The 288,358-nt window shown below is 40.1% G+C and overlaps 6 protein-coding genes and 3 long non-coding RNA genes across 17 annotated transcripts; 6 read left to right on the top strand and 3 right to left on the bottom strand.

The window, feature by feature from the left end:
- Positions 1 to 19,049: 19,049 nt before the first annotated feature.
- Positions 19,050 to 27,666, bottom strand: LOC148147503 (uncharacterized). Its single transcript, XR_015759714.1, has 2 exons — positions 27,519 to 27,666; positions 19,050 to 20,834 (listed from the first exon to the last, which is right to left on the bottom strand). It is a non-coding gene; the product is annotated as an uncharacterized LOC148147503 (long non-coding RNA).
- On the top strand, positions 26,631 to 28,948 carry gdf9 (growth differentiation factor 9). The gene is made up of 2 exons (XM_043703323.2): positions 26,631 to 26,845; positions 27,214 to 28,948. Exons 1-2 carry the CDS (start codon positions 26,665 to 26,667, stop codon positions 28,092 to 28,094), a joined length of 1,062 nt encoding a protein of 353 aa, XP_043559258.2. The 5' UTR covers positions 26,631 to 26,664; the 3' UTR covers positions 28,095 to 28,948.
- A 5,195-nt stretch (positions 28,949 to 34,143) lies between these two features.
- On the top strand, positions 34,144 to 39,269 carry uqcrq (ubiquinol-cytochrome c reductase, complex III subunit VII). Of its 3 annotated transcripts, XM_043703325.2 has the most exons (4): positions 34,148 to 34,223; positions 35,496 to 35,547; positions 36,489 to 36,666; positions 39,060 to 39,269. In XM_043703325.2, the coding sequence occupies exons 3-4, from the start codon at positions 36,513 to 36,515 to the stop codon at positions 39,152 to 39,154; spliced, it is 249 nt and encodes an 82-aa protein (XP_043559260.1). In that variant the 5' UTR covers positions 34,148 to 34,223; positions 35,496 to 35,547; positions 36,489 to 36,512; the 3' UTR covers positions 39,155 to 39,269. The 3 variants fall into 3 exon arrangements, with proteins under 3 accessions (XP_043559262.1, XP_043559260.1, XP_043559263.1); XM_043703327.2 differs by lacking the exon at positions 35,496 to 35,547 and having other exon boundaries at positions 34,144 to 34,223; XM_043703328.2 differs by lacking the exon at positions 35,496 to 35,547 and having other exon boundaries at positions 34,175 to 34,245.
- A 19,540-nt stretch (positions 39,270 to 58,809) lies between these two features.
- On the top strand, positions 58,810 to 61,619 carry LOC148147502 (liver-expressed antimicrobial peptide 2-like). Its single transcript, XM_087995041.1, has 3 exons — positions 58,810 to 59,745; positions 60,674 to 60,813; positions 61,366 to 61,619. The coding sequence occupies exons 1-3, from the start codon at positions 59,569 to 59,571 to the stop codon at positions 61,400 to 61,402; spliced, it is 354 nt and encodes a 117-aa protein (XP_087851167.1). The 5' UTR covers positions 58,810 to 59,568; the 3' UTR covers positions 61,403 to 61,619.
- An 8,812-nt stretch (positions 61,620 to 70,431) lies between these two features.
- LOC122556544 (liver-expressed antimicrobial peptide 2-like) lies at positions 70,432 to 72,136 on the top strand. Its single transcript, XM_043703329.2, has 3 exons — positions 70,432 to 70,509; positions 71,180 to 71,319; positions 71,835 to 72,136. The coding sequence occupies exons 1-3, from the start codon at positions 70,444 to 70,446 to the stop codon at positions 71,869 to 71,871; spliced, it is 243 nt and encodes an 80-aa protein (XP_043559264.1). The 5' UTR covers positions 70,432 to 70,443; the 3' UTR covers positions 71,872 to 72,136.
- A 610-nt stretch (positions 72,137 to 72,746) lies between these two features.
- LOC122556545 (uncharacterized) lies at positions 72,747 to 95,863 on the top strand. 3 transcript variants are annotated; one of them, XR_015759712.1, is made up of 5 exons: positions 72,747 to 72,784; positions 84,984 to 85,100; positions 86,063 to 86,167; positions 88,713 to 88,944; positions 95,728 to 95,852. It is a non-coding gene; the product is annotated as an uncharacterized LOC122556545 (long non-coding RNA). The 3 variants fall into 3 exon arrangements; XR_015759711.1 differs by lacking the exon at positions 88,713 to 88,944 and having other exon boundaries at positions 95,728 to 95,863; XR_006313558.2 differs by lacking the exons at positions 72,747 to 72,784; positions 88,713 to 88,944 and adding an exon at positions 80,122 to 80,259 and having other exon boundaries at positions 95,728 to 95,863.
- aff4 (ALF transcription elongation factor 4) lies at positions 90,321 to 193,819 on the bottom strand. Of its 5 annotated transcripts, none has more exons than XM_043703319.2 (23): positions 193,479 to 193,819; positions 168,637 to 168,751; positions 142,001 to 142,130; positions 140,066 to 140,890; positions 136,377 to 136,421; positions 134,601 to 134,687; positions 133,517 to 133,553; positions 130,343 to 130,394; positions 128,072 to 128,098; positions 124,537 to 124,591; positions 123,583 to 123,620; positions 122,510 to 122,669; positions 117,191 to 118,117; positions 114,976 to 115,064; positions 113,364 to 113,619; positions 110,643 to 110,746; positions 107,269 to 107,332; positions 99,908 to 100,044; positions 99,719 to 99,790; positions 98,442 to 98,535; positions 98,296 to 98,339; positions 95,709 to 95,932; positions 90,321 to 94,545 (listed from the first exon to the last, which is right to left on the bottom strand). In XM_043703319.2, the coding sequence occupies exons 2-23, from the start codon at positions 168,651 to 168,653 to the stop codon at positions 94,418 to 94,420; spliced, it is 3,612 nt and encodes a 1,203-aa protein (XP_043559254.1). In that variant the 5' UTR covers positions 168,654 to 168,751; positions 193,479 to 193,819; the 3' UTR covers positions 90,321 to 94,417. The 5 variants fall into 5 exon arrangements, with proteins under 5 accessions (XP_043559254.1, XP_043559253.2, XP_087851365.1 ...); XM_043703318.2 differs by having other exon boundaries at positions 122,510 to 122,666; XM_087995239.1 differs by lacking the exon at positions 193,479 to 193,819 and having other exon boundaries at positions 141,986 to 142,130; positions 168,637 to 168,655.
- Positions 193,820 to 193,855: 36 nt separating this feature from the next.
- LOC148147501 (uncharacterized) lies at positions 193,856 to 195,363 on the top strand. The gene is made up of 2 exons (XR_015759713.1): positions 193,856 to 194,279; positions 194,376 to 195,363. It is a non-coding gene; the product is annotated as an uncharacterized LOC148147501 (long non-coding RNA).
- Positions 195,364 to 206,112: 10,749 nt separating this feature from the next.
- Positions 206,113 to 219,944, bottom strand: zcchc10 (zinc finger, CCHC domain containing 10). The gene is made up of 4 exons (XM_043703324.2): positions 219,904 to 219,944; positions 216,372 to 216,533; positions 208,583 to 208,621; positions 206,113 to 207,049 (listed from the first exon to the last, which is right to left on the bottom strand). The coding sequence occupies exons 1-4, from the start codon at positions 219,942 to 219,944 to the stop codon at positions 206,794 to 206,796; spliced, it is 498 nt and encodes a 165-aa protein (XP_043559259.1). The 3' UTR covers positions 206,113 to 206,793.
- Between the last annotated feature and the right edge of the window lie 68,414 nt (positions 219,945 to 288,358).

Raw genomic sequence — 288,358 nt, 5'->3', positions numbered from 1 at the left:
AGCAGAGGCAACATCAGCAAGAAAAACTGAAGGTGCTGGAGAAACTCAGCAGGTCTAGCAGTACCTATGGAGAAGCACTGTTTTCCCTCTCTCTACAGATCCTATCAGACCTGCTGAGTTTCTCCACTTTTAGCTTCTCTTTTGAATGTCTAACATACACACTATTTTGCTGTTACATATTTTCTCACCAACCTGTTCAGGGATATTATTACACACCACTGAAGCAGATGGAACTTGAACATAGGTCTTCTGGATCAGAGATAGGGACATTGCCACTGCACTGCAAGAGCTCATATTTTGCTTTTAAAATTGCAACAACTTTTTTCTTAACCATCTGCTGGTTCAGGACCTAAAAAAACAAGCACAGATTTAATACATTTCAAGTAGCTCATCTCTCATTCTTCCATACTGGGGGGAATACAGGCCAAGAATATACAACATCTCTTGATTGAACAATACCTCATCACAGGAACTGATCCTCTTATCCTTAGGACCATTGTTGTGAAATTTTGTCACCTTCCCTGGAGGACAAATAAAAGGTTTCCTTATGAAGATGAGGGAGAGTGTAAGATGAGGATGTGTCATAGTACCTTCCCAGCAAGAGAAATGGGTGCCCCTAACAGCAAGACATGATGTGAAGAGGAACTATGCAAGGCAATGATGGAGGTTTGTACTCGACTGGGCCATGTCACTCACTTGTCTTGGTTCAGGTTGTAAGTGGGTCCTAATTGGGCACACTCCTGAGGCAGCAGGGGAGATCAGAGAGGCAGCAGCTTCAGCAGCGATGATGGTATCTGAACTTATTTCTTTATTTTCCGAAGAAAGACTTTGTTAGCCATTACCTTATTCTTTATTTTTCTACTTACCCTATGAAATAATGCTGAATTTATTAACTCAGTTTCCCTTCCTACTTTGTACCCAAGGTTTTTTTAACCTAGGTATCTTAATACTAAGATGGTGTCTTGTGTGGTGGCATTGTACACTTTTCACTGTATTCCGGCACGTCTGTACACATGATAAGCTTTAAAGTTACTCTTAAATATTTCATCACATCGCTAATGAGAGCCTCCTACTTTCACTGTGATAAAATTCCCCATCTAAGTACCTGATGGGGTATTAGTTCCACCATTTAAGTCACCTTGTGAACATCAGAATTGAAGAATGGTAGAGAGGAGTCACCAGAGAAGGAAACTGTGGAAATGGAGGTTCAATGTAACAAGGCAGCACCAGGATTCAGCAAGGTGATAAAATTTAAATTGAAATCTTTTCCTGCGCTGATTAGATCATTGAACATTTTCTGGCACTGTATTCAGGAGCGAGGTCCAATACTCCAGCTTGCTGACCTCCTCAGTAGCCTTTGGACCACATCTGCCTGTTTTGAGCAGCAGCCATCTTCCTCATGTCCATAGGAAACAAAATATCTTTGCCCTTTCAGTCACAACATTACCTTCAGGTTCACCTTGCTGAACCCTGGTGCTGCCTTGCTACATTGAATCTCCATGTCCACTGTTTCCTTTTCTGATAACTCATCTCTATCATTCTTCAATTCTCATTTTCATAGGGTCTTCTTAAATGGTGGAACTAGAAGAAACTCATGGGTTTTGTTTTAAAATCACAGTGAAGGTAGGAGGTCCCTAATTCAAGATATGATTAAATACTTAACATGGTAACTTTAAAGCTAATCACGATTCTCAGACTCTTGGCTTACTTTTAAACCGACAACCAGGAGATTGAATCATTCAATTTTATATTTTCTTCCCCTTGTTGCAATTGCATTAACACTGGTATAAAGGCTGATAATCATGAGGGTTTGAATAAGGAGGGCATTGTAAGTATTTGTACCATGATGCATTGAGATTCCAATTATCTAATTGGTTGGGACACCAGGAAGTCAAATGGAAATGCAATGGCTAGGTGTATAACTAAAGCATATCACTTGGGAGAAGTTTTTTTGAGCCAGTCCAAAGCTGTTAAGTAATCAAATAGATGAAGCAATTCTAAAAGTCTGAGATAATAAACCTTGGTTCATAGTTCACAAAAAGTAGAAGTACGAAATGAACTTTCCCCCTTTAAGCAGCTTTACAGTGATGATATTCAAGACAAAATTGTCTCTTATTTTCTCTTATTCAAGACAAAAGAGAAACAAGTTGGAAAATCTGAGTGAAAATAAAAAAGATAAGCTTGACAAGCAGCAAGAAAGAAAAGCTGAAAATTGACAAGTTAAAAATTGCAAATGCTCTTAATCTAAAAGGAAAAGGGTTAGATAATACAGAAAGTAAACAGCAAGTTAATCATCATCTGCAGGCAGATATTATGGCAAAATCCTTCTTTGAAACTTTTTTGTAATTCAGAGTTTTCTAGTTTTATTCAAAGTTTCAAACTTGAACAGAAAGTTAACCAACTAGTTAACAAAAAATATTTCATCTTTACTTCCAAAAGCACCACCTGAAACTGACTTCCCCTTTGGCTGGCAGAGAAACAATTTATTTTTGGAACTAGACCTGTGGTTACTAGAACAGCGACATAATACAGGGCTCATGTTTCTGGAAAAGACACTTCAGAATAAACATTTCTCACCACAGTTAAGATGTTCAGTGACTGTTTTTTTTAAAAGCCGTTTTTAAAAATACTTTCCCAGTTTTTAAATAAGAGGACATGGATGTGATTAGCAAGATAAATACCTAAAGTTATTTAGGAATAATTGACATTTCCCCACACTGAATTACATTTTAAACAGGGGATGGTGTCCATTACCCCTTGCATTCCTGTTACAGTGACAGTGTTGATGGAAGCCAGTGTCCTTTCAATTTAATGATACACCTGCAGCAGCTTGAATTCTGTTCAGCTCCACTGATTCCTTTCAAATTCCAGACTGCTGTCACCTTAGTGTCCACAGAGAAGGAGGCATGAGGGCCCCTCCACAACTTTAATAACGCAGTGAAACATTTAACATGGTAACCTTGAAGTTCTACTTATGGAAATTACTGTCAAACAAGACCTCCCAGATTCGTCTTTTTTTTTAAAAAAACAAATACCCAAATAATGGAATGGTTCAGTTTGACATTTTTGCAGTTGCTCTTATGGTTGTCTAAAAGCAATGATCACATGTGTCTTATAAAGCACATTAAGGATAACTTGCAAGGAGTTGCAAATGCTTACTATTGAAAAAAATCTGTACGCAAGCATGGTGTTTATGTATTGCAATTTGTTGACTACATCAAAACAAAACAGGGAGTCAGAATTAAAACATTAAAAATCAAAACCAACCAAAGCAGGTATAAAATTGTCAGTGAGAAACCAATAAGGACTTATGAAGTCCTAAATAGCCAGTGAGAAGCATGTATCTAAACATAAAAAAGGGGATGCTTTGAGTAAATCACTAAAGGGGAAGAAAGTGGGGAAGTGCCGACTGTGCCAAGTGCTAATATACCAATCATCTGTGGTATACAATCTTGATAATTCATCAACCGCACCATGCAAATCTATAAAGTTCCCAATTTTACTTGTGTTCTTGGGAAAAAAAAGTGTCATACGTAGCAGAGGAAATTCTGACAGATGAGAAAAATTGATACAGTATCATATTGACAAGCGACTCAAAAATATACATTATTCTCTTTTTGGTTAGAATATTAAAGTGAACGACACAGTAAACAGACCGGCAAGGAAGAAAAACTGGAAATCTGAAACAAAAACAGAAAGCGCTATGAAATATTAATGTTTCAAGCCTGATATAACTCTTCTTCAGATCTGAAAGAATTTTGAAAATGGTGGCTTTTAGACTTCAGTAAAACTTTGAACTAGACTGTGCATGAATTTATCTTCCATTTTTAAGTGATTAAATTGAAATGAAATTTTAATGACTGCAATATGTGACATACTATTCATTACTAATACTTCATGTGGGACTGTACAAAAATGGTTTGCATCCTTAGAAAATAAATGCTGCAGATGACTGTTGTACTGGCCAAGACGGGAAATTTTATCACCCACTCCATACCGGAGGCAGATGAATTGATATTTCCAGAAAGAGCCCTGGGATGTCACTATAAAAAATGACAATGACTGAAGCTTCAGTAAAAATACTGGAATTTCAACTGGTCAGAAACTTCAAGACTCTTAATTGATGATAAGAATTCACTCATCAGTGTAAGAATAACCAATCTATTTTTTAATTTTATTCTTTTGTGGCTTCAGAGTGTCATTGGCAAGACTAGCATCTGTTGCTCTTGAACTGAATGGTTTGCTTGGCAATTGTTTGTTAACTACATTGCCACAATATCATGTTTCATGAATGACTGTTATAGTTCTGTTTTACAAAAACAGGAAGTTCAATTATGAATTACTGGTCAAAGAAATAAAATTAAACAAAACTTTGAAATACCTTTTTAAGTTAAAGCTGTCTAATTGGTTGTCAGAACTATGGTTGAGAAATACAACAATTCTAGAGGTTGAAGGATTTGAGCTATAGGAAAAGGTTGAATAGACTAGGGCTGTTTTCCCTGGAATGTCAGAGGCAGAGGGGTGACCTTGTAGAGGTTTCCTCCGCTACATCGATGACTGTATCGGTGCTACCTCGTGCTCCCACAAGGAGGTTTAACAGTTCATCCACTTTACTAACACCTTCCACCCTGACCTCAAATTTACCTGGACTGTCTCAGATTCCTCCCTCCCCTTCCATTTCTATCTTGGGCGACCGAGTCAATACAGACATTCACTATAAACCAACCGACTCCCACAGCTACCTAGATTACACCTCCTCCCACCCTGCCCCCTGTAAAAACACCATCCCATATTCCCAATTCCTTCACTTCTCTCGCATCTGCTCCCAGGAGGACCAATTCCAATACCGAACAACCCAGATGGCCTCCTTCTTCAAGGACTGCAATTTCCCCTCAGACATGGTTGACGATGCTCTCCACCACATCTCCTCCACTTCCCGTTCCTCTGCCCTTCATCCCCGCCCCTCCAATCGCCATCAGGACAGAACCCCACTGGTCCTCACCTACCACCCCACCAACCTTCAGATACATTGGATCATCCTTCGTCATTTATGCCACCTCCAAACCAGGGATATATTTCCCCCTCCACCCCTATCAGCGTTCCAGAAAGACCACTCCCTCCGTGACTCCCTCGTCAGGTCCACACACCCCCACCAACCCAACCTCCACTCCCCGCACCTTCCCCTGCAACCGCAAGAAATTAAAAAATTGCGCCCATACCTCCCCCCTCACTTCCCTCCAAGGCCCCAAGGGATCCTTCCATATCCATCACAAATTCACCTGCACCTCCACACATATCACTTACTGCATCCGTGCACCTGATGTGGCCTCCTCTACATTGGGGAGACAGGCCGCCTACTTGTGGAACGTTTCAGAGAACACCTCTGGGACACCCGCACCAACCAACCCAACCGCCCCGTGGCTGAACACTTTAACTCCCCTTCCCACTCCGCCAAGGACATGCAGGTCCTTGTCCTCCTCCATCGCCAGACCATGGCAACACGACGCCTGGAGGAAGAGCACCTCATCTTCCGCCTAGGAATCCTCTAACCACAAGGGATGAATGCAGATTTCTCCAGCTTCCTCATTTCCCCATGCCCCACCTTATCTCAGTCCCAACCCTCGGACTCAGCACCGCCTTCTTGACCTGCAATCTTCTTCCCGACCTCTCCGTCCCCCTCTCTAACCTCCTTCCACCTATCGCATTCCCAATACCCCTCCCCCAAGTCCCTCCTCCCTACCTTTTATCTTAGCCTGCTTGGCACACCCTCCTCATTCCTGAAGGGCTTATGCCCAAAACGTCGACTCTCCTGCTCCTTGGATGCGCTTTTCCAGCGACACATGTTTCAGCTCTGATCTCCAGCATCTGTAGTCCTCACTTTCTCCTGAATGAAGGGTTGTCCACCCATTGTAGAGTGAAATGAGAGGGGTTTGCTATAGCTCTTTGTTGGAAGAGTACCAGCTGCAAGTGCCACTGGAGTACATTATCTAAATGGAATTGGATGACATCCATAAAGAGGTTTGCAAACCAGACCAACATTTTGAAATAATAAATCAATTTTAATTTTATTTGGCCAGCAGAAAATCCGAAAGTGGGACAATTCAATCCTTGAGTTTACCTAATCACACTGACCCAACTAGAATCTACTGATCATTCTTGATACTTTTAACAACAAGTTGCATTTAAATATAATCATTAACAAACTACACAAGCATAGGGAAAGCATATGCTAAGACTGGAGAGAAACATTCAGGAAAGATAACCAAAAGCTTAATCGAAGGAATGAAATTTTGGAAAGCTTTTAAAAAGGAGAGAAAAAAGTTTACAGAAATTCCACAAAGATTTGGAGAGGCTCAATGAAAGATGTACGCTTTCATGCAGCTTTACCAATGAACATTTCACTATGTGCACATCACATGTTCTTTTTTAATTGAATCTCAATTACCGAATGGACTTAGCATCTTCTTGTTTTGTTCATACTAAATTCCCTGAATTAGTGTTTAAGCGATGAATGGTTCAAAGCTTTACAAACAGGCTGTTTATCTACAGTTTCTGAATATCTTTATCAAAGCAAACTATTTCGTGCCAAAGTACTTTTATGTTTTACAGATTTGCCCGTATCAGTTTACGTTACTACTAAACATCATTAATCGCCTGTCAAGAAATGTGCACAACTCTTCAAGGTGCCCTCTTCATGTTTTTTTTCCAGTGAATTTAAAAGAGTCACAGAAATCAGAAATAGGTTGGGACAGGTTTTTCTTTACTGAACTGAAATTTACATACAATCCACTCATTTCAAAACTGAAATTGAAGTTTTAAATCTAATCTTAAAAAGAAGCCCCACCATTGTTAGAAGCTGTAAAGTTACCATCCCCTTAGAGAGATTAAATGGTATCAATGTACTCCATCTCCACCCCAGAATATTCAAACAGAAGCTGATGGATTAGGCAGAACAGTACATACCTAAAGTATCAGGTGCATGTACTGCCCATTCATCCAGGAATCTACCTGACGTACTCTCGAGAAAAGTTTATTCAATAGCCAAAATAGAAATAGTTATGTATAGATGTATAATTACTTTGAGAAACTCTGCAAATAAGGTAATGTGTGAAAATTGGCTTTAGATTGGAAGATGTTTCCAAGTTTTCCTTTGGCACCAGTCCAGATGATGAGGTGCAAACATTTGTACCTTACTCAAATTGGTATAGTTGCTTACAATCTTATATATGAAAACAGGCGTGGGATGCAACAGGTCACATGAAAGTTTGCACAAGGTGAATTGAACCTGAATAAGTTTAGATATCTTACCATTATATTAAGAATTAATAAACAAAAAATTCTGAAACTTGGAATAAAAACCAAGTTAAATGCACGAAGTAGGTCAGACAGGTAAATCAACACTCAAATGAAATATCTCAACATGAATCTGTAATAATGGCAGCTGGTGGCATGAGAATGCTTCAGTGAAGCAAACCTAGTATTATCTCAACCTAGAATTAAAACTGAATGACAAGGAATGCAAAGGTTCATAATGCATTGTTATTGTTTGAGATCTTGTGTTCGTAAGCAGAGCAATGACTCATTGCTTTAAGTTTGATTTGTATTTCTATATTTTTTGTGTTCAGATGAGGGAAGACATCGTTTTATTTTTATTTTTTGAGTTTCTATGTTTTGGTGCTTGGAAGTCTCAGGCCTGTTTATACATGCAATTTGAATGAGTGTTTGAGTTACTAGTCCAATTTTTTTTTAAGTTAGAGAAAATGGGCTGGATGTCCAATGATACAGAGAGACAGAGACAGAAATATCCAGATTGCCAGTGTGTGCGCAGTACATCAGCATCACAGTGAACTGGACTGAGATAGCAGTGAGAAAGGCAACAGGAGAAAAAAAAACTGGCAGCAGAGAGCCACTTAACCTATTTTACCTATCAGAGCAGAAATACAATATCTCAGGAAAATAGGTACATAATTGGTGGGTATTTTTCCCACACCTCTTTTTATTGGCCAAGTGGTAAATTTGAAAAGATATTATTACAGCAGACAAATACAGTCAAAGAATTCATTTTTAAAATACTTAACATCCAAATTAATTAATTAAATAGAATAGAGATGGCTGGATAGGTTGCAGCTTAATAATCAATAGTGGTCACGGCGAGCTCGAGGAATCTCAGCTTGGAATTAATGGCAGAGATGCAGGGAATACTCCCTCTAAGCCTCCCGACTGTGTGTGCAAGCAGCCACTCCAATGTTGCATGCATGGCGATCACCAGTTACAGCACTGATGTCTGGCTCTGGAAGTTGCTGCCACACAGAGGCCATGGAAACCAAATGCAGCCGGTAAGACAACTACAGGAAAGCTGGTCGCAGACATTGCAATGCATCAGGCAAAGGGAAGGAGTACCTGGAAACGGTTTCAGGAGGCAGTCAGACCCATTTGATGAGTTACATCACATTTGATCCATGGCCAGGGACAGAAGAGTACTACTGCAATACTGGCAGGTATTGGGATTCAGAATTTAGCTTTGGAGCATCAGCCTGTGCTCTTCTCCAACTGGTATTAGGGGCGGTTAAGCAAACTGACCAAAGCACCATGTTATAGCATACCATTCAAGTGGGAAGAAAAGGGATACGTAGTAGTCATAGGGGTTAACAGAAGGAATAGACATGGTTTTCAGCAGAAAAGAGTATTCCAAAGGCTGTGTTGTCTACCTGGTTCCAAAGTTCAGGACATCTCTTCTGGGCCGGAGATGAGTCTTAGTGGGAGGGGAAGAATTGTCCTGGTGCACATAGATGTCAAAGACAAGGGAGAAAAGTTATGGCTGATCTGAATCCTCCACTCCACTTTTGTCTTTTATCTTGATTTCCTTACTGATTAAAAATCTGCATCTCAGTCTGGAATATATTTAATGGTCCAGCTTCAATAACCCTCTATAATAAAGAATTCCACAAATGTACTAACTCAGTGAATATGTTCCTCCTCACCTGTGCTTTAACTGTGTGACCCCTTATTCTCAGATTCTAGACTCTCCCACAAGGGGAGAGTCCTTTTCTACATCTATCCCACCAAGTCCCCCAAGAATCTTGCATATATCAATAACGTTACCTTTCATTTTTCCAAATTTCAATAAATACAACTGCTCTTCAGAAGACAGTCCCTCCATATCTATACCAGTCTAGTGAACCTTCTCTGGACTGCCTCCAACCCCAGTGTATCTTTCTTCAGATAAGCAGCCTAAAACAGTTAACAGTATTCCAGCTATGGTCCAATTAGTGCCTTCTATAGATTTAGCAAAGCTAAATGTCTATTCTCTTTGAAATAAAGGCCAATATTCAATTTGCCTTCCGTCTGCTAGACTTCCTGGATGCTAGTTTTTTTGAGATTCGTGGACAAGGACCCCAAAGTCCCTCCGTTCTGGAGCTTTCTGCAGTTTTTCCTCTATTTAAAGAATATTCAGCTCCTCTACTTTTCTTGACAAACCACTTTATATTCCATCAATTCCACACGCTTAACTTTTAATCACAATGCACAAATCGCCAACCATTTGGTATTTTACAAGGTTATCTGATAATTTAGCAGCCTGTCCTGAATCTCATTCTTTGAGACCATTTATTTCTCAGATAGTGACTGAGAAACTGCCGGAGAGTCCTCTCGATGCTGTGCTTGTGCCATACACAGATTCACAGTGCACTCTGTGCATGCATTACTGTTCATCCACTCAGCTACAAGTGGAATGAAGAGGACAAGGAGGAAAGATCACATCTTCGGTGGAGATCTGAATCTGCAAAAGTATTTAATTTTTTCAAAAAACCTTTTCTCCCAGTGGCCTGCTACAAATAAAAAAGCCTGTACAGGACTGTAGATCTTGCCTCATCTGTAAGATTAGGTTAGATTAGATTCCCTACAGTATGGAAACAGGCCCTTAGGCCTGAAGAAGGGCTTATGCCCGAAACATCGATTCTCCTGCTCCTTGGATGCTGCCTGGCCTGCTGTGTTTTTCCAGCACCACATTTTTCAACTCAGGCCCTTAGGCTAACAAGTCCATACTGACCCTTCACAAAGTAACCCACCCAGACCCATTCGCCATATTTCTCCCCGACTAATGCACCTAACACTATGGGCAACTTAGCACGGCCAATTCACCTGACCTGCACATCTTTGGATTGTGGAGGAAACCAGAGCACCCAGAGGAAACCCACGCAGACACGGGGAGAATATACAAACTGCACACAGACAGACAGCCACCTGAGGCAGGAATCTAATCTAGGTTGCTGGCGCTGTGAGGCAGCAGTGCTAACCACTGAGCCAACATGCCACCCCTTCTAGCTTACCCATAACCCATTCATTAAGCCTTGGCTGGAAGTTTCCCCATCCTCTCCTCTCCCCCAGCCTTTCCCCACAGCTGTAAACCCATAAACCAGAGTTCCCTGAGAATCCAGACAGGACTCAAACCTCCTCCACCCACTTTTCCACATAGAGCTTCAGCATGCCTTGGAACATATCCATTTCTCCTCCATCTGTTTTTCTCTGCCACCTCAGCCTCTTAACTGCATACTGGCTCTGGTACTGACTGCCAAAGACACAGAACTTGCACAACATATGAGCATTTGTTGAAACACATGGACCTGGCGGAATTCACATAGCAGGGCGAATTATACAAACCTTGATGCAATTACAACACACATGCTTGCAGCCAAACAGGTTTAATTGGACGAGTTTAAATAAGCCCTTTACAAAGGAATACCTGTTCGTTTGGACACAGGAGATCTCTGCTAATTAAAATGCATTTTAAAAAAAACAGCTTTGGAATTGTTCAACAAAGGTCGCACGTTGATCTTTATGTAACACAACCAATTGACAACCAACAACAAAAGAGAGAAGGTTTCCATAACTAAGGATTATTTGTGGTACAAAGAACCATTAAAAAAAGGCAGGGAAGGGTATTGTAAATGGCTGCATTTTCTGTCACTGCAACTTCAGGACATATCTTTAGCATGCATGTATGCAGTTGCATTGCCTTTGACATTGCTCCCAATAATGCCACAGGTAACTTTTTAAATGCATATCAGTCACTGCCTCCACTCAGACCCTCGCCACTTCGCCTGCCTCTTCACTCACCTTCCACGAGCTCTCCTTCTACTCCATTCTCTTGCTGGCCAAATCCTAACACAAATCCTTGTCAGCTCCCCTGCTGCCTCATTCACTGCACAGTGATCCAGACAAATGCCTTAAACTATGATTAGGCTATGGAACATAATTCAACAAATAACAACGGGACCTACAAGCCTAGAGCAGGTTATCTAAGAGACCATTCGTAACCATAGAAATATTCAGCACTCTTTGATCCAATTCATCCATACTGACCAGGCATCCTGAATAAATCTAGTTCCATTTGTCAGCATTTGAACCATATCCCTGTAAACCTTTCCTATTCATGTACCCATCCACATGCCTTTTAAATATTATAATTATACCATCATCCACCACTTCTTCTGGCAGCTCATTCCATATAAAACACCACACTCTGCATGAAGAAGTTGCCCTTAGATTCTGTTTATAATCTTTCCCCTCTCACCCTAACCTGATGCTCTCTAGATTTGGATTCCCCTATCCTGGGGAAATGAACTTGCCTATTTACCTTATTCACGCCCCTCATGATTTTTATAAATCTTTAAGGTCACTCCTCAGCCTCCGACGCTCCAGGGAAAATAACCCCAGCCTTTTCAGCCTCTCCCTATAGCTCAAAACCTCCAACCCTGGCAACATTTTCATAAACCTTTTCTGAACCCTTTTAAGTTTCACAACATCCTTCTGATGGGAGAGAGACCAGAATTGCACACAATTCTCCAAAATGGGCCTAACCAATGCCCTGTACAGCCACAAAATGACTTCCCAACTCCTATACTCAATACTCTGACCAATAAAGGAAAGCATACCAAACACCTTCTTCACTATCCTGTCTACCTGGGACTCCACTTTCAAGCAACTAAGAGACCTGGGAGTACAGGTTCAATGTTCAGTAACACTGCATCAAGACATCATTTCAATAAGCTACAATCACACTGCAGCACCCAAGAACTACAAAAAGCAGAAGAAAAAATATCAATACACTGTTTTCAAGAAAAACGAGTACCCAATAAACACAATCACTGATTCCTCAGAAACAAACCCAAACAAGCAGTCACAAAGCAACCAAAAGCAAAAGCCACATTACCTTACAAAGACATATCAGAAATGACTTCCAGACTACTCGGATCCCTTGGCGTCATGGTAGCCCACAAACCTACCAACACATTTAAACAGCGACTAATGAACCTAAAGGATCCCTTAGATATACCAGCAAAACTAATGTCATTTATAAGATACCATGCAAGAACTGTAAAAAAAAAAACTACATGGGACAAACTAGCAGGAAACTTGACACCAAGATACTTGAACACCAACTAGCACCAAAAGACACAACCCACTATCATTAGTTTCTATACATACAGACAAAGAAGGACACACTTTGATTGGGACAACACACTCATTTTAAGACAGGCAAAACAAAGACACACAAGGATTCTTAGAGACATTGCATTCTAACCAGAACTCCATCAATAAACACAGAATTAATTCTATCTAACTTCCCTTGAAAGGGAGAACCAGAAATGACATCACCCACCTTAAGAACCAAAGATCTCTAAATAGAGAGGCGGAACATATCACCAGCACTTCACTGGAGATGCTCCCTGATGTTACCTAGAATGGTGACGAAACATCTAAAAACAAACCTTCAAGCTTAGTGAGCTAACTTACATTCTTCCCAGGACCTTACCATTAAGTGTATAAGTTCTGCCCTGTCTTTTCCCAAAATTAAGAATTTACCCATTGGACATAATTGAGTGATGGTATTGTTAGGATGCTACAAACAAAATCATAGAGAGCATGAAGGAGAGGTTAAAACCTTGAAAAGTGACATGTCATCATTCCCCCTAACTCTGGATTTCAGAAAAGTCATGTTACAGCCAGGTAAGCTGAAATCTCCTGTACATCTGCTGGATAAATCATTGATGTATGTAATTAGGCAATTGATTCTACTTTTAATGCAGACTTCTGGCTTTAGCAGTTAAAGCAAGGCTATTTGGAATTTACCAGGTTTAACCAGGTGAGAGCACAGGAGGGAGCCATTGTTCTTGAAGACTGACAGAGACTGGCAAGCCTTCAGACAGTGAAACAGAAGAAGAGCTGCCGAGAACAGAGGCTGGGGCTTCAAAACCACATTTACAGAGAGACAATGTGCTTGCACTGCTCAACCGGTTCTTTCCTGTTTCATGGAAATCACTGCACCGGTCTTGAACTTGACTCACCTCGATCTGCAATTCCCTGCTGTCAGCCTTCACTGCTAGCACTTTCTGCTGCTGTCTCTTGGACTTCTGATGAAAAACCAAGAGCATCAGCAGCATAAACTCCAACAGCACTAGCAGCAAGACAAGCAGCAGCAGCATCAGTCACCTTTTCCTCAGTCAATGCCCCTCCAAAGGCCCAAGGTGATGGATATAAAAAGCTGACTGGAAGGATGAGAGATACCCAGCACAGAGTCTACAGGCAAATAATTAGCTCTTTCCAGCCTTCCTTTCTATTTCTAAGGTTACTGAAGCCTCAGGAGTCAATGTAGAGGTCAGTCCCTTCAATATCCTTCCTTTGACAAATTCATTGAATCAATTCACCTACCCTCTATGGTTGTAAAATCTGGAAGTAGGATATGAATGCACTGGTTGATTTAAAGCAAAGCCTGATTAAATTATAAGCAGGTTTCTGATCTGCTACTGACCCCTATCTCACTGCATGCAGGAAATTCCACCTTTATTGCACGTCGATTGGTTTCAATTGCTCCACAATACCCTCATTGTAGCTCCTGACCTCATTTTTATCCTTTAAGACACTTCTTGGTGGATTGAATATCTCTTCAGAGCTCAGCGTCATGTTTTTTTTTTAAATAATGTTCCTCAGAAGCATCTTGGGATGTTTCATTACATGAAAAATGCTCTATAAATATAATTTGTTGTTTATCAAGTTTCCCTCTTCACTAAAACACCACCAATACAACTCTGCAGATGATGGAGATCTGGACTACAATTATTCATGTTGGCATCTTTGGATACTTTAGCCAGTTTATGCGTTAAAAATACTTTCCCCAAGAGCTTTTGTCGGTGAGGCAGACAAGGAGATGTAGAATTCGGTTAGTGGTTCAATTCAATTTTATTAACAAAACATTCCTTATTTAAAAAACTACGATATTTACTCTCAATTTAGTTCTATCCCTTTGACAAAAGGATATTTATTTGCAGTGATCCACGTGTTTGAGCTGGTCAGTTGGAATCTCCTTCCTCTCTCATGTAGGGCTAGCTCTCTTCAACAAAGGAGGATTTTCCAGGTCAAAACAGATCTCCTCTTGGGTTACCACACAGTCTTCTGCCACCGATCTTGCTGTAAATCTTCACTGTGGGGATAGCTTTCAAGCATCTATTTTAATCCTCTCATCCCAAACCTTCCAGAATATTCTGTAGTCTTATGGTCAATGGGGTGTTGAATGGAGTTTCAAAGCATCCAATAGGATCATGCCAAGGCCCTTCGCTGTTGCCATGCTGGGGGAGGTGTGAAGTGCAGATCCTCAGGCACTGGCTGGAAGTCAAGATGTCAGAAAATCTGATTGATACTTCTCCAAAACACAACCCATGGGCTGGTGGTAACTGGTTTCCCCAGAAGCTTTGTGACCTCCTTAACCTTGGTTTCCACTGTTCTTTGGACGAAAGCTGCTGGTTGCGATTTAACATACTTTGGCCTATAATCTTTCAGATCCAATTTCTCCAGCTGTAGGTCAATTTACCATATCCAACTTTGGGCCACAGTTGTTTAACCACATTCACTATAACTGACTATACTTCTTCACAAGCTGCTTCCTGGAAAGACTCCATTTGATTCCCCAGTTTTTTCATCTCCCTTACATCTATTCTGATAATGTTGTCTTCCACAAATGTTTGGAATATTCATTCATGGCACGTGGGTGTCACTAGCTGAGCCAGTATTTATTTTCCATCCTTAGATGCCCTCAAGGAGGTGGTAGTGAGCTGCATTCTTGAAACCCTGCAATCCATATGCTGTGGGTTGACCCACAAAGCCGTTATAAAAGGAATCTCCAGATTGTCACTCAGCGATATATTTTCAATTAAAGAATTCTCAATCAAGTCATCCCCAATCCCACCTGCTTTGATTTTGTATTATAGCCTCTTGTGTAGGACTTCATTAAAAACTTGCTTAAAGTCCAAATGCTTCTGTCAATTTGACCTATTACATTTACTGCTCAGAACGTGGACTCCACAAAGTGGGGAAATCAAACAAGGACGGAATGACTGCTTTACAGGACACTTTCATTCACTCCATAAGCATGACTCACTTTTCCAATACACCATCTGGCACTCCTGCTCACATTTCTGCCTGAGGCCTCCTGCAGTGTTCCAGTGAAATCCAGCATAAGCTGGAGAAACAACATTTAGTGTTTTATTGAGGCACTCAATAGAATGCGCTACAATGTCAGACTATCTTATTCCCCCACTCTCTCAGCAAAAGAGTCTGAGTATTTCCTTTTCACATTTTTGTTTCAATCAGGGCTGACCTTTATTCTGCTATTAACACTTGCTCTGGAATAATGCTTTGCTCCTTCCTAACAACCGTTACCAATCCCTTTGCTTTTTGTTCCATGGTTGATCAGTGCATTGCATAAAAGAGTTGACATGTCATGTTGTGGCTATCCAGGACATTCGTTTAACGTCATTTGGAAAATGGAGTTCAATTCTGGTCTTCCTGCTATAGGAAAAATGTTGTTAAACTTGAAAGGGTGTAGAAAAGATTTACAAGGATGGTGCCAGGGTTGGAGAGTTTGAGCTATCGCGAGAGGTTGAACAGGAGCTTCAATTGAATATTTTCCCTGGAGCTTCAGAGGCTGAAGGGTGCCCTAATAGAGGTGTATAAAATCATAAGGGGCATGGATAAGGTCATTGGCTAAGGTCTTTTTCCCAGGGTAGGGGAGTCCAAAAATAGAGGCCATAGTGAGAGGGGAAAGATTTGAAAGGGACCTAAGGGGCAACGTTTTCATGCAGAGGGTGTTGCATGTGTGGAATAAGCTGCCAGACAAAGTGGTGGAGATTGGTACATTTACAACATTAACAGCATTTGGATATGTACGTGAATAGGAAGGGTTTACAGGGACATGGGCCAAGTGTGCCTAGATGAGGTTAGGATATCAATTCGGCTGGACAAGTTCACCGAAGTGTCTATTTCTATGCTGCACTTCACTATGACACTTTAGGACCTTAAACTCCACTGCCTTGCAATCTTTCCCTGACAGTCCCTTTGGCTCCACTTGTCCCTGATGCCCTTTATTCAATGGCATAAACCAATCACATTTCCTTGGATCTTTCATGGTCTTTGGATCCAGAGAAGAATCATATTAGACTCAAGACGTTAACTCTGTTTCTATCCCCACAGTTGCTGTCAGACATCATTCTTCACTGCCAGAATTAAGGCTTAGCATACTGCTTGGCCCTACCCAATCAATACTGGCTGAAACTCTGCACCAACACAACATGCTGCTGAATCGGGCATTTGAAAGAGACGTATCAAAGGATCAAGAAACCAAAAATCTAGCAGCAGGTAGAACAGTATCTCAAATCTGAACACTGGAAAGCATTGCCACTGAAGTAGCTCTCCGTGCCATTCTAGACTTTTCCCTCAAGGAGCAGCTAGGTAGTAAGCCCACCAGAACAGGAGTTGAACCAGCATGGCTACTGTATCTCCATGAACTTATGTATCCCTGCTGGAAGGAAAGATTTGCTCCTCAAAATGAGGGTAATGCAAAAAGAGTCATATTGTACAAAAACAAAACAGGATCCCAGTGACTGATAATTACTAATTGGGAAGGGCTGACCAAATTGCAGACCCTGATATTAATCAGCTGTCAGCAGTCTCAATGCAGTTTCAAAGAACAGACAGATTGAACCTGATGAAGGGCTTTTGCCTGAACTGGTGATTCTACTATTCCTCGGATGCAGCCTGACCTGCTGTGCTTTTCCAGCACTACACTCTCTACCCTAATCTCCAGCATCCACAGTCCTCACTTTTGCCAAGTTGACACGATTTCCTCACTTAATCAGTTACACCAGTAGTGCTATGAACAGCATAGCATTATTCTACATTCTTTGAAGTCTTTGGCCTTGTCAGCACATGCAGGCTTTTTTTTTTAAAAAGAAACAGTTGTGGACTTTGGGCTTTCACCTGGGCCACCGACTGCAATTGCTTCGGTCCACAAGAAGATGCATATAGTTTCAGCAGTGAGATACTCTCATTGTTGCTGTGGTCACTAGTCTGAAGAAAATCATCCCTCCTAATGAGTAGTTATCACTTCTAACCTTCAAGAACTTTCTTAGTCTTTCCTCAGTTAATAGTAAAGCTTTACCACTTAGAGTATAAGTAATAGTCTGTTCATAGACTTTTGGGTGTAACTTTATAAAAAAAAAAGTCCAAGTATCTTATGTTGTCGGATTCCTCACTATTGAAGTCACATCCTCAAAGAAGTTGGTTATGGTTTGTCAGACAGGATGTCTCTTCTGCCTGCTTTTTCCTAGATTATTGAATAGATAATGCTCAAGTCTACTGTTAATCATTAGTTCTATTATGTAAAGACACTATCATTTGTATTTTTCTTATTTTTGATTGTGGACTGAAATGGGAAAAGAATCCGGTTTTAAAAATCAACAATTTTGCTGCAAGTTTTGAAGGCAAGTAATGATACTCAGTAAACATTGTTTACACAACTAATGGTTCAAGCTGTACTGGGAGAAGGGGCAGATGAGCTGGAGCCAAGAGTGTGCATAAATGGAGATTCAGCTGGCAACAAAGAGCTGATTGGTCTATGGACTAGTGACCAGTTATCAATAACAAAGGCCTTCTGCCTGCCAAAAAATGATGCAATTGGTTTTTAGTTAGCTGAACAGTCTGAGGCTGTTAATAAGAAGTCATCAGACCTTCACCAATTGAAGCAGCAGTGTCTGTTCTTTGCAGCAAAACCCATTGTAAGGTGTAAGGCCATTTTTAGTGTGAGGAGTATGAGGTTGACAATGCTGCTTTCTCAAACAATTCAAAACTTGTTTCAAAGCACTTCTCAAAACTTTGAGCCACAGAAATGTTCAGATGCCTATGAGTCTTTCATTTATTGTTCATCATTTAAATACTGTAAAATCCCCTCACTTGCTCTGTAGCACTTGTGACCACTGGGATATGCAGATTTCTGTTACTTGAGAGCTGAAGTGTACTGTTATGGACCAACTGAAAACATTTCAAGAAAGTAGCCCCGACTCTAACTTTGCTATTTGTTTTAAGAAGTGTAGAGAGGATATTCCAGGAGTGATGCAGCTGGTAAAACCACTTAGATTTTTAAAAAAAACAGAATTTATTTGCAAGATTACCAAATGAAACACCAACAAAAGAGAACAGAATAACTTAACCTATCCAAAAACCCAGATTACCCCAACTTAATGATGCTGTTCCACATACTTACAACAATTCCCATAACCAACCCTTGGCAAAAAAAAGTGGGAAACATCCAACATAGGTTCTTAAGGGAGAGATGTCAGAGAGAGGGAGGATCAGCATGGACCTGCTTCTTGGGTCCAGCAGCTTCACAACTGACTGTTTACTAAAACCAAACCTAACCAGAGAAAAGCTGAGCTGGGAGAACTGGCTACTCCCCTTCCATTGTACAAGTGTATTTTTTTAAAATTTGAAAGTCTTTTTCCAGAGGCAGTTTCTTGTTAGCCATAATCAAACTGACCCTAAAACCCTTCAAACCTAGATCTCCTGGAGTCTCTGCATTTACGGACCCTCTGAAAAAATACCCAAGGACAACATAACCTTGTTAAAAGGCGTAGCATCATAAGTACAAAGCTAAAATGCAGTGTTGGAACCAATACCAAAGACATTACAAATTGAGTTAGTAAAAACATGAAAGCAGTAAATATTGACAAGTAAGGTTTATTGTTGACAAGTGCAAGTAATTGCATTTAGGAAGGAAACATAAGCAAATACTGAATGGTCTTGAAATATCTAAGGATGAACTTAAGCCATAAGTCATGGCAGAATCAATACAAAATATGTCCAATCAATAAAGTCACCATAGTCCTCCCGAGGGTCACCATGCCGCAGACCATGGGTGAGATAAGGAAGGCAGTATGTTCATGATGACTTCAATCAGTGCCAGAATTGAACCTGTGCTGTTGGTGTCAGTCTACAGCACAAACCAGCCATCCAGCCAATTAAGCTAACTGACCCCTGTGTCCAATTAATAATTAACAAAATAAATACTGAATGGCAGAGCTAATGCATTAGAATGAATGTCAGAGGAAATTGTGCCTGTATTATACAGTGTCCTGGTCAGATGACAGCTACGTAATGTGTGCACACATCTGGTCAGCTAGAGTAACAATCGTACACATGAAGCACTGCAGAGAAAAAGCCTCAAATGCAAGGGAAAAAAAAATCTCCAGAATCAAGTCTGGTTTATCAAAAAGAATTTTAAAAACTTGTGCTTTTCAGTCCTGAAACAAATTAAGCTTATGGCGTACTTAAAATGTTTTGGGGATTGAAAAAAATCCAAATATTACTTTGAATTATATTTCAATAATAAGCAAGGAGACAAGAAATAATTTTGAGACTGGTACCAGGAAGTTCACCTTGACATAGGAAGAAACCAATGAACTGATTTGGCAGATAGACTAAAGGTGAAAACTCCGGAAATATTTGAACACTAATGAGATAACTTTAAGAACTTGCTGAATGGATGGATTTAGCTGGGTTGAGTATTCATTTTCATGAATGCAATGTGATCATCCAATTATGGCCCTTGACAAAAACTGCAAAGGAATAACACCAGCCAGAAAGAAATGAATTTATCTATTAAAAAGTTCATTTGCTGCCCCCTACAGGAGTGCCACTCACCGATCTAAAATGCTGGTCTGGCAATTACAATTTTTAACCACAAGAGGTGAAGTGATTAAGTTTTACTTTGCAGTGAAGACTGGGTTCTATAGGTTCAAGCCTCACTCTGAAGCTTTGAGCATTAAAACGGAGTGCTGAGGGAAAGCTGCATTTTCATAAGTGCTCTCCTTTGGATGCAACTTTAAACAAGAGTACAATCGGAGAATCAAATGCAATGACCGGAAATGATGGCATGGAACTTAAGTATTTATTTGGCCTCTGCAGAATGATGTAAATCTTCCGAGTGTGATATTGCACCATATTGATCTTCAAGTAAACTTCAAGGCATCAAAGTAAAATCTATGCTTCGGTAAGGAACCAACAGATTCTTTTAAGAAATTGCAATTTGTTGATTTCACAAGTTATGATTTTTCACTTTTAGTCCAAAGTATTACAAATAACTGGCATAGCCATCTCAGAACAATTTAAAAATGCCTAATACTGGACAATTTGCAAACAATACTGAATATTATACTATATATAAAAATAATATATTATGTATAGGCAGACTTGTACCTGCGCAGCATTCATTGTTAGTTGGGTCCAGCACTGTTGAAGTCATGGTGGAAGGGCATCACAGTAACATTGATGAGGTGGGCAGTGGCAAGAAATTCCAATGATGGTGGATACAGCGCAGGTGGTGGTAAAAGTGAATCAGCCCAGCGGTGAAAGATGGCAGCTGAGCATCCGTAGCTTCGACATTATAACAACTTGAAGATACCTACAGTCCTCCAGAACCTTCCTCCTCTTCCCTTCACCAATATATACTAAAAAACAAACAACTGCCGCAATTACTTTTTCTGTACATCCTCACATCCTGTTTCTTATAAAGACTCTATCCCATTCTCCAAGTTCCTCCCTTTCTATTGAATCTGTTCTGTGGGGTCCTTCGAAATGTCCACCTTCTTCCTCAAACAAGGATTCTCCAGCACTGCAGTTGACAGGAATCTCAGCCAGGTCCAACCCATCTCCCACATTTCAGCCCGCACCCTTCTCTTCCCTCCCACAACAGCAATAGGGACCCCTTTGTGTTCACCTACCATTCCACATTCAGAAGATCATTAGCTACCATTTCCATCACCACCACCAGACATAGTCCCCTCCTCTCGTCAGTCTTGTGCAAAGGATTGCTCCCTCCGGGATACCCTGGTCCACTTCTCCTCCACTCCCAACATCCCTCACAGCCCTATGGCACCTTCCACTGCAACCACAGAAGGTGCAATACCTGCCTATTTACTTCCTCCTCAGTATCCAAGGGCCCAAACACACCTAGTTGAAGCAGCGTTTTACCTGCAATTCACTCAATCTAGTCTACTGCATTCACTGCTCACAATATAGTCTCCTCTACTTGGGTTCTGACCGCAAAAATAGACCCTGAGCTTGCAGCTACCTGCCACTCCAACACACCGCCATGTTCCATGGCCAACATCTGTCTCAGGCTTGCTGCAGTGCTCCAGCAAAGCTCAGCTCAGTCAGGAAGAGCAGCACCTCATTTTCCACTTTGGAACTCTACAGCCTTCTGGACTCAACAGAGTTCAATAATTTTAAGGCTTGAGGCACCTTCTCCCACATCCTTACCCCAAACCAGGCCTTGTTGTCATATGTTCTGCTATTACATAACACATTGTTAGCCATTAATAATCCTCATTAGTAGCAATTCATACTCCTAACTAATTATTATCCACTCCTTTGTCTGTCCAATGCACACTTTATTTTAATCACTGATATTTATTGCATATTCAGAATGTGTCCCCTAATCAAGAATTGTTGAGCACAAATCAAAGCTGACACCCTAGTCCAGTTCTTCTCTCTCTCTCTGGACTCTATCATTTACTCCTTACTCCATTCCCCTCATCTTATCTTCTGATCTTCTGCATAAACAAAACTGTCATAGCTACCATCAATTCTGAGGAAGGATGAATAGATCTAAACATTAACTCTGATTTCTCTCCACAGATGCTGCCAAACCTGCTGAGCTTTTCCAGCAATGTTTTTGTTTCAATGTTATTTGGGTCTGGTATAGACAGCAAGTTATTAATGGCCCTGAGTGGCTCAGGATTGGAATATAGATGGTCCCCTAAGTTAATCGCTTTTTATTAAAACTATCAAAATAGCACAGTATTGTAGTGATACATGAAATTTTCCTATGTATTTTACTGTATTTCTCACCAATTCATATGACAATAAAATCATTCAATTGTTGTGAAGTTGGATAGAGTACTTGGAAACTGGGAGGTAGGAAGTTAGAATTTGGTGTTTGTAAAGTGCTGGAGGGAAAGCATTGTGCAGTCACTTTAAGAGATCACATGCTTTTTCAGTGCTTAGAGATTTAAAACGGATGTCTTTGAGCAGTAGCTTGAATGCTTGCAAGTACACAGAGCACCCGAATTGAAACAATTGTATTGAAAGACCGTATAGTTAGTAGGCCAAGCAGCAGTTTTTAAACTAAGAAAGCAGGATTTAGTCAATTTGTACCAGGTACTTCTATACCAAAAGCCTATTAAATTTAAGTCTGATGGTTTTGACAACACAAGAGCAATCCCATTGTAAGAGATATTGATAGGTCATCAAGGGTATAAAATAAGGTGGCAGTTGGACAAAGATCCGAGAGCTAGCTGCCACCAATCAGAGCCAACAGCTCTCTACAGAATCGTTGGCTCTCATAGCCTCCTCTATGTCTTAGAGAAAGCACCATTTCAGTAACAGCAGTATCAATGGCACAATCAGTCAACACTCCAGACAGACTAATTGATGGAGAAGGCACAGGACATTTCAGAAGACATAACCTGGCTGTAATTTTGAGAGACTAAACTACTTTTTCTAATAAAAAAAAAACTGGGACTTGTATCTATCGGAACAGCATACCATTAGAATCTTACTTTATTCAGGAATAGTTAGCAGTTAGAAGGGATTTATTTGGTTTGTTAATAGTTTAGTTAATTTGTTCACTGTTAAGAGTTGGATAAATAAATTGTTACTGTATGTTAAAAAGTGACTGTCAGAGGTCTATTTTACTTAACCTGCCTTTCAGCAACTTCTAGTGATTATACCATTTGTCACTCCTCTTACAGATGATGGGGCAAGGTGCTCTTACTTGGAGGTTTTGGTTCTCAGAAGGAGGGGGTCAACCTCCACTTTATAACACATTCATAAAATCATTTATTAATTCATTCATCTATCACAACCAGGAGATGCTTTACAATAAGTTTCTTTTGAAGTGTAATTACTGTTGCAACATAGGCAACACAGAAGACAATTTATGCACAAAGTTCTTATGAACAGAATTGTGATTTCAGCTGGATAAGATTTATTTTCTGGATTAAGAGTTGAGATAAGTAATTATCTGGACATTAGGAAATAAAACAATCCCAAAATAAAACCTGCTTCTTTTCAAATGGTGCCAGAGGACCTTTCACTTCACTACGGAGTAGGCCATTCAAGCTAACTTACTCCACCATTTACCAAGATCATAGCTGATGTAGTTGTGGCCTGAAAGCTACATTCCACCTACAGTTCTCTCAACAACCTTTGAATCTCATTGAAAAGGGGACCTTAGGTAATGCAGCACTCCTTCACTACTGGACTAAAGTGTCCGCTGTGATTTATGTGCTCAACAATTCTTGATTCGGACACAAATTCAGAATATGCAATAAATGTACATGATTAAAATAAAACAAAGTGTGCTTTAGAAACTTAAAGCAGAGGAAAACGTGAAAGTGTTTAAAAATAGAGGAACACAAGGCTGCCAGTCAATTAATTTATTTTCTGCCATTCAGTGGATGATTCATATTTTAATCTAATTTACCCACTTTACTCCAAATCCCTGAATACCCTTGTTAAACAAAACCTTTCAAATCTAGTATTGAAAATTTCAATTGAGCTAGCTGCATGAGGCCTTTGCAGGAATGAGTTTCTCATTTCCACTTTATGTTAAAAGCGCACTTTATTATTTTACTTTCAAAAAAGAAAAACAAATTAAGATTTTGACCTCTTGTTCAGGATTTCCTCAAATTGTGTATACAGTTTCTCTGTATCTGCTTCCTTTATCAGCTCAAAACTTCCCAAAGTCAATTGATCTCAAAGTTAATGCAACCTATCAATTTTACTCTTTAAGGTGTCCCATTCCTATGAATCTACACCGTACCTCTGCCAAATGCTAAGCATATTTTCCAAAATGTATGCTCAAATAACAATGACAGCACAGTATTCTATTACAGGTCAAACATATTGATCCATCACGTCCAGACTTTTGTATTCCAACTTTATTCAGGTACTTTCCAGTAATCCTTTTAATCAAAAATCATAATGCAAAATACAAGCAACTAATAAAGAGGTGTTATATCTGCATCTGAAAATAGACTAAGTTATAATCTGTTGGCATCTAAAAAGAACTGATGTCAAATTTGTATGACAGACAGATGTGCAATAGGCAAGTGCGTAAAAATTGAAAGATGAAACAGAAGCAAGATCAGGGACAGATTTCTCCAACCGACACTTATTTTCAACAAATGAAACTTCATATTTCCACCCCTCAGTCTGAAGATTCAAACTTGACTCAAAATGTTAATCGCTTCTTGTTCCACAGATGCTGGTAGACCCACTTCTTTTTTAAAATTTAAATAACATTTTACTTTTAGATCTCTAGCATATAATCATGCTTTTAAGTGAGACGATATAATCAAACAATTCCTCAGAACAATATCCTAAGCTAACCATGTACAGCTATTTTAATGTATTTCCTTCCATCACGAAGGTCAGAAGTAGGACGCTCCCTAGTGATTACAGTGTTCTGTTCCATTCACAGCTCCTCAAGGAGGAAGCAGCCCATGTGCAGCATTGTTTGACCTTTCCAAGCAAAGATGATTTAATCATCTCCCCCCTTAACATTGCAAAACATAGATTTACCCAACATCAACATTAAAGGAGACCCAGTTGGCCGGAAAACCAAACAAAAGCAGTAATTGCTTGTAAAGGATGGTTATTCTGCAGCAAGTGACTGATCAAACCACTAGACCCTCTCTAACATTAACAAGATACACAGTTCAGGAGTGAGATGAAATACTCCTCACTTGCCTGAATGAAGACAGTGCCAAAATGCAACAACAATCAGGATCAGGCATGCTGCTTGAGTACCACCCCATCCAGCTGCTACAGCATACACTCATTCCACCATCATTGGATGGTGTAAACAGTGTCTACCAACTACAACCACTTTCCAAGGAATCTTCACACAGCATCTTTCAAACATCGGACTTCTAACAATTGGAAGGGGAAGGGCAGCAGACACACAGGGGCACCACTACCTACAAGTTACCCACCATCATCCTGACTTGAAAATATTGCACCTCATTTTTAGTCAAGAAATGAAAATCCTTGTAAACCTCTCTACTACAGCAGTGGAAGTATCTTCACCAGAGTGACAGAAGGCAGCTCAGCAGCTTCTCAACAGCAATTAGTGGTGGCCATGTCATGTGTAACATGGACATTTCTAATTAACAAAACTGACCATTTAAAAACCACAGCATCTAATGTGAACATCTGAAACAAATGCAAAGTGGTTTTTTGCATATTCGAGGATTCCAGAAAACACGACCACCCACTTTGTCTCAACCCTGATCCGTGATTAATTTCAAACAAACACACACAGGAAAATCCGATGTATTTGCTAGAATTGGCGAATAAAACCGGAAAATGACGACCTCACCAGTACCTGCGAAGAGAAAGTTAAAGTTTCAAGCAATTTGTTCAGTGTACCCATCAGCATGTATTTTTAAACTAAAATGATTAGCAAACCGATGAACTGATATCAATTCTGTTGCTGCTAAAGAAACGCCTTAAGTTAACTCATGGGACACATTAACAACTGCTCAGCGGTTGCAAAAACGAAGAAAGATTAACAGCAGACGAGAAATTAGAAACAGGGATATGAATGAGGCCTGCAGGAGGTCGGGATCAAGGTTAATACTGGCGGCGCCCAACACAAGACCATCAACCAGACTCGCAACGATACAATAGCAACAGAGGAAGGCATCACAAAACAACGGGAAGAAGGGAGTACATAAGCACAGAAGTCATAATAAATAATTGGAAAGTCTTAAAAATGAAGCATTGAAGTGGTAGCTTATCGCGAGTTACTTCACATGTTGTTTCTGATTAAGGCATTAACTGGCAATGTAGCGAGTCTTGTTCCACCTTGACAAACCACACTCATCCCAATCTCAACATTCTTGCGAGTCATGTAGAGGGGTTGACGCTTCACCGATTATTAAATTATTTCTTAATGGCCTTAATAAGATTATTGACCTGGCACTCCACCCACCCCCTCCCAAAACAGGTCCGATACAGCCTCTTTATAAGGGTGAGAGACCATCTGTTTCCAATTCTATTGAGCGGAGTAACTTTTTCGAGTATAGTGGGTTAATCTTCGTTTTAAAGACGATGCACCTTGTGAGGAGTGTTGGAATGCATCTTCACTGTATTATTTGGCTAGCATTATTGAGCAGTTGTATCTCTCCTACCACATCCATTAGCTCTGCCGGTCCAGAGGTAACCTCGAATCCCCAGGATTATATTCCAGTTCCTCTCCTAGAAGTTCTAATGGAAAAACCCGGCTGGGATTTTCGGGTTCCTACAAAACCCGATGCAAAGTACTTAAAGTACATGAAAAGATTATACACTATGTGCGCTACACAGGATGGAATACCCAAAAGACCAGCAGCTCAGCGATATAACACCGTGAGGTTACTAACACCCCGGGTCGAGTCTCGTGATATAGAAGGTAACCTCGAGTTTAGAATATTGGTAACTCTGCAAAGGAAATTTCTTTTACATATGCAGGGAAATCTGTGCCTTGCTTTTCCGTGAGTGGGGAAAATACATTTCGAGTTACATTGTTTTCGACGTTCTGGTGTTAAAACCACTTGAATAGACATATCTTAAACGATTCCTGTAGATTGAAAGTGACAATTTATAAACATTCCTCCTCCGATTGGTGGGTGTCTTTTATTATATAATCATGTTTATAACAGAGGTCTCAATTCCATTTAAAACTATTTTGGGCTTTAATCTCCATTTTAAAACATGGGTTGGTTCCTGTCCAATATTGACACTTGTTGAGTTTCATCTGGCGATGTTTCCTCTTTGCAGATGTACTTGAGCAAGATGTCTTTTATGGTTTGGATCCTGTGACCTCTCGGGAGCAGTTGCTCCGATCAGTATTCCTGTACCCCGTCGATAAATCGGCGTGTTTTCCGACGGTGTGTAACTGCAGCCTGACTATCCAAGAGGAGGGGGCTCCCGCTCAGATGTGCTCCAGCTCTCCGCGTTCACACACCTTCCGCCTTCGATTTGAACGCCGCAAGAGGCGCCAGTGGCTGGAAGTGGAGCTCGCCTCCTTCCTGCAGCCGTTCATCGGCCCCGAGAGGGGGCAGCTCCACGCAGTGTTCACCTACCAGTGCACCGAGGGCGGCCGGAGACGGGGAAGCTGCAGCGGGCTCAGGCAGGGTCTGACCGCTCCTTCCCTGCTCCTGTTCCTCAACGACACCGCCGAAGAGTCTCGCCGGAGCTGGCTGCAGACAGATGCCCAGAGGAGCCCGTTCCCCGGGGGGCGCAGGAGGAAGCTGGCCGTGAGGTCCATCCGACTTCGCAGAGGTCCCGGAGGCGATGCCCAGGCACACTCTGCCGCTGCCTTTCCTCCCTTCCCGTATCCGGATCACGAGTGCCAGCTGCACGATTTCCGACTGTCTTTCAGCCAGCTCCGGTGGGACCGCTGGATCATTGCCCCGCACAACTACAACCCTCGCTTCTGTAAGGGCAGCTGTCCCCGGGCACTCAGCCACCGCTACGGCTCCCCCGTGCACACCCTGATCCAGAACATCCTCTACGAAAAGGTGGACTCCTCAGTCCCTCGCCCTTCCTGTGTCCCCGCCAAATATAATCCACTGAGCGTGTTAACCCTGGAAAACGATGGCTCCATAGTTTACAAAGAGTACGAAGATATGATCGCTACGACCTGTACCTGCCGCTAGTAGGTGGTGTGCACCTGAAATTCGCGTGGTCCCTTTGGAAATGGGAAATGTCATTGCTTCAAAAGCCAAGAAAATCGCCATGTGTATTATAGTCAACTTTTTATTTCGATTTATATATTTTCGTTTTATTTTTTTTCTGCTTAGTGTTCATTCTAGATCTAAATGCCCAGGATGTGCTATGGCCTTCAGCTGTTAAGGCCGCGTGTGACTGGATTTCAAATACAATATATCGCTCCAATTACTTTGAAATTATTTTCGCTAAGTGTGCTGGGTTGTCGAAGAAGTTTGTTTTTAATGTTTAAAGTCGTATGAAGCGAGTGTTGATGTAGAGGCGATAAGTGTCCTAAGTGACGTTTTTCTTGGCCATGCAGGCATGGAAAGTTGGGTACATCACAATCACCAATACTGCCTTCACTTGTCCCCTAAATCTGCCCTTAAAGTAACTTTTTTTTATTCAAACGTTTGGTGATGCAGCATTTTTTATTTGGGTGGGTTACCAGTATTTATTCAGAATAGATACGTTAAATAATTATATACCTTTCACAAACTGTGCATTGGTGTGTGCACCACAGCCAGTAATGAAAAGAGAAATGTTTCCACTTGGCTGAAATTCCAGTGACTTTTAAGATGCTGAACTGGAGAAATTAATGTATGGCTGCTGATTGAAACTTAAGATGTAACTTTTTAAAGGCTTTTTAAAAATACATTTGAGTGAGAATGAATCTTTTGCACAATTGAGACTTGTGGCACAAGACCCTGGTGGTATCTGGTATAGTTAGTGTAAAATCTATGAACCATACTGATGCAAACTCTACTTGGAGAGTGAAGACAAATAAATAACAATTGCAAATTTGGATTGCATTTGAGTGCCTTTTGTTTTACTTCAAGAATTACCAATTTTTGTGGAAAGTTACTGATTAGAAATGGGATTCTAAAAGAACAATGTGGTGACTTTCAAACTCTGCATTGCAGCCTAGCCAAGAATGTTACTTGCTAGTGTTTTTAAAAAATACAATGTAGCTCTATTCTGTTGCTTGCTTTGTAAACAAAAGGCCAAATTATTTTCCCCTTAATCCCCATATGAAATAGACTTGGTGTCCTGTCTAAAATGCTTGAGTTCAAACTGGAACTCCTTGTGTTCACTATATACATACTTGCCAAACTCTACCTCAAGTAGAGATTTGAGTTGTTTTGAGACAAAATGCTCCCAACTCTACCTCCCTGTTGTTTAACCACCTCTAATGCAATTGCCTTCTCTGTAACTGGGAGCCAGAACTACACATTGGCTAGTGTGGCCTAACTAATATTGTATACAGCTCCAGCAATCTCCTCACTCTTGTATTCAGTGCCTTAAATAATAAAGGCAAGTATCTTATGCTTAATCACAATCTACCAGAGGTCCTGCTGCTTTTGAGGATCTATAAATATGCATACCAAGGTCCCTCTGAATGGTAAACCTGAGGATTTAAAAAGTGTACGCCCTTGCCTTGCATGTACTCTTATTCATAAAGATGTACAGCATGGAAACAGACCCTTTGGTCCAACCCGTCCATGCTGACCAGTCCTACCTGCCAGCATCTGGCCCATGTCCCTCTAAACCCTTCCTATTCATATACCTATCCAGATGCTTTTTAAATGTTTGCAATTGTACCAGCCTCCACCACTTCCTCTGGCAGCTCATTCCATACAAGTATCACCCTTAGGTTTATTTTATATCTTCCCCTCTCACCCTAAACCTATGCCCTCTAGTTCTGGATGCCCCCACCCCAGGGAAAAGACTTTGCCTATTTATCCTATCCATGCCCCTCATGATTTTGTAAGCCTCTAAGGTCACCCCTCAACCTTTGACGCTCCAAAGAAAACAGCCCCAGCCTGTTCAGCCTCTCCGTATAGCTCAAATCCTTCAACCCTGGCAACATCCTTGAAAGGGTTGAGAAAAGATTTACAAGTTTCACAACATCTTTCTGATAGGAAGGAGACCAGAATTTCACACCATATTCCAACAGTGGCCTAACCAATGTCCTGTACAGCCACAACATGACCTCCCAACTCCTGTACTCAGTACTCTGACCAATAAAGGAAAGCATGCCAAATGCTGCGTTCACTATCCGATCGACCTGCGACTCCACTTTCAAGGACCTATGAACCTGCACTCCAAGGTCTCTTTTTTTGTTAGTCCTCCCAAAATGCATTACCTAGCATTTCCAGGATAAAATGTCATTTGCAAATATTCAGCCCATTGCATAGTAGGGGAGGAATAAGAGGAGAATAGCAGGGCTCAAAGAGCTTGTGCCATATATATTAAGTGTCTCAAATCTTCCAATAACACAACTAAAGATGAGTAATGTTAAGTTTCATGCTAATATGTATTTTCAAATATAAATACCCTAGAGGCAAGGCTGACACCACATTGACATTAGATGTAGTATTTTTCAAGTAATTGCATGCATTTTCTTGTCACAACCTAGTGGTTGCTTGTAACTGTCAGTTTACAGCCATCAATTGTTTAAAGTCAAACTGCTCAAACATGCTATGACACACCTCTATAGCAGGTGGGGCTTCAGATCAGACATTTTAGTCCAGAGATAGGAATGTTAGTACAGTCACAAGACTCCTTTATCCTTTTAACTAGTTAGGCTTTGTTGCCTTTTGTTTGATATTAATTAAAAGGGTATGGTAACAAAATAAAAGTTAGGCCTGTTTAAAGGTTTCAAATCTAATTTAAATTTAAAATTCAAGCAGCCTAGATCACACAAACCTACTTTAAAGTTGCATGTGACTGTCACTACACCCTCTGAGCCCTGAAGAAGGGTTACACCTAAAACGTTGACTTCACCACCTCCTGATGCTGCTTGCTTTGCTGTGTTCTTCCAGCCTTTTGCTTGTATACTATACCCTCTACCACTGGTCTACAGTACAAAACAAGGACTTCCATGTAGGTAGCTCTTCACCACAATCCGACTACATGATGGAATATCAGGGTGTGTCTGGACAGTGGACAAGGATGAGGAAGAGAAGGATGTGCTGCAGTAGCAGCTTGTATAGGTAGCCACTTCATGTTGACTGGAAGGACATGGATGGAAATTCCTTGATAGCTCAAATTTTGGGGTGCATATCACTATGGAAGATTTTAAGGTTGATTTAAAAGTCTGTCCAATTGGGTCAGTTCAGACAGAATCAATCTGCTGCGAGCATTTGAAGGTATAGCAGCAGTCCTGTGCAGGCTTAGTGAGTTTTTACACAGTAAAATATGTCAAGACTCTTCAAGAATTTTGTTGTAACAATTTCATACTCCAACCATGACCTATTAGGGCAGCTGTTTAAACTTGATAAATAGGTAGATTGAGGACCATCTTAGAGGAGAGGGAGAATTCCAGAGCTTAGTACATTGGCTTCTGTGCTTTCAATTGCCTATGGTGATCATGCTTACAGTAATCTGACAAGAGGCTAGAATTGGAATAGCCCCAGGGTCATGGAGAGAAGTAGATCTGCAGAAGACAACAGGAGTTTGGAGGATGTACATGGAAGAATGATAAAACCAATATGATCATTCTAAATTTTTGTCACTACTTCAACATAAGTGGTTGAAATAAGTTAATGACAATTTAAGTGCAGCACTGTCCTGCATATGAGAAAATAACAAGGAATCTTGTTGCAAATTTGTTGAAGATCACTCAACACAAGCTGTTCTTTTTCAATGTCCTGGAAAAATATTAATTCCAGTTACTAGAATCACTTGGTGATGCAACTGGAGGGTTAAAATCTCAACTTAGACAACTGCCTCAGTTAAAACTGGGCTGCAACTTCTCATGGATATGAAAATCTGTCCTATCTGTTGATTAACTACCTGATGAGGGAGCAGCACTCTAAAATCTTGTACTTCCAAATAAATCTGTTGGATTATAACCTGGTGTTGTGTGATTTTTAGCTCAATCTGTTGTTTGAAGATTTTAGGATCTAGAGGCAATCTTTCAGATATCAGGGATTTGCTCCTTCTAGGGGCATAAATAGCACATGCAAACGGTTAAGAAAGATAGAGAAACAGACAGTGCTTAGGACAGCCTGAAGTCTAAGCATATGGATGTCAGAAACAGATAGAGAAGCACATGGAGTTGACCAACTAGCATAGGAGGTGGAGCTCATGGAACAATCTTTCAATAAACTAACAGCACAATTAAAACCTGGTAAAATTGAATAAAGATTCGTGCACTTTGTGTCTTCCACTGTGTCTCACACCTGCACACACACACCATGGGTGCTGGGGGAAAAAAAATAAGCACTACCGCAGTTAGGTGGTAGTGTGGGGGTTAAAGGGAAAAGGAAAAAAAAATAAAGTGCTATACCCACCCGGGTGTTTTAAAAAAAAAAAATAAAGTGCTATACCCACCCGGGTGTTTTCCAATCTTCCTGAAGAAAAAAAAAATTAAAACCTGGTAATCTTCAAATACCATGCATTGTAGTACTTATGAAGAAGCCAAATTCTGAAGACCGTTCTTGATCTTGCTTTGTCCTTCACCAACTCTGTCATGAACTCAAATTCTTGGATGTGGACATTTTACATGTTTTTTCTGTATCTTGAAGTGTTCTTAGACACAACTGTCTTAATTGAACATTTTTCCCCATCATCAAAACACCTTGTTTTTTTTGCATCTAATCACCACCATTAAATCACCTGTGTTTCCAATAAATAATTTATGTGCAAAGCCTATAAAAAGAGCTCTTGTGTATAATAGTTTCCCTACCATTGAGCTAGGAGGCCTAGGTTCCAGTTCCACCTACTTCACAAGAGTGTCAATACGGCTCTGAAGAGGTTGATTAGGAAAATAGAAAAGCCGATTAGGATAACACAAACCATCAAAGATGAGGGAAATGGGCTATATCCAAATGGAGGTGGAAGGCCCTCAAAGTGGTTGCAGGAAGGTAGACATTGTCACATCTCTTTCTGGAATGTACCTTTGCAAATGAAGTCTGGAGGATGATGCAGTGGTTTTTGTTGAGGTTTGTCCCGAGCTGCTCCATGATGCAGAACTTTGTGCTATATGGTCTGTTCCTGGGACACACTGAGACAGACATCAACCGCACCTGGAGGACTATCAACTCAGTGAAAGATGCTCTTCAGTTTGCTTGAGCCTTGTTGGTCTTCCAGAACAAGGAGTTGACCCCAACAGAGTGTTGCAAACTGGTGCATTCCAAGGTCCAGGACTACGTACTGAAAGGCACACTAAAGGCAGCTGCAGCCAAGACGCAGTGGGGAAAGACCACCATCTGAGGTCTTTCTGCTGAAGGTAGATGGGGAATCTGTTCAGTTATGGGACCCTCCCAATTTCTCAAATATATGTAAATACTAGTTTGTGTAAGAGAGGTCTTTGTTTTTTTTTGAGATAGTCAAAGTTCAACGTTTTGTTTGTTTGCTTGGTATACTACTGTACAGAACCAAATTACTTTGCGTCAATGTATATATAGTTAAAAATCACACAATACCTGGTTATAGTAAAAAAGGCTTATTTGAAAGTACAAACTGTCGGTGCACTGCTCCTTTGTCAGGTAGCTAGTGGACTTGTTGAAGGAGCAGTGTTCTGAAAACTTGTACTTTCAAATACACCTGTTGGATTATAGCCTAGTGTCCTGTGGTTTTTAACTTTGTCTACCCCAGTCCAACATTGGCACCTCCACATAATGTATATATACAAAGTCTTTTTTATGAATATAGTTTTGAAATTTAAAAAAAAGGAGCTGGAAAGGGAGATAAAGCACACAGTCTCCTGTGGTGCTGGATGTGGTCATTAACCAGAAGACCATGCATGCCGTGAGCATTATTCCAGCACACATTCATCCCTGCAGTGTTAAAAATCACACAACACCAGGTTATAGTCCAAAAGGTTTAATTAGAAGCACTATCTTTCGGAGTGCTGCTCCTTCATCACAACCACCTGGTTTTGTATGATTTTTAATTTTCAATCCAACAGCATCGCCTCCACATCATCCCTGCAGTGACATTTGTAACATCCCGGAGGCACGTGGACAGGCCGGCAAACGTCTGACGCAGGGACGTAAGGGAGGGGAGGGGGTAGGGCTTGCGGGAAGAGAGGCGCCGCCATTACTGTCGGAGCCAAGGTCGGAGAGGAGAAGGTGAGGGGTCGGAATGAGAAAGGTAGAGTCAAGGAGGGAGGGTAACTGTAATTCATTACCAACCGTAGAGCCATGGAATGATAGGGGTGAGTGTTTAATGTCGCATGGAGGTGGTGGGTGAGGGTTCCCGGGTGGAGGGCCGCACACAGTCCCGAGGAGGCCTGTATCCTGGCTGCAGTTTGTCCTGGAGGACCCCAGTGCCGAGCGCCGCCGAGACTGCACACCGCCAGCAAACATTAGGTTTGTTCCACAGCAAGTGCATCGTTCGCCAGCAATCCCCGTGTTGCTTCCAAGGGGGTTTCAGGGCCCATCTTACAATGTGATTCCATAGATTTCAGTTCGTGACTTCGATTTCCCTCGTTTGACTTTAGCTTCACCTTGGAGGGATGATTTGGAATGACCCACCGTGAAAGGGTTCAGGACAAGGCAGTGGTTTGGAGGCGATGTCGGAAAGAACATGACAGCCAGGGAACCAGAAATCTCCCAACTGCCTTTTTGTGGGAAGTTGTTGAGTCTAGGTCCAGTGAAACTTTAACAACTGAGATTGATCGATTTTTGTGGGGCATGGATTGTAACGTTTATGAATTTGAGGCAGGGACAGATTAGCATCATGCTGTGTGACACCACCCAAGTGCTAAATGTTGTAGATTCACACTGAATCTATCAGCACAAAACTGGGCATCTGTGACCTGTATAGAATTATGTTTCATCACAACCTCAAATCTCAACCTTCATATTTCTCAGATTAATGATTTTAATCAGGCCAGGTGCTAACTCTGATTCAGTGAAGTTTGTAGAAGAATATGGTAGGTGCAGAAATAGGTATCTTTAGGAGTATGGTGCTAATGTTGTGAAGCCATAGTGCTAAACTACTAAACAGAAAAAAAAAATGTGCAGTCCCACAACCAACAGTTCAGGTTGGAACTCTGCAATCATGCCACATTCAGTTGTGAATGTTGATGAACAATTAAACAGGCAGCCAGATGAAAGTGTTTAGTGACCATTTTATTCTCATTGATAGACACCACCACCTCTCAAGGTGTTCACCATCCTCTAGAATAAAGCTACCTTATTGATTGGCAGCAAATGACCTGCTTAAACATATATTGTAGGAGCATCTACAAAGTGTGCTGGAGAAATTTGTCAAAACTTCCCAAATCCATAGCCTTTACTGCCCAAGAAGATGAGCAATAGGCACTACCTGTAAGTTCCCTTTCAAGTTGCATTCCCAATTTCAGTTTGAAAGTGATTGACATTCCTGTTTCATTATAGGGTCAATTTCTGGAATTCTGGATTGTGCTTTGGAAGTATTTTCACCAAGAAGGTAGTATGTTATCACTTTGTAACTGGCAGTTAGCAATGGGCAATAATTTCTCAACTTGCAAGTGATGGCTGCATATGTGAACGTGAAGCATAATTGAATGGTGGAATGAACTTGGACTAAATTGTCCATCGATCTACTGACTCTCTTTTAATTGAGTCTTGTCTCACTTTTATCCAAATGATCTAATTCTGTTTTATGTAGCAATCCAGGATTTTCACTGTTCTGACTGGGCCAGCTACTTCATAGTCTCACTGTGTTCTTTGTAGGCAGTGATCCTTCAGTCATTATTCCCTTTATTCCATCCTGCCTTCTCTTTCAAAAGGATCTATAAAAGCGATAAGAATGAGAGATGCAAGGGTGCACCATCACCTGCAAGCAGTGTGCTGTTTAACTTTCTTATCGGCTATGTGCGGCAGTAACTTCTGGAAGTGCAAATCAACGCTGCGTGTGCTGAACATTGGAGCAGCTGTGCATGCATGGCTTGGAGGGAATGTTGCCTGCAAGTTCCATACAAGTCACATACTATTGTGGAACTATATCACTGTTCATTTGTTGTTACTAGGTGAAAATGCTGGAACTCCCTTCCTGCTATCACCTCTGCTATCTAAGGACTGCAGAAATGCACAAAAGTAGCATGCCACTACAACTTTCATGTGATCAACTTTTTCTTAAAGCTGCATTTTATTTCCTCCATATTTTCAGACATTCAAGTCCTCAGCAAAGTTCACTCGAGAAATTTTCTTAAGTCAACTGCATCTTTTCTGTGGGTGGAACCCTTCAATATTGGCCCAGTTTGTGACAGTGAGATTAACATGTGCTACGACTTGTGAAGATAATACAGTATTTATTTAATTCAGTAATGATAGATTGTTGTTCAGTTTGCTGATATTGTTTATATGCCTGAATTATCCATGATGTTTTTGCATTTCTGTTTACCATAGAACTTCTGAATAAGTGGCCACAAAATGGGTCGCCACTTTGGAAACTTGATCAAAGTGCGGCACATTATCACCTATACCATCTCTCCATTTGAACAAAGGGCATTTGCAAATTATTTCTCCAAAGGCATTCCCAATACATGGAGGCGATTCAAGGGTCAAGTGTTACGGATTGTTCCACGTATGTATCGTAATGTTTTCAGACATTTTCTCTATAGAAATGACACGTAAAGTTTTAGGTTTTACCTTACAAATGAAGTCTAGGTCGTGTATGGGCCCACTTGGATCCTGTGTTAATTTTGAAAAAATGCATTGAATTATTGGTCAATTCTCATAGGTAACAATACGATAATTTAATAAGTAAGGAAGTTAAGCATTTATGTTATTATAAAAACATTCAATTTACTATTCATCTTGTCCACTTTATCAACAAAAGCACAATGAACCTTACTGCGTTCTTTGAGAAGGTGACCACACAGGTGGATGAGGGTAAAATGGTTGATGTGGTGTATATGGATTTCAGTAAAGCGTTTGATAAAGTTCTCCATGGTAGGCTATTGCACAAAATACAGAGGCATGGGATTGAGGGCGATTTGGTGATGTCGATCAGAAATTGGCTAGCTAAAAGAAGACAGAGGGTGGTGGTTGATGGGAAATATTTATCCTAGAGTTTAGTTACTAGTGGGGTACTGCAAGGATCTGTTTTGGGTCCATTGTTGTTTGTCATTTTTATAAATGACCTGGATGAGGGCATAGAAGGATGGGCTAGTAAATTTGTGGTAGGTTGGTAGGGTTGTGGATAGTGCCGAAAGATGTTGTAGGTTACAGAGACACATACAAAAGCTGCAGAGCTGGGCTGAGAGGTGGCAAATAGAGTTTAATGCAGAAAAGTGTGAGGTGATTCACTTCGGAAGGAGTAACTGGAATGCAGAGAACTGGGCTATTGGTAGGATTCTTGATAGCGTAGATGAGCAGAGAGGTCTTGGTGTCCAGGTACATAGATCCTTGAAAGTTGCCACCCAGGTTGATAAGGTTGTTAAGAAGGTATACGGTGTATTGGCTTTTATTGGTAGAGGGATTGAGTTTTGGAACCATGAGATCATGCTGCAGCTGAACAAAACACTGGTGCGACCACATTTGGAGTAATGCACACAGTTCTGGTCTCTGCAATATAGGAAGGATGTGGAAGCTTTGGAAAGGGTTCGGAGGAGATTTATTAGGATGTTGCTTGGTATGGAGGGAAGGTCTTACGAGGAAAGGCTGAGGGACTTGAGGCTGTTTTCGTTACAGAGAAAGTTGAGTAGTGACTTAATTGAGCCATATAAGATAAACAGAGGGTTAGATAGGGTGGACAGTGAGAGTCTTTTTCTTCGGATGGCGATGGCTAGCACGAGGGGGCATAGCTTTAAATTGAGGGGTGATAGATGTAGGACAGATGTCAGGTAGTTTCTTACTCAGAGTAGTAGGGGCATGGAACACACTGCCTGCAACAGTAGTACTAGACTCCCTAACTTTAAGGACATTAAATGGGCATTGGATAGGCATATGGATGAGAATGGAATAGTGTAGGTTAGATTGGTTCTACAGGTCGGTGTAACGTCGAGGGCTGAAGGGCCTGTACTGTAATGTTCTATGTTCTGTGAAGCTTAATATGCTAATACACATGCCATGCGAATCTGTATATTGAGGTCACAAACTCCATTTATATTGCTCATAGTTTGGTTTAGGCAAGGATAGAGCACAGGCATCAATAATGGTCATCTAAGAAACAGAATGTTGCAGTGGATTAAAATGGTGAAGTGGGTATTTTGTTTTTAGTGCTATCCCAAATAGAGCAGAGTTTAATTTGGTATGCTGGTTCAGAAGAAGAACTGTAATGAAAACACAAAGTGCTGGAGAAACTCATGAGGTCAGGCAGCACCTCCTAATATTTTGATTCCAGTATGACTCTTCAGAACTGAATGTGGTGGAGAAGGGATGGGTGTTTTTCTGCAAAAAAGGAGGGGAGCTGGAAGAAGGGAGAAGTGGAGCAGATGGTTTAGGTACACCAGAGCAACAGCCAAACGGAGTGCTTATGATAGTCGAAAATATAAATAACAAGGTTCATGGTGTGAAGTTGTCAAACTGACGGAGTCCTGAAAGCTATAAAGTGTCTAAGCAGAAAATGAGGTGCAGTTCCCAGTAGAACTAATCCACTTTCTACAATTAATACCTACTATTTATCTATGTCTTGTCTACTCTCATTGATACTGCCTCCACCTTTTACGTTGGAACACTGTTGCCCTCTATTCCTCTTGCTCATGCTCCCTTCGTTTTATAGCATAAAACCCATCAGTTTTCCATCCCTCTTCAATTCCATATTAAACTCAAACCATGTACTCTTTCTGACTCTCCACAGATACTGTCAGACCTGCTGGGTTTCTCCAGCACTTTGTTTTTATTTCATGTCTCCAGCACCTCAATACTTTGCTTTTATCTGAATAAGAATTAATTCCCGCTGAAAGTGTGGGTATGTTGTATTCTTTGTCAGTAATCTGATTTAGAAGTTAAACTGGTGCATATTTTATTTTCCAGCATTTGTGATCTCATATCTTATTTATACCTGGGCCATAAATGAACATGAAATGTCAATGAGGAAGAATCCGGCTGACTATGTGAATGATAAATAAATGGTGGTGTTTGGAAGAGAGAGTTTCTACTGATTTACCATGTGTATTCCTAACTAACTGCTAACTTTCACTGAAATAAATGTCTGTGTTTAGAAATAAAATATTAAGTGTCCAACCTGTTGTGCATTCCATTCACTAAACAATATGATTGGTAAAGTTCTTGATCAATAGACACAAACTGAGGGTGGGTGGGGGGGCGCAAGATATTGAACCATTCATAGGTACAAGGGTAGATCATTCAGCCCATAAGATGTGACCTGCCATTCAATACAATAATAAATAATCAAACACTTCAGTGCCTTTTACCCATCCCTCTAACCCTGTATGCTATTGCAATCAGAAATGTATTGATCTCTATGTGCTCAAAGATTGGACTTCCATGGTCCTCTGTAACAGAGGGTTTCAAAGGTTCACAACCCTCTAGAACAAAAACATTCTTTATCACAGACATAAGTGGCATCATCCTTACATTGTGCACCTTGGTTTTAATCACCCCGTCATATTACCTGCATCCACCATGTCTAAGTCTTCGAGTATTTTATAAGTTTTAATAAGATCAGCTTTATTCTTAGAAACTGTAAAAAATAAAGGGCAGTTTGCCCAATCTGTCTTCGTAGGACATTCCTGCTGTAACAAGATCAAAACTGGTCAACCTTTTGTTGCACTCCCATTATTCACAATGATACCTTACTTGAGATGAGGAGGCCAAAACTATATATTGAACTCTGTGTAGTCTAACCAAGTTCCTTTACAGTTGCAACAGGACTTTCAGTGCTTGGGTACTCAAATCCTTGAGCAATTAAGGCTAACATTCCATTAGCATTCCTAATAACACTCTGGATCTGTATCTTGGCCTTCAGTGACTTAACAAGGACACCTTGGTCATTTTGTATAGCCACGGTTTCCAAGTTTGCCAGTTAAGAAATACACCATGTCAGTTTTTACCAAAAATGGATAACTCCATGTTTTTCCATATTGCTTTGACATATTCCTGCCCATTTACTAAGTGTGTTGAATGCTCCTGAAGCTGCTTTGTATATTTTTCAAAACATAATTCAATTTCGCTTTGTATCGTGTACAAGTTTGTAAATATTACATTTGGAACCCACCTTCAAACCATATAAACAGCTGGACTCAAGGACCAATCCTTGATGTGTCCCACTAATCACAGCTTGTCGACCTAAGAATGTCCCATTTATTCCTATCCTCTGTTTCCTGTCTGTTCGTTAATCATTAATTTATACAAAAAGCATTATCTCGTATCCCATGTAGCTTGATTTTTTAAAAACTTCTTATATGGGGAACCTTATCAAAAGCATTCTGGAAATCTAATAATATAAACATACAAAAAAAGGGGCAAGTTCAGTGCTTAGCACTGTTACTTCACAGCGCCAGGGAGTTGCGTTCAAATCCACCCTTGGGTGACTATGTGGAGTTTGCACATTTTCCCTGTGTCTGCATAGGTTTCCTCCCACAATTCAAAGATTAGGTGGATTGGCCATGATAAGTTACCTGTAGTGTCCAGGAGATATGTAGGTTAGGTGGATTAGCCATGGGAAATGCAGGGTAATGGGTGAAATACGGGTTGGTGTGGACTTCGTGGCCAAAATGGCATGCTTCCACGTTGTAGGAATTCTATGGAAAGCAATCCAACTGTTTGACTCTGCTCCATCATTCAATAAGGTCATGGTGGATCTGATTTTAACCTCAACTATACATCCCTGATAATTTGTCATCATATTATTTAAAAATATTTACTTTTGCTATAAAAAAATTTAAAGATTCTGCATCCAATGTCTTGAGGAAAAGAATTCCAAGGACACTCAACCCTCTGACAGAAAGGTTTGTTTTCTCATCTCTATCTTGAATAGGTGACACCTGATTTTTAAACTGAGCCCTAATGATAGATTCTCCTGCAAGAGGAAGCACCTTTTTGACATCCACCTGGTCAATTCCCCTCAGGACCTTATATGTTCCAATTGTTTCAAAGCCACCTCTGATTTTACAAAACTACAGAGGATACAGATCGAACCTATCTAGTCTTACCTCATAAGGCAATTTGCTTATTCCAGGTTTAGTCTAGTAAAACTCTAAATAAATTCCAACATATTAACATCCTTCCATAAGTACGGTGACCAATACTGTACACTACTCCAGCAGCAGCCTTGTCAATGTTCGAGATAATTAAAATATAACCTCTATTCTTGCATTCAGTCCCCCTCACAATAAACATAACACTCTATTAGCTTTCCTGATTATATTCAATACCTGTACACTAACTTCCTGTAATTCATGCACTCGGACTCCCAGATGGAAAGATATAAAAGAGACCTAAGGGGCAACTTTTTCACGCAGAGGGTGAAACGTGTATGGAATGAGCTACCAGAGGATGTGGTGGAGGCTGGTACAATTGCAACATTTAAGAGGCATGGGATGGGTATATGAATTGGAAGGGTTTGGAGGGGTATGGGCCAGGCGCTGGCAGGTGGGACTAGATTGGGTTGGGATATCTGGTCGGCATAGACAGGTTGGACTGAAGGGTCTGTTTCCATGCTGTACATCTCTATGACAAAGCTCTGCAACCTCTCACTGTTTAGATAATTTTATTCTTTCTGCCAAAATGATGAGAAACTAAGGCTCTGGTCAAGAAAAAAGCATTCAGGTATAGACGGCTAGGACCGAGTGAATCCCTAGAACAGTATAAGGGCAGTAGGAGTATGTTCAAGAGGATAATCAGGAGGGCAAAAAGGAGGCATGAGATAGCTTTGGCAAATAGGGTGAAGGAGAATCTAAAGGGTCTCTACAAATACATCGAGGATATAAGGGTAACTAGAGAGAATGGAGTCCTTAATGATCAAAAAAGCTGCTTATGTGGGGAACTGCAGAGATAGATGAGATACTAAACAATCAGTATTTACTGTGGAGAAAGATATGAGATTAGACAATTTGGAGAAATTAATAGTGCTATGACAGGGGGTAAACCCATCTGCTAATTTAAACCAGCAACTCAGAAAAGATTCACCACGTGCTGTAATCCATTAAATTTCAAGAGGCACAAAGCTATCCCAGAGGTCACTATTTAAAGTAAAAATTAACAACTTTGTTCTTTATGTCCAACAGAGAATATTAAAACTAACATCTATTTCCTTTCTCTTAAACCTATCTTTTACATCCTACTCTACAATACTAGTCTGATTTTAAAAAAAAATCCTGTTTCAAAACCAGTCAGCTTTGCCAAGTTTCCTGTGTAGATTTTCCTCTGTAGCTTCTCTCCAGGTCGGTTTTGATGTTCCTTCCCCAGAGAGGTACCTCTCAGAGAGCACATGAGCTAGCAGTCTTTGTGGCAGTTCCCCCTCTAAGTATTCAAAAATCCGGTTTTATACCCCAAAACATTGGATCATTTAATTGGTTTTAATATCAAAATACTAAATTCTAACTCGATTGGGATTTTGGTATCTTGGGGCATAATATCAACTGATTGGCTGAATTTGAATTTGTTTTGTCTCATTGCAACCTAACTACCTCTACCAGCCTCCACCACATCCTCCAGCAGCTCATTCCATACACGTACCACCCTCTGCATGAAAAAGTTGCCCCTTAGGCCACTTTTATATCTTTCCCCTCTCACCCTAAACTTATGCCCTCTAGTTCTGGACTCCCCAACCCCAGGGAAAAGACTTTGTCTATTTTTCCTATCCATGCCCCTCATAATTTTGTAAACCTCTATAAAGTCACCTCTCAGCCTCCGACGCTCCAGGGAAAACAGCCCCAGCCTGTTCAGCCTCTCCCTGTAGCTCAGATCCTCCAACCCTGGCAACATCCGTGTAAATCTTTTCTGAACCCTTTCAAGTTTCACAACATCTTTCCGATAGGAAGGAGACCAGAATTGCACGTAATATGCCAACCAATGTCCTGTACAGCTGCAACATGACCTCCCAACTCCTGTACTCAATACTCTGACCAATAAAGGAAAGCATACCAAATGCCTTCTTCACCCTCCTATCAACCTGCGACTCCATTTTCAAGGAGCTATGAACCTGCACTCCAAGGTCTCTTTGTTCAGCAACACTCCCTAGGACCTTACCATGAAGTGTATAAGTCCTGCTAAGATTTGCTTTCCCAAAATGCAACACCTCGCATTTATCTGAATTAAACTCCATCTGCCACTTCTCAGCCCATTGGCCCATCTGGTCCAGATCCTGAGGTAACCCTCTTTGTTGTCCACTACACCTCCAAGTTTGGTGTCATCTGCAGAGTTACTAACTGTACCTCTTATACTCGCATCCAAATCATTTACGTAAATGACAAAAAGTAGAGGGCCCAGCACTGATCCTTGTGGCACTCCACTGGTCACAGGCCTCCAGTCTGAAAAACAACCCTCCACCACCACCTTCTGTCTCCAACCTTTGAGCCAGTTCTGTATCCAAATGGCTAGTTCTCCCTGTATTCCATGAGATCTAACCTTGTTTATCAGTCTCCCATGGAGAACCTTGTCAAATACCTTACTGAAGTCCATATAGATCACATCTACTGCTCTGCCCTCATCAATCCTCTTTGTTACTTATTCAAAAAACTCAATCAAGTTTGTGAGACATGATTTCCCAATCACAAAGCCATGTTGACTATCCCTAATCAGTCCTTGCCTTTCCAAATACATGTACATCCTATCCCTCAGTATTTTCTCCAACAACTTGCCCACCACTGAGGTCAGGCTCACTGGTCTATAGTTCCCTGGCTTGTCTATACCGCCCTTCTTAAACAGTGGCTCCACGTTTGCCAACCTCCAGCCTTCCGGCACCTCACCTGTGACGATCAATGATACAAATATCTCAGCAAGAGGCCCAGCAATCACTTCTCTCGCTTCCCACAGAGTTCTTGGGTACACCTGATCAGGTCCTGGGGATTTATCCACTTTTAACCGTTTCAAGACATCCAGCACTTCCTCCTTTGTAATCTGTATATTTTGTAAGCTGTTACCATCTATTTCCTTACAGTCTATATCTTCCATTTCCTTTTTGCACAGTAAATACTGACGCAAAATACTCACTTAGTGTCTCCCCCATTTTCTGTGGCTCCAAGGCCGCCTTGCTGATCTTTGAGGGGCCCCATTCTCTCCCTAGTTACCCTTTTGTCCTTAATGTATTTGTAAAAACCCTTTGGATTCTCCTTAATTCTATTTGCCAAAGCTATCTCATGTCCTCATTTTGCCCTCCTGATTTCCCTCTTAAGTATACTCCTACTTTCTTTATACTTTTCTAAGGATTCACTCGATCTATCCTGTCTATACCTGACATATGCTTCCTTGTTTTTCTTAACTAAACCCTCAATTTCTTTAGTCATCCAGCATTCCCTATACCTACCAGCCTTCCCTTTCACCCTGACAGGAATATACTTTCTCTAGATTCTTGATATCTCATTTCTGAAGGCTTCCCATTTTCCAGCCGTCACTTTACCTGCAAACATCTGCTTCCAATCAGCTTTCAAAAGTTCGTGCCTAATACCATCAAAATTGACCTTTCTCCAATTTAGAACTTCAACTTTTAGATCTGGCCTATCCTTTTCCATCACTATTTTAAAACAAATAGAATTATGGTCGCTGGTCCCAAAGTGCTCCCCCACTGACACCTCAGTTACCTGCCCTGCCTTATTTCCCAAGAGTAGGTCAAGCTTTGCACCTTCTCTAGTAGGTACATCCACATACTGAATCAGAAAATTGTCTTGTACACACTTAAGAAATTCCTCACCATCTAAACCTTTAACACTATGGCAGTCCCAGTCGATGTTTGGAAAGTTAAAATCCCCTCCCCCACTGACACCTCAGTCACCTGCCCTGCCTTATTTCCCAAGAGTAGGTCAAGTTTTGCACCTTCTCTAGTAGGTACATCCACATACTGAATCTGAAAATTGTCTTGTACACACTTAACTAATTCCTCTCCATCTAAACCTTTAACACTATGGCAGTCCCAGTCGATGTTTGGAAAGTTAAAATCCCCTTCCATAACTGCCCTATTATTCTTACAGATAGCTGAGATCTCCTTACAAGTTTATTTCTCAATTTCCCTCTGACTATAGTGATATCTTGAAAAGTGAGCATATTAGAGAGGAGGAGATGTTGGATGTCTTAACAGGCATAAAGCTGGTTAAACCTCTGGGACCTGATCAAATACTCCAGAGGTTTGTGGGAAGCTATTGCTGACCCCTTACTGAGATAGTTCTATCATTGATAGGCACACATGAGGTGCTGGAAGACTGGACCTTAGCTAATGTGGTACCATTATTTAAGAAAGATGGTAAGAAAAAAACAGAGAACTAAACACCGTTGAGCCTGATGTCAGTGGTGGATAAGTTGTTGAAGGGGATTATCAGGGATTGGATCTATGTGTATTTGGAAAGGCAAGAATTGATTAGGGATAGTCGACATGGCTTTTTGCATGGGATATCACATCTCACTAACTTGACTGAGTTTTTTGAAGAAGTGATGAATAAGATTGATGAAGGCAGAGCACTGGATGTTGTCTATATGGACTCCAGCAAGGCTTTTGACAAAGTCCTGCATGATAGATTGGTTAGCAATGGTAGATCACTTGAATACAGGGACAGCTAGTCATTTGGATACAAATTAGCTGAAAGGTAGGAGACAGAGAGTAGTGGTGGTGGAGGGTTTCTTCTCAGACTGGAGGCCTATGACTGGCAGTGTGCCACAAGGAATGGTGCTGGGTCCACTGCTTTTTGTAATTTATATAAATGATTTGGATTAAATAAAGGACGTATGGTTAGTAAGTTTGCAATTGACACCAAAATTGGTGGTGTAGTGGACAGCGAAGAGGGTTAGATCAGAGTACAATGGGACCTTAATCAGCTGAGCCAATGGGCCAAGATGTGACTGATGGAATTTAGTTTAGATAAATGTGAGGTACTGCATTTTGCTAAGGCAAATCAGGGCAGGACTTATACGCTTGATGGTAAGGACCTAGGGAGAGTTGCCAATCAAAGAGACCTTGGGGTGCAAGTTCATACATATTTGAAAGTGGAGTCACAAGTAGACAGGTTAGTAAAGAAGGCAAGTGGATCAAATTGGTAAGTGCATCAAATATAAGAGTCAGGAGGTTATGTTGCGACTGTACAGGACATTGATAGGCCACTTTTGAAAAACTGTATTCAATTTTGGTCTCCACAATATAGGGAAAGTTGAAAGCATGCAGAAAAGATTTACAAGGATGTTGCCAGGGTTGGAGTATTTGAGATATAGGGAGAGGCTGAATAGGCTAGTGTTATTTTCCCTGTGGTCTCGAAGGCAGAGGGTTGAAATTATAGAGGTTTATAAAATCATGACGGGCTTGGATAGGGTCTTTTCCCCAGGTTAGGGGGTAGTCCAAAACCAGAGGGCATAGGTTTAAGATGAGAGAGGAAAGATTTACAAGGGATCTAAGGGGCACCTTTCCCATGCAGAGGGTGGTCTGTGGATGGAATGAGCTGCCAGACGAGTTTGTGGAGGCTAGTACAATTATGACATTTAAAAGGCATCTGGATGGGTATATGAATAGGAAGGGTTTAGAGGGATATGGGCCAAATGCTGGCAAATGAGACTAGATTAAGTTGGGATATCTGGTCGGTATGGACAAGTTAGACCAAAGGTTTGTTCTGTGCTGTACATCTCTATGACTCTTAAGTTTCTCAAACACAACTTCCCATTTGTAAATATTCTGACTTTGCCCATTAGATCATTATTAACCAGGTGTTTACTAATCCAATCCTTTATAATAAATTCCAGAATTTTCCCTCCAATGATGTAAGGCTAATAGGTCTGTAGTTCCTGTTTTCTCTCTCACTACCTTTAATAGTAGTGTGAAATTTGCTATCTTCCAATCTTCTCGATTATCCAAAATCTGTAGAATTGTTGAAGATAATCACTAATCGATTGACTATCACCATTCCTTTCAACACCTTGAGATATAGACCAATAGGTCCTGGGGATTCATTAATCTTCAGGCCCATTAATTTCTCCACCATATTTGTTTTACTCGTGTTATTATCATTCAACTCTTAGCCACCTGGTCTGCTCATATTTATGCTTTGAATTCCATGTAGTGACTGATACGCTAACAGATTGCCTGTCCTCTCACTTCAGTTCACTAGGATCACATGTAGGTTTAAAACAAAAAAATCTGCTTCAATGTAGGTAAAATTGGACTTTCTGTGAGTGGGAAGAAAAGCAAATTTATTTCTTTTTGATTGCTGGAAATCTAATCCTAATTTTGCTGGCTTGGAGTATGAGGATTGTATAATGCTACTGTTTCAGAACTGAAATACTCTACACCCTTTCCACATCCATTCACATGTTTCATATCCGAAATAACTAGTTGAATTTGATTCAGAATGTGATATCTAACTATTAGATAGTTGTTCATTTTAAATAGCTGAGATGCTTTGCATCGCTTAGAAATTCTGGTCTGTAATTTTATTTTAATGTGCAATTTAAGAATTTGAGTTCACGTGTATTCTTATTGATCAGTTCTGCAAAACATGTTTTTGTTGGGTTGCTTGTGCAAATTAGGTTCAAGAGGTAATCCAGAACATTTGAACTTTAAAGCATAAGCATGTGTTCTAAGCAGAACTTGTTAATGGTGTAATTCATAATACATCTTTAAAGTGACTTGCCAGGTAAATCAATGCTTTCCAAACATTTTCATACCATTGAGGCTTGTAAATTGTCACAGGGAGAGGCAAAGACCTATGGGAGAAAGGGATGGGTGTTTGACAATTGCTACCATGGAACTTGCAAAACCGAAATTTCAGCTCCCAAAACCTACTTTGGGAAGCTCTGAATTAATGAACCAAATGGTGAGGCATAATTGAGCTTTCAGATTAGGGAGGTCCAAATTTGCAAATGGGTTAATCTCAGTTCTACCATTGTAGGAAGAAGCTAAGTATTTTCTCACACAGAAACATGGATTGTAGTGGTTCAAGAAGGCAGCTCACCACTACTTTCTCAATGGCAACTAGGGACAGGCATAAATCCTGGCCAGCCAGTGATGCCCATATCCCAGGAGTGTATAAAACAAAGAACTTACCTTTTTTTTTCTCATTGACAGATTATAAGCAATTGCAGATTTTTAAATGTTTTCTAATCAACTTGTTCAGAGAATGTTATTACACACTTCTGGAACAATTGGAACTTGAATCCATGCCTCCTGACTCATAGGTAGGGTCCCTACCACAGTTCCAGAAGAGGCCAACTTGCCCATTATTATCTTGCAATGTTTAGAAGAAAAATAAGGAGTTTGTTAAAACCAAGAATTTGAATGGATGAAGCATGGCAACATTAGTTAGATCATAATAGCCACTGGTTGGATTTGAATGGATTAAAATTTCCAACTACCCGTTTCAATGGTTTTGAGAGGTTAAAAATACTGACTCAGCTCTTCCACATCGGGAATGGAGTTTGCACATCTCATCCGACTAGCTGTATCACTGGGAATGACAAATCAGCAAGCAGTCTATGTGTTTATCTTGGTTGGAGTTTGACATAGGGAAGGGGAATCTAATGCAAGGAAAATAATTCAACAAAGTGGTGAATTAATAGAAAATGAAACTGATGATGCAATAACAGGAAGACTGAAGCAAAAGTTGCAATACATTAATGAATGAAAAGACAAAGTAAAAGAATAGAACATTAAGCCAATCAGCACAATATAGTGTTAACAATCAAAGTTCTTTCCAGTGGCTATCAGAGGACAAAAGTCCTAAAGTGATGTCTCTGAATAAGATTTAGTGTGATAAACATAAATTAATAGATGATCGGGCAAAGGTAGTGGAAGATATTAAAGTCCATGACTCATACAAATGTTGTTATTAGCATGTGGCAACATGGAGCGTGTGGTATTGTGCTACACGTTGGAGCTCCAACAAGACGGTGAGGGCTGTTTCTCATCTGATCCTGGTGACAGGGTAAATGCCAAATTTGATAAGGAGGCTAGACACGTCCAAGCAATATGACCAATAGTCATGCCTTTTAATAGCTGCCACAGAAACATATTTACAAAATTCTGTGTGACTGTGGAGGTTTGTAGTGGGAAAACATAGAACATACAGTAAAGGAGCAGCCCACTTGGTCCAACTGGTCCCTGCAGGGGTTTGCACTTCACATAAGCCTCCTCCCCCAACTCTTCATCTAAACCTACAAGTAAAACATTCTATTTCTTTCTTCACCATGCATTCATCTTTTTTTCATGTGACTTGAGCCTTGCTAGTAAACATGGTATTTGTTTCTCATCTCTAATTACCCTAGAGAATGTTGGTGAGCTGCATTCTCGAACTGCTGTTGTGCTGTTTAGAGGGAGTTTCAGCATTTTGCCCTAATGACAATTAAGAAAGTCAGGATGGTGTAATGGCTTCGAGGGGAACTTGCAGCTGGTAGTACTCCCAAGGCACTTGCTGCCATTGTCCTTCCAGGAGTGTTCTACAGGCAACCAACCTGTCAGTGGGCAACCGAGAAGCAGATATACAGATAATTCACTACAGTATGGAGACAGGTCCTTTGGCCAACCAAAATGTCCACTCACGCTAACCCCACTTCCCTGCACTTGGCCCATATCAATCTAAGGTAAAAACAATGACTGCAGATGCTGGGCTTTTGCCCGAAACGTCGATTTCACTGCTCCTTGGATGCTGCCTGAACTGCTGTGCTCTTCCAGCACCGCTAATCCAGAACCATATTCATCTAAACCTTTCCTATTCATGTATTTGTCCAAGTGTCTTTTAAGTATTGTTAATGTACCCACCTCAACCACTTCTGCTAACAGCTCCATCCATATGTGTACTACCCTCTGTGTAAAAACATTGCCCTTTAGGTTCCCTTTTATTCTTTCCCCTCTAACCTTAAATTGAGGCTTTCTAGTCCTTGATTCCCCAACCCTACGAAAAAGACTGAGTGCATTCATCTTATGCATGCTTTTCATGATCTTGTACAGTTCTTTAACATTCCCCCCTCAGTCTCCTACGCTCTAAAGAAAAATGTCCTAGCTTGTCCAACCTCTCCCTATAACACAGAACCTTGAGTCTTGGCAACACCCTTGTAAATTTCTTTGGCACTCTTTCCAGTTTAATGACATCCCTCCAGTAGCAAGGTGACCAAAACTGAACACAATACTCCAAGTGTGGCCTCACCAACGTCCTGAACAACTTCAATATAATTTCCCAACTTCTGTACTCAATGCCCTGACTGATGAAGACAAAGTATGTCAAAAACCTTTTTCACTGCCCTGTCTCCCTGTGAATCCCCATTCAAAAAACCATGCTCCTGAACTCCAAGATCCCTATGTTCCACTAAATTCCTCACGGGTCAACCATTCACTTTGAAACCCCTACCTTGATTTGAATTTCTAAAATGCAAGACCTCACACTCACCTATACTAAATTCCATTTGCTATTCCTCGGCCCACTTCCCCAGCTGATCAAGGTCCTGCTGCAATTTCTGATAACCTTCCTCATGCCTTGTACATTCTCATCCAAATCATTGATCTAGGTGACAAACAGCAAGGTAGGGAAAATAATGATAGGAGAAAGTGAGGTCTGCAGATGCTGGAGATCAAAGTTGAAACTTTATTGCTGGAACAGCACAGCAGGTCAGGCAGCATCCAGGGAACAGGAGATTCGACGTTTCGGGCACAGGCCCTTCTTCAGGAATGAGCAGAGAGTGTTCAGCAGGAGAAGATAAAAGGTAGGGAGGAGGGACTTGGAGGAGGGGAGTTGGAAATGTGATAGGTGGAAAGAGGTCAAGGTGAGGGTGATAGGTCGGAGTAGGGTGGAGGCGGAGAGGTCAAGAAGAAGACTGCAGGTCAGGAAGGCGGTGCCGGGCTGGAAGGATCCGGCTGAGACAAGGTGGGGGGAGGGGGGATGAAGAAACTGGTGAAGTCCAAGTTCATCCCCTGCGGTTGGAGGGTTCCCAGTCGGAAGATAAGACGCTCCTCCTCCGACCGTCGGGTTGTTGTGGTTTGGCGGTGGATGAGTCCAATGACCTGCATATCCTCGGTGGAGTGGGAGGGGGAGTTGAAATGCTGTGCCACAGGTTGGTTGGGTTGGTTCGTCCGGGTGGCCCAGAGGTGCTCCCTGAATCGCTCCGCAAGTAGGCGGCCTGTCTCCCCAATATAGAGGAGGCCACACCGGCTGCAGCGGATGCAGTAGATGATGTGGGTGGAGGTGCAGGTGAATCTGTGGCGGATATGGAAGTTTCCCTTGGGGCCTTGGAGAGAAGTGAGGGGGGAGGTGTGGGCGCAAGTGTTGCACCTCCTGCGGTTGCAAGGGAAGGTGCCGGGAGTGGTGGTTGGGTCGGTGGGGGGTGTGGATCTGACAAGGGAGTCGCGGAGGGAGTGGTCTCTACGGAAAGCTGATAGGGGAGGGGAGGGAAATATATCCTTGGTGCTGGGGTCTGTTTGGAGGTGGCGGAAGTGACGGCGGATGATGCGCTGTACTTGGAGATTGGTGGGGTGGTAGGTGAGGACCAGTGGGGTTCTGTCCTGGTGGCGGTTGGAGGGGCGGGGCTCAAGGGCGGAGGAGCGGGAAGTGGAGGAGATGCGGTGGAGGGCACCGTCGACCACGTCGGGGGGGAAAAATGCGGTCCTTGAAGAAGGAGGCCATCTGTGTTGTACGTATTTTGAACTGGTCCTCCTGGGAGCAGATGCGGCGGAGACGAAGGAATTGGGAGAATGGGATGGCGTTTTTACAGGGGGCAGGATGGGAGGAGGTGTAGTCCAGGTAGCTGTGGGAGTCGGTAGGTTTGTAGTAGATGTCCGTGTTGATTCGGTCGCCTGAGATAGAAACAGAAAGGTCTAGGAAGGGGAGGGAGGAGTCCGAGACTGTCCAGGTGAATTTGAGGTCGGGGTGGAAGGTGTTGGTGTAGTGGATAAACTGTTCAACCTCCTCGTGGGAGCACGAGGTAGCGCCGATACAGTCATCAATGTAGCGAAGAAAAAGATGGGGGGTGGGGCCAGTGTAGTTGCGGAAGATGGATTGTTCCACATACCCTACGAAGAGGCAGGCATAGCTGGGGCCCATGCGGGTGCCCATGGCTACTCCTTTTGTTTGGAGAAAGTGGGAGGATTGGAAAGAAAAGTTGTTCAGGGTGAGGACCAGTTCGGTCAGTCGAAGGAGGGTGTCGGTGGAAGGGTACTGGGTGGTACGGCGGGAAAGGAAGAAGCGGAGTGCTTTGAGTCCTTCGTGATGGGGGATGGAGGTGTACAGGGACTGGATGTCCATGGTGAAGATGAGGCGTTGGGGACCGGGGAAGCGGAAATCCTGGAGGAGGTGGAGGGCGTGGGTGGTGTCACGAACGTAGGTGGGGAGTTCTTGGACTAATGGGGACAGGACCGTGTCGAGGTATGCCGAGATGAGTTCGGTTGGGCAGGAGCAGGCTGAGACGATGGGTCGTCCGGGGCAGTCAGGTTTGTGGATTTTGGGCAGGAGGTAGAAACGGGCGGTTCGGGGTTGTGGGACTATGAGGTTGGAGGCGGTGGATGGGAGGTCCCCTGAGGTGATGAGGTTATGGACGGTCTGGGAGATGATGGTTTGGTGGTGGGGGGTGGGGTCATGGTCAAGGGGACGGTAGGAGGAGGTATCTGCGAGCTGGCGTTTGGCCTCAGCGGTGTAAAGGTCAGTGCGCCAAACTACTACTGCGCCTCCCTTGTCAGCTGGTTTGATGGTGAGGTTGGGGTTGGAACGGAGGGAGTGGAGGGCTGCGCGTTCCGAGGGTGAGAGGTTGGAGTGGGTGGGGGGAGTGTGGGAGTTCAGGTAGCGGTTAATATCGCGGCGGCAGTTTGCTATGAAGAGGTCGAGGGCAGGTAGGAGGCCAGCACGGGGTGTCCAGGTGGACGGGGTGTGTTGGAGGTGGGAGAAGGGGTCGTCAGAGGGTGGGCGAGAGTCTTGATTGAAGAAGAAGGCACGGAGGCGAAGGCGGCGGAAGAATTGTTCGGTGTCACTCCGTGTATTGAATTCATTGACCCGAGAACGTGTGGGAACGAAGGTGAGACCTCTGCTGAGGACTGATCTTTCATCCTCAGAGAGGGGCAAGTCTGGAGGGATGGTGAACACACGGCAGGGCTGGGAGCTAGGACCTGGTGTGGGGCTGGAGCTGGATGTGGGGGCGGGGTTAGGCCTGGGGGCGGGGACAGAGGTCGGCTTGGGGGCGGAGTTGGACATGGTGATAGAGACCGGCGGGGGGGCGGGGTTAGTCGCGGTGACGGAACTCGGCCGGGGGGCGGAGTTAGGCGCGGTGACGGAACGCGGCGTGGGGGCGGGGCGGTCCTTCCAGCCCGGCACCGCCTTCCTGACCTGCAGTCTTCTTCTTGACCTCTCCGCCTCCACCCTACTCCGACCTATCACCCTCACCTTGACCTCTTTCCACCTATCACATTTCCAACTCCCCTCCTCCAAGTCCCTCCTCCCTACCTTTTATCTTCTCCTGCTGAACACTCTCTGCTCATTCCTGAAGAAGGGCCTGTGCCCGAAACGTCGAATCTCCTGTTCCCTGGATGCTGCCTGACCTGCTGTGCTGTTCCAGCAATAAAGTTTCAAAAATAATGATAGGGGATTTTAACCACCATAATATGAATTGGGATAATCATAGAATGAAGGTTTTAGAGGGGCAAATTCCTTGAAATATGTTCAGGAGAGCTTTTCATGATAACGCGTAAATAATCTTACAAAGATCAGCACAGGGCTGGACTTAGTTTTGAAGAATGAAGCTGGATAAATGTCCGAGATGACAGTGGAGGAGTATTTTACTGACAGCAGCCACAACACTGTACGTTTTACGTTTGTTATGATAAAAGAGAAAGATGGTCTGCAAAAAAAGGGTTTGGATTGGGGTAAGGAATATTTTATTAAAATAATGTAGGGGCTAGCCAAAATAGGCTGAGAATAGCTACTCGGGGGTAAATCTACAGCAGAACAGTTGGAGGCATTCAAAAATGTACTGTGGTGGCAGGGGGGGGGGGGGGGGAGCCACAGGCCCAACATGTTCCTTTTAGGGTGAAATGTAGGAGCAAGAAACCCAGAGAACCATGGACCTCTAGGAATATTCAGGACTGAATAAAAATGAAAAGAGAGGGATATAACAGGTACAAAGGTAGCAAAAACAATAGAGGCCGTGGAAGAGTACAGAAAGTGCAGGACAGACTCAAGAAAGCAATTAGTAGAGTAAAGAAATGGCATGAGAAAACACTGGTAGGCAAGATTAGGGAGAATCCCAAAATATCCTACAAGTCTATCAAGGGGAAGGGAATAACCCCAGAAAGAATAGGGTCAATAAGGGACATGGGGCTGATCTATACATGAAGATAGAGGACCTTGGTAGAGTGTTAAATAAATATTTTACGTCTGTCTTTATTCTGGAGAAGGAGGACTCATACAGAAATCAGAAAGATGGACTTTCTGATAGCCTTTAAAAAATTATTTGGGTAAGCACCTAAAGCATCATATCATTCAAGCTTATAGGCTAGAGTGGGAAAATGGGAGTAGCGTAAGTAGTAGTAAATATTTGGTGGTAAAGGCTTGACGTGGTGTAGGGGGTCTTTTCTATACTGTATGACTCTCTGACTCTGTGGTAGATGTCATGGGGCTGGAGGATATTGCCAAAGGAGATTGAGTCAGTGCATCTTGTTTTATATAAACATGCTGTCACTATGCACTGATTGTGGACACAGTGACTATTGAAGATGGTGGATGGGTGCCAATCACCTGGGCTGCTTTGTCCTTGATGGTGTTGAGAATCTGAAGTATTGTTAAATCACACTCATTGTTGAAACAAGTGGGAGGTATTCCAGCACAAGGTGAAGAACAGAATGTGTGGAGTCAAGAAGTGAGTTATCCACTGCAGAATTTTCAACTTCACCTCTGCCATTGCTATCACATAGATTTCTCTTAAGTACATTTATTTATCTCACTTCGTTCATGTGGTAGAGAGTTACACATTCTAAACAATAACCACTCTGTGGGTGGTCTCACCATATCTCTTTAGACAATAGACAATAGATACAGGAGTAGGCCATTCTTATTTTTAAGCTGTGTCCTCTGGTTCGGCACTCACCCATCAGCGGAAACATGTTTCCTGCCGCCAGAGTGTCCAAACCTTTCATAATCTCATATGTCTCAATTAGATCCCCTCTCAGTCTTCTAAACTCAAGGGTATACAAGCCCAGTTGCTCCAGTCTTTCAGTGTAAGGTAATCCCACCATTCCAGGAATTGACCTCGTGAACCCAGGCTGCACTCCCTCAATAGCCAGAATGTCTTTTCTCAAATTTGGAGACCAGAACTGCACACAGTACTCCAGGTGTGGTCTCACCAGGGCCCTGTACAGCTGCAGAAGAACGTCTTTGCTTCTATACTCAATCTTGTTATGAAGGCCAGCATGCTATTAGCCTTCTTCACTACCTGCTGTACCTGCATGCTTACCTTCATGACTGGTGTACAAGAACACCCAGATCTCTCTGTACTGCCCATTTACCTAAATTGATTCCATTTAGGTAGTAATCTGCCTTCCTGTTCTTGCCACCAAAGTGAATAACCATACATTTATCCACATTAAACTGCATCTGACCACTCACCTAACTTGTCCAGGTCACCCTATAATCTCCTAACATCCTCATCACATTTCACCCTGCCACCCAGCTTAGTATCATCAGCAAATTTGCTAATGTTTTTGCTAATACCAACTTTAGGTTTAATATGACCCCTCTTTTCAATTTAATGCTGCTAGAAATTAACACCAGTGATTTGGGGTTAATAAGGCCTTTCTAAATGGTCAGCAGCAGTACTTTTAATATTTTGTGTATCAGTTCCACAGGATTTTAACCCAGTATTTGACCAAATGTGGCATAAAAGACCCCAAGCAAAATTGAAGTTTCTGAAAATTCAGATTTTTACAGATTTTTGTCAGACTTAGGTCAAAGAAAGATAGTTGTGACTTTTGGAGACCAATTATCTCTGACCCAGGACATTGCAGCATTTGTTTCTTGTGGTAATTTCATATGCCCAATCATCCTCAGTTCCTTCATGTGTGATCTTCCATCCAGCTTGGTCAGAAATTGGAATGTTCACCAATGATTGCATAGTGTTCAGTACCATTTGCAACTCACCAGGTCCTTTCAGACCAAGTATGATGCAACAAACCATAAACAAAATTGAAACTTGAACCATAAGTGTCAAATTACATTCATATTCATAAGTTCCTGACATGAACATCTTTAACAAGAAAGAATCTAACCATTTCCCCTTGATGTTTAACAGCATTATGGTTTCTGAATCTTGCACAATGAACATCCTGTGGCCAACTTAAATGGATGAGCCATCAAAATAATGTAGCTACAAAGAGGGATTTAAGGTTGGAAATTCTGTGGCAAGGATAATGAATCTTTGGATATTTAAGTTCAGTGATTGTATATGCTCAAGACAGAGATCAATAAATTTCTAGATACTAATGACATCAAAGAATATGGGTTAATGTGGGAAATTGCATTAAGGTAGATAAACAACCTGATCTAGAATGTCAGAACAGGCTTAAGGGGTCAAATGGCTTATTCCTGTTACTATGCTCCTGTGCACCATCCAGAATGAAATTGCGCATTTAGTTGGCACCCATTCACCATTTGAACTTTCACTCTGTCTCCCATGAACACACAGAAGTAATATTGTAAATTATTTGCAAGATGCATTGCACCAATTCATCCTTTAACAGCACCTTCCAAACCTTCCAAATCTTGACATCTGTCACCTAAAGGAACAAAGGGAACAGACACATGGAAATGCCACCACCTGCAAGAGACACCCCCCCCCCCCCCCCCCACAGACTGTACACCATCTTGATGTGGAATGATATCCCCATTTCTTCACTGTCACAGGGTTAAAATCATGAAACCACCATTCCAACACACATGGACTGCAACAGCTCCACGTATAAGACTCTGGTGCGGCCGCATCTGGAGTATTGTGTGCAGTTTTGGTTGCCATACTAAAGGAAGGATGTGGATGCACTGGAGCGGGTGCAGAGGAGGTTTACCAGGATGTTGCCTGGTATGGTAGGAAGATCGTATGAGGAAAGGCTGAGGCACTTGGGGCTGTTTTCATTGGAGAAAAGAAGGTTTAGGAGTGACTTGATAGAGGTGTACAAGATGATTAGGGTTTAGATAGGGTTGACCATGAGAACCTTTTTCCACGTATGGAGTCAGCTATTACGAGAGGACATAGCTTTAAATTAAGGGGTGGTAGGTATAGGACAGATGTTAGGGGTAGATTCTTTACTCAGCGAGTCGTGAGTTCATGGAACGCCCTGCCAGTAGCAGTGGTGGACTCTCCCTCTTTATGGGCATTTAAACGGGCATTGGATAGGCATATGGAGGATAGTGGGCTAGTGTAGGTTAGGTGGGCTTGGATCGGCGCAACATCGAGGGCCAAAGGGCCTGTACTGCGCTGTATTTTTCTATGTTCTATGTATTGGATCACCATCATCAGCAAGTCTGCAGGGCAACTAAGGATAAACAACAAATGGCCTTGCCAGTGATGCTCGCATTAGATGATAGCATTAACTTGTTTTGAAATTCAATGCATTTCGTTAAATATTGTGCCAATTCTGAAAATCTGAGCATATTTTAAAAATTATTTAACTCACAAGGGTTGAGAATATCACTTTTTTAAAATGATCATGGTTTGCATAACACATGCAATCAGATATATTTATTCAATTATCAATTCCTAAACAGGCTCATAGAGCTGAAGCCAAAGTGTGGTTGGTGAGATGAATCAACTCAAAGAAGTCTGTAAATCACACAGCTAGCAATTGCATGAGTATGTAACAAGTAGTTTTCTTCATTAAGGTTTTGAGTTTGTGATTACTTTTGGATAAAATTAATTTAATGCAATATTTAGGTTTGGGGTTGGATCAAATTTGAAATTTAGGTAACATTCACCATTATGATTAGAATCGTGTATTAGAATTAAATTCAACACTTGTTACAATCCTAATAGGGTTTGATCATTTTTGACAAATGACTAAAGAACATTGGTCATTAGAATAAAGACTTACATGTTACTTTAGCATAGCAGTAGCTCCTCGGTTTCACTACAACTCAAACTGCAGCCACCCATTTTTATGTGAAAATGCCATTCCACGTTATTAGGTTTCTGTTTGATGTACTCCCCTGTGGCACACTGGCATGTCTTTAAACTGAGATTTTTACTGTAATTTCCTGCTTTATTTGGAGTTAGTGGTATAATTCAAAGCATAACCATCTTCTAATGTTCAGTATTCATGACATGGTAGCTCAAGGTTTTAAATTATATTTTGGGTTAGGGCAATTTTATTTGGTAAGAAAGCTTTGTTTTATTGAAGTTTTTATTTTGTTGGAATAGATTCCTTAGTGTAATAAATTTGATGAAGGGTAGATGTTTGCTGTGAGATTATCAGGCTGATGAAGCATAACTTATTAACTTGATGCTTCAAAATATATGGATCATATGCAAAGGGGCTGAAACTAGTCATATTTGTACATGATTATTTCAACAGTAATGTAGAGGTTTCATTTGAAGGTATTGATCGAATGCTTACCAGAAATTATTGTATAACATTAATAGTGTTCAAAAGCATTAAAGTCTCATGAGAAAAAAAAACAACATATAAGGATAAAATAACTTTTCATCTATGGTTCTGTAGTGATCAACCAAATATGTGTTGAAATATTCTCCCCAATGTTAAAGATTTTTTGCCTATGAAGTTCTGCAATTTATCTTGAAGTGCTAGGGTTCTGGCTGTGTAGAAACTAGAAACTAACAAATGTACATATGGTGTGGGTATGCTTTGAAGGACTATGAAAATGACTCCAGTGAAAAATGCAAACTTATCAGGATTGAATACTATAGATTATAGAGTTTTTAAACAATTAGAACAGTCATTATCAGGGATAATGAAGAAATTCTAAAGCTCTCAGTACTTTAGTCCACATTTTCAGGACATGGAAAGATCATTTTGTTTTGCATATACTCCACAATCACCTGATGAAGGAGCATCGCTCTGAAAGCTGGTGTGCTTCCAATTAAACCTGTTGGACTATAACCTGGTGTTGTGTGATTTTTAACTTTGTACACCCCAGTCCAACACCGGCATCTCCAATCATGCATATAATCAGGAATGGTAGATTAGGGTTGTTCATTTTGCTGACATATTTGTAGAGCAGTCTAACAACACTAAACCTTTCTATGTTATTTAAGCAATGTAGAATCAAGAAATGCATGAATATTGTTTTCTCTTGCCCTGACCAGACTTGAGTCCTTTTAATTTTTTTGCTCTTCTGCCTCTGATAGATTACAAGCATTATGGATTTGATCTTTGCTTCATGAGCCAGTAAAATCACCTGTATCTAAATTGCGAATGTGTCTATGCCAAGCAGCTGCCTATAAAATAGGGTGCAAAGCATTGCAGGATAGGTTTTCCCTGTTGTATTTTTCCAAGTGCATAGCTATTACAGAGTACTCTGTGGAAATGAATGCTCAATTTATGAAATACTTTGCAATTATTTGCATAGCTTCAACTCTTTTTAACACTCAGGTATGTAAGTATGAAATTACAATATTGGAGGAGATCATGAATTTATGTAGTGAAATATTTACAGACACTTTCTATTGCAGCATTATATTGAAAGAAAGTTAAGAATCTGTGCAACAGTGGCAAAATATCTTCTGTTTCCAGAGATTTTACATGACAAGTACCCAATGCGGAATCCACCAAACCTGATGCAGGCCCTTCTGACAGAAATGTCAGAGGATTTGTTATTCTGGGAATGTCTCGTCTTGCAACTTGTCACAGCTAGTAAAGGAATTATTAACAGCTGAAGCCTGGCTGCATGTTGTGTTCTTATGTTTACTCAGGAAAGCAATACATGGTGCATTTTAGCAATGCAAAATTTTAGTGCAATCAGAAGTAGGTTTTAATTTGTAAAATAGAGTGTCAGTAGCTTTGTTTTGCATTATTATGGAGATAATGGATCAACGAAGCTCACTCAGAAATCTATAATATTTATAGTAATCCTAACTTATTCTTTTCTTATCTGTAGCACATACATCTGATTGTCTATACTCATACATGAGAAGATAAGAGATACAGTAGCTTTTGACTGATAACAAGTAATATTTTACAGCTACTTTATGGGAAAAATATCTACTAAAATATTATTAATGCCTACTGAGCTACTGAGTATGAAATGACTACTCAGCAGATTGTGTTTGTGGCAGCTATTGTTCGAACAATCCAAAACATGCTTATATATTGCTGGGCTGTTACCAATATTGAAGTTTGAACTAGCATGCGGGAAGATATGTAAGCTGGTGCTCAAAAAGACAGAAGAGAAAAAGTTATTGGAAACAGTTAACAGCAACTGATTTACGTCTGCTATGAGGCACACTGGATGTTGCGCTGTCTAAGCTAGTGGATGGTTGCAGTGACATTATGAATAATATGATTGTGCCTCTTCACATAGGCTGACTGTGCTGCTTTTGGGCCAGTAGAAACTGTGCTTCAGAGAGCCAGGAGAATGACTCCTCTCTGGAGATGGATCACTTACAGGCCCCTTGGATCCTCTTGCAGGAGCAATGAGGAGTGCAGCTCAAAATACTGCAGGTAAATAAGAAAAACCTTGACAAAATAATGTAAGATTACCATGGCCAGTTTTTCAGTTGTGGTCTAACTAGAAAGGGCTAATGAAGTTAATCAAATATAAATCATCATTAATCTTAATTGTGTTTCTGAACATTCCTAACATTTTTAAACTTGTGTGTGCTATTTATTTATCAAAGAAAATCCATTTCTGGAATCAACATATTGCAAACAATCTGTTTAAATAAGAGGAATTGAAATTAGAGTCGACTCCAAAATCATGAATCATTCCCTTTATAGGCACTACATGCAAGAAACAGCAGTTTTTACTGCAGTCAAAATTCAGATAAACTGTATCTGTGTAATAAACCAAAAACAAAAGACAGAAATGAAAGTTCAGATACCCAATAATTGTATAAGCACTTCCTGTTTATAATTAATGGTGATGGGGATTATGATAATTAAATGAATCGTTAAAGTGCTTTAAATAAATAAGAAAACACCACATTGGATTATCATGTAAACATGTTATATTCTATCCTTTATGCTAATCCAAATATTATCTTGATCTTACAGAAAGAAGCGCTGCAGCTTGGCTGTCTATGAAGTCTAAAATTCAAACAAGATTTTTGTAAAGAATCACAAATATAATATAAACTATTTTGTATTTATGTAAATTATTTATGCCCAATCTCGCTGTGTAAATTATTTGCCAACCAATGTATTCCTGTAAATGTATTGTATACAATTGATTGTAAGTGAATTTTAATGTATTTTTTGTACAAACAACAAATTAAGCTTGAATAAAATGGAAAAATGTATTGTCTGAAAGTTAATCAATTCCATGATATTTTGGAGTATGGAAACTGAAATAGATATGTCTACTGTTTCCTTATGCCAGTGGGTTATGATTCGTGGAATACAATTGTATCTTTAATCTACTGGCATTTTTTCCTATTGTTATGTGACCTCAACCTCTGCTGCCTTTGTGTGTAATCTGTGGTAGCTAATCCTCACACAACATGGAGCACGGCATCAGTTTGGAGCAGCTAGAAATGTATAGAATTTCATTGCTCTAAGATTCAACTACTGAAAGAAAGAAGTTAAAAAGAAGTCTGTAACTTTGAATTACTGGGTGTGTCAAAATTGATGGGCATTTTCCATTCCTTGTTGCGGTGTAAATGAAAGGAGGTATGAGAGACCTAATTGAAATTTCTTCCACTTTCAGTGAAAAAAACTATAAAATACGTACAGAATTAGAAAACCGGAGCCATATAAGAATTACGAACCCCCTGTTCAGAGTGCTCGGGTAAGATTATTGCTAGTTTGATTAGATTAGATTACTTACAGTATGGAAACAGGCCCTTCGGCCCAACAAGTCCACACCGACCCGCCACTCACCCAGACCCATTCCCCTACTCCTAACACTACGGGGAATTTAGCATGGCCAATTCACCTAACCTGCACATTTTTGGACTGTGGGAGGAAACCAGACCACCCAGAGGAAATCCACACAGACACAGGGAGAATGTGCAAACTCCACATAGTCAGTCGCCTGAGGCAGGAATTGAACCCCGGTCTCTGGCGCTGTGAGGCAGCAGTGCTAACCACTGTGCCACCGTGCTGCCCTGAATTGTGTCCTGATTCTCACTAAAGGGAAGAACAGTGAGACTTCAGAAATTTTGAAAGCTTTGAAGACCCTAGATTGGTTCACATGATATAAGTTACATTTGTTCAACAGTGAAGCTCAAGGGATTAATATATGATTGTACTGAAATGTTTTAGCTATATTCTGAGAGATTGAACAATTGAAGATGATCTCATCTGAGATTGGATTATTTTAAGCATTAGAGCTCCTGATGGGAGATTACACCCACTGAGAAAAGTGAAATTTAGCATCAAGAAAGCTAATAACACGTGTAGAAGTTCTGAGGTTGTCAATCTTCAGCTACAGCATATTAATTGAGAGAACAGTTACAGCTTTGCATCATGCTGAGACACGTTCCAGGCCAAATGAGAAGAATGGACTGCAAAAGAAACAGAGATATTTGCAGCAGAGCCAGCAGTAAGCTCAATGACAGAGGATATAGCATCATAGAATCCCTACAGTATGGAAACAGGCCCTTCAGCCCAACAAGTCCACACTGACCCACTGAAGAGTAACCCACTCAGACCCATTCCCCTACCTTATTATCCTATATTTACCCTGACTAATGCACCTAGCCCACACATTCTAAAACACCATGGGCATTTTAGCATGGCCAATTCACCCAACCTGCACGTCTTTGGGTTGTGGGAGGAAACCGGAGCACCCAGAGGAAACTCATACAGATACTGGGAGAATGTGCAAACTGAGGCTGGAATTGAACCCGGCTCCCTGGTGCTGTGAGGCAGCAGTGCTAACCACTGAGTCACTGGGCCACCCATGGCACCTTGTGGGAAGAGATGTCTGCAGCTGGCACCTGGCTCCACTAAGCTCTCATGTGGGGATGATGATCCAACCCCAATCCTTCTTGTCATTCTAATCAATGGACTTACTAATATCAAATTGTGAAGGATTAACTACAAAGTTGTCAGCAGAAGTGGCATACACTTGAGTAACAAGGAGAAATTTATTAAATAATAGGAAGATGACAGATTATATTATCTTAAAACTGGTTAACTATGATACAATTGATAAGAGACTAAGTGTTACCAGGCTAAACTAAGATACATGGTTGTTAACAGCAGAGGTAAGACTAACGGACAGCAATAAACTTTAGAAGTGACTAGCTTTCTCCCAGAAAGAGTCACTTGTATCTATGGGCCGTAAAAAGCTTCAGGGTTGACCCTTTCAGGCTCATTGCTCGATATAACAAAGAACACAATATAAATATTGTGGAGGACATCACTCAAAAGAAACGGAAGCAATAATAATCTGCCTTCCTATTTTTGCTACCAAACTGGATAATCTCACATTTATCCACATTATATTGCATCTGGCATGTATTCATCCACTCACTCAGTCCAAACAACACTGCCACATCTCTACGCAACACATCCTTCCACCCAGCTTTGAGCGTGCAAATGTACAGCCTTCAAGAGCAGGATAGCAGCTAGGTGCCATAAAAGCAATACCCTTCTATGGCTAATTATCCTTCGCTTCCATACAGCTGCAACTTTACCAGTGCCAGTGGAGTCACTGGGTACACCATTCAACCTACAGGCCAACTAATGATTACCTACAATGTAGAAAGAGGCCCTTCAGCCCAACAAGTCCACACCAACCCACCGAAGAATAATCCACCCAGACCCATTTCCCTTTGACTAATGCACCTAACACCATGGGTCATTTACCATGGCCAATTCACCTGCCCTGCACATCTTTGGAATGTGGGAGGAAACCAGAGCACCCGGAGAAAACCCACAGAGACATGGGGAGAATGTGCAAACTCCACACAGACAGTCGCCCGAGGCTGGAATTGAACCTGGGACCCTGGTGCTGTGAGGCAGCAGTGCTAACCACTGAGCCACTGTGCCACCCCATGTGCGGCCTAATACTCAAATTAATGACCAACAAAGGGCCTTCTATGCTGGCAGTGGTATTTTACTAGAGTTGGAGCAGGTATTCAGTCTGCCACGTTAAATGTGGTGAAGTTTTGGCTTGGAAGGTGTCTGCCTTAATTGCAACCATTGGTGTCTATCAGAGACATTCTCCCACTCTGTCTCAGGGTGTGAACCCTTTCCCTTTGACTCTGCATCCCAAAGATCTTGTCAATCTCTGCCTCAACCCTTTAGACCCCATGCCCGTATATTCCAGCCTGGCCCACAGGCAAGACCCATGTTGCGCTTCTCTGAGAGATAACAATATATACATAGACAAAGATACTTAGAACTCTATAAAACTCAATTAATTTATTAAGTACTTAGATGAATAACACTTGCTTTAAATTTCATTCATTGTCTTTGACTACCCTGAGTTCTGTAAATAACACCAGACATTAATACCCAGGAGAGTTGGCAGCAAGCAGATGGGAACCCATCTTGATATCTTCACCATGCCTCCTGACATAGGGGACCTCCTACAGAGTTATTCTTCGAAGTCCTGCCAAAAATCAAGGATTTTCCTGGGACGCTTTATACACAGGCCTCTATGCCAAATGTACACCTTATTTGAAATTATCTGTGCACGTGACCAATCCCGAATGTTCCGTCCTTATTTGGGAGAGTTACAGCAGTTACGATGAGCTCTTAGCAGACGTGAATGATTCAGTGCTAGCTCCACAGCCCATTGTAAAGTCTCTTATCAGTTCTTGTTATCGTCAGCCTTATCCAACACCTATTTTCATCTCACAGTCTGAATTCCACTGCTGCACAGTCCACTCCCCACTGGGCTGCCTGCACAAGACACCTGCTATCAAGTAGAATCATAGAATCTCTAAGTACGGGAGGAGGCCATTTGGCCCATTGGGTCTGTACCAACCCTCTGAAGAACATCCCATCCATACCCAGCTCCCCCACCCTCTGCCCGTAACCCCACATGCCTAACCCACCTAGCCTGAACACTACAGGGTAATCACTACAGTAGTCAACCCACTTAATCTGCACATCTTCAGACTGTGGGAGGAAACCACCTCACCGGGCAGAAACCCACATAGTCACCAGAGGCTGGAACTGAACCCATGTTCCTGGTGCTCTGAGGCATCAGTGTTAACCACTGAGCCATTGTGTTGCATCACTTGATTACTCAGATTCTCTCAGAGACAGAGGATTCTCATTGGCAGCCTACCAATGCCCCAGAGCTGATAGAAAGCTGTGGGGTGAACCAGCCAAATGGAGGCACAATCAGCCCCTGACATTTATACTGGAAGAACATTTATTCCATGCTCAGCAGAAGATTCAGCCTAGGAGCATAATTTGAAACTGGAATTTACTTATTGGTTGCATTCAAGTTCATGGGTAGATTTGGGCTTAGATTCAGGGTTAATCTTAGGCTTTGTCTCTACTTGGTTTTGTTTGCAGCAGAAACTTAACTGCAACATTTTATGGATAGAACTTATGTATTAAAGTAAAATTGAAAGACAGTATGTTGACTACGTGATCTCACTGCATGCCCATTGTCATTAACTCAAGGAGCCGGCATGATCAAGTTATGATTACAGACCTTATCATTTTCGGCACTATCGCATGTGAAGAAAACTGCATTGTAAGGTTATTTTCACAGAGCAGGAACTGAACGAGAAATTGCATTTAGAAAGAACTTGTGCAACTATAAACTGAGCTGTGTTCATAATGTAGGAAACGTGATTTACAACGTTATCAGGGTTGAAGAATGAAAATTATAAATGTTTCAATCAATTAAAACAGTCAGGAGTAATAAAGAAACATAGAAAATAGGAGCAGGAGTAGGCCATTCAGTCCATCAAGTCTGCTCTACCACTTAATATGATCATGGCTGATTGCTTATTTCAACACCAGACTTTCACTCTGGCACCAGCCTCCTGAGGTATTTAGCGTCTAGAAATATATCTGTTTTTAAAATAGATTCAGAGATTTTACATGTTTCGATCAAATCCCCTCATTTTAATTTTGTCAATTTTATTTTTAGTCCTATATAATCCTAAAGGGGGAGGGGTGGAGGGGGCTTGTCAATCTTTTAAAATATATCAATGTTATCAAACAACCTGGGGTTTCTATCAGTTAACCTATCGTGTACTTTGGTGATTTGAAGCTGCTAAGTGCTGTACACAGAAAATCTGAATCAAAGAGTTGGTACATGAGCAGAGATGACCATTCTGATTGTCTGTGCTGGATCTCCGAAGTGAGTAATTCACTTAGAGTCATTGAGTCATAGAGATGTATAGCACTCAAATAGACCTTTTGGTCCAACACATCCATGCCAACCAGATATCCTAAATTAATCTAGACCCACTTGCCAACATTTGGTCCATATCCCTCTAAACCTTTTCTATTCATATAACCATCCAGATGTCTTTTAAATGTTGTCATTGTACCAATCTCCACAGCTTCCTCTAGCAGCTCATTCCATACACGTGCCACCATCTGCATGAAAAAGTTGCCCCTTCAGTCCCTTTTAAATCTTTACCCTCTCATCCTAAACCTATGCCCTCTAGTTCTGGACTCCCCCACCCTAGGGAAAACACCTTGTCTATTTACTCTATCCATCCCCCTCATGATTTTATATACCTCTATAAGGCCAGCCCTCAGCCTCCAATTCTGCGGGGAAAACAGCCCCAGCCTATTCAGCTTCTCCTTGTAGCTCAAACCCTCCAACCATGGCAACATCCTTGTAAATCTTTTCTGAACCCTTTCAAATTTCATAACATCCTTCCAATAGGAGGGAGACCAGAACTGCACACAATATTCCAAATGTGGCCTAACCAATGTCCTGTACAGCTGCAACATGACCTCCCAACTCCTGTACTCAATGTTCTGACAAATAAAAGGAAGGCATACTTAATGGCCCTTCCTCCAGCTTCTCCCCATCACCTTGCATTCTTCTGATTAGATAATAATCCAACCTACCTAGAATACCTTGATTGACAGCATATTCTGGAATTGTGTGCGAAATCTTTTCTCTATGTCTCCATTACTTCTTTGGTCAGTTACATGAAATCAATGTCTTCGTTCTTAACATTCTATTAGGAACAGTATTGCCCCATCCATTTGGAACCATATCATCAATAGCCATGGTAAGATGCCAGAAGACTGGAGGTTGGCTAATGTGGTGCCTTGATTTAAGAAAGGTGGTCAGGAAAAGCCAGGGAAATATAGACTGGTGAGCCTGATGTCAGTTGGGTCAAGTTGTTGGAGAAGATTCTGAGGGATAGGATTCATATGTATTTTGAAAGGCAAGGACTGATTAGGTATAGTCAACATAGCTTTGTGTGTGGAAATTATGTCCCACTAACTTGATTGAGTTTTCTGAAGAAGTGATGAAGAGGATTGATGAAAGCAGAGCAGTGAACGTTGTTTCTATGGACTTCAGAAGACGTTCAACAAAGTTCTGCACGGTAGTCTGGTAAACAAGGTTAGATCACATGGAATACAGAGAGAACTACTCATTTGGATACAAAATTGGTTTGCACATAGGAGACAGATCGTGACAGTGGGGGGTTGTTTTTTGGACTGGAAGCCTGTGACCAGCAATGTGCCACAAGGATCAGTGCTGGGTCCACTGCTTATTGTCATTTATGTAAATGATATGGATGTGAACATAGGAGGTATGGTTAGTAAGTTTGAAAATGACACCAAAACTGGAGGTGTAGTGGACAGCAAAGGAGGTACCCTCAGAGTACAATGGGACCTTGATCAGATGGGCCAATGGGCTAAGGAGTGGCTGATGGAGTTTAATCTAGATAAATGTGAGGTGCCATATTTTGGTAGGACAAATCAGGGAAGGACATACTTAACAGTAAGGTTCTGGGAAGTGTTGCTAAACAAAGAGACCTTGAATGTGCAAGTTCATTGTTCCTTGAAAGTGGAGTTGCAGTTGGACAGTATGGTGAAGAAGGCGTATGGTATACTTGCCTTTATTGTTCAGTGCATTCAGTATCAGAGTTGGGAGGTCATATTAAACTGTACAAGACAGATGAGGCCACTTTTGGAATACAGCATTCAATTTTGATCTTCCTGCTATAGGGAGGATGTTGTGAAATTTGAAAGGGTGCAGAAAAGATTTACAAGGATGTTGCCAGTGTTGGTGGGTTTGAGCTTTAGGCAGAGGTTGAGTAGGCTGGGGCTATTTTCCCTGGAGCATTGGAGGCTGAAGGGTAGCCCTGATGGAAGTTTATATAATCAGGAGGGTCATGGATAGGGTGAACAATTAAGGTCTATTCTCTATGATCGGAAAGTCCAAAACTAGAGGGCATAGGTTTAAGCTCAGAGTGGAAAGATTTAAAAGGACTGGAGGGGCAATGTTTTCATGCAGGGGGTGATGCATGTATGGAATGAGCACAGGATGTGGTGGAGGCTGGTACAATAATAACATTTAAAAGGTATCTGGATTGGTATATGAATAGGAAAGGTTTAGAAGGATATGGGCCAAATGCTGGCAGCTGGGATGATTTAAGATATCTGCATGGATGAGTTGGACCAAAGGATCTGTTTCAGTGCTATCCATCTCTATTTGCTATACCCCTAACAAGTTTGCTCTCAATCTTTTCTTCTTCACTACCACACTTCCAACTTCTGCAATGTACACACATAATTGAAGTTGCTCATTCCTGGAACTGCTTCTGCTGTTAATACTATAATAATACTGTTAATTCCTGTTAATAAAGCTTAGGAATATGCTTTATAAACTACTCTCTCAAGCTGCTCTGCCACCATCAAAGATCTTTGCATGCTCACACCAAGGTCTCTTAGCTCCTGCATCCTATTTAAGAGTTAAACCCTTCATTTTACATTGTCTCTCCATGTTCTACCTACAAAATGAAGCACTTCACACTTACCGTCCATTGAATTTCATCCGATAAATGAACATACTTTTAGAAATGAGGATTTAACATCAATATTAGATCAGTGAGCCACAGAAATGCCAGCATTCTTTTTGTATATTGCCACAGTAACTAACGCTCCAAAATGACTTCTCCCAAATGTGAGTTGGGATGACTTGACGTCAAGAAAATAGTCGTGTACATACCACTTCTCTCTTTGACGGTTTGAACTTAATGAAAATTGTCATAATGTAAAAAGCAAAAAGTGAGAATGGAGTATTGGAGAAGTCGAAGATTTAAATTCAGCTCAACTTCTATTTAAGGTTAGTCAGAATTATTATTTTGCCGATTTTATTCTAATATTATACTGATAAATCTTTTAGTATAACTCATACCATTGTTATACGAATATGAAGAAAATTTAATGTTAACAATATGGATCACAGAGTTGTTATGGCACAGAAGGGATATATTTGGCTCAATATGCCTGTATCAGTTCTATTACCAAGTGCTAATCTCCTTCAATTTCCTCATATTCCTGCACATCATTTCTGTCCAATTATTCATCTCAAGCCCTCTCAAACAACTCGATTGAACCTGCTTTCACCACATTTCAAGGCCATGCCTTCCAAAGCCTAACTACTCACTGTGAGAAACATTTTTTTTCTCTAACATCACCCTTGAACTAAATCTTTAAAAGCTATTGGCACAAAACTCATTAGATCTGCTGCCACATTATTGGTTAATTAAATTTGGTAAGAGTCCAACAGTCTGTTTGAAAGAGCAAGTTTAATCATTTTTAAAAATTTATTACATTAGCCCATATTTTCAAAGTATGGGCTGGTGATTGGGAAGGTTTGCATGTGCATTGATGGCAATGTGAGATTGCACATTTTCAGAGCATACCTGTAGTGCAGTCTAACAACATTTAACCTTTATATTTTATTAAACAGTTGTAAATCCACAAGGAACCTGAGCATTTCTTTCCCTTCCCCCAACCATACTTTAGTCCTTGTTATCTTATTTGCTGTTTCTGCCTCTAGTAGATTATGAATCTGAAGGAGTTGATCTTTGCTTCATGAGCCAGCAAAATCACCTGTAATAACGTCAAGAATTTGGGCCAATGCCAAGTGGCTGCTCTATAAAATGCAAGGCATCACACGTTTTAGCTATGAATATTTCTAAGTGCACAGCTATTACAGAATCCTCTGCAGAAATGAATGCTCAGATTTTGAACATCGTTCTTATTATTTGCGTGGCTTCAACTCTTTTCGTCAGTCAGGTACTTACACTCAAATCATTTCTTGCATGCCATAATGTAATGAATTTATGAAATGTAATACATTATTTTCCATTACAATGCTTTATTAGTTGGTTACAAAGCTGTGCAACAGTGGCAAAACACGTGAGCTTTATTATGGAAAGACCCCTTTTGCCACTAACATCGGGAGAGGCACCAAACCTAATGCCAGTCCTTCTGATAGGAAGGATGGAACAAGTGGAGGGTTGCTCATTCTAGAGCTGCCTCTTGTTGTAACTTGTGGCAGCTGGTGAAGGGACTAACAGTTGAAGTCTGAGTAAAACTTCTCTTCCTGTTTCTTCTGGACAGCAATACACAGCATATTTAAGCAATGCCAGTTTTAAGTGTCATCAGATGTAGGTTTTATTTTATAAAATAGAGTAGGTTCAAATTGCTACTATGGAGATAGTAGACCACAAATCTCATTCTGTATTCAAAGCACTTGAGTTAATGACACTTTATACCTTTCTTGTCTGGGCCACACAGATCTGATTGCGTAGTTTCATGCACAAATAGATAAAGGCTATCATAAGCCTTATATCCAGCTTCAGAGTAAAAATATATTTATTAACTCATTATTAAGATCTATTAAACTACTTAGTGGATGATTGCAGTGATATTATGAATAATTTGATTGTGCCTCTTCTCACAGGCTGACTGTGCTGCTATTGGGCCAGTAGAAACTGTGCTTCAGAGAGCCAGGAGAATGACTCCTCTCTGGAGATGGATCACTTACAGGCCCCTTGGATCCTCTTGCAGGAGCAATGAGGAATGCAGCTCAAAATACTGCAGGTAAATAAGAAAAACCTTGACAAAATAATGTGAAGATTACCATGGCCAGTTTTTCAGTTGTGGTCTAACTAGAAAGGGCTAATGAAGTTAACCAAAAAAAATTACTAATTAATATCCTGTACAATATGCTCCACAACATTATTTAAAATTTTTAAACTTGTGTGTGCTTTTGTTTTTTTTCCAAAGAAAACCCATCTTTGGGGTCAGCATATTGCAAACATTGTAATCTATTCAAACAGGAAATTAAAGCCTTCTCCAAAATTATGAATTTTACTGTTTATAGACACCAAATTCAGAACAAGTATGGTTTACATCACCATCAAAGTTGATACAATATAAATGTGAATAAATCATAAAAAAGTAAATGCAAAAACAATTCATTGGGATGTCTTTCCATTTAAAATTATGATAGATATTATAACAATCACATGTTCTCTTAAAGTCCTTTACATAATTAAGAAAATGTCACATTGCTTTATTATTATGCTAATCCAAGTATTATCTTGTTTTTACAGAAAGAAGCGCTGTGCCTTGGCAGCCAATGAAGATTGACATTCAAACAAAGCTTTTGTACAGGATAACAGTCACAAGTTGTCAGAAATAGCCATGTAAATGAACTTTGACCAATGCACTTATGTAAATAGTTTATGCCCAATGTTTGTGTAAACGACTTTCTAACCAAAGTACTCTACTAAATGAATTGTGTACAGTGCTGATTTGCGAGCACATATTAATATATTTATATGTATTTATGACCAATTAAATTTGAATAAAACATATGAATATAAGAAAAGCAGTAAAATAAAGTACTTCAATTTTTATCACTTTAAAATCTAGTATTGGTAACACTATCATGCATTTGTTCACCGTAACTGTTGTGCAATACTCTCACTTTGACTTGTTCCAGACTTACATTTATATCTTTCTGACTCAGCTGGAACAAACAGTTAGAACCAGATACTTTATTTCAAAAACCAAGAGTAAGATTAGTCAAACATACATATACATTCTCCTGGCATTGCATCCTCGTAGTGAAATAAATGTGAGATTAATCAATGAATATTACTTCTCATCTGTACAGAGTGTCTGGTTGAACATGAATGGTTCAGTTAAGATGTGGAATTCCCAGAATAGAAATTATGAGAGAAAACCAGAATGGAGCCCTCTGAAGTGTAATGGGGTAATGCTTATTCAACCAACGTTGCTTAAATTTAATTATGTTTTGCACAGAGCAAACTTAAATAAACACAGTCTATTTTAACCTACTTCAGTGGGTTATGTACTCACCAACGCCATTTCTTTGGATTGCCTCCCATACACCACCTGCTAGAAGCTTCAATCTATTTTGAGCAGAAAAATGCAATCGAGCTCTGATTCTGTAGTGAAACCATGTGAGTAGGTAACATGGTCTGAAAATTAAAGGGTATCAACCTTGAACTGCTCAGGGAAACTTCAGTCGGACAAGGCAAGTCATTACGCTAATTCTCAATGTGCACAGTACTATGTCCATTAAGTTATAAGAATTTGTTCTAGATCAGAATATGTAACATAACTGGGTTGTATGATACTGTTTAGACTTAAAAAAAAATCATTACTGTAATTTCAAAGTGTCCGTCAAATAATATGAGATCTTCCAAGTCAATGAGGCTTTCATCAATTTCAGTCTTTGCTTTACGTGAATGGGGGCCATAGGTCATTTGGTCAGGAGCAAGGCTGTTGGCACAACGACTATTGTGGTTTGTTTCTGGTGGCGTGAGTGCAACAACATGCAGCAATCTTATTTACACTGTTTCAGGCTTGTTGTTAAAATGAGAGTTCAGTGCTGCAATTGAGAAACCTCAGAAAGACTTTCCTGGATATAGTGCAGTGGCTGAAACTGGAACCTATAAAACCGAGCATGCTTCAAGTACGGGCAGATGGAAAAGGCAGAATTTGAATTTGGGAGGAGGAACTGGTGAGCACAGCGTGCCCCTGTGAACTGGATATTGGAGGATAATGAAACCTCAGAAAATGTAGAAAAGAGACTGTCTCTGAATGGAGAGGCCCACAATGGATGCAGGCAATTTCTCCATAAAGTGTTGCATGCCTGAAGGGTATATGCCTGACATTTGAAGGAATCTTTTGTCATTTCTCTATCAAACACAATCTTTCTTTTTTACTAAACGAAACGCCGAAAGAACTGTGGATGCTGGAAATCAGAAACAAAAGCAGAAACTGCTGTAAAAATGCTCAGTAGGCCTGGCAGCATCTGTGTAGTGAAATTAGAGTTATTGTTTTGGGTTCAGTAACCCTTTTTCAGAAGTTTCTTTTCTAGCTGTTCCATCATCTGTTACCGGTATCAAGGGCTGGAAGTTTGCTGTTTCCCGAGAAAGGGACAGATATTGAAGGGGGGGCAGTGGGAGGGGGAGCGATGGGAGGTGGGTGCAATAAAGTGGCACCAACGCCTTATATTGCCCCCTACAGCTGCAGTAATGTTACTAGCAGCAGGGGGCAGTGTTACATAGTGTACTCACCCATTGGACAATTGAGGAGTATTGGTTAATTCCTGATCAGACAGGCCCTCCCATGCTGGTGCTGGGACTTTCCATATGGGAGGTAGGAAGCATTCCGTTGACTATATGAAAACTAGCAGGCATTTGCAGTCCTGTTTCCTTATCGGAGGTACCCATCTTGAGGTTTTATCTCCTCCCTCTTCTTTGCATTCCCACTGCCCCCTATACTTGACACCTGCAGCTACCACTACCCTCACAGTCTGTGTCCAGATGTGCCAATCTGGTCCACGCAAGCCCCTGCAATCACCTCACAGTTGGGGCTATGTTGCTGAACAGTGCCACTCACAGTGAGACTGCTGGAAAGATAAAGTATTGTTCACCCAATTGATTTTTCCAAAATGGGGTCTCTCCCTAGTGGCTGACAAAAAACAGATTGAAGCCAATTAATGGCTAGACAGCATTAAAACTCCGCTTGGCAAGTCAGTCATCTGGTCACCTCCAGCTAAACTGATGAAACAAAGTTCATGTTGAAATCACTTTACAGTTGGTTTCATGTTTAATGATGGATTGAGACTTGGGCTAAGCTCATGCTTGGGCCAGGATAACTTGATTTAACACTAACTTTACTTTATTGAAGTTTTTGTTTTGTGAAAATAACCTATAAACTAAACAAAGGGCAGCTTAACTACACAGCAAAGAAACTGCATGATCATTTACTGCGCCTGTGTCATGAAATCTGCATGATTTGATCATGTACATTAATCTTATCAGTTTAGACAATAGCATACTCAAAGAAACTGCACTGAGCAGGTATTGAATCAAAAACCTTTTTTGGCAGAGGTGTACTCAAGTATAAAGCATATTGGGCAGACTGTAAAGAACCAAGGCAGTGTGCATAGTGATGGAAATTGAATAAAGATTCATACACCTTATGTCATTCACTGTGTCTCACACTGCACGCACACAGAAAAAAAATTAAAAAAAACAAAACAATCCAGGAGTGTCAGAGGTTCTGTTCACGCTGAGAGCTGGCTCTGAGGGAGCTGGACCACTGTCAAGAACTATACAAGTGTAAGTAAAGGGTGACTTGGTGATGGGAATACCAGCCTCGGTGGAGATATTTTTAAAAAAATTTAAAAAGTATCCCCTTTCACTGTTTGATCATGCAGTATTGCCCTTTGATGTGAAGGGCACAGCTTGTCACTAGCCACTTGGATGTCTCCTTTCTTCCTGGTGGTGGAATATCAATAAGGATTTACACACTTGTTGTTCTTCACTGTGTCCTACACCTGCACACACATGACATGGGTGCTGGGGAAAAATAAGCATTACTACAGTGTGAGGAAAAGCAAAAAATAGACAGGAGTGTCAGGGGTTCCGTTCACCCTGAGATCTGGCTCTGAAGGAGCTGGATCAGTGTGTGAAGGACTCTCCATTTTGTGATAAGGGAGGGGGGATACTCAGAGCTGGACCAGCATCGAGGACTTTCCATGTGTAAATAAAGGGTGACTTGGTAATGGGATATCAACCTTGGTGGAGTTATTTCAATGGCAACAAGAGTAATGTCCCTGAAGAAACTTACTCACAACAGCCTTCTTTGAGTTGGGGTAAGCATTATGGAAGCTTGACTTGTTCGACCTTGCCACCAAAGAATGGGCCCAGTATGTGGAAAGAATGTGTTATTTTTTCCGTGCATATGACATTGGGAGATGAAAAGTAATGAGTGTAGAACCTGTAGCTTTTTCAGTTATTAGGAGCCTAACTTTGCCAAGGCACTGAATACTAAATCTTTCGAGATTTGATGGATTTAGTTCGGAATATTATGACCCTAAGGTTCCTGTAATTCTGAGACATTATCATTTTTACTTGGCAATTTGAGAACCAGGAGAATTCATACTGGGATTGTTGACTAGGTTAAGATGACTGGTAGAAGCATGTGACTTTAGTTGAACCCTTAATGAGATGCTGAGTGACCAAATGATATTTGGAATTAATAATGTCACCATGTAAAACCACCAACTAGATGAAGGCTAACTGAACCTCAAAGAGTGACTTCAACCGGCTTTATTATTGAAAAATGTGGCAAGTGGAGGATGTGTTGCAGGGTATTCTAATGGAAGTGGAGACCCTTGCCAGTCTGACTGGGTGAAACTGAGAAATAAGAAAGGGATGATCACCTTATTGGGATTGTATTATAGACCTCCTAATAGTCAGAGGGAAATTGAGAAACAAACTTGTAAGGAGATCTCAACTATCTGTAAGAATAATAGGGTGGTTATGGTAGGGGATTTTAACTTTCCAAACATCGACTGGGACTGCCATTGTATTAAGGGTTTAGATGGAGAGGAATTTGTTAAGTGTGTACAAGACAATTTTCTGATTCAGTATATGGATGTACCTTCTAGAGAAGGTGCAAAACTTGACCTATTCTTGGGAAATAAGGCAGGGCAGGTGACTGAGGTGTCAGTGGGGAAGCCCTTTGGCGCCAGCAACCATAGTTCTATTAGATTTAAAATAGTGATGGAACTGGATAGACCAGATCTAAAAGTTGAAGTTCTAAATTGGAGAAAGGCCAATTTTGATGGTATTGGGCAAGAACTTTCGAAAGCTGATTGGGGGCAGATGTTCGTAGGTAAAGGGACGGCTGGAAAATGGGAAGCCATCAGAAATGAGATAACGAGAATCTAGAGAAAGTAAATTCCTGTCAGGGTGAAAGGAAAGGCTGGTAGGTACAGGCAATGCTGGATGACTAAAGAAATTGAGGGTTTGGTTAAGAAAAAGAAGGAAGCATAGATAAGATCTAGACAGGATAGATCGAGTGAATCCTCAGAAGAGTATAAAGGCAGTAGAAGTTTACTTAAGAGGGAAATCAGGAGGGCAAAAAGGGGACATGAGATAGCTATGGCAAATGGAATTAAGGACAATCCAAAGGGTTTTTACAAATACTTTAAGGACAAAAGGGTAACTAGAGAGAGAATAGGGTCCCTCAAAGATCAACAAGGCGGCCTTTGTGTGGAGCCACAGAAAATGTGGGAGATACTAAATGAATATTTTGCATCAGTATTTACTGTGGAAAAGGATACGGAAGATATAGGCTGTAGGGAAATAGATGTTGACACCTTACAAAATGTCCATATTAGAGGAGGAAGTGCTGGATGTCTTGAAATGCATAAAGCTGGATAAAACCCCAGGACCCAGGTATACCCTAAACCTCTGTGGGAAGCTAGAGAAGTGATTGTTGGGCCTCTTGCTGAGATATTTGTATCATTGATAGTCACAGGTGAGGTGCCGGAAGACTGGAGGTTGGCTAATGTAGTGCCACTGTTTAAAAAGGGTGTTGGGGATCCAAGATGGTGGCGACCCAGCAAGTCTGAGTCTACTGTGCTCCTCCCAAGACTTGGGCAAAGTGGATCACCCACCCCCACCACACTCACCAAATCATTTAAAATAGTTTTTACTTAATGTAGTTAGTTGTTTAGTATTGAATTTAAACAATTTAATCTCCAGTAAAAATGACTAAAGGGAAGGGAGCCCGCAGCTCTCAGCAAGCAGGAACCCCTCCCCCTTCTCCAGCTGCAGCAGAGGCGTCCGCAGCCGCTCCAGGGGGCTTAAGTACAGTGGCGAGCCTCGTGGAAATAATCTCCAAACTCGATGCAAAGGTCGACGCTTTTATTGAAGAATCCCAAAGCTGATGAGACTCACTCTTGGCCGTGCTACAAAAGCACGACTGAGACATCAAGGAAATCGACGCCGAGTTGGAGGGGTGGGGCTAAAGGCCGCGACCTCCGAAACTACAGCACAATCGGCCGTGGATCGGGTCTAGACTCTCGAACAGCGAGTCTGGACCTTAGAGAATCACATTTGTTTGCTGGGCCTTCCCGAACAGGGAGAGGAAGGCCAGCTTACAGTGTTCCTTGAACAGTGGCTTCCACAGCTTTTAAATCTGGAGGCTGGATCAGGCCAGGTAAGGGTGGAATGGGCCTACTGGGTTGCAATACGTGGGCCCGGCTGGAACCAGCATCCCCGCGTGGTCCTGTTCCGGCTGCAGAGCTATAACGAGAGGCAGATACTTTTAGAAGCCTCCAGAAATCTTGGAAAAGATCCCCAAGCCATGATCTATAAAGGATTCAAGATCATGTTATTCCAGGATTTTTCCCCAGCTTTGGTCCGAAAGAGGAAGGCGTTTGATGAAGCAAAGAAGTGTTTAAAGGACTTAAATATTCAGTACTCCTTGCGCTACCCAGCGACGCTACGCTTTAACCATAAAGGATCTGTGTATAACTTCGGATCGCCGGAAAAGGCCAAGGAATTTTTGGACTCTCTTAGATAATTATAAGAGTTAATTGACGTCGGTTTGCTTTCCCCCCACTCCGGTTTACATCCCCCCTTTTTTTATATATTAATCCCTTTTTTTAACCTTACTGTTTAATATTATCTTGGGGGCTGGTGAGAGGGATTTATTTATTTGTTCTCTACTTTACGATTTTATCCCCTTTTTAAAAAATTCTATATATATATATATGTATGGGCCGGGGGTTTAGTTAATGTTGGTGGGGGGGAGGTGGTTACCTTATCCTATTGTATCTCTGTCTCTAGGAGCGGGGTTGTTTTTCCCTTGTTATATTGCATTATTATATATAATTATTACTTGTTGAGGCTGTAATTGTATAGTTATATAAATTTATGCATGGTATTAACATTACCAAATATATCCTGGTGTTGGTGTGGGTGGGGGGTAGGGTGCTTACTGTTAACTCTAACTCTGTAGTATATTTGAATTTTCTTCATCATATTAAGGAGCGCCTGGGTCAAGGGTTGGACACTGCTTGGGAGAGGATATGATGGACTTTTGGAAAGGAAGTGATACCCCCTGGGAACAAGGGGAAAATTTTCATTTAAATACGTTTTATATTTTTTTTATGTAGAAATAGCTTTTTATTATACTGTTGTGAGTGTTTCAGAGAGCCTTCACTTTTGTGAATTTTATATGCTCTATGCTCGGGATGTTCTGGATAGGGTTTCCCCTCCTGAGGGGTCTCGGATCTGCCCGGACGATTATGGTTGAGCAGTCGGTTAAGTGGTGCACCTGGAATGTCAAGGGGAGTAATTCACAAGTCAAAAGGAAGAAAATATTATCAAACCTCAAGAAAGAAAGGGTTGATATAGCTCTCCGACAGGAGACACATTTATTGGATAAAGAATACGTGAAATTACCAGGTGGATTTTTCTTCTTTTAGCTAAAAAAGCAGGGGAGTTGTTATTCTTATCTGGAAGAATTTCCCTTTCAAAATCCTAAATCAGATAAAAGACAAATCTGGATGATATATTCTGATTAAAGCCCTTACAAATGGAGAGGAATATGAGATTTTAAATTTGTATTGCCCCCCGGCACATCCTTTTAAATTTATAACGGAAGCCTTCTCAAAATTGATGGCTCTCAGTGCTCGTCATACAATTATAGGGGGAGACTTTAATTGTATTATGGATCCGGAAATAGATAGGACTCCCAAGAGTACTGCAGGAGTATCTCCCAGATCTAGACAATTGATGGATTTGAACAAAGAATTAGGACTAGTAGATGTATGGAGATGTCTTCATCCACAGGGCAGAGATTTTTCTTTTTACTCCAATCCACATAAATGTCATACCAGAATCGATATGTTTTTTGCCCCCTCGATTTTTTAAAATTCCATATCATCCTGTAAAATAGGCATTATAGCAATTTCCGATCACGCTGCTGTATATATGGAAATCAAGGCGAGGAACAATGAGACATCCCCCCAGCATTGGCGTACGGACGCCTTCCTGAGGAAAGATAGTAAATTTGTAAAGTACTTCTCTCAAGAATTTAAAAGTTTTTTAGAAATTAATTTAGGTACGGCTAGCAACCCATCAATGATGTGGGAGGCCATCAAAGCTTACACGCGAGGTTTGATCATCTCATACTCAGCGACCCAGAAAAAATTAAAGGGAGAACAACAACGTCTGCTCGAAGCTCACTTAAAAGCGGCTGAAACAGCATACGCTGACTGACCTTCTATTATCAAATTGCAAAGGATTACTGCCCTTAGGACAGCTCTAAATACCACGCTTACCCAAACAGCTAAGAGAGAAATATTGTTTGCAAAACAAAGGTTATATGAATTTGGCGATAAACCTGGTAGATACTTAGCATTTCTTGCAAAGAAAAAGAAGGCCCCTCAAACTATCACGTCTATCAAGGAGAGTGCGGGTATTTTGACTTATGATCATAAAAGGATTAACGCAATCTTTAGAAAATTTTATTCTGATTTATATAAATTGCAGGATTGCGAAGACAGGACTAGGAGGATGCAGTCATTTTTTAAAAACCTGATCTTTCTGGACCTAACTCCAGAACAGGTATCGGCCTTGAATGTTCCCCTAACAGTCCAAGAAATACTTGACGCAATCAGGCAACTTCAGAGCGGTAAGACACCTGGCTCAGATGGTTTTCAAGCTGAATTCTATAAAGAATTTACAGGAATATTGGCTGGTCCACTTATGGATATGTATAATTATTCATACAGTCAGGGCTGTCTCCCGCCTTCGCTGAAAGAGGTGAATATCTCTCTTCTCCTTAAAAAAGGAAAGGACCCAGAAGATTGCGCGTCATACAGACCAATATCCTTGCTAAATGTAGATTTTAAAATCCTTTCTAAAACGTTAACATTGAGGCTAGAAAGGGTATTTCCACACATCATAAAGGAGGATCAGACGGGGTTTCTTCAGGGCCGTAGATCATCCAATAATGTTAGAAGGGTTTTGAACGTGATTCAAGCCTGCCATCAGGGAAAGATACCAGGAGTAGTCGTCTCATTAGACGCAGAAAAGGCATTCGACAGGGTTGAATGGTCATATTTGTTCTTCACATTGGAAAGGTTTGGCGTTGGAAAGCTGTTTACCAAATGAGTCTCAACACTGTATAGTGATCCCAAGGCAGTTGTGATTACCAATGGATTAGGCTCGGATAGCTTCAGTGTGGATAGGGACTGCCGTCAGGGATGTCTTCTTTCACCATTGTTATTTATGCTAATAATTGAGCCACTAGCAGAAGCTGTACAGGCTAACCCTAATATAACGGCCCCGAGGATTGGTACAGGCAAAAATAAAATTACCCTGTATGCAGATGATGTTCTTCTATTTCTCACTAATCCCCTGATGTCCGTGCCTCGCTTAATCCAAGTTATTAATACATTTAGTGTTTTTTCAGGCTACAAAATTAATTTCTCAAAATCGGAGGCTATGCCAATGGGTGGCCTCTCTTATTGGACGGATCCCACTTTCCCTTTCGGTGGTCCCTGGAGGGTTTTTTATATTTAGGCATTTTTATTATCCCAGTATTTGGTCAGTTATACAAGGCTAACTTTGTGCATTTACTGGAAAGGATAAGGCAGGACATCCAGCGATGGGGAGACCTTCCAATTTCCTGGCTGGGTAGAATAGCACTAATTAAAATGAATGTCCTGCCCCGTCTCCTATACCCTATGAGAATGCTTCTGGTGAAGCTGCCAAGGCTGGCACTACGTAAGTTAAACGGCTGGTTGGGTTCCTTTATCTGGAATCATAGATGACCCCTCATTAAGCTGAAGAAGCTACAGCTTCCACAGGCAAGGGGAGGATTGGATTTCCCATATTTTAGGAAATATCAATTAAGTTCCCTATTAAGTTACATAACTGATTGGGTCTTGTCTGACCCACAATCAATCTGGCTGGACATCGAGGCTTCTCAAGCAAAATGCCCACTTATTAACCTTTTATTTTCAGACAAGAGGAAAATCATTACGGACCACTGTAAAAACCCTATAATACTAAATGCAATTAAAGCTTGGAATATAATGCGGCAAAATGAGGGCAACTCACATAAAACATCCCCCTATGCCCCAATAGTGGGAGCATGGGGATTTCAACCGGGGCTTACAGATGTCACTTTCAAACTCTGGAGATCCAGGGGTATCCCATGTTTAGGGGATCTGTTTAAAGAAGGGATCCTGATGTCTTTTGAACAGCTGCATCAGAAATTTGGATTATCTAATGGAGACCTCTTTTGATACTTCCAAATTCGAGATTATAAATATAAGAAGACTACGTTATTAGATAGTCTTTATAAATCAGATAGAGAACGTAGAGTGCTATGGCCAATGGGGGTATCTTCCGTCAGCACTATTTATCATTTATTACATGATGTAGTATCAGGAGATATGGACAATCTGCTTAAAACATGGGATCAGGAATTGGGACTAGAAATCTCTATAGAAACATGGAATGACATTTGGGAAAACGCCAGAAGAATCACCATCTGCAACAGAACTCAGGCCATTCAGTTGAAGATACTTCATAAGGCCCATATAGCACCGGATCGATTGGCAAAATTTAAGGCAGGAGCATCTCCAATGTGTCCCAAATGTAAGAGAGAGGTGGGCACTCTTGTACATTGCTTATGGACCGGTCATAAGATCTGTAGATATTGGACTAAAGTAGCAAGTGCTCTGACAGAAATCTTAGGAACGGAAATTAGAGTGGACCCTGTATCTCTCCTTTTGGGCTTTTCAAAATTACCCTTCCTGGATATGCACGGGAAGAGATTATTTTCCATTCTCTCTTTCTGTGCAAGGAAAAATATTTTGGTAAACTGGGTGGCTAAGGGCCCCCCTGGACTTTCAAATCGGTACAGATTAATTATGGAATGTATTCCCCTTGACTACCTTACAAATATGGTGCACCAAAAGACCGCATTATTCCATAAAATATGGCAGCCCTTCTTTAATTATATACATACAGATATTTCGGCCATCCTAATAAGGGCTTTTATTTGAGATGGCGAACCTGGCTGGTCCGGGGCCCCTTGGGAGAGGAATCCCGCACGAATACGGGTTTTGTTACAATTTTATGTTAATACATTCCGAGCATATACCTCACTACCCAATTTCTGTGTTATCCGTCGGGGTTTTTAAAAATTTTATTTGAATAATGTAAGAGACTTAATTATACACTCTAGTTAGTTGTAGGTTAGATTAGTAGTTAGTTAAGTTTTGTTTTTTTTTCTTGGTATTTTTTTCTTTTGTCAAATTTTGGTTATTATTTATTTAAGATTTAATTGTATATCAATGTTGATCCTCTACTTTTTATCATTTACATAAATGATTTGGATGTGAGCATAAGAGGTACAGTTAGTAAGTTTGCAGATGACACCAAAATTGGAGTTGTAGTGGACAGCAAAGAGGGTTACCTCAGATTACAAAAGGATCTTGACCAGATGGGCCAATGGGCTGAGAAGTGGCAGATGGAGTTTAATTTAGATAAATGCGAGATGCTGCATTTTGGGAAAGCAAATCTTAGCAGGACTTATACACTTAATGGTAAGGTCCTAGGGAGTCTTGCTGAACAAAGAGACCTTGGAGTGCAGGTTCATAGCTCCTTGAAAGTGGAGTCGCAGGTAGATAGGATAGTGAAGAAGGCATTTGGTATGCTTTCTTTTATTGGTCAGAGTATTGAGTACAGGAGTTGGGAGGTCACATTGCGGCTGTACAGGACATTTGTTAGGCCACTGTTGGAAAATTGCATGCAATTCTGGTCTCCTTCCTATCAGAAAGATGTTGTGAAACTTGAAAGGGTTCAGAAAAGATTTACAAGGATGTTGCCAGGGTTGGAGGATCTGAGCTACAGGGAGAGGCTGAGGCTGTTTTCCCTGGAGCTTCGGAGGCTGAGGGGTGACCTTATAGAGGTTTACAAAATAATGAGGGGCATGCATAAGGTAAATAGACAAAGTCTTTTCCCTGGGGTGGGGGAGTCCAGAACTAGAGGGCATAGGTTTAGGGTGAGAGGGGAAAAATATAAAAGAGACCTAAAGGGCAACCTTTTCACACAGAGGGTAACCTTTTCACACAGAGGGTGGTATGAGTATGGAATGAGCTGCCAGAGGAAGTGGTGGAGGCTGGTACAATTGCAACATTTAAGAGGCATTTGGATGGGTATATGAATAGGAAGGGTTTAGAGGGATATGGGCCGGGTGCTGGCAGGTGGGACTAGATTGGGTTGGGATATCTGGTCGGACCGAAGCATCTGTTTCCGTGCCGTACATCTCTATGATTTTATAAATCTCTAAAGCCACCCCTGAGCCTCCTATGCTAAATCTTAGCCTATCCAGCCTCTCCTTATAACAAACCTTCCAGTCTCAGCAACATCCTTGTATAAAGTCTTTGCACCATTTCCAGTGTATTATCACCCTTCCTATAGCATTGAGCAGAATTGTACGCACTACAAATATTTTGTTACTAACATTTGATCTGTATAACTAATAGAAATAGTGATGAGAAAATACTAAAATCCCTTTTAAAATATCTTTTCAATTAATTTTCTCAGTGGGGAGTTGTTAAGACGATTCACAATACATTATGGTCTGAAGACTGGGGTTTTAAAGTGGCAGAACAATACACAATTAAATTGAAAGCATATTGTTAGTTTGTATTAAACAGAAAACATAATCTTTGATTTCATTTGAGTTATTCAGAGTGGGGTGTAGGATATGCAGAGACTTGCTTTGCTTACATGCATTTAAACGAGGTCTGTAAACAGCTCAGTACTTTGGGGAAATAAGACAAACTGTTGTGGTCCAGCAATTCATGCTTAGTAAAGAAATTCAGAAGTCAGACAGTACACAACATTAATTCAGAATGCTGCTATAAGCAAGGATACTGTTAGTAACAGCCTCCAAGCGATCTGGGCTTAAATTTTGAATGGCTTAGAGATCAGTAAGAGAGAAAACAAGTAAAAGAAACAGAAGTCAGATGTGTCAGAGGGGAAACATCCCATAGGGTTGTTAAAGACAAAGTTAAGTAACACGATTAAGGAGCAAGTGAGCTATCAGATTATTTAAGCATCTTAGGAAGAGTTATTTCCTTGGGGAAACAAGTTAATTCAACAACTGGCTGTAGGGAACAGAGGATAATTCTTCACCAGGAGGTAGTGGGGTTGAAGTTTTTATCTTGATATTTGTAATGACTATTTCAACTAGTTTTTGCATAGTTGATTTGTGCAATAAACGTTTGCTCTTTTGTTAAAAAAGTATATTGACAGCCTTTGGTAAGCATGTTCAGTGACATACTACAATGGTAAACAAAAAGAGAAAATAATAGTAATGCTCTATAATGCAAGGTTTTGCCCTGGCAATCTGATTTATCCAAGATTACAATGGTGGGATTGTGTCAACACTGGTGCCAGAGTCCACTTGCCAACCAACTTTCTTCTCATGCAGCATAAGTGCTTTTTCAGGTAAGTTCTTTTCTTTCAGGTATTCTTGCGAATTGTCAAGTGCATGACAAAAGCTTCAAAGCATGTGCTTTTTTTAAAAAAACCAGTTGTCAACTTCTGTATCATCAAGTGACAGAGGTGGCAAACTTAATTCCCAAGTGCTGAGAACTCAGTTATTCAGCAGCCTACAACATACAGTCATGGAATCATACAGCACAGAAGCAGATCCTTTGGTCCAACTCATCCATGCCAACCAGATATCCTAATGTAATCTAGTCCCATTTGCCAGCATTTGGCCCATGTCCCTCTAAACCTTTCCTTTCATATAACCCATCCAAATGACTTTTTAAACGTTGTAACTATACCCGCCTCCACCACTTTCTCTGGCAGCTTGTTCCATACACGTATCATCCTGTGCTTGAAAAAAAATTACCCTCAGGTCCTTTCCTCGCTCACCTTAAACCTATGCCCTCTAACTTTGGACTCCACACTTCGGAAAACTTTGGCTACTTACCCTATCTATGCCCCTCATGATTTTATAAACCTTTATAAAGTTATCCCTCAGCCTCTGACACCCCAGAGAAAGAAGCCCCAGCCTACTCAACCTCTCCCCATAGCTCAAACCATCCAACCCCGACAACATCCTTGTAAATCTTTTCTGCAACCTCTCAAGTTTAACAACACCCTTCCTATAGAAGGACAACCAGATTGTACACAGCATTCTAGAAGTGGCCCCAATGTCCTACACAGCCTTTTGAAATTTCCTTTTCTCCTTATGCTTTGGGTTTTTTGAATAAAAACTTACAACGGAAATATTTTTGATTTAGAGTCATTAGTTTTCTGAAGCAGGAAGAAAGCGAAAACGTTTCCAGATACGTTAAACTCTGGTGAAAAATGAAACTGCATGTTGTGATCCGTGAATTTATTTAACCTGTTCAAGGATGTTATGACACACATTTGATGAAGGTATGACTTGTCCTCAGGCCCCCTGGCTCAGAGATAGGGACACTGCCACCATGCCACAAGAGCCCATTGTCATCAGTGCATACATGAAGAAACTTGCACAAAAGAGAATTTTACCCACTAAGGTATTGAAATTCTATAATTCCAACTATTATCGTTGTAACCACTTGAGCACACTTGTCTAAAATTCAGTTGCAATGCATTCTTTTACACAATTAGTCAGCTCCTACTCCAAAGCCTAGCTATATATTGTTTTGCTTGGTGACTCAGTAACATGATTAAATCGGAACAATACCTCAAGTTGACTTAAAAATTTGCTCAAAACTCCACAATACTGGTCAGGTTTATTTTGTCTAAGCATTTGCAACTGCACGGAGAAAATATTGGCATTTAGAACACTTTTCACAACTGTATCCCAAAGCACTTGATTATAAAAAGGTACATCACTGCTGTAAAGTCCAGTCACTATTGTCAGAGCGGCCAGGTTGTACAAACAGCAATGTGGCCATGATCAAATATTCAGTGCTAAATTACATTGGTCAGGACACTGGGCAGAATACCCTCAATCTTCTTTGAAAAAGTACCATGGGATCCTCGGTATCCAGTTTAGACCACACATGGTCTCTACGTAATGCATCATTTGAAGGTCAGTACAATTTAATAGGTCTCTCAAGAGTTTTTTCAGTAAATGAGCATCTGATTCAGAGGTGAGACCACTACTAATCGAGCCATGGCTGACATGACAGTTCTACCACAATATACAGCAGAGTAGAGTAAAATTGGAAGTGGGTGAGGTAGCAGCTTTCTCCAGTTCTCCCTCTTTTAAAATCTGTCATTATCCTACACAACAAAAAAATGACACCACTGTCAGTGCAAGATTAATGTTTCATTGACCACTCTTGCTTCTCCAAAACCCCCGATTATTGTGGAACAAAAATAAAGTGCTGGGGAAAATGTAGCAAATCTGACACTACCTGTGGAGTTAACATTTTGAATCCAGTGACCATTAGCAGAAAGTTGTGCTGACTCCCAAATTTATGCTCATTTATCATGGGATCACCACATGATTCCCTTGAATCAGATTTTTGCAACAGTCAATGTTGGAAAATGGCAAAGTCTCAAATTACACTGTGTGAAGATTATACATCGCATCTAACTTAGTGTAACAAGTTTACCTACCCTATCCTCTTCCGATGTTTCTAAGGTAATCCAAATGGATCAGACTAGACTTGCCTGGATTAATTTTTACCTTTAGTTGTAGCCACAGCATAATTTACACTGGCCTCTTTGCCTACTATCATATTGCTACCTCTGGTGTCCAAAGATCTATTCTTGGACCCAATCTATTTCTCATGAACATGTTGCCCCATTGGCCACATCATCTGAAATCAGCTTTAGTTTTCATATTGTCTTAGCTGATGCGATTATTGGACAAGTCATATCCAAGACTAGAATCTGGCTTGGGAGACCATTTAAATATTTTTATTTAATACAAGTGAACAATGCTGCACATTTGATTTTAACAATAAAACAGAAGTTTACTATTCAAAATAGACAGAGATAAAGAATATAACAGACTAGCTGCATATAACAATTTGAAATATTTTGAAACAGTAAAAATGCAATCTCATCTATCCCAACACTACTACTTTACATTACTCAAACACCAGAGAGCATTCACTCCTTTATCACATCCATAGGTCGAACTCAGAACCATACACACACTTCATTATCAAGATCCATTTCCACCCATATCTCACTCAATCCATGTCCTGTTTCAAGCTCATCTGCATGTCTATGTTACCTCTAGACTTGACTATTAAGGGATGCTTGGCCAGCGTGCATCACTCTTCCCTCTGAAAACTTGAAGTCATCTAAAATTCCACTGCCTGTATTCCTAATCTTGAATATAATTCACTAAAAACCTGCACTTGTGAACTTTAGTTGACTCCTGATCAAGCAATTCCTTAAAAGCTAACATCTTTAATTTATGAATTCCTCCCTGGCTTAAAACAATCTATCTCCCCGAGCTGTACAATTTTCAGATATTGCAAGAGTTAAGGTGATTTGCAAAAGAATAAATAAAGACACAACAAAAACCTTTAATGCAGTAAACTTAGTTCTGGCATGTGCTACGTTAGTCTATGGTGTAAGCAGATTTAATCAGGGCTTTCAAATGGGAACCGGTTAAACACTGAACAGCAAAAACAGTTACAGAAAAAGGACAGATGTTAAAGTAATTGAATTGTTCTTGCAGTGAACTGGTGTGGAGATGATAGGCCAAATTCTCTCATTCTGTACCATAACCATATGATTCCACGATCTAGGTACTCATGTAAGTCTAGTGTTTTGACCGTCTCCTTTGTTTGTAGCCATGCTTTCAACTACCTAGGTTTAAGCCAGGAATTCTCTCCTTAAATCCTTCCCTTCCACCAAACTTGGCACAAATCCACTAGTAATCTTATCATCATTTATCTTTTACTCTAGGATGGAGATAATCTGGTCCTGAATTTCTAATATTCTGGGGAAAGCTTGAGGGTTGTTGATGACATGATTGACAGTTGTTAAACATGTTGCTTTAAATGGGGGATTCAAAATTAGAAGTGCTGTTTTTCACTCATTTACAACAGTGTTCCATTCATTTATTAATGTTTTTTCCTTGGAATACAGAATTGCAAGTGTTAGCCTTGGCACAGTACACCACTCAGGAGTTTGAGTTCAAGTTCCACTCCAGGATTTGACACCAAATCTACAGACACCCCACACCACTGCTGAGGAGTGCTGCACAGTTGGAGGTGCCATCTTTCGGATGAGACAATAACTCAAATCCCCATTTTCTTTTCTATCGCGAATGTAAAAGATCCCATGGCTTCTCTTCAAAGATGAGGGGTGTTATCAGCAGGTCCGTGGACAATAATTATCACTCAATCAACATCACAAAAATAGGACTTTCGAGACTTCATCATATGGCTGCTAGTGACAGTTTGCTGTCTGCAAATTGGCTGCCACAATTAGTTATAAAGAGAGCTTTGGGGCAATCCGTTGCTCTGAAAAGTGCTATGAAATGAAAGTCTCTAACAATCAGGTCTTCTGTGCACTGTTCAAGAATTCCTCTGGAAATCTCAAGTAACTGTGATGATTGAAAATTATTCTCTGTACTGACTGAGCTACATATATGCCCATTATAGGTAGATATAGCAAAAGCTACAGTATCTTTACACTACACATCATGAATGGTTGAGGTTTAATTCTCCTGCTGTGTTAGTTGTGACTCCGGGGAGTATTCATGCCTGAGTGGGAAGTTTATGGATTGATGCCTCATTCTGGAAATTTCAGCATAAACAGTTACAGTTAGACGCAGCATTTATTAGCAGCCAGAAGTTAAAAATATGCAGCTATGGGGCTAAAGATAGAAAATCTTCAGGACCAGATTATCTCCATCCTAGAGTAAAAGATAAATGATGATAAGATTACTAGTGGATTTGTGTCAATTTTCACAGCAATCTGAACTTTGAAACAGTGCCTTTGGATTGGGTAATTACACCATTTAAATGGTTAGATAAATTGTTAGAGATTTATCAGCTGTGGTATTGCCAAGTCTATCTTTAGAGACTGTGACTGAACACTTGGAAAAATATGACTACTGTCACATAATAGAGAACAAAGTAAAAAGAAAACTCAATATTCAAGCAGTTTTTAAGATTTTGTTTTAACAAAACACAAAAGGGAGATGGTGTTAAATTAATCCTGCCCCTGCCTCCATGTTAGAGAAACCAAGTGTACACACAGAATGGATTATCGTGGGTGGTCTTCTTCAGTAGAGGAATTCTTAATACGTTTTAGCAGTGAGTTAGACCTCTTTTGGAGAGCTGTCTCAGAGGACACAATATTTAGAAATGCATTATAACTAACTTGGAAACAGAACATTTTCAAAAACATTAATAATGCAGAACAAAACAAGGTTGAGAAAGCTAAATTTAGTACAAATGAGGCATGATACAAGATTCACATATAGTCAGATGTAGTAAAAGTAAAACGATGGAATCTACATTCTTGAAATATGAAATCAAGGGTCGCCCTCTTAAGATCTACCTTGGAGTGATCCTAAAGCAAACTGAGACGAAAATAAGATTTAAAATGTCTGAAGAGAACAGTGAAGATAATTGTTTTCAATCATTTCCCTTTGAGGACGGTAGAAGAAAAAAATTAAGATGTTTAACTTGATAGAAAGACTTGACATTCACGTTCATGGTCTAATGCAATAACAACAAGGACTCGTCAGCATTTGAAAAGTTTATTAAAGAAAAAGCTCACTGGAAGTTCACTAAATTTAACAATTTTGCATTATACAAAGCAGACCTACTTTTCTGACAGAATAATTAACAAGAGTCCGAGGATTTTTTTTATACACAGTAAATACGTGAATCTCATTTTTGTTAAAAATATGCAACTTGTGGCTGAAATTGAAAAATACAGAGTGGGGCTGCAACAATCTAGATTTGCTAAAAACCCTTTTCCATTATGATGGAAATATATAATATTCTTTACAGAAGCCAAAAGTTTAGGTTATACAGTGCTTTAATTGCCATAAACAAATTATTTTACAAATACTTCCCAATGCAAATGTATCATATCTGAGACAATCTTCATTCTGCAGTACTTTGTAGAGCCAAGTACTGTATATACTGCAAGAGATGGCACTATGTTAGAGAAACCTCACCCATAGCTATAAAGCTTTTGCTCACTGAGTTCACTATTCACCTCCAAGTCAATGTCATATGTGTTATAAATCATAAGCAAAGAGATATTTGAAACAAAATTAAAAGAAAATTAGAATCAAATGTAGTCAATTTCCCATAAGTTCTAAAGAGTTACATTTTGCCAGTTACATATACTAAATTATATTAACTAATTGCATTCAGCAACACATTTATTAGATGGGGATAACACTGCATAAACTCGTAGCAGAAATAAAGTACAGGCAGTTATTTTGAGGACCTCCAAAACTATGTAAAATACTTGTATTTAAGTTACTTTATTTCTCTTCCAGTATTGGTACAAACAAACAAAATCTGTTTATTGATGGGTTGGGGCTGGAGAACAGAATGAATATTAAGAACCAATCTAACAACCAATTGAACTTTGCGCAAGTGTAAATAAACAAAACATTTGATTTCAGGAAATTCCCCAAATTAAAATTCAAAAGCCACAGGTAAATTGAGAACAATGATTTGGTGAGGTATAAACACTGATTACAACATGCTTTAATAACGTAATTACAGGAACATACAAAAGTCAGCTGTATACTCAAATGTTCATAGTTATCACTTCCCTTTCCATTTATTGTAAATGGTTTCTGTCATATTTTATTACATTTGAATGCTCAATATGTTTTTAAAAGTTCATCTGCAGCGCTAGACTGGAATTAAACAAAAATACTCTGTAGGAACTAAATGAGATAGTTTCCAGTAAATTTTGTTCATCTTTGGATTCTTAAAATGAAAGTATAAACCAAAGGGAGGCATTAAATGCAAACAGCATGTTAAAAGGTCTAGATGACCTAGACACCTACAGCAATAAATACTATAAAATATTATAAGGTCAGTTATTTCTATCAAATAAACATTTATAATTAGAAATGCACATTACATTTAAAAACTTTTGATACTTTATGGGCAGACATCGTATCAAACACAAACCTATTACACACCTTCAGAATTAACACCACATATACATAGAGCAAGACGACAACAGTAAAGATTGAAACTATTTTGGAATTCGGCTGTCTGACAACATTTGAGGATTTTTCCAGATACCACTGTACAGGAAGACTGCTAGCTAGTGGTTCAATGGACATTCCTTGTGTTTCAAAACATTAGCAGTTTCTACAGAACGGACACTGGATAATACATTGTAGACTAATTTGCAAGTGTTAGGCTATAACAAGTGGTGCCCTCATTTTATGATTAAATTTATAAGTTTGACTTCTTCAAAGTTTGCCACCAACACAAAGGCATTTCGGCAGTAACAGATGCAAGAAAAAGCACAGTTGTCGAGCTGTCCTATGCAGCTCCATTGTAGAATTCTTAATAACATGAACTATTGCCATTTTATTGTTTTTTTAAAAACATATTCCTGTCTACCCCCTGGGTTATAAAATCCCTGTTCTTAACTCTCAGGCTGGTCTTTCCACATCATGCATATTGGAAATGTTCAATAATTTAAATCTTTTTCTGAAAAGGTTGAACTCTCCCACTTACGCAATTCATTCACTTTCTATCACATCCATGTACTTACTCTCAATACTGATGCCACTTCTCACTTCAAAGCACATTGGTGGATTTTCAGCAGGAAATCCGTTTCACAATATTTTACAGCAGCAAAAAAGAAACATCTTTAGAATGTGCCCCAAAAATAAAAAAAATAAATACATAAATAAATTGGCCTGATTTAGATTAATAACCCCTCCAAATAAATTGCATTTTTTCTTTTAAACTACTTATATATTTGCTGACTGCAGTCTAATCATCTAGAATATGTCAAGTATACGATTTCCTTTTTAGTTGGCAGGAAAATAACTTTTTAAAATAACAACTTTCAACATGGTAAATATTTCTAGACTGAGGTTAGTTAGACTTAAAACAAAGTTACAGTAAAATAGACTCTACTTTAGGCTGCCATATTTCTTCAGTTCATCTGACTGCAGATTACCAAACAATTTGCACCCACACATCCCCCACCCCAACATTTAGTTGCTTATTCTTAAAATCCATTTCCAACAGTAGTGTAATCATTTACAAAATGTCAGAGTGGCATAAATATCTGGCAGATGTAGTTACAAACTATACCAACATTCAACAAAATGACATAACTCGAGATGGAGAACACAACTCTAATTATCTTTCTGCAAAATTACATCATTACAGCCTGTTTGATCTAGCACCTTGTAAGCTACTGTGAATATAAAACAAACCAGGAGAGAAATACAAGAGATGCATAAGGCACATCCAAGAATGTTTGACGTGGCAGATTCAAATTCTCAAAGAGTATGGAACAAAAACATATGTAAAATGAAAACCAATAACTTTGTTATACTGCTTGTTTTAAAGAAATGCATTTATGTTAACCAATAACATTTCAAGCAGCAGTGTAACTGTGATGCATAATTATCATTGCATTGGTGATCTTAGTTTCCAGATCTTAGACAGACTACATAGAAACTCAACTTTTTAAAAGTACTTTCTAAGCTGTGGCACATCTCATTCTCACTTAAAAAAAGTTAAATTAAAAACATTTCAGATGAATACAGCCTTTAATGTAAAAGTTACCAGTTCATGTGTCTAGCTGTGCACCTCTCAATGCTAACTCCTGTCTATGTACACTGTAGATTGTACATGACCCTTACCCAGTGAAGCAGACCAGCAGATTGTTGGAAGCACATCAGAGTGAGTAGGGATGCAAGAAGCTGCTATTCATTTTCCAGCAATGCAGATAGGTTTCTATAACCATATGAATGTTATATATCTCCTGTACAAGGGTACATGCATTCTGTACAAATGTTACACTAAACCATTTCAGACAATTCAGTTATTTAGTACATAACATTCAAAAATGAATGTAAAGTACCACATAAGCAATGTCTCAAAATGGTCAACTGATAATAAATCTGTTCACAATTAAATCAACTAGGCTAGGAAGTCAATGCTGTTCAGAAAGAACTGTTTACCAAAGTTATAGCACAGTTTTCTACTTTCAAGGATTAAATAAATTTCCCAAGTAGGTCACAGCATTCAACCTGGAAACAAAACCTGGCCTGAACATGCTATTGTCTCTCACAATTAGTAAGACCTTTTTTTTTAATATACCCTGTGATAGTTCCTGATTCAGTCTAGAAATTGAACAGTTTTCAAAAGGTAGACAAAATTTAGCTATTCTTAGAATATTTATGAACTTCTATGGAACTATTAAATAGAACATAAAATAAAACATAAAAGCACACATTAGAGATTCATGCAAGGTGACTGGTTTTTATATCTTAGCTCTGATTGCTTGATTAGTGTAATATAAAAGATGCTAGTCACAGTGTTTACATGATTAGGAGACTGATGCAAAGAAAAAAGGATCCTTCATAATTGGGAAAAGCTTCTGAAGCTCTTTCTAAAGGTATCTGTGAAAAAATGTAACATTTGAGTTAAAAATAGTTCTGTGTACTGGGTTTAAAAATAGTTTAATCAGCATGTAACTCGTCATAATTTTTTGTTCTGTAAAAGGTCAGGAGCCTATTTACAATTAGAAAAGTCGAAACAGTGACGTGAAAGTGTTGAGAAAGTAAGTAAACGATTGATTTTCAGGTCTTCTGTCCAACTTCTCCAAGCTCATGGTAAAAGATTAGCATCCAGTCGGAGCCAATGTAAACCCTGACGAGTGTAGCGCACAAGATCAGTCATACTGCTGCTGCTGAACACCAAAGGATGCATCACCTTATCCAGCTCCGCAAAAAAATCTATAAGCAAGAAAGCAATTTTTAGTGAGCTCATTAACATTACTTCACCAGCACCATTGAGACTGATATATCTTGAAAAATATCAAGGCAAGTTAGTAAAACAAATCCAAGTATGTTTAATTGCTCATCTGTTCAAATGCATCATTCTAACTTGTTTTCCAATTCATCCATGTGGTATTAATGATCACAAGGTAACAAAACAAAAGAAATAAATAATTGGAGAAGGAGGTCATTCAGACCTTTGAGCTTGCTCTGCCATTCAATAACATAATGATTGATTCCCCAACTCAGCTACACCTTCCCACACCATCTCCAGATCCCTGAAGTGTGCAAAGGTTTGATTACTCTCAGACTTCAATATACTCTATGGCAGCTCTCTGGAATTTCAAAGTGCCATGATGCACAAACATATCTAGATGCCTCTGAATACCAACATTTCTTAGGCTTTCATTATTTAAACACATTCTGCTTTTCCCTATTGTTAGCAAAGTAAATGAATTCATTTCACCACATTTTGGCCCATTCAATAGCAATCTAAATTCTTTTTAATTTGGTTTGGATCTTCCAAAAGTCCATTTATTTACAAAATTTTGCAACAGCGACAAACTTGGATGTATTACACTTGGTTCCCTCACTAATTTATTGACATAAAATGTAAATTGTGGAGGCAAAGCAAAAATAATCCACCAATCTAAAACTGATCAACGCATTCATCCTTATAGTTTTCTGCTGACTGATTAATCTTCAAACCTTGTTGATATATCACTCCAAATAAACCATCATTTAGTGCAATAGCCCTTTTGCATCAACTTAACAAATGCCAAACTTAAAAACTATTCAGGCTCTTATTGTTTGGGCAAGAACATGGAATATAATACCTTTTGAAAATTCAATACATTACAACTGCCATTTTTCCAAACCTTTAGCAACTCTGCCTAAACATCTCAATTTCCTTATTGCCTTAATAATGGGTCCCAGCATCTCCCAGATAAACTGGTTTATATTTCTCCAGCATCTCTCCCAATCCTTCCTTGAATGGTGGGGTTAAAGCTGTTAACTTCTAATACATAGGAAACAATTCTAGAATCTAGGAAAGTCTTGAGGATCAAACAAATTAGCATACTAATCATTTCATAAAAAGAAAGATCCTTTTTATAACCTACCTTTGTTTTCTTTACCCAGCTGGTCAGCTTGGTCCCACACTTCCGTGGCAAACAGGAAATTAGATGTAACTTGAACATAACTAGCTGCCATCTGGTGGATTCTCTGTGGTATTGTGACTGAGGCTGAAGAACTACTGGAGGAAGTACTACTTCCAGAGGAATAGCTCCCAGTATTACCTGGGGAGAGCTTCGGAGAAACTGGAGATGGTGTACCAGCAGCTTTGCTAAGGGAAGAGGGAAAAAGGACTTTAGAAAATTCAGTTTCCAGAATGGTAAAATACAACAAATTTTCAGATTCACCTGCCTTAAAGCATTTTGCATTCACAAGTTTAATTTCTAATTTTCTCCTTTCTCATTCTCTTGAGCACGGATGTTCATTTTGAGGCATGGCTCTATAGATATCAGTTGCTTACTCCTCATCCACGTTGCATGAAATATTCAGAAATTAGAATCATAGAGAAGTACAGCACGGAAACAGACCCTTCGGTCCAACTTGTCCATGCTGACCAGATATCCTTGTCCCAGTTGCCAGCACTTTGGCACATATCCCTCTAAACCCTTTCTATTCATATACTCATCCATATGCCTTTTAAATGGTGCAATTGTGCCAGCCTCCACCACTGCCTCTGGCATCTCATTCCATGCTTGCACCACCCTGTGTGAAAAAGGTTGCCCGTTAGGTCTCTTTTATATCTTTTCCCTCACTCTAAACCTATGCCCTCCAGTTCTGGATTCCCCCACCCCAGGGAAAAGACCTTCTCTATTTATCCTATCCATGCCCTTCATGACTTTATAAACCTCCATAAAGGTCAGCTTCCAATGCTCCAGGGAGAACAGCCTGAGCCGATTCAGCCTCTCCCTGTAGCTCAAATCCTCCATGCTTGGCAACATCCATGTAAATCTTTTCTGAACCATTTCAGGTTTCACATCATCCTTCCGGTAGGAAGGAGACCAGATTTCATCTGATCAAGATCCTGTTTTACTCGGAGGTAACATTCTTCATTGTCCACTACATCCCCAATTTTGATGTCATCGGCTAATGTACTAACTATATCTCTTATGTTCACATCCAAATCATTTATATAAATAACAAAAGGTAGTGAACCCAGTACCAATCCTTGTGGCACTCCACTGGTCACAGGCCTCCAGTATGAAAAGCAAGCCTCCACCACCACCCTCTTTCTTCTACCTTGGAGCCAGTTCTGTATCCAAATGGCTAGCTCTCCCTGTATTCCATGAGATCTAATCTTGCTAACCAGAATCCCATGGGGAATCTTAGCATATGCCGTACTGAAATCCACTTAGATCACTTCCACCGCTCTGCCCTCATCAATCCTCTTTGTTACTTTTTCAAAAAATCAATCAAGTTCGAGATATGATTGCCCACACACAAAACAATGCTGACTATCCCTAAATCAGTCCTTTAAGTGCAAGCAATGTATTTGACAAGTATAAAAATAATTTCAACCAATGCACACAGAAGACAGTGATGCATAGGAAGATTAAAATTGTCATTTAAGGATCTATACATCCATTGGCTTTGTGCTTCAGCAGTTTATTATTCAAAATGAAAAAGTGGCAGTATTATTCAAGAGCCAGATTCTGACCTATTCCCAGAGTCCTGCTGGGAGAATCTCTTGCCGGGGCAATTGCAAGTCAATTCACCTCTATGTATGGTTTAAAAGTCTCAAAGATTTTGTTTGAACAACTTAAAAAGTTTACTTAAGAGATTACCATAATTGAACCTGCCCCATCGATACTTTCAGGCAGTGCATACTCTAATTATTCAGTGTGTGAATAAGCTTTTCTCACCACTTATTTGCTCCTTTGGCAAAACACTTCAAAATTATGCCCTCTGGTTTGATTCATTTGCAGAAACAGTTTCTCCCTATCCACTCACGTATTTGAAAACTTCAATCAAGTCTCCTCTTCGCCCGTTCTTCTCCAAGGAAAACAGTCTCAACTTCTCCAATTTGTCTTCTTAATTGAAGTGCGCATCCCTAGATAAAACCTCTTCTACACTCTCTCCAATATATTCCCTTCTGTCCCATAGTCCGACAACCAGACCTGTACACAACACTCCAGCTGAGATCTAACCAGTGTTTTATACAAGTTCATCATAACCTCCTGCTCTTGTACTCAATGCCCCTATTTATGAACCATAGAGCACTCTGTGCTCTACTAACAATTCAAGATACCTCCTCTGTCACTTGTAATGATTTATGTTGGTCTCTCTGCTTCTGCACATTATTTAGAATAGTGTCCTTTATTTTATGCTGTGTTGTACCAAAGCGTGTCACTTTACATTTTTCCCATATTGAACTTCATCTGTCAGCTGCCTGCACACTCCACGGTGTCAAATCGTTTTGATGTTCTGTACTGTCCTCCACATATTTATTCCATAACTTTTAATTTTGTGCGAGACAACTGTGTGCGGTATCAAATACCTTTTGTAAGTTCACGTGCACATCATCTCTGTCACTTAAAAAAAACTCTAGGAAGTTAGACAATTCTCCCTTAAATCTATGCTGGCTCTTACAAATCAATCCAAATTTTGCATGTTTTACATACAGGAAAAATAAATTACCTTCCTACGCCAGGTGATTGAGCTTGAGCACTATTATATGAATTCTAGAAAATAAAATTGTTTCACATTAATACAAAGCAATGAAGAGTCTACTGGTTAGCAGCCAAGTAGATTAAACATATTTTAAAAGTACCGTACTAATTTACCTTGAGATGCTCAGTCAGTGTTTTGGAGTATTTTAATGCACTGTCTTTCTTCAGTTTAAACAATCTCATGTACAAAAGTGACTGACATCGAAGACTGGGGAAAAAAAGACAATTTTAGTTTTTGGAACAGAGAAAATTACTCCCTCTAATAGCATATGCTACCTCTCTGATTAGTCAAGGCTGAAAACTGAATGTATAAGTATCAACTCGACCAAGGTTAAATATTTTAAAAAAAATTATGCTGAGATATTATTTAATATCTTAGAATTAAGTATTCATGTGCTCATCCATTCCCTCTTACATTTACATAATCTGTTTGTCTCAATTATTCCTGTGGTAGTTTCATGAGCAAGGACATTTCTCTTCAATTTTCTAACCCCAACGCTGACAATCCTATGTTCCAGCCTCTCCCTTTGGATTTGTCCATTCTGAAAACATCTTCTCTACGTCTACCCTACAGAACTGTTTCACAATCAGAACAGCCTCTATCAAGGCTCCCCTTTGTCTTCTTTCTTCTAGAAGAGAGAGTCTCATGTCACCCAGCCAGTGATGGGCTGTAAGTGGGGATGTACAAACTTTTCACTGTACTCATTGAGTATGTGTGACAATAAAACTAATTTCAATAAATGTTCTTAGTTTTGGTCAAAATAGATTGCATCTTTTACCAGTTACAGCTGGAGGAATCCTCTAAGAAATTTCAGACACAACCTGTACCCTGCCACTGTGCATCAGGTTGGAAGTACAATATGGTCTCACAAACCTTGTTATTGATAATATTTTGATGCTGTTAATCTTCAGTGCAAACCAGAGGTAATATTTCAAGGCATAAAACCAAACAAAATTAACTTCACAGTTGAAAATAACTATAAAACCAAAATGGTTAGACAGATGTTCTTAAATAAAAAAGCAAAACTCCAACAATGGTGGAAATATGAAAGATAAACAGAAAATTCTGGAGTAATCCAGCAAGTCTGGCAGCATCTGTGGAGAGAGAAAGAATAAAGAACTCTTTAGCACTTTGAAGAAGAGTCGCGTTGGACTTGAAACATCAACCACCCTGCTTCTCTCTCCATAGATGTCTCTGGACCTGCTGGTTTTTTCCAGCATGTTTTGTTTTATTTTTAAAACACATATAGTTAATACAAACCACCTACACTGACAACACCTTTATTGTTGGTTTCAGCATCAGGTTAGTTAATGCTTACGAGATTCATTAAGATTACAACATTGACAAAAATGTTTGTGGTAAGGCTCAGATTATACAAGGCTAAACATACCACAAGACAGCCAGTTTTTTATCGGCTGCAGTAGCATCAGGTGCCATATGATTCTTTAGCTTCATAGTGTATCTAGAAAGAAAAAGACAAAACTTGAAACAGCAAGCAAATATTTTATTAAAGAAGTTAGTCATTTACAGTTATGAAGCAAAACAAAATGGCATTCTGATATCTAGAGTTTATACTTACTTGATCAGTTCTACAGTTTCAGCATACATGGGGAAAGGTGATTTAGCTTCTTGAGAACTTCGTTCCAATGCATTACCACACTCGATGAAAGACACAACGGCATCAAGGTAATATACTGCCTTTTCAAACCTATCTGACTACATGTGGCAAAACAGGAAGGAGTCAGTGCAGAGATCCATTAAGTAAAAATAACCATTTTTAAAAAAAATTCAAGATTTCATAAAACGTAGCACATAACACAAAACAAAGAGATAATGCAAAACCTTATTTAAAATATTGGTTAGATCAGAAAAATTCACCTAATTTCAAAGCTCAACTTTGGGAAGGAAGAAAAAAACCATCGAGATATTGGACAGAAGCTTCACCAAGACGCATCAGGGAAGAGCTGCTTTAGTTATGAGAAACTAGAAAACCTAGACTCTTTCCCTTAGAACCCTGAAAATCATTTGTGCTTTTTAAAGAAATCTTCTAAATTATAAAGGATTTTTGATAAATTGAGAGACAATGAAAGAGCATAAATTTAACATGTACTACTCAAGAAAAATAGCAATGGACTCAAATCTACAAAAGATTCGAAAAGGGCAGCAAAACAAAAAAAGAAATAAAAATTAAGAAAGCACTGGGAAGAAAAGTTAGAGAAGTGGGATTATACGGATACCTCAGAAGTCTATTAAGCATGTTTCTACACTTCTGTAAGATCACAGAAATTAATACACATTGGAAGGAAACAAGTTAGACATTTCTAACTAGCACTTAAGAAGGGAAAGAAAGAGTAAAACATAGACGTTTCAGCCCCAAATAAGTAGAGCACTTGAGGTGCTGTAACTGGCAACTTTGAAACTGATGGTAAACAATTGGGTAACGTTCATTTGTTATTGGTTAATATGAAGGTGACTGTCATGAGATCATTTTAGCATTGGAGACTACACTATTTTCTCAAATAACTTAATTTTAACAGGGAACTTGATAAATAATTTAGCTCTACTAAAAATCACCATACAAAAGGGGCTCTTCTGATATAGTGGTAATGATCCTACCTGAGTCAGGGTTCAAGCCCCATCTGTCTCAGAGGTGTGATAACATCTGAAAAGCTCAATTAAAAATATCTACCACTGAATATTTCAGAATATGCTATCTTGTAAAAATGCTTCCTTACAACAGATTTTACACAATTCAAGTACCTTGTGATTAAATGGCCACATTTGGTGAAATTTACAAATTTAATTTCAAACTCAATATTCCAGCCAAGCAAGTTATGTGTCATTGTTCAATAGTAGCTAGTTCACTAAATCTGTTATCAGAATCTCAACTTTACAAGCAAATACTAACCAAAAGATGCTTTTGAATGTTGAAGGAAAATGCTGAAAATGGAAGAACAAGTCTATCAATAACATCTGAAATAGTTTTTACATGTGTAAGGGTATGCGACACAAGTCATTCATTTGGATGAGATGAATTGATAAGATCAACAAACTGAGCGTTCAAGTAGAATGAACCCTAGAATGGTTGCAGCATAAAAAGGAGACAGTCAAGTTAGTGAACTGCCCATTTAGCTCATTCTACACCCCAGCCTTTTGTGCAGCCCTGCAATTTTCTTTTACCTTTCATTCTCTTTTGAAAACTACAACAGAATCTGTCTCCACCACCACTCTCAGGAAGTTGGAACCAATGCCTGCATAAACAAGTTTTTCCTCATGTCATCTTTGTTTCAATTTAAATTGATTAGCACTGGTACTTAACTATTGAAAACAGTTTCCCTCTACCCTCTCTAAAGACCCTTCACAATTTGGAATACTTCTATCAAATCTCCACTCAATCTCTCTTCACTAAGGAAAGTAATCCCAGCTTTTTCAAGCTACTCACCCAAATGAAACCCCTCATCCCAAGAAACAATCTTGTAAATCATTTCCACATCATCTCAAAGCACTCTTGATGCACACTGCCCAGCACTGGACATAATACTCCAGGTAAGGCCAAACCAGTGTTTTATAAAAGTTCAACATAACTTTCTCAGTTTGAATTCTACGATTCTCATTTTAAAGTCCAAGATATCTTTTGTATTTTTAGCCACTTTTAAACTTGCCCCCTGTCACCTCCAAGATGGAGTACACATATAGCTCTAGCGGTTTGCTCTTGCTTGCTTTTAAACTGGAGCAAAGAAGAAAAGAACAAAGAAAATTTACAGGCCAGGAACAGGCCCTTCGGCCCTTCAAGCCTGAGCCGATCAAAATGTAATGTCTAAACCGGTTGGTCAATTCTTGAGCATCTGCATCCCTTTACTCCCCACCTACTCATGCATTTATCCAGACCCATCTTAAATGAATCTACCGTGCCTCCCTCTACACCTCTGTTGGCAACGTGTTCCAAACGCCCACTACCCTCTGTGTGAAGTATTTGCCACGTGTATCCCCCTGAAACTTTCCACCTCTCACCTTGAAAGCGTGACCTTGTGTTATTGAATCCTTCGCCCTGGGAAAAAGCTTTTCTCTATCCACCCTGTCTATACCCTTCACGATTTTGTAAACCTCAATCAGGCCCCCCTCAATCTCCTTTTTTCTAATGAAAATAAACCTAACCTACTCAACCTTTCTTCATAGCTAGCACCTTCCATACCAGGCAACATCCTTCTCTGCACCCTCTCCAAAGCGTCCACATCCTTTTGGTAATGTGGCGATCAGAACTCTATACAGTGTTCTAAATGTGGCCGAACCAATGTCTTGTACAATTTTAACATGACTTGCCAGCTCTTATACTCAATAACCCGTCCAATGAAAGCAAGCTTTCTATATGCCTTATGGACGACTCTATCCACCTGTGCAGCAACCTTCAGGGTACAATGGACCTGCCCTCCCGGATCTCTCTGCCCATCAATTTTTCCCAAGGCCCTTTCGTTCATTGTATTAAATTGCTCTAGAATATACTCTTCTAAGGATTCACTTGATCTGTCCTGTCTATACCTGATATATGTTTCCTTCTTTTTCTTAACCAAACCCTCAATTTCTTTAGTCATCCAGTACTCCCTATACCTACCAGCCTTCCCTTTCACCCTGACAGGAATATACTTTCTCTGGATTCTTATTATCTCATTTCTAAAGGCTTCCCATTTTGCAGGTAAAGGGACGACTGGAAAATGGGAAGCCTTCAGAAATGAGATAACAAGAATCCAGAGAAAGTATATTCCTGTCAGGGTGAGAGAGAAGGCTGGTAGGTATAGGGAATACTGGATGACTAAAGAAATTGAGGGTTCGGTTAAGAAAAAGAAGGAAGCATATGTCAGGTATAGACAGGATTGATCGCGTGAATCCTTAGAAGAGTATAAAGGCAGTAGGAGTATACTAAAGAGGGAAATCAGAAGGGCAAAACAGGGACATGAGATAGCTTTGGCAAATAGAATTAAGGAGAATCCAAAGGGTTTTTACAAATACATTAAGGGCAAAAGGGTAACTAGGAAGAGAATAGGGCCCCTCAAAGATCAGCAAGGCGGCCTTTGTGTGGAGCCACAGAAAATAGGTGAGATACTAAATGAATATTTTGCATCAGTATTTACTGTGGAAAAGGATGTGGAAGATATAGACTGTAGGGAAATAGATGGTTACAGAGGAGGAAGTGCTGGATGTCTTGAAACGGTAAAAAGTGGAAAAATCCCCAGGACCTGGATAAATCCCCAGGTATACCCGAGAACTCTGTGGGAAGCTAGAGAAGTGATTGCTGGGATATTTGTATCATCGATAGTGAGGTGCCGGAAGACTGGAGGTTTGCAAATGTGGTGCCATTGTTTAAGAAGGGCGGTAAAGATTAGCCAGGGAACTATAGACCAGTGAGCCTGACCTCAGTGGTGGGCAAATTGTTGGAGGGAATCCTGAGGGACAGGATGTACATGTATTTAGAAAGGCAAGGACTGATTAGAGATAGTCAACATGGCTTTGTGTGTGGGAAATCATGTCTTACAAACTTGATTGAGTTTTTTGAAGAAGTAACAAAGAAGATTGATGAGGGCAGAGCAGTAGATGTGACCTATACGGACTTCAGTAAGGTGTTCGACAAGGTTTCCCCATGGGAGACTGATAAGCAAGGTTAGATCTCATGGAATACAGGGAGAACTAGCCATTTGGATACAGAACTGGATCAAAGGTAGAAGACAGAGGGTGATGGTGGAGGATTGTTTTTCAGACTGGAGGCCCGTGACCAGTGGAGTGCCACAAGGATCGGTGCTGGGTCCTCTACTTTTTGTCATTTACATAAATGATTTGGATGCGAGCATAAGAGGTACAGTTAGTAAGTTTGCAGATGACACCAAAATTCGAGGTGTAGTGGACAACGAAGAGGGTTACCTCAGATTACAACAGGATCTGGACCAGATGGGGCAATGGGCTGAGAAGTGGCAGATGGAGTTTCATTCAGATAAATGCGAGGTGCTGCATTTTGGGAAAGCAAATGTTAGCAGGACTTATACACTGAATGGTAAGGTCCTAGGGAGTGTTGCTGAACAAAGAGACCTTGGAGTGCAGGTTCATAGCCCCTTGAAAGTGGAGTCGCAGGTAGATAGGATAGTGAAGAAGGCGTTTGGTATGCTTTCTTTTATTGGTCAGAGTATTGAGTACAGGAGTTGGGAGGTCATGTTGCGGTTGTACTGGACATTGGTTAGGCCACTGTTGGAATATCGAGTGCAATTCTGGTCTCCTTCCTATCGGAAAGATGTTGTGAAACTTGAAAGGGTTCAGAAAAGATTTACAAGGATGTTGCCGGGGTTGGAGGATCTGAGCTACAGGGAGAGGCTGAACAGGCTGGGGCTGTTTTCCCTGAAGCGTCAGAGGCTGAGGGGTGACCTTATAGAGGTTTACAAAATTATGAGGGGCATGGATAGGATAAATAGGCAAAGTCTTTTTCCTGGGGTCGGGAAGTCCAGAACTAGAGGGCATAGGTTTAGGGTGAGAGGGGAAGATATAAAAGAGACCTAAGGGGCAACCTTTTCATGCAGAGGGTGGTATGTGTATGGAATGAGCTGCCAGAGGATGTGGTGGAGGCTGGTACAATTGCAACATTTAAGAGGCATTTGGATGGTTATATGGATAGGAAGGGTTTGGAGGGATATGGACCAGGTGCTGGCAGGTGGGACTAGATTGGGTTGGGATATCTGATCAGCAAGGACATCTCTATGACTCTAATTAGTCGCATCACCTCGCATTTGTCTGGATTGAAAACCATCTGTCACCTTTCCGCCCAACCAGTCTATCTACATCCTCCTGTATTCTCTGACAGTCCCTTATGCTTTCTGCTACTCCATCAATTCACTTTATATTGTCTCTCCCTGCCTTCTGTCTAAAATCCCACTTTCCTGCATAAAATCTCATTTGCAATCTTCAACAATTCCACCAGTCTGTGTTTTCTTGAAGTCCATCACTATACTCTCATCACATAGAAACATAAGAGGAACAACAGGCAATTCAACTCAAGCTTACACTGCAATTCAATTAGAATACGGATGTTTTTCTATCTTATTGTTACTTTCCCACACTATTCCCACAGTCCTCAGTGTCCTTAATATCTAAAAAAATTAATTTGTCTTGAACACATTCATTATACTTATAAGCTGCGTCATCAGGAAGTTTTAAAATTATCTTGTTCACCCAATTTAACTCACTAATATAGATCAAGAAAAACAGGACTTCAAGTCCTCATCTATGGAACACCACTGTGGATCTTCCACCCTCAAGTAAAGTTCACACCACGTAAATGTCAGGCAAGTCAGAATTTAATCATTGTCCCATGACATTCAAAGGTATTGCCATCAATTAATCTATTACCATTGACCAGAAACTGAACTGGACTAGCCATATAAAGACAGTGCCTGCAAGAGCAGGAATTCACTTCCTGACTCCTCAAAGCTGGTCCATCACCTATAAGGCACAAGTCAGGAATTTGAAGGAATACCCAACACTTGCCTGGATGAGTGCAGCTCCAACAAAAGGGGCAGTAGATACATGAGGCAATTATTACCACTGGCAGCTCCCCTCCAAGCCACTCACCATCCTGACACAGAAACATAACACTGTTCCTTCAATAGTGTTGGGTCAAATCATAGAACTCTCTCCGTAATGGCCGTTTACCTACAATAAACGGCTATCCGCAATTCAAGAAGGCAACTCATCACCACTTTCTCAAGGGCAACTAGGATAGCCGATGCCCTAGCGCAGCCAGTGATGACACCAACCTTCCATGGGTGAAAAAAAAAATGCTGCTTTCTTTCACTTGGCCATTTTCATATCCATGTTGCACTTATGCTTTTATCAATTACCTTCAACTTTGTGGTCAATCTTGTTTTGTGACACTTTGACAAACATCTTTTAAATGTTTCTACATACCCCATCAACTGCATTATCCTCACCAATTGCTGCATTACCTCAAAAAGAAAACCTTAGTTAAGTTATTAAAGATGATTTGTGTCAAATTCATACTGGCTTTCCTTGATTGATCCACACTAATCAAAGTAACTGCAAATTCTGCCTCTTATTCCCATCCCCAAAAGGTTACATTAACTGTCACTGCTGAATTTATCTTTGCAGCCTTTTCAGAACCAAGTTGTATTTTTAAAATTCTTTCTGCTTTACATTTATCATTTGGCATCCAAGGAGCTCTGTTTTGATTATCCTAGCTGTTCCCCTCACGTTTAAATAAGTGAAATTTCTCTTCAGAGAAAGCCTATTGTTTATTTACAGTTTTGTCTGATAATTCTGCTTCCAACTTATGTCAGCAGATCTGATAGGAACCCACTGAAACTGGTCTTCCTCCAAGTTTCACTCAGGTTGTTTCTTTTCTATACTAACCTAAACTTTATGATCACTGCTCCCCCGACTAACACAAAGATCCATTTCACTACTTCATTCCCTAGAAACAGAACTTGGTATACCTTATTTCTCACTGGGATAGAATATGACTAAAACTCTCCTTAACACATTTAAAAATTTTCTCACATTACTTTTTACTCAAATTGCATCAGTTTACATTGGTCTAAATTAGCTTGTATACTATCAAGTTCTCCATTACAATAAGTCTATTGTGCAGTTCTAATTGTCTTGTAAGTTCACATCCCTAAATCTTACTGATATTAGCTCTTCATTCCAGACTTAGTTATTTAATAGAATGTAAACACCCCTGCTGTAGCTCATCTTTGGACCCTTAGACATCTGTTTTAAAAGTCTAGTAATGTAATCACTCTTATCTTGCATAAATTGTGCACTTGTAACAAGTAACAGAATAGCTGTTTCATCATTAGATTAAGGACACAAATAACTTGCATATACTCTTCACACATTGCCTTGCCACCAAACTGAAAAGAACAAACATCGTAGCTAAGTACTTACCAGAGCATCTGCATTGTGCTTAAGCTTTTTTGCTTCCTGTAGATAATGATCTGCTGAATGCAACCTAAGATTGAAAAATGTAAAACAAACTTTTGAGATTTAGTGTTCTCCACAGTTCAAAACTGCAAGAGCTGCTTTGCTTCATTAACCAAACTTCACAGCCATCCTAAGACCAAACCTTGCAAGTTTTATCATTTTTTTTGCTGTTCCTTAGCATTAATAAACTTGGTTTAAAATTCAAATTTTGAAATAGACCTAGATTTGACCTAGATTTTGTGATCAACTGTAAAATAACAGCACTTAATCCTGACCTCGAAGACTGATGTCTGTAATGATTGTGATCTCTGTGGCATGGACTGCCCACTTCCTGAATCAGATTGAATCTGGCACTGTCAGGAAGATTTCCGTGTGTCCAATAATAGAGATGTTATCAAGCAGGGCTAAGCAATCAATTGTATTGAATATGCTGAATTTTCTTGCATTAAAAATTTTGAAAGCAAAAATAAAATTTGTACCACACATGGGATGAAGGTACAAAAATGACAAAATGTTTAAAAAATTGAAAACAAAATTATAAAATTTATAAGTTGTCAGCTTTTTAAAATGTAAAATGTATTTTTTCAAGCCCAATGAGCTGTTTTGCAGCAAATAAACAGTGGGGGCTATTTAAAAAAAACAATTAAAAATATTCAAAAACTACAAGTTTGAGTGAATAATTCCCATCGGTAGCTTACTGAGATGGCTCAGGATAGTATAGCATTAAAAGTTAATATGATTAATGACTAGTTTAGATCCCAAGTACAGTTAAAGAGAGAAAGATTTAAAAATGAAGACTAGGAACAAAGACCCAACACCTATTACAACATTTAAAAGACATTTGGACAGGTACATGAAGACAGTCATTCAGTTATACAGCAAGGAAACAGACCCTTTGGTCCAACTTGTCCATGCTGATCAGACATCCTAATCTGACTTAGTCCCATTTGTCAGCATTGTGATCCCTTTAAACCCTTCCTATTCATATAAGCATCCAGATGTCTTTTAAATGTTATTGTACACACATTCACGAGTTCCTCTGGCAGTTTGTTCCACTCACACCATCCTCTGCATGAAGTTAGCCCTCAGGCCCTTTCTAAATCTTTCCATTCTCACCTTAAACCTATGCTCTCTAGTTTTGGAAGACCCAATCCAATGAAAAAGATCTGGCTATCACGCTATCCATGCTCATGATTTTATAAGCCTCTCGAAGGTCACCCCTCAGCCTCAGATTCTTCAGGGAGAAAGCCCCAGCCTATTCAGCCTCTCCCTATAGCTCAAACATGCCAGCCACAGCAACATCCTTGTAAACCTTTTCTGCACCTTAGTTCAACAACATCCTTTCTATAGGACTAACAGAACTGTACGCAGTACTCCAATAGTGGCCTCAAATGTCCTGCACAGTTGCTACATGAAGTTCCAACTCCTATACTTGACGCTGTGACCAATGAAGGAGGTAAGGTTTAGAGGGTTATGGGCCAAACACAGGCAAAAGGAACTACTTTCGTTTTGGAAGCTTGGATCCGTTTCCTTACCTTATGACTATGACTCTATAACTAATAAAAGGGTTTACTGAGTTGGGATGATTATGGTACAAAGGATAGAAGATTGATTTAACAGACTGGGAAGAGATAGGGAATAAATGGGGCATTTTTAAATGACTCATGGACTGCCACAAGGATCAGTGCCAGAGCATCAGCAACTTAATCCATATTCATAGCTTAGACAAGATGAGTAAAATATCTACTTTTGTTTATAGGGTGGGAATGCAAGATGTGAGAGGGGGTGGAGTCAAAGAGGGCTCGCAAAGGTTGAATAAGTGGGTAAATGGGGTAGATGGAGTACAATGTTGAGAAATGGGATGTTATTTATTTTGCTCATAAAAATAGAAGAGTCACTTTATTTTCCTGCAAGATAAAATGAAAACTCTATGTTTACACTCAGACTTGTACAAAGAACACAACAAGTTAATATTCCAGTACATCACGATTGGAAAAGAAAATGTCATGTTGGATTCTATTGCAAGTTCGCTGGATTGCAAGAATAAAAAAATTTTGTTATAATCATACAGAGCTTTAGTGATACCGCACATGGAATACTGTGTCCAATTTAGAGTGCAGAGTTTTAAAAAAGGAACTGTTTACACTGGAGGCTGTATAGGAAAAGGTTCACAAAGTTGGTCCTTCGATTTTTCTATGCTAAGAATTTGAATAAATTGACTGTCTTCTCTGGAGAGAAGCAGTTTCCTTGAAACATTCAAGATCATGGCGGGATTTTAGAGGATAGAGAAGATGCCATTCTGTCTGACTGGGGAACAAGGACACAGTTTCAGATTAAAGAGGCAATCATTTAGAGTTGAGATGAGGAGAAATTCCTTCACTTGAAAGGGTTATGAATCTGTAGACTTAAGGGGTTATAGATGCACCATCATTGAATATATTTAAAGTTGAGAGGGACATATTTTTATTGTCTCAGGGAATCAACAGTAAGGCAAGTAAGCAAGAAAGTAGAATTGAATCCCAAGACCAGCCATGATCATACTGAATGACAGATCATGCTAAAGGGACTCTAAGATGTGAAGACCTTGGGAATCATGTTGACAAGAACAAAAGATTGTACCAGCCTGAGCATTTAATGTTATTCCACTTTCTGTAAATTTTAGTGAAATGGAAATTTCACAATAATTACTCTGCTTGTTGCTGTTGCAAGTCAAAAACAAAAGTTTGTCAAATGATCTGTCATTGCTCAACTGAACAACTACCCTTTAATTAAATGCAATGAGCACAAATCCCATTAATTGCGGAATGCAGAATAAAGACTCAATAAAACCTAGTTGCTTTATTTGAAGACATGTTCCTTCAGTTTCCTCTCTTTCCTTCATCTGAGATTTGTTTGAAATAGGAGACCAAGATGAAAAGCCCATGTAATAGAGTTACACCAAATATTGAAAGGTGAAGTCGAAATCAGGAAATAATAAGTCAGGTGATACAAGCTTGGATTTTAAATGTTGAAAGAGAAGGTAACAACAATTGACGATGATAATATCTTTCACAGGTTAGGACCCTAGGTAAGAATAAAGAAAAGTAGAGATAGTGTGAAGGATTTAAATGGGTTGACATGGAGATATTTAGTTAAATAGAAATATAAACAATTACAGCTAACGTCATGCACTAAATGTAACTTAATTGCAGATCCAAAGCTAAATTCTTTCTGACAAGTATCTTCAATTCAAATTAAAATTCTATATTTATAATGTCATCCCTTTCCTACAGTGTTGCACTTTTATTTAAGCAATTAAAGATCATGAGATTATCAAGGAAGATTGCTATTATACTTACCGGTCATCAAAGCTGAGTTTGGGCCTTCTTGACTTTAATCCATCTCCTGATGGTGTTGACGATTGTAATGGGTTCAAGGAGCTAACTGGGGTTTTCTCTTGTAACTATAAAGGGGAAAAAAAATGAACTGTAGATACTTCAATGAACATCATATCAAGAATCAGGCACTCTGACCACAGCATGGACACATCAAGCCTTATCTAACAGTAATTCTGTCAACCAATTGGACATACAGAATTTCAGCTCAACTGATCTTGACAGCATGATTGAGGTAGGCACGAGACCTTACTTTTGTACTCATTCAGACACCTAGCCTCCTTTTATGTGATGTCACCTGAACTATGACCAATTTTCTCTTGAAGCCTTCAGTTTCCTGAGATGATGGCTTTATACCTTGGCATTCAACTTCATTTTAAGCATTAACAGTTGCATTAAGAAGCTCCACTTTGACATGGCAGTCTCTACTGCACTAATGCTCTGCAGCAAAACTGAAGGGCCCACTTTAAGACCGAAGCCTTGGGAAAGTTACATAGACCCTGAGTAGCCCCAGCATTACGGTCCTCCACACTCTTAACCTTCCATTTTTGGACTAAAGGAATGCAGAACATGGGGTATGCATAAACAGTTCAGAAGAATGAAAAAAAATTGATTCAAGCATACACAATTCTTACAGGAATCAACAGGATGGATACAGGAAGGGCATTAGGAAGGGAATGGCTGGGGTTTAGAATCAGGGAACAGGAAACACTTTCAGAATAAAGGGCAGGCTGCTTAAGACCAAGCAGGAGGAGGAATTTATTCAAAGTTTGGTTTATCTTTGGATTGTTCTTTCCAGAGGGTTATGCAGGCTCAGTTGTTCAACATGTTCAAGACTGTGACCAATAGATTTCGATGTATTAAAAACAGAAAGATATGGAGATAGTGCAGGAAAATGCCACTAAAGTGGATCAGCCACGATCTTGTTGAATGGGGAATGGTCTTGTTTAAAGATTGAATAGCCATGTCCTGTCGCAGTTTAGGTTCCCACTGACATCTGGAATGTGCCACTCACTTTAATCGAAAGTTCTCACCTCAAATTTTGCAATGTGTGGGATTTATATTTGCCTATTAATTAGTTAGCAAATTGATATGCTGCATCATATTTAAACTAAAACTCTGGGACATTTTTGTGGTCACATTGTTTGTTAGTAAGGAACGTGGGCATGATTAAGAATTGACCTTTACATGCATTCTTCTTTAATTGAGCCTTTGAAACTGGAACAAAATCAGTTAAACAAATAAACTTCACAGCTGGGCATGGATTCTCAAGGGCAGCAATCTCTCACACAAAAAGTGAATGAACAGGATGCTGCGAGCAGTAACAAATTTCCACAACATTATGCAGCCTAATATTTAGCTCTAAACTGGGTATGGAGGTAAACATCTATCTGCTGAGACTCCAGACTTCCTGGACCTACTGTCTGAGCCTAAACTCAAACTGCGAGCAGAAGGTAATGCCACAAATGTATTAGATATGCTAACAGTATAAATCAACTCATTGTCTAGAATTTCAGCTTGCACATTTCCAAATTCTAAAGGTGCTTTCTTACAGCAGAGAGAGAGAGATAGGAAGCAGGAAGTTTTGTTCCACCAAATATTAGAGAATGTATTGATGATTTTGGTTTTACTTTCAACGAGGGGCAATGCACTGTCGGAGAATTAACAAGGTAAGAGGAGTATATGATGAACAGTAACACTATACAGAGGAAGAGATGTTGGTGTGCATATTCATAGATCCTTGAAGGCAATACGACAGGTGCATAAACTGGTTAAGGTGGTATACAGATACATGCCTTTATTAGTTGAGGTACTGCATATATGATGAAGCTAAATAAGAGTGACGCCACAGTCAGAGTAGCGTGTACAGTTCTGGTTGCCACACTGTACGAAGGATGTACTTTCACTAGAAAGGGTGAAGAGGAGATTCACTGGGATGTCACCTGGGCTGGAGTGTTTTATCTATGATCTTTGGTGATCCTCAGGGTATTCATAATTGCGGATTCAGAATTGGCTACAGTTTAAAGCCAGGAAGAGATGGTTGGGCATCTAATGGATGATCTTCATCTGGCAATTAAGTGGTACACCAGAAGTTTAAGTCTGTCATACTTCTGTGCCTGAATAGGATCCTGTGATTCTTTGCTACATATATATGTACAATATTCAGTTGAATATCTGCCATTCCCCACACAAAAGACTTAATAGGAAAATGGCCAGTTTTAGAAAACGAGTATGCCTACTAACCAAATTTCAATGATGTGTTCAATAATGAGGGTAAAAAGTAGATTTTTGATCTTAAAGCTTTCAGAAGGTTTAATTTTATATATTTCTTGTCATGGAATCTTAAGATATGGGCTCATGTTCATGATAATCCAATGCATAAGAAATTAAGCTCTGTTGTTATAAGGAAGTGAGTAGTTAAATAAAAATTAAGAATCAATAATCCTTACATCACAATATGCACATTTTGGTGCTAATTTTTCCAAATAACATTAGCTCAAGGCAGGTATGAGTGTGTACCACGTGATTGCCAATACTTCTCATTTACTGTAAGAGGAGCATTTCATCTCCCTTGAAATAAAAAATATGAGGAAAATATCTGATACTGTGAATTGCATCATAGTCACACGGCACCTAGGAGCAGTGACTACAATGTGATTGAACACTCAAAAGACAATAACTTACTTTATTCTCCTTAGGGCGTATTGATGTTTTCTCGTCTGCTTTTTTATGTTTCGAAGAAGAAGAATTGCTTTTGCTGCTATTATTGCTGCTACTGTTCTGCTTTGCGTTACCAGTGTTACTCTTTGAGGTGGAGTTTTGATTGGCAGCTCTCCTACGACTCTGATGCTTATGCTCGGTCTTGGGTGTCTTTTGTGCAGCACTCGCAGATGGAGAAGGCAGTGGCACCTTTTCTCTTTCAGCAGTTGGTTTTAAAGAGCTGTGGAATGAGGAACGAAATCTCAGTTTCTCCCACCCACAAAAAGAACTGCCAGCATGTTCCTAATCTTGCAGTTCATAAAATTATACAGAAATAGTTTTACTCCTTCAGGATATATCTTAAATTGCAGGATTAAAACCCCTACCAACCTTGGAGTATGAAAATTCTGGAAATTCCTATCTCCTCTATGGTCAACTATCTATCTGCCTGACTCAGTTTCTATCAGCTTGCTTCATCAGAGCCTACATTTAATACTTTCCACATCTGAAAGTTGGGTTATGCAATGTCTCTATTTACCTACTTAACTGAAGTCAATATTGACACAGTTAATATCTAATCTTACAGTAAACACTTATGCTTACTATAGTTTAATTTAATTCAATAATAAACAGATAGTAAGTGGACTGAAACATTGTACAAATTGATCATTTTCTTCATGATCAAGTCAGTATTGAAAGACAGCATCAGATGCTTAAAACTTCGGATTTACTGAAATGAAAAGTGAATTGAAACACTGGCAAACTTTCAGGAAGATCAGAATTTAAGATAGATGGGCACTGATTAGCTAACTTTAGATTTCAGTCCCAATGATTTTAGTGGGATGGAATGCTGATGCAGGTGATTGGATTTTCCCCATCAATAATGTAATACAGGATTGGCATCGGGTGGTGCAATGGCACCACCCTTACATCTGAGCCAGGAGGCCTGGGTTGAAGTACAATTTGCACTAGAGGTGTGTCATAAACATTTCTCTGAACAGGGCAATACAGAAAACCTGTAATATACCGTAGATACTGGTCAATCTATGGAAATATCAATTACACACAGTTCAAAAAATTCAGAATACTTGGACATAAAATCTGACAGACTGTTTCAATAGAAAGTACAATATTAACAATTCCAGTGATACACATTTGACTTTGGAACTCACTGAGTTTCTCAATCCCATTCAAGATTGGTGAGGGACCTATATAAGGCACCTCAACTTCCAAACATGCAAATGGAATGATTGGGGAAAAGAAAAAGAAAAAAGATGGAGATAAAAAGGTTCCTGCTGTTGAATGACATCTCTAAACTTCATTGTGCGCCGTAAAATGGTGGAACAAAAACAGGATCATGATCTGTTACAATAGTCTCTATAATAAAATGTGACATCTAACTTTTGCCAAAGATTAGCCTGTTGAATGAGGTAGTAAAGAACTATGGCCATGGAGCTACGTCACACCATTAGCTGCTCTGTTCAATTGAGAACAAATTAGTGAAAATTGGAAAAGAGCTTGACAAATTGCAATTGTAGAAAGGATTAATTTATGACTATTTAAAATAAACCCAATTAATCTATTCAAACATACTCACTCTTTACTGCTGGAAGGCTTGTGATTAGAACTACTCCTTTCTTCAGCTTTAGGCCTTTTGTTTTCACAACTCTCATTTTCCCCATCGTTCTGAACAAACATGCAAAATAATTGCGATCAACATCTCCAAAATTTCCAAAGATTGCAACTCTTCTCTGATTATAGCCACAAGTAACTCCACCAATAACACTTTCCAATCGTGGAGTAATTGAACGTATCAAACATGTACTCATGTTCATAGGATCCAAGGTAAAGCGTTATATTGGATCTAAATTCTTATAAAAGTAGAAAGCAGAGCGTCATGGTTAATGGGTACTTTTTGAAACGGACTAGTCCATTTCGTTACTGAATCCCAAGGGACTCAGTACAAGGTGCTTTGACCTTAGAGAGAAATATCAACAATTTGAACTTGAATGTAACGGGTATGAGTACGTAGTTTATAGATTATACAAACACCGGCTATGAGGTTGACAAACAAGAAAGCTGTAAGTTACATACATATGGGCAGATATTAATGAACTAGTCAAATGTGTGGAACTGTGGTAAATGGCCTTCAAGGCAGAGAAATGAGGGATAAAGCATTTGGGGAAGGTGAAGAATTTAAGGAAATAGAATATAAATGGTAGGACACAGAAAAGCAGAAGAACAGAGTAACTTTGCAGTCTACATTCACAAATTAGATAAGTTGTATGGACAGGCAGAAAAGGTTGCCAATTAGGTAAATAGGATATGTGCCTGTATTAGCTGAATCACAGAATAAAAAGAACTAGTAGGCCATGTTGGAACTCATTAAATGCTGGTTAGGCCACTGCCAAAAGTCAACATTCTCCAAGGAAGCTGGGGTTTGCACGACAGAGGGTACAGAGAAGATTTACAAAGATTTATGCTGAACCGAAAAAAAAAGCTAGGAGCTGGGGTTGTTTCTTTGTAACTGAGGGGTGTAATAATTAAATGAGTGTGAGTGAGTGTAGGAGGGAGCAAGGTGGGGGGGGGGGGGGAGGGAGGAGAGAGATGGGGGAGGTGTGAATGTGTTGGTGGTTGGGCGGGGAGATAAAAAACAGGAAAGAATAGTAAGGGACAATGCTAACACAAAGTGGAAAGGAGCTAAAACTATCAAATAATGGCAGAAGTCCTTGTGACATTTGTAAGTTATTGGATATACACTTGAAGTACTATTAAGGGGTAAGGTCATGAGCTAAGAGCTGATGGCTATTTGCCAGCTGGCATAGGCAAAATGGGTCTCAGCTTCTTTTCACACTTCAAAACTTGATTCTACTACATCAAGGATGTGACAATATGGGAAGGTAAGATTTTGTTGTATTTCTTTCAGCATTTTAATTTATAATCCCCAAAACTAAACCCATCTCTGCAAATTATTACAGAACTTTTAATAATTGCAATCAGCTGAATGAAGTAGAGACAAGAAAGGAGTTTCAAATATGACCATGGAAGCAATGTTAAACAGGCTAACATGCTATTTATTAAATAACAAGACTCCAACCCAAACATATCTTCTCTTTGAACAGAGTTTGACTGCACCATTAAATTTACTCCAAGTTTATACTAATTGCTGCTTCGAATCTGCCATAAATAACCTTGTTTTTCCGCTGGTGAGAAGTCTAGATTTTGTTTCCTTGCAGTGCTCAGAAAGTGCAAGGTTAACAGTATTTTCATTTCTGAAAAAGACAATTGTATGCATAAGACTGTGTATAGGAATTAATCTGTAAAACAGCAAACTTCCAGAAACAGCACAATGGCAAATAACTGTTTTGTTTTTTAAAGTGATGTTGATTGAGGGATTGGAATAGAATACTGGGGACGATTTCCCTGTTCTTCAATACAGTGCTGGGAATCTGAGTTGTCCTATTGAGCAGGCAGATATGATCGCAGTTTAACATCTCATCTGTACCTTTGACAGTTCAGCATATCACTGGAGTTTGTCTTGAATTTTGCGGTTCAATTCTTGGACTGGGACTCAACATTCTGATTTTCAGCTGAGTGTTATCAACTGAGCATCAGGTGCCAGATAAAAGATGTGCTAAACACATACTTTTCACAAATTGTGGGAGTTAATATTGCAGCTGAAAAAGAGTCTCGATGAAGAAAAACAACTATTTATACTCCTAAACTGGTCATTTGTTACCTTTCTAAATTGCTTCCATTATTGTGAAGGAACAAAACATACAATAAATCAGTAAAGCTGTTTTGCCTCTCACCTTGTGTTTTCGCTTGCCTTTATTTGATTTTTTTTCAGTAGACTGCTTTGGAGTGTCTCGCATATGCCTATCCAAAGAGATCTCCTTATCCACTTTAGTTTGCTCCATTTCTTTACGAGGTGATTCAGGTTTCCTAGATAATAGACTTAAGTCAATCCTAACAATGAGTGAAGTAATATTACGGTATTTGTCATCAACATCACTCAGCGGCGAAAGGAGTTCTTTCTCTTCCATAGGAGAGAAAAGCCTTTGCCGAAAAAAGTTGTCTTCCCCATCAACAGAGGATTTATGGACAGGAGTCCTATTATTCTCAGAATACTTTGGAGTCTGAGAAGCAGGAGCGAGAGTTTCGCTTTGTTCAGAATCTGAGGAAGACGAGTCTGTTTCAACATACTCCCTTGATTTCTGAGGTGTTTTATTGGCACTCTTGTGTTTTCTTTTTTCAACAGTTACCCGAGTTGAAGACTTGGATTCTCTCTTTGTGCTGGGTTTTCTATAACCCTTTGTAGCAGCTTTATGACGATTTGCAGGAATAGGAGTTGCTCTGTCTGAAGTAGGCTCACTTTCAACTTTTAGTCCTCCTCTTTGTTCCTCAGTTACAGTTGGCCGCTCTGCTTTCTTGGGCTGTTTTTTACCAACTGTCTTCCTCTGTGCACTACCATCACTTTGCGCTGGTGACTTTTGACGACTTCTAGTTTCGGACCCTTTCTGTGCATTCCTCGAATCTCTTCCAGGAGTGGCTGTGTTTCCATCCTTGGATCCACCTGGATCCTCATACGTACTCTGGTCTCTGTTCTCCTTCTTATAACTGTGACTCTGTGATGACTGAATGTGACTGTCCACAGATGAAGCTGGTGAAACTTTATGAGAATTCACCTTGTTCAGCCAGTTGTCTAATTGCCACTTACTTGAAGGTGGTGGCTCCGGCTAAAAGATAGAGAGAAAAAATGTTGAACTGCTAATCATTGATTAAAAACATATTCAAGCAGAAAAGCAGACTCAAAAAGAATTCTTCTGAACCCAAACAATACATCAACTTGGTTGACTAATATTACTTTGCTTGTTATTTCCTAAATAATTTTTGCATCCAAAGGGAATAAATCACCTTTTATGCTTTTTCAACCACGTGTATGCAACATATTTGGATTTTCAGAAGGCATTTGATAAGGCACAACATATTATGCCATTTAAGATAAAAGCCATAAACGGAGCGGCATCAAGACATTATTTCAATGAGCAACATCACACTGCAGCACCCAAGAACTACAAAGAGCAGAAGAAAAATATGGATACAATGTTTTCAAGAAAAATTAGTACCCAAGAAACACAATCCGCCAATTCCTCAGAAACAAACCCAAAGAAGCAGACACAATTCAACCAAAAACTATAGCCACATTATCTTACATCATAGACATATGAGAAATGACTTCCCGACTACTCAGACCCCTTGGCATCATCGTAGCCGACAAACCTACCAACACACTTAAACAGTGACTAATGAACCTAAAGGATCCATTAGATACTACCAGCAAATCTAATGTGATTTACAAAACACCATTCAAGAACTGTGAAAAGAAAACACTACACTGGACAAACAAGCAGAAACTTGCCACCAACTAGCCATGAGAAGACATGACCCACTATCACTAGTTTCTATACGTACAGACAAAGAAGGACCTCACTATGACTGGGACAACACACACATTCTAGGACAGGCAAAATAAAGACACACAAGAATTCTTACAGGCATGGCATTCTAACCAGAACTCCATCAATAAACATATCGACTTAAATCCCAACTACCTTACATCCCATCTACCTTCCCTAGAAAGAACTGGAAATAACATCATCCACCTTAAGAAACCAAGGCCTATAAATAGAGAGGCGGGACATACCACCAGCGCTTCACCAGAGACTCTCACTGATGTTACCTAGTCATGGTGACGAAACATCTAAAAACAAACCTTCCAGCTCAGTGAGCTAACTTACATACATAAAAGCCCATTGTTTTAGAGGTAGTACATTAGCATGGATAGGGGATTGGCTAACGAATAGAAGGCAGTAGGTTGCGATGAGAGAGGCCTTTTCAGGATGGCAACTCAATTAGTGAAAAAGCAGAGAGATCAGTATAGGGACCACAGTTACTTACAGTACCTATAACAATGATTTGAATGAGGAAAGTAATTGCACTATACCCAAGGTTGCAGATGATAAAAATAGGTGGGAAAACACATGATGACGAAATCAGTTGATCCAGGAGTAGAGACAGGGTTAAGCAAATGGACAAAAACTTGACATACAGAATATAATGTGAGAAAATGTGCGGTTACAATGTTGAAATGTTGGCAGGAGGAGCACTAAATATTATTTAATTGGAGAAAGACTGCAGAAAGCTACAGATGGATTTGGAAGCCCTTCTGCATAAATTCCAAAAAACTTGCATACGAGTACAGCAGAATATGGAAGGCAAGTGGAATGCTGGCCTTTATGTCAAAGGGAATGGAGCATAAAAATAAGGAAGTCTTGCTAAAACTATATAAGGCATAATCAGAACAAAAACTGTGAATGGTTTTGGGCCCTTTATCTATTGTAAGATATATTGAAAGGTAGTACAGAGAAGGTTCACAAGGCTGACCCCAGGTGTTGGAACTGTCTCGTGAGGGGAGGTTGAGTAGGTCATGACAGTACACACCGGAATATAGAAAAATGAGAGACAAACTTATTGCAACATACAAGATTCTTAGGGGACTGGACAGGGTAAATGTGGAAAGGGTGTCTCCTCTTGTGGGAGAGTCTAGGGCCAGCAGGCATAATATCAGAATACATAGTTGTACACTTAGTAAGAGACGAGGAGGAATTTCTTCTGAGGGTACTGAATCTTTGGAATTCTTTAATGACAGAGGGGCTGTTTTGTTGGGTCATTCAGGCTGAGATGGATAGATTTTTAATCATTAAGAGAATCAACCGTTATGTGGAATAAAGTTAGCAAAATGGAGTTGAGGATCATTAGACCAGCCATGATCTCACTGAAGGACAAAGCATTTCAGCTAGTTGAATGGCCTGCTTCTTTCCACCATGTTAAATATCAGAGTATCACTGCCAATTATCTTTGGTCAATGAAGGATTAGACATGGCAGACTGAGGACAAGTTCTCAAATTCAAGATATTAAGTAACTATTCTGCATCCTTAGCTATCAGGCTTGAGTCAGGACGGTGATGGAATACTCTACTTGCCTGGATAAGTGTAGCTCCAACAACACAAGAAGCTTTACACTATGCAGGAGAAAGCAGCCTGCTTGATCCACAACATCCACTCCCACTACCACTGACATTCTGTAGCAGCAGTGTGCAGCACCTAGAAGATGCACTGTAGAAATTCACCAAGGCTTCAAGGTATCTTCCACTTCCATGTAGAAGACCAAGGGCAACAAATACATGGGAACACCATCAACTACAAATTCCCCTTTAAGCCTCTCAACATCTTGACTTGGAAACATATCACAGCTCCTTCACTGGCTCAAAATTCTGGAATTCCTCTCTCACGGCATTGTGGGTCCACCTGCAGCAAATGGACTGATGCAATTCAAGGAGGCAGCTCAACACCACCTTCAAGGGCAACTAGGGACAGACATTAAATGTTGGTCAGTCCGCAGCACCCAATTCCCAAGACCGAAGTTAAAAAAAAAGACAGAACCTAGGAAAGATGTTATACTTGATATATAAACTGGTTTTGCAGTAGGTAGTAAATCAGCAATTTTTCTGTTGACCTTGAAGTAAACTGCCCAGAGATATAATGATAACTGTACTGTAGATTTTCCCTTTCTCGACATGAATTTATTTTTGGTGTCAAGTAAAGTAAATTTGCAGGCACCTAGAATAGCTATGCCATCAGAGTAAAGCAACCTGTTGCGACAAATATTTTCTCAGGAAATAAATTAGGAAATAAAAACTACTGAACCTTTTTCAATTTAGTTTTTAATTGTGAACTGATCACTGGGATAGACATAAGGTTAAAGCAAAAAATTTTTAAAAATGGAATTTATCCCAAAGAAGAAATTTGACGTTTAAATATAAAACCAACTTTAATGATTATAATCCTCATGACATATAATTCAGAAATGGAACTGGTTTAAAAAAGGATTTTTACAACCAGTCTGGACGTACGGACGTTCTGAAAAAACCTCATCTATTCTGGGAAAGCCCAGAATCACTGACAAGACTTGAACAATGCTGAAGGAAGAGACATGTTTTTGTAAAGATCTTTGTCTTGCACTCATTAGGACAAATGCAAGAATGCCAAATTTCGAACAACAATAACAATTCGTACGACAAGAGAAGAGGTTGTTGACTGTTTAACAAATTAACACATATTGATTCTGGCATTAACTGAAACCAATGCAAAGGCCCTAGATAATTAAAAGAATTACAGCAACTTCTGGATTTCTGCACATCAAGTTACAAAAAACTAACAAATGTTCATTCCTTAATCAAGATCATGAAAGCAGGTTTTTTAGCAGTATCAAAGTACGGTTTGTGGGATCTTGCTCTGGACAGTTTGATGCTACATCTTTTACATAACAATTTTATACACTTCAAAATTCTTTATTAGCTGTAAAGTACTTTGAGATTCTGGTAGTTAAGAAAAACACAAATAAAATTCTCTCACAAAAACAAATAAGTTGGTCATTACAACAGTTATTTTTCGGACCTTGATGTCTACATTTTCTGTTTTGGTACATTTTAAAGTCACTATAGGTACTATAGGAATGCAAGTTTTTGTTTTATTGGGGGAATAGTGCCCACATTGGTAGACAACATGATTTGAGTGTGCAACAGCCTTGAAACAATAGAAGATGGTTTCAGGTAGTTCTAGATAACATGTAGAAATTAATCCATATCTGACAGGTATCCACAAAGACTCAAGGCATTTTCTGTTAAACAAATGAAAACCTCTCAAAATGACAAGTGACGACAGTAAAAAAAAAATCTTCTCCAAGTTGAATGAGACATTTGTGTTTGCAGGAAAATGGGGGGTAACAATAATGGGGTTGTTGGACTTTGGAACATGAAGAATTGGTAACAGTAAAAAAAAGGCAAAAAACATGACTGTACCAATGGGAAAACTAGAATTTACAGTATTGTGGTGGAACTTCATTCAATTGTATAAGTGTTCATGATATGCATTACTGCCAATAAAATAGAAAAGCATTCTAATGTCCAATTACATCCTTTAAAAATGTTGCAAAATAAATAGTATCAGTCACTAGTATACCAATGCATTACATAGAGAGGTTCATGAAGATCAAACCCCTAACATACCTCAGGAGATATACACGATGGTTCATTCGCCTCACTGTCACTAGAGCTACTCTCACTTTCAGAGTCTGACCCAGAACTACTTTCAGACCCACTGTGGCTACTGGAATCAGCCCTTGGAGGTTCCACACCCTCACTGTTTTGCTGGGAAAGTTCAGAACTGCTTGAGAAAGAGAGAAGATTATTTGTTAAGTCAATGAGAAAAGTAAGTTTTAAATTTTAAAATGTCAAGTGTAAGTAGTCACTTATCTATAGGCATTATATAGTTAATAAGTCAGCAATTTTCTCACTTCACTAAATACCATCTCGTCTTAACCAAATATGCAATATCAGCCCATTAAACATATCACCAGGTCTCTAGTTATAGTCACAAGTAATTTATTTTGTTTCATAATCTAAACCATAAGAAAAAGAGCTTCAAGAAACCTATAACTTTCAAAAGAACAAGTTATTTCTCAAGTTATTATTAATATTTTGAGATGAAGTCCTAGCAAGTGAGTTATGCACTTTTTAAACAAGTTATTCATGAAATTCATGCATTTCATTATAATTATTTATAATATTCTGGAACCATATATTAAATAAAATTTTCCAATGGGAAATTCCATACAAGTGCCAGTCACGTAACATATAATTGTGTTGTTGAACTTAATTGCAGGATAAATCAGATTATGGCAAACACTTCAAGGATTACAATTTGCTAGGTGCAGGCCAATGTTCTCAAGGTCCTGATACAGAGCTGAAAATGTGTTGCTGGAACAGCGCAGCATCCAGGGAACAGGAGAATCGACATTTCGGGCATAAGCCCTTCTTCAGGCTTATGCCCGAAACGTCGATTCTCCTGTTCCCTGGATGCTGCTGACCTGCTGCGCTGTTCCAGCAACACATTTTCAGCTCTGATCTCCAGCATCTGCAGACCTCACTTTTTCCTCGAAGGTCCTGATACACTCAGTGTTAAGTCAATGAGTACATAACTTGCAAATTTACCAATCAAAAAGACAATGGGGGCATAAAGAAAGATACAAAAGGGACACAATTATGATGATCTTTCCGCATTAGAGACAAGTGCTACCTACCCATCAAGATTAGCCCTTGATGTTGCTTTCCCCAAATCCTAGGGAAAAAAAAGATACTCATAAAATTAAGGTATGTTAATAATTAAATTTAGGATATACCATTTCTTTCCAAAATATTCCAAAAAGTTAATTTGGAAGATGTGATATGCCAACTCTTCACAAAAGTGTGCTTTACATATAATCAGAAAATTTGCATTTTTAGAATGTAAATCCAATAAAAGCTAAAGTTTTCCATCAAAACAACATGCAACTTTAGTACAAGTGATAGAACCAGTAAATATTCTTAAAGATGTTACTAAACATGTAACAAACCATGAGCACACTGGTTGCGGCTGATGTATTGAAACAGACAAAATTGCAAAACCTGAATGAGAAAGCAGTATTTTGTTTGATAGCAGGAAAAATCCATTTCTAGTTCTGTAGGCTTAGATCTAAATGCAAAATCTCAGGATTAGTGCAGCTTTGGATTTCTTTCCTCCATTATTGCCCCCAGGCATCTGATTTGACATTACAGGAGGGAGATGAATGAAATATTCCATTTATATACACACAACAGTTTCTTTCTTGCTTTAGCAAGCTGCAAAGTCAACCTGTGAACCTATGGATCTCATAGTAGTAAAGCATTTCTCCTTCCATTTCCATTCCTTTGTTTCATTTTTGCTGTCTGCTGCATGTGATCCATTATAAATGGCTTTGTTCTTAATTCCATTAACTTGATTCACCATTGATAAATGTAAACTTTTGTTGCCAATCAATTATCTCAAGTTTTGGTGAGTGAAAAGATCATCCAGGGAAGCTTAACACAAAAACACTTTGTCTATTCTTCAAGAATTGAGCAACTTATGCATTTTCCTCCAGCACATTCATGCGCTAATGCAAACTGCAAGTTAGTTTCATTAATGAAATATATTCATTTTTCATACACACAGAACAAATGCTGGAGTGAAGGCAAACCTGGTCAGCATCGCTGTCTTCACTGCTGCTAAGTTTGAGGTCATCTTCCAACATTCTACACAAAATGAGAAAAAAACCACCATCACAATGGAGAGAAGTCAGTCTTATTTTTAGAAAGAGATCTGCATCAACAGATAATGAAATCTCCAGCTGTAATGAGTCAAGAAGTTTCATTTGCACTGGAACCCTTTCCAAACATCTAATGGAGTAAAGTGCAAGAGAAGTCAAAATTGATGTAATGGCAACATTTTAAAAATGGGGTAAAATTTGTAAGTCAAGCATTCAAGATCACTAAATAAAGCCATGCTTATGGCTGCATTTCATTGACAATACAAGTGGGCAAAATATCTTATTTAAAAATCCATCTCAATGAAATAAGTATGAAGATAAAGTTGTGGCCTAAGTATCAGATCATTAAACATTTGCTATGCTCCAAATAAGTGATTGTTGATAAGTGGAAATCTGACAAAATCTAGGCAATTGAATCAATTAGTCTCTTGCAATTTAAATCATCTGAACCTTGAAGTTTTTTTTAAAATTATCAGATGACCAGTAGGTTATTAATACGCTGCATATACAGTAAGCTCTTGCTCTCAAGTGGTACTGTTTTAAGACATTTCAGTTTAATGGGACTAGTATTAGTATTTAACATTGACGGAAGTAAATACATCACTGCAGAAACAGTCACATACGATTATCTACTGCAAGGGTGCTCAATCTGCAAGTCCAAGTACACACAAACTCAAGTACTGAAATTCAACCCTTACAAAAGTTCAAGCTGAATTCTTGAGTTGGCAAATTGCAAGGATTTTGTGGAAAGTTGTTGGAAAGACTGCTTGTGGTTTTGAGCTTGTTAATAACTTATGAAACAAAAAAATCAAAGGGAAGAGTATTTAATCTTTGTGCCCCACACCCCTCCCCATGACATGCATTGATTTTGCAAACAAAGTCATATTCTCGTGACATCTTGACTCACTGTACAACATTTCAAACTTCTCCTAAAGTAAAATTCGGATAATTGCAATTTTGAAAAAAAAAACAGTCAGCTTCAGTGGGTTTAGACTGTCTTGATGGGGTCAATTCTATCGTTTGGATGAATGATTTGAGACTTCTGCTTCTTTGAAGATCACTGAACATATCAAGGTTTGCATTCGCCTTTCCCATTGTTCTTTGTTGAGCCTTTCAGTCTAATTTCTACTTTTCTTACAGTATCAGCAGCAGTCTGATAAAGTCTACAACATCCTTCGTTTTGTCTTAATCGTTCCAATCTCTCAAGCATTTAGTACTAACATGATACAGCTTACATCAAGGCATCTCACCATACACTTGGTCCCACGTTAAAATAAACATTTTGGAATCTGGGCATGGGCCGTACTTATCATTTGTTTTATGTATCCCGAGAAGATTGTGATGAGCCAACTCCTTGAAGTGCTGCATCCTGTTCTTTTCGTAGTGGTCTGAGACAAATGCGAATTGCTTGACCAATTCAAAGTTCAAGAAAGAGTTAACCATATTGGTATGGGCTGGAATTCTATAAGTCAGACCAGGTAACGAAAGCTAGCTTTCTTCCCTGATTGAGGTTAGGGGTGATTTTAAAAAGTGTACAAAAGTCTTGATAGTCATGTGCTCATTTTGTTTTTTAAAAACAATAAACATACCCCATCTTATTTCCAGATTGCTATTTATGTTCAAATTATCAACCATTAAGATTGCACATGAACACACATTTTCTGGATTAACAATCCAGACATCCGGATTACTAATCTATTCTGACATACTCTGCTGCTGTTCAAGTACAATCTGCCACAGTATATTTGAAAAGTGCCATAGGCTTCACCTCTTATTTCAGCGATAGGTGTGAGGTTACTTTTCACATGCTGAAAGCATTCGTTTCTACTTATCAGATTCCATGGCAACCATCATACTTCTGACTGCTTGTCATATAACATTAAGTTGTTTAGTGATTGTAGATGACTTAGAGATGTGCATTGCCAAATAATCTGCGTATATCCTCTCTTACTATTCATTCACGCTCAGCTTGAGTGGAATTTTGAGAATTATGTTTTCTATGTTTGCTAGATGGGAACTAAATGAAAGGCAAAGATATTCAGGTAGGAGGACAGGAGGAAAAAAATGGGGAAAAAGGCATGGTAGGAGAGAATAGTAAAGGAGCAGGCACAGCAAAATATCACTGTAAAAAACTGAAAGATGAAGTCCAAAGCTCAGAACGTTCTGCATCTTCAACTCCTTCCTTCTCCAAATGTTAAAGAGGAGCTTGTGAACGATTTTGAGAAAAAGAACACTGTAGTGTAAAGCTCTATCAGCTACAACTAAGAGGTTTCCTCAAGTTCATTGGGAAAACTTTCAAGAGATACTGGATCAAAACTTAGAACTCTCTCCTTAATAACACCCTGAATGCACTGATAACCACATGAATTGCAATTGTTCAAATGGACAACTCACTAATAACTTAAGGGGAAACTAAGCATTAACTTTAGTGATGCAACAGATTTTTAAAAAATCTTCATTTCAAAAACTACATTTCACCCTGGCCAGAAGTGGAAAAAAACTATATCACATCCGTCATATTCTCAGAAAGTCTCAAAGCATTAAAAGCCAAAATTACTTTTGGGCAATGCACTGTTGTTCTGTGACAAACAAAATGTGTATGCAATACAAGTGTCACAAACAGCAAACATAATATTTATTTATTTAAATGGTATTGCTTAAAAAATGTCAGCCAACAGAACCTTATGTATGTTTTTGAAAAAAAATCTTTCAATTCCTTGTACAGATAATGCTTCCATTGAACAAGCCATACAAATATGCACTTTTCAATAACACTGCATGTCACACAGCAGCAAGAGCAAGGAGGACAGTGAAAGAGATGCCAAGCAGGGGAGGGGGAGAGAACAAGGGAGAGGGAAAGAAAGAAACATTTTGGTTGCTCTGCACTGTCACATTGCATCAGTTGAAGAACGCAGTATGATTCCCTCAGCCCAATGCCCAATGCAATACCATTGCAGGTACATTTATCTGGCAAATATAACAATTTGAATAAGCAAATAAAAACCAAAAGAACTGAGAATGCTGATAATAAGAACAAAAACTAAAGTTGCTGGAAAAGCTTAGCAGGTCTGGCATTATCTGTGAAGAAAATCAGAGTTAATGTTTTGGGTCTGGTGTCGCTTTCTCAGAACGGAACTAAAAATAAGCCTTCTTCTCAAAAGGTCATGGACTAAACAGTTGTAACAATTAGCTATAAGTTGCTGCCATTGTCACATGATCTGAACTAGTCAATGCTACTGCAGGCAGATATTGCATGAGGTACTAGATAATCCACTCCAGAAGTTGGGCAAGTAACCACAGATTTTCCGCAATGGAGTGAATAGCAAGTAGTATGGAACCTGCTATACAGCATCATGATTTGCAGCTCAAGTGCTAGCACTGAAATTAAACTTTGCAACACACACATTGCTTAACGCACCACTCTATTTTCTATGTTAGAATTAAAAGCCAATGCAGGTAGACTTACCTTGAAGCAATTTGGTCAGTTTCAGAGCTATTTAAGAAAGAAAGAAGGTGTTAAATAACACTGCTTGTAAACTATTACGACTGCCTTCTAAGCATCATTTCATGATTTTGTTTAATGTCTTGGAATGCAGATTAGTTTTTTAAAAAAGTAAAACATTACACAACACCTCTCTATTTATGTTCCCTTCAGTTGTAAAGGGAAAGCTCTACTCAGCCAAGAACATATTTTACCTACAAACGCTGCTAACCTTGTTGAGCTACAATACTTAAAAACAAGAAAATCAAATCAACAATGTGTCAATTATGATGTTGAAAGTCCTTGGTTTTTGGTGCTATACTGGTAATGCCTTTAGCATTGATGTTACTAATGTAATCAATACTTAATAAAAACTGATTTTTTGGACTGTAAACGTAAGGCAAATAAAATGATTGAGGCTTCTACGACTGAGTTATAGGCAAGAGCAACATTTTCCTAATCCAATGAGTGTGTCACCAGCTGCACAGATGAAATATTTGGAATTGATGTTTGAGAGATCAACTGTTTCAAGAGGAGAATGGCACTTAAATGATGATTGGATTTAATGTAAACCAGTAGTTTTGAGCATAGATACTTTCAACATGCAGCTCTCCAGCAATTTTGGTGTTCTTTTGTAAATCTATTCAACCACAGTGACATCTTAATTTAAAGATACTTCGTAATGTCCTCACTGCTGTAACTCAATAGAGTCAGAGTCATTTTGGCAAAGGACATTACTTGGCCTAGGCGAAAGTGAATACTGCAGATGCTGGAGATCAGAGTCAAGAGTGTGGTGCTGAAAAAGCACAGCAGGTCAGGCAGCATCTGAGGAGCAGGAAAATTGATGCTTGACTTTTGCTCGAAACGTTGATTTTCCTGCTCCTCAGATGCTGCTTCATCTGCTGTGTTTTTCCAGCACCAGACTCTTGATGTTACTTGGCCTGTCAAGTCCATGCTGCCTCTCTGTATAGCAATCTTAGCAGATTTATTCTACAATAGATACTAATAAATGCAGCACTGATTTGGCTCTGAACGTCAGGAAGTGCATCATGACCTCCATGGCTTGTACTCGACATAATCTGAAATAATGCAAACCTCCACAACCATTGTCAGTATAATCTTCAGACTGAAGGTCACCTTTGTGCAGTCCAATACCATACTGCACACTTAACAGCCAGTGGAATGTTTCTCCTGATCTAATATTGATACATTGGAAATCAGTTGTTTTGCCTTCAGTTATTTGCAGAATAATCACTGATAGGCAAATTATGCCTGTTCCTATTTTTCCAACTGTTAATAGGTGTTCAGTCTTAAATACCATTTTTTCTTTGATATATACATTCAATAAGAACAACTTCAATTTTCAATGATCCAAAGCCCCTGATTAATATAGACAGAGATGTGGGAAAAACAAGAGAAGTTGAAACCAATATTTAAAATGACTGATGACTTATCTGTTTGGAACTTGCATTTTAGTGATGATTGCAGAGGGGTTGTTATTCACAGTTTAAAATAAAAGTAAATGAGCAGGATTTCTTTAAGTGGAGTACTTTTTAATTGGTTTGTTTATTCCATTGCAAACGGTTCTGTTTTGCAATAAGCCTGATTATCCAAGAGTGCCCAATGAAGATAGAAGCGTTGATCGAATTTGACAACAAGTGATTTGAAACTTGACAAGTGTTGCCTTATGGACAACTGAGAAGCATGCAAAGTAAATACACTGGATATAACAGTAATTTTCATTAAAAAATTGTAAAACTCCATAATTTAACATTTTTAAAAATTACCTTTCATATTATCTTATTTCATACATTTAAAATAGGCATTCATTGCTTCAAAACTTGCACCTTTCCCATTTTAGGAACAGACAAATATATCAACAAAACTATCTGGAAGAGACCATTCAAATATGAAAGACTGTGGAATCATTATTATACGTGCAACTCTCTAGGACAACTATACTCCACCACTGTTACAAATTGTTTATTCATCGTTTCAGCAGTGTCAAAGAAAAATCAACTGGTCTGGAATTAAGGTGACCACATAACCAAAAAAATGAAATTTGCAGTTTGCATATTTCATTATACTCCAACCTTCCCTATTCACACATTTGCCAAAAGCAAAGAGAAGAATCTCCCAATGCTCTGGATATACTGAATTATGTACCCAATTTTAATACAAAGGATTTTATGACTGCTGCAGAGAATGTGTTCAGAAAACCTTGCTCCAAAATGAAGCAGAACGAAAATGACTTACCATTTTGCTTGGTGATGGTTGGAGGTCGATTTTGATGCTGCATTGTATCTCTCTGCAATTAAAATCTCATTATTAAAAAAAAAGCTCTAAGCAAAAATATTTTAAGGTGTTCTATTATGTGCAATAGAATTGCACCAAACTTGAGAGATACTGGACAAAAGTATCCCTTAAACAAGCATATCTAGCGAGTAGATCAGATCTTGGGTTCAATGCGTGATCTGTGTTCAATTACCTGATCTCAACTGAAGTAATGCTGGAGACTTTACAATTACACCCTAGGCTGTGGATGAAAATCATTAGGTATTCTCAATGCTTATGACTACCCTTTGTGACATAACCACTAGATGAGAATGGAATCAGATTTGCTATAGTGCTCACGTTGAACAGTCTGCTATGCTCACCAGAGAGCTGTCATTTATTCAAGAGAAAGGAGGGATGAAAAAGGCAGATCCATGTGGTTTGGTGTAAATTTAGAGGAAAATGGGATGGACAGAAGTGGAGGATTTGTAGGAAGCTAGAGTTGGACTGCAATGTTCTGAGAAATATAGACTGGGAAAATCTGTAAAGGTGAGGGGTGCAGGTAATCTAAAGCCAAAAAGGAGTTTGACGAAAAACAAGAAAATGAAAACAATGGAGGTTAATGAGGAGAGACCATATATGAACACTTCTCTTTTGCACAAGCTTAGGTTTATTAATGGGAAAAAGCTAGGAGACTGGGCAGATGGCCGTTGGAATAACCAAATCAGGTGGTGAGAATTCTGCATGAAGATTGAGGCAAGGAGGTGGAGGTAGAGATGTTACAGAGCTGGAGGTGGAACTAGACAGTACATACGTGGCAGTGGATATACATTTTTGTGCTCAGTTTAAGATGAAAGACAACATCAGAATAGTGTAGTTTGATTTAGCCTGAGGCATCGACTCCACCCTCCTCTGGGACCAGTAGTTAGAAATGAAGTATGTGGAACAGGGATGCAAAATGAAGACAGCTTTGTATTCCCAAAGATTTTTATTTTGGGAGGAATTGGTCTAATATACTGTAAACAGCAGAACCAAGCATAGATATCTAATAGCTGGATATTACAGAAAATAGTTTCAGGAAAAAGGATGTAGTTTGTAGACCCTAGATCATTGGTACCATCTTTTCTGAATTAGGTTAAGGATTCCACCCCCAATTTCAGAGACTTTAGCATGTAAGTTAGGTTGGTACCATTGTAAAATCGGACTAAGTCATTCAGCTATTATGCTAGCTAGATGGGCCTGGGTTCAAATCCTATCTGCTCCAGAAGTGTGCAATAACATTTCTGAGCAGGTTGCTTAGAAAATATCTTTAGGGGCTCTTGTGCTGCAGCAGTTGCATTCCTGCCTCTGAGCAAGGAGACTCAGGATCAAATCCCACCTGCTCAGAGGTGTGTAATACCTCTGAATGGTTGATAAGATAAACAAATTAATTAGAAAGTATCTGCAAAGGATAGTTGAGGGCTCCTTGCAGCGCAGTGGTAGTGACCCTCACTGATTCAGGAAGCTCGGACTCAAGTCCTACCTGGTCTAAAAGCACGAACCGCATTTCTGAACAGTCCAATTAAAAAATATCCGCGTGAGAGAGTTGGAGTAGTTCCAAGTGTCACTAACTAAGTTTGTCCCTTAAATCAACATCAGTTAAATTAGATTATCTTGTCATTTATCTTTGCTGTTCATGATATTATGCATGGAAGTTGCCTATGTTTATTTACATTATGAGAATGACTAGAAAATGTATTTAATTGGTTGTATATTCATTACATTGAGGAAATTGAAGGCACCACACAAATTTACAGGGCCTGTGCTCTCGGGCTCAGAGGCCTAGGTTCAAGTCCCAATTGCCCTGGATGTGTGTTGTAATATATCCTAACAGGTTGATTAAAATAATGACAGTAATCTTTGGTCTACACGGCAAGTCAGCGAAATTAAGCAATTGATTTTCAGACAACTAAAGCATTAAATTATGAAGTGCTTATTATTTTGACCTAATTATTGCTGTCATTACTGGGTTTTTCAATGTGACCATTCTTTATAGTCAATAGAAACATTATTGGGCAGACAATTTGTGACCATGGATTTTTCTAAAAATCAATAAGATGTTAACTAGTGACCAAAACATATTACCAAGGAACTTCATTGTTTCGCATCCATCTTTGCTTGCTTAAATCACTTTGGATTACCTGGATACAATCAGGGACCAGTTTTCTGCTAAGTGATATTGTTTAATTGGTTAGTTAGCGTGTTAAGGACAATGTCTTAATTATATACCCTGTAAATTTTTCCTACAAACTGCGAAGGAATGCTAAGCTTCCCTTGACTCTCACCAGCCAACTGTGCTAGGTAGTTGGCACTGCAGAACCAAATTTGTACTTGACTAAGAGTTACCTAAGAGTTAAAACTGTCAACTCAACATGGAATAAAATGTTCATTAGATTTTGAAGACATGTTCTTACAAATTTAAGAGTTGCCTGAAAGTTGCAAATTAATGTGGGTAACTGTGAACCATTATGATAATTTCTCCTCTCGATAGGTAGAAATAAACGTTCTAAATACTTGTGGATCTCCACAGACGCACGCATTGCAAAGCCTGGAGGATATGGGTAGAAATTTTGTATCTGCTGGGCTACAGTGCATTAATTATTCAATGGTGGCATTTTCTGAATGACGTTGCCCCCAAAAATAATCAGAAATCAGTGTTAACATTTTAGTGTTAAAAAGCCCAACATGATGCCATTTTATAAAACTATCATAAACGATGAACAAATGCATTTTGTATACACAGTCATTTCAAAGACAAAAAATTTCAAGTTAATAAGTAAATACTGGTTATGCTAATACAGAGGTCTGTTATGATTGTATTTTACTGGTTTTTCTGTTACTGTAGCTTGTCTGTACATTTCAAGTGACAGTCTTTGCTCCTCATTCCTTTTCTCAAAGACGAGGCAGAAATGTGCTTGAGATTGCTGTGTCTGTGAAGTATGCAATATTGTCTGGATTGTGATAAAAAGAGGATCTTTCATGTATTCCTCAGAAAGGTGGACAATGTAATTTCCTACCAAAAGAAGCATGACACTGGAAAGATAGAGTCAGAGAATCTGACTAATATAATATTGACACATTTAGAACATCCTATTTTAAATAGCTTTAAATACTTACTCTGCCCTGGTATACTGTAGTTAACATGCTGAGATTCCTAAAAAATAAAAGATAACAAAGATGTGAAATGTCCTGCAGCTGAAAAGGTCACTTTAGGATTGGAAATGCTCCTTTACGCAGAGATGATCTGCTCACTATCCAAATTTTAATATAGGCCTCTAAAATCCACTCGCATTCAGGAACTTTGAGCTTTTTACCTGCAAGATCATATACATATTCTGTAGGAATTTAGTCACAATATATGCTGTAAGTGTGTGCTGGAAGCAGCCTCAATTTATTCACAATCAGGATCACTTTTGATCTCATTGTAATGAACTTTCCACTCACCAAAACTGAATAATGCAACTTTATAATTTGACCAGAAGAAATAAAAAATTCTAAAAAGAATTAAAATACACCTTCGATATGGACAAGAACCTAATCAGTGGGGTAGAGAAGAGCAGCTACAGAACGAGAGGATCAGATGCAGCATGAAGGCAAAAGGAAGAGGAAAAAGAGAGAAAGAAACACACCAAGATTAATCACAAGCTTCAGTAAATTTTGATTTTCAAAAGATGCAAAGTAGATCTTCCTCAAGTTAACCAGTAGTAAAAAAGTACTTTAAATTTTCTGTAAAATGAATATAATTTTAAAATATAAACTAATATCTGTACATTATCACAAGTTCACCTTAGCTGTTTGTTAATAGAATATTAAATTTTCTGATGCATTTGAACCTCTCATTTCAGTTATGGATCTACATTTGTTCACAGAAATAGTCAATATTATCAGCATTAAAATGCATCAACTTGTAATGTGTCACTTTCTAGTTAAGTTTAAAGTGGTACAATGTTTCTACTAATGGATATAAAATACTCAAGATCTCTTCCTTAAACATTTTTGCATTGCTCTCTTCACATTCTTGCAGGTTGCTTGTCCTTTGATACTACTTCTTTTCTCTGATACTAAGCAGCTCTTAATTCTTCTCCAAATTGCTTCACAGCTAAAATTATTTAAATTACTGCAACACACCAATTCCATTGTCCATTTACTCTTCTCTTGATCCCAGTTTTAAAAATCCTATGTTCTAAATAAAGATACCCACCTTTGTTGGAAATGGAAATTTTGATGGCTCAGCCTTGCATGGTGTATGAATTGCTGTCAGAGGTGGTGGCCAGGAGTGAGTCATTTCCTAAAGCATAGAGTATAATGGATCAGAACAATCTTGTGACAGATGGCTCAATCCTAAACAACTGGTGGTTTATGCACGTTTACCCAAATAGAACCTAAACAACTCAAACTTCTCAATACAAACCTCATCTAATGTGTTTAAAAAAAGACACATAATTACACAGATATTTTGATAGTATTTTTCACAAATGTCTACATTGATACTTTAATGGAGACTAGTTTGTCATTTAATTTGCTTCATGGGATACAGGAATCATTATATTATCAGCGTTTATTGCCCAGAAGCTTGTTAAAAGTCAACCACATTGCTGAGAGTCTGGAGTTACATGTTGGCTAGACCAGGTAAGGATGGCAGATTGACATGACTTCCTTAGTTCAGATATTAATGAATCAGATAGATTTTATGGCAACGTGGTTACATAATCACTATGAGGCCTGTTTTTTCTTCCAGATTTTTTATTACATTCAAATTTCACAATCTGCTCTGGTTAACAGAACATTTGACTGGCAGTCTAGCTAACTAAATCATTGGCATTATCACAATGACACCATCTTTCACTATCTGATGTCATGTTCTAATTGTAGTTTTATAAGTTACATTATTAACTTGCCTTACAATATGGGCAGTACTTAATTAATAAGCAAAGCTACTTTTTCAAAAAAATCTTTTAGCTGGAGACTGAAACACTTGGTCTTTAACTTCTAATATTATCCCACAGGGGATGGGCAAATAGGCTTTCAAGCATATTTAGATCCACATTTCAGTAACAATAAAGCGCACTTTATATATAATGAATTTTGTGGTAACTTACATTTATAACAGAAGCATAATGTTAATACTAGAGAAAATAAAATCTTACTTTCAAGGCTTCCCTGGTTTAGCTTTTTGCATTGCTGTGCTACTGGACCATTGATATTCCTCAATTAATTCATAAAATTCAGCTGTGCAACTTGGGAAAGAAATCCCTACAATTCCTTATTGCCACTGAAACATGTGCAAACTGTTTACAAAGGATATGCAGCTGATATTACCAACTATGCCGTTGGGGATAATCTTACCATCACTTTGTTAAAGTCAGTCATGTGGTCACCCACAAATTCAATTAAGGTGGGTAAATGCACTGTCTGCATTTTAAGCCATTGCAAAATGTTTGAACCCTGCCATATTCTAAATTAGGCACAGGGGAAAACTGCAATTGCTTAGTGCGGAGGACAAGAAAAATATCAGCTAGGATTAATGCTCCATATCACTACCCAATGCACATGCACTGAAGTAACTGTGTAAACATAGGATTAATCTTGGTTACCATTAATATCACTATAAAAATCAGAATTTGTCAGGCATCACTGACTCAATAAACTCAAATAAACAGAATGACCATAACACCACATGGTTCCTGGCAGCTATATTATATCCTGGCAGCAGAATGTCTAGAGTACAGAGAAACTTTTATTGTCCAGCATTTGACTATCCGAATTTCAGATTATTCGGCAAGATTGCAAGATCCTGATGTAATGCTAAACTGTGTTATCTGGCATTTGATTATCTGATAAAATACTCCCTGCCTGTGCCATTCGGATAATTGAGGTTCCTCTGTATATCAGCATCTTTTGAAAAATGAGAAGAAAAACAAAAATGCTGGAATAAGGATAGAAGAAGTACTAATACATATGAATATAATAGACGTACCTTCAGAATTTCATCCACGCAACTGGCATCACCAGACACAGAAGACTGTAAAGTTCAAAATGAAGTAAATATAAGTTTCCCCTGACCGACAGAATATTCTATTTGCTAGTTTCATGTCCATTCTATACTATAGATTTTATATATTACATGTTACATAAGCCATTTTCCAGTCCCTTGGAACCCTCTCTGACTCCACTGATTCATGAACGATCACCGAAGCTTGCACGATTTCTTCAGCAGAGAGAGAGGCATGTACAGAGAGAGACAGTGGTAGTTTAATGACGGTGATCACCTCTCAGGCTAGGGGAGAGGTGAAGGACAGTATTTTACCATAACTTCAGCTAGTCCAGGAACTGAAAAATACACTATTGGGGTTACTTTGTAATGCAAACAAGCTGCTGAGTCAACTGAACTAACTGATCCTATATCCTATGTTCACAAGCAAATCAGCACAGTATAACTAAAATTAATGAGATGAAATGGAAGGCTCAAAGACTGGTGCAAGATTGGAGCGCTGGCATCACTATTGTGGAAACTGGGAACTGTGCTGTTGGGACAGACTTCCCCTGAGCAGTGCTGGAATCATAACACTGGGGAGCTGCCAAACTAGGGCAGTAGAGAGGGCCTTAAACTAATTGGTATTGGGGGGTGCGGAGGAAAGGGATCAAGTTTAGGAAGATTCTGTAAATTAAATAGAGATGGTAACGCAAGATAGGAGTATGGAAAACGATGATCAGAAACATGACAGGAATTTAAATCTAAGGATGTACCTGACATGTCTATACCAACCATGATGCCATTCTAAACTAATCTAACCGCACATGATCCGTATCCCTCTATTCCCTACCTGTTCCCATGTTATGTCTAAATGCCTCTTAAACGTTGCAATTACATGTGCTTCAGCACGTTCCAGGCAGCTACCATCCTCTCTAAACAAAATTTGCCTTGCACATCTCATTTAAACATTCCCCCTCTCACCTTAAACCACTTAGAATTTGACATTTCCATTTTGGTATAAAGCAATACGGAATATCTCTAATAAGTCCTTCCTTTTCCAAATATTTTCAAGAAACTTTATGACTCTGTGACTCAAAAGGGACGGAAGACAGGTAGGTATGGGCCTGTGAGTCAAGCATCTGTCACAGGAAAAATGCTGCTATTTAATATTGAGGGTGCTTAGGAAATCTTGAATGCAATCAAAGTCTAAATGGTTTTGTTTAAGGAAAATCATGCTTGACCAATTTATTAAGAGCTATTGACGAGAGATCAGTGCTGGATTTCCTGCTTTTTGTCATTTATATAAGTGATATGGATGGGAATGTAGGAGGTATGGTTAGTAAGTCTGCAGATGACACCAAAATTGGTGGTGTAGTGGACAATGAACAAGATCATCTCCGGATACAACGGGATCTTGGTCAGAGTCTAGATTATAGTGGTGCTGGAAAAGCACAGCAGGTCAGGCAGCATCCGAGGTGCAGGAAAATCGACATAATCTAGACTCTGGTTTCCAGGATCTGCAGCCCTTGTTTTTACATAGGGATCTTGATCAGATGGGTCAATAGGCTGAGGAGTGGCAGATGGAGTTTAATCCAGTAAGTGAGTGTGTTGCAGTTTGGCAAGGCAAATGAGGGCAGGACTTATACAATTAATGATCGGGTCCTAGGGAGTGAAGCCAAACAAAGAGATCTAGGGATGCAGGTCCATAGTTCCTTGAATATGGAATCGCAAATAGACAGGATAGTGAAGGTGGTGTTTGGCACACTTGCATTCATTCATCAGAACATCGAGTATAGGAGTTGGAATGTCATATGGCGGCTGTACAGGATATCAACAAGGCCACTTTTGGGATACTGCATACAAATCTGGTTGCCCTTCTATACAGAAACATATTGTTAAAGTTGAGGGTTCAGAAAAAATTTACAAGGGTATTGCTGGGACTGGAGGTTTGAGTTATGGGGAGAGGCTGAATAGGGTTGGGGCTTTTTCCTGGAGTGAAGACTGAGGGGTGACGTTATAGAGGTTTATAAAATCATGAGGGGCATGGAGAGAGTAAATAGCCAAGTTCTTTTTCCAAGGGTGGGGGAGTCCAAAACTAGAGGGTATAGGTTTAAGATGAGAGGGGAAACAATTAGACAAGATCCGAGAGCGAAGCATGAATGGAACGAGCTGCCAGAGGAAGTGGGTACAATTCCATCCGGATGAGTATATGAAGGGTTTAGAGGAATACGGGCCAATTTCTAGCAAATGAACTATGTTAGATTGGGATGGCTGGGTGACATGATTTGTGCTGTATGACTGAGTAACAAACAAACAATTTAGATGAGGGGAACCAGTGAGTGTACTATATTTAGACTTTTAAAACAGACCTGACAAGGTGCCACACCAAAGTTAATTTGCAAAATAAGAGCTGATGATGTAGGGTATAATACATTAGCATGATTAGAGGATTGGTTGACTAATAGGAAGATGGGAATGATGGGCATAAAAGAATAGTTATCAGGCTGGCAGGACATGATGAGTAGTCTGCTACAAGGATCAGAGTTAGGATAATGTTACAACCTATATAAAAAAAAACTTGACTGAAGGACTAATGAATGATTGCTAAATTTGCTGTTGTTGTAAAGCTAGGTAGGAAGTCATATTGTGAAGAGGAGAAGGAATTTGCAAAGCGAGAGAGATAGGTTGAGTTCACAATTATTTTGCAGAGAATCATATATAAAAGTGTGAACTTGCTCACTTTGGCACAAAGAATAAAAAACATTTAAATGCTGAAAAATTGCAACACACAAGTAGAGAGTAGAGAGATCACAATGTTAGTACAATGGTAGACCACGCAATTATGAAGGTAAACAGAATGTTGTCATTTACTACAAAGGAAACTGAATACGACAACAATTGCATGAAATATTGTGGATCACATCTGCAGTAGTGTGCAGAGTTTTGGTTGCCTTATTTGTAAAAAGAATGCAAATGCGTTTAGAAGCTGTTCAGAGAATGTTCAGTCAACTGATACCTGGGATGGGCAGGTTATATTACAAGGAAAGACTGGACAGGCTGGGCTAGTTGGAGTTTGAATGGATGAGAGGTATTCTTGAAAATGTCTAAGATCCTGAGAGGACTTGACAGAGTAGATAGTGCAAGAATAATTCCCCTTGTGGAAGAAACTAGAAGCAGGAGACACACTGTAAAAAGGGGTCTTCCCTTTAAGATCAAGATGAGCAAGTTTCTTTTCTCTCAAAAGGATCATGAGTCATTGTAACTCTTTCCCGGAGAGCAATGGAAGCAGGATTAGTGAATACTTTCAGGCATAAGTCTTAGATTTTTGACCAATATGGGTGTTAAAGATTCTCAAGGTCGGCAGAAATGTGAATGAGGTCACAATCAGATCAGTTATAATTGTATTAAATGGTGGAGCAAGTTAGAGGTACTTGCTTCTAATTTGTAAGTCTGCATGTTCATTGCAGCTCAGTAATGAACTTTCTTCCTGTGATGTGTTTTGAACCACCCACAGTTCTGTATTGGCTGTGAAGCCTGGGTTTAAGCTTTTAATAACTCTATCATGGAACTTGTAGTGTCAATAAAATATAAATTTTATTTCAGACATGATTATGCAACTTTTGGTACGTCACTCAAGTGCTTTAAAATTCAGTTTGTAAAATTAGTCGGGGAAAACAGAGAGATTTGCTTACCTCCACTTGCTGAGATGGAATTTTTAGTTTTGAGAGATGTACTTTGTTGCCAGACTTCATCTCTGCCAGACTGCTATGAGACTGGTTCCCATAGGGCTCAGGAGGAATTTTCGGTTCTAATGATTCATTAGGGGCTTGGTCCTGTCCGTCCATAGGCCTTACATATGCAGTAGGTTTCTGTAACATCGAATTGGGTTTGGACATCAAGGCAGGAGTGAATGATTGTGAAGAATGCTGTCCACTGGCAGGAAATGTATGAACACGAGATGGAGAGTCCCAGGTAGCATCTAGGTCTCGAGGAGACTTTGACCGATGCCGCTCCTTACTATGGTGGTCACTTCCTTGAGATCTAGAATGACCAGAACTTAATGAAGAAGAAACTGCAGGTGGCTTAGCTGGACTGACTGAATGGGATTTTGAATGTTCAGATCCATGCTGGCCACTCCTCTTACGGCTGCTGTATGAATCACGATCATGTCTCTGGCTACTGCTACTGCTAGTATTGCTGCTGCCACCACTAAGTCTTTGGCTACTGCCATGGCTGCTTTGCAACCCTGAACTTGACCGCTTTTGTGACTGTGAAGAAGTACTAGGAGCAGAAGTTGCAGGACCCACTGGAGTCCACTTACTATTTTGGTGAGATGTGCTGTGTCGCTGGTCACCAAAGAAAGCTTGATCAGGTTTCTCATCTGTAGTTGATGGAACTGTCCCTTTGGGTGTGCTTATGAGCCTTTCAAGAGATTTATCTCCTATCAAGTCTTTCATTTCATCATAATTTCCCAACATGCTCTTGATTCTGCTAGAAAGTTTATCTTCCGTTCGTCCCTTTGTTTTAAGAAAAGAAACACATGTCAGAAGTAGAAAATTCTTCATTTTGAAATCAAATCGTTCAGTTGATAATATTCCAGTTGACAACTACAACGCACAAAGTGGCAACCCAAAATGGCAACCCTAACAGGTGGCACACCAGTTTCAAATAATGCAGTCATATTTTTGGCCAATAGAAACTATACTTGTTCCATCATACATCAAAAGTTGGACATGGTCCCTAACTGTACAACAATGCAGAATTATGTATTCAAGTGCAGCTCTAACAAAACTGCAGAACCAAGCATAGGCACAACCACAACAGCCCAAAACTTCAGTGTTGGGCATTGGTCTACACAAAATACTCAAGGCATCAATCTGGTCTGACATCTCTATTACCCTAAAGGATGGCATTTTTATGCCAATTGTATATTTTTTTCTCTATGATGTTGGGCTACGATAATTTGCGATAGTAAAAAAGTCATTCAAAAACTCAGGTCTGCAACCCTTAAAATTATTTATTGATCAGGAAATTGAGACGAAACAATAGCAGTATGCAGGGCATTCTAGAGGCGTAACACAGATAACCAGTAAGTATGTGGCACACATGTGGTGAAAGGTCAGTTTTGTCTTTTGGTGATATGTTGGGTATATTGTATGTATAAATTACCCAATTTAAAAGAAATCTAACTTATTATTCTGAAACACATTTATGCAAAGACAAGTATTTCATAAATCCAAATTAATTTCACAGAACAAGCTTGAAGCCAAGGTTTTCTATTTGCTGCTTGTGAAATCTATAAAATTTGTCATATTTGACAATGTTACACACATTTCTAAGTAAATCACGAAATACAAATTACCCTGAGAGGTGGAAGCAATTTATATATTCAAAACTTATTTTTCAGTCAAGCTAATGAGAACCCCTCAAATGCCAGGGCCTCATTAATATTTGGGAATTTCTGACCAAAGAAGGATTTAATGCGGTTTCAACTCTGTTTATGACATCATCATAGTAGTCCCATTTTAGGATCACAAGGAAAACGAGCAGGACAGATAACTCTCTGCCATAAGTACGTTACGTGTTCAAGGATAATTATTAACTTTGCTCACCCATATTTACTGTACCTGTACTTTATACGGCTCAGCAAATAGAGGGGAATTTCCAGTGAATGTCTCTTCATTTTGTTGAATTCCTTGATTCCTTCGTTCACGTTCTTTCATTCGTAGTACATTTCTATCTTCACGGTTCATGTTTCTGGAAAAAGAAGCATCCAGTTATCAAATGTATATATAACTTTAAGCCACCTGCAATATTTGACAAGGTCCGCGCGCATTTCAAGTGTTACATCAGGAAGTATGTTAAAATGAGGAAGTTGCACCATCAACCCAGATTTGGCAACAAATGCTATTAAATCCAACTTTCTTTTTGAATACACAAAGGTGTACTGGATATAGCCAGCAAAACAGTTACTGTTTGGAAGTTACTTACATGTGCAAATAAGAATACTAACAATTCATGAGTTAGCCATTTTCAATATTGCTTTTTCACCACTGATATTATTAACATTTTCAATTTTCTCTAAAATAAACTTTTACCAATAAAGGCAAAAATGAGGTGATATTTTAGGCTGTGATCCTCAAGCCTGCAAATGGCTTAAGTATTATAATAACGGAATTCCTGACATCACAGACTGGTTCCACTTTCACAGAACCCCCTTCCCCTCCACCTTGTTTTCATAGGTCTTGTACACCACCCCTCTCACTTAAGACTCACTTCAAACTGGCATACAGTGAGGAAAAAGTTTGGGATGTACTACAATAAGGTAATCAGCACTCCCATTTGAACTGAAGCAACAGAAAATTAAACTTGCAATAAAGTGATAGCTGATGGAAATCATGACAAAGGGATGGAGGCATCAACAATAAACTTTACGAAGCAAACATTTGGTCTTGCTATTCACATATTGATTTTATTGTACTGTCTCCACAAGTTAAAAGGCTATATTGTCATTAATGGGACCAGGCACAAACATCTGTGTGAATCAAAAAGTGATATTCCCTACAGTACCACCTTTGGTTTGTTCAGATTTTTTTCAGATACAGACATATTCAGATTAATAATATGTTTTTGTTAAAACTCTAATCACTTAAAAGGAATTAAGCTTCCACCTTCATACTGCTTATGGGGAAAATCGCCAGTCTCGAACTCAGAGTCGGGGTTCAATGACAGAGTTTATGGCACAAGGAAATACCGGAGCTCCGGGGACAGAAAGACACCAACAGCACAGTGGTCAGCTGTGATGCTTCTCTCGACACAGGGCACATGTCAAGATACTTTCATACATCTTGTGATACAATAGGTCAGTGATGAGATTATTGTCTTTGCAACATGGTTCGTTATAATTCCAAAATTGTTGATAGTTTTAATACAATCATTGTCAGTTCCAGCATAGCTTTTGTTATTTTCAACATGGCTGTTGTCAGTTTCAGCACCGACATTGCCAGTTTCAACGTCTGCTCAGAAGTCCATTGCTCTAGTAATGGGCACTAATCGCTTTTCCTGAGAAGGACGATTACTGCAGCCCTAGCTATTAGCACTCTGCATTGACTCCGTATCAAGCTGTTAGCATTTCTATCAAAGGTGTTGGTTGGACCCAGACACTTCGGTGGGCAGTGTATGTTACTCACGTGTATTCTCTCCCCCACCCGCCTTAAATTAATCAATTAGGTTGTGAGTGCATTGTGCTGGCATTCTGGTGGTCCCAGGCAGCGTCTGTATTTGTTCTGCTGTCTCTCTCCATATTATGGTCTGGCTGCCACCGTATGTGTCAAGTGGCCAACTGATGGTTCAGCAACCATTTTGCTGCATCTGTGTGCCTAGTGTCACCCTGCCCGTGCTATCTCCCACTTCGCTCTCCCCTTTGTGGTTGTGGATGCAACTTTGGAGATCTCCTGCAGACCACCTAATTTACATGTAGAGCTAGGTCATCACTAGGAGCTCCTCCTCCTGAGGGGGTATCACGGAGTGCCAATTTCACTGGGGGCTCTTCCGTGATGGGACACTCGCTGCTGGTACAGTTTTTGTCGGTCGCGCCTTACAGCAGAGCTTTAAATACCCGATGTCCACACAGCATGCCAACATAAGTGCAATGAGAACTATTCCTTGTGCCAAATAGGGTCCCCAAGATTTGCCCAGCAACCAATTTAGCCACCTGTCTGTAATTGTGGCTCCTTGTTGAAAACTGTCTAGCTGGTCTTGGATACTCTTGATGGCTTCTGTAATGTTATAAGTATCAATAACATGGGTAATACAATTGTCACCAATAATTGTACAAACTTCCCCTTGCTGTGTTAACTGATTGGCCACCGCATAACATGTCTGCTGTGTGTAGAGTCTTGAGTTCAGCTAGCTCTGTGTTAACTGCTTCTCGAGCTTTCGAGGTACTATTGCCTGGGATAGTCAGGCCACATACAAGATCATTTCGGTTTTTAGCGCTGACAATCCCTGCTGTGGCCCCCCAAAAATAGAGATCCCAGGAATCCATATCCCAGTGATGGCCTCAAAGTGGTGGGGGCCTGCCAATCAGCACAGAACTCCTGACTGATAGAGCAGGTCACGATCCTTCTCCAAATATGTCCCCCGCTGGGGCATGGTACAGTAAGGAGTGCAATTTTCACTACTGCAAACAGTAGGTCTGGGGTATCTGTCGCCCGAGTCCCCTTAAATAGAGAAACGAATCTGTTTGTTGCTTGGTAACAGACATTGTCCTGTCCTTCTGTTTGTCTGTCCAACGATGTCGCCCCCGCTCCCCCTTGCTGGTAAGCACCAAATGGGTATGTCTATATGGCAGAACTGACATGGGTGCCATTGCACTGACCATAAACAAATTGTCTGCTCGCTGCAGGTGCAGATAAACTGTCCTCTGGTGACCGTACAATGCTGATAAGTGCACTGAGTCTGGATAGGAGTCATTTTTGGGAACCAGGCATAAACTCATCCCCATCTCTGTACTTAGTTTGGTCACAGGTGTCTTTAAACAGTTTTAGTTCGGTCCAGTGCTTCCACGTGCCTTTTTCTTTAATAACTATGCAGGCACAGGTGTCCCCACTTAATACCATGTCATATGGCCCATTCCATTTTGGGGCAAAGCCTGGTTTGTCAATAGGACACAGCTTCCTGCTGCTGGGACCTTCGGGAAGACTTTGAGTTCCCCTGCCTTGTCCTGTTTATTTTTGCTTACCTCAACACTACCACCTAACTGTGGTAGTGCTTATTTTTCCCTAGCACCCATGTTATGTATGTGGGTGTGAGACACAGTGAAAGACACAAGGTGCACAAATCTTTATTCAATTTCCACCACCAGGAAGAAACACCCAACTGGCCAGTGACAAGCAGTGCCCTCCCCCTCAAAGAGCAATGCCTTTGTTCTGTTTATTATTTATAGATTTCCACCTCCCTTTCAATTGGGCATTTTATTCTATGACATATCGCCGAATTTTGTCTGTTAGTGGATCCACATCTGTGCCACCTGTGATTATTGTCTCTAGCAATTGCATTGCTCACCTGGTCATTAATTCATATGGTGCTAGCCCCGTTGCCTGATTCATGGTGGCTCTTAATCTCATTAGTATGGTTGGCAGCACTTCAGCCCATGTTCTGTCTGAGGTTTGCATTCTTGAGTATTCTATTCATTCTGTCTACCGTCCCTGAGCTCTGGGGATGATAGGGAATGTGAAAGTTTTGTCTAATGCCAAGTAATTGGTAGAGAGTTTTCATGACTTACCTGTAAAATATGTTCCTTGGTCAGAGTTGATCAAGAGTGATACCCTCCATATCGGGATCACCTCCTCTGCTAATATTTTAGCTAGTGGTCACAGTGCAGCTTTTGGGCAGGAATGCTTCTACCCACCGGGTGAATTGGTCTGTGATGACCAGACAGTACGTTTTCCCACGGGAGGGTGGCAGTCACTCTGTAGAACCTGAAGGTGTGCCCAGGGGCGTCTAGGTCTGAGGTAGTGTTCCATCTTAATTTTTATGGGTCTCTCTGGACTATATCGTGCAACAAGTCTTGGCTACGTCTCTTCTCATTCCCTTCCGCCACCATGGACTCTCCCTAGCTGTATGGGAGAGTCAGTGGTGCAGTTCAAGCAAGATGTTCTGTATACACACTAGTGCTACCACCTTGCTTGCTTCCAGACACCATCCTCCCCTTTGAATGCCCTGTGCAGTTTCCATTGCTTCCTCTCTATAGCTACTGAAGTTGGATAGTATCTTTCGCTAACTTAATAGTGGCTATTTCAGCCTCGTTAATGGTTTCTTGCTCTAGGGCTTTTTGAGCTGCTCGGGTCTGGTGTCTGGTTTCCTTTGAATTTTAGCCAATTTGGGCTCTCTTTTGCTGGCTCCTTTTAATGGGCTTTTACTTTTATTACTGCAGTCTCTTTTAGCTGTTCACTTGAGAATATCATTCCCTGCCATTACTAGGGGCTCACTGACCCCTAACGGCCCAAGCAGCACAGTCTAAGACTGCTTGTACCCGGGCAACCCGGTAACTAGCGGCCCTTCTGTAGTTGAGTAGGGCCTTTTCCTGCTAGCGTGCTCTTGTGTGACCACTGCAGAGTAAAACCCTCCCTCATTATTACAGTGAAAACCCTTGCTGGGATCTGGCAGCCCTAGCCTGGGGGCTGATATAGGTCAAGTTTTAAGCTTACTGTACGTGTACTCCTGTTCTGGTCCCCAGGTTACAGGTTCCAAGGGGGGCTTGCCTCCTTTAATTAATCGCTGGATTGGTTCAGCCAATTTTGCAAACTCTGGTATAAAGCTCCGACTGTAGTTGAATAGCCCCAAGACCTTTCTGACTCCCCTGACCGGGGCAGATCGTGGCATCTGTTGGATTGCCTTCTTGCAGTTGTTGGGCATTTCTTTGAGTCCCTATGCTATAAGGTGTCCCAGGTATAAAACTTGTGTTTTGCCAATCTGTGCCTTTGTGGGGTGGACTTTTAACCCTGCCATTTCCTGCAATACTAGATATCAAGCTTCCTGGTGCCCTGACCCGGACTCTGAGGCAATTAGGATATCATCTACATTCTGGAGGGCAGTGCTGCCCTCTGGTAAATCTACTCTCTTCAAAATGTTGCTCATCACCCTGTGAAGAATAGTGGGGCTGCTGTGGAACCTTGTGGCAGGCGAGCCCACGTGTATACTGCCTGTTGCTTGCTGTAAAAGTGAATTTGTTCTGGGACTCCGGGTGTAACAGGATAGACCAGAAACTGTTGGTTAACAGTAAAAATCTTGTGCTCGGGGGCCAAACCATTTAAAATGGTGGAAGGGTCTGCTCCAATGGGGTGCATTTTGGCGGTGACCTTATTTAGTCCTGTATTAAGCCTGTAGCTCCCATCAGACTTTAGTACTGGCTATGTTGAGGAATTAGTCGCACTTGCAGTTCCTTTCAGAATTCCTTGTTTCACTAGTCCTTGCACTATCTCCACAACTGCTTTTTCTGCTTTGGGTTTTATTGGGTATTGCTGGTGGGGCTTATGCTCAGGTCCAGGAACACATATCAGGGCTATTTTAACACGACCTGTATCTAACTTTATTTCTGCCTATACTCTGGGGGACAGAGGCGCAAATGGCTCCAAATCCCCACTTTAAGGTTCCAGGGCCTACTGGTGACTGTAGCCACTTTGAAATAGTTGTGAGGTGACTTGTAAGTTTCCCAATCTCAGTCTTCCGACCATCCTGTCTGGGTCAAATCAATTTCCCTTTTGCACAATTAGAACATATCCTTTCATGAGATCGTTGCCCATTATGGCGCCCTTGTTATTTTAGCATATATAGAATCTCATGGGGATATGTTATTTATTTCTACGAGGGTAGTTTCACTTAGGTAAGCTGGTGTTTTATCCCCTCCCACCCCAGTTAAGTGAACCATTTTAGTTGTGTAGAGTAAGGGTAAGATTGTGATAGATACGGCGGCTCCGGTGTCTACTTGCATTTCAAATTTCCTCCCTCCTATTACTGCAGTCACAAATTCTCCCCTCTCCCTTGCCCTCACGAATGGGGCAGCTGGTTGTCAGCTTTACTGATCTTGTGACTCACATGGTTCTGTGGTGGTGCGCCACACATTTCTCAGCAACTTCATACGTTTCCAGTTCTTTTGCAGTGGCTGCAGTACTTTACATTGTTCCCTGGTCTGTCCCCTGTTCGTGAGACCCTACCCCCTCTAGCAAAGTGTCTCTGCCGGCCACAGTTGTGGCAAGATCATTTTATTCTATTCTTGCCTTCAGCCTGGTAGGCTGCTTTGTCAGGTCTTACCTTATTTAGGAGCTTCTGCATCTTGCACCCCGCTAGCCCACTCGACTAGGTCATCATAATCCTTATCAACCCTAATTAATTCCTCTTATTCAGAGGCTCCTTCCCCTGTACGTTGCTTAGTGACCGTGATTTTGCGCCAGTTCGTGGAAGCATTTCCTAGCACCCTCTGAATTTCTTCTTTAAAGTTGGTGAAGGGGGCCTGCTGCGCATTTATCTCAGCTGTGAGGGCGATGACATTTGTCTATTATCGTCCGTTGAAGTCTCGGGCTGCCGTGGCGTCGGGTCCACCAGCCACTTGCCTCCACTCACCCACTAGGCAAGCTGCCTGGACCAGCTGGTGTATGTCCCTCAGGGGTAGTTGGTGCCCTAACCGTACACTATCCAGTTCTTCCCAGTACTTGTTTTTTGTGCTCTGGGGCTGTAATTTGTCCAAGGAGGCCATATTCTGCTGCCTCTGCCCTGGAGTGAACAGTTTATAATTTGCTTTGGGTGGTGATTCTGTTCCTTCTCTGGTAACAGGTGCTAAGTTATATTCTTGCACAGTTCGTCCAACAGAGGGAGCAGTTGGTCACTGCTGGACAGTTTTGTAGGAGGGGAAGAGAGTCAATTTCTCTCTATTTTTTATAAGACGAATTCTAGATTTTTTATCCTACTCTCCAGCTCTGACTTGTTCCTGGTCCTTTCTCCAGCTACACGTGGAGGCATTTGCTCATTCAATAAACTTGCTAAATTGGTATTTTATACATTACCCCTTTTTTGTTTAAGTCAGTTTATGCTCAGCAACCCACAGTCTGGGATGGGTCCCAACCCCTTTTCTTCATTTTCTCCCAGATAGATAAGGGTTGATAGAGCAAGTGAAGACAGCAGATGCTGGAGACCAGAGTTGAAAAATGTGGTGCTGGAAAAACACAGCAGGCCAGGCAGCATCCGAGGAGCAGGAGAGCCCTCCTGAAGAAGGGCTTATGCCGGAAACGTCGATTCTCCTGCTCCTAGGATGCTGCCTGGCCTGCTGTGTTTTTCCAGCACCACATTTTTCAACCCTTTTCTATCTGTCTGTCTTGTATGGCTCAGTAAGGGAACCTTTAGTATCCCCATTAAAACTCTGATCTGCCATTTAGCAGGTTGTGTACCCCAGAATACCACCAACAGTAAAGTGCTCCTTACCAGTGGGCACTTCTCTACTTCCAGCCAACAATACTGTCCCAGCACTGTCTGTATGGCCACAACTTACTCCTGGCAAGGTGCTCTCTCTACCAATGGGACTTCTCCACCCTCGCAGCCACCACTACTAGTCTGCTGAGAATGCTGGCTCAATAGGTGGTGTTCTCTACTGGTAGGAGTTCTTTACCCCCCCCAAACACCTCTACTGACCCAATGCCTCCCAATAGGTCCAGAAACCTACCGCCACTATTTAAGCTGTTGTTCTACAATGGCTGACAGGGTATCACAGTTACTCACAGCATCCACTCTCCCCCAACTTCGTAAATGCACGCACCACTGAGGCTTGGCTCTTGGTCAGAGTGATCAGCTCCTCTTCCTCACCACATTGGAAATTACAAGTACAAACTGGACCCAACTTTTAACTTAATCTCTAACTGGACTCTGTTGTTTGCCCCTACAGAGTCCAGTATTACCTGACTTTGCCACTTGTGCTTCACAACTCTCAGTGCCCTCAACACCTCAATTCCCACTTCAAATCCACTTCACATAAGAGGGGTAGTCCCTAACAACCATTTTTGAGCGAGGCTTTTGAGACAGGCATTACCTTGTCCTCTAGCTGTATCAGCACAAGCAGCAGGTTCTTGTAGCACTTAATATGGTTAAATACTTATTCTCCACAGACATGCACTAAAAAGAATTTTTGACTCAGTACTGTAACAGACATTACAATTGGCACACCTTTTAAACTGTGTCCTTGGCCCGGTCTCACACTTCCAGTTTGCAGGTGCAAATTGGTTTTCACCCCGGCCTCCTGATCGTGGCCTTCGACCAGGGCACCAATAATAAGAAATATACTCGCAACGCCAATTGTTATAGGGAAAATCACCAGTCTCAGAGTCAGAGTCGTGGTTCAATGACAGAGGTTATGGCACAAGGAAATACCGGAGCTCCAGGGACAGAAAGACACCAACAGCTGCGATTCTTCTCTCGACCCAGGGCACATGTCAAGATACTTTCATACATCTTGTGATGCAATAGCTGAGTGATGAGATTATTGCCTTTGTAACATGGTTTGTTTATGGCAATAATTGCAGAACCATTGATAGTTTTGATAGTCATTGTCAGTTCCAGCGCAGCCTTTGTTAATTTCAACATGGTTGTTAGTTTCAGCACTGACATTGCCAGTTTCAACGCCTGCACAGAAGTCCATGCTCTAGTAGTGGGTGCTAATTGCTCTTCCTGAGAAGGATGATTACTGCAGCTCTGGCTATTAGCACTCGGTATTGACTCCGTATCAAGCGGTTAGTATTTCTATCAAAGGTGTTGGCTGGACTTCAGCAGGCAGTGTATTTACTCATGTGTATCCTTTCGCCCACCTGCCTTAAACTAATCAATTAGGTTGCAAGTGCATTGTGCTGGCATTCTGGTGGCCCCAGACAGTATCTGTATTTGTTCTGCGCTCTCTCTCCATATCGTGGTTCAGCGGCCATCTTATGAGTCAAGTGGCCAACTGATGGCTCAGCGGCCATTTTGTGTGTGTAACCCTGCCCCATGCCACCTCCCACTTCAATGTCATTTAAATTACATTTTTCCTATTGCCTTCAATGTTGATTATCAGTGCCACTTGCCTTATGCATGTGACACTGCAATGATAGATGATGTAAATGGCATCATCTGCATATTCTGATATACTTATGATAGTTGTGCCTTGGGAGATGATGGCTTGAACATCTGCGTTAATGTCAATTAGCACATTTTGGCATGCAAGCCTCCACTACATGAGGCGCGGAGGATTTTTAAAATTATTATTCAATCGAAATGTGGACATCACCAGTTGGACCAGCATTTATTACATGGCTTGGTAGGGCCACTTTAGAAGGAAGTTAACTGTCAACCACATCGCTGTGTCTGGAGTCATGTGTAGACCAGACCAGGTAAGGAGAACAATTGCTTCCCTAAAGGACATCAGTGGACCAGATATTGTTTTTCAAAACAATTGACAATACAACGATTTTGCTAGTTCAATTTCAGATTTTTATCCAGCTCAAATTTCATCATGGAATCATCTACCATGTGATTCAACCACATGATTCCAAAGTCTCGAGTTATGGATTATTAGTCCAGTGATTTTACCACTATGCCATATCCATCTCGAGTACATCGCTTTAATTTAAGAAAGGCTCAACAGTGACTTTTCACCACAAAACTTTGATCAATCTTCTTAAGGAAGAATTTTATGTTGAGAACTAAGTCAACAGTAATATCCTTGTTGGAGAAAGGAAGCAGGTCTGGCAGTATTTATCAAGAGAAGCAATGCTTCAAGTCTAATATGACTCTTCTCTGCATCCGAGATCCTCTATCTTTGTTGCTCACTTTAGCAATTTCTCCCACTACTGCCCTCATCTCCTTTCCCTCAAGTTCTTCGAATGCAGGATTGAACAAATATAGCAGACAAAATTTAGTCATTCACTGTCAGATCTATTAAATCAGTACTCAAAATATACAGGGACTAATTCATTTTTGAAATTCCTAAAACAACTAGTAAAATTCAATCATGGAGTGACCAATTGGAGAAAATTGCAAGCCCAAAATCGTGCGCCTCAGAATGGGAAGTCCTAACCTAGAGAAATTCACCGACTGGACTGAGTTTGAAGCAGCAGCATTGTTGCCAGGATTGCAAGTAATGTAGTTTGACCCATTATAAAAGTCAAATCCAGACAGATAGGTTTGATTTGTGAAAGCAAGCATGATGAAATTAATAATATCAAGAGTCAAGTATAAAATGGTCAAGAGGGTTTTCATTAAAATTAGACAATACTCTACCATAGTAAATTCTTGCTTAGACAGATTTGACCACAGTTTTAGAAATACATAGCATAAGCATACTAGTATATCTAATTTGTCATCAAGGTATTCAGCAATGTCACTGACAACACCTGATGCAGCTTAGAGGTTATAGGAAGCAGCTTAAATGAAAGCAATCTTCAAGATTATGTACAACACAGCTTTATTAATTTTTGATTACTGCCTACAGTTCCAGCTAATATTTTCACTTGATCAATGATGGGGTCTTCACTGTAATTTCAGAAAGAAAATCCACTAAGGGGATAAAGAAAAAAAATCACTTTTGTAATTGTACAACCTTGCAGACATATTCAGATGTGTTGGTCAAAAGATTGCTGTGCAAATTAATAATTGTTTGATTTTAGATTAGATTAGATTAGATTAGATTAGGAGTGTGGAAACAGGCCCTTCGGCCCAACAAGTCCACACCGACCCGCCGAAGCGAAACCCACCCATACCCCTACATTTACCCCTTACCTAACACTACGGGCAATTTAGTATGGCCAATTCACCTAACATGCACATCTTTGGACTGTGGGAGGAAACCGGAGCACCCGGTTTAGTCAACAAATTTACAAAGATATAAAAGAATCAATTGTAACATGATAATGTCTCAAGAAATGGAAAGGCGGCAAAAGAAAGAAAAATAAATTATGTTCTTGGCATTAAACCTTCTCAGAATTACTCAGTGTTACTGTTAAAATGAGAGATTAGATTTCCTACAGTATGGAAACAGGCCATTTGGCCCAACAAGTCCACAATGGCCCTCCAAAGAGTAACCCACCCAGACCCATTCCCCTACCCTGTAATTTACCCCAGACTAACGCACCTAACACTATGGGCAATTTAGCACGGCCAATTCATCTGACCTGCATATCATTAGATTGTGGGAGGAAACCCGAGCACCCGGAGGAAACCCACACAGACACGACGAGAATGTGCAAACCCCACACAGACAGTCGCCCGAGGCAGGAATCTAGCCTGGATCCCTGGCACTGTGAGACAGCAGTGGTGGTGAAAGTGGTGAACATTTTTGTGCTGGATACAGGGAAGCAAGGCACTGAGTTACAAACCCAGAACAGATTTCACAAGACTACTGGGGAACTTGGCAAGAGTGAAGCAGTGGCGTCTCTGGAATATGGATGCTGTGTCTTTTTCTTTTGTGCAATGCAAGTGCCTGGGGAAAGGTCAGCATTTGCTGTATATCCCTTATTGCCCTTAAGAGCCAACAGTAAACCATTTCTTGAATTGCTTCAGTCCATCTTGTTTAAGTACACATACAGCACTGTTAGGGAAGAGAAGCCAGGATTTCTGACTCAGACGACACTGAAGGAACAAGATTAACATTGAGATAGGACTGATTTCAGGCAGGAATGGAAGGCAGTGGTTGTAATTATTTTTATTCGCTTGTAGGATATAGGCATCGTTGTGGCCAGCATTAATCACCCATCCCTAGCTGTCCTTGAGCCAAACGACTTAGGCAATTTCAGAGGAAAGTTGAGTGTCAACCACATTGGCGTGGGTCTGGAATCATGTCAGCCAGACCAGGTAAGGACATTAATGAGTTAGAGAGGTTTTTCCAAAATTGGCAATGATTTCACGGTCACCAGTAGATTCTTAATTCCAGATTTTTTTTAAACTGAATTCAAATTCCATCATTTGCCATGGTAGGATTTGAACTTTGATCCCTGGAACATTAGCTAAGTTTCTGGAGTAACAGTCTAGTAATAACACCGTCGCCTCCTTGAAAATGCACCCTGCATTTGTCTGCTCAAGGTTACCGTACACCAGTTATCAGCAGAGGCAATCTGAAAGGAGAGTAAATGAATTCATGTTTTAACAGCAGCTGCAGATTGGATTCTGAATGCTTCTTACTGAAACTTAGTGTTCTTTCTCCCCCAAGAACTTCACAACAGTGAAAAAGATAGTCAGGGAAATAGGAAACATTGCTTTCAGATATGAAATTTCAGGAAAGTTTTAGCCTAATTTATGCACCATTTTAAGCTGAAGATTTAGAAGACAGAGGGTTTAGCTTGTGGTTAACACAAAAGGTCCTTTAGCTTGAGTTCAATAGGAGGACAATCACAGGCATTGACCTCACAAAAATAACCACAATCAAAACAAAATCTGGAATAATTACAGAGGTTACACAAATATTGATCCTTGACCACACATGATCAGTGCTCACTGGCCAAAATTATTTGGTCACTTTTTTTTAAAACCAATACAAGAATGCAGATTGCTTCAAATTCACACCATCACATCATAGACAGGACAATGACCAAATAATCTGCATTCTTGTATTGGTTAATAAAGGTTGTGATATTTCAAAAGATATGATAATAGATGGCAAACTCCACAGTCACACGACAAAAGGGAAAAAACTCCTTCAGAAGTGAGGAATAGAAAATATTTGAAATGTATTTCCATCTACTGCAGGTTTAAACTACAACTCAACAAAATACTTCAAGAATCCAATGACCAAAAAAGTGAATCAATTGTCTACAGGGGACCTTAAGAAACAAAACATCCAATTAGATTTGATTAAGACAACCAAACATGTATGACTGTGATACTGAACACTACTAGGATTTTTGAGTCTAATGTTACTGAGGTTGAGATTGCCAACTGTAACTGCTACACTTCCAAGTTCAACTCCTATGAACTCTGTTCATTGTTCATATGCCAACAAATTGCTGGCACAGCAGCTTCAGCAGTCTCACAAACAGTGCTCACATGTGTCCAAAAAAAAAATGTCTTCGCTGTGTGGCAGTGCTGGTTTTGGTAAACAGTATAAACTTGCAGAAAGCAACCATTCAGCTTGTATTTATCAAATTAGTTATTTAGGTCAATACTTCTGAAGGGTGCCATTAACATGTACCACAAACTAAACTACAAAAGAACGTAACCAAAATGTAGAGGTGGATGACCCTGAATATACTTTCAGGCTCTCGTTCAGAAAACAATCAACTGCTTGTCAGTGGCCACTGTCTGCTTGAATGCAGAAGCTTTCATTCATACTGGAATGATTGCCAGTATCATGGGAAACACAATGTTCAATAAACCTCAGGATTGCCCCATTCTCTGCATACCAGAGAATACAAAAAATTCCCCTTATAGTGCCAAACCACCAAACGTTCTTGAAATTTTTGAAACACTAGTTTTGTTCAAAGCCATAGCTGTTTGTGTCACATCTAGAGGACATGACACACACAGTTTTCACACAGCAAAAATCTGCACAATTGCAGTCATAGTGTAGGACCATTACTTCATGGTATCAGCAAACTTCATGGCATTACATGCAAGCTGGACAGCAGGCAAGTTTTCAATGATGTTAAGAGTAGCATTTCTCTGGGCAAGAAGGGGTACTCTATCACACTCCTCTCTTGTGCCTTACAGATTTGACAGGTTCTAAGGAGTGAAGAGAGTTACTCACAGCAGAACTCCTGACCTATGACCTGGAAATGTAGCCAAATGGTTAGTTTGGTAAAGATTCTAGTTAATGGTAAAACTCAGGATTTTGATTGTATGGCACTCCATGATAGCAACTCTGTTGAATGTCAAAAAGGCAATGGTTAGATTCTCTCTTGTTGGAGATATTCACTGCTTGGTATTTATGTTGTGAATACTACTTACCACTCAATCATGTCAAGCGCATCCATATCTTGCTGCATGCAGACAGAATTAAAGAGCTGTACAGCATGGAAACAGATCCTTCAGTCCAACCAGTCCATGCCAACCAGATATTCTAACCCAATCTAGTCCCACCTGTCTGCACTGGTCCATATTCCTCCAAACCCTTCCTATTCATATACCCATCCAGAGGCCTTTTAAATGTTGCAATTGTACTAGCCTCCACCACTTCCTCTGGCAGCTCATTCCAGGCACGTACCACCCTCTGCATGAAAAAGTTGCCCCTTAGGCTCTTTTATATCTTTCCCCTCTCACTCTAAACCTACGCCCTCTAGTTTTGGACTTCCTCACCCCAACGAAAAAAATTTATCCTGTCCATGATTTTATAAACCTCTATAAGGTCACCCCTCAGCCTCTGACGCTCCAGGGAAAACAGCCCTAGCCTATCCAACCTCTGGGTTACTTCAGTATCAAAGGAGGTGCAAGTGGCACAGAACACAAGGCAAACAACAATGAACACACCCATTTGATAGAAAGAAGGTTATTGATAAAACAGCTGCAGCAAGATGTAGGGAATCACCCTGGAAGAGGTCCATAAGTTTCTTTGGATAGTAGGCATGACTCCAAACAGCAGTTTTCACCAATGGCCACTGCCTTCATTTTCGCTAGGTTCCCTGATGACAAACACATGTTGCCATGATGTCAAAAGCAGTCACTACTCTCTCATCTCTTGAAACTCTTTACAAAGTTTGGACTAACACTGTGCCAAGGTCAGGATCAGAGTTGCTCTGCCAAAAACCACTGGCAAGCAGGTCATTGCAGGTTGAGTGTCATCATTCTGATGATTGAAAGAGACGATTGGGACAGTAATTAGCCAGATTTATTTAATCCTGTATTTCCAGCACGTAATACCGGAGCAATTTTACACATCACCAGGTAGATGTTGTCCTGGAAAACATTGTCTTGGGGCTTTTGTTCTACAGCACAGATTTTCAGTACAACAGCCAAGATTTTGTCTACATCAACCGGTAGAAACGTCTTGTCATTACATGGAGTGGATCAATTGACTGATGTCTGGCATCAGATTTTGGGGATCTAATGGATGGATTACACACTTGATATCTTTGGCTGAAGATGGTTGTAAACACTTCAGCTTTATCTCAGGCACTCATGTGGGCTTCCCTTACACTGAAGGTGGAGACATTGAGTCTTCTCCTGCAGTTAGCCTATAACCATGTAACAAATGTATATGGCCAAAGTGCAAAATTTGACCTGATTGTCAGAGTTACACATCATTGAAAAAGATTCTTCAGTCCAAGTCATCCATGCCAACCAAGTATCTCCAAACTAAACTAGCTCCATTTGGTATGTTTGGCCCCTTAATTTTGAACTCCCCAACCCCAGGGAAAAGACCCTTGCTATTCACCTTATCAATGTCCCTTCATGATTTTATAATCAAGGTCACCCCTCAACCGCCTAAACTCCAGTGAAAAGCGATCCATCTTATCCAGCCTCTTATAGGTCAAAACATCCAGTTCCATGAACATCTTTTCTGCACCCTCTCCAATTTAATAATATTTTTCCTATAGAAGGGTGATCAGAACTGCACAGAGTGCTCCAGAAGAGACCTCGCAAACATCACGTACAACTGCAATGTGACATCCCAAGTCCTGTACTCAATGGTCTGAGCAATGCAGATATGCATGCCAAACGCTTTCTAGAATTCCTAGACTGTGGAAACAGGCCATTTGACCCAACAGGTCCACACCAACTCTCCAAAGGGTATCCCACTTGAACCCATTTTCCTACCCTATTACTCTCGATTTCCCCTGACTAATGCACCTAACCTACACATCCCTGAACACTTGTGATTCAATTTTCAATGAATTATGCACCCGAATACGAGATGTCTCTGTTCTCCAATTCCCCCAGAGCTGTATCAATACTAAGTCCTGCTCTTGTTCAGACTACGAAAAATGCAATACATCGCATCTGAACTCCATCTGCCATGTCTCTGCCCAACTGATCAAGGTCCCTTCGCAATCTTAGATAAACTTCCTTACTGGCTACTATGCCACAATTTTGGTGTCATCCACACAATTTACAAATCACACTTCCTATATTCTCATCCAAATAATTTATAAATGGCACAGAAAAGTGAACCCAGCAGGGATCGCTGCAGAAAACTGGTCCCAGGCCCCCAGTTCAAAAAACAATCCCCCACCATCAAGCTAATTTTGAATCCAAACGGCAAGCTCCATCAGAATCCCATGTGATCTAACTTTACTATATGTAAGCTTGAAAGCCTTACTAATGACCATGTACAGACTGCCCTCGCCTATATTCTCCATCAAGTTTGAGACACAGTTTGCGTTTGTTTGTAGTTTAGCATGCAGTCACATTCTTTCTGCACCCTTTCAAGTTTAACATCTTTCTCATAGAAGGGAGACTAAATTGAACAGTGTTCTAAAAGTAGCTGCAACAATGTTCCTTACAGCCGCAATAATGACATTCCAATTCCTATAGTTTCCTAATATTGGATCCACAAATCTAGCCACATGTGGGACAAGTGGTGTTTGTTCAAAGAGGCAGGTGGGTAGGATGCTTGGGATGTTAAACAACTTCTGTTTGTACCTGAACTCACCTCGGCCTGATGGTGATACTGAAAATGGGCACCTGTGCACATACTACTTCCCCACCTTGGGAACAAGGCTTCATCATGGATGCATGCCCTTTTTGAGAGAAGACTCCCAAGACACTGGAATTGACCTGTGTTATTCAGTGACCTGCCATGAATCTTGATAGCCAGGGGGAGGGTTATGTAGCAGGTACACGCTGGCAGAGGATCTTTGCTTTTTGGATGTTTAGCTTAAAGTCATACTTCCATATACCTCAGTGCGTGCATCAGCGAAAGCTTGGAGCTCAATCTGAATGCTTTCCCATGCCAGTGACAACAGCATACAATAACAACATGAATGACAGAGGTTGGGGTGGTCATGGTTCTGGACTGGGAACAACGTAGGTCCTGTGGATTAGCTCCATACCAGCTTCATTTATATGGGATGGAATGTTGCAATAAGGAAAATGGAAAAGAGCATTGGGACAATAACTCAGCCTTGCTTCAATCCAGTCTGCATATGTATTAGGACTGTGTAGGATCTGTTGCTGAGGATTGCAGCCTGCATGCAACAGACAGAAGATGGTGATGAATTTGTGCAGGCAACCCAATCTAGTCCCACCTGCCAGCATCTGGCCCATTTTCCTCCAAACCCTCCCTATTCATATACCCATCCAAATGCCTCAATGTTGCGGATGATGTTCCACACTCCTTCCTGGTTGACAAGGATTCACAAGGACTTTGAGGTCAAAAAGGGCCATGAATCTGAATTACAATAATTAACCATCAGTTGCCATATTGAGACACAAAACTGGAGAGAAAAGCTTTTTTTAAAAAACCTCATGCATAGGGTTGGTTTTAACTGCAGAAAATCGAGCAACAACTCCAAAGGATAGGGGCTGACAATTTAAGCTGCAGGTGGTGTAAGGAATTGAGGGAAAAAAAAACATGTAGGCAGCAGAAATGCATTGTGATCCTGTTTTACACAGGAACAAAGAGCAATCAGAAATTTGGATCATGTTCAAAAAGGAGCAACATTGAGACCATAAGATGAAAATCCTTGTGTCTTTTACAATAAGAATCAAAACTTCAAGGTTATTTTGATAAATTCTTGTGGAGATCTTCAGGTAATTTAACCCATCCATGGCTTCGCACTCGTTTGAAGATTTCAACACAAGACAAAGGTAAAACAAAAGGCATGCAAATACGTCAGAAAAAAAAGGCTGCATTTTGATGAAAATCCAACAGTTGACCCTTTATCCTGGTATATTGTGTTAGTTCATTATACTTTGTAAAGCAGTGCAATTTTGAAAGATACCTAACAATTTCTCACTGCACAACTCACCAAATACCATAAAGAACACAAAGACATACAACCAATTAGAGTTGCACATTTTCAGGGATTTATCGAGCAACTTTGCTGAACTTTTGTCCACTAAAATACTTGTATAATTGGAGAAGTTATATTGACAAGTTAAATAATTTAGATTTTGTAACTGGAATATGACCAAAAGGTTTAATTTAAAACAAAACTAGTCTCAAATTATGCCAAGAATGTTTTCACCACATCAAGAAAGATTGATTATATATGTTGACTTATGACATTTTTGGATTATAAAGGTTTTTCTTTCAAAGAGGATCACCAAAGACGATCCAGATTCCTGTTCTAAATAATGTACACACCCTATAGGATTAACAATTACCCTATTTGCATTAATTTAGGCACTGGATTAATCATAACCATAGTATAATGCCACTCTCTCCTAATTATGGGATTGGAAATAAAGGACTAAACAAAAATACTTAAATCCTTTAAAAAGGATGCTCTCAGATTTCATTTTTAAGTCAGCCTCTTCATTCAGAAACCTGCATATCATGAATGGCTCTCGTTTTAAAATAGTTGTGAAAAAAATATTTTAGATAAAGCAATTATCCTGTCAGCAAGCGATATCATTGAAAAGTGAATTGCAGATTGGTTTCTCTCTTCCAGTGATGGATAAGAGTTGGATGGAAGATAAGCCATGTTTTGCAAATAGTACTAATCCAGGCTTATGGTCAGATTGTTTGGGGTGGAGAAGAAAGTTAGGATTAAGTTGGCAAAAGTATTTTTTTCCTTACTTGTCCTACATCAGGATGCATGAATGAAGATGACATCGACTTATCTCAAAACATATCTCAATCTATGGCACATGGCAAAATACAAACAAAATAAATGAATTTTTTTAACGACAAAATTGAATAATACAGCAATTTTGATACCAAATTATGAGTAAGTTATGTGCAATTTTACCCTCATATCTGATGGAACTGTATGAACATAAAACGATGAACAGCAAAAAACAGGCTGCAATAAATTCATTCCTTTGACTAAACAAAGATGGGGAAGTAAAAGGAAAATTTTAATTAAATGCAGAATTGAATCTAAAATGAAGAACAAATCTGTATTTATGCACTGCTTTTCATATACTCAGGACATCTCAAAACACCCTGTAGCCACTATTTTGAAATGTAGGCACTCTCTTATTTGGTCAATGCACAAGATCACCACCACCTTCACACACGCGCGCGCGCGCACACACAGACACACACACACACAACTTTCCACCACTTCTCTTTTGTAAGGGTTGACCTTACAAAATTCACGTCCTAACTGCACCATAGATATACATGCATCAGCAGGACTCAGACTTCAAGACAGCTCACCACTATCTTAGGGGGCAATTCAGGATAGACAATAAAATGCTGCCAGTGTTCACATCATATAACAGAGTGAAAAACACAGTTATCAATCCCTGCATGGTAAATTCTGATGAATAACAATAACAATCTCCCTTCTGAATACAACTTTCAGGCAGAACACAGTTTCTTCTGGCCTAATTATTAGACTGCCCACCAGAGCATTTTGCTACACAACAGCCCAGAATTCCATTTGTTGATTTGAAATAGTCTTCAAAATTGTCTTGAATTTGCAAAGCTTCCCATTTTAGACTCTTCTTGGAAACCCAGCTGAATATTTACTGCTTTAACACTTTTTTTCCAGGTTGCCCATTTTTAACCCCTTTTGATGTGAAATTTATTGCACCTGATGTCAAAATCATCTCTAAATCTGCCTTCTGTTAATTCAATCAAAACACCTTTCACTTCCCCTGCATGAGAAGTTACTAGACACTTCACGTCTTCTCAAAGTTCTTCAACTAATTTCAATTGAAGACCAATCATACTTTTAGAAAGCCCTTTCACATTACACAGACTTGCAAACTTGCCACCATTTCTTCAGTCTTAATTTTCTTAAAATTAAAAACCTCTTCCTTAAAAACTTTAAACTTAAAAATCACTTTTAAAAATTCTTTCATAGGATGTGAGTATTGCTGGCCAGGATAATACTAGTCATCCATCCACAAACGGATGAGAGAAGGCAGAGAAGAGCTGTCTTCAACCAATACTTCACACGTTGTGTGAGGACACTGACAGTGCTGTAATGGAGGGAGTTCTCAAACCCCCTCTAACTCACCTGCTCCTTAACATAAAATTGTGCCACCTTGTTAGTGATCCCTCTGAAGGGGAAATATTTCTTCCTACCTATCCCTCAGAATCTGTTCTACACTCTGTCAGCTGCAATCACATTCTTCCTATAATGTGGCAACCAGAACTGCATACAGTAGTCTCACTATGGTCTAAATAACATTATATACAGCTTCATGAAAACCTCCCTGTTCGTGTAGTCAATGCCTTGACTAATAAGTATCCCATGTGTCTTCACCTTGTCTATCTACACCAAAGATATATGAACATGGAAACCAAGGTTCTCTAATCCTATATATTTCCTAGGATTTTACCAAACAAAATATACTACCTTGGTTTGGCGATCCTCCCAAAATGCATCAACCCACATTTCACGATTGAAATTCCAACAGCTACCGTTCAGGCCACCTGACCAAACCATCTGTATAGGGTTGTAGTTTAAAACTTGCCTCGTCACTATTTACCACACAGCCCTTTTTTTGGTGTCAAATGCAAACTTTTTGGTTATACCTCTGACATTATGTCTAGATAACCAAAGTACACAGCAAGAAACTCAGTAGAGGATGCTGTGATATGCCACTGGACACAGGATTTCAATCACACAAACACCTTTCAATTATCACCCTCTGCTTCCTGCCCTCAAGCCAATATTGGACCCAAAATGCCCTGGATCCAACGGGCTGATAGTCTGCCAGGAAAGATCTTGTCATAAGCCTTAGTGAAGCCTAAGTAGATTACAGCAACCACACTATTCTCCTCTACCTACCTAGTCATTCAAAATTCAAACTATTTATGAGAATTCCTCCCCCTTATAAAGCCTATCCTTGACTATTCTTGATTAATTCTGGTCTGTCCAGGTGGAGATCAATTCTGCCCCTCAATGTTTTCGAAATGTTTGTCTACCACAGATGTAACACTCACTGGTCTGAACCTCTCAGGTTTATCCCTACCAACTTCTTGACTAACATTAACTCCCCTCCAGCCAGCTGGCATCTCTGATTGTGGCCAGAAAGGATTTGACAATGTCAGAGTCCCTGCAATCTCCTCCCTTGCCTCTTAAAACAGCCTTGGTTACATCTCAGCTGGGTCTTTCCAATTTTAAGTATGCCAAAACCACTAGCATCTCCTCCCACTCAATGCTAACATGATCAAGTATATCACAGTTCCCTTAGCTGATTTTTACTCCACTATCCTTGTGGATAGAGATGCAAAGTATTTACTTAAAATCTCAGCTAGGTCATCTGGTTCCATATATAAAAAACATCCCACAAGAAAAATGGAACCCTTAGTCTCACCATTTTCCAAACATAAACAATCTGTTCTTGAGAGAGATATAATATGGGCCTTTCCCAATGACGTGCCTGCCACTTCTGATTGATGGAGGCCCATTACTGCTGACTGCACTTCCTTAAGCTGAAAGATGGCTACATCAAAAATGTGCTATTCACATAGCTCGCAGCCTCATGAATGCATTACTGTGCTTCCAAATGATGCTCAAGCCCAAAAACTTAGCTCAAGTTGATTGAGCCAGTAGCACTTCCTACAGATTTGGTCATCCGGCTACCAGAAGCAATGATTTTTCACATACTGCAGGTCATGCAACACATGGGATTAAGCTCCATTGTCATACCTTGTTTTAATCTAAAGGTACACCCTTGCATTAACTTTACTCTCTGTTACCTAGTTTGGCTTCTTTATGAAGACTGCTGGGGAGGGGTGTTATTTATGCTGATGTTTGGGTTGTTTGGAGTGGGAGGGTGTGGTGGTGGTGGTGGTGAATAGAGAAAAAAAGTGCGTTCAATAAGGAGACAGAACGAGAGGAGGAAAGAGAAGTTCTTTCAACCATCAGGACTCAAAACAGAGTTAACAATTTTGGAATAAACACTTCGTTCATTCCATCACCCACATTCCAAGGTGTCATCCTTTACAGCCTCATGCCAGCATAGCCAACCCATTTTCAAATATTTACATTTCTTGTTAGCATCTCGCCTCGCAATTATCTCTCCCCGCTTGTCAGCAATTGACGATGGCTTCTCTCTATCAGCACCATCACCAAGTACTCTATTTTCTTTCCCCTCACTTCCCCCAAACACCACCCTTGGTATAAAGATAACCCTTTCCTAGTATTCTACAGTTCTGATCAAGGGTCATGGGACTCGAAACTCTGCTTTTTTCTCTACAGATGCTGCTATACCTGCTCAGTTTCTCCAGCACTTTGTTTTTGCCCCAGATCTCCAGCATTCACCGTTCTTAGTTTTTATTTTGCTTTTTTCTTATTACTTTAATTATACTACTCCTGACTTTCACATTTCTAATGCTTAATTATAGACTTTTCTAATTTAGTGATTTACAGGTTAAGATATCCTTAACAGCATTTTGCTACGGATAAATTTATTGACTTTGTGATATTACTAGTTTTGTTTTCTCAACAAGAACCACCTGCAGGTCATGCTTCCCAACTGCTTCACTGTGATGCCAATTGTAAAACAGTTCACAGATGTTTTATTGCAATGCTAACTGCAGGACATTCTGCTCAAACACAGGCGTGGGGGGTGGTGGGAGATGAATGTTGAAGGTGGTGAATGGGCAGGCTGCATTGTCCTGGATACTTTAAGTTTCTTTAGTATTGTGGTAGATGAACTCAAACTAGAGGACAGCATTACTGACCTCTGCCTTCAAGATCATAGACAGGTTTTATAAAATCGAAAAGGCAATTCATTCACCACAGAATTCCCAGCCTATGATCTGCTCTTATGGCCACAGTACTACCATGACTTATCCAGTTCAGTTTCTACGTAACCCCAAGATGTTGATGGCTGGGATTCAAACATCGTAATGCCACTGAATTTCATGGGGAGATGTTTAAATTCTTTGTAGCAGATGCTAATTGACTGGCAATTGTTGTGGCAAGAATGTTACGTGCCACTTATCAGCCCAAGCCTGAATGCTGTCCAGGTAATGCTTTACATCGATACTTACTGCTTCAGCAGATGATGTTCAGTACCATTTGCAAGATCAAACATCTCCATTTCTGACCTTATGATCTAAGGAATGTCACTGATGAAGCAATTTAAAATGACTAAGCCAAAGCCAAAACTTTGAGGAACAACTCCAATGACAATTGGATTCAACCATGAAATATTGATCAGAATGGCATAGAAATTCAATGTTTAAATTTTTAGGTCTCAGATTATCTGGAGTTGCATTGAAAATCTATTTTCAAGTATTGCAATAGCTTGCATTTATGAAGCAGATCCAGCATTAAGTATTACAAGATGGTTTACAGATAAACAAATAACTTGTTTGTTGCTTGCTTGTACAGAACTAGAAAGCTGCCAGGAAAGAAACTGATGAAGCATTTCATTTTACACTCATCTGGACAATTTGCAAGTAACACCAAGTTATAGGGAAAACAACTTTCATACTGTACGGGAGAACAGTGCAGATGTGGGCAAGTGGACTTTGATTGGTAGAGGCATTGCCATGGAAAATGCACAAGTTACTGATAATTGTTAGTTAATTCCCAAACTTATTAAAATTTGAAATCAGGCAGATCATCTCCATTGGTCACTGCATTGCCTTTTGAAGTGAACTAGCGAATACTTGTTGAATATTTTGTTGAGTTGAAACAGGCATAGTATGCATATCCAATCTTCCCTGTCTGCAAGGATGATGTTTTGGTGTGTATAACAAATGTAGTTTCCAGTACCTGTAGCTGTGTCACTCTGTCAGCCAAAACCAAATTGGATTTCAGCATTCTTCTTTGACAATCAGGATTCTGTAGCAAATACTGACTAATTGCAGAATCATAACAAATGCTGGAGACAGTGTTGTGCGTTTTCCAAGTTGGTGCAGTACAGTCAGTACATGGTTTGCTGCTAAACTGCTCGGATATATAAAGTTTGATATAATCTGTTAGTCTTTTGGTAAGCAGCCTATATACCTAGCATCACACTGGCACAGAAACTTATTTACCACATTACCTGATTGGGAGATAGACAAAATGCATTTTTGACTCAGGCAGCATCCTGTTAGTGGCTAATGTTGCAACACTTGTTACCAATGCACTGTAGCAGGATGAAACAGCGAGCTTCATCTATTGCTCAAACTCCTGAAGTAGCTTACCCTTCCAGGATACTCTGAGGGTGACTTTGCACTTTTCAGAACCAAGAATGACAACCTTGGAACTCTCCATGAGCTTGCGCAATATGCAGTGAAAAATCTGATCTGGGTAGCCATTATCTCAGTATATTACTGACGTACTCTCTCAAGATACAGCTTACACACTGGACAAAATGACTCAACCTTATGTACAAAATTACTGATAAGGCCAATATTATAGCACATGGAACTGCAGGAATCTCAGGGCATATATTGACCAATGAATGCTGGCATTCACTTGACAGAAGTCGACAACCCTGAGCTAATTTCTCAACAAGGGAAAGAAAAGGAACACACTTGACTGCCCTGTATCAAAGCTGAGGGTGAGGTTTTTTTTTTAAAATTCACTCACAGGAGTTGCTGACTGGAGAATATTTGCTGCCCACTCCTAGCTGATAAGGCCAATGTTATAGCACATGGAACTGCAGTACTTTCAGGCCTACCTACATAGCAGTGGTGAGCTGTCTACTTGAACCACTGCTGCCCACAATCTATAGTATGACCCAAAATGCCCTTAGGAGGGATTTCAGGATTTTGACCCAGTGACAGTGAAGGAATGGCAGGATATTTCAAAGTTAGGATCTTGAGTAGCTTGGAGGGGATCTTGCAGGTGGTGGTCTTTCCATGTAACTGCTGCCTTTGTACTTCTAGATTGAAGTGGGCTTCAATGAACTCCTACAGTGCATCTTTGAGAATAGTAGCAGCAGTGTGCACAGAGCATCAGTGATGGAGGGAATGGATGTTTGTGCTTGCTGTGCCCTGGATGGACTCAAGATCCATGTTTGTTGTTGAACCTGTACCTTGTAGATAGCGGACAGCCTTTGGACAGCCAGGAGGAAAGTTACTCACCATAGTATTCCTCACTTCTGACCTGCTCTTGTAGCCACTATATTTATGTGGCGAGTCCAGTTGAGTTTCTGGTCACTGATAACCCCAAGGGTGTTGCGAGTGGGGAACTGAGTGATGGTTAGATTGTCTCTTATGGAGATGGTCATTTCCTGGCATTTGTGTGGTGCAAATTTTACTTGCCTCTGGCTTGCTGTGTTCTCCCAACCCTCCTGCTTGTCTACCTTGGATTCCAACACCTGCAGGTTTTTTCTGTCTCAGACTTATCAGTACAAGCTTGCATATTCTCCAGATCTTGTTGCATTTGGACATGGACTGCTTTAGTATCTGAGGTGTTGCAAATGGTGCTGAACATTGTAAGATCAGAAGTAGAGATGTTCGCTGATTGCACAAAGAAGGGAAGGTCATTGTTGAAGTAGCTGAAGATGATTGTGCCAGGACACTACTTGAAAGAACTCTGGCGAGATGGCCTGCAGCAGAGATGACTGACCTCCAACAATCTCAACTGTCCCCTATATGCCAGGTATGACTCCAATTAGCAGAGTTTGTCCCTGATGCTCAGGCTGCTTGATGCCACGCTCAGTCGAATGAGGCCTTGATGTCAAGGGCTGTTACACTTAGCTCACCTCTGGAATTGAGTTCTTTTGTTCATTTTTTAACTAAGGCTGTAATGAGGTCAGAAGATGATTGACCTTGACAGAACCCAAATTGGACAGCATTGAGGTGATTGCTGAGCAGAGGCATCTTGGAGACATTAAGACAAGGACAGAAGGTTTGCTCTCCAGTTGACAAGGTTTATAATCATTACGCGTGGAGACTGAAACCTTTGTGGGGTTCATTAAAAAGCTTTAAAGCATCATTGCCATCATTATATAGTGGCTCAAAAGGTCACATGTTTCTAGCAGCACTCAAAGTTTGGAGACCTTGCTTATGACTTTCTCTGCATTCTCCATTGCCTTCGATACTATGATCAACTTTATCCTAACCATAGTGAGCGGCCTGACAATTTTTTAAAAAATCTTGTTTAAAAACCGAACAAACAGTATAACTTTATTATTTCCATTGGTGTGCTTACAACACCCTCCCCCCCCCAAATTTGTATTGGTTGGAAGATGACTTTATTTCCTCAAACTGTGTTATTCTGAGTTTATTCAAAATTAAAACGTACTGGAGAGATGGGTTTTATAATGCTTTGCTATAAAACCATGTTAATTTAACATCTTTTATGGTATAAAATCTGGCTTGTAAAATTTGACCCAAAGAAACCTGGTAAACCAAATCAGGAAGAGCAGAAAACCTTCTCTCATCAACGTTGGAAACCGGTGTGACAACTCTGACCAGGTACATATTCAGGTATACAATGAAGTACAAATTCTAACCAGAAAGAGGTCAAGAAACGTACATAGGATTCTTTGGCATGGTAGAATTGGCAATTATCAAACAATCAGAAAAGTAGCTGCAATGTAAACACACCCTCAAATACATTCTACTAATCTAAAATTGTGTTGACATGCATGAAAAACTACAAAAGTCATTCAACATCTCCAAGTATCAAAATTCAAAGTCATTTAATGCCTAGATCATTCACATTCAAACACATAATATTAAAGTCAATAAGATGTGTACATATTTGTATATACAATAACCAAAGCTTATGTTACTTACCCAGTCTGAGAGGCCATGGAGAAGTGTGTGAAGGTAAAAAGCTTCACTAATCTGAAACACGCTCAGGTCACATTTCTTCTTAAATCTCTTTTCACCAATTAGGAAATAAACATTTCTGTAGTTTTGAAAGAAATAAAAGAAACCCTGTTACATTCAAAAAGGGTTATATCTGAGTTAGTTATGCTTTGTATATCTGGAAGTAGAACAATTTTAAAGGAGGCAAGGTTCCACATAAGTATTCACCCCACTCCTCTTTGTCTGTTATGCTATTTATGCCACTCTTAAGTTCAGGGCCATCTCACGTCAACCAAATCTTGCTCTATTACAGCAGCCACATATAGGCCCATAAGATTGTACAGGCTGATTGTTTGTCATAACTTCCTCTCAAGTAACTCAACTGCAAGAAAATCTGCAGAGCTGAAACACCTCCCCCCCACAAGACAAACTCTCTCCTCAGATGTACCTTTAATAATTTTTTAAAAACTCTTTCTAAATGCAAATGTGTGCTATTGCCTCTTCAATTTTCTAATTCAACTTCTCACTTTTCTGCCTAAATTAATAGAATTCTCCTTTAGTATACTCATTTGTCTGTCAAACTTTGAATCTCCTCTCTTCAGCCCTTCGGAGGCATGTGATGATCCACTTTTAGAATGGGCTATACTCAAGCCTCACTACTCCCTGGATTGTCACTAAAGTTAAAGGTTTAATCAAATCTCAAAATAACAATACAAATGATACAATTGTACTACAGGCAAACAGATCAACTTAGACTCTACACCTTCTTAAACTTCTAAATACACATGGAGGCACATATAGAATACCACGAAAAAAATGTCGTGGATGGAGAAAAATATTAGAGGATGACAGTTTAATAGAACCAGACCACAGGATTCAATGAGCTGTCCTTCTTATTCTAAATCCTTCTGATCTCAGATCTTTGACCCAAGTTCCCTCAGTTGTTCACTCAGGAAATAGGGTGGTCAGTGCACTAATTGCTTGGTATCTCAGTCACTGGTTAGAAGCAGTAGCTTATAGGCAATTGATGAGTGAGAATAACCAGCTACCTTCCAATTCGCTGTTAAATACACACCCATGGTGCCAATGAGCAATTCTATCACTGCTTGACCAAGATACAGTGCAACTACAACTAATTGCACTTAATGGTTTTAAAACTACAATATTTCATTGCAGTTGCCTTGGTTGAAAGCAGCCTCCTTTACATGTTCATCAATCCTGTCTCTGCTGATTGTTGCTTCTTGCTGGAGTTAATTCTATATGTATTTCAGCCAATCCACAATGGGAAAGCAACAGTTATAGGATGTGCTATCACAAGGGGAACAGATAGATATTCCTTCAGCTGGAGACATCAGGAAAGTAAGTTGCTTCCTGCTGCCAGGGTCAAGAGAATGCAATATACAGTGCTAACTACATACGTAGCAAATAAAATTCCTCTCATCTCACTTAAAAAGATAACATTTTTAAACTGCACGCCTAGTACAGTCTCATCCACAAATAATATGCATAGCCAGAAAGTCAAATGCGTTTACAAATTACTATAAATTAATTTGGACTACAATAATTACTTAAGTGATTAACCTTGCCTCTGGAGAGGTATCTGATGTCCACTGATGTTGGTGAGGCCTTCCATACTTTATACTACGTTTATGTTGTATAAAAATAGGAGAGATATCAAATGAATATTTTGCATCAGTTTTTACTGTGGACAAAGAAATTAAGGCTACAGAACTCGGAAATAAATATTGATGTTTTGAAAACAGTTCGCATAACAAGAGGAAGTGCTGGAGGTCTTAGAAAATAGAGGTGGATAAATCTCTGGGACCTGATCAAGTGTATTCCTGGATGTTGTGGGAAGTTAGAGAGGAAATTGCGGGGCCCCAAGGAGAAATATTTATCACCTGTAACCACAGGTGAGGTGTTGGAGGACTGGAGAGTGGCCATTGTTGTGCCAATATGCAAGAAATGCTGTAAGGAGAAGCCTGGGAACTATAGACTGCAAGTGTGACAAATTTGATGGGTAAGTTGTTGGAGGTGATTCTGAAAAATAGGATTCATTGAATTTAGAGAGGCAAGGACTGATAAGGAATAGTCAGCATGGCTTTATGCACGAGAAATTAGGTCTCTCAAACTTGATTGAGCTTTTTTTCAGGAGGTAACTAAAAAGATTGATTAGGGCAAAGCGGTAGATGTTGTTTGCTTGGACTTCAATAAAGCCTTTGATGAGGTTCTGCATGGTACATTAATTAGTAAAGTTAGATCACAGGGATTCACGGTAAATTTGCCAATGGGATACAAAATTGGTTTTACGGGAGCATACAAAGGGTGATGGTGGAGGGCTATTTTTCAGACTGGAGGCCTGTCACTAGTGCTGTTCCACAGGGATCGGTGCTGGGTCCATGTTTGTTTTGTCATTTAGATAAATGATTTGGATTAAACTATGGAAGGCTTGACTAGTAAGTTTGCATAGAACACTGAAATTGATGGTATCGTGGACTGTGAAGAATGTTATCTAAGATTACAAAGAGATCTTGATCAATTGGGTCAATGGATTGAGGAATAGCAGATGGAGTTTAATTTGAATAGATGAGAGGTATCACATTTTGGTGAAACAAACAAGGGCAGGACTTATACAGTTAATAGTAGGGGTCTGGATCGTGTGTTAGAACAGAGATCTAGGGATTCAGGTACAGAATTCTTTGAAATGTGTGTCATGGGTAGACGGGAGTTAAGACGACACTTAGCACACTTGCCTTCATTGCTCAGATCTTTTGAGTCACGCGGAGGTTGTAATGGATACTGGTGAGGTCTCTTGTGGAATACTGTGCACGGTTCTAGTCGCCCTGTTATAGGAATGATATTATTAATGTGAGAGGGTTCAGAAAATATTTATTAGGATTTTGTGGTAATGAAACATTTGAGTTTTAAACTGGAGAGGTCAAGATTTAAGTGTAGGAGGTTGAGGGCTGGTCTTATAGAAGTTAATAAAATCATGAGGGGCATAAATAGCAAGGGTCTTTTCTGTAGGGTGAGGGATATCAAAACTAGGGAGCATATTGTTAGAGTGAGAGGTGAAAGTTTTAAAAAGGACATGAGATACAATTTTTTTTAATATAGTGGATCACATGTGGAATGAACTTTCAGAGGAAATGATAAATGTGGGTACAGTTACAACATTTAAAAGATATTTGGATAAGTTAATGTATAGGAAATGTTTGGAAAGATATGGGCAAAATGCAGGCAGGTGGGAGATTAGTTTGGGAACATGGTTGGCATGGATTAGTTGGACTGAAGGGTCTGTTTCCATGCTGTATGACTATGACTCTGCTTTAAACAGCTTTATTTCATTTAAAGTTAATTTGTTGCAGTAATCTTCTCATTTGGATTGATTCCAACAAAACACCATTCTGAACGAGGTCCGCCTCATCTTCATTTTAGTTAATACATTTGACAGTAATGATTGGGAAGAAACATTCAAAAGGCATTATTTCAAACTATTTGCAGCTCCACAGCTGAACCAAGACAGCACAAAAGGTCGGTAGATAAAGTAGACAAGGTTGCTAACCCGCTCCATTTGACAAAAAGAAGTCTAAAAGCAAAAGCTGTCTGCGCCAGAGACAACTTATGATCAGTCATAACTTTTAAGTTCAGGGAAAGTGATGATGTAGTCGTACTGTCACTGGACTAATGATCTAGAGATCTCGGCAATGTTCTGGGAGTGTAGCTTTAACTCACACCATAGCAAACAGAATTTGCTAACATCTAGTCTAAATGATGACAGTGAAACCTTGCTGATCATTGTAAAATCCATCTTATTCACTAATGTCCTTTGGGGAAGGAAAATTTTCTATCTTTACCCAATTTTTATCTTAGCTGCGGATCTAGAGTAAAATCTATGTTATTGGCTCTTATCTGTCCTCTGAAATGGTAGAGCATAAAGTTGCGTCTGCTGCTGAAAAGCACACAAAAATTAAACTGAATGGACCACCATCTGACATCAACTGAATGGCAAAATTTAGCCATGTTGACCCAGCAATCTTTTTCACTAACAGAAGTAGCAGATTTGGAAAAATGTCTCAGACTAGTCAAGTCACAGCCTTATGTGGATCATATTCATGGAATCACCCCTTACAAACAATGTCAGAAAACACATCACTGTCAACATCCCAATAGGTGGCAGCACAGTGGCATACCAGAAGGTAGGTGACCTCAACAGTGACTCCCAAATGCATGAAGTCTCAAGGCATTAGATCAAACACAAGCAAGGAAAGCTCTTGCTGAGTACCAGGAGCTGCCTTCCTTGATTGATAAATCAGTACTCCTCTATGCTGAGCACCACCTGACAGAAGCACAGAGGATGGCAGGGACACAATGTACACTGGATGGTGGACCACAATGTCCATCACCAAATCTGGATTGGCAGAGGAGGTCTGTGGCAGGCAGTGAGAATTAGCGAGAGAGAAAAACATACTTGATCTCATTCTCACCAATCTGACCTCAAGTGCATCTATCCATGATTTTTTTTTAGATTAGATTACTTACAGCGTGGAAACAGGCCCTTCGGCCCACCAAGTCCACACCGACCCGCTGAAGTGCAACCCACCCAGACCCATTCCCTTACATTTACCCTAATACTACAGGCAATTTAGCATGGCCGATTCACCTAACTTGCATATCTTTGGATTGTGGGAGGAAACCGGAGCACCTGGAGGAAACCCACGCAGACACGGGGAGAATGTACAACCTCCACACAGTCACCTGAGGTGGGAACTGAACCCAGGTCTCTGGCGGTGTGAGGCAGCAATGCTAACCACTGTGCCACCGCTGCTATTGCACATTCTTGTGGAGATGAAGTCTTGTCATCACATTAAGGATGCGTGCCGAGTAAGAGAAGGGCCCATGGTGTTAGAGGCATGGATAGAAGATTAGCTGTCTGGCAGAAGGCAGGGAGTGGGGATAAAAGGGTCCTTCTCAAGATGAAAGCTGGTGACTAGTGGTGTTCCACAATGGTCAGTATTTGGACCACAACCTTTTTTTTAAAACATTAATGATCTAGATGAAAGACTGAGGGCATTCTAAGTCTGTAGATGACACAAAGATAGGTGCCGAGGGGCAGGTAGTTTTGAGGAGGCAGGGAGGCTGCAGAAGGATTTAGACAGATTAGGAGTGTGGAGTGGAAAAAGAAGTGGCAAATGAAACACAAAGTGGAAAAGTGTGAGGTCATGCACTTTGATAGTAAATGGGGAGACGATTCAGAAATCTGAAGTGCAAAGGGACTTGGGAGTCCTAGTCCAGGTTTTTCTGAAGTAAACTTGCAGGTTGAGTTGATAGTTAGGAAGGCAAATACAATGTTGTCATTCATCTCGAGAGGTCTTGAATACAAAAGCAGGAATGTACTTCTGGAGCTTTTTAAGGCTCTAGTCAGACTACATTTAGAGTATTGAGAGCAATTTTGGGTCCCATACCCAGGAAGGATGTACTGGCCCTGGAGTAGATGCAGAGTAGATCACGAGAATGATCCCAGGAATGAAAGGCTTAAATTATGAAGAAAGTTTGAGGATTCTGGGATTGTACTCAGCGAGTTAAGATGGATGAGGGAGGGATCTGATTGAAACTAACAGAATACTTAACAGCCTGGCCAGAGTGGATGTCGGGAAGACATTTCCATTAGCAGGAGAGACAAGGACCCAAGGACACAACCTTAGAGTAAAACCTTTGGAGCGGAGATTAGGTGAAACTTCTTTGGCCAACTTCTTTGGTGAATCTGTGAAATTCATTGCCACAGAAGGTTGTGGAAGCCAGTCACTGTGTATATTTAAAACAGAGATAGATAGGTTCTTACTTGCCAAGGGGATCAAAGGTTTTGGGGAGAAAGCAGGAAAATGGGGTCAAAAATCCTATTAATCATGATCAAATGATAGAGCAGACTCGATAGGAGCAGAAATTAGGCCATTCAGCCTATGTCCTATGGTCTTACGATTGTGCTAAATGGGATATACTCTGAACAGATCGAGCAAGTCAAGACTGGGCATTCATGAAGCACTGTGGGCCATCAGCAGCAGAATTATATTTAAACACAACCTATGACCTCATCGGCCAGAATACCCTTCACTTTATTCCTAAGAACAACCCAGGGCTCCTTCAAAGAAGAATGCAGAAAGGCATGCCAGAAGCAGCATTAAGTACAGTAAATCCTCTGAAGCACAAAATCTCAAATCTGTCTATCTGCGCCATAAGAAATGAAACACAACCTCTGTGGACAAAAATCACATTTCTATTTTTAAATGAGCTCTGCACTCTCAAATTTTGTCATTTGCAGGGGTTCCGAGGAAAGGAACACTCACAGATACGGAGAAATGACTAAGAAAAGATGTCACTATTATTTGTATTATTTCCTGAAGGGCTTATGCCCGAAACGTCGATTCTCCTGCTCTGCTACGCTTTTCCAGCAACACATTTTTCAGCTCTGATCTCCAGCATCTGCAGTCTTCACTTTCCACTATTATTTGTATGTCAAATACCACAAGCAACAAGTGGTGGACAGGTCTAAGTAGCTCCACAACAATTGATCAGATCTAGACATTGCAATCCTGCCATATCAAGTTATGAATAGTGGAAGACAACTAAATAACTCAGTGGAGGCGGTAGATCCACAGACATCCTTATCCTCAATGGAGGAGCGCAGTACATCACTGTGAAACAAGGCTGAAGCATTTGCAACAATCTACAGCAAGTTGTGTCAGATGAAGGATTCATCTCTGGAGAATACAGAGGCCCTCAGCATCACAATGTAATTCATCAGCCAATTCAATTCAGTTGATACAAAAACAAAAAGGCAGATTTTTATCTGAATAATGGTAGTTCAAAAAAAGGTGAGATGCAACAGTTGCTGAAGGTCGGCATGCAGATGCAGTAGACAGTGAGGACAGCTAATAGCATGCTGGCCTTCATAGCGACAAGGTTGGAGTATAGGAGAAGGGACAGCTTGCTGCAGTTACACAGGGCCTAGGTGAGGCCATACCTTGAGTATTATCGGCAATTTTGGTCTCCTAGTCTGAGGAAGGACATTTCTGCGAGTGAGGGAGCCCAGTGAAGGTTCACTGGACAGATTCTTGGGACTGGAAAGTCTAGATGCAGGAAGAATGGCCTTAATTTTGGCCAAGTCCAGAACTAGAATTGAAGAATATTGGGTAAGCCATTTGGGACTGAGATGACAAAGAATTTCTTCACTCAGTTGTGAACCTGTGGAATTCTCTACCACAGAAAACTGTTAGGGCCAATTCTTTAGATATATTCAAGAGGGAGCTGGACGGGGCCATTGCAGCTGAAAGAATCAAGGGGTATGGAGAGAAAGTGGGAGTGGGATACAGATATGGCATGATCAGTCATGATCACACTGAATGGTGGTGCAGACTTGAGGGGCTGAATGGCCTACCCCTGCCCCTATTACCTATGTTTCTAGATAAACAAAGAGCAGATTGGAGGTTTGGAACCATGTAATGAAAAATGCTTCGCACCTCTCCACAGCCAATTTAAAATCTACAAGGCACAAATCACAAATCATAGAGGCCCTTCGACCCATTAAGCTTAAAAAACACAAAAGAGAAACCCACAAAATCTATTTTAGTCTCACTTCCCAATGTTAGGCCCATCCCCTTGAAAGATATGATACTTTAACTGCGCATCAAAGTACTTTTTTTTAAAAAGGTAGTGAGGTTATCCATGTCAACTTCCTCCCTCAGCAGTGAATTCCAGACCACTGCCACCTTCACAGTGGAAATTATTTTCTTCAGGTCCCCTCTAAACCTCTTACTTTCACCTTAAAATTATGCCCCATTGTATTAATCTTTCAACTAAGGGAAACAGCTGCTTTCTATTCACAATATCCAGGCCCCTCAACCTTATGTACCACAAACCCCCTGCAAACTTCTCTGCTACAAAGAAAATAACCTGAGCTTATTCAGGCTCTTTTGGTAGCTAAGACACTCATCCCAGGCAACATCCTGGTGAATCTCATCTGCACCCCCTACAGTGCAATCACATCTTTCTGATACTGCAATAACCAGACCCTAAATGGAAAATGTTGGGCCTGTAATCTCTCCAATATTCTTTTGAATGCCTCCCACTAGTCTGCTATGTAGTTACTCGATTAGTTGTTCCTTGTCTACTGTGGCAACATCCTGCCATATTTTAATGAATCTGCATCTCCCAATCAAAGTCCCATTTTTACTGATCATATTTTCAATCAAGACTGTGATGGAATACTCCCCATTTGCCCTGACGAGTGAAACTCCAACAATACCCAAGAAGCTTACTACCATCTAGGACAAAGCAGCCCATCTGATTTGGACCACAAACATCTACTCTCGCCATCACCTGCGCACTACTGCAGCCGTGTGTACCACCTACAAAGATGCCCTGCAGACATTCACTGAGGCTCCTTTGATAGCATCTTCCAAACCCTGCTACCGACTCTAAAGGACAAGGGCGGCATATAAAATACACAATCTGCAAATTCCTGTCCAAGTCATTCACCATCCTGACTTGGAAATATATTGTCTTCAGTGTTGCTCTAAGTCATGGAACTCACTCCCTAATGGCATTGTAGCTCTACCTGTTAGGTTCCCTTCTTGAGATTCTGATAAGCTTGATGCAACTGCAATACGTCAACTTCTGTGAACAGCCACAATTTATTTAAGTACAAGCTCTAGCAGAGTGTGTCAAGCGAGGCTCCCTGGACAAGGGAACCGTCCTCCCTTTATGCAGGGTTTTACATCAGTCAGTCATGCACACACCACACAACCACCTGCCACTCCCAGATAGTCACATGCCACCCAAAAACAATGTAAAGAGATTAGGTTATGCCTTGAAACAGTCAGAGATTAGGTTATTCCCTTAAACTGAAGCATTTACAGAGTATGATTAGATTATCACATCCTATCTGCAAAGACAGAAAAACCCTTGGGACATCCAATTTCTTACATATCAGCAGAACAAATTACCCATTTAGCATCTCATACCTACACTAACTGGACTGCAGTGGTTTGAGAAGATAGCTTATTACCACTTTCAAGGACAATTACTGATGGGCAATAAATACTAGCTAACTGGTGACACCCATACCCCATGAATGAGTATTTTTTTAAGATCTAATTGTAAATTAGTGAGTAGGATTTGAGTTGTGATTGGGGCTGTATTGTCCAAACATTTGCATCCAATAATGAAATAGGTATTAAAGTTTTCAAGTCTCCACTGAGATTGTTTCACATAAGGCAGTTATAAAGCCTGAGCTATTTCTACTAGGCACAATCTAACACATTTAAAGTAGTTAGCAAAAAAGGTACTGATGTGACTTTTAGGATACTTTTGCCAAACTTGAGCCCATCTTTGCTTTCTCCCACACAAAATCCTAAGTCAAGAAAACAAAAGAGACCACCTCTCTTAATATTCAGAACTCATGACATACTGTACTTATCTATTCTGCATCAAAATATTCCCAGAGGTACCACAAACTATAAGATACCAAATCAAAGATGATTAAGCTCAAATACATGACTGAAATTGGTATAATAAATGGAATAATCAAAATTTGATAAAGGTTCATGCAAATACACATCAGATACAGTCAATATAGACATGTAGATCTTCTGTTGAAACTATACCTATGCACAGTGAACTGTATTGGTTTTATGAATAACACCACCCTTTGTTACAAATGCAATCACAGCAGCTCATTACTACAATTGTTGCCAAAACTTCAAATATGTATATCACCTTGTAAACTCCCTTCCCAACAACCATAAAAACATTACGAAATTAGACTTATAGAAAGGGAAAAATCTGGAATAAAACCAGATGGATACACCCCAGAAACAGAAAATATGCCACACTATACAATGAAAAGTACAGCAGGGCATGCCAGGTGCAACACCAGGCGAGTTAGTTGGTTAGCTTACCAAGCTGCTGGGTTATTATACAGCAAGTGAAAAGTTTTTTTCACTTACCCGGTGAGACGTGCCTAGAGAGACTCTTGCTGCACAATAACCCAGCAGTTTGGCGAACAAACCAACTACCTCATCCACAACCAGAGCTAGAGATCTTCACGAAAACCTTAAAGCAACATCAGTATAGTCAAAATATGCGGTGTCAACTAGGGATTAAAATAGTTAATGGTTAAACAGCTAATCAATAAGTTTTAGTCTTGTCATTAATGTACTGCATTTAACATTTAAACCAGATTAGAAAGAATGTTGTAAACAATAACTTTTTTCCTCAAAAAGCATTCATAATGTTTCAAGATATTATGGAAGATATTGTTACTGTTCTTGTTTCACTTGTTGCTTTTTCTTCTTAGAGGAAAACAGACTACAGAACTGAAAGAAATGAATCAAAATCTAAGGTTGATCAAGCAAGACTGACTTTTTGTGTATTTTAGTTTGCAACAATTGCGACAATCCAATGTAGTACTAGTTAAGTAAACTTTCAATTTAACACCACAAGATCAAATTCCAGGATGATCTATTATTCCTGAAGTAATGACTTTTTTAAAGCATTCCATAAGCTTTTAAAAATAAGTTTCTTAATTAACTTGTTCATATCTATTATAAGGCACCGACAGGACAGTAGGGATGAGAGCCCGCACCTCCTAATCCTGAAGTATGGACACTACTATTGTGCCACAAAACCCCACTCCAAAATAGGTTTGTTCTCTTATTGGCGTTTCTCTTAATCCAATTAAATGAGAACTGATTTGAGCCAATCTCGGAGCGACATTTTGTGTAGAGCTTCAAGCATGACACATCATGAAGTTTTGTTCAGGACGTCATTATGAATAGTAGATTTGTTTTTAAGGTTATTCATTCTCATATTACAGCAGGCTTCCATATCCTGAGAAAGTTCCTACAAATATCTGTTTTTGAGTTTACCACTACCAGACACCAGATGTAGTACACATATGTAGTGAATAGTATATACCACTCACCATTCTGGTATTTCTCTTTGTACTAATCATAAAATTAACTGAATTAAGAATGGAAATCCCTATTAAATCAATTTTACATTGATGTGATATTTGAACCAGCTATTCATGTATGCTCCCCTCTGCACTAAAGGTATGAAATGGTGGTACTGTTTATATGCTGAAGACCTCTTAAGTCTTACTTCAAGGCATGACTCCAAGTCTCTGTTGCTCACCACTTTCACTACCCTCAAATTCTGACCTCAGTATTCAAAAGCTCTTCTAAATTTTCACTACATGTTCATGAACAGCAAATTATTTTTCACAGCATACAATGAATACTGCTCCAACTGCACAAAGAAGCTTGATAGCATTCATGACAAAGCTCACTTGACTGAAATGCCAGTAACCTTTAACTTTCATTCTCTTCATCAATGCGCTGTGACAGCACTGTGTACCATCTACAAGATACAGAAACTCAGCAGGGCTCTTTTGAGAGCACCTTTCAAACCAGTGATCTCCAACAACTAGTACAAAGAGGGTAGAATCTTGGAAAACTACTGTCTGCAAGTTACCCTTCAAGTCACACACCACTCTGATGGAACTATATCACCATTTCTCTAATTTCACTGGGTCAATATCTTCAAACTAGCTCTGTAATAACATTGCTAATGTTTAATTCAGATAAATGTGAGGTGCTGCATTTTGGGAAAGCAAATCTGGAGGATTTGAGCTAAAGGGAGAGGCTGAACAGGCTGGGGCTGTTTTCCCTGGAGCGTCAGAGGCTGAGGGGTGACCTTATAGAGGTTTACAAAATTCTGAGGGGCATGGATAGGATAAATAGACAAAGTCTTTTCTCTGGGATGGGGGATTCCATAACTAGAGGGCATAGGTTTGTGGTGAGAGGGGAAAGATATAAAGAGACCGAAGGGACAACTGTTTCACGCAGAAGGTGGTTTGTGTATGGAATGAGCTGCCAGAGGAAGTGGTGGAGGCTGGTACAATTGCAACATTTAAAAGGCATTTGGATGGGTATATGAATAGGAAGGGTTTGGAGGGATATGGGGTGGGACTAGATTGGGTTGGGATATCTGGTCGGCGTGGACGGGTTGGACCGAAGGATCTGTTTCCATGCTGTACATCTCTATGACTCTATGTCACTAAACTCCAGGACTTCAAGTCAAGACTTCAGCTCAGTGGCAATTCAGCGGCTAGCATTGCTGCCTCTAAGCACCAAGGACATGGTTTGATTCCAGTTCCGGGAAACTGTCTAAGTGGCATTTCTTCTCAAAGTCCAAAACATGCAAATTAGGTGGATTGGCCATGCTAAATTGCTCCAGTGTTCAGGGGTGTATCTGCTAGGATCAGTTGTGATAAATGCAGGGTGATGGGGATGGGACTGGGGTTTCTGGTTCTGAATGGGATGCGCTTTGGAGAGTTAGTGCAGACTTGATGTGCTGAATGGTTTCTTTCCACACTGCAGACTCTATGATTCTATGGCAATTTGTAAATGGGCAATAAATGCTGGCCAAGCCAGTACCACACTGATCACATGAACAAGGGCCAACCAGCAGTTTGTATTTTTCAAATACCTGTAGAAACTCTATTTTTATATTTCTAATTGGCTTTCTATTTTTCTCCCTCAGTTTGATTAAATTTTAACTTCCTTTGCCAGTCACAGATGGCCTTTCCTTCAAGTTTTCTTTCACACTGCAGCCTATCTTTCCTGATTATTGCAAAATATATTCTTAAATGTCTTCCTCTGCATCTTTATTGATCCCTGAATCTAATCTCCAAGTTCATTTTACCGTTTTTATTTTTCATCTTTACTCCAGGACAGTTTGCGTATATTAATCTTTACTCCATTGAAAGTAAACTTAAGGAGTCATTTACGATAAAGTGTTTTAAAATTAAAAACAAGTTGATGGTTCTCCTCCACTTATCTGTCTAATTTCTTGTGCTGAGTCATCCTTACGAGGAAGAGAAAGAGGGTGGGTGAAAAGCAAGTACAGATCATTCTGTTATAACTCACAATTCATTGAATTGGCTGTTTCTAAAGTGCAAACTTTTAAAACATGTTGGCTGTAGTGTGATTACAGCACCAACAGTTTAAGTGCTGTTTCTAAAGCACGGGGTTCACAAGAATGCAATCATCGCGTTATAGAATAATTGACTGCAAGTAGAAATAGGGAGGTCTACCCCATGAGAAAACTTGTTTTTAAACAAATCTATTGATCTTCAGTTTTAAAATTAAAATAACACAGATGGTGGAAATCAAACAAAAATAGTAAGGGCTACAGAAACTCAGTAGGTCTAGCACCATCTGTAGAGAGAGAAACTGACTTAACATTTCACAATTCCAGTCTGACTCTTTTTCGTGATCTCATTGACTTGATGGGCTGAACGGCCTACTTCTCCTCTTGTCTATGAGATCAACACATTTGTACTATATCAAAGTACTTTCAGGTTAAACATGAACCACAAAACTTCCTAATTACTTGGTACCATGAGTAAACCTCCTACCCCCTAGAACTAAACTTCAAGCTGGAGGAAGCACCATGGGTGTCAAGGCACAAAGTGCACCCCAGTGGGGAACTTCATCGTTCAGTAGTGGGAATGCCTCAGCAGCACAGTACTGACAGAACTGATGATGCCCTCAAGACCATAACTACAAAAAACTGAGTCTGTAACAGTGGTGAAAGAATTAATGAGGAAGAAAAACATACTTGCCGTCACCCTCTGTCCATGACCGTATTGGTAAGAGAACCACTGTATAGCCCATGTGAAAAAAGCTCAGTCATAGAGGTATTCCAACTCTTCCATGCTGACCATATATCCAAAATTAATCTAGTCCCATTTGCCAGCATTTCGTTCCTATCCCTCTAAACCTTTCCTATTCTTATACCTATCCAGATGCCTTTTAAACGTTGTAATCGTATCAGCATCCATCAGTACCCTCTGGCCTGAAAATGTTACCCATTAGGACTCAAATCTTTCCCCCTCACCCTAAACCTATGCCCTCTAGTTCTGGACTCCACCACTCCAGGAAAGACTTTGTCTATTCACCCTATCCATGCTCCTTGTGATTTTATGAACTTGTATAAAGGTCACCCCCTCAGCCTTTGACGCTCCAGGGAAAACAGCCTCAGCCTATTCAGCCTCTCCCTATAGCTGAAACTCTAACACTGGCAACTTTCTTGTAAATATTTTCTGAACCTTTAAGTTTCACAACATCCTTTCTATAGGAGGGAGACAAGAATTGCACACAATGTTCCAAAAGTGGCCTAATCAATGTCCTGTACCGATGCAACATGACCTCCCAATTCCTATACTCTGACCAATAAAACAAAGCATATCAAACACCTTCACTATCCTATCTTTGACTCTAAAAAACTCAACCTGCACTGCAAGGTCCCTTTTTTCAGCAACATTCCCAGGACCTTACCATTCAATTTATAGGTCCTGCCCTGATTTGCCTTCGAAAATATAGCACCTTAGTTATGTAAATTGAGCTCCATCTGCCACTCCTGTGCCCACTGGTCCATCTTATCAAGATCGCACTTACTCCAAGGTAACCTTCTTCATTGTCCACTACATCTCCAATTTTGGTATCATCTGCAAACTTACTAACTATACCTATGTTCACATCCAAATGACAAAACGTAGTGGACCCAGTACTGATCCTTGAGATCACAGGCCTCCAGTCTGAAAAGCAATCCTTCACTGTCTCCCCAATAGGGGAACCTCAAAAATATTGTAAAAGCACTGCAACCATGCTAAATGTGATAGGCTGCAAGTGGATCTAACTGCATCCATTAAACACTGAGCCATCATCAGCAGAAATGCACTTTTACACTCATCAGTTGAGTTACTATGAAGGACCCTCCTTTTCAACCCTTCCCCTCATCCAAGGCATGGGTGAGCATCAGGTTAAAACCATCAGTTGTCTAATGAGTGTACAGCCTTTAGTTCAATAGGACTATGGTAATATTACTTTACCAAAATATCATGGGCCTGCTATATCCACCTCCCTACCATTTCAATCAAGCTAATGAAGTGCAAAGTCATGCCAGGAACGGCACTAGATGGAACTGAAAATTATTTGTCAATGCTACGAAGCAATAACACATGCCAATAGTACAAGCAGCAACCTATAGACAAAGCTAAGCAATTCTACATCCAAGAGATCATATCCTTAGATCTGCAGTCCTGCCAAATCCAGTCATGAAAGGTGGTGGACAATGAAACAACTCTTTGAAGGAGCCATCTCAACAAATATCCACAACTTCAATACGAATGAGCCCAGTATATTAATGTAGAAAGATAACATATGCAGCAATCTGCAGCCAATAGTGCCAAGTGGATGATCCACCTCAGTCTTCTCAAGAGGCCCCCTGTATTACAGACACCAGTGTTCAGACAACTCAATTCATGCCATACCAGAAACAAGGAGGGTCTGGAAACTGCAAAAGGCCATGTGCTCCAGAACGAGCTGCATACAACTAAAATATTGATATTTACCAGATGTAGAAAATTGCTCAGTTGCATTCTGTACATGAAAAGCAGAATACATTCAATCTGGTCAATTAAAGTCCAATATGTCTACTCTCAATCATCAAATTAATGCAAAACTTATAAGGGGTATCTGCTCATTAGAGAAATATACAAGATAAGAACAGGAGTACACTATTCAATCTCTCAAGCCTGTTTTGCCATTCATACCCTAATCCCACTTTTCCCCTCTTCCCTTGATCCCTTTAGCCGGAAAAGCTATATCTACATCCTTCTAGAAAGTAATTAATGTTTCAGACTCAACTACTTTCTGTAGTGAATTCCACAGGCTCACAACTCTCTGGGTGAAGAAATGTATTCTCATTTCAGTCCTAAAAGGTTTACCCCTTAAACTATGACCCCTGGTTCTGAACTCCCCCACCATTGGGAATATTATATAGCTAACCTGTCTAGTCCTGATCAAAATTTATAGCTTTCTGTGAGATATCTCTCCTGTTTCTAAACTCAAGGGACTATAATCCTAACCAATTCAATCGCTTCTCATATCAGTCATTCCAGGAATCAATCTGGTAAAATAAGAGCAGAAATTACTAATGAAGCTGAGCAGTCTGACAGCATCTGCTTTTGAGAGTTAAAGTTGAGACCAGTGATTCCTCAGAATAGAATCAGTTTAGTAAATTTTTGTTGCACTCTTTATAAGAACATCCTTCCTCAGAGAAGATGAAGTCTGTATACTATATTCCCTATGTGGGACTTTGTCAATAGCCTTCTGAAAGTCACGATTTGTCAAACACTATTTCCCTCTGCAAATCCATGCTGACTGTGCCTGATTCTGTTTGCTAGGTGTAAAAAGCCTTGATAATTGACTCTAACATCTTTACCACTACCAACATCACATTCACTGGTCTACATTTCTGTTTTCTCCCTACCTCCCTTTTTAAATAGTGGGATAATATCAGTTGCCCTCCACTCTGTAGTAACTGGTCCAAGAGTCTAAAGAATCTTGAAAGATGACCAATATATTCACTGATGTCCCTGAAAAGGTTGGTTAGAAAATAGCTACCCCTACATAGAAGCCACTCACTTCCTGACCTCATTACAACCTTTGCTCAAACATGGACAAGAAGAGCTAAACTGAGACACGAGGCAAGAATGACCACTCGACCTCAAGGATGCATTTGACTGAGAACGGCATTGAGGAGCTTTAGCAAAACTAGAGTTGATGGGAATCAGGAGGAAAACTCTCTATTGGTTTGAGCCATACAGAGCAAAGGAAGATAGCTGCTGTTATCAGAGGTGAGCTCTGAGACCTCTGTGCAGGACCTCCTCAGGGTAGTGTCTGTGCCTGATTTATTAATGACCCGTTCCCCACTTCACAAAGTGAGAAGTGAAGGTATTCACTAATGTCATACAGCAGTTCAGTCATATGCACAATGCTTCAAACTGAGAAGCAGTCCATATCTAAATGTACTAACACCTAGATGATGTCCAGCTCAAGATAACAAGTAAAGGTCATACCATACAAGTGTCAGGCAATGACCACCATCACTTATTGGAAGTGAACACAGGAGGTATAATTAGTAAGTTTGCAGATGACATCAAAATTGGAGATGCAGTGGACAGCAAAGGTTACCTCAGAGTACAACAGGATCTTGATCAGATGGGTTAATGGGCTGAGGAGTGGCAGTTGGAGTTTAATTTAGATAAATGTAAGGTGCTACATTTTGAAAAAGCAAATCAGAAAAGGACCTATACGCTTAATGCTAATATCCTGAGGAGTGTTGCTGAAGAGGGATCTTGGAGTGCAGGTTGTTAGTTCCCTTAACGTAGAGTAACAGGTAGATAGGATATAGTGAAGGTGGTGTTTGATATGCTTTCCTTTATTGGTCAGAGCATGGAGTATAGGAGTTGAGCTGTAAAGGACATTGGTTAGGCCACTTTTAGAATATTGTGAGCAATTCTGCTCTCCTTCCTATCAGAAGGATGTTGTGAAACTTGAAAGGGTTCAGAAAAGATTTACAAGGATGTTGGAGGATTTGAGCTATAGATTCTCGATTAGAGTGGTGGTGGAAAAGCACAGCAGTTCAGGCAGCATCCGAGGAGCAGGAAAACTGACGTTTTGGGCAAAAGCTATTCATCAGGATTTGAGCTATAGGAGAGGCCGCAAAGGCTGGGGCTGTTTTCCCTGGAGTATCGGGGGTTGAGGGGTGACCTTAGAGAGGTTCATAAAATCATGAGGGGCACGGATAGAATAAATGGATCAGGTATTTTTTCCGGGGGGGGGAAAGGAAGAGGAGTCTAGAACTAGAGGGCATAGGTTTAGGGTGAGAGGGGAAAGATAGAAAAGGGACACATTTTTCACGGAGAGGGTAGTGCATGTATGGAATGAGCTGCCAGAGGAGTGGAGGAGGTTGGTACAATTACAGCATTTAAAAGACATCTAGATGGTATATGAATAGGAAGGGTTTATGAGGGATATGGGCCACGTGCTGGCATATGGGACTAAATTAGGTTAGGAGATCTGGTTGGCATGGATGAGTTGGACTGACGGGTCTGCTTCCGTGCTGTACATCTCTATGACTCTATAACCACTGCCCAATGATATTACCATTAGGAGTCACATCCCGAGGGTTACCATTAGCCAAAATTGAACTGGACTAGCCATGTAAATACCACGACTATAGGACAAGGTCACAGGCCAAGCCCTTCAGCAAGAATTTCACCTAACTGCCCAAAACCTATCCACCATCTACAAGGTGGAAGTCGGGAATGTGACCAATGCTGTCTGGAGGAGTACAGCTCCAACAAAATGCAAGATGCTTGACACAATCTAGGTCAAAGCAGCTCACTTGATTGGCAATAACCTCAGCCACAAATATTTACTCCCTTCAACATTAGTGCACAGTAGGAGCAGTGTGTAACATCAATGCAGAAATTCACCAAGGCACCTTAGAACTTCTAAACCTAAAACCACTATCGTCGAGATGGACAAGGGCAGCAAATACATGGTAATACCACCATCTCGAGTTTCACTTCCAGTCCATTCACAATCTTCATTTGAAAATATAGTTGCCATTTATTCACTATTGTTAGGTTAAAATTCTGGAACCTCCTCCCCACACCACTGTGGGTGCAACCAATACCAAATTTACTGCAACCGTTCAAGTAGGTAGCTCACTACTACCTTAGAGGACAATCAGAGATGGGCAATGATTGTCAACCCATCCAATGATGTTCTCGTTTTCTTTGAGAAGAAAAAGAATCTGGAGCTGACAAAATTGAGGAGGGCAGTTCAGGCAGCATCTGAGGAGCAATAAAATCAACGTTTCAGGCAAAAGCCCTTCATCAGGATGTCGATTTTACTGCTCCTCGAATGCTGCACTTTTCCAACATACTCTAATCTAGACTCTGGTTTCCAGCATCTGCAGTCATTGTTTTTACCTATAAAACTGAGAAGAATAGACTTGTTTTAGGTGAAGATGTCATGGGTTGTGTGGATGACATTAAGATCAGACATCATTTAATCAAGTGATGAAATGGCTCAAGGGTCTGAATGGTCACAAAAGAGGGAGTGCTACTCTGTCAGTGTGCTCTTTCTGAAGTTACATTGAGGCTTAATTTATCCTCTCTGATGGACATAAAACTCCATGGCACTATGAGGGAAATATAAATTGCCTCACTATCCAAGCAATAGTTATCCTTCAACCAGCAGTGCCAAAATAGACTCTGCAATTCTCATTGCCATTTTTCTACCTTGCCGGTTCAAAGTGGTTGATATGGTCTCCATAGTACTGACTACCAAAAGTGCTTCACTGATTCTAGAGTGCTCTGGATTATCAAGTGCTCTGAATGGATTGACATAAATGCAAGTTATTTTTACTGCCGTGATTGAAAATAAAATCAATGAAAGCCAAGGAAAATAGTATTCCCCAATCTTTTCATTTGCAAGGACTAGCATTCAACTCATTCCAAACTACATCTAACTGGGACTACAGAGGTCTCTCCAAAAGTATTCTGTAAGGTCCCAGCAAGATGTCTATGTTTGGTCTGCGTGATGTATAATTTAAAAAGTGAGACCATACTGCAATTGGTAGGTAAGTAAATGTAATTAGTTTAATGAATCATAACTTGCCAGAATCCTCAAAATAGATTACAAAATTTATATTTTCCTGTAATCAGCTTCTGAAACATTGTTATCGGGGCTTTTATCTCCTTTTGAAATTTTCAGAGACCAGAAAGCTATAAACTCTTCAATGTTGCAGCATCATGAATATAGATGCAAAGTGTTTTTTGGAGACAAAATGCCAAAAAAAAAACCAATTCAATAAACTTAAGTGAAAACTGAATTTGGGGCACCTGCTGCTCAGAAGGGAAGGGGGAAGAGGAGCAGAGCTGTAGGCATTGGGAACTCGATGGTTAGGGGGACAGATAGGAGGTTCTGTGGAGACGAGAGAGACTCTCAGTTGGTGAGTTGCCTCCTGGGTGCCAGGGTCTGTGATGTCTCTGATCGTGTTTTGGGATCCTTTGGGGGGAGGGAGAGCAGCTCCAAGTCGTGGGCCACATTGGCACCAATGACATAGGTTGGAAGAGAGATGGGGCCTTGAGGCAGAAATTCAGGGAGCTAGGATGGAAGCTTAGAACGAGGACAAACGTGCTAGTGAGGTGAGGAATAGGGAGAGAAAGGAGTTGAACACGTGGCTACAGGGATAGTGCAGGAGAGAGGGTTTTGGATAATAGGAGCTCTTTCTGGGGTAGGTGGGACCTCTACAAGCAGGATGGTCTTCATCTAAACCAGAGGGGTACCAATATCCTGGGTGGGAAAATTCACTAAAGCTATTAAGGTGGATTTAAACTAATACAGCAGGGGGATGGGAACAGGTACAGAAGAGGATGAGAGTAGGGAGTTCCCAAATCAAGTATCTGACACTGGCAAGCGAGAACCTGGTTTGAAGTGTGTGTACTTCAACGCAAGAAGCATTCGAAATAAAGTGGGTGAACTGGCAGTGTGAGTTGGTGCCTGGGACTTCGATGTTGTGGCCATTACGGAGACATGGATGGAGCAGGGACAGGAATAGCTGTTGCAGGTTCCGGGATTCAGATGTTTCAGTTAGAACAGAGAAGATGGTAAAAGAGGGGGAGGTGTGGCATTGTTGATCAGGGACAATAGTACAGTTGTAGAAAGGATATTTGGGGGCTCATTAACTGAGGTGGTATGGGCTGAGGTTATAAACAGGAAAGGAGAAATCACCATGCTGGGAGTTTTCTATACGCCTCCGAATAGTCCCAGAGATGTAGAGGAAAGGATAGCAAAGATGATTCTTGATAGGAGTCAGAGGCGCAGGGTAGTTGTCATGGGGGATTTCAACTATCCAAATATTGACTGGGATCACTACAGTATGAGTACTATAGATGGGTCAGTTTTTGTCCAGTGCGTGCAGAAGGGCTTCCTGGCACAGTATGTACACAGGCCTACAAGGGGCGAAGCCACTTTAAATTTAGTACTGGGTAACAAGCCTGGCCAGGTGTTAGAGTTGCAAGTAGGTGAGCACTTTGGAGACAGCGATCACAATTCTGTCAGGTTTACTTTAGTGATGGAAAGGGATAGGTGTACTCCACCGAGCAAGAGTTACACCTGGGGGAAGGGAAATTACGATGCAATTAGGAAAGATTTAGGAAGCGTAGAATGGGGAAGGAAACTGCAAGGGATGAGCACATTAAAAACGTGGAGCTTATTCAAGGAAAAGCTCCTGTGTGTCCTAGATAAGTATGTACCTGTCAGGCAGGGAGGAAGATACAGAATGCGTGAGCAGTGGTTTACTAAGGAAGTGGAATCCCTGGTCAAGAAGGCGGCGGCGGTTTATGTTAGGACAAAATGTGAAAACTCAGGGTGCTTGAGGGTTACAACGAAGTCAGGAAAGACCTAAAAAGAGAACTCAGAAGAGCCAGGAGGGGACATGAGAAGTTGTTGGCGGACAGGATCAGGGTTAACCCTAAGGCTGTCCATAGGTATGTCAGGAATAAAAGAATGACGAGAGTTAAATTAGGGTCAATCACTGATAATAGTGGGAAGTTGTGTGTGGAGTCAGAGGAGATAGGGGAGGCACTAAAATATTTTTCGACCATGTTCACTATAGAAAATGAAAATGTTGGCGAGGAAGATACAGAGATACATGCATCTAGACTAGAAGAGATTGAGGTTCACAAGGAAAAGGTATTAGAAATACTGCAGCGTGTGAAAATAGACAAGTCCCCTGGGCTGGATGGGATCTATCCTAGGATCCTCTGGGAAGCAAGGGAAGAGATTGCCGAGCCTTTGGCATTGATCTTCAAATCATCGTCTACAGAAACAGTGCCTGAGGACTGGAGGATAGCAAATGTGGTTCCCTTGTTCAAAAAAGGGTAGTAGAGACAACCCTGGTAATTACAGACAGTGAGTCTCACTTCAGTTGTTGGTGAAGTGTTGGAAAAGGTTATGAGAGATAGGATTTATAATCATCTAGAAAAGAATAATCTGATCAGGGACAGTCAGCACGGTTTTGTGAAGGGTAGGTCGTGCCTAACGAATCTTATTGAGTTTTTTGACAAAGTGACCAAACAGGTAGATGAGAGTACACCAGTTGATGTGGTGCATATGGATTTCAGCAAGGCGTTCGATAAAGTTCCCCACAGTTGGCTATTATACAAAATGCGGAGGATTGGGATTGTGGGAGACATAGCAGTTTGGATCAGTAATTGGCTTGCTGAAAGAAAACAGAGGGTTGTCGTTGATGGAACATGTTCATCTTGGTGTCCATTTACTAGCGGCGTACCGCAAGGGTCGGTGTTGGGTCCACTGCTGTTCGTCATTTTTATAAATGACCTGGATGAGGGCTTAGAAGGGTGGGTTAGTAAATTTGCGGATGACACTAAGGTCGGTGGAGTTGTGGATAGTGACAAAGGAGGTAGTAGGTTGCAGAGAGACATAGATAGTATGCAGAGCTGGGCTGAGAGGTGGCAAATGGAGTTTAATGTGGACAAGTGTGAGGTGATACACTTTGGCCGGAGTAATTGGAATGCAAGGTACTGGGCTAACGGTAGGATTCTTGGGAGTGCAGATGAGCAGAGTGATCTCGGTGTCCATGTACAAAGATCCCTCAAAGTTGCCACCCAGATTGACAGGGTTGTTAAGAAGGCATAGAATGTTTTGGCCTTTATTTATAGAGGGATTGAGTTTCGGAACCAAGAGGTTATGCTGCAGCTGTACAAAGCTCTGGTACGGCCACACTTGGAGTATTGTGTACAGTTCTGGTTACCACATTATAAGGAGGATGTAGAAGCTTTGGAAAGGGTGCAGAGGAGATTTACTGGGATGCTGCCTGGTATGGAAGGAATGTTATACGAGGAAAGGCTGAGGGCCTTGAGGCTGTTCTCGTTAGAGAGAAGGAGGTTGAGAGGTGACTTAATAGAGACATACAAGACAAAGAGGGTTAGATAGGGTGGACAGGGAGAGCCTTTTTCCAAGTATGGGGATGACAAACACAAGGGGACACAATTGTAAAGTGAGGGGAAATAGGTATAAGACAGATGTCAGAGGTATTTCTTTACTCAGAGTAGTAAGGGTATGGAATGCTTTGCCTGCATCGATAGTAGATTTGCCAAGTTTAAGTGCATTTAAGTCGTCATTGGACAGGCAAATGGACGTACATGGAATAGTGTAGGTGGGATGGGCTTCAGATTAGTATGACAGGGTGGCACAACATCGAGGGCCGAAGGACCTGTACTGCACTGTAATGTTCTATGTTCTAAAAGTGTAACTTGTGCATTGGTTCTCAGAATTCATCCCAGACTTTCACTACCAAACCAGAGAGCAGGCATTTTTTTGTTTTACTATTCAGTGACTTTCAGTGAACAGAATAACTTGAAATAAATCAACAAGTAATGAATCCAAAGTCAAAGTTGCCAAATAATGTTATAATGCTGTGATTCTATTAATTGCACAAACAGCTACGCTTCCAAAGTCAAACAAGAGAAAAAAGCACATGATGCAAATCTGATCCATACATGGAACAGACCATTTTAAACAAGTTCATATTCGACATGTTAAGACAGTTTAGCTTAAGAACAAATTCAACAGTTAAATGCAAGGAAATGAGCTAATCCTAAAAAAAAGTTATTTGGAACAATTCCATAGTTTGTTAATCCTGCCCTCAAGGGTCTTTTTGCTCCTGTGTCCTTTATTCTGCTTTCCAATTTTGTGTGCATCACTACAGACTAGCTCACTACCATTGTGATATCACAAAAACAGCTTCACTACCACATTGCACTCAAAACTGCATATCAGTGACAAATTTATTTAGAAATCAAACCGTCCATTAAGTTTAGTGCAATCAATTTGAAGATGGGCAAAAACAGTCAAACCATCAATATAATATTCCTTTGGCAAATACAAGTAACTATTTTTAAATGATAGATTCAAATACACATTACAAATCTAAGTTAAAATCAGGCATAATTAAAATTTTGCAAATAGGTCAGATTACACAAACTTGCTGGTCTAAGGCAACAATAGATATTGGCGTTAGCCAACACTTGATGCAACTCAGGCAAATAGCCCCCAATAGCTTGTCTTGACAAAACATTCATAAATTTGCACTCCTCAGCAGAACGTAAATGCAGTCAAGTATTTTTTTTTAAAAATTGGCAAAAAATTAACAATCGCAGTCACATGTATCATATTAATAGTACCATGGGAGTTGGGGCGGGGGAGAGAAAGTGGGAGTCCTTTACCGAAGTTCTTCCGCTTCTTTTCCAAGAAACTGCGTGTTTAATCGTATTGCTGCCAACAATCCTGGGGTTTGTAGTTCTTACTGAGCGCATCAAATACCATGAGAAGGAGCTTATTGGCCGGGAAGGACAACTACTCCCGGGATGCAGTGTTGCCGCTACGCAACCTCACCTCCTGTAGACCCCGTTTGAACAAAAGGGTTCGGCCGTAGTGACGTCGCATCGACTAAAACTGTTTTCGGAGAAGGAGGGGATAAAATTCAACCTTACACATCTCAATTCCCGACATCCCAAAGGACGGCTGTTTTTTTTTGGGGGGGGGGGGAAGAGGGGGGAGAGTGAGGAGAAGGGGACGATAATGGAGCAAATTAATGAAAACAGATTTATAAAAAATTACAAATCTGAAAAACTGAACACCGCTGATATAGTTCTACATTTTTGAAGCGAGGCGGGGTGGGGCGGGTGACAGAGGAAAGGATGTTCGTTAAACGGATAATAATCAGTTTGGATGACCAGCTCCTTCACCAGCAGCGGGAGGAGGGAATTTCACAGACTCCTCGGGGCCCCACTGAAAACACCGCGGCGGCTTTGTTACCTTCAGTCCTGTCCGAGGTCCTGAGCCATTCTCGCACAGCGATGCACTCAGGAAAAATAAAGGAGAGAAAGACCAGGGTGAACCCCGCCGGGTGAGGGGGTAGGGAAGGAGTAAGAGAAGCTCCAACGGAACCGGCCGGGCCGCTCCTACTGCCTGCCGACCGCTCTCGGAAAGCAGACAACACCTTCCTTCCAGATCGACAGCCGCCTGTACAGTCCCTTCGCGTTCATCGCAACGTTGTCGTCACTACTGCTGCTCCAAGAAATAGACATATATACATATTAAATAAATAAAAGTTTTTTTTTCCCTTTTTTTTAAAAAAAATAACAAATGGAATCACGCATCCGCCATTTTAGGTGCCGGCCCCGAGCAAGAACAGCTGGTAACCAGGGGAGAGAGCGTCACGTGACCTTCGGCGCCCGGGGCGGGGCTTACCTGCTGCCCCAGAGCATCGCGGGATACTAAGAACACGTGACCGAAGGCAACCTGGCCCCGCCCACTTGTCTCCAGGTGTAAAGTTGCTCTGGAACGTCAGCAGCTGTTTCCAAAGAAGACTCCCGGTACAGTATGGGGTAACCAGCCCTGTCTCAGGGTGGTCCGTTTACAATCATGTGTTCACGTCCTGGATACATTTTAGCGCCTCACCTATTGATGTTTTATTTTAAAGTGCAAACCTAAATTACACTTGCATATTCAAGGGATAAAACTTAAGAGGGAGATGATGGCAGTGCAAAGCCAGTCACCCTCGGAAATGAACGCGTTGCTACTACAAGTTTGCACTATGCAAGATGAGTCGGCTTGGTATGTCTTATTTGTCAATTGTGCAGATTTCTTTTTACCAATGTTCCTTATTCTTGAAAGATTTTATATGATTTCGTTCTGCTTCTTTCCCTACAGACGCATACATTTGTTTCTTTTGTAACGCGACAGTTGCTTCTTGCTGAACCCCGCGTTATAGAAAAATCGCCCTTTTAAAAACAGCGCTTGGAGTGTTTGCCCTATCATCGCGTTACAGCCAACACACGTTTTAAAAGTTCGCAGCTTTAGAAACTGTAGTTCGATTTCTTCAGATATTTAAAAAATCTGGAAAATGTAGAAAACGGATGAGAACAGGATCCCACTCTGCCCATCCTGTCTGTGCTGGCCAAAAAAAACGATGCCATTGATCACGTTTTCCACCAGGTGTTGTTTCCTTGGTGGTTATGGAACTTCAAGTGTATTCGTAGACGCTATTAAATCAGTTAAGAATTTCTGCATTTACTATACTTTTAGACAGTGATTTTCAGATTCCTACTACCCTAAAAAACACTCATCTCCCCTCTAATTCTTCAATCAATCCCTTCCAATCTCCTTTCCATTTTGTCCAAGCTCCTTTCAACTTCATACACCCTAAACAGATCTCCCCTTGGCCTCCTGTGTTCCAAAGAAAGAAAAGTTAGTCAAATAGGGATTTGCACCAGATTCAGGGAGAGAAAGAGTCCGCAGGATCGGTAGTATCGAGGGATCATTGTCTCATTCAACCAAAGTTGTTGGTCCTTCCTTTATCAGAACAATGATATTAAGGTTTGTAATCCCACAAGACTGGAATGTGAGTGTTGACAACAATGGATGGGAGGAATTTCTGAAAATGTTTGGAGATTTTTTAACGAATAATGGTTTTTGACTGATCCTTGAAAATATCAATTTCAAATTCACATTAAAATAAATGCACATTGCATATGTCATGTTAAAATATTACATAGAAAATTCATATGCATGCTTTAGTATTCTTGCCTTTGAATGTTACATGTGTGGGAAGAGCTAGACAGTGACATTTGGAAAATTAATAATTCCATAGTAACTGCAGCTGTTCCAACAATCATCCAATAAACAGTAATTGTGCATATATGTGAGAAGTCAGTTCTTTAATCAGATTTTTTTTCTTTTTAGATTTTCTTTCTGAAGCATAATTAATCACTTTCACATTCAACTTGTGTTCTTTCTGTTTTGGAAAAATAAATCAATTGCAATGCTAAAAGATAGGTTTGCACTAATAGCTAAAAGGAGAAAGTGAGGACTGCAGATGCTGGAGATCAGAGCTGAAAATGTGTTGCTGGAAAAGCGCAGCAGGTCAGGCAGCATCCAAGGAGCAGGAGAATCGATGTTTCGGGCATGAGCCATTCCTGAAGAAGGGTTCATGCCCGAAACGTCGATTCTCCTGCTCCTTGGACGCTGCCTGACCTGCTGCGCTTTTCCAGCAACAAACTTTCAGCACTAATAGCTAAAAACATACTTTCTGTGAACTGTAATACAAATTGAGTTGGCACATTCACTTTTTGCACCTTCTGACACATTCTGACTGTGCCAGACTTGGTGTTAATATTAAATATTTCTAGACTTATCTCCAGTAAAAACTTTAAACTTCGTGGTTTACATTGCCAGAGTTTTTGTAGCAAACAATACATGAACTCTACACTTTTCCACTACAGTTGTCCATGAAGTATAAAATTACGGACTTCATAATAGTTAAATTATGAAACATAATCAAAACTTAGTTGCATATATTCATCATTCAGTTGCTTTCCAAACAATTTTGGGAAAAATGAACCATAAAGGAAGAATGCCTGAGAAGGACGTGCATTCTGCAAAAGTTACTATATACTCCAAATGCTGCATTCAAAGAATGGCATCCTTTGTTAAGTGAAAATATCAATGGTAAACTGAAGCATTTGAGAGATTAACACGTTAACTTTCACAAAAACATATCTGTAGATGACACCCACACGTATTTATATAGCACCTTCAATGTAAAAAATGTTCCAAGATACAACACAGAAGCATTACAACACAAATTTAATATTGAGCCAATAACGAGATATCAGAACAAGTGAGCAAAAACTTGATGTAATATGTAGGTTTTAAGGAGCATTTCAAAAGGAGGCAAGGAAAGTCAAGATGAGAGAGATTTGGGAAAGAATACTAGAGTTAACTGGAGTAATGCAGCTGAATGCATGAGCAACAATGTGGAATGATCAGAATGAGGGATGCCCAAAGATGGAATTAGAGGAGTGTTGATACTTTTGGAGGGGTGTGGAAATGGAGATCACAGAGATAGTGAACAATTAGATCAAAATGGGATTTGAAAACAAAGATGAGAACTTTGAAATGGAGAAATTGCCAAAATGGAAGTCAATGAAGGTCAGGGATAAGTAAGTACTTATGAGGCAGAATGCAGACAGCATTGGATGATCTGAAGTTAAATCTAATATTATTGTAAGTTGTTTTTGATTTTTTTTCTGTTAAAGCTCCATTTCCTTCATCATCATTGGTTGTTCCATAATCATTGCATTTCACCTGTGATATTTTTCATTGTTGGCACTTTGAGCTAGTTGCTAATTCTGCCTATACCTGGTACTGGGTAAGGATTATTTGAAGTAGCTTGCTCTTGCCAATCCTCCTTTGACTTTACTTTGTCTTGAACCTAATTAGTGGTACAGAGTACAGCGCAGTAGAGTATGGAATTGGCACTGTTCTTGGATGCCAAAAGGATTTATTGCATGCTAGTACTATATTTGGTCAGACATAATTACTAGAGTATTAGAGAGCTGGTACAGATCCATTTGCTCCCTCTGAAAGCTAGAGTACAACTTATTGTTTCCACCAACAATTCTGTATGACATAACCAGAATAAGTGGAGTTCAATCTAACAAGACGATTAACTCCTGCAAAACCATTACTTTATATAACATCATTCCTGACTTCAAGTCATGATTCACACTTCTCATAAAACAAATTGTCGAATGTTTTTGCATTTCATATCCTACATTCATTAGACACTGGTTCCTTAGATCATGAGGTATGAACTTAACTGCATGTTGTGATCTCGACTCTATCCACTCATTGCCAGATTTGGATTGATCATGTCACACATTACTGCAACATTCTTTGTCAATCCATCAATTACACAAGGACAGCAGTGGAGAAATCCAATAGGCCTGTGGAGAGAGAAACAGAGTTAATATTTTGAGCCTGGAATGCTTGAATCATGGAGATGTACAGCACAGAAACAGACCCTTCGGTCCAACTCATCCATGTTGACCAGATATCCTAAACTGATTAAGTCTCATTTGGTAGCATTTGGCCGATATCCCTCTAAACCCTTCCTATTCATATACCCATCCAGATGCCTTTCAAATGTTGTTATTGTACAGCCTTTACTACTTCCTCTGGCAGCTCATTCCATGCACCAGCCTCTGCATGAAAAAGTTGCTCCTTAGGTCCCTGTTAAACCTTGCCCCTCTCACCATAAATGTATGCCCTCTAGTTTTGGACTCCTCTATCCTGAGGAAAAGACCTTGGCTATTCACTCTTTCCATGCCCCTCATGATTTTATAAACTTCTATAATGGTCCCCCCTCAGCTTCTGTTGCTCCAGGGAAAATGGCCCCAGTCGATTCAGCCATTGCATATAACTCAAAATTCTTTAGAAATGTTCTCTTCTTTATGCTGAAGAACATTCCTTCCCTGCTGGATTCACTACTGCTTCATCCATGTTAAGAATATGGCTAAGTTTTTAACGTTAATGAAGAAGAAAAACAGAAAAAGACAGAATTGGTTTAAAATATGTGCATTGCTTATGATCTCTGACACACTTGCATGCAAGTTTCTAGATACAGAACTGTGTGTAGTTTTCTGTATGTAGTATCAAGTTGAATGTTTTCAAAGGATAAAATCAGTTAACTATCAAACACATTAGTTACCAAGTCTGTTCTGACATCTACCAAAATTCACTGTAAATATCTCCAGTCTCAGATTCTTTACAAAACACCAGAACAGCCAATCCAGAGCTTTGAATGATATGCTGCGTGACTGATTATTACATTTTATCCAATCTCATCTTGCCATCAGTAACACTTATTATAAGACTAAACAACCCTTCTCCAATGTTTCTTCTTTTGTCCAGCAGAGTGGAATTGTCTTGTGTAGTTTCATTGCAGTCCATTCACTGGACTACACCTCCTTCGACCCACCCACCCCCAACCCCCATAAAACGCTATCCGTCACACCCAACTCCTCCGCTTCTGCTGTATCTGCTCCCAGGGGGAGCAATTCCACTCCAGGACATTCCAGATGGCCTCCTACTTCAAGGACCACAATTTCCCCTCCAGCACATCTCCTCCACTTCCCACACCTCTGCCCTTGAACCCCACCCCTCCAATGGCAACAAGGATAAAACCCCTCTGGTCCTCACCTTCCACCCCATTAATCTCCGGATACAGCACATTATCCTTTTCAATTTCCGCCACCTACAATCTGACCCCACCACGAGAGATATATTTCACTCCCCACTCCTATCTGCGTTCTGCAGAGACCATTCCCTCCATAACTTCCTTGTTAGGCCCAAGCCTCCCACCAACCCAATCTCCACTTCCAGCACCTTCCCTTGCCACCATAAGAGGTGTAAAACCTGCGCCACACCTCCCTCACCTCCTCCAAGGCCCCAAAGGATCCTTCCACATTCGGCTGAAAATTTCATGCACATCCAAACACTTCATCTACTGTGTCCATTGCTCTCGATGTGGTCTCCTCTATATTGGGGAGACAGGATGCCAACTTGCAGAACGTTTCAGGGAACACATCTGGGTCACATGCTCCAAACAACCCTACCACCCTATAGCCAACCACTTCAACACCCCCTCCTACTCCACCAAGGGCATACAAATCCTGGACTGCCTCCACCACCAAATCCAACCCAACCGATGCCTGGAGAAAGAATGCCTCATCTATCTTCTGCCTTGGGACCCTCCAACCACATGACATCAATGTCGATTTCACTAGTTTCTTCATCTCTCCTCCCTCCACCTCATCCCAGATCCAACCCTCCACCCTCTTGACCTGTCCTACCTCTCCATCTTCCTTCCCACCAATCCGCTCACCCTCCTCTCTGACCTATCACCATCATCCCCAACCTGTAGCTACCTATTGCCTTCCCCACTACCCTCCCCTCAGCCCCACCCCCACCCTCCTACTTATCTCTCAGCCCCTTCCCCTACCACAGTCCTGATAAAGAGCTTATGCCCGATTCTCCTGCTCCTCGGATGCTGCCTAACCTACTGTGCTTTTCCAGCGCCACACTTTTCGACTCTGATCTCCAGCATCTGCAGTCCTCATTTTCTTCTCCATTGCATCCATTGAAATTCATATAATACATTTTATGCTCTGGTTGTTTCTCCTTTTTCAGCACTGTCACGTTCAGGTTCCCAGAAATTATTCCTAATTGCCTCTCAAACTGCACATTGTTCCTCACCAGAGACTGAACATATTGATGGCACCTACATTACCTTTCCATCACTTCTCTTGGCTACCTCTCTGCTGTCAGACTGCTTGCCACATCAAGCTTTAGATAAATTACTACTTCCTCCAACGCAAAACAGACAGGTTGTAAGGGACCAAATGTCCATTCCCTTGATTAGCTCAGAATGAAGTTGTCCATTGACAATTTTGTGTGTTTTGATCAATTTCATATCCTATCCATGAACAAGCATACCTCCATCAATTTCTGTAAGCATCTATCTCCATTCCTCCACAACAGTGTTCCTTAAAAAAGGTCTTCTATCATCCTCAAACTCCAACTTGTCCAAACCAACACGTTCTCCAAACAGCATCCTTAGCTTTTCTGAACCACTTTGACTCATTTCTAAACACATTTAACTTAAAATTCCAATTATCATAAATTTACTTCATTCTGTGGCTGCAATACAGGGCGGCACGGTGGCACAGTGGTTAGCACTGCTGCCTCACAGCGCCAGAGACCCGGGTTCAATTCCCGACTCAGGCGACTGTCTGTGTGGAGTTTGCACATTCTCCCCGTGTCTGCGTGGGTTTCCTCCGGGTGCTCCGGTTTCCTCCCACAGTCCAAAGTTGTGCAGGTCAGGTGAATTGGCTATGCCAAATTGCCCGTAGTGTTAGGTAAGGGGTAAATGTAGGGTATGGGTGGGTTGCGCTTCGGCGGGGCGGTGTGGACTTGTTGGGCCAAAGGGCCTGTTTCCACACTGTAAGTAATCTAATCTAATCTAATCTAATCTAATCTAATCTAATCTAATCTAATCTGTAAGTAATCTAATCTAATACACATGAAACATAGAAAAATAGGAACATGAATAGGTCATTTGGCCCTTCGAGCCTGTTATGCCATTCAATATGGGTGGCACGGTGGCACAGTGGTTAGCACTGCTGCCTCACAGCGCCTGAGACCTGGGTTCAATTCCTGCCTCAGGCGACTGACTGTGTGGAGTTTGCACGTTCTCCCCGTGTCTGCGTGGGTTTCCTCCGGGTGCTCCGGTTTCCTCCCACAGTCCAAAAATGTGCAGGGTCAGGTGAATTGGCCATACTAAATTGCCCGTAGTGTTAGGTAAGGGGTAAATATAGGGGTATGGGTGGGTTTCGCTTCGGCGGGTCGGTGTGGACTTGTTGGGCCGAAGGGCCTGTTTCCACACTGTAATCTAATCTAATCTAATATGATTGTAGTTCATTATCCAACTCAGTATGCTGTATCTGCTTTCTCCTAATACCCTTTAATTCCTTTCATCCTAAGAACGGTATCTAACATCTTCAACCAATCCAATTTCTCTTCACAAATCAGTCATGGTCAGACAGTGAAAGCGGCAAAGGACATATTGGCCTTCATAACAAGAGGATTTGGGTAAAGGAATAGGGATGCCTTGCTGCAATTGTACAAATCCTTGGTAATTCCATTCCTGGAGTATAATTTGTGGATTTGGTTTTCTTATCGGAGGAAGAACGTTCTGGTTATGGAGGAAGTCCAGCAAAAGTTTACCAGACTAACTACTGAGATGGCAGGTTTGATGTATGAAGAGAGACTGGACTGGTTAGGACCATATTCTATGGAGCTTCTAAAGATGAAGAGGATCTCAAAATCCTATAAGACTCTAACAGGATTAGACAGGTTAAAGGCAGGAATTCCTGACGACCAGGGGTCAATTTAAGGATACATGGTAAGTCATTTAGGACTGAAATTAGAAGAAATGTCTTCATAGAGAGTGGTGAACATGTGGAATTCTCTTCACAGAAAGCAGTTGAATAGTTTCAAGGAGATAAATATAGTTCTTAGGGCTAAAGGGATCAAAGGGTACGAATTAAAGTGGGAACATGGTACTGAGTCGAATGATTAACTGTGATCATGTTGAATAGTTGAACAGGCTTGAACAGTTGAAATGCCACCTCCTCTTGCTTCTATTTTCTGTGCCAACCCAGAAATCAATCTAGCAAACCTTTGTTGCACTCCCTTCAATGCCAGAACATACTTCCTCAGATAAGACAATCAAAACTGTATACAACATGTCAATGTAGTCCCACATTTGCCCTGTACAATTGCAGCAAGACATCCTTACTCCTGTATTCTAATCCTCAATGAAGGCCAATATACCATTTTCTGCGCTTTTATGTATACTTCTAAGAACTGGCATACAAGGATACCCAATCTTGTTACATCTCCTCTCTCCCCCAGCCTACCACCATTTAGAAAATAATGTCTTCCAGTTTTTGCTACCAAACTGGATAATCTCACGTTTATCCACATTACATTTCATCTGCCATGCATTTGCCCACTCACTCAACTTGACTAAATCACACTGAAGCATCTCTGCAACCTCCTTGCAGCTCACCCTCCTCCCTAGCTTTGTCTCATTGTCAATTTGGAGATATTACATTTAGTTCCTTCATCTAAACTATTAATCTACATGTGAATAGCTGGGGTATAAATTCTGTTCCTTATGGTACTGCACTCGTCACTGTCTGCCATTTGAAAAAAAAAATGCATTTATTCCTACACTGTCTGACAAGTTCTCTATCAACCTTCTCCAGCCTCATTATCAATTCTGAATACCTGGATCCCATGACTGACTATGTACCATCCTCTCCCTCCACCAAACATCAAGTAACTAAGTTTTCCACTTCCTTTGTTCAACTCATTCCATAAATGCCCATTTCCATTCAAGTGATAATCTGACATCTTCCCTTGAATTCAATGGCATTACTATTGCAGAATTCCCAATAAGAACATCTTGGGAATGCTGACCAGAAACTGATCGAAATACATATAAATGCAGGGACTTCACAAATAGTTCATTGGCAAAGTGTTCTGAGGTGGAAAACTAAACTGCTGACAGCTGAAAGCCTGCCCAGAGACACAAGTCAAGAGTGTGATAGAATAATCTCCATTTGTCTTTGAGTGTCACTCCAACAACACATGAGGTTTGGCACCATCCAGGATAAAGCAGACTGCTTGATCAGCAGTTTGTATTAGAGTGGTGCTGGAGTGACATTGAAAGACAATTGGAGATGTCTCTGGGCAGGCTTTCAGTTTAGGTTTCTACTGAACTATTTATGAAGTCTCTGCATTTATATGTATTTAGATCAGTGTTTGATCAGCATCCCACCCAAAACTTTAAAAACTCATCCCTTCACCACTAAGGCACAATGGCAGCAGAACGTACCTCGATGAAAAATGCACTGCTTACTAAGGGTCTTTTAACAGAACCTTGCAGACCTATGAATTCTACCACTTAGGACAAGGGCAACAGGGGCATGGAACACTCATGTTCCACTCTAGACAACACATCACCCTGACTGAGAACTGTATTGCCTTTACTTTCTCAGCAGCAATGGAGATCTAATTGCAGTAGATGGACTGTAGTGGTTCAAGAAATTGAAAATCTCCACCTTTATGACATTTAGAGATGGGCAAGAAGTGCTGGCCCTGCCAACATTTAATGAAAGAATAAAAAGCAGATTCCTTGTTTTTGAGTTTCAGTTGAAGAACAAGGGTCCAATGTACTTTCTATAATTCTTTTTTAAGAAATTGTACCAGGATATTCATAGTTGTAATATTTTTATTTAAAAGCAGAAAAGGGAATAAATTTGAATTAATACAGTCACAGAAGTAACAATTGGTTTTAGAATGTTTAATCCACATCATACTAAAATACTGGAAACACTTTTTAAAAGATTTATATAAATATGAAAATCTGATTTAGACAAACAGTGTAACATACAAAAAAAAGCCAATGTTGATGAAATTTTACTGCACAATGCTTTAAATAAGTTATAGGCTGTCCCTCCATTTAAAGATAATACAAACATGATATGCAATGATTTTAAAAAAGGGCCCACATCACCAAAAACTAAACTATTTTAAAACTTTTGCTTTCATACACTGCTTGAATGAGTCAATAAATTCACTACACTGTGTAAAATGAAGCAGTTTAAATTAAAAAGATCTTGTGATTGCTTGTTTGAGTGTGTTGAGTAGGATGACACAGACAAGATGTGGGGCCATCTCAATGGTCCCAATAACAATGTTGCTCAAGAATAGAATCGTTTTGGCTTGTGTTGCCTACCGTTTCCCTTTACCCAATTTTATAACCTATGAACACTCTGTTCAGGATCAACAGGGCATAGTGTTAACTTTGTCAAAGTTCACAAAAGATGGCTGCAGCCAAGGTACTGTAACATGCAAGAAGTAATATTTTAGAGAAAGAGATTTAAAATTCTCAATGCATAAATTCACAAAAGCAAATGTAAAAGTACAATATTTTCATATAACAATTATATACAGAAGTTTTCAGTATTCAGGTCTTAAGAAGGTAATGATTCAAATCACACCAATGACAAGACATTTCATGCCTCTTCATAATTCAGCTGCTGGTGACACATTCTCACGCCTAAACTGCACAGAATAAAGAAAATGAATTTTGCAAAAACACACCTTACTTGTCGAAGCATGCAGCAACACAGTTTGGCAGAAAAGAATCAGCTACATGGCAAAACAGAGACAAGGCTGCTCCAAAACTTTGAAAGAATAGTAGCTGCGCAGCTTCAAAATAAGTCCTGTAAAATATGCACATATTTATGGAAAATTGTGAAGCAATTATCTTAGTTAAAGTTTAATACTTTTGAACATTTTTAGGTTTCAATAATGAGTTAGGAAATAGATCATTGCATCAAACTGGTTAGGTAGATTAAATAGTAAATTTTCAGCTGCGATTTACAAATTATAACAAAGCAACTTTATACAAAGCAATGTAAATGTAAATGAAAACAGACTTTTGTCTTAATTTGATGTATAATGCATCACACAAGTGCCCAAATTTATGCATGTTGAAAATCACTTAAACTATGACTCTATGTTGTAAAATCTAAGAACATTTTGCAAGGATTCATGTGGCACAGAAATGAGACAGGATAAATATTTTCCATCTTGGCAAAAATATATCAAGATGCAAAGGATACAAATGAGACAGAGCATAAGGACATGGAGGAGAAACCTACCAAAAAAGAAACGTTGAGAGATAAAAAAGATCTTGTTCAATTAAAATAAACCTCTGTGCTAACTATATACTTCAGATTATGAAAACTAATAGTACTTTTATGAAAACACTAAGTTCCAGTATTCAAACGTATAATATACAGCCATACCTTGTGGCTGTAATTATATTTTGATAACATCTTTGTATGAACTATTATACTAGATGTTTGTTTTACCTGCAGCATTGGTCAACACACTACTCAAGGCATTGTTCTTGAACAGTGTACAAAGGAATCATGAACATCAAGGTGAAATACATAAAAATGCAGGTAAATTTATTATGTTTAAACGGAGCGCAGTCACAGCATTGAAATTCAGGATGGCCATGTTTGGAATTATTTAATTTTAAAATGCTATTATTTTTAAAAATTGACACTTTATGGAAAATTATGTTCAATATACCTCTGCAATATACCTCTGTCTTGTTTAGTTCTAAATGAAGTTCTATTTCTCTCTGAATGTAGACATTCAATTTTTCTTTACTGTACAGTGCTTGATTCACTATGGACAATTGAAAATATTTCTAATACCTGTTATCTTTATGGCTAAATAAGAAGGGGAAAAATGCACTGATTCTGGTTCAAAATGGTGATTAAACAGCCTCTTGTCCATTTTGTTTGATGTATTTATGGTTTAAAACAACAAGAAAAGGAAACAAGAATCATGTGGATGAGAATACTATTATAAATAAGAAATGGTGGAAAAACAATTAAGGACATTTGGCATCTGTTTTGAGAGAAAGAAAAAAATCACAGAAAGTTGGACAATGACAAAAGGAAGGTGTATGATAGACAGCACGGATTGTCAGAAAAATCAGATCTCCAGGGTCAAAGGGAATAGCGATGAGGCAAGAAAAGAATCAAAAGTGTGCCCCATCAGCATCTGGAGGATTACTTCTTTTGTCATTTGCTCTCTCCTGTCTTCCACCCTTTCACAGATCTTTCTTTTGTCCTTGCCCCACCCATCTCTTGCTTAAAACCTATTGACATTTGTAACTTTTCCTTGTTCTGATGAAAGGTCATAGACATGAAACATTACCTTTATTTTTCTTGCAACACAGAAGCTACCAATCCTGGTGAGATTTTTCCCTGATTAGTTTTATTTCAGATTTCAGGAATCCATTCATTTAATTATAATTTTGTGACAGATTGGAAACTATACAAGTATAGCATAGAGAATACACGTAACAAGAGCAAAAAAAGTGAAACACTACTATTGCCTTATTTTCCTGTGAACAGGATTCCCTATGTCCAAAAGAGTTCAAGGAAAGCGTGAGGAAATATAATGGCATATTTCAACATTTAAAAATTTTGATCAGGTAATTAAGAAAAATCTATTTCCATTGACCGACAAATCAACAATTTAAAGTTAACCACTTAAAGAACAATTGGAAAACTTTGGCAATTTTTCTTTTAATATCTACACATTGCTTACATGTCAAATAGACCAATAAACACTGATAGAAGGACAATCCATAACTACATTTAAAGAGAAACAGATAAACATCCAAAAAGAAAACAAATAGAAACAGCACAGATTAAAGAACCAAGTGAATAACTTTTTCAAAGGATCGACCAATAAATGAGGCCACTTGGCCTACTGCCTGTGCTGTAAAGGTGATTCTGCAGTCCAGAGATTTATTTCTTACAGTTTTGATAGCTGACTACTTTGGTGTCTGAATGTTCTCCCCCTAAATTACTAGAGTTCAGATAACAGAAACACCATGTGCACTGTAGAGAAAAATATATACACTTTTAAAGGAAAAGGACCACAGATCAAATATGCAGACAAACGTCGGCCACGTACTGCACATCTGGTCAATACTTTGTCTATGTGAATTCCAAATATGAGAAATTAGTTTCTTGGTTTAAGTGCCTTAAAATGAATACATCTAGAGTTTTGAATGAAAGAAATCATTGATTTGAAATTGTCACAAATCAAAGTCACAATGTCACGATTTCCGCCTCTTTTTTGGTGGCTCTTCCTCAGAGCTGCTAATACTACTACTGGAACTAGAGTCAGAATCTGAATCAGAGGAAGATGATTCACTGGATGATGATGTTGAGGATGATGAGGAGCTGTCAGTTGAGGAACTTTCATCGTCACTGCTGCTGCTCTCTGATGTGGAGGAATTGGATGATGTTTCACTATCTGAAGATGAATCAGTGGATGAAGTACTGCTGCTGCTGCTACTAACACTCTGAGGCCTTGAAATGAAGAGTGAATATACAAGACAATTAACTCCTTATTATATAACAGGTCATGTAAAATCTCTTGACTGGATATCATACTGTGCATGCATTAGAGGCAGTGTTCTTGTTGTGCCTGTGTTCCTTTTTTGCCATTCATTTTGGTAGAAATTCTTCAATATTACTTTAAACAACACAAATTATATCAAGTTGCTTGATATAGGGAAATTCTACTAATTCAACAGATAACTGTATATTATGTTGACTATACAGTTATCCACAAGTGGTGGCAATCTAAGAGCTGCATGTCATAGCTTTGAAATCATATAACTGCTCATGTGATAACCACCAATACCCAACAAAACACGAATCATTTTTTAAAACTAATTGTCATTTGTAGGATCATGCTAGTGTCTAAATTGGCTTTGAAGCCTTTTGGAACATTATCAGAATGCACGAACAGCTCTACATAACAACTTGCAAAATATTTGCACTGTTAATGAATCATCAACCCAGTGTTCCCACTCACCTGAGAGATAAAGTGAGCAGAAAAGAAAGGCAAAAACCAATTATAAGTCATTCTGCTATAACACACATTTCATTAACACATATTCACTATAATGCAATTGATGAATTGAAGATACTGTTGCTAAAGCGCAAACGTTTAAAGCATGTATGTGTTATAACATGATTCCGGCCCCATTAGTTTAAATGGTGCTACTATTCCACAATTTTCTTAAAATATGAGCTTGCACAAGAACAGAACCACCGTGTTATAGCAGAACTGACTACAAGGGAAAAATAACTTAAGGATATCTCTCCTTAAAGCTGAAACTTGAACAAAACAAGTTCTAGATGACCACACTGATAATGAGGTCACCTAACAGTTCACCTATCCAATGTAGAGTATCTTAATCTTAGCTTGAAATCTAACCAACTCTCTTTTGAATGTTGAGAGTAAATTTGCACTGACTGCAGAAGTTGACACTTTATTCTTCTGGAAAAAGAAAAACCTTCTGACATTTGACAGAGCTCTGTATACAGTATACATTTCAAGGTGGCACGACAGTTGCCTGTAACACCCCCACTCCACACTTGTTCATTTCACCCTAGTATTGTTCTAACAATTTCATGCTAGCACGACTGTTCCTTCCTTTCTTCACTGTTCCTCTCAGTGATAATGTTCTGGTCACTGCATGGTTCAAGACTCCTCTTCCTCCTTGAATACCCAGTTCTATTCAATTATATGGAATAGCAGAAGATAGAAAGTAGCATTATTGTAGAAAGAAAAAAAAATCAGTTGGAACTTGGCTTGGAGTGGAAATTCCAGGTATTACAATCATTTGGCAGATAATTATAGAGAAAGGATAGAGAAAAGCTAATGTAAATTCGCAATACTAAAGTACATAGAGGTATTTTGGAACTGGAGTACTATTGGTACTGGAGAGATGAGAGGAGTGCTGAGAAGTACTGATAGGATAGACAAGAGCAGGGATATTTTGGAAAAAGTACTCAGCAACCGTAATAAGTTTGCAATTCTCAAAAGCTTACCTTTTCTTCTTCATCTTGTTTTCTGTAATTCCTTGTCCACTGTTTAAAGAAAAATAAATGAACAATTTTAGTTAATATTTAGGGCTGTAGGGAGTTCATGCAAACTTAATGGCATTTTCTTCCCCCAAACCTCCTGAGAAATGAATAACTTTTACTGCAGTATGACTCCCTGTCCAGTGCACAATGTTTGTGAGAGCCTACAGCCAATCTCATAGCCATGCTGAAATTGGTACATGCACAGTTCTTCAACGGATAAATTATCACTGAGTGTTCATCCAGCGGTCCAGGTAATTTTCTGAGGACCCAGGTTCAAATCCTGCCATGGCTGATTGTGGGAATTTGAATTCAATAAAAATCTGGAATTAAGAGCCTGAGGATAACAATGAACCCACTGTCGATTGTTGGAAAAACCTATCTCGTTCACTAATATCTCTTAAGGAAGGAAACTACTGTCTTCACCTGGTCTGGCCTCCATGTGACCCCAGACCCACTGCAATGTGGTTGACTCTTAACTGCCCTCTGTGCAATTAAGCATGTTCAATAAACACCAGTCGAGCCAATGATGCCCTCATCCCATTAATGAATAAAAAAATGTAAACCTTAGTTGACTGCCTCCCTCCCTAGTTTGAGATTACAAAATTCAATTATAGTGTGCCTACTATTCCCTTGGTTATCAATTTACCTCAATCTTTGAGAAATGAACAAATTAATTCCAATCATCATGCAGAGATCAAGGTTGATAAATAAATAGTCCAGAGTACAAAAAATTTTGAAGGGACGTAGTTGTATTGGAGGCAGTTCAGGTGCAATTCACTAGATTGATTCCAAAGGTAGTGTTTGTCTTATACAGAAATAGACCCTTTAGTTCAGTCAGTCCATGCTGAACATAATCCCAAACTAAACTAGTCCCTCCTGCCTGCTCCATATCCCTCCAAACCTTTGCTATTCATGTACTTATTCAAATATCTTTTAAATGTTATAATTGTACCCACATCCACCACTTCCTCAGGATGTTCATTCCACATGCAAACCACCCTCTGTGTGAAAGAAAAAAAATTGTCCCTTTTGCCCTTTTTAAATCTCTCTCTTCTCACCTTAAAAATGTGCCCCCTAAGTCTTGAAATTCCCCATCCTAGGAAAAAAAACTACCATTAACTTTATCTATACCTGTTATTATTTTATAAACTTCTATAAGCTAGTCTCTCATCCTTCTATGCTCCAATGAAAGAAGTCCCAGCCTTCTTTATAACTCAAACTTCCTGGTAACAACCTGGTAAATCTCTTCTGAACCCTGTCCGTCTTAATAATATCCTTCCTATAACTGGGTGACTAGAAAAGACCAGATTGAGCAGTTTAATCTAGAGTTTAGAAGGCATGTAATCGGGTTTAGAAGAATGAGAGAAGGTTTAATTGCAGCTCAAGGGGATTGACAAAGTAGACATAGAGAGGATGTTTTCTCTCGTGGGACAATATAGAATGGTCTTTGCTGGTTTCTGAAAAAAAAGACTCTCAATCTTCAGACTGACTACTATTCTTTGCAACATTATAAGCTGCTTTCTTCAATTAAAATCTGGAATTGAAAGGTGATCTCAATAATGGTGACCATGAAACAATCATAAAAAACTCATCTATTCACTAGTACCATTTAGAGGGGAAAAACATCTATTGTCCTTATCCTGATGTAACCTACATGTGACTCTCGGACCACTGTAATATGTTGGATTCTTAATTGCTCTCCGAAATAGTCTGGCAGGAGGCAGGAAGAACACAGCAAGAAGGGCTGCATGTAGGGGGAACTGCAGATAAAGGGCGTGGCAGGGGTAGGGTGAAGTGGGGATAGGTGAAGACAGGTAGAGGGTACGATCTGGTTGGTCAATGGGATACACCTGGGAGTGAATCAAGTTGATGGCAGGAAGGAATGGAAGGGATGGGGAGGGGCTGGAAACGGGATTGGGAAATGGGAAAGGAGATTATTTGAAATTGGAGAGGTTAATGTTGAGTCCTCGGAGCTGTCGGCTGCCCAGGCAGAAGATGAGGTGTTGTTCCTCCAATTTGCAGCGTGGTTTGTTGTGGCAATGGAGGAGACCAAGGATGGTCATGTCGGAAAGGGAGTGGGAAGGGGAATTAAAATGTGCGGTGACTGGGAGGGTCGGTCAGTCCCTGCGGGCCCGGCTGCAATGCTTGGCGAACTGTCCCTTGCATTTACCACATCTGGCAGAGATTTTCCTGACCATCCAATACTGTATTTGTTGCTTTTGATGTGGTCTCCTCTACATTGGGGAGACAAGATACCAACTTGTGGAATGTTTCAGAGAACATCCCCGGGGCACATGCACCAAACAACGCCTCCGCCCTGTGGCCGAACATTAAACTCCCTCTCTCACTCCACCAAGGACATGCAGGTTCTGGGCCTCTTCCACCGTCAAATCCTAGTCACCCGACAACTAGAGGAAGAAAACCTCATCTTCCGCCTTCGAACCCTCCAACCACATAGATTTAATGTTGACTTCACCAGTTTCCTCATCTCCCCTCCCTCCACCTTATCCCAGATCCATCCCTCCAACCTGGCACTGCCCTCTTGAAGTGTCCTACCTATCCATTCCACCTTCCACTCTGATCTATCACCATCTTGTCTCCATAACTCACTCGAAACTATGGAAAGATTAGAATATCAATTAGCCCTTAGTAACCATCTCTCAGTACCTGAATCGGCTGCAGGACATCAAACAGTTTCATCCACCAGCATGTCCCTAAAATCTGCTGCTTTTTATCTTTTTGAAATTTCCTTAAACACGACCTATTTCTATAACACTGTACTACCTAATCTAACTTTTACTTGGGACTACTATCTGGTACTAACATGCAGATTTATACTTTTTAAATGCATATTAAACTGCCTGTGTGGGAACTGTCAAATAACGGCAATAGTAGATGAAATCTCATGACCTAGTTGCGGCCAGTTTATATAGCCTCTGTATTTTTATTTAGCACACATATAATTTCTCACTTATTTAGATCATATAGGTCTAGTACTTAGACGATAAAGACCATAAGACATAGAAGCACAAATTAGGTCATTCCATCCGTCAAGTCTGCTCCACCATTCAATCATGGCTGATAAGTTTCTCAACTCCATTCTCCCATTTCCTCCCAGTAACCCTTAATCCCCATGATAATCAAGAACCTATCTCAGTCATAAATATACTCAATGACCTGGCCTCCACAGCCTTCTGTGGCAGTGAGTTCCATAGATTCACCACTCTCTGGCTGAAGAAGTTTCTCCTTGTCTCAGTTTTACTTGAAGGCTATACCCTCGGGTTCTAGTCTCCCCTACAATGGAAACATCTTCCCAACATCCACTCTGAACAGCTCATTCAGTATTCCGTAAGTTTCAATTAGATCCCCCTCATCCTTCTAAATTCCAAGCGTAGACCCAGAATCCTCAAATATTCCTCACATGTTAAGCTATTCATTCCTGGGACCATTCTCGTGAACCTCCTCTGAACACACTCCAGAGCCAGGACATCGTTCCTGAGATATTAGATTAGATTAGATTACTTACAGTGTGTAAACAGGCCCTTCGGCCCAACAAGTCCACACCGACCCTCTGAAGAGCAACCCAACCAGACCCATTCCCCTACATTTACACCTTCTACTAACACTACGGGCAATTTAGCATGGCCAATTCACCTAACCTGTACATTTTAATCCAGATCCTGGATTAGAATTCCTAAGTCTCTTTACATTTCAGACTTCTGAGTTTTGTCCCAATATAGAAAACAGTCCACCCTTCTATTCTTCCTATCAAAGTGCATGACCTCACACTATCCCATGTTGTACTCTGTTACTTTTTTGTCCACTCTTCCAACCTTGTCAAAACCTTCTGCAGCCTCCTGCCTCCTCAATACGACCTGTCCTGCTACCTATCTTTGTATCGCCTGCAAACTTAGCAAGAATGCCCTCAGTTTCTTCATCTAGATCGTTAATGTACAAAGTGAAACATTGTGGTCCCAACACTGATCCTTGCAGAACACCACTAGTCACCGGCTAACATCCTGAGAAAAACTCTATTATCCCTAACCTCAGCTTTCTGCTAGACAGCCAATATTCTATTCACCTCGCACCTTGCCTCTAATACCATGGGCCCTTACCTTGCTCAGTAGCCTCCTATGCAGTACCTTCTTCAAGTCCAGGTAGATAACATCCAATGGCTCTCCTTGGTCTAACCTGTGCATTACTTCCTCAAGGAAATCTAGCAGATTTGCAGGCATGACCTCCCTTGATGGAACTATGCTGACTTTGCCCTATTTTATTATACACTCCCACATATTCAGAAATGACCGCGGTTAAGCTAATTAAACTGTAATTTTTCATCTTTTGCCTTACTCTCTTTTTAAACAGTAGTGTCATGTTAATGATTTTCCAGTCCTCTAGGGATTCCTGAAAGATCACCACTAACACCTCCACTGTTGTTTCAGCTATCTCCTTTAGAACTCTTGGCCCAGATGATTTATTCACCTTCAGGCCATTCAGTTTTTTAGACTAGATTAGATTACCTACAAGGTGGAAACAGGCCCTTCAGCCCAACAACTCCACACTGACCCTCCGAAGTACAAACCACCCTCCTACATTCACCCCAGACTAATGCACCTAACACTACGGGCAATTTAGCATGGTCAATTCACCTAATCTGCACATCTTTAGACTGTGGGAGGAAACCGGAGCGCCCGGAGGAATTCCACACAGAGAATGTGCAAATTCCACACAGACAGTTGCCCGAGGTGGGAATTGAACCCAGGTCCCTGGTGCTGTGAGGCAGCAGTGCTAACCATTGAGCCACCGTGCCGCCCCTTCTTCTTGGTGATGGCCACCATACTCAGCTCTGGCCCCCTCACTCTCTCGAATTTTTGGGATATTATTTGTGTCTTCCACCATGAATGCTGATGCAAAGCAATTATTCAGTTCCTCAGCTATTTCCTTGTTCCGCACTACTATACCCTAAGTGCAATCTTTTCAGTGGCCCAATGTCCATTTTTGCTCTTTATATATCTAAAGAAACTTTTACAGTCTTCTTTTATATCATTGGCTAGGTTACCCTCATTTATTTTCTCCCTCCTTTTTTTTTGCTGGTGTTTGTAAACTTCCCAATCCTCTCATTTCCCACTGTCCTTTGCCACAATATATGCTTTCCCTTTTGCTTTTATGCTGTCCCTCATTTCCCTCGTCAGCTATGATTGTGTCATCCTCCATGCACCATGTTTCTTTTTTTCTCAAGATGAACTTTTGCTATGTCTCCTGAATTACTCCCAGAAACTCCTGCCATTGCTGTTCCGCTGTCTTTCCTGATAGCCTCCTCTCCCAGTCAATTCTGTCCAGGTCCACCCTGATGCCTCTATAGTTGCCTTTATTCTACTGTAATACCGTTATCTCTGACTCTATCTTCTCCCTCTCAAACTGCAGAGTAAATTCAATCATATTATGATCACTACCTCCGAAGGTTTCCTTCACCTCTCTTATCAAGTCTGCCTCATTGGACACTAAATCCAGTATTGTCAGTTTCCTAGTGGGCATCACCACAAGCTGCTCTAAAAAGCCATCTCATAGACATTACACAAATGGCCTTCTCTTGCAATCCATTACTAACCTGACTTTCCCAGTCCACCTGCATATTGAAATCCCCCATCATCACTGTAATGTTGCTTCTCTTGCACACCTTTTCTTTCTCCTGGTGTATCTTGTGCCCCAGTCCTGACTACTGTTTTGAGGCCTGTACACAACTCCAAGTATGGGCTTTTTACCATTGTAGTTCCTCAATTCCACCCACACAGATTCTACACAATCTGACTCTACTGCATTTCTTACCATTGATTTAATTTCATTTCTACTAACATTACTAACTTTAAAAGATAAAAGGGCTAACACCTCTTAATTATGCAAGCTCAGACTGGTCAGACATTCTAATCCCATTAGGAGTAACAGCCAGCATTTGGCAAGTGTGTAAACAATCTCCTGCTTCTCCAGGACAGATGTCACGCAAACCTGTGTAAAATAGATACATCATAGTGACGTCATAGTGCTAAAAGTTTAATGTATATAAAAACTGTGTATAAAAGAGGTGACTGTAAAACTTTACTTTGGATTTCATTGCTGCCTTGAACTTTGCTACTCTGGATGCTCAATAAAGAGGCTATTTCCACCACTGAACATGATTGCACAGTGGATAACCTCTCACTTATCCACTTTAAACTCTATCTGACAAATCTTGGCCCATTCGCATAACCTATCCATATGCACTTGTAAAATTTATTATTTCTTTATTGCAACTTACTTAATCCCACCTATTTTAGTGTCGTCTGCAAATCTGGCTATAATAGTTTCTATCCCTGCAGCCAGGCCATTTAGATAGATAGTAAACAGCTGGAGATGGAGAATCAAACTCAATGGCATTCTACTAATTACATCCTGCCAATCGATAAAAGACCCACTTATTCTGACTTTATGCTGATTAGCCAAACTTGTCCATATGTCTACATCATAACCTTTGTTTAACTAGAGAATACTAGTGTCGAACTCCAATTTCTTGTCCTCAAACTAAATTTGAAGTTCTCGCATTCTAAGATCACTCTTTACTTGAGGGTCCTTTACCATGAGATTCTTAATTAATTCCACAAAGCTACACCATCTCATTTTCCTTCCTACTTATCATTCTGAAAAAGAAAGGAGGATTACACTTCAATATTTAATTCCAAAACCTGGTCTCAGCACAATTCCGATGCAACCTGGTTCACTGGAACAGCTCTCTCTCCCAGTAGTGGTGTCAATGTCCCATAAATTCAAACCCATTTCTCCCACACCAATCTTTGAGTGTTGCATTCACCTCTTAAATCTCATTGACCTTGTGTAGTAATTTAGAGATGACTACCTTTTGGTTCTACTTTACAATTTAGCCCCTAACTGCTCTTATTCCCTCAGCAAAACTTGTTCCTCGTTTACCAAAATTGTTGCTACCCACGTGGTTCACAACAACTAGATTTTTTTTCTTCGCACTCCAAGTTCCAGATGAGATATCCTGAACCCTGGCATCAGGTAGGCAACATAGCCTTCAGATCCTCAATCCTAGCCACAGAGAACAATGTCCAAGCCTTACCAATACTATCCCCAATTACGACTAAATTTCTCTTTTCTCTCCCCACTGAATTGTTCCATGTATCATGGTGGTCGAACAAATATTTTGTGACTGCCTTTGCAATACAAAGTATAGGTTACACCTCCACAAAGATGGAGGTAACTTAAAAGCAAAGACAGTGAGGAAATTAAGGTAATTAATATCAGCCTTTATTACTGAGGAATTGGAATACAAGAACAAAGATGTATCGCTACAATTGTATAGGTGTTTGATGAAATTATACCTAGACAAGAGTGAGCAATTTTGGTCTCCATATTGAAGGCAGGCTATTGCATTGGACACAGTGCAGTAAAGAATCACTAGATTGGATCTATACCCTATTAAATTTAGAAGAAACATTGAAGCTTATAAAGGGGTAGAACAGATGTCAAGATGCTGTTTCTCCTTAATAGATAATCTGGAGAACAGGGATACAGTTTAAGGATGTGGAGACAATCAATGACAGAGTATGCTTGACAAGACGTACAGTCTTCCCCTACTCTAATTTCTTATGCAGTAGACTAGGGATCAAAGTAGGATCTTTCTGGTTCACATGCTCAGGCCTCCACACACTATTTGTCCACTAAGCCATTCAAAGGGATTTTGGTATGGAATCAGACTTACCTTGGTGGCAAGGCGAGTTTATTTTGTTTTTCTTTCAAAGTCTTCTTTAATTGCACTGTTCTTGAGGGTCTGTGCAGATACTTCCGTTTTCCAGTGCACTCATAGGTCCAATGGCCATATTCTAAACATTTCTGACATCGAACGTGCTGTTTATTAGCTTCTCTAAAGCACAAAAACCAGGGTACACAATGGATTAATTGATGAAAGGCATCATCCACAGTGCTATCAATAAATACCTGCTCAACAATACCCAGTTTGGGTTCTGCCAGGGCCAATCAGCATTTGGCCTCATTACATCCTTGATTCAAACATGGACATAAGAATGGAATTCAGGGCTGAGGTGACAGAGTGACTGCCATTGACATCAAGGTCTCATTTGATCAGATGTAGCAACAAGGAGCCCTAACAAAGCTGAAGTAAATAGGAATTTGGGGAAAAACTCTTTGGTGGTTGGAATCATGTCTGGCATATAGGAAAACAGTTGTGGTTGCTGGTGGATAATTATCTGAGCTCCAGGATATCTCTGTTGGAGTTGCTCAAGGCATTGTTCTCAGCCCAATCATTTTCAGCTGCTTCACCAATGACCTTTCCCTCCATCAGAAGGTCAGAAGTGGAGATATTCACTAATGATTGCACAATGTTCAGCACCATTCCCATAACCTCAGATACTGAAGCAGTCCATGTCCAAATGTAGCAAGTCCTGGAGAGTATCCAGGCTTGGGCTGAAAAATAGCAAATAACATTTGTACCACACAACTGCCATGCAACAACAAAATCCAGAAAGAGACAGAGGAAATCTAGTAATTGCCTCATGACATCAATGGCTGAGGATCCTGAGACTGCATTCATTACAGTTTAGAGAGTTGAGGGGAGATCTAACAGAAACTTAGAAGATAATGCATGGCTTAGAAATAGTGGACGCTGGGAATTTGTTTCCGACATGTGGTGATACGAGGATCCCTGGGCACAGTCTTAGAATTAGAGGGAGTCAATTTAAAATGAAAATGAGGAAACATTTCTGCAGCCAGAGAGTGGGGGCCTGTGGAATTCATTGCCCCCGGGGGCCTATGGAATTCATTGCGCAGTGGAGGACTGGATGTTAAATGTCTTCAAGACAGAGATTGATAAATTCTTGATCTCGCAAGGAACTAAGGGCTACGGGGAGAGTGCGGGTAAGTAGCATTGAAATGTCCATCAGCCATGATTGAATGGCAGAATGGACTCAATGGGCTGAATGGCCTTACTTCCACTTCTGTGTCTTATGGCATTGCCATCAAAGCCCCCATTATCAACATCCTGGAGGTTACCATTGACAGGAAACTGAATTGCACTAGGTATATAAATAGAGGATTCTTGTCCAATGATCTTCCTTGGTTTCAAGTCAGGAGGACTGCCTTTCCCTGGTTTTGGCCGGAAGAAAATTCAACTCTAAGTATTCCCAGCTTCAACATCTAATTTTTTCCTCATGTCTGTGAAATGCCTTGGGTTGCTTTTCTACACTGCTAATCATACAGATGCAAGTTTTTGTTATATTCCAACATCCAACTTCAGTCAAAACACATCAGTTTTCCTTGCATTTGATGTAAAATATTGGAATCAGTTGACAGAAGTAAGCTTGAGGATTATTTTAAAAAAATCTAGTAAACAATAATAGTCTCAAAAATAAATTCTTGGCTGAACAGGTTATTTAATCTTAGAGGAATTGATAGCTCCAAATGCACTATAGAAATCCTTAATGAGTTTCCAAAAGGATTTCAGATTTTACTTGGAACAGTTGAAAATTGTGGCAACCCGGAATAAATCACGTGAATTAAAAGAGATCAACTGAGGATGTAAAACAACAGGTGCTTGTTGGAATTGACATATCACAGAAGATACAAATATTGATCTACTCCTCTACATTGAGCACCTCTCCCGCAGCACCAGTTTGATGTGACTATTGTATATAATTTAGCTTAATGTCATCCTAGAATTGATGCAAATTAGTCAAATGTTCCAATAACAATATTTATGATCTAAAAGAATCAAAGTCTGCAACTTTGAAATTATATAGTAAGGGTAAACATGAAAACAGATGATAGCGTTTGTTATACCTTTGTGTGAAATATTGAATAAAAAGAATAAAACAGCTACCAGAATCTTAGTAGACATAGCATTGAACCAATGTGAAACAGCAAACAAAAAATTGAATACAGAACTGCATAGCTGAAGTAAGTAGGAGGGAATTACCAAATACTTAGTTCAGACTGCATCCTGAGAAAGATGGAATTTAAGATATCAGTGCAATGGATCTGAGTTATAAGGAGTGGCTGGATGGTATGAATAGTAATGGTTTAAAGGGTATGGGCCAAATACTGGCAAATGGGGCAAAGTCAGATTGGGATGTCTGATCAACGAGGACAAGTTCGACCAAAGGGTCTGTTTCCATACTGTATGACTCTGACTCATCCTGGGCATTTTATCCTGCAGAAAAACCTGAAAGATGACTGTGAAGTATTCAGAATATTAAAAGGTTTGGATTGTACTTTAAAGTACATCGGAACACAAGTCAAATTAGAAGATAAATTTAACACTGGTAAGTTTTTTTTATACAAAGTACCAGCATAGACTGGAATGTTTTAAAATGAAATTGTATGAATACATGAAAAAATATAATGTGCAAGCAAAACAAAATGCTTGGAATTATTTTTAAAATTCTTGGATGAGCAAAACTAAGCTGGTCATCCTAATATATAATTATGTTGTGAGCTCTTCAAAAAGTCTAAAATAGTTACTTATAATTAATACATGAGTGCCCATGAGCCCCTTAAAACGTGTCCAACTAACCAGAGTAGAGTGTGGGGTGCTGGAAAAGCACAGCAGATCAGGCAGCATCCGAGGAACAGGAGAATCGACGTTTTGGGCATAAGCCCAATTAAGGGTTTATGCTCGAAACGTCGATTCTCCTGCTCCTTGGATGCTGTCTGACCTGCTGTGCTTTTCCAGCACCACACTTGGATCTCCAGTCCAACTAACAAGACTTAGTTTGTTTTTAACGACCTGCAGGTTTTGTGGACATCATTGAAGATTTTCGAGATAATTGTAGGAAACGTTAAAAACTGACTTAAATCAGATTTTGTTTTAATAAAAATCAGAAAGACGTACAAAGCCTAATTTGGGATGACACTCGCTTACTGGGTGTTTAAAATACATTTTACTTATGCGTGGTGCTTTCACATTTAACCGATTTTGTAATGTTCGGATAAATTTCACCGCTGAAATATTCTTCACGACAACAGTCCTCCCCGAAGTCTTGGCGTCCTTTCTCGCCGCCTGTGGAATTTAACTACTCTCCATTTCAAATAGGAAACATCTGGTGTTTGTGGCTGGAGCATCTCCGAGGCCCTGGGCTGAAGATGAAATCTGCCTGACACCTTTAGCCCTCCCGCCGACGCAGTTTTTACCTCGAACCCATCTACCCAACCCTTGGAAAGCAGCCATTTCAGTCTCGATAAAAAAAAATCATTGGCCGTTCTAGAAGCTGAATACTCACGCTTGTCTACGAGCGATCAGTCTGTGCATAGGCGTCGCCATCTTGGTTTCCCGAAATGCATCGGGTCCGTCACTAAGCAACAGCCCTGAAGGTCCTGAGCAACCCTAGGCCTGAACATGCACCAAAACTGATTTCACCTCTACTCACTGGGGAGTACTGTTCTCACCTGTACATCCTATCTAACCAACGCATTTCAAATCAATCCTCTCTGTATATGTCCTATTCGATTAGTGTCCCCACAGATTTGGTGTGTGTTTTGTAACTGCTTTTGTATCATGCTATGCACACTTTGTCTGTTGAGGGATTGGAGAGATTTGGCTGAATATTGGGATTGAGTGCTACTTAAAGAAACATATTTTATAATCAACCTGTCCAGAAATGTTGCTATACGGCTCTGGAGTAGGCTTAATTGTTGGTGTTGAGTTTTCTTTATTTTTCATTTATTCGGGTGCCATGAAAGAAGTACAAACTCAGTAACACTGGGACAGGATCATAATCAAAGTTCTGTTTTTGGATTTGACCTGAATGTGGTCATTTCTAAATTGTGTTGTGCTGCTTTTCTGTTCTGGGAGGCTATGCAGTATTTGTTGCCTAACCTTAGTTGTTCTTGAGAAAATGAGATGAACTGTCTTCTTGAACATTGAATGGCAAGGGGCGATGGTTTTATTTTCTCTTGTTGGAGATGGTAATTTCCTGGCACTTGTGTAGTGAAAATGTTACTTACTCAATTCATACCTAAGAATATTGTCCAGGTTTTGTTGCATACAGACACAGAGTACTTCTGCGTTTAAGGAGCAATGAATGCAGTTTTTAAAATTCTTTCATAGATGGTATAATTGGCTAGACCAGTATTTGTTGCCTATCTCTAATTGCCCTTAAGCTGAGTGATTTGCAAGGCCATTTCATAGGGTAGTTGGGTCTTCTGTGGGCCTGGAGACACAAATAAACCAGACCAGCTACAGAATGTTTTGTTGCCACCTTTGGAGTGATATACCTTTAAGAACTTCACATGCAAATAAGCCAAGTAACTGTCTGCAATTACATGACCACAGATGATGCAATGCAGCTATGTCATTTTGGAATGGAAACCACAAATATTTTATCTGGTGGAAGTGAGCAGACTACCAATAGTAGATTTCAACATTGTGACCATCCATGAGATCACCAAGTTTCCCAAGGCAGCAGAACAATCAAGAATGCTCACATTGAATTAGTCCAGGATTTATAGCAATTGTACCCAGACAGATTGAATATATTAAGAAGTTTCAAAGATGATGCCATATTGCACTTTGAAGAAGGTGCAATTCCATCAGTTGACCCTCACAGAAATTGCAGTATTCATAAATAATGCTTTAGTGTGAGTTAGATTTCATAGAATGCAATGGCATTACCATTGTGTGGATTACCACAAAGCAGTATAGTTCAATTATGAATGAATATACAATATTATATACAGATCCTAAGTTCATAAGAGATAAATTCTCCTCCAAGCTAAACTTTGATGTTGGCTGGTATCGTCAAGGAATCGCAGAAAGTCCCTACTATCACAGCACTATTTGGAAAATGTACAGGGAAGCCAATTTTCAGTTTATCCATCAGTCAAAATATATTCCAGCAGCATAGAGACAGAATTACAAAACGTGTGCCTGGATGCGTATGCTTTGCCAATGTTGTTGTGGTAAAGTGCAAAACCAAAGAAAAGCACAATTGAAAGTTTTGCTCACTGTGGGAGGTTAGAAATGTAGTTTCTGCAGGTGGGGGGGTGGGGAGTTGCGGGGGTGGGACATTATGCAAACGGTCGCGGAATTCTTGTAGCATGTAGCATATAGTATACTTAAGGCTAAGACTTTAATGAATTATAAAGGGTCTTTTAAAGAAAATAGTTTTAAGCTAGGAAATAACTTTAAAGTGTTGTAGTTGACCACAAAAAGAAGCAGCAGGGGCATTTCACAATAAAGCTTATAGTATGATAAGAGAAACTGGATAAAAGAACAAGCTGTAACAAACAAGGAACAAAGAATGCAGACATACAAGACAGCAGGATGGCCAGATAAGAAAATAACTAGAGAAAAAAACAAGTGAGGTAATCGGCATATGATAGGATGGGAAAAGGGAGGCGTGATTCCGCAACTTGTAAACTGAATAAGAATGCTAACATGTTCTGTTTTCGCGCACATTTCTGCTTGATTGCAGAAGCGTGTGGTACTTGCAAGGCTGTAAAAAATTGTTCTTGTTTCCAAGGCTTTGTCTCAGGCTGATTTGTGAGTGAGTTCTGTTTTTCACACTCTCAGACCAAAAGCTCGTGAGAAATGGTTCATTTTCATAAGCAAGAAGTACCAGATGCATGTAAATCAATTCAATTTATTTTTTGGCTCTGTATATTCAGGTTACGGAATCTGTCCCAACCCAGATAGAGATGACAATATGAGACAAATGCCTACCCCACAAGGCAATAAAGACCTGCACAGATGCCTTAGATTCTTAACTTCTTGCACAATACATTCAGACCTTTCCAATAAAGCATCATCACAGACAGCTCCCAAAGAAAATCAAACCATATACATGGTTAAACCACTGAGATAATACATGGACTCTTAGATTTCAGTACTTATAAATTTTATAACCCTAATTCTGGATAATTAATTTCATCCTTGCTAATTTTATGTGTTTTCATTTACAACATACGAGAGGTAACTTTGGAAAAAGGGGATATCATCACCTTTAGAGTGAATCCCTTTACATGTTTAATTTAATGTAATGAGTCAAGTACCCAGATGTTGTGACATAACCATAGGTTCTCTGGAGCACTCTAGACCCAGGCTGTGGCTAGCGATTACTCTGTGTTGTGTATAATAGATTAACTGTTAATAAACCCACTATAGGTCTTCCAGTAAATAGAATCCATGTACTTCATTAATATTAGTTATAGATAACACAAGAATGTTATTTCCAATTTCTTTCCAAAAGGAAGCCAGATAGATTTTTACAATCATGTTATGGCGCTACGAGACTTAACTTTTAATTCCATATATTCTTAATTAAATTCAACTTTCAGCATCTGCTGTGGTGGGAATTGTACCCATATCCCCACATCATTACCATAGGCTTACCTGAATTGCTAGCCCAGTGATAATGCCATCACACTACTATCTCCCCTAAACAGTAATTGCTGAATATTTTACAATCATCAGCAAATATCCTCACATCTCACCTCTCACCTTACGATTGAAGGTTATTGCTGAAGTAACTGAAGATCTTTGCAGTAATGTCGTGGGATTGAGATGATTGACTTTTAATAACTATAACCATGCACCTTTGTGGCCAGGATGACTCCAACTAATGGAGAGTTTTCCTTGATTCCCACTAACTTCAGTTTTACTAGGGTGCTTGAAACTATACTGGATTTGTCTTGGTGTCAAGGGCATTCATTCTCATCTCACACTAGTTGTTAGGGTTAGGATTAGGGGTAAGTTTAATGGTTGACATTTGCATTTTGGGTTTGTGCTATTCTTATAAATCACTAATAGTCCAGCATTTTTGAATTGGCTTCGGGCAAACATTTCTTGATAGTTTGCAATAAAAATATTGCCAATAGAAATTCTATTGCAACGACTGGTAACAATGCTTGTTGTATATTGAAAATCTTGAGTATTTTACCATATTGCCCTTTCTAATTGCTGCCATTTTGGTGAAGTGCAAATAAAGTTATTTCAGTAATGGCCACTGCTGTTGAGCTTGTGCTCGTCTTATTTAAAATGCAATACATTGGGGAAAAATAAAATTTTCTCTTCTATTTCATTTGTGAAAGGACTGAGGTACATTGTGACACATTGTTGGAATTCCTAAAGTTGAATTTGGGGAAGTCTGAGCAACTTAACCATGTGCAATTCATATGCGGGTTCACAGCGAGTCAGCACAGTGTATAATTGGAAAATGCTACTGAAGGCACACTGGGTACAATGGTGAAATTCAGTCCTTTCAAATTGGGCTGATGTACTTCAGAATGAAGGCTACACATTTGGCTGAAATCAAATGAGATAAGAGATGACAATTAGATGAATAATATCCTTAACATGTTGGAACAAGTGCTTTGAAGGAGTTTAACCTCTTGGCTGGGTGTAATAGTGTTTTCTGTGTGACCGCAGTTCTATGGACTATTCTGAAATTCGCGATATTGCATTATGGCACTACTGAGAATGAGTTTGTACTGGAAGTTGCATTCTATTGAAGGAAGCTGTTTCCAACTGAGTCATATAAATTGCATTCTCAAATTAAACAATCACTCTCATCATTGTGGCTGGAGGGTAGGGTGTGGAATTTTGAAATCCACATTAGAGACATGCTGATAAATTTGAAAGTTACTAAAACTCAGTCCAAGCTTTTGAGTGAAAACAATAGGCTGACACTAAATGTGTCCTGCAATGTGGCCACAGCCACAGAAATGGCAGGAGATGATTGCATGTGAATTCTTTCCCTCAGCCAGCAGCGGAGGTCCAACAGATTTCAGTGAGATATGGGTCATAGTTCTCAAGTTCACCATTTCAGAAGTCAGAATTATAGATGCTACTATTCCCATGGTAGCATTAAAGGCCCTATTTCCAATATAACTTTCAGAAAGTTGGTCAAATTCAAATTGAATGTACGAGTAAAGCAGCAGGAATGCTGCAGTTTGTTGGAACATTCTCAAGTTGCAGCCATGCACCAGGTCAAGTTAGCAGCAGACTTAAAGCTCATTGGGGAGTCTGGAAATCCTGAAATGTAAAGGAGATAATTGAGAAAACAGACGTTGATGTTATTGTGCAAGAAGATCAAAAGTTGCATTAAGTCAGAAAGGATGAAAAACAGTAAATGGAAGATGAGAATAATTGGGCTAAGGATGTTCTTCTAGCACCCAATATTAAAAAAAGCAATGATTCATACCTCGTATTCCAGGTGAAGTTAGTAATTTTGTGGAAAATGGTGATATATCCTATTTATTATCATTGCTAACAGTGTGAGAGAACAAAATTTTCCTGTTAGGAAGAAACTAGATGAGGAAGATACAGTTAAACTGAAGGAAGTTATTTACAATAGGAAATCTGTAAGATGATGTCTGACATTGAGGAAATGCTAAGAGAGCACAAAATGGTGTTTTAACAAAAAGGGTCAACTGGTATAATTAGTCTTCATTATGATGTCAAATGCCATCAAACAGAAGATCATGTGACAGCCAAACTTCAAATATTTTCTCTGAAGAATGTTCCATTTTTAGCCACCGAGTTGCCTGTGAATTACTTACATATTTGATATGCCAGTGTCTGCTCGAGAAATTAGTCAAGAAACTCACAAAAAAGAAATTGGTGCCTACTGAAATGTTCAATTATTTTATAAATGGTTGATCTATAGAGTGTCCTGATGAGAAATTTCAAGAATATTTCATGCATGAAAGGAACTGACTGTAGTTTAAGGGTATCTCCTATTGGGTTTAAAATAATCATTTGAATAGAAATTGTTTGAGGAATTTCATCAATAGCACATGGGGATAAAATATATGAAAGCAGCATATTTTGGAATATCCAAATGTTGATGAGCTGGTGAAAAGTTGTGAAGTGTTTCCCATGACATATATTCAACCAAAACTCATTGCAATCCATGGTCAAACATAAGAAAACCATGGGAATGAGTACATTTGATAGGTTTTTGAAATAGATAAAAAGAGAACCATATTTTGTTTGATAGGTAATGCAAGTGGTTAAGTGTTGAGTCTGTGCCCAGTACCACAAGTGGTGTCAGCCAACTCAGTTGGGAGAATGTTTGATTGAAGAGCTACATGTCCAAGAATAAATCTTGGGTTTTGGCAGACCACACAGGACAACAAGTGCTGTATTTTCTTTAAGCTTTGAGAAGTTATTTTATAACTTATGTCTTGCCACAGGTGTTGGTGTTAAACAGTTGTCCACACTTTACATGAGAAAACATTCTGAAATATTTCTGAGTTAGAAATATTTTAAAACAATCAAAGCACCTAACACCAAATGGTGCTGCAGAAAGAAGGGTATAAATTATGAAGAGCTCTTTGTTAGATGACAGCCTAGGCAGTAAGTGTCATATTTATCTTTGTCACAGCTAAACAATTTTCTGTTCTCTTACAGAATTCTGGCAAGATGGATGGAATAATGTGCATTGCATAGGCTGCTCTGACTTACTACTTGCTTCTGTGAAATTGAATCTGTCAGTCGACTCAGGCAAAACTAACAAGACAGCATTTTATATTTAAATTACAAGGAAAAGTAAGAAGTAGCATTTAAACAGCATTTTTCAAATCGTCAGATTAGCCTGAAGCACTTTGCAACCAGAATTACCTGTTTTTGAAGAGTAATCACTATTAAGCTCTAGGCTACCATGGAAACCGATTTACACATAGATAAGTCCCATGAGCAATTGTAAATAAATAACTAATTGATCTATTTTGATTATTTTCTTGTTTTCTAAAAGAAAAGTGCTACTGCATCTTTTACATTCATCCAAACTGGCAAAAAGGACTTCATGTTAACATCTCATCAGAAAGACTGCACTTCTGACAATACAATGAATCCTCCCTACTGCTGGGGTGGATTAACAGAACTGTAGGTTCAGGTCATGGAGCCTCAGAAGCATGTGAGTTGAAAAAGAGCCAGATTTTCAAGTTGTTTACTTGATGTCCATTCATGATACAGTGCAAAGAAGTAGACAGGTTTTCAACAGCGATATTTTTGACATCAATATTTTAATGGTTCTACCATCTTGAGCCCTAGACCTATTCGACTGAACTTACTGCTGACCAAAACTTCAACGAAAAGTGATTTCAGGTAATTTAAAGAACTAAGTTACCATTACGAGCAATATTCTGGGTCCTATATTGTGTAAAGGGCAGAATTCTCGATGGGCCATAATAACCCCTTTTTATTTAACACTACATAATGGCAGGAGATAGTATTATTGGTAGACTATTAATCATGAAACCCAGGTCATATTCTGGGGGCCTGGGATTAAATCTCACCATGGCAGACTGTAGAATTTTAATTCAATAAAAATCCAGAATTAAGAGTACCACAATAATTGCTGCTGGGTCCACTATTTTTTGTAATTTATCTCAATGATTTGGATGTGAACATAGGAGGTGTTGTTAGTAAGTTTACAGATGACACCAAAATTGGAGGTGTAGTGAAGAGTGAAGAAGGTTACTCAACGGCTTCTTGATCAGATAGGCCAATGGGCTGAGAAGAGGCAGGTGGAGCTTAATTTAGATAAATATGATTCGCTGCATTTTGGAAAGGCAAATCAGCCTTGGTAAGGTCCTGGGGAGTGTTGCTGAATAAAGAGAACTTGAAGTGCAGGTTCGTAGTTCCTTGAAAGTGGAATCACAAGTAGACGGGATAGTGAAGAAGGTATTTGGTATGCTTGGCGTTATTGGTAAGTGCATAGAGCATAGGAGTTAGCAGGTCATGTTGCGGCTGTACAAGACATTGGTTAGGTCACTTTTGGAATACTGCATACGCATTCCTGGTCTCCCTGCTATAGGAAGGATGTTGTGAAACTTGTAAGGATTCAGAAAAGATTTAGAAAGGATGTTGCCAGGGTTAGAGGGTTTGAGCTATAGGGAGAGGCTGAATAGACTGGGGCTATTTCCTGGAGCGTTGGAGGCTGAAGGGATGAGCTTATAGAGGTTTATAAAATCATGAGGGGTATGAATAGGGTAACTAGACAAGGGTATTTTCCTCAGAGAGAAGGAGTCCAAAACTAGAGGTCTTAGGTTTAAGGTGAGAGGGGGAATATTTAAAAGGGACCTCAGAGGCAATATTTTCACACAGAGGGTGGTGTGTGTATGAAATGAGCTGGAGAAGAAATGGTGGAAAAGGTACAATTGCAACATTTAAAAGGCCCCTTAATAGGTATCTGAATAGGAAGGTTTAAGAGGGATATGGGCCAAATGCTGGCAAAAGGGACTAGATCTGTTTAGGATATCTAGTCAGCATGGATGAGTTGGACCAAAGGGTCTGTTTCTGTGCTGTACATCTCTATGACTATGACTCAAAACAGTAAGCAGGTGACTCCTAACAAAATGTAAAATTCTCATGTGCTTAGTTCTGGTTTAAAATAAACACTTTAATTGCTGAATTAATTCGGTAGTTTTCTACAAAAGTGGTAATGAATGGTAACCATTAAAAAGCTTTACCCCTTCCCCAGGACCAAGTTCTAGATCTAATGAATTGCCTTGCTCCTTAAAAATATGTTCCTAATAAATCCAGTGCACCATGTTTTCCCTGGTTACAAAGTATCTGTTGTACATATGTAAAATCTTATAAAATATAAATATTTTTAAAAGTGTTTTAGCCTCTATTCTGTATGAATCATAAATAACCGATTTGCTACATGGTTGTGTAATACAAAAAAATTGACATTTTTGTACTTTCAATGTGTTTTTAATATTAAGGCAATGCCTACATTATGCAATGTTAACAGCAGGATGCTGTGCAACATTTATCAATCCGATCACAACAGTTAAACGTTTTCTCAAGGAACTGAGAGTGCTGTAGCCACTTGTGGTTTAATACATTTTTAACTGACCGATCAAAAAACTCACAAGTTAATGACCTGTAATAAATCTGTGCTTTGAAATTAAGGTAATATTCATTACTTAATGATTCAGGTGTGGTGCAGACTCAGTGGGCTGAATGGCCTCTTCAGTACTGTAAGATTCAATGAGAACAGAACTCACCAAGGTTGTAATGCACAATAGTCTTACTGATGAGGATCTGATGAATTTTAGCTCATCATGGAGATGTGAACGTCACTGACAAGGAGGTAGGTACATATACAGTGCTGTTAGGAATGGAGTTCTAGGATTTTGACCCAATGGTAATGAAAGAACAGCAATATAGTTCCAGGTCAGGGTGGATGTGTGGTTTGGAGAGAAATCTGCAGGTCATAGTGTTTCCATGCATTTACTGTCCTTGTCCTCCTCAGTGATAGGGGTCAGAAGTTTGGAAGGCATTTTTGAAGGTGTCTTGACAATTGGCTGCTACATATTCTGCAGTACCAACTGCTGCTGCTATGTGTTGGCAGTGGATGGAGTGATTGTTTAAGATGGTGGATGATGTTGCAGACAAGTGACCTGTTTTGTCTTGGATAGTGTGAGTTCTTCAATAAGTTTAGAGTTACACTAATGCAAGCAAGTGGGAATTATTCTATCACATCTCTGAATTATGCCTGAATGGTGGACGGGCTTTGAGGAGTTAGGTGAGTTACTCACTGCAGAATTTCCAGCTTTGAATCTGCCCTGCCTTGTATTTATTTAGTTGGTCTAGTTAAGTTTTTGCTCAATGGTGCCCTTCAAGATGTTAATGGTGGTAGATTCAGAAATGACAGTTTCTGTTTTCATATTTACAGTACAGTAGTTGAAATCAAAAATATTAAGACAGATTGATGCATTCTGCAGACAATGCGATGAATTTGTTTATGCTGTACACCTGCAGTTCACAGTAGTATTTTTATGTTCAATAATTTATGGGACATGGCGCACTTGTTTACAGTGGCACACAATAGCTGAATATACAAAAAACAATTAAGGTCATTTCCTATTTGTCAAGATGGACACCATGAAGTTTATTTTTATTTTGAGTTCAAATAGGGCCAGTTGTCTGTTCTGTCAACTTCATGATTTTTACAGGACGCCTGATCAATTGGTGACTTAGAATCATTCAAGTACATTCATAAGCTGTGAGTGATAAACATGCTGATGAGCAGCCCAGTGATCAGAATGGGGTTGTTTATGGTTAAAGTGAGGAGAAAGCGAACACTGCAGATGCTGGAGAACAGAGTCGAGAGTGTGCTGTTGGAAAAACACAGTAGGCCAGGCAGCATTCAAGGAGCAAGAGAATTGACATTTCAGGCTTAACCCTCATTCCTGATGAAGGGTTTATGCCTGAAGCATCGATTCTCCTGCTCCTCGGATGCTGCCTGACCTGCTGTGCTTTTCCACCACCACACTCTCGACACTGCTTATGGTTACAGTAATTAAATAGTGGTGAAGAAAAGGCCAATCCCAGGGAAGGGCCATAAGAGTAGGACATTGAAAACACTGACAACAAAGCTCTTCCTCCACTGGTCTCTGTTGTTCTGCCTGTCCTTAATTTCCACCCTTGCTTTCTAGCGAAAGAAATCATGCCGGTACAAGTTAGGGTTTTATTAGAATGTTAGTAATAAAATAGCTAAGGATAAAAATGAAGGATGCCTTGGAGACTTGGTACACATGACATTGAACATATCTAATCAATGCAAATCAGCACTCAAAAAGCAAATATAAGGTTCAACTGTACAGCAATAACAAAAATACAAGTCAGAGGCAGTCAACCATAGCACTCTAATAAAAACCTAACTTGTATAGGCATGTTGATGGCTGCAGATGAATGTTTATCAAGTATCATGCAGTCTCAGAGCATCTCTTAGACTTGTTCAAGTTAATGACCACCATTATTTGCAATGGAGTAACTTCAGATTACAATGGGAATGTTCGTTGTAGATGATGATAGAATGTCATAGTAAAAATGAAAATATGAGCTTCAATGCCTCCTTATAACGAAGATTTTACAGTTAGAAAAAGTTGAACCAAGTTTACTGCGTTTGGTTTTTTTTGAAAATGCAGGATTTCTTTGAACTTGAAGTATAGTTTTAGACTTACTCCCCATATAAATTGCATGGCATTTTCCTGACATCATTAGGTGTTTGACAGAATAGAAATATTGATTATGTGGAAGTTCCATGTGTTGGTTTTCAAGTACAAATGCCTTATCAATTTACCTCAATGGTGTATTGCTTCAATCTGAGCTACTTTATGATTGCATCACGTTTCAATAAAATTTAACTATACTCTACTAATGGCCACAAGATGGAGTCAGCGACTCAGATTTAACAACATCTAAAATATATCAACCCAGATCTTTGGGTCAGTGGAAATGTTAGGTACAGAGTAGGTACTCGGGTGGGTAGTCAGATCGGGTATGAGAGATAGTTGGATAGACTTGGGACAGAGTGCATTTGGGGGGAGGGAGTCAGCTGTGGTATTCAGTTAGGTGATAGTAACTAATTGTTGAGTTAATAGAACAAAGCACTATGGATGCTCGAGATCTGAAATTAAAACAAATTGCTGGAGAAACCCAGCAGGTCTGGCAGCATCTGTGAGAGAAAACAGAGTTAACATTTCAGGTCTAGTGACCCCTCTTCATAGAATCATAGAGATGTACAGCACGGAAACAGACTCTTTGGTCTAACCCGTCCATGCCAACCAGATATCCTAAATTGCCAGCATTTGGCTCTTATCCCTCTAAACCCTTCCTATTCATATACCCATCCAGATGTCCCTTAAATGTATTGTACCAGCCTCTAATACTTCCTCTGGCAACTCATTCCACACACACACTACCCTCTGTATGGAAATGTTGCCCCCTTGGGCCCTTTTAAATCTTTCCTCACTCATCTTAAACCTATGCCCCCCAGTTTTGGATGCCCCCACCCCAGGGAAAAGACCTTGTCTTTTATCCTATCCAATCCCATCATGATTTTATAAACCTCTATGACTCACCCCTCAGCTTCCAACACTCCAGGGAAGGTAACCTCAGCCTATTCAGCCTCACCCTGTAGCTGGCAACATTCTTGTGAATCTTTGCTGAACCCTTTCAAGTTTCACACCATCCTTCCAATAGTATGGAGACCAGAACTGCACACAGTATTCATAACTCAACAGACGCTGTCAGACTTGCTGAGTTTCTCCAGTTATTTCTGTTTTTGTTTCAATTTCCAGCATCCATAGCTTTTTTTTTGTTTTAGTTTGATTGAGTTAACCCAGGTTACCAGTTAATCCAACTCACCACCAACTATCTCTTTCTAGTGAGAGAAGCCCTGTGGTCCTCTGGGACTATGGCAACTTTACCTTTCTAGACACCAGGTATTGAACTGTGTAACATTTCCAAGATAATTATCCAAGTTGCATGTATCTCGCTAGATCCTCAGACTCTGATCTCAGTTTGGAGACTTTTGTGGAGGATCCTGGGCACTGAAAATCAGCCCATTGAAGGAGCCCATGGAAATAGTGCCCAGAGAGAGAGAGTTTAAAAAGGAAGCAGACAGTAGCTGATAGTAGTAAACAAAGAACTGGTGATAATGGGAAGTGGCAATTGTTGAAAATATGTTGGCTGTTCTGGGAACAGGTCAGGACTGTGAGGTTTGAGAATGGGTAATGCATATGGAAGAAGGTGTTCATGCTCTGAAGTTGTTAAACTTAAATGTTGAATCCTGAGGGCTGCAATTGGTACTAAGGTTGTTATGGACCAGGCCAGACCCCTCAAAACATTTCAAGAAGGTAGCCCAGACCCTAACTTTGCTCATTGTTTTAAGCAGGTGTAGAGTGGATATTACAGGAGAGAATCAACTGGTCAAACCACTTAGTTTTAAACAAAACAGAATTTATTTACAAGATTACCGAATGAAACACAAAAACAGAGAATGGAATACAGAACAACTTAACCTCCCCGAAAACCCAACAGATCATCCCAACTTAATGATGCTGTTCCAAATACCTGCAACAATCCCCATAAATGACCCTTGGCACAAAAGGTAAACTGCAACATAAATTCTTATAGGACAGAAGTCAGCGAGAGAGGGTACACCACAGCTAAAAATACCCAACCAGAGAAATGCTGACCTGGTAGAACTGACCACATCCCTTTCATTGTACAAGTGTTTTGTTTAAACTTGAAAGCATTCTGTCTGAGTCAGTATCTGTTAGCTATTATCAAATGGCCCTAAAACCCCACAACCTCCAGACTTTTCAGTGTCTGTGTCAATTATGACCTCTCAGAAAAAAAACAAGGACTGCATAACCTTGTTAAAGGAGTAACTTTGTCACATCTCCCCCCTTAAATAGAAACTAACCATCAATATCCAAAAATGGCTTCATTTTAAAACCCCATAAAAATGTGTTAGTACTTTAAAACTTTATAGTACATTATATTGGCTATAAACATGCAAACATGTTTCAGTCTGTTGTACTCCTGCCCCCAAACACCTCCGTTTCTCATTGGGGTCTCGACAATGTGTCAGCAGTCACATTTTCTCGAACCGCCATATGCACAATTTTCAAATTGAATGGTTGTAACAACAAACTCCATCTAAACAATCAGGCAGTTTTGTCCTTAAATTTCTCCATAAACTTAAATGGGTTATGATCAGTGTACATGATTGTCTCAGACACATTACTGATAACACAAACACTGAAATGTTGTAATGCCAGCACCAAGCTCAAAGTCTCCTTCCCAACCATTGAATATTTCTGCTGATTGATGTTCAACTTCCTGGAGAAATATCCAAAAGGTCTTTCAATCTTTTCATAGTCTTCTTTCAAGAGCACAGCACGGACACTCATATCGCTTGCATCGATAGCCACCTTGAACGGCTTTGCGTAATTAGGTGTGGCTAATACTGGGGCAGTGATTAACACAGCTGTCAAATGCCTTCTGACAGTCTGCTGTCCATGAAACTTCTTGCGTTTCTTTAGCAATTCAGTGGAGCAGCCACACTGCTAAAATGTGGTACAAATTTTCGATAAAATCCTCTTAATTCCAGGAACCGTAGTACAGCTCTTTTTGTCTATGGTGTGGGAAACTCCCCAATTACCTTTGTTTTTGCATCTTGTGGGGCCATTTGTCCTTGTCCAATAACATGGTCCAGGAAGGTGACTTGGGCTTTGGCAAACTCACTTTTGGCCAGGTTTATCACTAAGCCTGCTTTCCGAAGTTGATCAACCAAGTATGATAAATATTGTAAATGTTCCTTCCATGTATGACTAAAAATCATCAGCTCATCAATATATATGACACAGTTGGGTAATCCATCAATGACCTTACTGGTTAGTCTCTGAAATGTTGCTTGTGCATTTTTCATGTCAAATGGCATGATTTTAAACTGATACAGTCCATTCGGCATCAGGAAAGCCGAAATTGCCTTTGCTCTTTCTGGTAAAAGTACCTGCAATATCCTCTCAGTAAGTCTAACTTAGAAATATAAGTTGCTTGTCCCACCTTCTCAACACAGTTTTCCAAACGTGGAATCGGATGTGCATCAGTCTTTGTAACTGCATTGACTTTGCAATAGTTCACACATAACCATTGGGTATCATCTGGTTTTGTCACATTACTATGGGTGAGCTCCAGTCACTGGAACTCACTTCAATTATGTCATCTTGGAGCATGCATTTAATCTCCTATTAAACCTGTGCCAACTTTAGAGGGTTACGCATATAAGGATGTTGCTTAATTGGAACAGCATCTCCTATATCTACATCATGCATAATTAGGTTAGTACTTCCCAGCTTATTTCCAGATGTCTCCCATGTACAGTAATAACTCTTTCAGGTCATTTCAATTTTCCTCTGGAAGGTAACTCAATAATTTATCCCAACTTTTGATAATTTCCTCATTGTCTAATTTAATTTGAGGAATGTCCAATTCAGAATCCTCTGAACTTGGTTCTTCCCTCTGTGTTGTAACCAATAACATATTCTCCTCTGGTTTTCCTTCCCTGTCAAAATACCTTTTGTGCATATTCACATGACACACTTTGTGAGATTTCTTTCTGACTGGAGTCCCCATCAAATAGTTCACCTCACTCAATTTCCTTTTGATTTGATAAGGTCCACTAAACCTTGCTTTTAAAGGTTCACCTATCACTGAAAGTAATATTAGTACCTTATCCCTGATAGCAAAATTGTGAACTTTTGACTTCTTGTCTGCTTCCTGTTTTATTATATGCTGCGATACCCTTAAATGCTATCTGGCCAACTTCCCCGCTCTATTTAATCGTTCTCTAAAATTTGACATTGTTCAAATATTTGGCCTCAAAATAATGATTTACTGATTCCTCCTTAATCATTTTTACAGTTCATGCCCAAAAACTAAATCAAATGGACCTAATTTGGTTGATTCATTTGGTGCATCTCTGATCGCAAGAAGCACAAACGGAATTCCTTTACACCAACCATTTGGATAGTCTTGACTATAAGCCCTCAACATTATCTTTAATGTCTGATTCCACCTTTCTCGTGCTCCCTGCAGTTTTTTTTTTAGATTAGATTAGATTACATTACAGTGTGGAAACAGGCCCTTCGGCCCAACAAGTCCACACCGACCCGCCGAAGCGAAACCCACCCATACCCCTACATTTACCCCTACCTAACACTACGGGCAATTTAGCATGGCCAATTCACCTGACCCTGCACATCTTTTGGACTGTGGGAGGAAACCGGAGCACCCGGAGGAAACCCACGCAGACACGGGGAGAACGTGCAAACTCCGCACAGTCAGTCGCCTGAGGCGGGAATTGAACCCAGGTCTCAGGCGCTGTGAGGCAGCAGTGCTAACCACTGTGCCACCGTGCCGCCCACGCATGGTACGCAGTAGATTTGAATTGTTTTATTCCTATGCTGTCCATAGCTTCCTTGAATAATTTTGATGTGAAGTTTGACCCCTGTTCTGATTGTAACTCTGTCAGTAGTCTGTATCTAGTGAAAAAATTTGAGTAATTCCTCTACAATCCTTTTAGCTGTGATATTGCGTAATGGGACGGCCTCTGGAAATCTAGTCGACACATCTATTATTGTTAACAAATATTGATTGCCACTTTTTATTTGAAGTAGGGGATCTATGCAATCAATTAAGACTCTTGCAAAGGTTCCTCAGATGCAGGAATAGGTTTAAAGGTGTTGGTTTTATTACCACCTGTGGTTTTCAAATTACCTGACATATATGACATGTTTGGCAAAAGCGAACTACATCCTTGTGCAGTCCAGGCTAGTAAAAATATTTCTGCATTTTAACCTGTGTTTTTCTCACTCCTAAATGACCTGCAAGTGGTAGCTCATGTGCCACTCACAACACCTCATTCCTACACCCCACTGGCAATATGATTTGATGAACTTCCGCCTATTTCTCATCTGCCTGAATATGGGACGGTCTCCATTTCTTCATTAAGACACCATTTTTACGATAATAACATTCAGGGGTATAATTCAGATTCTTTTACCGTGTATGCCTTTTGATACAATTGCTTTAAGTTTTCATCTTTCTGCTGTAATTCAGTTAAGTTGTCATTGTCATTGTCATCTATCTGCTCCTGCTTTGTGCCAACCATCTGATCAAACAGGGTCTCTGGTAACTCCACTTCAACTTTCTTATCGGTACTATTTGATCTTTCCTGTTTCAACTGGTGACTTTGTGACCTCATTACCACACGGTCCGGAAAAATCCCAGGATATATGTCCTGCAATCATTCAGTTGCCTGAATTTTCACTGGCTTTTTAACCACAGTAGGCAGCACTCCTCCTGGTGAATCAGCTATATCAATAGCAATTGTATTCCTGGAGCTGAGAGTTTGTCCATTACTTCTACCACAAATTCTCCACTCTCCTCTGGATATTAACTTCACTTTACATAATTGAGGACTTTTTGTCTCACTGTGAATTCCCATTACTAGTACCTTTTCTGGCAATAGTCCTTCAGAAGTACATATCTCCTCATCTTTGAGCATCACAGATTGAGAGGATCCTGTGTCTCTTAATATTGTAACCTCTTTAACTGCTGCTTCTGGCTTTTGCAAATAAACTTTACCTTCACAGGTACATGGTTTAAGAAGATCTGGCACTTCCTCCTGAACCAACCTCTGACCCAGTTGTACATTCTGGTGCAGCTTTCTAGCCTCTCCATTACCACTCCAACAAATTCACTGGCTTATCCTGTTTTCCTACATCTGGCTTCCCAGTGCTTTTCATAATCCACCAGCACTGTGATCTTGTGTGGCCTACTTTTTTTGCAATGATAACACTGGAGCTTTTTCTGTCCCCTCCTTTTTATCCTGTGGTAAGTTATCCTTATGATCTTCACCGAGATCTACCTTTCCCTATCCCTTTCCATGTGAGGATTTATTTTTTCCCCAATTTCTATCCCTCACGGACTGAAATTGATTCTGGAAGCCAAACTTTGCTTTATGGACCAACTCATAATCATCAGCCATTTCAGCTACTAATCTTACTGTTTAACTCTCTGCTCTTCCACATTAGTTCTCCCTACTCCAGAAGTTAAATTTTGTGCTGTCTCAGTGCCAATTTCTGAAACTTAAACTCCCCCTCATTCTTCCTTTCCTTTCTCTCTTTTTCTCTCTCTGCTCTCTTTTTCTCTTCTCTCTCTCTTTCTTTCCTCTGCTTTTAATTATAATTCCTTGTTTTTTGCCTCTAACTCAAGCTGCTTCATTTTCAATTGAATTTTAACCATCTCTAAAGATTTGTTTCCAACAAATTTAAATGCTGACCTATTGCTGTAATTATCTCTCCTTTCCTCATGGAAGGAGGCAGCTCCAACTCCAGTTTGTCTGCTAATGCGAGCAGCTTGGCCTTAATCACCTTTTGTAAAACCCCCAAGAATACTTCCTCCACCCCCAGAAAACTCTTGGTGATTGAAAGGGCCATTGCTATCCCAAGCACTGTTTAAACCAACCAAAACCAACACCCAGAATAAAAGACACTAATACCAATCACTCGCTGTCTTTGAGTCCAATTTGCAACTTTAATCCCAATTTGGAACTACAGAACAAATCCTACAAAGAGCCCTTAATCTGTTATGGACCAGGACAGACCCCTCAAAATGTTTCAAGAAAGTGGCCCACGCCCTAACTTTGCTAGGTGTTTTAGGCGTAGAGTGGATACTCCAGGAGAGAATCAGCTAGTCAAACCACTTAGTTGTAAACAAAACAGAATTTATTTACAAGATGGTTGAATGAAACACGAACAACAGAGAACAGAATACAAAATAACTTAACCTCTCTGAAAACCCAACAGATCATCCCAACTTAATGATGCTGTTCCAAATTCTTGCAACAATCCCATAAACACCCCTTGGCACAAAAGGTAAAATCTAACACAAGTTTTTACAGGAAAGAAGTGAGAGAGAGAGAGTACCAGCCTGAACCTACTTCTGGGTCCAACAGGTTTTCCACACCACAGCTTAAAAAAAACCTAACCAGAGGAAAGCTGAGCTGGGAGAACTGGTTATACCCCTTTCATTGTACAGGTGTGTTTTTTTAAACTTGAAAGCCTTTTGACTGAGGCAGTATCTGTTAGTTATTATCATATTGGCCCTAAAACCCTTTTACCTCCAGACTTTGTCATTAACGACTTCTCTGAAAAAAAATACAAGGACTGCGTATCCTTGTTAAAAGAGTAGCTTCATCACAAGGTGAAAGTTAGGGTACTTGCATTGAGTCTCACTGGAGCACTGCAGTAAACTTGAGACAGAAATGTTGGCATGTGAATACATGTTGTGCTGAAGTAACAGGCAACTGGATGCTCGGGCCAGTTTTACAGACAGAGCGGAGGTTTTGGACAAAGCAATCACCCAGTCTGTGTTTCGTCTACCCAATGTAGAGGAGACCACATTGTGAGCAGTGAATATAGTAGACTAGATTGAGTGAAGTGCAGATAAATCGCTGCTTCATCGGGAAGGTGCATCTTGGGCCTTAGATGGTAAGGAAGGAAGAAGTAAACAGGCAGGTGTTACACCTTCTGCGATTGCAGGGGAAGATGCTGTGGGAGGTGTTGGGAGTGAAGGAGGAGTGGACCAAGTTGTCCCAGAGAGAACCTGAGTAGCACTGAACTGGGACACTATCTCAGTCCTGGCTGGAATCTAATAGCATGGCCTCCTTTGCCAATCAGCAGGATACAGCACTGCCATCCTTTCTACAACCTCATCTACTAAAACCTCTCGGTTGTTGTCAGTAAACCGAGAAGCTAATGCTCTATGAGTAACATCAATGATAGTAGTCAAATGTAACATGTGTAACGGGCAATTCCTGGCTCACAGCCTTTGCAATGATGTCAACTGGGTTTCAGATATACCATCAGTGGCATGAATGGCAGAGGGTTCTAGCAGCAGCAAGCACCTCCATGACTCCTGCTGTGTGATTCCATAAGATGAATGCTGTCAGGTCCAGTGAATAACAAATGAGGTGAAGAGTGGGCAATTGTGTGAGAAAGGTCACTATGAGCAATGGTGAATCTTACCTGAAAAGACACTACTGGAAAGTGGGAGAGATCAGCCCACAACTTCTAAGTGGTATATAATGGAGTTTGTTTTGAGATTTTCTCACACAATTCCAATATTAAAAAAATGAGGCTGAAAGTAAGATATCAAACATTTCTTATGCACCTACTTGGTTTTCCTTTCCATTATCATCAATAGAAATGAAAAATGGGAGAGGTACATGACCAGATATGAGAAACAGTTAACTTGTGATCACATTATTCTCATTCTTGTTGAAGATTAATTCCATCCCCGGTGAACAAAATGGTTTTATTCTATGCTGGACAATTATGCCATTCCTGTAACTGATGTCTATAGTAATTAGCATGCTGTTTTGACGTTATCTCAGAACTGAGATCCTTTTATGGCGCAACCAATAACTCTATTCTCTCAAACATGAGGAGTAACCATTCCAAGCAAAATTATTGAGTGAATGGAATATGTTGTGTCGTGCTGAAGGAAATAATGAATTGGTCTCAAAAGGCCCACATGTTATTGGAAAAATTCAACAAACACATTTTTCAATTAGAAAAATAAGTACTTTATGAAGGTTTGAGCTAAACTCTATTTTTGGTACTTTGGTTGGCATGGTGATGGCACAATAAGGTTCACAGTAAGTCATGATACTGTACATCTATATTTAATTCAATGATGCATGTTACTGCATTGTAATGTATTTTAATAAAATTAATTCTAAATTGATTTCTGCTGTGGTTTTGTTTGGCATTTTGATATTGCATCCTGGAGGGTCAATCCCTGTGTCAGGTACGACAGCATATGATTTAAAATAACTTTGGGCAACTTAATTTAAAAATTGCAATCAAAACTTTGAGGAAGAGCACGTGTTGATCTGTTGTCTGGCGGTTTAATGAAGCTTACAATTCAAATAAAAATTATTCAGAACAACAATCAGAATCCTTTGCTTGTTTCCCCTTTTGCAAGAGACTGTGCTATATAGGGTATCAAGTAAGGGAAATATTCATTTTGGAGACAAGTCATCCTGGACTTGAAATATTAACTCAGTTTTGCTCTCCACTTATTTTACCTGGCTGACTGAGTTTCTCCAGCTCATTTTGTTGTTATTTCAGATTTCCAGCTCGACAGAATTTTGGTTTCATTACAGTTAGGAGGATTTCTTTGCAACCCTGGAAGTGGACTTTTTCTCAGTGCTACTGAAACAAAATTTGGACCACCAGTGACCTATATTCAATTATCTGTTTGAACTGAAGATTCCTTATTCTGCATTACATTTTGCTTCAATTTTTTCTCCTCAGAAAAGAAAAACAGCAAGACATAAAGAGCACCACTAAAAGCCACAAATGAAGCATCAGACAGATAATTACCCCCAAATTCAAGGCAGCAATCTAGAGTATGTTGCTTCCTTCCTAGTCTCCTCAACCAATGTTTACTGCTAGCTCCCACTCCCCGTGTCAATACAAGGAACTTCAGCCAAGTGGATAAATATGATTCCTATTTCTCAACCTCTCCACCTCTGCAACCTTTATTTGCACTCTTCCCCACCCCCATTCAATTCTGCTCCCACGCTGGTTCGATATGAGCACTCAATGTCCAACATTCAAAAATTTAAAATGAAGACTGCAATGCGAGGAAAACCAAATGTTGTGAACAGATCATTGGCTGAAACACTAATCTCCATTGCCGTGTTTTAGCTGTTGCCTATACTCACCAGTATCTGAGTGGAAACCCAACAACAGATGACGCAAGTGCTGAAATATATTTTCATATTAAGTACTCCTTAGCAAATGCTATTCCAGAAATATATGGCTTAACTATTCTCCCAGCAGATTAATGTGATGTCATTTTGTGCATTTTTCACAGGCTTGTGGCCTGGAGAGGACACTTCAGTTACAGAGTTAATCACCTTGGCAAAACTATTGTCTTACATGAGAGAAGGCCGCAGCCAACAACTAATCTCCCAATTGATCAGTGTATTTGAATTTATTTTTCACCCATCGCAAGTTGAGAGTTGGACAGATTTGGCTCGTTGCATTTCTGATTAGTAAATTTTTAAAAAAAACTAATAATAGATATTTACATTAGACAAGGACTCTGAAAAGACAGGGTGGGTTCAGTGCAGTTGAGCCCCAATTGGACTGAACCTGCAGAGTCTGGAGCCATGGAAGCTCTACCAATGATAGAATCTTTTTGTTGCTTGTCATTAACAAAATCAGTTGGTTTCATTAATGCTTTCAGGAATAAAGCTCGCAATCCTTCTTTAATTATATGTGACTCCAATTCTATATTGCATAGTTGACTCTTAATACCCATTATATCAGTGATGAGAAGGCCTGGGCACCAACCACTTGTGATGAGGATGGAGTGCTGCCAGTAATTCTTTGGGCTTTCTAGTAGACTGTCATGAAGAATGAACCACTAACAAATCTCAGCAGAAGATGTGCTTATCTTTAATAAAAGAAAGCAGTTTAATACATCTTAGACATAATGTACAGATTATATGAATTCTTAGACACATTATCTCTTAATATGAGACTGGAGTTTCTGCTCAAACTGTCCAATGCTCCATCAAGGAGTTGTATTATATATCAAAGTAAGTTGAGCTTCATCTTTACTGAGCTTTCCTTTACCTTATACAATAAATTCCTCAGGTCTAGGTAATAAATATTCCCTTATTTGTAGAAATGCAACATGTTACCCATGTTCTCACAATATTTTTTCAGTAGTCTGTCTCTCTCAAAGAAATGTGATATAAGTAACGTCCAAATAAATGTGATATAAGTAACTTCTAAGAAATCACAAAAATCTGGTGTAAGTGTTATAATGCAACAAATTAAAGTACAAACTATCATAGTGATATACACACAGGCATCAGCAGTTTCCAAGCCATGATGTGTGGGGCATATAAGCTAATAATTCTGGCTTTTCAAAGCTGCTACTCCAAAAGTACTCATTGTAGGAATATGGATAATTGTGACTGTTCATAATTATAGCTTAGGTTAATTAGAGGTTTCATATTCCACATCAATAAGTGACTGCTCCTTTCATTTTTAATCTTGCTTCATATCTGTGATAATATATGACACTTTGGATGTCTAGATGTGCTGACTTTTAAGGACTGGATTCCTACACCAACTAGTTTTTGAATAAATAGCAGATTTTCTGTGTCTGAAATTAATTATCAATTTGTCAGTATTTTTGTCGCCATGGTGATTTGTTTTGAAGCTGTTTTGAAGGCTGGTTTTAGAGTGAATGGGTTTGTGAGTATCACTAATATAGCAGGATTTTTTTCATTTTGTCCAATTATTTTGCAACCCAATAAGTTAAATAATGGCGCCTCAAGATTTATTGGAAACTTCTGAAATTTTGTTTAATTTAAGCTTAAGGAAAGCAGCCATGGTTTAAAAGTGGCAACATTTGGCTTCAGCTTTACTTAGAGTTTTGGACAGTTTGAAATAGGCTGTGTAGACCAGTACGTCTGAAAAAGAAGGGTATAGTGGACACAATTGCCTTAGATTAAAGAGTAGTGTCAGTCTCAGACCATAAATCTTTGAGTAAACCCCAGAAGAGGTTCCTTAAAGCTGAGTATATTTAAGCTCAGGTATATAACTGCTTCAGGCAGAAGGTAACTGCAGGTTCAAGCTAAAACTTGAACTCACAAGTAATGTAAAACTACCGAGATGTTACAGAGACTCTGGTGTGAACTTTGTAAAAATAGTCTTTTAGATACGATGAAAAGTTTTGTTTCCTTTTTGGTTTATGAAAGAACATTTTGAGATTAATGTGATTAAACGTTTACTGTGTGTTTAAATAACCAATAAGTGTACATTATAAGTAGGTAGTTTGGTTTATTCTATTTTATTTTCATGTCTATCTTTAATAAGCTCATATTTTGCTGTTAAAACAAAGTCTGCAGCATTTGAATACATTTGTTTCAGTGGGAGACCACTTCATTGAAACCAGAACAATTCAAGATAATATCTCTCAAGCCAGGTTCCTGTCTAAGATCTGACTTGTTAGTAATAATATCAGCTGAGATTATCGTAATATGATGCACTTTGAGTTAGAAAGAGAGAGACAAATATTTGAACTTGAATTTTAAAAAAGGAAAGAAATTTAAAGCATGAACTAATAGTTCAGATGAGAAGGGAAGTTGTGTTCAGTGAAATTTTACCAAAACGTTTTTTTGTTCTAATATTTACAGAAGCAGGAAAATAGGGGTATTTTCTCTTATTTTGAGAAAGTTGTGAAAAACTTGAACTGACAAAAGGATTTGTGGACTTTTCTGTTACAAAGTGAACTGACTGGTAAAACTTTGGATGTTTATTCTAATCTTTTGGAATAACAGTCCTCAGATTTATTTCCCCCTCCAACTCCATTTTAATTTAGCCACCTCCCCCTCTCTCTACTTCTCCCTCACGTTTGATGATTTGCATTGCCCTCAGTGGGCTTTCCACTTAAATTAATTGAAATAACTCTACAGAGGCCAGTAACTCGTTACCAAGTCACCCTTTATTTACACATAGAGAGTACTTGATACTGATCCAGAACTCTCAGAATGAATAGGATGTCTGACACCCCTGTTCATACCTGTCAGCCAGAGCTCCTTGATTTGACCAGGTTAACAGCCCCAATCAAGGAACTCATATTCTATAAGGTGGTCCTGGCTGACCTCGTTACATTCACTACATCCCTCCTCCTCTGAGTCTGAGGACATAGGCCAGTTCCTTTTTTTAGCTCCTCCTGAGGAGTTTTTGTGCGGGTCAGATTCCTCCAAATCTGCCTCTGATATGGGCAGCGTGTAACACACAGTAGATGGCTTCTTGTGCCCAGAGCATCATGGAAGAAATTCATTCTGTTTTTCAGGCAGCAAAGACATCAAGGTGGTGACATCTGCCGTGTCCATCTCAAATTCTGAGATATCCGCAATGCTTGATGGTGCCGGAAAACCTATGAGTTCTGGAACAGTCGGAAAGACAGTTGAGCAGTAAGGCACGTTTTGCTCATGCATCGTTTGTGATTTTGCAGCTTTCATATGGTCTATGTACTTGTTCAGATTGTCACACCTACCTGAACTTTATACGTCACTGGACCTGACCTCACACTGATTATGTCTCTTACCCATGTGGGTCATTCCTGTGGTTCATACACCAAACTTCATCCCCTGAAATAAATTGTTTCTCTTGCTTGTGTTCAGTATTGACATTCTTGGTGTTATTGCACCTTCACCCCCAAGCCTGGGAAGAACATAATTAACTTGGTGCAGAGTCTTCTTCCCATTAGGAATTCTGCTGGTGCTATGCTTGCATGAAGGGTGGTCTTGTAAAATCAATTGGCACAATTTAGTATCTAGTGAAGCTGTAGGCTGTTTCTTTAATCCTACCTTCATGGTATGACTGCTCTTTCTGCCAGACCATTTGATGATGGATGGATTGGAGCTGTCCTTATATGATTAAAACCATTCAACTGAAAGAAATGTTCAAATTCCCTACTGGTAAATGATGGCCCGTTATCTGTGACCAGCACTTCCGGGTATTTAATTAGGACTTCATTCAGGCAACCATTTTCTAATTGAAAAAATGATGAGCCAATCTTTGTGAATCTTTCTCAACCAATTTTACCCCATCAAGCTTGGGCCACTGCTTTTTACTGCAATCAGTGCAAGCTGAACCAGCTGCTTCTCATAAGAGACTGGAACTGAAGTTGTACCCTTAATCTGTAAAGGATCCTTGGTATAGGTTCCTTGGTTGAGCCGAGGTCTTGCACAAAGTTGGAGTGCAGAGTGAATTTTGTTAAAGATTGGTTCTGCGATCATGTAGATGGCCATCTGATATCGACCTCCATTAGAACCACCTGACCATTTAACCAGAAGTTTACTTTGGTTCTGATTTGGACGTTGCCAACAAATTTAACTGTTCCAAACCAGATCTCGGTGGACTTTCCAGACTGTCTGGATACCGGCCTGTGAGTTCTCTTACTCAATTTAGGTCTAGTGAGACTCTTTTGATGTCTTGAGTCTGCATACTGGCAGTAACTAGAATGGTTTGCCAGTCTAGATCCTGAAGAAAGTTTTAACCATTTGGCACAGGCTTGGTTTTTTTGGGGAATTTTGCTATGGGCTGACCTAGAGACCCTCTCTTCAGGATATGTCCTGAGTGAGGCTGTGCAATTGCCTTCACTCAAGTGGTTTTCCCCAACCTCAGTCAGACTGGTGAGTGTCCATTGGAATATCCTGCAACGCATATGCTTCACTTGCCACATTTTCCAATTATGATGTCGGTTGTAGTGCCTGTTTGAAGTCGAATTGGGCTACATCTAGTAGGTGGTGTTGTATGGTTCCATTATTAATCCCACTGTTATCGCCACTGAAATAACTCTATTGAGGCCAGTACCCCGTCATGAAGACACCCTTTATTTACACATGGAGAGTCCTTGGACACTGATCCAGCTCCCTCTGAGCCAGCTCACATAGTGAACCGGAAACATTCCTGTTTCTTTTTTTTTCCTTTCTTTTTCTTATTGTTTTTTAATAACCCCCACACTACTGCCTAACTGTGGTAGTGCTTATTCTTTTCCCCAGCACCCATGGTGTGTGTGTGTGCAGGTGTGAGACACATTGACAGACACAAGGTGTACGAATCTTTATTCAATTTCCACCACCAGGAAGATACAAAAACACCCGAGTGGCCAGTGACAAGCAGTGCCCTTCACAAAAAAGGGCAATGCTATAGATGCTGTTCTTAAAGTTGTTCATCCATGTATTCAAAATTCTTTATCTTCTGCCTGATGGAAGAGGGTGGAAGACAGTATAACCAGAGTGGGAGAGGTCTTTGATTATGTTGGTTGCTTTCTGGAATGCAGCAGGAAGAATACATGAAGTCAATGGATGGAAGGCTGGTTTGCATAACGGATTGGGCTGTGTTCACAACTCTTTATACTTGCTTTCAGTCTTGAGAAGAGCGGTTTCCTCACCACACTGTGATGTATCCAGATAGGATGCTTTCAATGGTGCATCTGTAAAAAATTGTAAGAATCTTTATGGACGTGCTGAATTTCCTTTGCCTCTGAGGAAGTAGAGGCATTGCTGTGCTTTCTTGACCGTAGTGTCAATGTGGGTGGACCAGGGCAGTTTGTTGGTGATTTTCATTCCCAGCAACCTGATGCTTTCCACCACCTCCACCATTGATGCAGACAGCAACGTGCCCTCCACGTTGCTTCCTGAAGTTAATGACTAGCTCTTTTGTTTTGCTGATGTTGATGGAGAAATTGTTGACTTTATACCATACCATTAAGCAATATATCTCCATTTTCATAGCTGTTTACTTGTAATTTAAATTGGGGGCTTTGCATGCTTAGCTTAGATTGATAACTTTAGTGGTGACCCTGGGAGCTGTACGACTTGAGAATTGGTGCATTGTTCCAAATTAGACATATAAGTACATAGTGAAATGTTATTTCTTCTATGGTGGATGTGTGATCAATCTTACTTATTGTAAGTGCAAGTTTTGTTGAAAGCTAGCATTCTATGAAAATGGTGACATTGCAACATTAAAGTGCAAAGCGATTTCCAAGACCCATGAGATGATAACATTAAATTCTGCTCAGTGATAGAGTGGGGTCTATTTGCAAGAATTTTAATAGGTCAATCAGGATGGTTCAGAGGTCACTGAAGAACTCAGGAGCGTTTCATACTGCTACTGTGAGCAGTGATAGTGCAGGAAATCTGAGGCAGTTAGCTGGAGAAAGTCCATGTTTCTGATATTTAGCTGTTTTACAAGGAAGCAGTCAAGAGAACTACATTGTTAGAATATACACAGGAAGTAGTTCCAGGAATTAGTAAGCAACTACAAACTGGAGACAGGACTGAGAACTGGTAGTCTCTGGAAGCTGAGGAAGTGGACTTATGTTGGCTGAAGCATGAAAGAAGTACAAGTAAAATGCTGTTTCACCTGGAAGGTGTGTACGGGGCCTTGGACAATGAGGAAGGAAGGCAAGTGTTAAACCTTCTAGGATGGTCTATAAAGCTGTGGAAGTGTTAGAAGTGATGGAGGAGTGGACCAGGGTGTCACAGAGGCAATGGAATGTGTGGAATGGTGACAGTGGAGGGGAGGGGAAGATATTTTTGGTAGTGGAATCCAGATGAAAGTAGTGGAAATAACAGGGGATAATCCTTTGAATTTTGAGACGAGTGGGATGGAAAGTAAGGACATGGGGAACATTATTGTTCTGGAAAGGAGGTGAAGAGATGAGCACGGAAGAAGAGGAAATGGTTCAGACATGACTTGAGACCCTATCAGCCACAATGGGAATCCTCGGTAACGAAAAAAGATCATGTTAGAGGCAGCATGCAGAAAGGTGGCATCATTGGAACAGATGCAATGGCAGAAAAGAAACTGGAAGAATGGAATGGAGTCCTTACAGAAAACAGGATGTGAGGCGGTGCATTTGCGTTAATTATAGGAGTTGGTGGGCTTGTAATGGAGATTTGAAGACAGCCTATCTTCAGAATTGGAAACAGTGAGGGTGAGGAAGGAAAGAGAAGGAGGTGGACAGGTGTTGGTGAGAATAGAATGGAAATTGAAAGCAAAAATGATTAATTTTTCCAATTCTGGGTGAGAACAGAAAGAAGCACAGTATACAACATGGATGTATTGGAGAAAGATTATAGCGGGTGGGGACCTGATTAGGACTGAACAAGGAATATTCCATATACCTTACAAAGAGCCAGGCACAGCTGGCACCCATGTTAGTGCCCTTGGACAAAATTAGATGAGTTAAAGTTATTCAAAGTGAGAACAATTCATAGCTAGGTGAAGGAAGGTGGTGTTGGGTGGAGACTGTCCAGGCCTCTTTTCAGGGAAGAAGTGGACAGCCTTCAAACCATCCTGATTTGGGAGTGGTGGGGGTGCGGGGGGTGGAGGTGGTGGAAGTGTGGATGGATTGCCCATCCATGGTGAAGAAGGTAGCTAGGACCAGAACACTGGAATTGAACTGATATAAAGTATCAGAAGAATCACAAATGTAAGTCTCCATAAAAACAAAGCTATGTAACTGCAAGTTGCTGTTGGAATCTTTACAAAACTCAAAACTATATTATCTTAAATTTGCTGAAATAGAAAAGTGACATGATTTTTAATAACATCACCCAAAAAATAAAGTTTATTATGATTTAGCAATAATCTAATTTATTCAGTTATTCCTCAGCATTCACTGCAAAATTATTAACACAGTTTAAAAAATATTTGTTCATTAAAATCACAGCAATTGGATTTGAAAGGGCATCATTAATATTTGTATGAGATCCTGCATATCTTGTATAGATAATTAGAGAAAATATGCAATGCAATTTCCCAGGAGGAAATAAACAGAAGGAAGCTCGTTATTTTATTTAGATAGATTTTGACTTGTTGAAGGACATATTTTTTCTCAAATTTATAAAACAAAAATAAATGAAAACCCTCCAGTTAAGTAAATTAGATTTTTTTGAGAGCACTGAGACATTAGTAAAGTTGTGCTAAGTTGCTTCTGGTAAATATTAAACCAGACTTGACAAACAAACTACACAATCACACAGTGTTATCTGTCTTAACGGATAGCATTACATTTAGCATATGTGCAGAATTACAAAGCATTGCTTCCTTTAAATAAAACCCAAAATTGCTGGGAATACTCAAAAGTGTCCACAGGTCAAAGGAGAAAAAAAAGAACTAATTTTTTAGACCAATGAACTTTAATCAAAACTAAAACATGTTAAAGGGGTAACAGTCTTTGAGCATGTACAGAGCTGAGAAGGTGAGGGAAGAAAGGACAACAGGAAAGGTCTGTGACAGCGAGACGGGCAGGAGAGATGAAACACCAAAAGGGATGATAGTGCAAAATAAAAGGATATGGAACAAGACAGGTAAAGAAACAAAAGGTGAATCCAGTGGCAGTGCAAAATCGGAATAACAGAATCATCAACAGTTGAATGGCCATCTAGTCCCACTGCTTGGAACTACCCCGGTGGTGGCACCTTATCGAAGAGCTCTCCTGATATGGCTCCCTGTTATTTGGCCAAACACCCTCTTCCATTGCTCACCACAATGGTGCTAGTAAAATTCTGGCCAATACATTTTAATAAAAGGTAGTGTATAAATACCTACAAATAATTACTGAATCTGCACTCTGGATATTTTTAAAAGTAATGTCTAGTTCAGTATCTATGCTTTAATTGATTGGTTCACCACAACATGAGTAAATTATTATTTTTTGTGCTCAAAATGTAATGACCTTCTGCACAGAAAGCATAAATGTGAGCAACTTGTCAAATTATGGGGACCAGCATGAACTATACATTTATGAGCAAAGAATTTCAGATGTGAATGAATGGATTTGGCCAATGCATTCTGTATGTGAATTTAAGCCACACACAAACCAGATTGACAGGAATGTTTACCTTGGTTATGTGCTAATCTTGCCACAATTAAAGATATACCCTTCCTATGTAGACTGTAGTTATTGACAAGTTCTTGAAATACTTCATCTAAAAGCTGTTTTGCTTTAGTCTGAGCAAAATTAACTCTGCAATAATTCTCAGCCTTTTGAAAGGGAAAGGTCATCATTTGAAGGTGACTTCATTACAATATGCTTTATTCGTCCATAAATCAAGAAGGTAGGAAAATTAGTAATGGCAGATGTAACTTGGCTCATTCATCCGCCAATGATTCACTTGACTGTGAAATTGACTGCATTGCATTAAACAATAAATTAATAAGCTAATTTGCTATTAATAGAACTGACCTTTCTATTTAATTTCTGGTTGTGATTGAGTTAAAAAATTGTTTGTAAGTCAATTTTAATAAGTATGTAATCAGGGTGTCATGAAAAAGTATGTTTTTGATTAAGATTTTGAAAAACTGGACAGAAAGTTCTGTGAATCCTGAATATTTCTTAGTCTACTAACTCATTATTTTAACTCTCCATTCAGAACAACATGGCAGCAAATTTTTAATTAAAGTAATTTTGATATTGAGGTTATCTGACATTAAATAATCCGATGCTCCCAAAATCGTGTATCACTTACAAGACTCAATTATGGATGTCGGGAGGTTATATTTTAACATTAGCATAGAAATTAAAAACAGAAATTAAGAACAGGAATAGTCCATTTGTCCCTTTGTGCCTTTTCCACCAACCTTCATGATCATCTATCTCAATGCCATTTTCCTGCTTTCTCTCCATACCCCTTCTTGCCTTTAATATCTATTCCTTCTTGAATATACTCAGTGAATTGGCCTTTGAGTGAAGAAATGTTTCCTTATCTCACTCCTAAATGGCTGTATCCTGAGAATGTGGCCAATTGTTTTGGGCTCCCCATCCAGAGGAAGCACCTTCCCTGCCTCTTGTTTGTCTAGCCCTGATAGAATTTTATATGTTTCAATTGGATCCCCTCTCATTCTTCTAAATTAGTGAATCTTTTAGTTCAAGATATTTTGTCTGCAATTGAATTCTTGCTAAATCAATTGACTCGCTGTCTGTTTGGTATCATTACTCTTCAAATTTCAAATGTTTTGGTGTTACTTCAATTATGCCTGCATTCCTATCCCCTACTTTTCACTCTCGTTCTAACTTCTCAGCCAGGTTTGTAATTACCTGGATTATACCTGCACCCCTTCTGAAACAAGGAGACAACATTAGCAAAGTACATTAGGTATAGTCCCCACCTTGTCTCAGTCAAATCCATCGAACTCAGCACCACCTTCCTAACCTGCAATCTTCTTCCTGACCTCTCTCCCCCACCCCAGTCTAACCTATCACCCTCATCTTGACCTCTTTCCACCTATCGCATTTCTGACGCCCCTCCCCCAAGTCCCTCCTCCCTACCTTTTATCTTAGCCTGCTGGACAAACTTTCCTCATTCCTGAAGAAGGGCTTATGCCTGAAACGTCGATTCTCCTGTTCCCTGGATGCTGCCTGACCTGCTGCGCTTTTCCAGCAACACATTTTCAGCTCTGATCTCCAGCATCTGCAGACCTCACTTTCTCCTCATAGTCTCCTCAAGGCCCTGTATATTTGCAGTATGATATTCCAACTTCAGAATTCAAATCCTCTTGCAATGAAGGACAACATACCATTTGCCTTCATAATTGCTTGCTACACCTGCCTGTTTACTTTCACTGACTGTTGTACAAGGACACCCAGATCCCCTTATACATCCTTGTATGTCAATATTTAAATAATACTCTTCCTTTCTGTTTTTCACACCACAGTATATCACTTCACAAATATCTACATTATGATGCATCTGCCATGTGTTTTCCAGCACACTGAACTTGTCTAGATCACCCTAAATCCTCTTTGGATCTACCTCACAAGCCAGAACCCCTCCTCGTGTCGTGTAATTAGTAAACCTAGAAATAATGTATTTGGATCACTCATCCAAGTCATTTATATTTATTGAGATAACTGGGGTCCAAGCATTGAGTCTTGCAGTACCTCACTTGTCACCAGCCTGCAACCCCCAAAAATTCCTTTATTTCCACTCTTTTTTTCCAGTCTGTCAACCAATTTTCATTCCATACCAGTACATTATCCCTAATCCACACAGTAGTAGCACTATATGCTATCTATAAGATGAACAGCAGAATTTCACTCAGGCTGTTTAGAGACCAGTTTCCATCCCAAGACTACTATCATTTAGAAGTGAAAGGGCAGTTAGTGCAAGGCACACTACGACCTGCAAGTTTCCTTTCAAGCCACTTACCATCCTGGAAATATATTGTTGTTCCTTCGACTCTAACTTCAGGTAGAAAATTGTAAAATATTGGTATTTAATACTAACGAAAACTCCCCCTTACACACTCGTGGACTGACAAATAGGCAGGATAAAATAAATTATGGACAGACTTTCCTGATCAGAATGTTCTCCATAGTCAGAGGCCATATTTTACTTACAGCCTTTTAAGCTTTATCCTTTCTTTTTCTTGTCTGAAATGTTCTTTTCCTTTCTGTTTCCTCTGTTTGCAATGCTATTTGTCTTTCTTCTCTCTAGAGTTCTTCTTTTTCAAGTTTCCATTTTTCATTTTCATTTCCTTTTTTAGTTCAAGATATTTTGTCTGCAATTGAATTCTTGCTAAATCAATTGACCCGCTGTCTGTTTGGCATCACTACTCTTCAAATTTCAAATGTTATGGTGTTACTTCAATTATGCCTGCATTCCTATCCCCTACTTTTCACTCTCGTTCTAACTTCTCAGCCAATTCAATTAACCTAACCTAACAGAAGGAGGTCTTTTTTCCCAAAAGATGGTTTTAATTCTTTGGAACTGTCTTTCTGAAAAGTCAGAGCTGGATAGAATTGTGCTAGCTAAGGTTGTGAAAGGTTATCAGGTGTTGTAGGAATGTTTAGATTAGATTACTTACAGTGTGGAAACAGGCCCTTCGGCCCAACAAGTTCACACCGACCCTCCAAAGAGCAACCCACGCAATGGCCAATTTAGCTCGGCCAATTCACCTAACCTGCACATTTTTGAACTGTGGGAGGAAACTGAAGCACCTGGAGGAAACTCACACAGACACGGGGAGAATGTGCAAACTCCACACAGTCGCCTGAGGCTGGAATTGAACCGGGGTCTCTAGCACTGTGAGGCAGCAGTGCTAACCACTGTGCCTCACGGTGCCGCCCAACGCTCCTGACAAAGTTATAATCAGATCAGTCACAATCTTACTAAATGGCAGATCAGACTTGAGAGGCTGAATGGCCACCTCCTGTTCCGTGCTTGTATGTACATAGACAATCTTGTTATTCTGCACAAATCATTCAGGAGTAAATTTTGCACCTCCAGAAAAGCCTTTGCAATTGCCAAAATCTTTTTGATATAATAACTCACAAAAATCCTGGTGCAATTCTTTTTATGATTTCCCAGTTATTCGTACCTGAGTTCTAATTGAACAATGGCCTCATTGCCAATCCTCGGTGAGCCCCCTCTTTTATGTTATGACAGAGGCTGGAGGAGTGCATTGGCACATGAAATAAAAACCCGTACCAGAACTGGGACCGAGAGTGATGGCTACCACTAGTAATATATTTGGCACTTCCTCAGGAATCATCATTGAGTTCCTTGACCATATGGTTATGATCTTATGGTAAGTGAGGATGATATAGAGACATCGTGAGGGATTTGCTGGTGATGGACAGGAGTGGGATTAAACTGGAGGAAAGGGTGTGGTTGTGGTTCTTAGCAGGCAACCTTTTTTTAAGATCTGGTTCCCCTCAATTATGCATTCAGTGCCTTTGAACAAGAGAACCCCCTCCCCATTCCCCAAAAACTTAGACTGGAAGTAAATGCAAATTCGTTTTTTGGCTTCCTTGCATTGCAAGTATCCCATCCACCTGATTACCAGCAGTGAAAGGGTGAATTCCCTAAAATACTCACTTCAAGGTTTTAATTAGGGTCTGTGTATGAACATTGTTTTTGAGCTCCTTGACCTGAAATTATTTGGATGAAAGTTTGGGGATCCCCACCCCATATCCTTCCTCCCAATAAAGTGACCTTCCTACCTCTGAAGTAATCTCTGGTATGTGGGTTGGGGGAGAGATTGAGTGACCAATCATTAAACTCTATATAAGATTTACTTGTACTTCTTTCCATTTAGTGCATTGTAATTTTTTTGCTCACAATATTGTCTACTCTACACAAGGAGACTAACCACAAATGGGGTGCCTGTGTTGTTGTTCACCTCAGTTAGACCATAAGTGTGATCCTGAACATCTGGCCACTCACCCCCACTGATACCTCTCTGACCTCAGCCTCACTTTCCAACAAATCTCAACATCAGGCTCAAGGAACTGCACATCATCTTTTGGTTAGGTGCTTTCCAGCCTTTCAGACTCAATATTGACAGCATCAATCAGATTATTGCAACTGCTTCACATTTTCAGTTAACAGTCGTTGGTACAAATCTGCTGTTGTCATTTCCAGCTCTATATGACCCACCTTTTGTTATTTTTATGCCTCATCAGCCAGCACTTTTGCCTTAGATATCACTCTTTTTGTCATTTACATTGGGGTATTTTCAAACCAAATCCCTGGTTGCACTGCTTGATACGCACGCCTTTACCAACTCCAATTCTACTCCTGAGACATCTGCTTGTGACTTCCATTGCTCAGCCTGTTTTGTTACAAGGCTATTTCCTGTCCAAACACATTTTACAGGAAAACTGTGCACAACCTAGAGGCAGTCTGGGAATTCATGCTGGGGTCGATGTGAGATGGGTTGAATGCAGGATTGGGTGTGCGGTGTGGAGCACCTACCATAAAGCGTAACCTCTGTATAACTCCAAATCCCTCAGCGAGTCCAACACTTCCACTGATTGAGAACTGGAAATTGACATTTTTTTCCACTCATCCTGACGCACAGCTCTGCCCAAATTATTGCAAGCATAAGACTATTTACAATCATGTAGCTTTGGATTTGAAGCCGAGCAATTGTTAACGGTTGGTGTGTTTTCAGGATGGAAGTTTGCAGATTAGGATTTCTTTCAGAGGTACCGTTTGTTTGGGAAACCACTACCTTATCTGGAATTATCTCTGAAAAACAAGAGAATGTGACCACCCTCATTTAAAATTCTCCTGCCTTCCACTCTATTTTACCCAATGACTCTTGCTACCTGTTGCTCTTTCTTCTGCTAACTTTTTATCCTTGCCTCTGCTCTTATTTAAAATGAGTTACACCTATACTTTTTCCTAGTCTGTGGAAGGTCACAGAACTGAAATGCTAACTCTCCTCACAGATGCTGCCTGACTTGCTGATTGTTTCCTGCATTTCCTGCCTACCATTTAGTTCATAAATATATCTGGTTTACTTCTGATGTAAACAGGTCCAGAATGCCACTGGAAAAAGAAGTTGAAGAACAAAGTGTCTACTGAATTAACTTTGTATTCCGCAAAACCTATGGTCACTATATGTTGAGATATTGAGTGATTTTTGTTCTTGCAGAATTTAATCTTTCACAATGCTAGTTAGATGCAGGTGAATTTTGTACCTTCACTGGATCAAAATTCAATTAACTTCATGAGGGACAATTTAGACCCTCTTGGACAAAGTTGAGAAAATATAGGACCGATTATTCAACCCCACCAAATTCAAGCCTTTGCATGTAATTGAGAGGTAAGACTGCAGGAAGGTGGAAGAACAATTGAGTGCCAACGCAATTATTTCCATGATGGTAAAACTGTGCCCCAAAAAATTCATTGAACTGACCAAAGAAGGAAGGTAAGGTAATATTTCTTCCTCACACACTGCAATCCTGGCAAATCTTTGGATTAAGAATCTTAGAAATCCCTTATCCCACACTTTATTGCATATTCACTCACTGTATAGCAGTATCATTGCAATGCATGCCATGATATACCACAAATGTAAATTTTCTTCTTTTCTGCTCTGGCAAAGTAAGATGATGGACAACACCAGGGAGAGAATATAAATTATTGTGGGGATTGCCAATGGTGGTGGCGGCTGAGGAGTGTTGATCATGGAATCACAAACACCAGGATATTAACCTTCCATTGGTGACAAATCAATGCAGCAAATGGACTGATCATTACTCTGTCCACAGTGGAGCTCAAGAGGTGGGCAGACCAGTTCACAAACAGGTAAGTACATTTTTCCTATTATTTCTCAAACTTCTCAAGATATATAACTTCAAGTTTCCCATTTTCCCCACAACCACTCCCACTTGCTGTTTTGTCATGCATTCCACATCTTGGTCATTTGGACCTCCTGCTACTTCTCCTCTTTTCCCTTTCATTGTAATTGAGATTGTGGGGACGCTGCAGAACCAGCTAGGAGAATGGCCAAAGAAGCAGCAGATGGAATACAAATGGGTAAGTGTGAGGTTATGCACTTTGATAGGAAGTCTAGAGGCACAGACTATTTTCTAAATGGGGAGAGTCTTTGGAGATTTGAAGCAAGAGAGATAGAGGAATCCTAGTTCAGGATTCCCTTAAGGTTAACATGCAGATTCAATTGGTAGTTAGGAAGGCAAATGCAATATTAGCATTCATTTCAACAGGACTAGAATACAAAAGCAGGGATGTACAATTGAGGCTTACAAGGCTGAGGTCAGACTGCATTTGGAATATTATGAGCAGTTTTGGTCTCCATATCTAAGAAAGGATGTGCTGGCATTGGAGAGAGGGTTACAATTATGATCCCAGGAATGATGGCTTTGTCATATGAGGAATGGTTAAAGACTCTGGGTCTGTACTCAGTGGAGTTTAGAAGAATGAGGGAGATCTGATTGATTGAAACTTACAGATTACTGAGAGGGCTGGGTAGAGTGGATGCAGCGGAGGTGCTTCCACTAGTAGGAGAGATTATGACCCAAGTGCATAACCTTAGAGTGAAGGGAAGACCTTTTAGAACTGAATAAGGAAGAATTTCTTCAGCCAGAGGGTAATTAATCTGTGGAACTCATTGCTGATGAAGGCTAATGCGAACAAGTCATAGAGTGTGTTTAAGACCGAGCTAAATAGGTTTTTGCTTGGTCAGGCGATGAAGGGTTACCTGGAGATGACAGGAGAAGGGGGTTGAGAAACATATCAGTCATGATCGAATGGCAGAGCAGTCTCCATAGGCTGAATGGCCTAATTCTGCTTCTATCGCTTATGGTGTTATGGTCTATGGCAATAGCAAGAAAGTGTCATGACTATAGAAGAACCATTATTACTTAAAAAGAAACTGGGAAATGGCTGAGAAAGACACAATATGAATGGCTCAAATACTTCCTCTGACTACTGACTGGCATTGGAAATAGATGGCAGAGGATGTATTTAAATTTCAGCTGTAATTTTATGCCTATTCTGATTTGCAGGAAATTGTCAAATTGATTTATAATGGGGCTGGATCCATATTACCAAGTCAAGCTGTACCCACAGGGATTGGTTCCCTTAGGTAGTAGGGGTCACTTTGACCCATAGTTGTGACATTCTGTGTTTTATATCCCTGGGTAGACCTGAATATAAGCAGCACACTGAATTTCCCAGGATCGAAAAGTACAGTTCTGTCAGTTTCATGGTGGAATATCTTGTCTTGAAGTTTTGTGAGCTTTTGCTCAAACATAGCTCAAACTTATTTGAAGAGTAATCAAAGGACAGATTTTTAAAACTTTTCTGAGGTTAAATTTAAATGGATTTTATAAACAGAGAACCTGTCTGTGAAAGAATAATCAAAATGTGTGAAGATAAGTTATATTTTTCTTTAATTTTAAACCCTGATTAGTTTTCCTCAGTTTCTTGCCCTACGCCTTTCTAATGTGAGTTCTAAAATATCTGAGGCAGAGAGGAACAAATGAAGACTTGTGAAGAATGGCAAATGTTTCCTTTTCAATTATCTTTACTTTTGTTTTATCCAGGAAGTTGCATCCTGAAAGCCAATGGAGTTTTAATTAAGGAACTAGATGGGAAATTGAAGAGGAAAAGAAGCTAGTTGAGGGTATTGAGTGGTTTAGATTAGATTAGATTAGATTACTTAGTGTGGAAACAGGCCCTTCGGCCCAACAAGGTCCACACCGGCCCGCCGAAGCGCAACCCACCCAGACCCATTCCCCTACACTTATCCCTTCACCTAACATTACGGGCAATTTAGCCTGGCCAATTCACCTAACCTGCACATTTTTGGATTGTGGGAGGAAACCGGAGCACCCGGAGGAAACCAGACACGGGGAGAACGTGCAAACTCCATACAGAGGCGGGAATTGAACCCGGGTCTCTGGCGCTGTGAGGCAGCAGTGCTAACCACTGTGCCACCATGCCGCCCACACGGCATGGTTGGGTGAAGTCAGACAATTAAAGTCAATGGAAGATTAAGGTAACAAAGGATGAAGACAGTAAAAGATTGCATGTTTAGTTCAAAGGACAAGAAGTAAGATGAATTATGGGATTTACAGCGGATAGGAGAAATAGAAAAGAAATGGATATTGGATGGTGAAGGACGTACTGAGAATGAAGGGGTAGGATAAAACCCAAAGATTGGGAGGGAATAGGTGAGTCACCTTTTAGTCATTTTGCATGCAGCATCACTGAATGTCAGCACACAGCTGAGTGTTGTTTTGTTCCTTACCACATCGTCACATCCTACATGAGAGGAAAGAAAAAGCTTTGGGTGGAATGTAATCAGCTCTTTGGAGGATAGAGTGTTACAATGGCACCAAGAGGAAAGTCTGACATGTAATCATAAGATCTCTACAGTTTGGAATCAGGCCATTTGGCCTATCGAATCCACATAGACCCTCTGAATCGCATCTTGTCCAGACCAACCCTCCTATCCTATACTTGTAACCCAGCATTACCCATGGCCAATCCACCTAGCCTGCATATCCTTGGCCTCTGACATGCTCCTGTTGTCTTTGTTCCCCAGTTTTCCTCCTCTATTTCCCACTATTATCCCCTTCCACTTTCCTCTCCCTTGCCTTATTCACAGAATCACTAACCTTTCAGCTCCAAGTTGTTTTCTCTCTTCCCATTCTTTCTTATTTCACCTCCCTTATTCCATCTTCTTATTCATCCTCACTCTCCTCCCTTCTTTTACTCATTGCCTCTCTCCCTTTCACCTCTTCCTTGACTTTGAACTTACACCATGTAGCGTACCAAGAAATGAATTGGTTCGACTGGGTATCATTTGATTCTCTTATCCATACAATCAAGAGATTCATCAAATTACTGTTCTGCAGGCTGTTAACCACTTCATTTAGTTCTTCAAATTAAATACTAAGCACAACTATGGAGAGGAATATGGACAACTTTGAAGGACACTGTAAGCTTCACCTTGCAATAACATACTCACTGAGATAACAAAAAAGAAATGAAGTAAGAAGTTAATCTGGAAATAGAAATTAACCAAATGATAAACGGTGCTCGTTATTTTATCATTTTTAAACAGATTGCTGGTTAAAATCGGCTGTCTGTCAAAGTGACTGACATAAGTTCTCTAGTCCTCTTGCCTTGCAGTGATAAGGCTGCAGCAAGTGCTATTCCCTTCATTTGTATGCATTGAACACATTTTCATCAGAATCTTCATTAGGCCACCAAAGTCGTCCTGAAAAAATTTTAGAAACCAGTAACTGTGCAGAATAATTAAGCAGTGATATTAGGTTAATGCATGCTTCAGTGATATAGCATGGCTCACGAAAAAACATTTCTCAAGTCATTCATCTGTATGACAATATAGTCTTTGCTGCAATGAGTTTTTAATACACTGAACAAAGTACACTTATTTCACATCTAACCACTACCAATGAGCTACAAATTATAAAGTATCATGCAATTATTGTATTTGAAAAAATTATTCTGTTTCTTTACAAACATAACTAAATCAATGCATCAAACGCTAATTAATCCCTGGCAAGCTCCAAATGTGGAGTAGTGGCCAAGTCCTGTTAAAATTGGTGGCAATAAGAGCTCATCAGTTTTTACCCTGCCTGGTAAGTTGACTGTTTCTCTTCCAGAAAAACCAGTAATATAAATTCTTAGCTGAGGACCATTGGAATTAATTCCTGACAATTTGGTTGGCACGGCTGAGTTGGACCAAAAGTCTGTTTCTGTGCTCTATGACTCTATAACGTGAACCATAACTGATGGGTCATGGAACAAAGAAAACCCTGGAGAGACTCAGCAGGCTTTGTAGGTCTGAGGGGAGAGAAACATTTCCTGTTTTGAGTCTGATGTGACTCTTCAGAACTGAAAGGTGTTGGAAAATGCTCTTTTTAGTACACTTTTGACAAAGGCAGAAGAGGAGCAAAGGGGCAAAAGACAAAGAGTTTGATAATGGTGATGATAGAGAAAAAGAGATGCAAATAGATTAAGATGTGAAGGGGAAAGAATGGGTTCTCTCTGCTAAGAGAACAAGAAACAAGAAACAAAAGCTGAAAGTGCTGGAGCACTTCAGCAGGTCTGGCAGCATCTCTGAAGAAAGAAACAGAGTTGATCTTTTGAGTCCAGTGACTCTTCTTCAGAACTGGCACTTGCTCGGACAAGGTGGAATTTATGTTGAAGACAGTGTGTGGGAGGTAAAAATGGAGTGAGCGGATAAGTGGAAATGGAGCCCAGCGAGAAAGAAAGTTCAGCAAACAATGAGATAAGACCATAAGACATAGGAGCGGAAGTAAGGCCATTCGGCCCATCGAGTCCACTCCACCATTCAATCATGGCTGATGGGCATTTCAACTCCACTTACCCGCATTCTCCCCGTAGCCCTTAATTCCTTGTGACATCAAGAATTTATCAATTTCTACCTTGAAGACATTTAGCGTCCCAGTCTCCACTGCACTCTGTGGCAATGAATTCCACAGGCCCACCACTCTCTGGCTGAAGAAATATCTCCGTATTTCTGTTCTGAATTTACCCCCTCTAATTCTAAGGCTGTGTCCACGGGTCCTAGTCTTCTCGCTTAACGGAAACAATTTCCTAGCATCCACCCTTTCCAAGCCATGTATTATCTTGTAAGTTTCTATTAGATCTCCCCTTAATCTTCTAAACTCCAATGAATACAATCCTAGGATCCTCAGCCGTTCCTCGTATGTTAGATCTACCATTCCACGGATCATCCGTGTGAATCTCCGCTGGACACACTCCACTGCCAGTATGTCCTTCCTGAGGTGTGGGGACCAAAACTGGACACAGTACTCCAAATGGGGCCTAACCAGAGCTTTATAAAGTCTCAGTAGCACAACAATGCTTTTATATTCCAACCCCCTTGAGATAATTGACAACATTGCATTCGCTTTCTTAATCACGGACTCAACCTGCATGTTTTCATTTAGAGAATCCTCAACTAGCACTCCCAGATCCCTCTGTACTTTGGCTTTACGAATTTTCTCACCGTTTAGAAAATAATCCATGCTTCTATTCTTTTTCCCAAAGTGCAAGACCTCGCATTTGCTCACATTGAATTCCATCAACCATTTCCTGGACCACTCCTCCAAACTGTCTAGATCCTTCTGCAGCCTCCCCACTTCCTCAGTACTACCTGCCTGTCCACCTAACTTTGTATCATCGGCAAACTTCGCTAGAATGCCCCCAGTCCCTTCATCCAGATCATTAATATATAATGTGAACAGCTGCGGCCCCAACACTGAACCCTGCGGGACACCGCTTGTCACTGGCTGCCATTCCGAAAAAGAACCTTTTATCCCAACTCTCTGCCTCCTGTCAGACAGCCAATCCTCTATCCATACCAGTAGCTCACCTCGAACACCATGGGCCCTCACCTTGCTCAGCAGCCTCCCATGTGGCACCTTATCAAAGGCCTTTTGGAAGTCTAGGTAGACCACATCCACTGGGTTTCCCTGGTCTAACCTACTTGTCACCTCTTCAAAGAACTCCAACAGGTTTGTCAGGCACGACCTCCTCTTACTAAATCCATATTGACTTGTTCTAATCCGACCCTGCTCTTCCAAGAATTTAGAAACCTCATCCTTAATGATGGATTCTAGAATTTTACCAACAACCGAGGTTAGGCTGATTGGCCTGTAATTTTCCATCTTTTGCCTTGATCCTTTCTTGAACAAGGGGGTTACAACAGCGATCTTCCAATCATCCGGGACCTTCCCGGACTCCAGTGACTTTTGAAAGATCTCAACCAATGCCTCCGCTATTTCCTCAGCCACCTCCCTCAGAACTCTAGGATGTAACCCATCAGGGCCAGGAGATTTATCAATTTTAAGACCTTTTAGCTTTTCTAGCACTTTCTCTTTTGTAATGGCAACCATACTCAACTCAGCGCCCTGACTCCCTTTAATTGTTGGGACATTACTCATGTCTTCCACTGTGAAGACTGACGCAAAGTACTTATTAAGTTCTCCTGCTATTTCCTTATCTCCCATCACTAGGCTTCCAGCATCTGTTTGAAGTGGCCCAATGTCTACTCTTGCCTGTCGTTTGTTTCTTATGTATTGAAAGAAACTTTTACTATCATTTCTAATATTACTGGCTAGCCTACCTTCATATTTGATCCTCTCCTTCCTTATTTCTCTCTTTGTTATCCTTTGTTTGTTTTTGTAGCCTTCCCAATCTTCTGATTTCCCAGTGCTCTTGGCCACTTTATAGGCTCTCTCTTTTTCTTTGATAGATTTCCTGACTTCCTTTGTCAGCCATGGCTGTCCAAGCCCTCCCCGGATAATCTTTCTCTTCTTGGGGATGAACCTCTGTACAGTGTCATCAATTTTACCCATAAACTCCCGCCATTTTTGCTCTACTGTCTTCCCTGCTAGGCTCTGCTTCCAGTCTATTTTCGTCAGTTCCTCTCTCATGCCCTCATAGTTACCTTTATTTAACTGTAACACCATTACATCCGATTTTGCCTTCTCTCTTTCAAACTGCAGACTGAACTCTACCATATTATGATCACTGCTTCCTAAGTGTTCCCTTACTTTAAGATTTTTTATAAAGTCTGGTTCATTACATAACACTAGGTCCAGATTAGCCTGCTCCTTTGTGGGCTCCATGACAAGCTGTTCCAAAAAGCCATCCTGTAAACATTCCATGAATTCCCTTTCTTTGGATCCACTGGCAACATTATTTACCCAGTCCACCTGCATATTGAAGTCTCCCATGATCACTGTGACCTTGCCTGTCTGACATGCCTTCTCTATTTCCCGGTACATGTTGCGCCCCTGGTCCTGACCACTGTTTGGAGGTCTGTACATAACTCCCATTTTGGTGTTTTTGCCTTTGTGGTTCCTCAATTCCACCCACACAGATTCCACATCATCTGACGCTATGTCATTCAGCACCATAGATTTAATTTTGTTCTTAACTAACAAGGCAACCCCGCCCCCTCTGCCCACCCCCTTGTCTTTTCGATAAGTTGAAAACCCTTGGATGTTTAACTGCCAGTCCTGACCCCCCTGTAACCACGTCTCTGTGATGGTTGATAGTAAGCGAGGGAAGGAGGAAAGTTGATAATATAGACAATGAGTAGGTGAAAATGGGTTGGGTGTGCTAAAAGCAGCCCATGTTATGACCAGGCCTGAGATGTGAGGAGAGGACACGTAAGGAGGTGTTCAGCTTCCAAAATTATTGAACTTGATATCGATCCCTGAAGTCTGCAGGGTCCCCAAGCAAAAGATGAAATTCTGTTCTTCCAATTTGCTCTGGCCCTTGCTGGAACACTGACAGCAAGCCTGAGACAAAGATGTTGGCCAGAGAACATGTGATATGTTGAAGTGGCAAGCAATAGGAAGCACAGGGTCATTTTTAGGACAGATTGTAGGTGCTCTGCAAAGAGTTATCCAGTCTGCATTTCACCTCCCTAACATAGGGGAGACTACATACAAGACCACAAATAAGGAAGGTTGGTTTTTTTTGAGAGGGGAGGTGGTGGTGGGAGTTGGAGGGGAGACAATGTAAGAGAAATGGAGAACAGACATAATATGGTCAGTTTTGAGTGTTACTGATTTCTTCCTTCCTCTCCTCTCTACGTGTTGGCTGCAAAATAGATATTCACATCTAAGACCATAAGAGTACAACACCATAATGTATAGGAGTGGAATTAAGCTGTTTGGCGCATTGCGTCTGCGGCACTATTCAGTTTTTAGCTGATATGTTTCTCAACCTCATTCTCCTGCCTTCTCCCTGTAACTATTTTCCCCTGACAAATCAAGGACCTATCTATCCCTGTCTTAAATATACTCAATGACTTGGCCTCATTAGCCTTCTGTGTCAATCTGTTCCATAGTTTTACCACTTTCCAGCTGAAGAAATTCCTCTTTATCTCAGTTATAAAGAGTCATTCCTTCACCTTGAAGTTGTGCCCTTTGATCCTAGTCTCTTCTACTAGTGGAAACATCTTCTCCAGGCCCAGTCTATCCTGCCCTCTCAATATTTTGTAAGTTATAATCAGATCTCCATATCCTTCTAAACTCCATCGAGTACAGATCCAGGGTCAAGATTAGAGTGGTGCTGGAAAGGCACAGCAGGTCAGGCAGCATCTAAGGAGCAAGAAAAAAAAAATTGATGTTTTGGGCAGGAGCCCTTCATGAGGAATGAATGATCCAGAGTCCTCAACCGCTCCACATAGGACAAGCCCTTCATTTCCAGGATCATTCATGTAAGCCTCCTCTGGACCCCCTCCAATGCCAGCACATTCTTCCTTAGATACAAGGCCTGAATCTGCCCTCAATGCGGTCTGACCCTGGCCTTGTACAGCCTCAGCAATACATCTCTGCTCATGTATTCTAGCCCTTTTGAAATCACTGCTAACATTGTACTTGCCTCCCAAACTGCAAACTGAATCTGAATGTTAAGGTTAAGAGAATACTGAACTAGGATTCCCAAGTCACTTTAGAAAATAGCCTATTCCCCTTTTAGAAAATAGGATATCTCTCTATACCTCCTACCATAGTAGATAACCTCACATTCTCATATTGTATTCTATCTTCCACTTTTTTGCCCACTCTCCTAGGCTGATGGAGGAGTCTTGCCTGAAATGTTGATTTTCCTGCTCCTTGGATGCTGCCTGACCTACTATGCTTTTTCAGCACCACACTCTTGACTCTAATCTCCAGCATCTACAGTGCTCACTTTTGCCTGGGCTGTCCTAGTCCTCCCTGATCTGGAACCAACTTTACTGGATCCATTACCATTTTCTGAGAGTTTTGAATCACAAAATAATTGACTAATTAATCTCTCCGCCGAACAACCTCCTACCCAATCCACCACTTACCAAACTTCCCTTTTGTTCCTTCTGTTCTTACATTTCTATCAGTGCTGATGAAAGGTCAGCTTGAGCTGACACATTGAAACCTGAAAAGCTCACATCTATGTTCAGAAGATATTAGGAAAACAAATGACTGTTGGCCTTTATTTCAAAAAGAATGCTGTATAACAGTAAGGAAGTCTTGCTAAAATTATGCAAGGCTGTAGTCATAGCTAGAAAACTGAACAGTTTTGGTCTCTTTATCTAAGAAAGGATGTACTGATTGGATGCAATCCAGAGAAGGTTCATTAAATTGATTTAGGGTGTGGTGGGATTTTCTTATCAGGAAAGGCTTAATTGCTTGGGCTTGTGCTCATTGGTACAATGAGTTAGTTTATTGAAACATATGAGATTCTTGGAGGATTTGACAAGTTAGGTACAGGGAGGTTGTTTCCCCTTTTGGGAGAGTCTAGGACCAGAAGGCATAATCTCAGAATAAGGAGTCATCCATTAAATACAGAGTTAAGAAGGAATTCCTGCTCTCAGAAGGTAGTGAATCTATTGATTTCTTTACTGCAGAGGCTGGGTCATTAAGTATATTCAAGGCCACGATAGACAGTTTTTTTTTAATGAGGAAGGGAATCAAGGGCTTTTGGGAGGATTAGGCAGGAAAGTGGAGATGGGGATTATCAGATCAAGCCATATTAACATTGAATGAGACTCAATGGCTTATCTCTGCTCCTATGTCTTATGGTCAATCTTCTGGATAGGTTTTCTAGCATGACAGGGTTTATCCCATTCTGAGGGGAAAGGATAATAAATGATGTCTGTTGATCAAGAATGCTAGGAAAATACAAAAGGGCTGTTAAAAGTACTCTAGGTGTTAAAATATTGGAGAGAGCAGAAACTGTAGCTTTAGGGTATATTTACCTAATACTCTTAAGGTATTTCTACATGAAGGACAATCTAAGAACTGTTTTTAAGATATAATGTTTTGTGGGCAATCATTTCTTTTGGAAAATGTGCATTCAACAAAGGGCATTGCTGGCAAAGGTTTGCAGATTGTCCTTATGAGTTAAAGAAATTTTAGGACAGCAAGGAAATTTCTGAATAAAGTGGTTTGATGCAAGTCACCCCTTGTCAGACTTTTTTTTAAAAAAATGCTTACTCCAAGAAATTATTGAAGGTCTTTCAAAAGGGAGGCCTCGTTATATGAGAAGATGGAAATAAATCAATTCTTGTTTCAGTTGCATTGTGATTAATTATGTTTTTCTGTTTAAAGGAACTAAGGACAATATGGAAGGTTAATTGTATTATATTGAATATGAAAAAACTGATCTGTGGCAGAAGGTAAAACAAATAGAACATAAAAACCATAATTGTTTAAAATTTTCAATAGCTTGTTCAAGAATGGTTCAAATAGCTTTAAACATTTTATTAAAAGAGAACAAGGGAAAGCTGTTAATGTAGAGTTCAAATAGATGATTGGGTTTAATTGATTAATTAATTGATATAAAGGTTAATAGGTGGATCTGATATGTGGAAAATGATGTACCACTGAGTGGTTAATAAACTCTACAATGAAAGGTATCTTCCTTATTGTTTCACTGACAGGCTTTGACCCAAATTTACAGTTAGTTATATTAGTGGCAAGTACATTAATTCTATAGTGGAATTGTACTGACAATTAGAATAATGCATTGTTTGACTCTCATTGGGCATTCAAATGACTCGAGTAAACTAACACTGGGAATTGCAGCGATTTATCAAAGGACTAACTCTGATAATTAAACTAACACATGGGTGGAGTATGATTGATAATTGCTGACTGTGGTAATTACAGAGATGCATAGAGAGAATGGTATTGGTAATTTCTAGCTGTGGCAATTTCAGAAATTCATGGTTGGTGTGTGATTAGTAATTACAGGGTGTGGCAGTTATAGTAACCCATTAAAACAAAATCAACATACTGAACAAGCTGGAAATCTTCTTTTCTTGTTCCATTATCATATCCAGTGGTGTTTCACAGGAATCCGTGCTGGGACCACTGTTGTTTTGTGATATGTTTGCAGATGACACTGGTGGAGTAGCAGATAGTGAAGGGGACTGTCAGAGAGTACAGCAGAATGTAGATAGATTGGAGAGATGGGCTGAGAAATGGCAGATGGAGTTCAATCTGGGCAAATGCGAGGTGATGGATTTGGAAGATCCAATTCAAGAGCAAACTATACAGTAAATTAAAATGTCCTGGGGAAAATTGATTTGGAGATGCCGGTGTTGGACTGGGGTGTACAAAGTTAAAAATCACACAACACCACATTATAGTCCAACAGGTTTAATTGGAAGCACACTAGCTTTCGGAGCGACGCTCCTTCATCAGCTGCTTGTGTGATTTTTAACTGGGGAAAATTGACGTCATAGGACATACAGAGAGATCTGGGTGTTCAGGTCCATTTTTTTCCCTGAAGGTGGCAATGCAGTTCAGTAAAGTGGTCAAGAAGGCACACCGCTTACTTTCCTCCATTTGGATGGGATATTGAGTAGAATAGTTGGCAGGTCATGTTACAGTTGTATAGGACTTTGGTTTGGCCGCATTTGGAATACTGTGTACAGTTCTGGTTGTCACATTACCAAAAGGACGTGGATGCTTTGGAGAGGATGCAGAGGAGTTTCACCAGGATGTTGCCTGGTATGGAGGGCACTAGGTATGAAGAGAGGCTGAATTGATTAGGATTATTTTCATTAGAAAGACGGAGGTTGAAGGGGGACCTGATTTGAAGTCTATAAAATCATGAGCAGTACAGACTGGGTAGATAGCAAGAAGCTTTTTCCCAGAGTGCAGAACTCAATTACTAGGGGTCATGAGTTCAAAGTGAGAGGGGTAAGATTTAGGAGAGATGTACGTGGAAAGTTCTTCCAGCAGAGGGTGGTGGGTGCCTGGAATTCATTGCCAGCGGAGGTGATAGGGATGGGAACAATTTAAGATGTCATTTAAGATGTATCTAGACAGATACATAAATGGGCAGGGAGCAAAGGGATACAGATCCTTAGAAAATAGGGGGCAGGTTTAGATAGAGGATCTGGATCGGCTCAGGCTTGGAGGGCCAAAGTGCCTGTTTCTTTGCTGTAATGTTCTTTTGTTCGTTCTTCTATCTTTTTAGCATTAGACCATCATTATTTGCAATAGTTAAGTACATATGTCTTCCACCTTATGAAAGATCTTCTCTTTTGTTCCTTCGTTCAAGCTTCTCTTTCCTGGCAGCTGTATTTGCTAACTTTAAACTTTTGCCAGAAATGGGGGGGGGGGGGGGGGGGGGAGGTAATGGTGGTGGTGGTCAATGAATGGAAGAATGCCATCATTCTAGGGACAACAAGTAAAACCACCAATAAATACTCACATTGGATAAATGTGCAAGACAGGGGGACAGGAGGTAAAGTCCATGGATTGGCAAAATGAGGTGAAAATGTGGAAGGCTAGATATCATACTCTGAATTCGTAAAGTAGATATGGAAGTGGCAATGATTCCATAGAAGTGATTATAAACTGCAAAAGGAATTATGGTTGTTGCACTAATATTAATTTGGGGAGGGAGGATGGTGTTGTGGAAAGGGGTGATGTGGAGATATTGTATAACAGTGCCATCAAGCAACACTTGCTAATCAATAACCTACTTACTGATGTTCAGTTTGGATTCTGTCAGGGCCACTCAGCTCTTGGTCTCATTACAGTCTTGGTTCAAATATGGACAAAAGAGCTGAATTCCAGAGGTGAGATGAGAATAATTGCCCTTGATGTCAAGGCCACATTTGATCAAGTGTGTCATCAAGAAGCCCTCATGAATCTAGAGTCAATGATAATCAAAGGAAAACTCTGCTGGTTGGAGTCATACTGACAAAAAAAGAAACTGGTTATGGTTGTTGGAGGTCAGGCATCTCCGCTTCAGGACATCATTGCAGGAGTTCCTCCGGGTAGCGTCCTAGCTGTAATTTTCAGCTGCTTCATGAATGACCTTTTCTCCAACTTAAAGCCAGAAGTGGAAATTTTTGCCAATGGTTGCACAATGTTTCACACCATTCATGATTCCTCAGATATTGAAGCAGCCCATAGCCATACACACCAAGACCTGGAGAATATCCTGTCTTGGGCTGATATTTGGAAAGTAACATTTGTGCTACCCAAGTATCAGTGAATGACCATCATCAGAAAGAGAAAATCTGACCATTGCCCATTTACATTCAATGGCATTGCCGTTACTATCTCCTCCACTATCAATGTCCTGCAAGTTGCCATTGACTAGAGATGGAATTGGGCCAGCCATATAAGTACTGTGGCTACCAGAGCAGAAATCCTGTGGCAAATAACTTATCTGCTGTCTCCACAAAGTGAGTCTACCATCTGTAAGGTTTAAGTCAGGAGTGTAATGGAATACTCCCCACTTCTCTGAATAAATTATCTCAACACCAATCAAGACACTTAACAAAACCCACCATTGATTTAAGAATACCACTTGATTGGCATTATACCCACTATATCAACAGTCACTCCCTTCATCACTGACACACACTGAGGCAGCAGTGTGTACCTACAAAATGTGCTGCAGCAATTCACCAATGTTCCTTCAACAGCACCTTCCAAACCATGTCACCACTACCTCTTAGAAGGAGAAAGGCACTGGATGCATGGGAACACCACCACCTGCAGATTTCCCTGAAAGTCGCTGTTGCTGCATCCAATTCCTGAAATTCCTTTCCTAATAGCACTCTGACTGTCTCTACATCCCAAGGACAGCAGCGGCTCAAACCACTTTGGGCAATACATGTTGGCCGATGAATAAAAAATAGTTAGTGGTAGACTCTTCCATGTTCCTTGATATTGGTTGTAAGCGTTTTGAAGCAGATGTACTGCGGTAAGTATATCTGTGTGCATAGCCCAGGATGCACGATATTCTGCAGTAATGTACACGTGCTGAGTTGTTTGCATTGTGATAAATCAGCCATGGCCACATGCCTAGATGCCAATATTATCCTGAAAGCAAAAAAAAAACTTCAATCCAAGATATCCTTGATTTGTAAAAAACTTGAGCTTGAATTAATAGAGAAGTATTTGTCAAAATAATGACAGTGCGTCAACAAATATGATTTATTAAGTAATGACTTTTTGCATCACAGTAAGAGATTGTTAATGCCTGATTTTTTTCCTTCCAACATACTAATGAGATGAATAAGTGTCTAAATTATAGATGATATTGTAATCACATTGACAACATCTCATGTTATTCCATATTCTTACAAACTAATTTCCTTTATTTTGACTCATCTTACTCTTTTTGAGAGTAACTTATGTGATGCTGGTGAATAGGCTGTGTTTGAGGCTGAATTTTCACTAATGAGTTGGGAAGCTCAGAAAACTTTCTGACTCAACATATTGTTCTCTGGGATATTTTGTAGTCAATACCCTGCCTTTAGGCCAGATAATCCGAATTCAAATTCCACTTTGGGACTTGATTGTCACAGAGTGGCTGAGAAGTGGCAGTTGGAGTTTAATTCAGAGAAATGCGAGTGCTGCATTTTGGGAAAGCAAATCTTAGCAGGACTTTTACACTGAAAGGTAAGGACCTCGGGAGTGTTGTTAAACAAAGAGACTTTGAAGTGCAGGTTCATGGCTCCTTGAAAGTGAAGTTGCAGGTAGATAGGATAGTGAGGAAGGTGTTTGGTATGCTTTTCTTTATCAGTCAGAGTTTTGCGTACAGGAGTTGGGAGGTCATGTTGTGGCTGTACAGGGCATTGGTTAGACTACGGTTGGAATATTGCGTGAAATTCTGGTCTCCTTCCTATCGGAATGATGTTGTGAAACTTGAAAGGGTTCAGAAAAGATTTACAAAGAAGTTGCCAGGGTTGGGGGATTTGAGCTATAGGGAGAGGCTGAACAGACTGGGGCTGTTTTCCCTGGAGCATTGGAGGCTGACGGTTGACCTTATAGAGGTTTACAAAATTATGTGGCACATGGATAGAATGAATAGACAAAATCTTTTCCCTGGGGTGGGAGAGTCTAGAACTACAGTTGCAACATTTAAAAGGCATTTGGATGGGTATATAAATAGGAGGGGTTTGAAAGGATATCGGCCGGGTGCTGGCAGGTAGGACTAGATTGGGTTGAGATATCTGTTCGGCATGGAAGGGTTGGACCGAAGGGTCTGTTTGCATGCTGTACATCTCTATGATTCAATGAGTGTGCATATTAACATAGTCAAGTAGGATGATTGTCAACTTGTAAATCCTTCTGATATGCCTGCAGCAGATGGTAAGAGTAGGAGAATTTCCTGGTCACCAGAACCATTACAACAGTATCTCCAGAGTAAAAGAAGAGCAAGTGTCATCCTTGACATGAGGGACTATCTCAGATTTACTCATTTTCATAGAAATGACCCTTTTACACATCATTTTCATGGATCCAGGTGAGTCATAATCAAATTGGTCCAATGACTCGAGAGAAGTATGGAGGTGGATGCAGAGGACAGTAAATCTGAGTCCAGCACGGAAACAGTCCATGATGACTATAATCCCAAACTAAACTGGACCCACCTACTTGTATCTGACCCATATCCCTCCAAACATTTCTTTCTTTGATTATTCAGAATTCAATTAACCAAATGAAATTCTCCCCGCTCGTGTCCTTCAGATAATTGAAGTTCCTCTGTCCTTATCTAAATGTCTTTTAAACATTGTAACCATACCCGCAATCATCACTTCCTTTCAAGGTTTATTCCACACATGAGCCACTCTCTGTGTAAAAGAAATTGCCCCATTGTCTTTTTAAAATCTTTCTCCTCTCACCTTAAAAGTAATCTCCCTGGTCTTAAAATTTCTCACCTTGAACAAAAAATCTGTCATTCACCTTACTGTACCCTCGTGATCTTATAAACCTCTAAAGGGTCACCCCTCAACTGCCTGCACTCCGGTGGCTAGGTCCCAGCCTATCCAGCCTCTCCTTATAACTCAAATTATCCAGAGCAGGCAGCATCCTGGTAAATCATTTCTGAGCCCTCTCCAACTTAATAACATCCTTTGTATAACAGGGCAACCAGAACTGGACACAGTACTCCAGAAGAAGTCTTGTACAATCTCAATGTAACATCCCAAATCCTATACACAAAGGTCTGAGCAATGATGGCAAACATGCTAAACACCTTCTTAACCACTGTAACTGTATGTAACATCTTTGGCCTGATATGAAGGACTATCCTGGATTCCACTCCTGCTGTGAGGAAGGAAACTGACAGTGCGTTGTTGGTTCATGGAGGGAAATACCTGTGAGCTGACAAGCAAGAGCTGTAATTGATGATCAACTATTTAGCTACATTGGACAAGATGGCCCATCATGTGCCACCCATAGGAACAATAGAGTTTAATGCTGCCTATTGACCTCGTATAATGATGAACTAGACAGGGGTAACTTAATGGTAAACAAACATTTGCAGGCCTGGGATTGTTTTATCTTAATTTCCCACTGTCCTGGGGTCTACATTTGTCTTTATTAATCTTTTTCCCTTCATATGCTTTTAGAAGTTTTATGGTCAGTTTCTACAGTTCTCTGTAATTTTATTCTCATATTTCATTTTCTCCCACTTGATTAATGTTTTGTCCTCTTTTGCTGAATTCAGAAATGTTCCCAATCCTCAGGATTCCTTGATATTCATTGTGTCTTTTGAGCTCAGTATTACAGATAATGAGTTGCCCACAGGAGGTTCCAGAGGAGCAGACATGCAAATATCTGTTGGAGTTACCTGAGGCAATGCAAGCTCTTGCACTCCGGGTGGAAAAGTTTATTGAGCTGATGAGCCCAACCATGCCTCAGGATCTTGATTGCATGAGCCCCATCCATGAAAGAACAGTCGGTCTCCTGAACAGACACCTGTGGCATCATTCAGACTTTATGCAATAGCAGTGTAACATCCAGAAAAATGTTCATGGCTCACTTAGTAGCAGGGAATTCAGAGTTAGAGTACTGGTCTACATGGTGTTTACCAGGATCTCTGCACCCACAAAAGGGCATTGGATGATTATTTGGTGGAAATAATGTGCAAAGTTATGGGGAAAAACACAGTTGTTTGGCGTTAGATATTGATGCTCATTGAACCAGTGGAGTAGGCTGGATTGACTTATTTTGTGCTGTAACATTCCTGTGAATCCGTGCTTTGTGCAGCATCACAATGGTACTTGGAAGGGTTTCCTTGCTCTACCCCAGCAATCAGTCTCATCTGGCCCTCCTGACTACCAGCTCAGGGCGGTGGAGGCAGGTGAGGAGGTTGAGGCTTCTGACATTTTGACATTTCACTTTCTGTGATTTCCTTTCCTCTCCATCAAAGATCCCACCAATGCTGCACAATCTGGAGGACCACAGCTACCCTCGCAGAAACTGCAGTCTCAGGAAGGTCCCCACTGAGTCCTTGCATGATGAGGCTGACCCCTTAGTGCTCACTAACCAGTGAGAGATTAGCAACTTGACTCCACTTCCCCTGAGGCAACGTGGGAATCACTCTGTAGGAGTATTGGCGAGGACAGGATACGCTTCGCTTTCATCATTAAAAGATTCACAGTGGTGCTTTGTCATCCCAAAGTGTTAATAATTAGTTTCATGCACTTGTAAATATGCTCTATGCTTTCTGCAATGGATGTGATGGTTTGGCATTGCAGAATGATGGTTACAGATACCAGGAAAATATAAAGCAGCAGGTTCTTACCAGTGACAATGGAGACTGCAGCCAGTCATCCATCTCTTAATGATGTCGTGAATTGGAGGTGCTGGTGTTGACTGGGGTGTACAAAGTTTAAAAATCACACAACACCAGGTTATAGTCCAACAGGTTTATTTGGAAGCACTAGCTTTGGAAGCACTGCTCCTTCATCTGGTGGTTGACAAGGTTGACTGTTTTGTTTACATTTGGTCTCTTGATGTAAAACAAAAGGGAAACGGTAGTCGTGACATACCTGGATTCAATGAAGGTGCCTGAAAAAATTAGTAGTAAAGATACAGGCTAATAGTGTGGTAATACATTAGCATAGCTAGAGGATTTAGTTATGGGACAGGAAGCAAAGTTTGGGCATAAATGTGAGATTTTCAAGTTGGCAAATTGATACCATTGGAGTACTGCAAGGAGTCATGCTGAGGAGTCAGCTACTTTGTAAGAATCGAAAAACAGATTTTGTTTTAAAATGGGTGTGTATCTTGTAAATATTAATGCTAAAAGAAATTGAGCTCAAACATGAAATACAGAGAAGTGAGAAGGTACGAAATCCATATTTGCCACCTTCCATCCTTCACAACAAATATTTAACCCAGCTAACCTAGCTGTCTGTCTGTCTTTACTTGGTAAGGGAGGGATGGTGAGTGGGGAGGATGAAATCAATAAAGGCAGCTCTAGTTGTAGCATCTTGACACAGAAAAAAATGTGCAAAGGTTTGACAAGATATTGATTTAAGACCGGATCATAATGCCATGTTTTGCTGAAGTGAGCAACAATTACATGGTGTTCAGTCTTATTTTAGCTGCTATCGAGCTTTCACATGAGTGAGACAAATGGTTGTTTGCTATCTATTCAGTTAAGAGGATCCCTTGTGCTTAAGTAAAAATGTGATGAAAGGATCAACTGGACATCCTACTGGTAATCTGTCATAGCAAAGCATGCTTTGTGCAGTTTCTATAAATTCAAGCTTTCTGAAACTGTGATGGAATGCTGGATTGACCTCCAATTTTCTAGGCAGTGAATGCTTCAAGCCTGGAATACACAGTTTGAGGAGACAAACAATATCAAGGCTGTGAAAAAAGGAAGGGATCTGCATCTAAGGAAAAGATATTTGCAAGGCTATGGAAAAAGACCTGGAGAGTGCAAATGACCTGAACTACGTTGTTTTACACTGGTATGGAAGAGATGGGCTGAATGTCCTTCTTTAGGGATGTCTATGATTTTTTTGTTTATCTGAGACCTATTTAGATTAGTCATGAAATGCATTCACTTATGGGCACTGGTTATTGCTTAAGGCAGGCAGTATTATCCCAGCTAGGGCAGGTACTTCTTATTGCAGAGTCCTCTGTAACTTGCTCCTTTTATAAAAGATGTTACACTGAATACTGTGCAACTCATAGAATTCCAGTGTAATATGTTGTTATTTGCTGGATCATAAGAGCTGTACTAAAGGGGCCATACTAAACCTGCATTTGGGGAATGAGTCTGACCAATAGGGGAGCAGGCTGGGAACAGTGACCATATTTTCTGAAATTTTAAGTTACTTATGGATAAGGATAAGAGTTGACATTGGGCGAAAGTACTAAATTAGGGTAAGGGCTATCTACAACAATATTAGGCAGGAACTGGGGAATGTAGATTGGACATGGCTGTTGGAGGGTAAATCCACATCTGTAATGTGAGAATCTTTTAAAGGCCAGTTGATTAGAGTTCAGGTCCAGCATGTTCCTGTGTAAATGAAAGAAAAAGATGCAAGATTTGAGAACGTTGGATGACAAGAGAAATTGTGAACTTAGTCAAAAAGAAAAAGGAGGCATATATAAGATTTGAAACTGAAGACAGACAAAGCCCTTGTAGAATATAAAGAAAGCAGGAAAGAACTTAAACAAAGAGTCAGGAGAGCTTAAAGGGACCAAGGAATGTCCTTGGCAAACAGGGTTAGAGAAAATTCCAGGGCACTTTATATGCATGTAAGTCTATGACCATGTGAGCTCTTTTAACAAATACTTTGCATCGGTATTCACAAAGCGAAGGATGTGGTGGATAGGAAGGATATGGTGGTTGGTGAGTCTAGAAAGGAGTACGTTGATATTCTAGGAAATGTCAATATAAAAATGAAGTTAGAGTCATACAGCTGTACAGCATGGAAACAGACTCTTCAGTTCTACTCTTCCATCCTGGCCAGATATCCTAAATTAATCTAGTCCCATTTGCCAGCATTTGGCTCATATCCCTCTAAACCCTTCCTATTCATATACTCCAACTGGATGCCTTTTAAATGTTGTAATTGTACCAACATCCGCCAGTTCCTGTGGCAGCTCATTCCATACACGGGCCACTCTCCACATGAAAAAGTTGCCCCTTAAGTCCCTTTTAAATCTTTCCCCTCTCACCTTAAGCCTTTGCCCTCTATTTTTGGACTCCACTATCCTGGGGAAAAGACCTTGACTATTCACCCTATCTATGACCCTCATGATTTTTTATAAACTTCTATAAAGTCACTCCTCAGCCTCTGACACTCCAGGGAAAAATAGCCCCAGCCTATTCAGCCTCTCCCAAAGCTCAAGCCCTCCAACCCTGGCAACATCCTTGTAAATTTTTTCTGAACTCTTTGAAGTTTCACAACATCCTTCCTATAACAGGGAGAGCTGAATTGCACGCATTATTCCAAACGTGGCTTAACCCAATGTCCTGTACAGCTGCAACATGACCTCCCAACTCCTATACTCAATGCACTGAACAATAAACGCAAGCATACCAAATGCCGCCTTCACTATCCTGTCTACCTGCAAATCTACTTTCAAGGAACTATGAACTTGAACTCCAAGGTCTCTGTTCACCAATGCTCCCCAGGACCTTATCATTAAATGAATAAGTTCTGTCCTGCTTTGCCTTTCCAAAACATGGCGCCTCACAATTATCTAAATTAAACTCCATCTGCCATTTCTCGGCCCACTAGACCATCTAATCAAGATCCCTAATACTCTGAGATAACCTACTTGATTATCCACTATGCCACCAATTTTGGTGTTGTCTGCAAACTTACTGGTTGGGTGTTTTGGAAAGTGTTAAGATAGATAAGGCCCCCAGACTTGATGGGATCTATTCCAGAATACTGACTTGGCAAGGGACGAAATTGCTGGGTCCTTGTAGGGAATCTTTGTATCCTCGTTAGTCACAGGAAAGGTATCATTTAAGAAGGAAAACAGGGATAATTCAGGAAATTATAGGCCATTGAGCCTTATGTCAGTGGTGGGGAAATTATTGGAGAAGATTCGTAAGTATAGAATTTAAACAAATTTGGAAAAACATGGACTTTTTAGTGATGGCAGCATGGATTTGTGCAAGGGAGGTCGCACCTCACAACTCTTTCTGAGGAAGTGTCAAAATGATTGATGAGGTCAAGGCAGTGGATGTTGTCTACATGGACTTTAGCAAGGGCTTTGAATAGGTTCCTCCATGGCAGGTTGCAACAGAAGGTGAAGTCGGATCGGGTATGTGGTGAGCTGGTAAGATAGTTATAGAACTGGCTTGGTTATAGGGGACAGAGAGTAGCGATGGAAGAATATTGTTCTGGCTGGAGATTTGGGACCAATGGTGATCTGCATATATAAATGCTTTGGAGGAGAATGTAGGTGATCAGTAAGTTTGCGATGACACAATGATTGAGGGAGCTGCAGATATAGAGCAGGATTGTCAGAGGAAGCAGCAGATATAAATAGGCTGGAGACTTGGGCAGGTGGCAGATGGAATTTAATTCAGACAAAGGCGTAATGATACATTTTGAAAGGTCTAATGTAGGAGCAAAGTATACAATTAATGGCAGAAACCTTTGACATACAGAAGGATCTAGGCATACAGGTCCACAGTTCCCTGAAAGTGGCCATACGCATGGAAAAAGCGCTTAAGATGGTCATGCTTGCCTTCATCAATCAGAGCGGAGGAGAAAGTGAGGACTGCAGATGCTGGAGATCAGAGCTGAAAAATGTGTTGCTGGAAAAGCTCAGCAGGTCAGGCAGCATCCAGGGAACAGGAGAATCGACGTTTTGGGCAATCCTGAAGAAGGGCTTATGCCTGAAATGTCGATTCTCTTGCTCCGTGGATGCTGCCTGACCTGCTGCGCTTTTCCAGCAACACATTTTTCAGCCTTCATCAATCAGAGCATAGAGTATAAAAGTTGGCAAATCATGTTGCAGCTGTATAGAACTTTAGTTAGGCAACATTTGGAATATTATGTACCATTTTCATCGCCAAACTACCAGAAGGAAGTGAAGACTTTGGAGATGGTTCTGGAATAGGTTCACCAGGAGGTTGCCTGGTTTGCTGGGTATTAGCTATGAGGAGAGATTGGACAAATGTGGTTTGTTTTTACTTGAACATAAGTAACCGAGGAGTGACCTGATAGAAGTTTACAAAGTTACGAGAGGCATGGATAGAATGAACATATATTTAAGGTAAAAAGGGGAAAGTTTAAAGGAGATGTGGGAGGCAAGTGCCTGGAATCTGCTACCAGAAGATGTGGTAGAAATAGATGCAACAACAACATTCAAGAAGTATCTTGACAGATACATGAATAAGCAGGGAACAGAGAGATAAGGAATATGTGGAGACAAATGGTTTTTAGTTTAGAAAGGCATTATATTTCAGTGCAGTGTGGGGGGAGGTGAAGCTCCTGTTCCTGTGCTGTACTTTCTTTGTTCATTGCACCTATTACATTTATTGACATTTTCTCCATTGTGGATTACAATCACACAGATGACTTTTACCAGCACCACTGGCACTTCTGCCAAATTCTATTACTCTGAGCAAAAGGTTGCAGAACTGAAGCATTCCATTATAGTTTTTTTTTCTGGTGATGCCCTTGATAACTTTCTGTGCCTCATCATGCAAAGTCGACTGTGTAGGGTGAGTAAAAGCCAGACTGAGCTGTGAATGTTTTATTTAGTGGTATACAACCAGAATGGTGGACATGACCATGATTTCCCCTTCAGACTATTCCTAAAGTCCTCTATATAGACAGAGTTATTAGTTAATCAAATGTTATTTGACCTTCCAGCCACCCAGAAGGTAAACTAGGAAACTATCAGCAATACTTGGAAATGAACATGCTGGTCCTCCATTTTGAAGTATATAAGACAAGTCAGACTAGTTTGCCTCATCCAATCCATCAGTTTTACTGGCTTTTCTTCTACCTTTCAGGCAAAAATAAAACAAAACAACAGCAATACTGGGAAATGAACATACTGGTTAAACCAGACTCCACTTCGAGATATTTAAGGCCAGCGGGACCAGTATGTGTCATTTGCAGGTTTTATTGGCTTTCCCTTCTGTAAGCACAGTCAGTGTGTGTATAGGGTGGGCTGAAGGGCTCAAATTGTTGTTGATATTCGATAGCTGCATGACCCTTGAATGACTCCTGTGAACATTCCTGTATGTAGACAGATGGCACAATCAAAACTTGTTTTCTGTACTTGCAGGCAGCTTGTTTTCGGTATCTGTTTTTCTGTGCTGGCTGTTTGTTACACTGTATAAGTGAGAGAGTTGCGTTCCAAGTTTTTTGCCTTCACCTCAGACCTGGATTGTGAACAATGCCCGGAACAAACCTAAACCTCCAGACCAGCCGTCGATCGAGGGGTCGCTGATGTGCAGGAGGGCTTGAGGCTCATTGCTTCCTTCCCTTCCTTTTTTTCCTATTTTTAAAAGTTACTTAATATATGGGCATAGTTCAGTCTTTTACTTTTCCTTTTCCTTTTCCTTTCTTTGTCATCTTTTATTTTTACTCAATAAATGTTCATATTTAAGCAAATTGCTGTTATCGAGTCCTCTCTTAACTACATTTAACTGAATCCAAAAGAATTGCTTGGATATATTCTGTGATCCAAGACAGTGTGACACACAAGTGAAAGTGTTTAAAGAGGAGATAAATATATTTTTGAAATATCAGGGCATTGATGATTTTGCTGAGCTGACATGAAAGAGGAGTTGAGGCCTGGGTAGGTCAGCCACAATCTTTTTGAACAATGGGTTAGGCTCAAGGATTTCAATGGCCAAATCTTACTACTATTTTTATGATCTTATGTAGATCAAGGCTTTAGCATGGTCATGTTGTGCAGATGCTAAAAAGGTTTGCAATGAGCAGCCATGTAGCTTGATTCGAAACAAATTGTCAATTGGGCAATGTAGTTCCAGTTAACATGGTATGCTAAACAGTATCAGCTGAACGTATTTGCAGTTCCTCTTAGAATGCAATATGGCAGTGATACGAGGCTGGACCACAAACAGGAAGGCTGTGTGCTGAGGAAGAATGAATAGGGCTTTCTGCAGAAGGCCCAACCCACCAATGACTTGCACTTCTCCCACCCTACTATAGTCAAGACGAATATCTGAGACAACTGAAATTCACCCAGGAGGTCCTCCCACTGAGACACCAGTAGGGCAGCACAGTGGCTCAATGGTTAGCACTGCTGCCTCACAGCGCCAGGGACCCGGGTTCGATTCCAGCCTCGAGCAACTACCTGTGTGAAGTTTGCATATTCTCCCTGCATCTGTGTGGGTTTCTCTGGGTGCTCGGGTTGCCATGCTGAAAATCCCCATAGTGTACGGTAGTGGTCAGTGGTAAATATAGGGTCGGGCAATGGGTCTGGGTTTTTACTCTTTGGAGGGACAGTGTGGACTGGTTGGGCCGAAGGGCCTGTTTCCACACTGTAGGGATTCTAATTCTAAAAAATGTCTAATTCTAATATTCTCTGAACTGTGCCACCTCCTTTAACAGGATTTACAGCAGCACAACAGGATGCAGACAGAAGCTGATCCATCCAGAAGGAAGCAAGTGAAAAATAATCAATTTTTCTCAGTGTCCTGTATATTGTAGCATCACTGAGAAGCTAGAGATACACCAGGAGACGAAGCTTCAGTGCCTATTCTCTCAAGCAGAGAAGTCACCATGTGGCTTTGCAGGGTTGTTGGGATTTGTGTAGAAAGCCATGGGCCACTACTTCATCAACGTACAATTGGTATGCAACATGCACAGAATGTCATGTTAATGAATACCTATTACCCTCGCAAACATCTTCATACTGAGGTCTGCTTTGGTTACCAGAATAAACCAGAGAGTTTGATGAAAAGGAATAATCTTTGTTAGACTGTTTCATGACTCCTGCATCATCTGACTGTTTAAGGACAGTATGACTTTAATGAGAGCCACACAACCACAAGAAGCCATTGTGGAACAGACCATAGGTGACCTCAAGCAATGATTCTACTGCCTTTATCACACTAATAAAACCTTCCCACACTCACCAGAAAGAGTATCCAAGTTCATGATGGTGTCTTGGGCCCTCCACAACTTTGCTATTGGCAGGACACAGACTTTGTCCTGGTGTTACATTTCCCTTGTTGAAAATTCTAACAAAAGTATCCAGCAGACAACTTTCACTTCCGAGAGGAGCATGCTGCCTGTATATTGTCCTTAGCCCCTGATAAGGGACCAGGCAGCCAGCACCAATGGCCCTGCTTGGATCAACAGTGGGGAGGTGAGGAGGCTGTACCAAGTTTGCAGGCTGCTTACCTCCGTGATAACAAATAAACAACAAATCATAACCCCACTCCTAAAAAATGGTGCACTTCAATTTTTAGCCTATCCTGTTTACAAGTTTTTTTTTTATTCTTTCCCTTCCTCTTAAATCAATTTATTATGATACAGCTCACGAAGGGCAGCTAGAATATGAGGCTAATGTGTACAAGTTAAAAACAAACTAGTGCATGTAAAATGAAGGATAATAGCTTCACATACTTCCACTCAACTGGCTCCTTAGTTTTTTTAGGCATATTTTCTTCCACTGTAATAATTGAAATCAGGGTTTTATGGGCAAGGGTCCATGTTATGGTTTTTAAAGTCAGTGGGGATGGGGGTTGTGTGTTCCATAATAGAGGAAAGGTTAATATATTGGTAAAATAAAGGTCAACTACACCTGAAGTTTGCCAATGTTATTTTAAGCCCTACTCCCCCAAAATGATGTGAAATCCATTTGCACATAAAACTATGAGGCATTTAGGTAAGGTTAAGTAAAGAACTAAGCTCCTTTTAATTATGCACGGCATATTGTTATGTGCTTCAGTGATCATAATTGCAAATGTGACCCATTTTGTTTGGTAATCGAAACGCTCCTTTTAACAAAGGTGCTTTCTATGATTTACTTTTATATTTGTTGGTGAGGAGCAGTAGAGCATGTCATGCTGTGCTCACAACCTTTATCTGGTTCTACAAACATAAGGAAAAGGTTGCTATAGTGATTAAGGGGATGGAAATTAATTTTTTGACTCTGAAATTGCATACACCACTTTTCCTCATTTCCAGTATTATTACAAATTCATATATTAACACACTGTTTTAAGAGGCAGGTTGCTGGTCCAAATTCACTGCCTTCCAATTTTTACATTGGGTAAGATTTTAAAAGTAGACTGAATGTGTTGTTGACTGGAGCAAAGCCTTCTTATCTATGGGACCTGAATTCAGTTACAATCCAAACTACAGCCTGCAATTACTGATGCATTATAGACCCAAAGTAAAATGAGTTTGAAGATCATTGCTGTGGAAAGTATAAGGCTGCTGGCTAGTATTGTAGTGAAGATATATTGTAATGTCACTGTGCATGAAGCCTTTTCTGCATTTAATTCATGTTGCACCTGATCTGAATTGCCTGATTCTGATACAGTGGTAAACACGGAAGTAAGTTTTCATTTTCCCCATTGGTATCCCTTGTCTTGAGCACAAAAGATCAAAAGCAAAGTGATACAGACAATCATCAACAGATTTGGATTGTGGAATGGCATTTTGTTTGTTCGTTGTGCACAAATTTCTTCCCAAAACTACTTGTGGCCATATGTCCAATGGCAATCTTACCAAATCAGTAGCAAAAAAACCTTAAAACTAAAATTTACAGACTGTGTTTGGAGAAACACTCATTATGGAATGTCTTGGGATCGATTATAAATCTGCAGCAATGGATGAGTTTTGAATGTGTTGAAAGAATGCTCAAGCTTTTTTAAACTGTTTCATGTGAATGCTTTTAATGGTTTCTCTTTCTAAACTGAAAGCACTTCACATTCACTTGGCGCTCTCCTTCTGCAGTCATCAATTTAGGAGTCACAAACTATTATTCACCTTTAGACCTGGTAATGCCGATTTGTTGTATGGTATAGAGTAATTCATCAGAATTATCATCTGACATCTCTCCCTCAGCCAACTATATAAGCTTACTTTGCTTCTCTCCAGCTAAACATATGTGCATGGTGATTCAGCTTCTTCTACTCAAAGCACTGTTTTCCCCACCGGAGGTGTGTTAGCTCAGTTGGCTGGATTGCAATGCAGAGTGATACCTACAGTGTCAGTTTAATTCCCACATTGGCTGAGGTTACCATGAAGACTCTCATTCTCAACATCTCCTTTCACCTGAAGAGTGGTGACCCTTAGGTTAAACCACCACCAGTTATCCTTCTCTCTTAACGGAGGGAGCAGGACTATCGTGACTTAGCTTTAATTGCTTTCCTCACACATTTCTTCTGTGTGACAACTTCCACAATACTTAACTCTGTCTTTGATCTTCCTGAAAATCCTTCTTCAAATATTTCTCCTTTGTTTCCACTATTTTATTCTTCTTAGGCACGGAGCTCCGTCTAAGCATAATTCAAAACCTCATCCACCTCCCACACTCACACATGCATCCCCTCACAGACTTAAGACACTATACACTCACATACACACACACATGCACTCTCTCTCACACTCACAACCCCCACCCCAGACAGACAGACACAGACACACACACACAAACCCCCCCCCCCCCCCCCCCCCCCCACACACACATATACATATACGTTTGTGGGGTGAATTTGTACTTTGTATTTGCTCAAAAACTGCCTGACTTCATGTAAGACTCTGTTATCTCACTTTTTAGATTGGAATCAGTCTAAACATTATGGTACAGACAGAGAACACAGGGGACTAATCCCTTCAACATATTGTCTGGTCAACACCAATTGTTACAGTTAACCTGAGAATATAACTTTTAAAAAAAAGTTTTGTGATTTACACATGAAAAGGTGAAACTATCAGGGTATTCGAACAGATGAAAGACTCAACAAACAATAATGGCATTTTTCAGTGTATAATTTCAGTTACATCACACTGTAAACGTTTGCTATAAATTCTGTGTCTTACAATTGTGTCCTCTACAACCACCTGATGAAGGAGCAGCCCTCCGAAAGCTAGCGGGCTTCCAATTAAACCTGTTGGACTATAACCTGGTGTTGTGTGATTTTTAACTTGAAATTTCCAGCTTTTCTGTACCTCATCAAAGTCTAGGGTGCAGTACAACCTGTAACAATCATCTCTGGTTCTGGTTTTCTTATGTTAATAGAACTAACCACTGGCAGGTTGTGATTGGAGCAGAGTCCTACTACCATCCTTTCTACTCTTTTAAACTGAAAGTAAAAGTAAACCTCCCCCCACCACCACCACCACCACGGTCCACACTTCCAGTACAGGGATAGCATGGGTTTAGACTCAAAGTAAACACTCTACTTTTATAGCTCCCTTTATTTCTTTTTAAACAGCCCCAATGGGGCACTGTAACAAAATACAAATTAGTGGTGACCAAAACGTATATAAGGAAAAGGAAATTTACTAAATTAAAATACCACGGTCTGGGGTAATGATGTCCCCTACCTTGAGTGGTGCCTGCTAGTCTCTGAAGGCCTTTATCATGCTGGTGAGCACTATATGCTCCCTCTCCAGGGTCACCTGAATGCAGATATAATTATGAAAGTGAGTGGGGCAGACAGAAAGGTACAATGACCCCCTCCACAGCCTCCTGCCTGGACCTGTTAGGGGGCATTTTGGCCAGACCCAGAAGCGGATCCATACAAAGACCCGCTGACCTGTCCATTCCTCACCGCACTGAGTGCCTGTAGATTAGGAGTGCGGGGCTAATGTGAAACCAAAGTCTAAGGAGAAGCCCCTTTTAATAAGAAGAAAAAGGGGCTGCAAATGAAAACAGTCCATGTAAGTGCAATATCCAGGCCATAAAAACTACATATGGCCTGGCACGCCAGTGTACTTACTTAGCTTATGATTGCATGGTGGGCAGCAATGTCCAGTCCAGATCGCTGATAGAAAATATACATATGGGGTCTAAGTGCCTGTTTGATTAGCAGTGGTAGTGGTTGAATCCCTACTGAGTCTTAATAAGAAGAGGCACCTGTCTTGATAACAATAAATCGTTTATTGCGTGATAGAAATAACCACAAGATACATTGGGTAGTCAGACAGAATTAAAGACTCTCAGGAGCCAGAGATTGCACACCTGACACTATCAGGGCCTAGAGCTAGACTTCCTGTTCTCCATCCTGGACTGTATGCAACATCCCTTCCAAACAATGCAGCTCTGCACATATGCAGAGGGTCTGTCAAGGCTGACACCTGTTCCAGAAGTCGTTGCCTCGCATGGTCCTGGGAGTTTCACAGGTGATGTGATATCATCAGATTGGTTGGAGCCATAGTTGCTACTCCTATTTGTTTAGCTCTTTATTGTTTAACTTTGAAGCTACCTTATAATTTTGCCATTGAAACTGGAAGAAGTTTCAATTCTTGTGTTATTCTTATATTGTTTTCATTTCTACATTTGCAATGGATACAAAGGATATAGTACAAATGGATACAATTTTAAAAAATTGGTATAAATGGAGGGTAATGCAGTAACAAAGTTGTAAAGGATTAGAGCTGATAAGAATTAAGAATTGGAGCTAGAGACAGGGAGATAAGTGATTGTATCTTCAAGTGAGTTTTTTTACTTTTTATTTGAAGGTGCTGCAATTATTTTCTCTACTTAAATTGGGAGATGCAACCTGTTTCTACAGTTTTTTTTGGAAAATTCATTCTACTCACTCAATAGTTCAGAATTGCTGATTGCTGTTCTAATTCTTCCTTGCCATTTCATATTGTAGCTGGCTATTGAGATTCTTGCACCCTGTGTGGATGAGAACAAGTTTTATAGGGAGGATGAGCAAACTGATCACTACACCGTAGTACAGCCACCATTCAACTAGGGCAGAAAAGAGAAATATAACTGCAATTGGGCTTGGTTCGGGAAATATTCACTGTTCTCTGTGGCTAGGATCAAGTGTATTGAAGGTTGTGTTGCCTGCCCAGTGTCCAGATTGAAGATATCTCATCTAGGCTGCAGAGGGCGTTGGAGTGGGAGGGGAACAAACCATTGTCATGGGCTAACGGTAATGATAAAAAGAGAAAAGAGGTTCTGCTGAGGGAATATGAACTGCTAGGGGCTAAACTAGAAAGTGGAACCAAACGGGTAATAATCTCCAGATTACTGCCTGAGCCATGAGCTAAAAGGCACAGTGTCAACAAGATTAAAGAGGTGAATATGTGGCTCAAAGATTGGTGTGCGTAAAATGGGTTTGAATTAATGGGACATTGACATTAGTTCTATGAGAAGAGAGAGCTGTTCCAATGGGATGGGCTTCACCTGAATCATGCTGGGATCAGAGTCCTGCTGAATCACATAATTAGGGTGATGTATAGGGCTTCAAACTAAATCATGCAGGGGAAGTTATGGATAAACTTAAAAGGGGGAGGGATCAGCAAAGGTTATTAAAGTTTCTAGAATAAGTAATAGGACAAATGTTTGGAAAAGATCAGGAATCTAACTTCAGGGACAGCAGAGAAGGGGACAACTATGAGAAGAGGGCAGTGAATGCAGGAATGCAGTGTTATACATAAATGCATGCAGTGTGCAAAATAAAGTAAATTAACTTGTAGCACATACTGAAATAGGCAGATATGATGTTGTAGATATCACAGAGGCTGCAAGGGGATTGGGATAGAGAACTAAATATCCAAGGATAGGTGTCCTATTGAAAGAACAGGCAGATGGGCAGAAGGGGTGGGGGATGCCTTGTTAGTATGAAATAAAATTAAATTGTTGGCAAGAAATGACATAGAGTTGGAAGGTATAGAATCTATAGGTTGAGTTAAGGAACCACATAGGGAAAAATACCCTGATGGGAGTTGCATCCAGACAACCTGGTAGTAGTCAGGATGTGGGGAAGAAACTAAATCAGGAGATAGAAAAGGCAGAAAAGAAAGGCACTATTATAACAATCACAGGGAACTTCAATATGCAGGTGGACTGGGAAAACAGGTTGGTAGTGGATCCCAAGAAAAGAGATTCTGCAGCTTGAGAGGGAGAAGATGGAATCAGATGAAACAGTATTATAATTGAGTAAAGGTAACTATAAAGACATGAGGGAGGAACTGGCTAGAGTTGATTGGAAGGGGAGTCCAGCAGGGAAGACAGTGGAGCAGCAATGGCAGGAGTTTCTGGGGGTAATTTGGGAGGCGGATCAGGAATTCATCCCGAAGAAGAAGAACCATACCAAAAGGGAGGACGATGCAGCCATAACTGACAAGAGAAGTCAAGGACAGCATAAAAGCCAAAGGAAAAACATACATTGTGGTAAAGATTAACGGGAAGCCAGAGGATTGAGAAACCTTTAAAGACAAGCAGAAGATAACTAAGGAAAACGATAATGGGGGAAAAGATGAAGTATAAATGCTAGTAATATAAAATTGCAAGAATCTTTTCAATATATAAAAGGTAAGAGAGAAGCAAAAATAGATATTGGACCACTGGAAAATGAGATGGGGGGAGTAGTAATGGGGAACAAAGAAATAGCAGAGGAACTGAACAGGTACTTTGCATCAGTCTTCATGGAGGAAGACAGCAGTAACATACTGGACCTTCAAGACAGTTAGAGGGCAGAAATGACTGTAGTGGCCATCACTAGGGAAGCTGAAAGATCTGAATGTGGATAAATCACCTAGATCAGATGCCAGGGTTCTGAAGCTGAAGACATTGTGGAAGCATTGGTGGTGATCTTTCAGGAATCACTGGAATAAGGGAAGGTCCCAGAGGATTGAAAAATGGCTAAGGCAACAATCCTGTGTAAGAAGGGAGGGAGACTGGACACAGTAGGCTGGTTGGCCTGACCCCAGTCATTGGTAAGATCTAAGAGTCCATTATTAAGAATGACACTGCAGAGTACTTTAAAATGTATAGTAAATTAGCGCTGTTAGCATGACTTCATCAAGAGGAAGTCATACCTGACAAATCTGTTAGAAGTCTTTGAGGGGATAATGAGCAAGTTAGACAAAGGAGAGCCACTGGACATGATCTACTTGGATTTCCAGAAGGCCTTTGACAAGGTAAAAACAAAACCAAAAGAGCTATGATACTGGAAATCAGAAACACAAACAGAAATTGCTGGAAAAACTCAGCAGGTCTGGCAGTATGTATGGATTCAGAGTTAATGTTTCAGGTCCAGTGACCCTTTGTGGTGTAAAATTCCAAGCAGTGGAATGTGGTGAAACGGTTAAAAATTATGTCCCAATACATGTGTGAATCTAACCGGAATGGAGGTGTTGCTTAGTCCCGTGTGAATCTTATTACACACCTCCCCGTGTGAATCTTCTTATCTGTATGTAACCAGAATGGAATGTGTTTTTTAGCCTTGCTCTGCTGTTCACATGAATGTTTATATCTGGATAAGAGTATATCAGCTGGAAAAGTCTCCAGTTCGGTGAGTCTGCTCCGGGGTTACGTTTAACCGCCGAGCGTGGGTTGTTGGCAACCGCTCTACGAGAACTGACGGCTCCCAGTTCCGGTAACATGTAGAGTGAGTATAAGCCAGACCCGGGAGTCTGCTCCGGGGTTACGTTTAACCGCCGAGCGTGGGTTGTTGGCAACCGCTCTACGAGAACTGACGGCTCCCAGTTCCGGTAACATGTAGAGTGAGTATAAGCCAGACCCGTTGTGGCGACGCTGCGGGGAATAAAATGCCCATATTC

This window comes from Chiloscyllium plagiosum, unplaced genomic scaffold (genome assembly GCF_037043375.1).
Source record: "Chiloscyllium plagiosum isolate Xiang-an unplaced genomic scaffold, Cpla_swu_hap1 HiC_scaffold_16, whole genome shotgun sequence".
NCBI classification, from domain to species: Eukaryota; Metazoa; Chordata; class Chondrichthyes; order Orectolobiformes; family Hemiscylliidae; genus Chiloscyllium; species Chiloscyllium plagiosum.
This window is presented reverse-complemented; position numbering and strand designations above follow the sequence as displayed.

Coding starts and splice junctions, on each gene's coding strand:
- gdf9 (XM_043703323.2), top strand. CDS start 26,665: ATGGAAAAACCCGGCTGGGATTTTCGGGTTCCTACAAAACCCGATGCA. Junction 26,846..27,213: donor CGAGTCTCGTGATATAGAAG/GTAACCTCGAGT, acceptor TCCTCTTTGCAG/ATGTACTTGAGCAAGATGTC.
- uqcrq (XM_043703327.2), top strand. CDS start 36,513: ATGGGTCGCCACTTTGGAAACTTGATCAAAGTGCGGCACATTATCACC. Junction 36,667..39,059: donor AGTGTTACGGATTGTTCCAC/GTATGTATCGTA, acceptor TTTATTTTCCAG/CATTTGTGATCTCATATCTT.
- LOC148147502 (XM_087995041.1), top strand. CDS start 59,569: ATGTGTCTATGCCAAGCAGCTGCCTATAAAATAGGGTGCAAAGCATTG. Junction 59,746..60,673: donor CAACTCTTTTTAACACTCAG/GTATGTAAGTAT, acceptor CTCTTCACATAG/GCTGACTGTGCTGCTTTTGG. Junction 60,814..61,365: donor TGCAGCTCAAAATACTGCAG/GTAAATAAGAAA, acceptor TTGATCTTACAG/AAAGAAGCGCTGCAGCTTGG.
- LOC122556544 (XM_043703329.2), top strand. CDS start 70,444: ATGAATGCTCAGATTTTGAACATCGTTCTTATTATTTGCGTGGCTTCA. Junction 70,510..71,179: donor CAACTCTTTTCGTCAGTCAG/GTACTTACACTC, acceptor CTCTTCTCACAG/GCTGACTGTGCTGCTATTGG. Junction 71,320..71,834: donor TGCAGCTCAAAATACTGCAG/GTAAATAAGAAA, acceptor TTGTTTTTACAG/AAAGAAGCGCTGTGCCTTGG.
- aff4 (XM_043703319.2), bottom strand. Junction 133,554..134,600: donor AATTTCCATTTCCAACAAAG/GTGGGTATCTTT, acceptor TTTATTTTTTAG/GAATCTCAGCATGTTAACTA. Junction 115,065..117,190: donor AAGGCAAGCGAAAACACAAG/GTGAGAGGCAAA, acceptor ATGTTTGTTCAG/AACGATGGGGAAAATGAGAG.
- zcchc10 (XM_043703324.2), bottom strand. CDS start 219,944: ATGGCGACGCCTATGCACAGACTGATCGCTCGTAGACAAGC. Junction 216,534..219,903: donor CTGATCGCTCGTAGACAAGC/GTGAGTATTCAG, acceptor TTTGTGCTTTAG/AGAAGCTAATAAACAGCACG. Junction 208,622..216,371: donor AAACTCGCCTTGCCACCAAG/GTAAGTCTGATT, acceptor TTCTTTAAACAG/TGGACAAGGAATTACAGAAA.